Source organism: Lissotriton helveticus, chromosome 1_1 (assembly GCF_964261635.1).
Source record: "Lissotriton helveticus chromosome 1_1, aLisHel1.1, whole genome shotgun sequence".
NCBI lineage: Eukaryota > Metazoa > Chordata > Amphibia > Caudata > Salamandridae > Lissotriton > Lissotriton helveticus.
The window spans coordinates 1,853,423,550-1,853,711,907 of NC_136057.1; the positions used below are offsets into that span (position 1 = coordinate 1,853,423,550).

The following is a 288,358-nucleotide window of genomic DNA, read 5'->3' on the forward strand; positions in this document are numbered from 1 at the left end:
ACTAGTGTTCCACAGGGATGCCTGGATGAAGCACAGATTTTTCAGGCTATGTTCATACACCACTGTTTGACATGCCCTGTCAAATGTGTACAAACTGACCTACGTCCTTGGCAATGGGTCTACTCCGGCTCTCTTCAGAAATGTTTTCATCAATAGCACAGGAAATTAAAAAAAAAAAAAGAGTGAAAAATGGTAAAGTTGCTTAAGGTGAGGACTTCATCAGGATACTGCAGTTGACTAATGTTTGAATCTAATGATACACTAGGCATTTAATCATGCTTAATTCACACACGAATAAACCTCACCCTAATGTCACTGTTCAACAGATGGTTTATCCAATGCATATATGTTTAAACAATAACATAAATACGGAGTAAATTTAACAATGCTGTGAAAAGAAAATGGTGTTCACAAATCGGCTGCACGTTTTTATACACATTATATAGATACCGGAGAAGAAAAACAAGGACACTTTCTATACATATACACAATTCAGCTTCACACTTGCCTCTTTGTACCAATATTCTAATATAAACCACAATGAAAACTGGATATTTTGCAGCTGCACGTACTACATTTTTGTCTGCACATACCCCTGCGTTGCATTTAAAATAGGCTTGTAGTCAGTGGACATGCAGAGATTAAACATAGCACAGTAACAAACTGCATTTAAAAAAACAGAGGCCCTCCAGGTGTACAAAGTCTGTTCTTCAATGTCATGGCACAGTCGAAAATGTCATTTTGGAAAATGTACATAACTTTTGTACTAAAAACAAATATAAAATTGTATACGAAAGTAGCCAATGATGTGTTCATGCAGGACTCTGCCTGTGGACTTTCAATCAAAACGGACCAATCTGCATTTACAAATAGCTGTTATGAATGAACAGGCTCTTCTATGTTATTTTTACTTAGGTCCCCTTGTTTTTGTTCCCATCTCAGACCCAGAGGGAAATTTGTGCCACAAATGGAACATACATTTGTTCCAAAGAGAAAGGTACATGAGATGCTAAAATGTTGATTTGGTTAAATAGGAACAAACCATAACTAAATGACATGAGGCAGTAAAGCGCAGTCCAACCTAGGAAGTGCTGTAAGTGGAGAGAAAATGTAGGCCCCAGGCCTATGGAACCTAAGAACATAGCCAGAAAGTTCTTTGTACCAATTCCTGCTCAACACTAGCTGGCAAGCAATGTTTGGTACAGGTTTTCTTGCGTGGTGAGACAGATTAAGGGTTCAGAGCTCAGACTACTTCGGGTCTCAAATTGAAAATGTTGAAATGCCGATAGCAATATCAAATGCAGTGGTGGAAATCAAGCCTTTGGTAGCCCCTTGCATGAAGTATTCAACCACAGGCTGCTTGCAAAATAGATCTCAGGGGCAGCGGTAAATATATTAGAATCGGTGGAAAATTTGTAGACAAAAAAAACAGAGAAATAACCGTTCGGGAATTTAGGCATAACTTGGAAGGGCTGCTAATCTTAAATACAACCTCCATTTTCTTCTTTGCAGCCATCACAAGCTATATATACACCATTTAAGCAGCTTCATTGAGTGAGCTGGAATTGCATGTCTGCAGATGACATTTCACGCACTCTGGACTATGCATGCCTTGAGATTATCTATTAAATGGAATTGTAAAAAATAAATAATTCAAAGTGTCCTAAAAGCCAACTTGTCCTGTTTCCAAAGGAAAAAAACAAACAAATGAACCAGGGCTGAAACGAAACACTGCCAAGCCAATGGGAAGAAAGAAAGCTGAAAAAAGCACAAGGCAATAGTGCCCTATACACAGACCAACCAATGATGCAAATTCAAAGGCAGACTTGGCTACCAGGAGGATCTGGCACACTGGAAATTGAGTCATCATGTTGCTTTTTGATGTAATTCTAGTAACCTGGTTGCGACTTTCAAACAGGTAGTTTTACATTTCAGTTGCTGGTGAACTTTATGCCTTTGATGTTCACATGGAGATGTCTGCGGTTTTCTCCACCAAAAACGCAAAGGAATGTAATAATCATACTGATGCACAAAATGAATCGAGATGGTGAGCTATGTCATATTCGAAGCCTTGCAGTATTATTTTCTTGATTCAAGGGAAGATGATGTCAGTCTCTTAAGAAATCACAGCTATAAAAGGGCAAGAGTCTTTACTTTCTGCTTTGCTCAAAAAGCTTATTTGTGCTCCTTTGTAGGCGCATAATATAGTTCCATGGGTTTGTTGACTTTCCAATACTTCTCACTGACCAGTTCCAAAGAAAAAGAACCATTTAGTACCTAAGCAGAAAAAAAAGAAAGTAAAAAGTTATCATACTAAAACATTAAGTGGTGGTTTGATTATATCTGAAGAACACACACTGACCACATTTCCAAATGATAGAGCTCTAGAAAGAATTGAAAGGTGCTACTGTAGTGTATAGTAAATAGGACTAATCTAAATATGACTACACTTATCTGAGAAAATAACACTCAACGTTGCATGCTGTTGCTTAAGCAATTCAGACTTTGTCAGTCTGATTACCAAAATATTACACTGAATTAAAATATCATGTTCTGTTGTATTTATTTACCTAATTAGGAAGAGGTAGAGTATATTTACTGATTTTGGTCCAGAACCTTCATATAAAAGAAAGTCACATTTAAATGAAAATGTCTCTCAAAATATGTCAATGAGATTGCCTTAAATAGTCTAAAACATGTATAAGGAATTTGTATTATTCTTTATCTCCTATATGAACGTACAGAAAGGGGTAGCTACTCTACTTCATCACGGTCACCCAGCTTCTAAAGAAGGTGTAGATATGGATGGAAGTACAATGGCAGATATAATTCTCTTTAGACTGCACTGTAGCTTTAAGAAAATTAAGGGTGGGAGGCATCTGCAACATAGAAGATGCAAGCACAATGCACAGCTGTCACTTCATGCTTCTGCGTTTACCAGGTCATATTTCCCAAATTCTAGATGATGAAAACATTTAGCATCAAACATAAACTAGTTCATTGTTTTGGAATTTGTCTTGAATAGATCTCAATAGCTCTTTTGTAGCGCATTTGAACTTGCCCAAACTAGGATGTAAAATAAAGTTTTGCATTATTTTAAATCATTAATGTTTGTGCTTAGTTTAACATATTAGGCTAACGTTATTGTGAGATATATATATATATATATATATATATACACACACAAACGAAAAGTTTGCCTGCAGAGAGAGAGCCCACAGCAGGTAAATTTGTCCGCACTTCTTTCTAAAAGGAGCGAAAACAGCAAAAATCGGCAGAGTGTCTTGCTCTAAATAAGTCAATCCCGACGCGTTTCGTGCTTCTAGAGCACTTCCTACTGGGCTAATGGCTTTGTTACTGAATGGCTTCCCTGGCAAATTACATAACACACCAAAGTTCTCAATGTCCCGCCCATGTGAGCGTGGTCACTCCCGTGGCATGCTGGTAGTTGAAGTGTTGCAGTATTTCTCATGTGAGGTGCAGTGTAGTCATTCCTATTTTTTTTTTCAAATTAATCCCCAGTGGGTTGCAAAAGAACACTTCTGTGGCGTTTAGGCTGTTTGCTTCTTCCATCTGCGTTACCCGCCCCATAATGCCGCCATATCGGTTGACATTTCAGCAGGACTGCTCACAGAGCGGGACTCATCTCGTGGCTCAGTCAATGCCGCAAACATCCAAACGAAAAGTTCGCCTGCAGAAAGAGAGCCCACAGCAGGTACCCTTGCCCTTTGGGAGCACATTAACTTAATGAAAATGTAATATGTTTTTGTAGCTTTTTATTAGGTTGATTTACACTTAGGGGCTGGGTCATTTCACTTTTCTTATAATAATATTGATTTAAATAAAGAAGATTGTGTGACAAATGATTTACACTTACAGACACAGACGATATGTTTTAAAGTCAAGGTTTTTTCAGATTTGAAAAGTCTGGAAGTAAAGCTGTCTGAAGTAAAGTCAATCAAATATTTAGTGCTTCAAGCTGAATGTCTCTCCTTACAATGTTAATGGAATTCCATTAATACATGTTTAATTCTTGAACCAACACATGGCAACTCCTCAATATTTTAAAGTGAACTTAAGCACTTGTTGTTTTACTCTTTTGCAATTCCCATTGAGTTTCAATGTATGTTTTATCCTCATGTTTTATATACATTTTTGAGAGTGAATTATAGCTGGCACCAAGTTGATGGCAACTAAAAGGGTATGTGCTTACTTGGCCCATTAAATATATACTAAGAAGATAGTTCGTGGGAATATCATCAAGATAAAGGTTCTGGACTCCACAGTCACTGCAACCTAACCGTGCACCACTTCATATAACTTTGCAGGACAGGAGTTGCCAACACGACCCCTACTGGGCCAGTTACGAGTAAAATGATGTATGGTATGAACGTGGAGCTTCCCTCAATTACAAACGTATTGGAAAACTAAGTAATAACTCGTATGTAGCCTGCCACTAGAGATCAGAAACTATATTACTACAACATGGACAGTGTTTGGCCCTCAGATGGTAGCTACACAATAAGAGATCTTCCTTAGAGGGAAGGATGCAGTGGTAGTATGAGATAGTGGCATTGGACATACTCACGCAGTATCTAAAAAGTAATGTTTACTGAAGTCACAGGAATCAATGTCTGCTAAAATAGCTACAATTGAAACATGCTTTTGAAAGCGGCAGTTCTGCCTAAGGTTCTTTAATGCCTTCACCTGAAAATGTGTGGCTAAGTGATGCTGAAAACTGCACACCAGGCTTTAGAAGGACACATTACTGGAATCCCCTCAGTAGAGAAGGTAAATCCACAAGCTATCAACTATCTGTATGACTACCAAACCATGACTATAGTTGCAGTTATACACTTAACTGCCTAGAGTTCACCCTTTTGAGAGCACACAAAGTAGCTTAATTAGCCTCCAAGAAGAAATCAAGTTTTTAACGTGGAAAAGCCGATTTAGATATATCAACAATGGTTTATGGTTCCCATGCTGCAGACAAGATTTTAGTGAGAGGGTCTAATACACCACCAAGAAGCGGTTTCGGAGATCAGACTTGCCTAACTAATGTACTTGTTTGCATTGACATACCTAATACAACCACTGGAAAATACTGATTTTATAATACAATCAATTAACCAATGACCAGAGATATTTTAAGGCATGGGCAAAGTGGGCAACTGCCCAGGGGCTAGACCTTCCAATGGCCCCCCTGAGAACATTAACTTTCCCTCTAGCTCACTTCTGAGTATTTCTCTATCTTATCCTTCAACTTATAATTCAATATTGATAGACAACCGGGGGGTTTGAGTTAGCAAAAAATGAGTAATAAAATTAAAAGTGATCCAAACATGGGCCACCAAAATATTTCTTACTCCGATACATGCTGCCAGGCTCCAAAACAGCCCCTTGATACCATACGTAGATTCCAGCGCTGGGGTAGGGCCACAAACTGCAAGATTCTAGGTGAGGAGTGAGGCTACAGTGGGCCACTCATCACTTTACCATGCAGTTGAGCAGCGGCGCTTGACATGGCAACAGGCCTCAAATGACTTGCACACTCAAAGTAGCCACCTCAGTGACTTGAGACAGTCCATCTCCCTTTTTTGTTTATTTAAAGGGAATGATATTGGGGTGTTGCTGTAGTGGGGAAGAGCATGGGATGCTGGTACCCCCTCTGTGTTACTGCTCTTCGGCTAACTCTGACCTCACAATGGGACCAAGGGACTTCTTATGGCATTAATCACTTTCTGTTGAGGGTCAGTAAGGCATACATTCAATTGCTTGTGCCTGCCTGATCACAAGACACAATCAAAATGCTGCAATAAAGGGTGTCTGGCGGGCATATGGTGCTTCGCCCTCCCAACCTTATAGAAGTACCCCTCGGAGACCCTTAATCCTGCACACAAATCCGTGGGCTCCAACAGACTTGATGGGCTGACATTTTCCTTGTGCTCCAGAAACTGCCTTGAACTTACACTACAACACCTCATAACAACTATCTGCCACCTGTTACCTGATTTATCCATTTAGCTGGTATCAAGTAACTCCTTTCTACCTGCAACTTTGCCACTCTGTGGCCCATATGTGTAGAATACGAGACACGAATAAGGCGCACCAGATGCTAAAATGAAAACAATTAACTCCCTTGCTTACAGCTTCTGTGATAGAGGAGCAGGTACTGTGCCACCTTATGGATTTAGATGGGGTCACCCTACACAAACTGAAAAACTTTCAAACTATGCTTTAGAGAGTAAAACAGAGTCAGTTGTCAAAAGGTGTTCAAGGAAAGGAATTGACGTCAGCCACGTGAGTGGAAGTATCCATAAGAACAGCCCATTGCAAATCAGGAGAGATGTGGTGCCCTGCACGGCTAGACAAATAGGAAAACCCCTAGTACGAACAGAATTACAAATTAATTTGATAAAACCTATACCATAATGTTAGCTCCTAGGTTTGCAGCCTTAAGCAAGGTGACTTGGCAGGAAGGTTGCTTGCCTCCCTCGACCAGTGAAGCTACCATATCTTTAATTTCTAAGGCTGGCAGGGACCCGTTATTCCTTACATCTGGTGCCTCTCCTTCCCGGGCTAATAAACTTTGACCAGTTAGGGTTCATCCCTAGACATAATATCTCCTATAGTAACAGGAGTCTTTTTGCACCCTAGAAGAAGTCCCTAAATCCTGGTCCAATTCTGTGTGTCTAGTCATAGATCTTAAAAAGGCCTTTAACGGTATAATTGGAGTTATAGGACTATATTTCTCAAGAGATTTGGTAAATGTATGTCAGATATCTCAGGTTGCTCTACTCCAATCCATCTGCCAGAGTCCATAAAAAGGTCTTCCAGTCAGAGGGTCAACTCATACAATTTTGCTATTTGTAAACAATATCCTGATGTATGGTAAAAAAGCAAGCATGACTTTACTCAACTAACTGAGTAGTCATTGACAATGAGTGGGAAAGGATACTGCAATATCATCAGAAGATATCCTGGAATGCCTGGTTCAATCTTATACAATCAATCATAGTTTTATAGAGCACAACTACTTAGTCGTGAAGGTCTTAAGGCGCTGGTTGGGGGTGGAGGGGAGTGGGAGACCTGGGTGGGTGGGAGGTCTGCAGTTCAGTTGTAGAACCAGGTCTTGAGGTCCTTCCTGCTTGCGGAAGCGAGGGTGATTGCCTGAGGTGCAGAGGCAGGGAGTTCCAGGTCTTCGCGGTGAGGTAGGAGAAGGATCTTCCTCCAGCCGTGGTCTTGCGGATCCATGGGGCAGCACCCAGGGCCAGTTCAGCAGAGTGGAGATGTCTGGTGGGAATGTTCGAGAGGCCGTGGTTGAGGTATGCAGATACGGCATTGTGGAGGGCGTGTGTGAGAAGCTTGAAGGCGATTCTCTTGTTGACCGTTAGCCAGTGAAGGTCTCCTAGGTGGCTGGTGATGTGGTTTCGGCGGGGAATGTTCAGGATGGCTCTGGCAGAGGCATTCTGGACGGTCTGCAGGTTTTTGGGGAGTTTCTGGGTGGTGGCGTAGATTGCGTTGCCCCGGTAAAATCTACTGCTGACAAGTGCATGGGTGCCCGTTTTCCTGGACTCGGTGGGGTTCCACTTGAAGATCTTACAAAGGAGGCGAACGTGTGGAAGAAGGTGGACGGGACGGCGTTGATATGGCAGTTTATTGACAGCGAGGAGTGCAGGATGATGCCGAGGTTTCGTGTGTGGTCTGTGTGGGTGGGGAGATTCCGTGCGCTGCGGGCCACCAAGAATCTTCCCAGGTGGAGGGGGAGGAACCCAGGATGAGGGCTTTGGTCTTGTCGGAGTTAAGCTTGAGGCAGTTGTCCTTCATCTAGGTGGCGACTGCCTTTATCCAGTCATGGAAGTTGATCTTGGCGGTTATTGGTACGTCTGTGAGGGAGAGAATCAGCAGCGTGTCGTCTGCGTAGGAGACTATGTTGAGTCCGTGGCTTCTGACAATGGCTGCAAGCGTGGTCATGCAGATGTTGAAGAGGGTGGGGCTCAGGGAGGATCCCGGAGGCACTCCGCAGCTGATCTCTGTAGGTTCTGACTTGAACGGTTGAAGTCTGTCTCTTTACATTTGGGTGGTAAGGAAGGAGCAGATCCATACTAGGGCTTTGTCGCAGATGCAGTCGTTGTGGAGTCTTGCACATATGTTGTGGTGGGAGACTGAGTTGAAAGAGGCTGAGATGTTAGGATGAAGGCTGCAGTCTCGCCTCGGTCTCAGAGGGTGCGGATCACATCTGTAGCGGCGAGGAGAGCAGTCTCAGTGCTGTGGTTGCTTCTGAAACCTGATTGGGAGAGGTCGAGGATGTTGTTCCTTTGTACTAACTCTGAGAGTTGGGTGTTGATGGCTTTCTCAATGACTTTGGCTGGGAAGGGGAGCAGAGAGATGGGTCTGTAGTTCTTGAGATTCATTGGGTCGGCAGAAGGTTTCTTCAGCAGTTCTCTGCGTGCTTCCAATCTTCCGGGAAAGTTGCAGGCTTGATGGAGCAGTTGATGGTGCAGCAGAGTTTGTGTCTCTTTGAACTTGTAGTGGAAGAAGGTGGCGAGGTTATCGCAGAGGTCTTGGGACGGGAGGATGTCTGCTTTCTTTATGCTAGGTTTGGCGAATTCTTTGACAATGCAAAGGGATCCTTGCTGTGGCGTGTGTTGGCGTGTTCCTCGAGGACTGCTTTCTTTGTTGTTCTGAAGAGGCGGTAGTGTACCGTGACAGCGGATTTGAAGGCTGCATGGTCTGCCATGATTTTGCCGCTCCTCCGTCTTTTCTCGAGCCAATTGCAGGTGGCCCGGGACTCTTGAAAGGCAGAGGAGAACCAGTGGGCTTTCTTGGAGGGCTGCTTGTCTGAGGGTTTCCGGAGGAGAACCAAGGTGTTGGCACAGTCAGAGATCCAGCGGTGGAGGTTGTGTGCTGAGGTTGCGTGCGGAGGTGTTGGCATCTGTGGATGTCTGTGAAGGGTTCTTGCTGAGGGGGGTGATCTGGTTTTCAGTGACCTTGTTCCAGCTTCTGCGAGAATCGCAGCAGGCATGGTGGCGTATGGTGGGCTTGGTGAAGGAGAAGGGGGCCGAGTGGTGGTTGGTCCAGTGTGGCTCAGAGGCGTGTCGGACGAGGATGTTGTTGCTTGCGAAGATGAGGTCGAGCGTATGACCTGCCGAATAGGTTAGTGTTGTGGACAGTTGTTTGAGTCCAATGATGGCAAGGTGCTCCAGTAGGTGTTGCAGTCTTCGAGGTTGTCCATGTGGAAATTGAGATCGGCGAGGAGGATGTACTACATTGAGGCAAGACCATCGTTAGCTATGAAGTCAGCTATGGCCCTGCAGAAGGGGGCAGGGCAGGGTCTGGCAGGTCTGTAGACGAGGGTGCAGTGGAGGGTGGCATTCGGGTTGGTCATAATCTGGAAGTATAGGTGCTCCATGTTGGGCGAGTGGTCATCCGTGCTAGTTGTGAGGTGGAGGGTGTCTTTGTGTACAATGTCAATGTAAATGTAGTTGAGCTTATATAGCGCACAGCTACCCGCAGTGGGTTTCCCGGCGCTTGCTTAGGGAACCCGTCCTGGTATTCCCCTGTGAGATAGCAGGGTATCCACAAGGTGAAAGTCAGGCATCCCGCCGCGAGGGGCCGTTGGTGATGGTGATGCCTGCTCCTGGTCGGCTGACGTGGTCTTTGTGGATGATTTTATATCCGTCGGGGGTGGCTGCTATGATGCTCAAGGCTGAGCTGGAGTTTGTGGAGGTAGATTTGAGTAGGTCCCAGATCTCCACGGTATGTCTTGAGGGAGCGGGTAGGATACATCTGATGTGGTCGGGTCCGGTTCTTGAGGGTCGTGCATCGGTGAGTCTGGTGTGCGGAGTTCCTTATTTTGCCTCAGGTATATTTAGCCCCAAGTAAAATCAGTAAGATCACTCCTAACTCCCCCCCAGTACGGAGGTTCCGCAGTGCGGGTGCCACCATTAGGCACATGTTGTAAGATTGACCCAGGTTAATCTCCTTCTGGGTCGGAATTAGAAGCACTTTAAACCAGGCTAGATGTATTGCATACCTGCCTATTTCGAGCGTTATATGTTTGGACTGCTTAATAAAACAAAGAAAGACGCTGCAATGCCTAAATATATGGATCTTGTACTTTTAATACCCTAAAAGGATGCTGATGTTTTATTGGAAAAAACACCAAAAACTTTGCCTAGCCACCTACATTTAGATCCACATTTATGGAAAGTTGAAAACGCTCACTGTCAAATTCAACAAGGTACTTTTATTTATACCAAACAATTTTTCAATTTTATCAAAGTTTGTCGAAGGAGGTACATCAAAACACACAAAGACACTTATCTATTATACATATTTACACTCTACAAAAATACGTGACATGTGATCAATAACTAATAATAATTTTTTACAACAAAACAGAACAATATTGACATGTGTAAAAAACGAAATCTACAAGTCTAGTGAATGAACAAAGCATAAAAAATAGTAAAGAAAGAAAAGTAAGAAAAGTAAGAAAGGAGTACAGACAATTTATGAATAATTCTGCCACCAGCAATTGCTGGTCAAAAGGACTAATTTCCAATGTTATCCTTTCTAACTAGCCGACGCGTTTCGAATCCAGTAAACGATTTTCTGGAGTCTCATCAGGGCGCAATTAGTCTGTCTGTTGAGAACAATTGAAAAGAGAAAGGAGTATAAATTATTTTAACTTATAGACTCGCCTTCCCAATGTGTGACACTCATACTGGAGTGGAACCTACCGGAATTAAAGACGAAGTTGATTCAGGGGACAGAGCACGCTGAGTCTGGCTGTGTGGGACTGGGCATCTGGGGGTGCAGTCAAGGAAAAACAGTGGCCCACCTGAAAAAATCGGAGCGAAAAGCAAATACCCTCATGTGTATTTGCGCACAACGTTTAAGTGATATATAAGCAAAATACCTTCAATGATTTGGGGAGGCCCTGGCGGCAATCGCCGTTCTAGCTTGGTGTCCTGTCTAATTTCCTCGGGGGAAAGGGATCGTAGGCGCTAAAAGCCCTGGGGCCTACAGGTCAAAAATGTCCCTGTAATATTTATCGAAGACGCTGAATATAAAAAGGGCTTCAGTTTTATAAACACTAAATGCAGCCGAGACCTTATGGTTCACACCATAGAAACAGCCCAGAGATTGTGCGCGGAAGAAGAAAAAGAAATTGAGGCATTGGTTGAGACGATTAAGAGCAGCCCTGTTGTGGCGGACGCCAAGGCATTATTGGATAAAATAGACAAAGAAATCAGTACTTTCAAAGACAACACTATCAATGATAAAACGTTTAAATACGAAAGGGACGTTAAATCATTCAAAATCGAGCAGGTGTATCCTTTTCTCAAAGAGGATTATTACACCCAACAAGACTCTCGCAGGGCATTATCCGCATACCAAGGTAGGTCGAGAAATCGCTTCACAACTTTCTCGGATACCTCGTCGTCCGATTCATCTGGATCAGATAATCGGAACCCCTCTAAGAAGCAGGTAGCTTTTTTAGACCAGGGCCAACAGAAAAAATCCCGGTACAAACAACCATGGGAAATGCGCACCAGGAGCCGCTCCTACAAATCTTAGGTGAGAATAGCTCTGTGGTTAATCTATCTGATAGGGTTTTAACAATGGAAGAACAGTCTGTATTACAATTGGGACTCAAGTTCGTGCCATGTAAAAAGACCGATTACACGAGACTCAAGTTGGAAGTAATCGAATTTTGCCGCAAAATTCGACTAAAAACCTTCTTTTGGAATCGTCCATCTTTAACTAACATAGAAGCCACTGGCTTAAGGAACAAATCCACCTTTGTTCCCAATCAAAATATTCCTAAAGAAGTCCTAGCGTTTGAGCAAGTTCTACTATCATCTATTGACAAATTACAAAGGGGTCGAAATTTTGTGCAACAAAATATGGGCCAAAAACAACTGGCAGCCATTAAAACATTGAAAGAAGACACTTCAATAGTTATTAAACAGGCCGATAAAGGCGGGGCGGTAGTGGTCTGGGCACGTGACAAATACTTAGCCGAAGGCAACAAACAGGTTAATAACCAAGTCTGGTACAGGCGTCTCTCTGAAGACCCTGTCAATGAAATTCAACAACTTGTTTCCGGGATATTAGAGATGGGCCTTCAAGAAGGCTTTCTTGGCAAAAAAGAATACGAATACATGTCCAAAAAATACCCCAGAACTCCGATCTTGTATCTTTTGCCTAAAATCCACAAAAGCCTCCATGACCCGCCAGGACGCCCCATTGTGTCAGGCTGCGATTCTTGCCTCGAACCACTATCTCAATATGTGGATTTCTTTTTAAAACCTTTTTGCCACAAGTAAAATCTTACTTGAGAGATACGACTGACTTCTTGCTGAAGGTAGAAGGAACCCAATTTGACATAGACACCCAACTAATGGTAACGATGAATGTGACCTCCCTCTACACGCAGATCCCACAGGAAGAAGCGTTAGAGGTGATGGAGATTTACTTAGAGAAGAGAGAAAGACCGCATCGTGTTCCCACTGCTTTCATTCTGAAGTTGGCCGAGGTTGCATTGAAGAAAAATTATTTCTCATTTAATGGGGCATTTTACATGCAGGTTAAGGGCACCGCGATGGGGTGCCCTTATGCTCCGGAAATGGCCGTATTATATATGGCGCAATATGAGGAACGATTTATCGAAACAAACAACCCATATAAGCAACATATTGTGCAGTGGTACCGATATATTGATGATGTCTGGCTCCTGTGGCAGGGGAGCCAGACCAGCTTGTTGGCTTTCCACGATTGGTTGAACAACAGACATGAAGACATCAAGTTTTCAATCGCACACAGCAATAAAAAGATGACTTTCTTGGATGTGGAAATAACATGCAATAGAGGGGCTTTAAAATCTTCCCTTCATAAAAAAGATACGGATAGAAATACTATCCTGCATTACAAGAGCGCGCATCCCCGTAACTTGAAGTCTAATCTCCCGTATGGACAATTATTGCGCATCAGGAGAAATTGTACCGACGTGGAAGACTTTTCGTCCAATGCACACGTCTTTAGCAATGAAATGAAAGAAAGAGGGTATCCGAAAAAGCTATTAAAGCACTCCTGTAAAAGAGCGCGCTTTACTCCTCGAGAAACCCTACTACAAGTTCGACCCAAACCCACATTAGAGAGACTGGTCTGTGTCACTACGTTTGGACCTGATACTCACAAGCTAAGGAAATCGGTGTTGAGTAATTGGCATTTATTGGACAACCTTGAATGCCCTTTTCCACGCCCCTTGTTCGCTTACAAGAAAAATCAAAATATAGGCGAACAAATTATGAGGGCTGATGTATCCCTACCAAAAAAGAAGAACGACTTATTGAGTCAATGGAACTTAAAACCAATCACAGGGCACCATAAGTGTGGCACCTGTGTGGTATGCCCTAACACAATCGAGGGTAGTGAGTTCCAACAGGGCGACACCAGATGGAAGCATACAGAATTTTCAAACTGCAAGACCAAAAATGTGGTTTATCTAGTCCAATGCCCTTGCGAAAAGATTTACATTGGCAAAACTACGCAACAGGTTAATACCCGGATATGTCAACAAAGGTCACGAATAAAAAATAAGATCATGACTGCTCCAATGGTCGAACATTTCCTAACAGCGAAACATGATGAAAATGACCTGAGATGGACTGTGCTACACACCATCCGCCCTTCAAATCGCATTGTAGATGTGGACAAAATGCTTCTCAAAAAAGAAGCATATTTGATCCTCAAGTTTAATAGTGTACAGAAGGGGCTTAATAGTTTATCCGAAATTGCTAGATTGTAACAGCACCATTGCCTTGACGCCACGCAGCGGCCTGGGCGGCTCTGCTCGTCTCTATCTGCCTTTTTCGATCAATTCCTGCACTAGATACTCAAGCGGTGCAACCCTCAATTTATTTGCGCAAATTCCGTTTCTGGTTTTGTGCAACCGGCACTCGTTCAGACAAACTACATTTCCCATAAGCAACCGCTACCCCAGTGAGTCATTTATCCAGGCCAATACTTCCGGGTTCTGCTTTGTTCACGTGCAGAACACCGTAGACTGGGACTGAGGCTGATACAGGTACGCGGAATCTGCAGTTTTTAGCTTAGTCGAATGACACACGCGCGCCCAAAGAATCTTATAAACATTGCTGTCCCGCTTTACTTACAGCCGAAGTTTTAACCAAACTGACCTGAGAGGATTACATTTTCTGCAAGCTTGACACGCGACGAAGCCACTCGCTAATGGTGCAAATAAAAGGTATGCCACGAGCTAAAACCCGATGTCTAGGGGTTTATTTACTTTTTACAAAAAGAAAATACACCAAAACCTTTTTCTCGTTTTCTCTTGCTTTTAGCGCCTACGATCCCTTTCCCCCGAGGAAATTAGACAGGACACCAAGCTAGAACGGCGATTGCCGCCAGGGCCTCCCCAAATCATTGAAGGTATTTTGCTTATATATCACTTAAACGTTGTGCGCAAATACACATGAGGGTATTTGCTTATCGCTCCGATTTTTTCAGGTGGCCCACTGTTTTTCTTTGACTGCACCCCCAGATGCCCAGTCCCACACAGCCAGACTCAGCGTGCTCTGTCCCCTGAATCAACTTCGTCTTTAATTCCGGTAGGTTCCACTCCAGTATGAGTGTCACACATTGGGAAGGCGAGTCTATAAGTTAAAATAATTTATACTCCTTTCTCTTTTCAATTGTTCTCAACAGACAGACTAATTGCGCCCTGATGAGACTCCAGAAAATCGTTTACTGGATTCGAAACGCGTCGGCTAGTTAGAAAGGATAACATTGGAAATTAGTCCTTTTGACCAGCAATTGCTGGTGGCAGAATTATTCATAAATTGTCTGTACTCCTTTCTTACTTTACTATTTTTTATGCTTTGTTCATTCACTAGACTTGTAGATTTCGTTTTTACACATGTCAATATTGTTCTGTTTTGTTGTAAAAAATTATTATTAGTTATTGATCACATGTCACGTATTTTTGTAGAGTGTAAATATGTATAATAGACAAGTGTCTTTGTGTGTTTTGATGTACCTCCTTCGACAAACTTTGATAAATTTGAAAAATTGTTTGGTATAAATAAAAGTACCTTGTTGAATTTGACAGTGAGCGTTTTCAACTTTCCATAAAAGTGGATCTAAATGTAGGTGGATAGGCAAAGTTTTTGGTGTTTTTGCTTAAGATAAGGTCCAGCCTTCCCACCTGTCCTTATGGGCCTGGCTCCTTTTGTTTCAGATGTTTTATTGGAAGGCCTCAAGATTACCATGTCTGCAAGGTAGAGGGGTAATGTGATTTACTAGTCGGAAGGTGAGAACACTACCTTGCATGAAGAAGAGCGCAGAGGACTACGTACTCATCAATTTTCTATCGAATTGGATGCTCTAATCCTAGCCTTTAAGGAATTAAGTACAAATTAAGGCAAAACTCCCTGAAATTATGGAAGGAGGTGTGGAGCAGTGGGCAGGGCGACTGACGCTGGGGATCACGGTTCGATCCCCGGCTCTGGCAGCAGGGGTCTTGACACCTTCAGGTAATTGTTCACGCTTTACAAATACTGGACATTTACATTTACATTATGCGTTATCCCTGGTAATTTAATTGTAATACAGCTTTGATTACTGCTCTCAAAGTCTCTGCCTTAATAATATATATACTATATTATTGTGTAACTTGAACTAGAGCGTGGCTATCTCGACTGACTAGGAAGGGTATATATACTGTTTGTTCTGTTTAGTTTTTTTATATGTTCCACAGAAAAAGCTGATGTATTAAACATTACTTTGTTGGGACACTACCTTGCGGGCCATTACCCACCTGCACCACTTAACCGATGTAATGTAAAAAATAACTATATTGTTATTCTTCTGTAAATTGAAAAACTTAATAAAGTCTTTCAAAATAAAAACAAACTGACAAAGCAGAACCAAACTTGACCATCTTGGAAGAATTCTAGGGGTAGAATTACCAATTTCATATTTACCAACCCAAAAAAGAAATTCGAAATTTTTTCTAAATCTGCCTACTCTACCAACACATTTAAAAAATTTGTAGCTTAGGAAGACATGCAGCAAAAGGTTTAATTATCTCAGCAGAACCTATAATTCAACTAACCTATCTAAAAAATCGGCAAGTTTATTAGTAAAGCAAAGACAACTTGGTGCCAAGACTACTCACAGTGAACTGTCCATTGGCTGTGGCAATGTAAATGGTGTACTGCTTCTCGCTGGCTGTGTCGAGACTCATCTGATTGGATTCTCCCTTATTCCGTAACTCCTCCAATGCCAGCCTGACAGCAAGATACTTGGATAAGTGATCCACAGTTGCATTGCCTGAAGTTTTAATGTATCTGCAAATAAATAAATGAATCACCAAATCAACTACCTTCAGAAAATAGCCAAAAAGAGAAACATCCTGGAAAAACCCTCTGTAGTCTGTTCATCATACATTTGATTGAATGCTTTTAGAATAACAGACCTGCACACCAGAACATTCTAGCAGCACTACAAAAACCTCTCTCGAGAAATGTCCGTTCTAGCAGTGATCCATTATCGCGTATATAAGCATCCTTTAACACCAGTTTCAGTTTTTATATACCTTGATAACAAATCTACTTCAGAAAAGGTGCAACTGGGTGCCCAGCATAGTCTCTTTTGAAAGAAACACATTGTAATTTCACTTCCACAGGGAAGTAACGTATTCACCAGTAAGGATCGTCTCAATAGTCTGGATACCAAGATGAGAATCACCAGAGGGAAGGAAAGTTTAACCGTGCTCTACAAATAATGACCATGTGTCCATTTAAGAAACGGAATCTACCTAAGAAAGTTTACACGAAGTGTGAATATAGGTGCACACTGAAACATTTAAAATTCCAATAAGATCAGCGGTAAAGTTTTTGCAGCAGCAGCCCAGCATATTGCAGCGAGCTCTAGACGTCTATCGATTTGTATGCTTTCTAATGACAGAACGAAGTAAAGAACAAAAGCGATACTTGCCAATATCAATAGTTTTGCTACATGAAGCGTTTTTACATTCACAAGCTTTGCATAATCCAGTGAAGGTAATTCAAATTGCGTTAACTATAGGCACAGCAAGATTGACTCATGGGATATCAATCCAAAACGTACAATGCATGACACAATCGAGAAGGCAGATTTCCTATGCTATTAAAACTGCAAGCTGCAGCAAGTTGTGCTGTCTTAGCACCTTTTCATCTCTTGATAGTGTTGAAGAACAAGTTACTTATCTTCGGTAACGCATTATCTGGTAGAGACTATCTAGCTGCCCATTCCTTACCTTTGACTTTCCCAGGTGTCAGGCTGGATCCGGAAACTTTTGCTGAGCAATACCCCTTGCGCATGACATTGGGTGTCTCCATTCGGCTCCGCGCGACGTTGATAGTGTCGGTGGTGACTTCAGGCTGCCTACATAGGTGCCACCCAGGCGCACGGACGTCAGTACTTTTTCTTTTTCCACGCCAGAAGTGCAGAGCCACGAAGTGACTGACGTAAACGTGTGCAAAACTATGGCCCTGAAAGGAGAGAAACACTAGTCTTACAACATCAGTCCGCAAAGTGGGGAGGCATGGGTGGGGCTGTAAGGAATCTGCAGCTAGATAGAGTCTCTACCAGATAATGCGTTACCGAAGGCAAGTAACTTGTTCATCTGATAGAGACTTCTAGTTGCAGATTCCTTACCTTTGAATCAGGTACTCAAGCCATTCCATCCCGGCGGTGGGTTGCGGACTCATGGTCTAGACTAAAAAGTCTTGCAGGACTGAGCGGGCTAAGTGCCCGTCCCAGCGCACTTGACTATCAAGGCAATAATGTTTTGCGAACGTGTGCAATGATGCCCACATCCCTGCCTGACAGATGTCTTAGACTAGGACACCCCGAGCCATGGCTGTAGTCGCAGCCTTTCCCCTGGTGGAGTGGGCCCTTAATCCCTCAGGGGGCTGCTTCTTCGCCAAGGCATAACAGATTTTAATGCAGAGAACAACCCAGCAAGAGGTGGTTCTTTTCTGCACTGTCTTTCCCTTCTTTGCTCCCACATACCCCACAAAGTGTTGGTCATCCACCCAGAACTCTCTTGTGCAGTCAAGGAAGAAGGACAACGTTCTTTTTGGGTCCAGCTGGTGGAGACGCTCCTCTTCCTTAGAGGGATGTGGGGGAGTAAAGAAGGTGGGCAAAGTAATGGACTGACCCAGATGGAATGGGGTCACAACCGTAGGTAAAAATGAAGCCATGGTGCGAAGCACCACCGTGTCCGGATAGGACATCAGATAAGGAGGCAAGCAGGATAACGCCTGCAACTCACTCACCCTCCGGGCCGATGTAATCGCCATTGAGAAGGCTGTTTTGATGGTCAACAGGCGGAGGGGACAATTGTGCAAAGGCTGGAAAGGAGCACACATCAGATAAGTGAGGATCAAATTAAGGTCCCACTGAGGCATGACAAAGGGTGTAGGTGGAAATAAATGAACCACCTTTTCAAAAATCTATTTACAATAGGAAATGTAAAGAGGGAAGGGAAGGATGGTCTGGCAGCTGCAAAAAGCAGACAGAGCTGAACGATAACCCTTGAGAGTTCTCAAAGCAGAGCCCGGCTGGGCAAGGGTAAGAATGAACAAAAGGACAGTAGAAAGAGGAGCAGAAAGAGGGTCAATAGACCTTTCTGTACAGTATAATACAAATTTCGGCCAACAGCAGGCGTATACCGCCTTAGTGGAGGGTCGCCTGACTGCCAGAATAACATTACAGAATTCGGCACGAAGGTCAAAAGCCATCAACTGCCACCACTCAATCTCCACGCATGGAGTTGACAGATTCGGGTGGAGAACCCTCCCCTGAAGCAGCAACCGAAGATCCACCCGAAGGGGCAGCCTGATGGGAGGATCGACATTCATGGTCAGAAGCTCTGGATACCAGACTCTCCTTGCCCAGTCAGGCGCCACAAGGATGACTTGGGTTTGGTCGCTCCTGATCTTCAAAACCATGGGCAGCAGTGGTATGGGCAGAAAGGCGTACAACAGGCCTGAGCTCCACTTGCGATGAAACGTGTCGCCAAGGGATAGCCGCCTTGGAAGCTCCAGCACGCAGTACTGCTGACATTGCACGTTCTCTTCGGAGGCGAACAAATCTAACCAAGGTTCTCCCCACTGCTGAAAGAGACCTTGCACCACCTCCATCTGGAAATGCAATTCATGATCCGCTGGCATCAACGGCTGAGATAGTCTGCCTTGGCGTTCAGAGAACCTGCCAGGTGTTGAACTACCAGGGTTATGCCCTGCTCTTCCAGCCATGCCCAGAGACGCAGGGCCCCTCAACAAAGGGTCCATGACCCTCACCCCGCCTTGCTTGTTGCAGTACCACATGGCGGTGGTGCTGTCCGTGAACACATGCACCAACTTCCCCTTGACAGAGGGAGGAAATGCTTTCAATGCCAAGCAAATCGCTCGGAGCTCCAACAAGTTTATGTGGAGCCCCGTCTCCTACTAAGACTGGTAACCTCTGATCTCCATCTCTCACAAGTGGCCACCTGATCCCAGAAGTGACGCATCCGTCACAATTGTGAAATCTGGTTGGGGAAGGGAGAGAGGTCTGCTTTGACGGTAAACAATCTTTACAACGCAACTTTTACATCGCAGAGCCTTTACAACGCAACCATTACAACGCAAACTATTACAACGCATTGCTCTGGGGGGCGCTCTAGGATAGGGAATAGGTTAATTTACTATCCAATAACCTTCCCTAGTGTCCACGGGGACTGGAGTTGGAATAGTAAATTAAACTATTCACTATCCAGCACCCCAAAGCAATATGCGTTGTAATGGACTGCGTTGTAATACTTACGTTGTAAAGGCATGCAATGTAAAAGCATGCGTTGTAATGTCATACATCCTGCTTTGACCCAATCTCGTTTACCACCACCTTCCGAGATCTGAACCACGTCGATGAGATTTCCCTGGTGCTGTGCCCATTGGAACTTCAAATCCCACTGCAGAGCCCGCATACCATCTCGCGTGTCTTACCAACAAGGATGCAGGAGGCCATGAGGCCCAACAGCTTCAGTGTCGACCTCGCCGAAATCCAGAATAGAGGCTGACATATCTGAATCATAACCGAAATATCATAGACTCGCTGCTTGGGAGGATAAGCCCGAAACTGCACTGTGTCCAGAACAGCTCAGATGAAAAGGAGCATCTGAGAAGGTGTCAGGTATGACTTTGGTACGTTTATAGAGAACCCCAGCGGATGCAGGAGGTCCACCGTAGTCTGAAGGTGGGAGACGACTGCCTGGGACGAGGACGCCTTCAACAGCCAGCCGTCGAGATAGGGGAAGACTGAAACCACTAACATGCGCAGATGAGCTGCAACCTCCGCCATCACCTTGGTGAACACCCGAGGGGCACTGGTAAGGCCGAAGGGGAGCACAGTAAACTGAAAGTGCTTGTGGCCTACCTCGAACAGCAGGTAACGTCTGTAGCCCGGCAGGATGGGAATGTGAAAATACGCATCCTGCAGGCCCAACGCCACCATCCAGTCTCCTTGGTCTAAAGCAGACAAGACCTGAAACAATGTGAGCATTTTGAATTTCTCCTTTTTGAGGAAGAGATTGACGGTCCGAAGATCCAAAATGGGCCGAAGCCCCTAGTAGTTCTTCGGAATCAGGAAGCAGTGGGAATAACAGCCGCTGCCCACTTCTGACACTGGAATTCTTTCTATAGCTCCTTTGGCCAAAAGAGCCATAACTTCCTCTTGGAGCAGCTTTAAGTGATCCCCCGCCAGCCAATCCTGATTCAGCAGTATAGTAGGAGGAAAAGAAATGAAAGGAAGAGATTAGCCCTCCTGGATGATCTGTAAGACACACTTGTCTGTTGTAATAAATCAATAACAAACAAGGGAGGGGAGAGGGTCAAAGGGACATACAAATATTTAAAGACCACTCCTAGTTTGGGTCCCCAAATGAATACGTGATACAAAAAGAGAACAAAGGGGGGTCTAAAACCACACTCAGTTTGGTAATATCCTGGACTCCAATAACTGTAGCCACTAAGGAGTCAGTGCCCTAGTCAACCAGGATAGCCTACAACGTAGAGTACAAAATCACAATGAGTCTGAGTGCATGAACTACCGTGCATAGAGTGCCGATTTACTCAAGCCCAAAAGTTCGTGAGTGGATCACCATCAAAATTAACTTTGTGATCAGTCTTATCATCTGGCTCTCCAATAACACGTGGATGGTCCCTTGATCATCGAGACCATTAACCCACGGAGTTGTACAAGGAGCAAGGTTGAGTCTATAGGCACTTATGGACGGCTGATCATTGATGGTTGTTGAATAAGTGAATACGCAGTGCAAACAAAAGTTTGCACTGTCGTTAAATAAGGCCAACATGTTTCTGCCAATCGGGGCAAAAAAGTCCCCCGGCTTTCATCAGGGCCTCTGCTCTTAGTATAATGCTACTGCTTTTAAACGTGGTGTAAAACAATATAACATAGGTTGGAATAAATACAACCTGCCGCAAAACTGATCCCCCTGGTCGGTGGATGCACAAGCACATCCAGATAGACCGGGGACTGGACCTCACCTCACCTGGACCGTGCTCAGGTTTCACGAGGCCCCGCTCTGTCCGTCGGTGCCTCAAAGCTCAAGCCTGTTTGCTACCTCTTGTATTTTATTTGCTCTTGATACTTGCACAATTGTCACTATAGCCACATGTAACTTAAAATGTGCTTTTGTAACATGCTCACTTGTCATTTTCTCCTCACGTATCATTAACGTTCCTACTGTGAAGCGCTCTGACACCTTCGGGTAAAGTCCGTGCTGTATAAAAACGCATTAAAAAAATCTGGACATCACTGACACCTTACACACACTATTTGCAAAGTAAAGTAGTGTTCAGCTGAACGAGTTCCCACTATATGTATATAATCAACGTAGAGGTAGGAATTTCACAGTACACCATGCTTACAAGCAAAATGGGGGATGGATGCTAAGAACACAATGGAGACTGCTAGATAAAATATGCACTCTCGTGGACTGCTTCAGGAATAAGCAATTGCAGAACAAGCGCTGGTGGAGGAAGAAGAAAAACAAGCATTTGCAATGCAATAGGTCTCGCATCTGCAAGAGTTTAAGCTATTGTCATTATAAATGACAATGCCTTTTATTTATCTATTTGAAAACCAAAACATAAATAAAAGGCATTGCCACTTACAATGCCAATAGCTCAAACTCTTGCAAATGCGAGACCTATTGCATTGCAAATGCTACCTACTCATGCACTGCAATGCAAGCACACCAAAATAAATTAAATTGTGTAGCAAACAGCCAATTGCATGAGTTGAGCCATGCTAAACTACTTTACGTTGAGCCAAACCCCCCTTTATGTATGATATATCAATTTGTAACCATAGGTACACAGGCAGCTGCGCTGTCAAGCCAAACCAAAAACGGCAAGAGAGAAACAAAATTGAGGAAGAAAGACTGAAGGGAATTAGTGGTTCAAAACATGTAATACATTTTGGAACAACGACAAAATGAGACCAAAATAGTGACTGTATCAGGGGGAAATGGGGAGAGAAAGAATGAGAGCAAACAAAATGGAAGAAAATAGGTAGGAAATGTTGAAAGAGAAGTTAGAAACGAAGGGATGAGGAAATAGCGTGAGAGGGAGAAAACGAGAAACCCGAAAGACAAACCCATAATTCAAGACAAATTATATAACCTAGAAAAGGGTATTGAAAAGGGGAAGAGAAAAGTCAATAGGCAGAGCAGAGGATAACATGCGAAAACAAGCCTTACAAAATCTATATTAAATCTCAGCGAGGCGGACCGCTGCATACCACCACGATCTGGTGCCCACTTATTCGTCGTGCAGATATCATAAATAGAGGACCGGGTGTACCCAGAAGCGTGCACGGTGTTTTCACGAGCATGTGCACATTATATCTCGGAGTGAAATACTCTACTTACGAACTGTCATTATTAGGATACTAAGCATGTGCTTATAAAACATGTGTGGCTCTTTGGAACATGTGCGCCTTACCCATGGACACAAACTCGGGTGCGCAGCATTAAACCAAGTACTGTGTGTTTCATGTACAAACGGAGGCGCCGGTTTTCGAAGTGTTTCAAGGGCTGTTTCTGAGAGAATAAAACACATTTATCACCACAGAGCCCCGAGTGTCTTGGTAACCTGTATGTGTGTGAGAGGTACACAGTAAGTACGCACCATGGGTCTGTTTGCTGGGGACCCACAACACATACGTGTCACAGACGGACACAACGTGTGTTCGTGTCAAAAAGAGTGTTGTGCCTGTAATACTTTCGAGTAACGGGGGTTTAACTTGACTGCGACCGCCGTACAGCGCTCTGATACCGTGATGGTAATGTTAGCGCTTTTAACATATAATAAATTACCGTGATGGTAATGTTAGCGCTTTTAACATATAATAAATAAAGAAATACATAAATAGAAGTATGTCTGAGGGCAGGCGCAGGAGGGGATGAAATGCAGAGTTTGTAAAGGGTTGTTTATGTAAACGTCTGGCTGAGCACTTCCTGCCCCTGCTTACAAAGTGTGTGAGAGGGAAAAGAAAGAGAAAGAAGCTGCTAATCAGGAATCACAAGTACGGCCGGCCACATAATTAGGGGAGGAGAAGCCGCACAGCACACGCTGGGAGAAGCCCTTTGATGTGCTGTGCGGCCGCGATGCGCGCTCTGTGCTGGGGGAGGGCCATTAGGAACAGGAACAGATGGCCATGAAAGTGTATGGGCCAAATGCGCGTGCATGCGCGTGCCTGTACGTGCACTTGAAGAAAACGCCACGGAGAAAAGCGGTAGTTTGACTATCCGATGGAGCACATGAATTCTCCCCCATTTCCCATTGCTTCGCAATGGAAAAGGGCGAGACCTAAAAATACCTCAAGTGCGAGCAGGGGAATTACACGATAAATACATTAATCAGTGCCTGGTCTGCGCTCCTCTGAAAAAGGGACAAACAACCAAAGAGAAAGGGAAGTCTGCATGCTCTAACCAATGAGGAGCAAGGAAATGAGTGATGAAGCCAATCAGTGGTAAATAATGGGAGGCCCCTTTTAGAGTTTTAAGAAACAATAGATTGTTACAAGCGACAGCACATGCGCGCTGCCTGTAGGCGAGACCTAGAATAGTACCTCCATCCAAGCGTAAGCAGCGGAAGGACACTAATAAAGCAATTAATCAGTACTTGGTCCAAGATGCAGGAAAGGGACAAACATACAAGAAGAAAGTGAAACCGGCCCACTAAGACCAATGAGAAGTAAGGAAATGAGACTGACAATGAAGAAAACAAATGATAATCAACAGACGGGCTGCAAGCCCATTCTAGTTTTGCTATGTCTTGCAAGCGACAGCGAATGCACTTTCGAAACCTAAAAATGGAAAGGAGAAGGGGAGCGGAGTGTCGAAACAACTACAGCAGACCTTCCTTAGATGGGTCGGGATCCCATCCACTCAGTGGCAGCCATATTGCATGGGGCATTTTGAGAAAATTAATAATTGCAGATATCAAAAAGTTAATAAGCAAATGAAACATTTTTGAGGAGTTCCATTCCAAGGTTCTCCAAAGGGAACGGGGATTTACAGTTAAATAAAACCAACCCATTAAAAAACCCAGATTAGTCAGTAGGAGATCCCATGCCAACGTATTACCTAAATTGTCCCAGCCAATTAAAACAAGTATTTACAATGCAATGGTCTCGGCTTTGTTAAAGTTAGAGCTGTTGGCATTGCAAAAGGGATTTTATTTCATTTTATTTTTTTAAAAACAGAAATAAATGGTATTGTCATTTACAATGGCAATAGGTGAGCATTAGAGAGTAGTAGAAGAGAGCATTAGCGGACACAGAGCCACACACACACACACACCGAGAGCCACACACACACACGACAGAGCCAAACAAACAGAGCCGCACACACACCACAGAGCCACACACGCACACACACCACAGAGCCACACACACACACCAGAGCCACACACGCACACACACACACACACACCACAGAGCCACACACGCGCACACACACACACACACCACAGAGCCACACATGCACACACACCACAGAGCCACACACGCACGCACACACACCACAGAGCCGCACACCAGCGCCACACACGCACACCACACGCCACCTCAGAGCCACACACACCACCGAGCCACACACGCGCACACACACACACACCACAGAGCCACACACACACACACCACCGAGCCACACACACACACACCACCGAGCCACACACACACACACACACACACACACACCACAGAGCCACACACACACACACACACACACACCACAGAGCCACGCACACACACACACACACACACACACACACACACCACAGAGCCGCACACCAGAGCCACACACACGCACACCACACGCCACCTCAGAGCCACACACACCACAGAGCCACACACGCGCACACACACACACACACCCCACAGAGCCACACACGCACACACACACACACACACACACACCCCACAGAGCCACACACGCACACACACACACACACCACAGAGCCACACACGCACACACACACACACACACACACCTCAGAGCCACACACGCACACACACCACAGAGCCACACACACCTCAGAGCCACACACACCTCAGAGCCACACACACCACAGAGCCACACACACCTCAGAGCCAAACACACACACACACACCACAGAGCCAAACACACACACACACACCACAGAGCCAAACACACACACACACACCACAGAGCCAAACACACACACACACACCACAGAGCCGCACACACCACAGAGCCGCACACACCACAGAGCCGCACACACTCAGAGCCGCACACACTCAGAGCCGCACACACCACAGAGCCACACACGCACACACACACACACACACACACACACACACCACAGAGCCACACACGCACACACACACACACACACACACACCACAGAGCCACGCACACACACACACACACACCACAGAGCCACACACGCACACACACACACACACACACCACAGAGCCACACACGCACACACACACACACACACCTCAGAGCCACACACACCTCAGAGCCACACACACCTCAGAGCCACACACACCTCAGAGCCACACACACCACAGAGCCACACACACCACAGAGCCACACACACCTCAGCGCCACACACACCACAGAGCCACACACACCACAGAGCCACACACACCTCAGAGCCAAACACACACACACACACCACAGAGCCAAACACACACACACACACCACAGAGCCAAACACACACACACACACCACAGAGCCAAACACACACACACACACCACAGAGCCAAACACACACACCACAGAGCCGCACACACCACAGAGCCGCACACACTCAGAGCCGCACACACCACAGAGCCACACACGCACACACACACACACACACACACACACCACAGAGCCACACACGCACACACACACACACCACAGAGCCACGCACACACACACACACACACACACACCACAGAGCCACACACGCACACACACACACACACACACCACAGAGCCACACACGCACACACACACACACACACACCACAGAGCCACACACGCACACACACACACACCACAGAGCCACACACGCACACACACACACCACAGAGCCACACACGCACACACACACACACACACCACAGAGCCAAACACACACTCAGAGCCGCACACACTCAGAGCCGCACACACTCAGAGCCGCACACACTCAGAGCCGCACACACTCAGAGCCGCACACACTCAGAGCCGCACACACTCAGAGCCGCACACACTCAGAGCCGCACACACTCAGAGCCGCACACACTCAGAGCCGCACACACTCAGAGCCGCACACACTCAGAGCCGCACACACTCAGAGCCGCACACACTCAGAGCCGCACACACTCAGAGCCGCACACACTCAGAGCCGCACACACTCAGAGCCGCACACACTCAGAGCCGCACACACTCAGAGCCGCACACACTCAGAGCCGCACACACTCAGAGCCGCACACACTCAGAGCCGCACACACTCAGAGCCGCACACACTCAGAGCCGCACACACTCAGAGCCACACACACTCAGAGCCACACACACTCAGAGCCACACACACTCAGAGCCACACACACTCAGAGCCACACACACTCAGAGCCACACACACTCAGAGCCACACACACTCAGAGCCACACACACTCAGAGCCACACACACTCAGAGCCACACACACTCAGAGCCACACACACACAGACAGAGCCACACACACACAGACAGAGCCACACACACAGACAGAGCCACACACACAGACAGAGCCACACACACAGACAGAGCCACACACACAGACAGAGCCACACACACAGACAGAGCCACACACACACACAGACAGAGCCACACACACACAGAGCCACAAACACAGAGCCACACACACAGAGACAGAGCCACACACACACACACAGACAGACCCACACACACAGACACACACAGAGCTTCGCACACACACACACACACACACACACAGAGAGCCACACACACACACACACACACAGAGCCACACACACAGAGACACACACACACACACACAGAGCCATACACACACACACAGAGCCACACACACACGCGCACACACACAGAGCCACACACACACACACAACTCTCTGCCCAGTAACGCCCCAGGGAACAGAGGCACGAACAACCGGATCACAAGCAGGGAACAGACACACGAGCAGGGAACAGAGGCCCAAGCAGGGAACAGAGGCCCAAGCAGGGAACAGAGGCCCAAGCAGGGAACAGAGGCCCAAGCAGGGAACAGAGGCCCAAGCAGGGAACAGAGGCCCAAGCAGGGAACAGAGGCCCAAGCAGGGAACAGAGGCCCAAGCAGGGAACAGAGGCCCAAGCAGGGAACAGAGGCCCAAGCAGGGAACAGAGGCCCAAGCAGGGAACAGAGGCCCAAGCAGGGAGCAGAGGCCCAGGCAGGGAACAGAGGCACCAAAACCAAACAGAGGCACCAAAACCAAACAGAGGCACCAAAACCAAACAGAGGCACCAAAACCAAACAGAGGCACCAAAACCAAACAGAGGCACCAAAACCAAACAGAGGCACCAAAACCGAACAGAGGCACGAAAACTGGATCACAAGCAGGGATCAGAGGCACGAAACCCAGATCACAAGCAGGGATCAGAGGCACAAGCAGGGAACAGAGGCACAAGCAGGGAACAGAGGCACAAGCAGGGAACAGAGGCACAAGCAGGGAACAGAGGCACAAGCAGGGAACAGAGGCACAAGCAGGGAACAGAGGCACAAGCAGGGAACAGAGGCACAAGCAGGGAACAGAGGCACAAGCAGGGAACAGAGGCACAAGCAGGGAACAGAGGCACAAGCAGGGAACAGAGGCACAAGCAGGGAACAGAAGCACAAGCAGGGAACAGAAGCACAAGCACTTACCCTCGGTAGCTCCGGCAGGAAAGCGGACCACGCCATAACACCAACCATCTTTCTCCGAGGCGAAGCAGAAATGCCTCGGAGAAAGGAGCGTCATTTTCGGATTCGGGCGTGGTTTTCTTTCTCTCCTCTTCCCATTGGCTGGAATGTAAAATTCCAGCCAATGGGAAGAGGAGAGAAAGAAAACAGAAAGAAAGTAAAAAAACACCCCCCCCCGAATCCTGTCTTCAACGGAGTGACACCCCTCTCCTCCAATGGCTGGCCTCCGTTTAGGAAGCCAGCCAATGGAGAAGAGGGGCGGGTTCAAGCCCCCCTACTGTAGACATAAAGTCTCAGAGCGAGACTGCGCAAGCGTATCCGTCGCTAGTCCGAGACCTAAAAACGAAGTCTAACGCATTGCAATGGCATCCCAACAATTCGAGAGAAACTGCAAGGCGAGAGGGTGTTTAAAAGGCCAACTGTTAAGCAAAAAGTACATTGCAGTGTACGCTGTAAATAAGGTGAAGGGTTCCCTTAGAAGATTCACTGGGCTTTGATTCGCCATTAAAATAGCCTACAATTCTTTAGTTTACTGTATCAGTTCTCACGGGACAACACTAGAGATTATGCAATAGAGAAAAACAGGAACAATGCAAAAACATTCGGAATGCAGTACCTAGAGCTTAAAAAGAATATATAAATGTGCAGGCACTCAATATCCCACAGTAATCTGTTCCCTAGCGAGAAGTGCCCGTATTAACTATGCTATACTACTGTTGAGAAATATTGGCAGACTCTCTGGAAAAAAAAAAAAAATTCATGTGGTCAGTCCACATTATTACCTTCCATTTAAAGCACTGGCCGTACCACCTCAAGATATAAATTTCCATTCAGCAATTAGACAAATTAAATCATCAATGTGACGGGGTGGGATTCATTACCATAGCTGGCATGTTAACCCAATCGATGATTTTTCAGTTTCCCCTATGGCTTTAAGATCAAAATAGTCAACCCTGAACGTAGTACAACGCAAAATATTTACCCCAAAAAATCCACTCCATGTGATAGCATGCAAACATAAAATTCGGGCATCACATGTGGGCTATCAGTCTCATGAAATGCAATCAAATGCACTTAGGAAGCGTGTTTAATGCACAATCCAATGAGCAAACTAGAACATTGTGATATCTTCACCAACTTGGAAAAAGATGACGCATTCACGGCGGCATGACATTTACGGTATCAAAACGCAAGAACACAATTAAATACGTTAATAATTTCCTAAAATATTAATATGGCCAACACAGCAGACAGATATAGGCGCCCCACCGACAAAATGTGTTGGGCAACCCTTCATCGGGGAACGTGTAGCAACTCGGCACCACCCTCCAATCGGTGCAAGTTCACTGTTGTTATGGGATTACAGTGTGCTTGGCATGACAATGAATAGGCAGCGCAATCTCACATTGTTATGCAACTGGCTGTCTGGAACGGTGGCTTGCAGGCGTCCTTTCTTCAGCAAGTGCCAAGTGCATGTTTAATCAATGCTACATCACGCTCGCGCGTGCAGCCGGCGCCGCCGTCCCTGTGCCCCTCGGATGAGACTGGGTGATATGCTATGCCAAGTCCGGAATCCCGGGAACGGTGAATGCAGGTGTGGGGCGCTCCCAGGACTGGCGTCACGGCTCAGCCTCGTGCAAACATTCCTCAGCGTCTGGGGCTCTATCGCGGAGCGTGTGAGGTATAGTTACGAGGCGCCGTGAATCGCATCTATGGGCGGCTGACGAGAAACCGAGCACGGAGGCTCGTCGGGAGGGACTGTCGAGACGCAGCCACTCGTAGGCAGCAAAAATTTCGCAGCGCAACCTTCGTTCTCCATTGTTTCCGAGCCCCGCCAACAAGGGACGCGCACTACTGTTTCATTCAAAACATTCACCGCGAGCAAGAAGGGAACCAAACATCTGAGGACCTCCCCTTTTAATTCCAGAGATCGATACCAGAGAGCATCATCCTTCACTCGCGCTGCCTAAATGGATTTTTGATGTATTGGGCTTTTTTTGTGAAGTATTTGGTAACCCAGGACAACCCGGTGCTTCAAAGACAAAGGACAACGGTCTTCGGTGTACGTTTGCTTTTCTCCCGCGCTCGATGGAAATAGCAGCACTCCATGAAGAGAAAGGGCTGCTTCACCACAGTGTTGGGGACTCGGAAGCATGCCGGATGCTATTTTATCCCTCATGCACTGTAGTAGGGTAAGGAACGTTCACCTTTTCTGCGCGCCCACAGCAGCGATGCTAGCAAGAGAAAAGGGGGGGCACCACACTGCCATGTAGCGTGCGTTGCTTGGATTCGAAGCAACCGTCTGTAGTAGAGACGCATTTGACATCTTTTCTTTGATTTATGCAAGTGAAGATAGTTGCTCCTCGCAGCGCTTTTATGTCGCAGCAACGAGAAAAGTACGGGTCTTATACGAGAAAACAAATGGGTTGCTTTTTGGTGCATCCCAGATCAAGGATTCTGCGGGCACTATAGCCGGGTTGATAAACACCAGTGTTTACTAGGAAACTATCACAGCACAGAGGGCAAACGATGCTCACTGAAGTAACAGGTTTACAAGCAGGGAACGGAGGCACAAGCAGGGAACGGAGGCACAAGCAGGGAACGGAGGCACAAGCAGGGAACGGAGGCACAAGCAGGGAACGGAGGCACAAGCAGGGAACGGAGGCACAAGCAGGGAACGGAGGCACAAGCAGGGAACGGAGGCACAAGCAGGGAACGGAGGCACAAGCAGGGAACGGAGGCACAAGCAGGGAACGGAGGCACAAGCAGGGAACGGAGGCACAAGCAGGGAACAGAGGCACAAGCAGAGAAAAGAGGCACAAGCAGAGAACAGAGGCACAAGCAGAGAACAGAGGCACAAGCAGAGAACAGAGGCACAAGCAGAGAACAGAGGCACAAGCAGAGAACAGAGGCACAAGCACTTACCCTCCGTAGCTCCCGCAGGAAAGCGGACCACGCCATAACACCAACCATCTTTCTCCGAGGCGAAGCAGAAATGCCTCGGAGAAGGCAGCGTCATTTTTGGATTCGGGGGCATGGTTTTCTTTCTCTCCTCTTCCAATTGGCTGGAATGTAAAATTCCAGCCAATGGGAAGAGGAGAGAAAGAAAACAAAGTAACCCCCCCCCCGAATCCCTTCTTCAACGGAGTGACGCCCCTCTCCTCCAATGGCTGGCCTCCGTTTAGGAAGCCAGCCAATGGAGAAGAGGGGCGGGTTCAAGCCCCCATACTGTAGACAGTCTCGGAGCGAGACTGTGCAAGCGCAGCCTTCCCTAGTCCAAGACCTAAAAAAGGAGGGGGCAATTTATTAAAATGCATCATAAACTTCATTCAATAAATCTAGAAGGATAAATGAGGAACACTTAGTACAAACTAAATCTGAGCTCATTTGTTTAGTTTCGATTTAGATGTTTTCAAGTGGTACTCAGGAAATATTTTCTGTAAGTAAAGAAAGCCTTAACGATCTTCCTGATCTGGTGAAACACAGTAGTTAGTTACTAGAAAGTGCAAAGCCAAATATTTCAAGTGAGCTGATGTGTTGGTGGTGACGGCGAAGGTGAGCGCGGATGATACGGCATTTTGAAGTAATAGCCAATGCGTGTTCCTCTCTCCTTACACAGATTTAGAAAGTAAATACATTGTAAGGGACTATGTGGCACAGGTGTGACCACTGTAACGAAATTCTGATAAATACATTTTATTGTTTTCACATTAACATTTCCAACACCCACAAGTAGGGTTCATTTCCCCCTTTAAAATTCCATTTTGCACTGTGTGGTGGCAAAATGCTATTGGATTTCAAAGAGATATGTGAAATGGCTGGGCATGTTTCAATCATTTTAGCTACAGCCTTCAACCCCTTGGAGATTCCTTTGTGCTCCCACGAGTATCTACAAATGTTTGAAACCCACACAGACGCAGGAATCTTGGTGACGAAGCTTGAGTAATTCACAGAATCAACTAAGAGCAGCTGGTTTGCTAAATCCAAAATGAAAATGGTGGAGTGACCTTATAAAGTGCCTTTTAGGCAGTGAACGTTTCCAACAGATCTCTGTCTAGATGGAACAAGACGCACCCTCATGAATAGTTTTTCTTACATTTTGGATCTTAAAGGCCAGCAGAGGAACGGCTACAGTGAACAGAATCATACCGCAGAAACAAATTGGTACAATGACGACATCAAGAGACTTAAAATGAGCCATGCAGAACCTATGGAGACAGAATAGGGTCACTGGAGAGTCAGACAACTTGAATAATTTAGCAAACTATGAGCAGCCACTGATTGCACTCTGAGACCTAAACAGGCCATAAGAAATGCAGACAGAGACGAAACTGACATAGTTCAGACTCTGATGTTAGCAGTGCCAGCACGGAGGTGACAAGTTGCGACAGCTCTGGAAATCTGAATATAAGCACCAACAGCGCTAAACATTTGCTGTAAGTGTGGTATGGAGTATTTATGTTTTGCACTTTCAAATGTGTTGCATTCACTTTAAGATACTGCTGCAGAGCTAGTTTGATATTTAGGCAGGAGTTTATGGTACCGAAAATTACGATCCTAAAATGGCTTTTGACCAAAGAAATTCACCTTCTTCATGCTTTCAACTTGAATTTCGCGACAACCCAAAAATCAGTATCTTGTAAGCAGCTAGCAAATCAGGCTGGCATAGACTTAGGAAAACCCATCAGGGCGCAGCAGTGTTCCCATGATCTGGGTATCATCAGATTACTGTGAAAAGTGAAACAGTAATTAATGCCTGTGGCACCAGCCTCTTTACAATATTTTTTAGTTAGTTAGGGTTTAATCGAACATTGTGGATGAGTCCACACTACACAAAAAATGACAACTAAATATCCTGCCGCTGCCTGGGCATTTCAACATCCTGCACTTCCCCTACAATGTGAGCGAAAACAGTATGTTTGCTATTGGTCTTTTCAGTCTCTGGAAATATAATGAAACACCAAACAATTCACAGATTGATATCCCTAACAAAAGCACCACAAAATTGGGCAAACCATTTCACAGTGACAGACTCTCACAAAAATCATGCACTGGCGGCAGGTTACTACTACAAAGCAGGACGACGAAACAAGAAAAAGATGGCAACCTACCAAATCAGAATCAAACAAATGAGATTGACAAATGTTCTGTGATTTCTTTTTAATGCAATATTTTCATGGTTCGTATTTTTAATTGGAAAAAAGATACTTTTTGTGGCATATGTAGCTTGATGTGCTGCAGTGTCATGGTAACCAGCGAATGTATTCTCTGTGTGGGTATCCTAGTTACATGAGGGGTTGGAATGAAATGAATTGTAGGAGCTGAGGGACAGTTGGTGGATCCAGTGGCCGGGACCTGGATGGGGTCTTCTTGCTGAGGAATAAACTTCAACTTCTATCTACAACCGGCCTTGTGTGATCCTTTCTGCGGATACCAAGATCTTACACTGGTGTAGTCAGCAGCTTCAACATCATGGGAGGAAGAGCAGCAAGGCAGGACTATCTCAATAATTAGAGATCAATTTATGTTAGGATGTAACGTTGAGAGAATCAGAGAAGAACTTTGGATGAGAGATGAACCTTCCCTGGATGAGGTAATACAGGTTGCCAAAAGAGTAGAACACTCTTTGAAGTGTGTGGATACCATCAAAAGAGACAGTCTTCTGTTCATGTGGTGAAAGAGGAAATTAAGAGACCTTTAGTTAAAGTTGAGGGAAGTGGATTGAGAAATAAGAGCACTACACGCAAGTGCTACAGGTGTGACAAACCAGGGCATTTAGCAAATTGCAAGATTTGTCCAGCATTAAAAGTAGTTTGATCCAAATGTAAGAAAAGAGGTCACCGTGCCATAGTTGGTAAGGCTAAGCTGACTTCCACTAATGTAAAGAGTGTTGAAACAGAGGACGCTGAAGAGGACTTCGTGTGTGGGCAAATTGTGGTTCAAGTTGACACTGATGTTAAACGCAAGTTTTGTCCTATTGAAACCATTGTTGTGGAAGGTGAACCCACCAAGGTGCTCTTTGATTCAGGTGCTAAAATTACGATCATCTCCAAGGTGTTTTTTTCAAAATAAGCATGCTCACAAGACGTCTTTACTCAAACCTGACGTACACCCTTTAGCGTATGGTGGAGAACCAATACCCTTGCGAGGTTATTTTGTAGGCTTAATTGAGTATGAGCAACGTTCTAAGTCTGGGAAGATTTATGTCTCGGAAAAAGGTGACAGCATAATAAGTTGGTTTCACCAAGGTGACTTGGGCATTATGCTTGACCCAAGTAGTGCTACACCTATCCTGTTGAAAGATAGGACGAGCATGGTCCAAGAGACCTCCATTCATTGGGGGTGGTGTTGAATCTCAAGTCAAACAGAGATTTTCCAATGTGTTCAGAGAAGAGCTTCGGTGCCTCAGAGGTTTTCAGCATGAAATACTCTTATGCGCTGGTTCTCAACCTTCATGCTGCAAAGTAAGGAGTGTACCTTTGGCTGTGAATGTACTGAGTGGTTGGCCCCAGTAGTCACAGCCCGTAAGGCCAATGGGAGTCTTCGCCTTCGTGTAGGCTTAAGACAACTAAATAAGAGTGTCATTGTAGATAGATATCCTCTTCCATATATATCGGATTCATTGATGTTGCGGGTGGGGTCAAAGTTTTTAGCACAATTGACTTTGCCTTGGCTGATCACCAGATAGAACTGGTTAAGTCTTCAAGAGATTACACAGCCTTTATAATGCCGTTTGGCACGTTCAGGTTTGTGAGGATGCCGTTTGGCTTAGTATCTGCGGCATCCATTTCCCATCGTGCCATGGAAAAGATTCTTATGGGTTGGGAAGGCGTCTGTGTATACCAAGATGATATTCTTGTCTTTGGTAAGGATGAAGGAACATTGTCTTGGTATTCTTCTTGAAAAACTTGACAATGCGAATCCATAAAGTCTGAGAAGTGTCAATTTGCCACCACCACCATTAATTATTTAGGTTACCTCATCTCCGGTGACGGGGTCATGCCAAAATCTAATTTGGTTGATACCATCTCTCGTATGTGTGCCCCTACTTCCAGAGAAGAGCTTCTGAAGTTTTTTGGTATGATTGAGTACTACAATAAGTTTGTAATTCTCAAAGAAAAGCTTAATTGTGTACCGAAACCTAAAAGTATCGACCCCTCAAAGGTGTCTATCATCACCACCAATGCAAGTCTTTAATGTTTGGGGGCAGGTCTGCAACAACAAGGTGACGAGGGCATGAATATTATTAAATTTGTGTCACGAAGGTTGAAGGATGCAGAGTCTTGCTATTCAGTCATTGAGCAGGAAGCTTTGGCTGTGTTCTGGGCTATCAGAAAGCTTAAGAAATCTATGTGGGGAACCAAGTTTCTGATCAAAACAGACCACAAGCCTCACTGCAAAATCTTCACAAAGAAGGGTATAGATCTTGTTTCAGGCAGAATAACCAAATGGGTGACTGCCTTGCAAGAATATGATTTTGAAATAAGATACATACCAGGTATAGAAAATGGTGTAGCTGACACGTTATCTAGATTAGTCATGACGGTTGATGAGTGTGACTGATGAAGACTTTGAAGAGAGAGATGTCCATGTTTGTTTTGTGGCCGAGGAGAATGTTTCTGAGGATCAGTGGCGTGTAAAATTATCTTCTGATCCGTTGCTTTCTGAAGTGTTGCTTTTGGTGAATAAAGTGTGGCATTCCAAAAAACAGGCCTCTGATGAAGCTGGAAAATATTGGGGTGTGAAAGATGAGTTGGGAGTTTGTGATGATCTTTTGCTTTCTGGAACAATGGGGCCCTTCTTAAACTTCTTAGTAAATTGATATTTTTGGTGCATTTTTCTCATTTAGGGATGTCCAAAACCAAAGAGAGACTTCACTCCTCTGATTGATGGCCAGGCATGGACTTGCAAGTAGAAAGGCTGGTTAGAGATTGTTTGGCATGTGCATTATGTGAGAAGTCCAAAGTTGTGAGAGTACAACCTATGGTGGTCAGGGATTTACCTCGTGGACCGTGGATGGAAATAGCCTTGGACATTCTTGGCCTCATTCATTCCGAAGAGCAACAGCTGTTTCTCATAGTAGTTATAGACATGTTTTTAAGAAGGCCTGAAGTTTGCTTCACGAGTGGGATTATAATCAAAAATGTGACTGCGTTTTTAGAGAACCTCATGGCCAGGGATGGTTATCCAGACACCATCTTAACTGACAATGGTGTTCAATTGGTTTCAAGAGAGATGGAAACTTTCTTAAAGAATCGGCGTATCAGACACAAAGTGTTACCTCTATCATCCTGAAACCAATGGCATGGTGGAAAAGTTTAGCAGAGTTTTGAAAGAGGAGATTGCTTTGCCCAAAGGCAGTGGTCTCAATTGGAAGAAGGAATAAATTGGAAATGTATAGGTTGACTCCTCACAGTACAACTGGTAAGTCTCCTTTTGCTCTGTTTAGAGGCAGATCTCCTGGTACTCTAGTGGAGCCGTCATAGGTAGGAAACTTGGAAGGGTCGTCAACTAAGAATGTACACACCGAGTGGCGTGAAAGTGAAGTTGGTAAAGTCCTGGCAAGGAAATACTATTTTGACTCTAGAAAGGCCACTATGGATACTGGGGTGTTGGTGACATTGTGGTCATCAAACTGCCTGGTTTTCGTGCCAAGTTTACCAAACCCATTCGTGTTATCAAAGTGTTTAAGAATGCCATTAAGACTCAAGATCATCACATTTGGAACCTGGGAAGAATTTTACATACAAAAGGTCCGGTGTGCTTCTCTGATTCGCTGTACGGGGTAATGACAACCATGATTAAGTTGTGCGTCCCAGGTTGTCTTCTAGGATCGTCAAAAAAAACATCCTTTTTGAAGGACTTTGTAAAGTAAATGATTAATGTGTAGGACTTTGTACAATATGTTGTAAGTGCAAACGGGGGTTTTGATATTTTGTTTTAGTTCATTTTCTCTCTTGCCTTTTATTTTTCTTTCTTCTCTCTTGTTTCTATCCCTCTTATTTTTGTATACACTGTTTTTTTGGGAAAGGGGGGAGGTGTGTAGCATCTGTAGCTTGCTGTGCTGCAGTGTCATGGTAACCGGAGAATGTATTCTCTGTGTGGGTATCCTAGTTACATGAGGGGTTGGAATGTAATGATTTGAAGGAGCTGAGGGAAAGTTGGTGAATCCAGTGGCTGGGACCTGGATGAGGTCTTCTTGCTGAGGAATAATAAACTTCAACTCCTACCTACAACCTGCCTTGTGTGTTCCTTTCTGCTGGTACCAGGATCTTACACTTTTGTTTATGGAACTCGAATCAACAAGAAAAAGCATTGGAAAATCAACTAGGTCTCGTTTACGTGGCCCATTGTACCCTTGCTTTACTGCATAACACATTTCATTGCCACATGGGACATTTCATTAACAGTTAGTTTACAGCGCTTGGTGCTACACCACTGCATCTTCCCAAGACCATAAACAAAATGTGTCACTGTTTCCTAAGAAGACCACCTTTATTTTCTTTACCTCATAAGAGGTAAAGACAGAGTCAGCCCCACGATGGCTGATAAGTTGCATATACCCTTTCGTAGAACATTTATTAACCTTCTAAGGTAACTCTGAAGTTGCTGATCAGGGCTATGAAGGAATCAACTCGAAAAACAGTAGTTTTCAAGTAATTCTTTTTACAATATTGCAGCTAGTAAACAACGTTATTTCGGATTCCAGTTTTGCAAGATCCCTTTGCACAGGCACTGTGCCAGTAGCAATGACAATGTAGAAAAAAAACATGAAATCCTACAAAATCCATGCAAAGGACAGCCAGTGTGTGGTCAGCCAGTCTCCAATAAAACTGTTGAGTTATAGAAGATAAGCCAAGAAAAATAGACCAGAACAAGTCTGGAAAGATAGCTCAGTGGGTTGATGGTTCTGCTCTGCAAGTCACAGGTTCAAACCTCAGCACTGCAGGTTCAGACTTCCGCTTTCAATGAAGCTTGGATGTTCTAACCAGTTAACACCAGGACACTCAAACATTCTGTTGATTGAATGTGGAATTGAACAGGGAAGCTTAGGTCTGTGGCTTGAGGTCTTAAGTAAGCGGTGTGCAGCACTACACCAGTACCTAAACCACTGTGCGGTTTGCACACGAGTAAACTGAATGTGCAGCAGCCTCAAAACTATTTGAACAATAAGCATGCAAGCGCCGAGGGTTGTTCTCTGTTGCTCGTGGTGCTCAAAAGCCCACGTAAACATGCAATTAATTGCTCATGCGCATTCCCGTGAACTGGAGGTGCACTGAAACAGTTTAAAGTCGAATCAGGTGAAATGAATATGCTACTTACCAGTATGCATCTGTTCTTGGCATTTAGGGCTGCTAACATTCATATCTATTGCATAGATCGCCGCCTAGTGTTGGGTCCGGATGATTGCACATTGTTGTCCTGGAAGAGTCTTCGAAGTATCACGAGATAGGTGGCTCCTCCCCTGGACTACAGTGCGCATGGGCATCGACTCCATCCCCAGATTGTTTTTAGTCATTGTGGCAAAGATGGAGTGTGATAGTAGAAATGATGTCCATGCTAGTGATGAAATGCAAGAAGTAATCTGCAGCTGCTACAGGCGCCGGGGAGGAGGGTGGGCGATATGAATGTTAGCAGCCCTACATGCCAAGAACAGATGCATACTGGTAAGTAGCATATTCAGTTCGAGGCATGTGGGCTGCTAAATTCATATCTATTGCATAGACTACATAGCAGTCCCCTCATTAGCGGCAGCCGCCCGTGCCAGCTGCAGAAGTTTGAAAAAGAGTTTTGAGAACAGCCTGTCCTACAGCTGCCTGCTGTTTGGAGTGCACATCTACACAGTAATGTTTGGTAAATGTATGTGGTGTAGCCCACGTGGCTGCTCTACAAATGTCTTCCAAAGGAATGTTACCTAGGAATGCCATGGAGGCCCCCAACTTGCGTGTGGAGTGCGCTCTGGGGGGGACCGTTAAAGTGCGTTTAGCCTTCTGATAGCAAATCTGAATACACTTAACGATCCACCTGGCTATTCCCGCTTTGGAAATGGGGTTGCCTTTGTGCGGTGCTGAGAAGGCAACGAAAAGTTGTTGTGTCTTTCTAAAGTGTTGTGTTCTGTCAATGTAGTACATTAATGCCCTTTTAACGTCTAGCGTGTGGAGCATTCTTTCCGCTACTGTTTCTGGGTTAGGAAAGAATGCGGGCAGTTCAATTGTCTGATTGACATGAAACTGTGACACCACCTTTGGAAGGAACTTGGGGTTAGTGCGAAGCACTACCCTGTTTGAATGGACTTGAATAAATGGCTCTTGTATTGTGAGCACTTGGAGCTCACTAACACGTCTTAGAGACGTGATAGCAATGAGGAAAGCCACTTTCCATGTCAAGAACTGAACCTCACACGAATGCAGAGGCTCAAAAGGTGGGCCCATCAACCTAGTGAGGACCACGTTGAGATTCCATACTGGAGCGGGTAGGGTCCTGGGAGGAGTGACCCGCTTCAGCCCTTCTAGAAAAACTTTAATGGCAGGCACCCTGAAAACCGAGAGATGCTGCCTGTTCTGAAGATAAGCCGCTATGGCGGATAAATGTATCCTAATGGAAGCGTACGCTAGATTGCATTTGTAAAGATGCAACAAATAGCAGATGATGCTGGGAATGGATGCATCTAGCGGGTTTACGTTATGTGCTGTACAATAAATGACAAACCGCTTCCATTTTGCTGCATAGCAAGCTCTTGTAGTGGGCTTCCGTGCCTCCCTGATGATGTCCATGCATTCTGGAGGCAGGTTAAGGTAGCCAAACTCTAAGACCTCAGGAGCCAGATCGAGCTGGTGCGGATCTGGATGCTGAATGTCGCCATGGTTCTGCGTCAAAAGTCTGGGTGTGAGGTGCAGCCTTTGGTGCGGTACCAAGAAACGTGGTGTACCATGGTTGGCGTGCCCACGTTGGAGCAACCAGGATGAGTGTCATCGAGTGTTGCTTTAGCTTTCTTACCACGAGCGGTATTAGAGGTGCTGGGGGAAAAGCGTACGCAAATCTGCCTGACCAGTTCATCCATATCGCATTGCCCTGCGATTGTGGGTGAGGGAACCTGGCGGCAAAGCTTTGGCATTTTGCGTTTTCCCTTGTGGCAAACAGGTCTATCTCTGGATGACCCCACTGCTGGAAGTACGGGCGGAGTACTGATGGATGTATCTCCCACTCGTGCATTTGATGGCTGTACCTGCTGAGCAGATCTGCCATCTGATTGTCCTTGCCTGGGAGGTGTTCCGCCATGAGGAAAATGTTCTTCTGAATGGCCCACTTCCACATGCTCTGAGCCAGATGAGACAGCTGTGGAGAGTGCGTACCCCCCTGCTTCTGGATATAGTACATGGCAGTCATGTTGTTCATCCGGATCAACACGACTTTGTTGCACAGATGTACCTTGAAGGACTTGAGTGCCATGAAGATTGCCATCAACTCCAGATAGTTGATGTGCATCTTCTTTTGCTGTGTTGTCCATAGTCCCTGCACCGTGTAGTGGAGCACATGAGCTCCCCATCCCTGGAGAGAGGCGTCCGTCGTTATGATGATCTGTGGCACAGGCTCCTGGAACGGTCGGCCCTTGCAAAGGTTGTGTGGATTCCACCAATGCAGAGAGCTGTATGCCTGACCAGTTACCAACACTAGGTCTTTCAATTGTCCTTGAGCCTGTGTCCACTGATGCGCCAAGCATTCTTGGAGCGGACGCATATGCAACCTCGCGTGCGTGACTATGAAGATGCAGGAGGCCATCATGCCTATCAACTGCATAAACACTCTCGCAGGGAGTGATTGTTGCGGTCTGAACCTTTGGATGAGCGACTGGATGTTGTCGATCCTCACCTGGTTCGGCTGAGCTGTAGCAGTCAAAGTATTTATTGTCGCGCCCAGATACTGCCGCACACGGGCTGGCTGAAGGTGCGACTTGGGATAGTTCAGTGAGAACCCCAGACTGTGAAGGAGGTGAATTGTGTGGGACATGTCCACGGCGCACTGCTGTTCCGACTTTGCCTGAACGAGCCAGTCGTCTAGGTAAGGGTAGACATGTATGTTCTGTCTCCTGAGGTGCGCCGCTACAGTCGCCAGACACTTTGTGAACACCCTGGGGGCAGTGGTCACTCCGAAGGGTAGGACCTTGAACTGGTAATGCTTGTGTTGTATGGTGAACCTGAGGTATTTTCTGTGGGATGGGTGGAGTGGTATGTGAAAGTAAGCATCCTTGAGGTCCAAGGTTGCGAGGAAGTCTCCCTGGTTTAACAGTGGAAGAACCTGCTGCAGTGTTAACATGTGGAAGTGTTCTGAGAGGATGTACAGGTTGAGGGGGCGTAGGTCCAGAATGGGTCTGAGCGAGCCGTCCTTCTTTGGGATTAAGAAGAACAGGGAATAAACCCCTGTGCCTTCTTCCTCCACCGGCACGAGCTCTATTGCGCCTTTTTGCAGCATTACAAGAACCTCTTGCTGCAATAAGTGCAAGTGCTCTGCTGACATAGGTCGTTGTCTTGGGGGTATGTTGGGTGGAGTGGACGTTAACTCTAAACAATAACCGAACTGGATAAGTTTCCTCACCCACCTGTCTGTGGTGATGGACGACCAGACTGGCAGGAACTGCTGGAGTCTCCCCCCGACAGGTGTTGGATGGTCGGGGGGTAGGGACAGAGAGTCACTGTTTGTTGCCAGCAGAGGAGCGGGAACTATTGTTGCCTCTGCCTCGGCCTTTGGCGCTGTTGCCCCTGTAACCACCTCTATTCTGTTTGGGGTACGAGGCTTGGGCGCCTCCTCTTCCGAAATGTGACTGCTGTGCCAAGTGGCCTCTGGTAGCACCCCGCGCACTTGAGCGACGAAAAGTGTTTCCTCTGAATTGCTGAGACTGAAGCGCCCCCATGGACTTAGCCGTCTCAGTATCTTTTTTGATCTTCTCGAGTGTGGTGTCAACCTCCGGGCCAAACAGTCTGTCTGGATTGACGGGTTGGTTGAGGATAGTTGTCTGTATTTCTGGTTTGAACCCTGAGATGCGGAGCCATGCTTGACGCCTTAACATAACACTTGTGTTGACTGCTCTTGCTGCTGTATCTGCCACGTCTAGCGCACATTTAATTGCAGCGTTAGAAACGAGCTTGCCCTCTTGTATCAGCAACTCAGCTCCTTCTTTAAACTGGTCTGGAAGGTGTTGCAAGAGCTGCTCTAAGGTGTCATAGTGCGCCCTATCATACCTGGCCAATAGGGCTTGTGTATTGGATATGCGCCATATGTTTGCTGCCTGCGCTGCAACCCTTTTGCCCCCTGCCTCCAGCACTTTCGACTCTTTGTCCGGGGGAGGAGCTTCACCCGTTGTCTGTGAATTTGCCCTCTTGCGGGCATTGGAGACGACCAAAGAGTCTAGAGGCAACTGGCCTCGTATATAAGCAGGGTCCCCAGGTGCCGGTCTGTATTTCTTTTCTATCCGTGGGTTGACCACCCGTGCCCTGGTGGGTTCCTTGAAAATGTCAGTAGCATGTTTGAGAACCCCTTTAAGCATTGGCAGTGTTTTTACAGTCTTTTCCGATGCAGAGAATGTATCGAACAAAAAGTCAACTTCCACAGGGTCGGCATGCATCTCCACCTTGTGATTTGCAGCCGCCCGTTCAATTAAGGCATTACATGCCGCTGAGTCTTCAGTAGGAGAAGCCTTTATTCCATAAAGCTGTGGGTCACTAACCACCTGTTGGTCACCCTGGTCACCAGTGTCTATCCATGAGTCCTGCTGCTCATCAGGGTCATTATTGGCAGGGAAGTTATAGTCCTCATTCTGTTCAACGCCATCCCCATCTGAGTAAGTGGGTGAAGGTGTTGGACTTCTCCTAGGCTGTTGAGGAATGGGTTCCACAAGCTCTGGTGTATCTGGTGCAGGCCTTTTCTTTTTTAGAGGGATTACATAGGAGTCCACCGGCTGGGATGTAATTTTCCTCTTGTAGAGCATTAATTTGCCCGTGTCGGCGTCGATAAAATGCTCCGATTCGTCGTCCTGCGAAAGTGGTCGAGCAGAGCCTCCAGTACGCTGAGTCTGCCGCAGCCCCTCCGAGTCATCGGGCACTGCACAAGGTGCGAAAGCCTTCGGCGCCACCTTCGGCGGCAGAGTATAGAGGATCGGCGTAGAAGTCTTCTTCGGCGGAACTGTAATCGTCGGTACCGAGGGCGTCTTCGGCTCCGACGTCTTGTCCCGTATCCTTTTCAGGGAGTCCGCGACCTGCTTAGTAAAAGAAGCGGACGGCTTCGTCGATCCGACCGAGGGCCTTGATCCACCACCAGGTGATGATCCGAGCGTCAACGACTACTGTTTGGGCGCGGACGCACCCTCGACATCAAGGGGTTGGTCCCCTGTCTTGGCCTTAGGCGTCGACGCCGCCGGCTTCGGATCGGCAGATTTTTCCCTTTGCACGTGGTGCCAGACTTCGGCATGGCGGCCTTCGCCGACGCCACTTCGACTGGCCGTTTGCCTGTAGGCGCGGTAGTCTTGGGTGAAGGTTTCTCGACAGTCTTCTTTAACGTCGACTCCACCGCCTTACTCGACACATGCTCGATAACCTTCTTCGAGCCGGCCTCCTTGGCCCCTTTGGGTGCCTTTTCGCGTTCGACCGCCTTTTTTGGCCTCGAAGCCTCCGAAGACGACGGTGTCGAAGTTGTCTCTGCCGTCTTCGGTTTCGATGGCGCGTCAGCCATCTTAGAAGAAGTCGAAGCCGATGGTTTCGGTTTCTGTAACGGAGGCTCCGCCGAAATGGCTGTAGCCCGGCCAGAAGGCGGGGCCGAGGACTTAGGTTGAGGGTCGTGGGTAAGGCCGAGTGGCGATCCCGTGACCTGAGCCTTAGTTATTGTACGGACGGGGCATAGCTCTTCCTCCGAGCTACCTTCCGCGGCCCCATAAACTTCCTCGTCGTCCCCTACCTCCTCGACGTATTCGTCTAGGTCCAGGCCCTCAACAGCTTCTCCGTAGTCGGCCTCGACCTCCGCCGATGGAGGGGAGATCTGAAGCTGAAGCTCTTGCTCGTCTGCTTCGGGATCGTTGAAGATGTCCACAGGTGCCGGTGCCGATCGCTGGGCCTCGAGGCGCGCCACGCGCCGAGTCTTGAGCGTCTTTTTCGACCTGAATTTCGAACAGGCCATACAGTTGGCCTCGTTGTGGTCCGGTGACAGGCACTTGTTGCATACAGGATGCACGTCGATGTGTGGGTACTTCGAACCGCACACGGGACACTTTTTGAACGGACTTCGTTCCATTGTAGTTTCGTCGGGGTCTTGCTGTGCCGAAGGGCCTCGATGACCGAAGAGTCACGCGACTCCCCAGAAAACCGACTCGAAGAGTTGGAGAATACACGAGAACCGAACGCCAACAATACCGACGAGGTCAGAAAGCCTTTTGGCCTTTAGAAAACAGTATTTTACCGATTCCGACAGGAGACGTCGAAATCACATCCGAACCCAATGGCGGAAAAAAACAATCTGGGGATGGAGTCGATGCCCATGCGCACTGTAGTCCAGGGGAGGAGCCACCTATCTCGTGATACTTCGAAGACTCTTCCAGGACAACAATGTGCAATCATCCGGACCCAACACTAGGCGGCGATCTATGCAATAGATATGAATTTAGCAGCCCACATGCCTCGAACGTACTGTTTTTCATTTCTAGGTCCCGCTTATAATTTTTTAGCCTAGATATGAGATTATATTTTGAGCGTCTGCTACGCATGTGACGGGCCCACTATGAACTGAATATATTCAAGCACGGGGGGTGAAGGATCTGGTAGTCCACAAGGCATGGTTCTTGTGTCAGAGGCGTCACTAGCCCAGGTAGGGGCTAGGCCAGTTTGCCAACAATGAATCGTGCTTGGGCCCTAGAGAGCACACTCGCCTGAACTGGGGAGAGGCAAGTCTGCACATGAAGGATGATGTTTGAACTCCAGGGAGGACACTCGTCTGAGCTTAAGTGAGGTCAGTGTGTCTGGAAAGGGCAATGGTCTGGGCTGAGTCTGGGTCACTCTGCTCAGGAGGGGGCGGACTGTTCTTGTGTCGGCTAGACCTCCTGAACGCGAAGTGCTTTTAGAAACTTGGAAGTCAACTACCCTCTGAATACCAGCGAGTTCTAGGAAAGCACGGGCACAACGGTTTGCCTCTTATCCTACTAATGGCACTGCTTTCATACAGATCTTGGACCTGCAAATAAATGTCACCGTGTGAGGAGGGGGGAGGGCAAGTGCCCCATAGGAGACACTCTACCCTCCACCAAGCCCACCACCCCCAAACCCCCCCCCCCCCTGCCCCCCCCCCAAAAAAAAACAGAAGTTGCAAGGACCAACAGGAAAAGAGAAAGGAGGAGGGGAGGGGAAAAGAAGCTGCCAGAACTGCCATGAGTATTAAAGTAAAACTGGGTCCAATGCTGCCAGCCACGGGAGTCTGTGACTTCTTAACAGCTGATCATAACCAATGCCCTCTCTTCTGCCCTAGGTATGTTCACAGAGCCGCAAAAGAACAGACACCGTAAGTCTCCGTGCAAAGCGCATTACCGGCACAGTAATTCAAGCAAGTACTGGCACTGTGAATTACGTGACAAAATAATTTGAGGGAATGAGATAATACCAAACATGCATGAGTTCAACCCCTGCAGAGTGACCCTTGGCAGGGCTGCGCTCTTACCAGGCGCCCTTACCTCGGTTTCCTGCTCTACTCACGGACCCTTGACATGCCAACATTGTGAAATATGAGGAAGTGAAGCTTATTGCACGAAGCAGCCATTTCCCTCCCCTGCAGCGCCAGTGAGGAAGGAAGACACTGATCTTAAATGCTACATCCATGAAGCAGGCACCGTTTTTGTGAAGCGGGCACAGTGTTGTTAAAATAAAAGCCCAGCAGTGTCCAAAAGTATATGAACACATTTTGAACAATTTAAACAGCAACATGAGCGGAAACTCAGGAAGCAGTAAAAATGTATTAGGATGGGAAATACACAAACACGCGTGAACACAAGCCTGAGGCAGAACCTAACAAAAAAACTGTGCCAGGAAGGAACGTAAATTTAAAAAAATGTAAGATCACATGTAGCAGGGGCAGTCAGCAGGGAAGATCTAAAAAAACAAAAGGCGGGAGAAACTAGACATGCTGAACAAACAGAAGCATGCCTTTCTAAAAGGCAAGGATGGGAAAGAATGAAATAAGAGGAGGGTCTTCAAGCTCAGTGTACATTATAGCATGCCTCGAAAAGCAGTGCATGCGCTGCCCAGGCTCGACCTGAAAAGCTTGCTGTGTTGCACAGATAACACTTGTACCCAACTTTTTGGTGAGCACATACCTCGTCTGCGCACTATCATCCTTCTCCATGAGCGTTGGATGGGGCCGGAAAACCAGCTCTATTTCACAGGATCCATCCAGGCTGGGATCCATGGCCACAGTCTCATTGTTATTGTCCAGTTCAAGACCTGAATCATCCGAGGTCTTGGTCTTCTTGTTGCTGGGTCCCGCCTCTTGATTGCTGTGCACTGATGCATTGCTGCAGTGCGAACTGTCCCCGTTGTCTTCAGCGCCACTCCCATTCTCGATCAGCTGCTTTTTACCTCTTTGTAACCTGGTTATGTTTTAAACAGAAAAGTTAAACATGTGAATACTCAGATTTTTGATTAATGTTCATATATTTCTTTGGGTTAGTCTTGAGGCAACATTAGGTGAATAATGGTGAGATAAAGGCAGGCCTCCAGTAATTGTACAGCCCACATTATACCACTACTATGGTCAGATATGGTAGTTGACTGTCCGGAATATGCTTTTCCAAACAGTTCTGGATCTTCTTGCGGACCAGAGTCTACAAGAGCAGCGCAGTTTATTTAGTGCATCACTTCAATACATGTGTAATTGCAATGCTAACTTGTATCAGCTATGAAGGGTCAGGTCTTGAACGGGTGCTTTCAACTCCGTGATAGGAAAATGTTGGTCTTCAAAACTTTGGCAAGAGAATTTAAGTAGATCAGCTCTGCGTTTTTGGATGCTAAGAAAATATGCTCCTATAATGGTCCAAGCATAGGCATGCTATTTTTTAAAACCAATATATGCTTTTGGAGATTGAACAACAAAATTAAAGCGATAAATTGGATTAGTCTTTCAGGAAATGTCCAGCATGTGCTTGATATAGGATTTCAGAGCTCTTGTCCATTAGGAGGTGAAAGAATGGCCGCATTCTACAACTATCGATGGTAGTTACATTGGTATTTTATTTCTTTAGAAATAATAAAGATTACTATGATATCAAAAAATAAGATAGTATGAGGTGAATTCGTTGTTATTCTTTCACTCTCACAGATAAATTGGGGGCTTGGGGGACAGGAATACGTTTAAATCCCCAATTTTATCGACTGATTGCCTTAAATTACTTGTTACAAACTTCAATATGTTTATAATAATTTTATGTTTATTTACACAAGTGCATGTTAATTTCCTGATCTTTGAACAGTTATAATTCCAACATCATTTCTGCCATATTTTCATTAAAAAAATGGTAATATAAAACAGGAAATTTACTGGCCTGGTCTACTTCATTAAGAACCACTCAAATTCTAACCTCACCTGTCCTAAGGCCTCTCTCACCTGTTCATCGCCTGGATCTTAAGCCCCTCTTCAATACTGTGGCTCAGAGCTTGCTGGTTGTTGTGCTTGTTGATCCTCTGGAGGACTCGTTCCTGGTGGGCTTCATACTCGTCGCGGCTCGGATAGATTTTGCTGATGAGTGCATCAAAATTTGGATCTGGGCGAAGGGATCTTTTGGAAACTAGCTTCTTTCGACACGTGGGGCACTCCTTGTTCCTAGAAGATGGAAAAAAGAATATTAAAGCAACACTATAAATGATGGAAAAGATTCACAGAATTGTTAGCTTTATGGAAGCAGCAATTAATTCATGAACTAACTGTGGGACAGCTTCCCAAAAATGCTACTTGGAAAGATTTGCTAGATTCAAGTGCTCAAAGTTTCACAATACGTTTTAGAGAATAAGACTCAAATATACTGCAAATAAAACAATGATTCACTGACTGCTCGTCATGCTTTATTTTTACTTGGTTCTTATCCACAGGGTTTACTACGATTAAACTTGATAGATTATGATATCTCTGGGACAGTATAATGTGACTTACCTCAGGAGTGAGTAACCACCTTGAACAGATCTTGACCCAAGTAGGTACAGTAGTGAACACGAGACAGACAGAACCACATGTGGTATCTTCTGCCAATACTTGTTGCGTCATGTTTTTTGTAAAACGTTTTGGTGGATCAGCAAGATTCTGCTAATATTAAAATGTCATTAACCAAACATTTTTGGGTTTCAAAAGACCCGCAATGTCATAGTAGTTCTGGGTACTAAAGGCATCTACGTTGCTTGTGGGTATGCTCCTTGTGAATGAGCAGAATACCACCACTAACAGTGAAGTTCGGCAATGGCTAACTCACTGCCCCATGTTGTATGCTGTACAGGGAGGAAGTAATATGCAAATGACATTTAAACCGACAATAAAGACAACAAATAATTGACAAGCCTAATGCACCTATTTATTCATAGCGGGTACCAGACATTCTCTTGGGATCTGAACATGCTTTTGAGAAGATTAATCCACACAACATCCATGAGCTTTGTCTCCTGTAACTTCAACCGTCTATTTCTGTAACCTCCCAATCCTTATTAGGGGCAATATGTTGTGCCAGGGGTATCATTTGTTGGCAAGGCATATAAGCCTCTCAACCAAACATGTTCCTATGAGAAAAAGTGACACTGAAGGCTCATGGTAAAGGCTATAACTTCAGTAAACAGAAGGAGATGAGATATGGAGCACTGAAACCTTTCAGACACTCCCCCCCCAGTCACAGATCTGGGTTGAATCCATCATCATTCTTTAGCTCCCTTCGCCACCTCAGTTCAGACCCAGCCATGTGTAAATTAGTCTTGACCCTGTTCCTCATGGGAACAGTCCAGCCGAACTACAAAGCCAGGTCTTCCCTGGACCGGAAACAAGCATCCTGGGACCGTTTTTGGGGTTTCACCCCTCATCAGCCAGGGTCCCTGGATTCCAGTGGCAAATTGAGCAATGGACCAACGTTTGGGCATACCCAGCCAACAAAGCAAACACAAGGAGAGGATTACGGAGCTCTGAAACTTTTCAGACACTGACCCTTAGTCACAGATCTGGGTTAAATCCGGTCCAGGGAGGACGCTGGACTGTTCCCATGGAGAACAGGGTCAAGGCTGATTTGCATATGTCTGGGTACAGACTGGAACGGTGTGGCGAGCAAAAGTACAATAGATTAAACCCAGATCTGTGACTGGGGTTGAATGTTTAACAATGTTCAACATTTCATCCATCATCTTTTTGTGCTGCCTAGGCTATTACTTCAACCAGGAAGTGTTTCTCTCATTTTGTCAATCACAGCATGCACCTTGCATTTTTACCTCAACAGATCCAGTGATCTGCGCTCTAGGGACTAACTCAAGGCGACTCTTACAGATACACTGAATGCCACCCAAACTACGACTAAGGTAGCAAATAACGGTTTTATCAAATCCTTCTTGTTCCACATTGGACAAACCATTCATCCGATGGCTAAGCACACACTACAGGAGCTAAGGTTAAGTCAGCAGCATTCACCAGACAGGTCTGTGAAATATGTGGCAGTCACCATGCTGGAGCTTTCCTTGCAAAGTGATGTACCATCTTAGAAGGGGCATCTGCAGAACCGGTTTGCTAATGCATCAGCTGCCCGATGCGTCCTTTTCATCAGTCACTGTTGTGGAATCTACACATCCTAAGAATGGGAAAAAGCCACGATGTAAGAATAGGACACAGTTACCTTTAGAAAGAGATGGAAACAAAAGAAGACTAAGAAAGGAACTGGTAAGTTTGCACATTTGAACAAGTGACAGGGGTGTGCCATTGCATGACATACACCCTTGTGTGTGGTACCAGTTTCCCAAACCGCTATCATACAACTACAGGTGATTTTTCTGCGCAGAGACTGACACCAATAGGTTGATAATACGAAACAGCCTTCAATCTTATAACAGGGATCACCCAAAAACTAAACTGACCCGTAAGACGTCATCTATGGTTAGAGCAATCTTAGCTATTCGACATCTGCAAAGAGTCACCTTGTTTACATAAACTCAGAATGAACACTTAAATCAAACCAGAATTGAGGTATGAAGGAAAGGTTACTAATGCTGGACTTTTCTTTGTGGCAATAAAATCATGCACCGCTTCAGACTGCTATGAACATAATCTTCAAACAAGTAAACAACAAATTTAGCAATCAGCTATTAGAATCACTCACTGACATTGCTAACCAGTGGAGGATAATATTAAGGTTACAGAAAAGCAAAGAACGACAAAATAACTGAGGTTTGTTTTCAAATGAGACTCGAAGTATCCCCGATTACATCGATCGGATATCGTACTTATGCACACAGGTGTCACCTGCCTCCTGCAGGACCCACTTGGGTGCGAGCCCTAAAAGGCAGACTTCAAATTTGAAGCTGCCTTTGAAGGGCAGATGTGTAACACCAGGAGGAAGGGCTGCCCCATTGTTGAGTTCGACAGGCTGTCACGGGGAGCAGAGAGGGGAATCCAGTTGCCAAACTGGCTTCCCCAGGGATGTGTAGCCCTGAGGTAGCCACACCCCAGGGTGTGCTAGTGAGGTCTGAACACAGAGCGCGGTCTTGCCATCCTGGGATAGCCAGATGCAACACGCCTCAGGAAGTGGTCACCAGATGGGAGGGAACCTGGTACCAACCACATCCTGCCCTAGCACCAAGACCTCAGATGATGACTGACTTGGAAGAAGGACCAAAGAAGGACTGCTCTGCTGCACCGAGGGACAAGCAAAAAGGGACTGCACTTGCTGCATGGGGTAGCTAGGGAAGACCGGAGAGGTGCCTTCCGTGTACTGCGGTCTCCAGTCAAACAAGAGAACTCCAAGAGCCAGCTGACTGACAAAATAGCTGAAGAAGCCTGCTGGAGCAAATGGTAGCCCAAAGTCTTCAAACCGACACCACAGCCGCTGTGCAGCATCAAAGACCGAGACCCCCACACAGAGTTCTACCAGAGTTCGAAGAGCCCGGGAGTGCTGTTGGAAAGTTGCTGGGAACCTCAGACGGCAAGTTATTGATCCAGGAAGGATTGGCCTGTAACAGCAACAACGGGCAATTGGTAGTCCAGTGTCTACTGGACTTCCGCCAAATCGGGGATGACCTTGTGGAACGGCGACCCTGCAACCAGGTCCCCCTCACCATCTTCATGGATTGAGGAACCCATGCAGGAAGATCCCTTTCGATCCAGCGTCCTTAGAGGATCTTCAGCATCCTTCATCTGTTGCATCAGGACAACCCCATTGGAATCCATTGCAACATGGATAAAGTGTCTGAAACGGCTGAAGGACTGCTTCTCCTGTTAAGGTAACTGTTTGAAGACCTTGCTGGTCCCTCTGACTAGGTCCCCATCCTAGTTGGTCGCCCCAAGTACTCCTAACTGACCTCAGTGACACTTACCTGAGTTTTCTTTTTTTTCCTTTACATTAAGTATCCTGGAATTCGTGACTTTGGCAAGGCTTGTTCGTGGTTGAGTAAAATTGCTTTTATGGCTTGTTAAAATCTATATCTACAGAACCCTCCATTGGAACTTTTTCATTCTAATGTTAATGTTAATGGTGCTTGTAAAGCGCTAACAATCATCCTGAGTTAGGATATCACGGCGCTGTAATGGCAGTAGTGAATGTCAGTGATAGGCAGATAATAGAATCCATGTTTTAATCAGGCTTAGGGAAGAGAAATGTTTTAGTTGCTTCCTGAAGGACAGGTAGCAGTCTGTTAGTCTAAGATTTACGGGCAGCTCATTCCAACTGGTCGCTGCCAGGTGAGAAAAGGCCCTTCCACCCATCCTTACTGTTTTCACACGGGTAGTTCTAGCTCGTGCTGTTGTTTGGGAACGCAGATTCCTGGATGGTGCATAGAATTTGACTTTGTTTTTTAAGATGCATGGACCTGTATTGTGCAATGCTCTGTATGTTATGCACAATAGTTTAAAAGTAGCTCTTTGCCTCATTGGCAACCAGTAGAGCTCTCTTAGGCAACTCTTGGCTGAGTCGAATTTTCTTTTGTTGCAGATTGCTTTTGCCGCAGCATTCTGTACAATCTGTAGTTTATAGAAATGATAATCAGCCATTCCCGCAAACAGAGAGTTTCCATAGTCCAGCCTGATCATCAGTAGGGACTGGACTAGGATCTTTTTACACTCAGTAGGAATCCATGGAAAGACTCGTCTGAGCATTTTCAAGACTGCAAAGCCTTTACCACAGATTGACACCACATGATTTTTCAGAGTGTTATCTAATGTCACACCTAGATTTTTTGCCGTTATTGTCGGGCTGGGAGGAGAGCCTAGAGTTATAGGCCACCAACTGCTATCCCATAGCTGTATGTGTCTGCCGAACAATAGTATTTCTGACTTGTCTGTATTTAACTTAAGGCAATGGCTATGCATCCAATTGGCTAATTCAGTGAGGCAGTTTAATAGCCTCTCCTTTGGATCATTTTCCTCATCTAAGCTGGGTGTCGTCTGCATATGAGCAGATAACGACACCCCATTTTCTTCCTATTTCAGCCAACGAGGAGACAAACACATTGAATAATGCAGGACTCAAAGAAGCCCCTTGCGGGACTCCATATTTGATGTTCCGGGGAGGGGATGAGAAATAACCCATCCGTACTAATTGTGTTCTCTCTTGCATAAAGGATCGCAGCCACCCTAATGCATTTTCCCGGATACCTTTCGCAGCCAGAATTTCCAGTAACCGATTGTGTGGTACGGTATCAAATGCCGCCAAGAGGTCCAATAATATCAGGGCGACTGTCTTTCCCTGATCTACCTGGGTTCTGATGTTATCTGTCATTGCCAGGAGTGTTGTCTCTGTGCAATTATTGGTCCGGAACCCTGTTTGAGAAATATCTAGTAATTAGTTGGTTTCCAGGAAATTGGATAGTTGCCTATTGACTAATTTTTCAAGTAATTTTGACAGGTAGGGTAACTGTGAAATAGGCCTGTAATTTGCCGGATTATTGATATCGGAGCCTGCTTTTTTTAATAATGGAGTGACTGTGGCAGTTTTCCAAATTTTTGGAAATTCTGCAGAGGTTAGAGAGAAATGTAATGCTTTTGTTACAGCCGGGCAAATTATTGGAGTTAGTTGAGAGAAAATATGATATGGGCATGGGTCTAGTAACGAACCTGATTTTACTTCTAGCATAACCTTGCCTACCTCCTCTTCTGAAAATGGGCCAAATCTGAGGCAGCTGGCCTGAGTTATAGGCAAAACATAGCGTTCGGAGTGTTCTAGTTCGGTGTTGGAAAAGGAGGCATAAATTGAATCTATTTTCTCACAAAAAAATCATTTATTTTATTGCAACCCTCTTGTGAGGGAGTAGAATCTAAAGCAAGGCTCACATGGCTACATAGTTCTTTAACTATTTGAAATAGCTCTTTCGATGAATTTTTATTTTCAGTTATTCTACGTGAGAAATATTCTTTCTTCGCTTTCCTAACAGCTTTGTTATAGAGTGTAAGTTCTCTTTTATATGTGGCTCTCGTTCCTTGAGTTTTATTGAGTCTCCATTTATGTTCACAAGCTGTGCACTTTCTTTTCAATAATTTTAGTTCCGGTCCGTACCATTTCTCTGTTAATGTTTGTCTGCGTTTTTGTTTAGAGTGTAAAGTTGAGCAGTGTTCTAGTGCACTAAACTCTTATAAAAATACAGTCTATTTCTATAAAATCTGGTGTCAGATTTCTTGAGTGTTGTGTCAATTTTTTCAGTTATTTTGGCATGGTTTAAATGCTGCAAACTCAATCCTCTGTGTAAGCCTTGTTGGTCAGTGCCACAGCTACCCAGTATTGGGCTGAGTGTTTAACAGAGGAAACCCAAAGGTCCTAAAGCGGTTGGTAAGAGTATTACACAGTGAGGTTGCACAACCACAGCAGGCAATGCATCCCATTTCCTCACAATAGCGAAACTTAAACAAGGGGGAAAGAAAAGAATATATGCCATTACAACACATGCTTTTACAATGCAGTCTTTACATCGCAACTACCATTACATTGCATGAATTTACAATGCATGACATTACAACGCATATTTTAAAACTACCATTGCAACGCATTCCATTACAACACTTACCAATACAACGCATAATACTTTTAGGGCAACAGTGTTGGATAGTGTAGGGGTAAAAACTACTAAGTGTTGGATAGTGTAGGGGTAAAAAGTACTATCCCTACTCCAGTGAGTGCAACAGTAGGGAAAGTGTTGGATAGTGTAGGGGTAAAATGTACTATTCTTATGTACTCCAAAACCCATACCCACCCTAATACTAAAAAAATCTCCATTACTTACCTTATAATGTGTTGTAATGGCATGTGTTGTAATGGTATTCGTTGTAATGGCATGCGGTTTAGTGACACGTGTTGTAATGGCATACGATGTAAAGGCAGTTGCGTTGTAAAGGTAGGTTGTTGTAATGACTGTGTTGTAAAGGATGTTTCCCAAAGAAAACCAGGCCCTCGTTACCAGCAGGCTGGACTACGGAAACGCGCTCTACGCAGGAACGTCGGCCAAGCTCCTGAGACGGCTGCAACACATCCAGAACGCCTCGGCACACCCGATTCTCGACATCCCCCGCCGCAAACACATCACACCCCACCTGAGAGACCCGCACTGGCTCCCCGTCAACAAGAGGGTAACCTTCATGCTCTTCCTCCACGCGCACAAAGTTCTCCACAACACGGGCCCAGCATACCTCAACAGATGACTCAGCTTCTACACCCTCAGCCGCCAACTCCGCTCCGCTGGCCTCGCCCTCGCCACAGTCCCTCGCATCCGAAGAATGACCGCCGGCGGCAGATCCTTCTTCCACCTCGCCGCCAAGACCTGGAACACCCTTCCCACCAACCTACGGCAGACCCAAGACCTACTGGCCTTCAGAAGACTCCTCAAGACCTGGCTCTTCGATCAGTAGCAGCAATGCTCTGGGGCACCCACTTACCAGTTCCCTCTTTTGAAACGATGCATTTTGTTATAGTGGTTTTGACACATGTCATAAGGGTAGGCAGGAACATGCTGGGAATAGGGCAGATCCTACGAACTAAAGTTACTTACCTTCGGTAACGATATATCTGTAAGAAACATTAGTTAGTTAGATTCCTTACCTTAGAATATCCCCAGGCGTCAGACTGGATCTGGAAAGTTTTTGTCAGCAGTACCCCTGCACGCCGGTAGGCGTCGTCTGCGGCTCCGCGTCCGTCGTCGGCATCGTGATCGCCTGGATGACATCGGAGTACTTAGACACCGACCACGCACGCTGACGTCAGTTCTGTACATAGCTTTCCACGCCAGGAACGCAGAGCCATGTAAGAAACAGACGCTGGTGCCATGAAACTAGGGCCCTCAAAGGGAGATAGCTATTGGTTCGCAAAACGGGGAGGATGGATGGGGCGGTAAGGAATCTAACTAACTAATGTTTCTTACAGATATATCGTTACCGAAGGTAAGTAACTTGCTCATCTGAAAGAAACACGTTAGTTAGATTCCTTACCTTAGAATAGATACCCCAGCAATACCAACCCCGGTGGTGGGCCTGCGAACCAAGATCACACCAGGAAGTTCTGGAGAACGGAACAGCCAAAAAAGCCATCTCTTCGGACTTTACTGTCCAGGCAGTAGTGCTTGGCAAATGTGTGTAGCGAGGCCTATGTAGCTGCCTGACAATTGTCCTGCAAAAGGACTCCCCGACCAAGGGCAGTAGAAGCCGCCATGCCAGAGTGGAATGGGCGCGCAGCCCCACAGGAGGCTCCTTTTTAGCCAAGAAATAACAGACCTTGATGCATAAAACGACCCACCGAGAGATGGTCCGTTTGTGCACCGCTCGTCCCTTCTTAGCGCCCACCTAGCCAACAAAGAGTTGGTCGTTTATCCGGAACGGTTGTGTGAAAAGGAGAGCGCACGTTTTGGGTCCAGACGGTGGAGCCTCTCTTCCTCTTACGAGGGAGGCGGAAAGAAGGTGGGCAAGGTAATGGACTGGCCGATGTGAAAGGCAGTAACAACCTTGGGCAGAAAAGAAGGACTAGCCCTCAGAACAACCTTGTCCAGATGGACAGAGAGGAAAGGAGGCTTAGATGAAAGAGCCTGGAGCTCACTCACTGTTCTGGCAGAGGTGATTGCAACCAGGAAGGCAGTTTTGAGAGTCAGAAGACAAAGAGGGCAATTATGCAATGGCTCAAAGGGAGCGCACATCAGATAAGAACCAGGTTCAAGTCCCATTGAGGCATCACGAAAGGAACAGGAGGGAACATGTGTGTGATGCCTTTCAAGAATCTATTTACAACAGGGGACTTAAAAGGAGAAGGCGGATCAGGAAGCCTCAAGAAGGCTGAAATGGCTGAGAGATAGCGCTTGATAGTGCCCAGAGCAGAGCCCTGCTGGACAAGAGAGAGAAGAAAGAGGAGAACCTCTGAAATAGGGGCAGAAAGTGGATCCACAGCCTTTGCTGTGCACCATGCCACAAATTTGCTCCACCTGCAGGCGTATACCATTTTTGTGGAGGGACGCCTGGCTGCCAGAATGATATCACAGACTTCAGGAGGCAAGTCAAATGGCCTCAACTGTCGCCGCTCAATCTCCACGCATGTAGATAGAGACTGGACAGGTTCGGGTCGAGGACCTGTTGCTGCGACAGAAGGTCCTCCTGAAGAGGCAGACTAATCAGGGGATCGACTGACATACTGAGTAGCTCGGGATACCAGTATCTTCGTGCCCAGTCCGGAGCCACAAGGATGACTTGGGCCCGGTCGCGCCTGATCTTCTTCTGCACCCTGGGCAGAAGCGGTATAGGCGGAAAGGCATACAACAGTCAGCAACTCCACTCGCGATGAAAAGCGTAGCAGTGTGAGTGCCGCCTTGGAAATTCCAAAGCGCAGAACTGTTGACATTGAGCGTTCTCTTCGGTGGCGAATAGATCTAACCAAGGCTCTCCCACTGCTGAAAGAGACCTTGCTCCACATCCGAGTTCAGACGCCACTCGTTATCCATCGTGCCCCGGCGGCTGAATTTGTCCGGGAACCTGCCAGCTGTTGAACCACCAGGGTGACACCCTGGTGTTCCAGCCATGTCCAGAGGCGCAGAGCCTCCTGACAAAGGGTCCACGACCCCACCCCGCCCCGTTTGTTGCAGTACCACATGGCGGTGGTGTTGTCCGTTAACACCTGCACTACACTTCCCCGGACAGAGGGAAGGAATGCCTTCAGTGCAAGCCAGATCGCCCGCAGCTCCAGAAGGTTGACATGGAGCCGGGACTCTGCCGGAGACCTGAGGCCTCTGATCTCCGCCTCTCCCATGTGGCCCCCCATCCCAGGAGGGACGGATCCGTCACCACTGTGTGCTTCGGTTAGGGAAGGGAGAGGAATCTGCCACTGACCCAATCGCGATCCGTGAGCCACCACTGCAGCTGATTCGCAGTGCCCTCTGAGATCAGGACGTGGTCGGACAGGTTGTCCGGATGCTGTGCCCACTGGAACTTCAGGTCCCACTGCAGAGCCCGCATCCGCCACCTGGCGTGATGTACCAGCAGGAGGCCATCAGCCCCAGGAGCTGCAGCATCAGCCCGACTGAAACTCGGGATAAAGGCCGAAAGATTAGAATCAGAGCCTGAATATCCCGAACCCCCTGCTTGGGAGGATAAATGCGAAACTGCGCCAAGTCCCGAATCGCTCCGATGAAGAGGAGCTTCTGAGAGGGACTCAAGTATGACTTTGGCACGTTGATGGAGAACCCCCAGCGAGTGCAGGAGATCGGCCGTAGTCTGGAGGTGGGAGACGACTGTCTGGGACGAGCTCACCTTCAACAACCAGTCGTTGAGATAGGGGAAGACTGGAACCCCTAATCTGCGCAGATGAGCTGGGACCACCGCCATCACTTTCGTGAACACCAGAGGGGCGCTGGTGAGGCCGAAGGGGAGCACGGTAAACAGAAAGTGCTCGTGGCCAGATAGCACCGGTGTGCCGGCAGGTCAGGGATGAGGAAATATGCGTCCTGCAAGTTCAACGCAACCATCCAGTCTCCAGGGTAGCCAGGACCGGAGCTAAAGTCAGGAGGAAGCCATTGTCGCTCCGGAGGTCCAAGATAGGGCGCAGGCCCCCTTTGCTCTTCTTGGGAACCAAAAAGTAGTGGGAGTAGCAACCACATCCTACTTCTGGCCCGGGAACGCGCTCGAAGGCCCCCTTGGCCAAGAGGGACGTAACTTCCTCCTGCAGAAGTTGCAAGTGATCTCCGGACATGCGGTGGTACTACAGTGGCATAGCTGGAGGGGTCCCTCGAAGGGGAGGGAGTAGCCCCTTCAGACGATTTGCAGCATCCACCTGTCCGAAGTGATGGTACGCCAGTGGAGTAGGTGATGGCGAACCCTGCCTCCTACTAGCGTTTAATGGGCCTGAAAGCTCGGACTAGGAAGGCTTTGAAGCGGATACTGCGGGAGTGGATGTGGACGGACCGGGCCTCTGTCCCCCTGCACCGCCATGGCAGTTACCATGTCCGCGACCGCGTTGAGGTTGGTTCTGCTGCCTGTGGCTGGACGAACGTGTGGGGGCGCCCCTTCCTTGGCCACAAAAGGGACGAAAAGCAGAAGTCTGCTGACGCTGGCCTGACAGGCCCAAGGACTTGGCCGTAGCCCTGGAGTCCTTGAAACGCTCAAGCGCACTGTCTGCTTTGTCACCACAAAGGCGACAGCCATCGAATGGCATGTCCATGAGCGTGTTCTGGACATCTCCCAAATAATTGGCGGACCTCAGCCAGGCGTGGCGACGGATCGCCACCGTTGTGGAAATCGCTATGCCTAGCGAGTCCGTGGTATCAAGTCCTCAGCAAGAGCCTGGGCGAGCCGTGACGGAGCCTCCTCCGGACATTGAGGCAGCACGTTCCCACAGAGAGTGGCTGTAACGGCCCAAAAGGCATGTAGTATTAATGGACCGCAACCCCAAGCTGACTGAGGAGAACAGTTTCTTCCCAAACGGATCAAGCCTTTTGGATTCCCGATTCGGGGGAGCTGTCGGAAATGCGGTCCGGGACGTAGAGGCCTGGATCACCAGACTCTCGGGGTGGGGTGTATGGACAGAAAGCAGGGGTTGCCCGAGCCAGGCGGTGGCGTCGGGCCACTTTCCGATCCACAGGGGGCACTGTGGAGGGCTTGCACCAAGTGCCCATCAGAATGTCCGTGAGGGCCTCATTGAACGGCGGCATAGGCTCCGAAGAGCTTACTGGCGGTTGAAGCACCTCGGTGAGGAGATTAGTCCTCACGGCCGCAGAGGGAGCTTAAGAGCCAAGGCCTTGGCTGCCCTGCGTAACACCACACCATATGTAGCACCCTCCTCCGTAGCCACGGAGGGAGGAGAGATGAAGCCAGTGTCAGGCGATGTGTCAAGACCACTGGCCTCCACCTGCTCGTCTGCCCAGTCCTGACTTAACGGGCCCTGTTTTGCCAGAGGGTCCTCAGACCCCTCCCAGTCCTCCCCTTCCTCCGTGTCCTGATAAACAGGCATAAATGACGGAGCCGGGTCATAGATGAATTGGTCACCCACCGAAACCGGAGACGGCGCCGGTCCGACGCCGGACCCGGACTGAAACCGGGGGCGTCGTCGTCAGAGGACGGCGCCGGGAGTGGCACTATGGGGGTCGGCGCCAGCGGAGGAGTCGTGAGATCGGCTGGTGTCGACCGGGATCCAAGCCTGGATCCCAGAGGGTCCTGCGGCGCCGGAACCGGAGTCGCCGAAGCCGCCGGCACGCTAGGACCCCCAGTCGCACCCTCGGGGCCCGAAGGCGCACCGGGGAACTCGAGGGCAGAAAGAGTCCTCATGGCCACGAGAAATCTCGAATCTCGTCGGGCATCGCATTGAGCCCAGGGATCGGAGGGCGTGGAGCTGGATGCGACACCTGCGGCTACGGTGGAGCCGCGTTGGTGGTGCCACACAAACCCTCGGCCAAGTTGTGCAACTGGCGAGGGGAGTCAGAAGAACGATGTTGCCTCTTCGACGACTTCTTCCCATGCCTCGACTTACCTGAATGCGGGGACTTGGAACCCGAGGGGCAGTGGTGGCTGCGGATCCGCGACCGGTCCCTCGACTTCCTCCTCAACCGGGACCTCGATCGGCGCAAAGCCGACTGTCGGATCTTGAGAAGCTCCCGCCTAGCTTTTGAGGTCAAGGCCCAACAGTCGGGGCACGACTTGTCGTCGTGGTCGGCCCCTAGACAGTAGAGACACCGGCAGTGGGGGTCGGTGACAGGCGTCACACGGTTTTAAACCGGGCATCCCTACCGGCACCAGGAGTCTAAGTCGACTCGAAAAAGATAGTCAAAAGGACCAAAAGTTAGTAAAAAAGCGACTAAAGGTACTAACTCTTCCCGGATCTGCGCTTGCTGACGCAGAAAAAAGAAGAACTGACGTCAGCGCGCAAGGGCGGCGTCTAAGTACTACGACGTCATCCCGGCGATCACGACGCCGACGACGGACGCGGAGACGCAGACGACGCCTACCGACGCGCAGGGGTACTGCTGAAGAAAAATTTCCGGATCCAGTCTGACGCCTGGGGATATTTTAAGGTAAGGAATCTAACTAACATGTTTCTTTCAGATGTAACACTCACTATAAAAGGTAACGATATCATAGTCTTATGTCCTTGGTTTGTAATATTCCCTCAACCAGTGGGTAATCGAACAGCAAAAGGGAAACAAAAAAAGCAAAACCAATAGGTCTGCCTTGCCAAACTGGCCTGTGGTGGTTAATTTAATTATTTATTTATTTCAAACATATATCACACAAACCTAAAAAAAATGTAAAAAAATATGCCACTTAAAAGTGGCAGTCAATTCATGCAACACAAACATTAACTTAAGAATTACTTTATATTGCATATAATTAACAGGACGGTATGTTTGCTTTCCATCTAGTATACTCGGAGTAGGTATAAAAACTTTTTAGTTTTAATGCTCAAAGGAAAATATGATTCTTGCTGGCAGAAAAAAGGCACTATCAGCTTTGAAATGTTGTAACCAGAAGTCATAGTTTAAAAATAAGAATGGCAAAAAATTTATAAAGAATAGAGAGAAAAGGTAATTAGCAAATTAAAGTAGACATCCACTAACCCTGGCACTGACATTTTGCCTTGATGTGCTATTGTGGTCAGGGCACAGAGCAAGACATCCAATGGTTGCAGTGGAGTGACCTCTTGCCCCATGCGATACTCTGTAGTGGACGGAAGCAAAATGTGAACTATAGATGAACAGACCAATGGCTGATAAGGAATCACCCAAAGCCCTTCTATGCATCTATAAATGTGTTTTTTTTTTATTTAAGATTTCTTTTGATTACATGAGGCTTGTGAGACAGCTAAAGCTCACTCTGGGCCAGATATAAAGGTAGGAGGAAAACCAACATTGGGCAGCTAGAGAATTTAGAGTCAAGGTCCATTGAATTGCAGAACGCAAGTGGTGTAACCGAAGCAGTTGAACTGAAATTATCTGCCTGAAGAGTGCAATACTTGCCACCCTGGCTCTGGAGGACTGTGTGCTGGCTTTTGAAATATAATTCTGCCTGCAGAACCCAACAATAAGAAGCAAAGCCAGTTTAACCTCTAACTGGAATAACCTAAGCTGTTTCCCATGCCCCGGGCAAGAACTGCTAGATCCCTGGTAACCATCAATTAAAAGGGCATCATGACTTAGGGCTCGAAAATGTATTTGCCCTCCATGATCAATAGTATGAAAGAGAAAGGTCAGGGTCTTATAATCCTCATTCCTAGAATGCATGTCGGAACAAGCATTTACAATGCAATGGTTTTGCCTTTGTTAAAGTTAGAGCTATTGGCATTGCTCTTGACATTTTTTTTATTTATGTTTTTTTTAACATAAATAAATGGCATTGTCATTTACAATAGCAGGGCAGGGCACAGGGAAGGGGGCGAGGAGAGGAAGGAGAGCTGCGGGCTCAGGGAAGGGGGCCGAGGAGAGACGAAGGAGAGCTGCGGGCTCTTGTTGTAATGCTTGCATGGATGAGTTGGTGGATGCATGCATGGGTGCATGCATGGATGGGTGTATGGATAGATGCATGGACTGGTGGATGGGTGGATGGATAGATGCATATATACAGCCAATCCCTCAACAATTTATGCAATCCACCAACTTATCCAACCAACAACCCATCCATGCATCCACCCATACATCATGCATACATCCATCCATCATGCATCCATCCACCCACTGTGTCCCACTCCGACCCCATTAAATATAACTCATTTTTTCTGTATATAGAGATGACTGTATTCACTAGTATATGCAGTAGACCTTTCTACTCTAACATTCCTATGTGACTCTTGCAGTACTCTTGGGCGCAGTTATGTACTCAGAGGCTGCTCTCTTTGGACCAGGGATCTCCCTCTGTCTGTGTATACAGATCTCCTCATGTTCAATACAAATCATCCCGAGCTACTAATGTGTTATAACAGTGACCATATCAGTCACGATTACACCGGAACAGACAAAATAGTGGTCTAAATGGTTTTGGAGATAACATTTGCAGACAGTAGCTTTAAAAACTACTCAGTTCTAAATAGAAAGGTCATTTTAGAAAAGCAAAACATGCAATAGGTCTCGCCTTTCATTAAGTTAAAGCCATTTATTTTGCTATACAATACCATTAGCAAAGAAAATGTCTTTAACTTAATCAAAGGCGAGACCTATTGCATTTTCAATGCTTTTTTAATCATGGGTATACGAGTGTTCTCATTTGAATGGCGGAATATTGAAAAAACCACCTCTGCGCCGTAGACTTGGGACTTTTAAAGATATGACTGGCAAATAAAAAAAAAAAACGAATTGAACTTTTTGAGTGGGTCTCTTTTGCATGATTATCTTGGTCTGTGAGTTATGGTTTTCATGGTTGTAGTTATGAATTACAGTCCTAACCATAATTTGTGATTTTTAGTGTTTTTTTAATTTTAATTCATAGCCATAACTGCACTTTCACTGTTGCTTTATCAGTAATCGTCTGGGTTGTTTTAAACCTGCATTTAAATGTAATAACCGAAGCTAAGCATATCTTCTCTTTAACCTGTGGTTTTTTTCCAGTAAATCCTTCTTCTCGTAATAGTAATATGTTGTTCTTCCCTTGCGACTACTCATTCTTTCCGCTGCTTGCATTTGGTATTTACTCCCCCAAAAAAGAATAAACTTCTTGCAACAGAAACAGAAAGAACAGGGAGGTATAGCTAGCCCTGACCTATTAGAATACTGTCGGGCATTTCAATTTAAATATGTCAGGACATTGTTGGGCCATTTTGAACTTTATCCACAGTATTTTCAAAGCATAACAAACCATACGAGTCACTTCCTTTATAAATTTGGTCACCCAAAATTCTTCAAAAAGATAAAACTGAAGATTTTAAAAGCAGCATCAAAATTATGGTATGGCGTTAGATGTACCTTGGGTATTCCTCTATACAGTGAGAAAGCCCCAATCTGGGATTCACCAACTACACCAGATTGCCTTAAGGACAGACTTGCTGGTCCACTTAAACAAGTAGGCATAATAGAATGGGGTGAACTCCTTTTCCAAAATAAACTTCTCGAATGGGAAATTCTCTCACGACGGACAAATTACACACTTTCTAAATTTAAGTACTATCAGATGTTGAGCTGGTCGAACTCTCTGAAAGAGACCAGAAAAGGAAATTTTGATCTGGAAGTTAAATTCCTGGAGACTAATCAATTTAAAAAAGAAATATCCTACTGGTACTGGGCTTTAATAATAGCAGGAGAAGATGACTTTCGGATTCCGGAGAGCATCTGGGGAAAAGACCTGCCGACGCTGGATCTAAACAATACATGGCAAGTATCTATGAGCAAATGCTGGTCTATTGTATCTTCTGCTGCCCTCAAAAGAAATCATTTATTCACCACACACAGAGCGTATTGGACTCCGAAGAGGCTTTCTAAACTGAGTGGAGATGCATCGAAAAGCTGCCCAAAATGTGGTATGATCAAAGCGGATGACTTGCACATGTTCTGGCAGTGCCCCAGCCTCGAAGGTTTCTGGAAAGACGTTGGTATGATATTAGAACGAGCCTTAGGAAAACAACTAATTGTAAGTACGGATTTGGTTGTTTTTGGGGTCTCCTGTATGCCGGCTATGAATGCTTTATCGAAAGCTGAGGAAAACTTAGTTTTTATTCTAATCTTATTGGCTAGGAGGGAGCTTTGTATTAAATGGGTAAGCCCGGTAGCTCCCTCTCGAAATGAATGGCTAGCGTCAATTTTAAGGGTGTACAAATTAGACAGAAGAAAGAGTGTGAGTTCGAAAAAGTTTAAATTTTGGGATATATGGGAAGACTTTAATAAGGGGTGACTAGGGATATGGGACGTTGTGGGATAGTGAGATTTCGTGTTTTTTTTTTTTTTTTTTTTTTTTTCTTTTTTCCTAACATATGTCCAATGATTACGCCGTTGCAACGAAATGGAACTGATGGTACTTCGAAGTAGCCATCATGGCTAGCTTATCTCAGATCCAGGGAACGAAGACCTCTTTTTCCTAAATGTATGGAAGTAAGGGGTGCTTTTTGTCTGAAACACCAGAAGGTTTTGGTTTTGGGTATCCGAAAAGACGCATTCTGGTTGGAGTAAGAGAGAGTGACTCTGAGATTCTCCTACATTAAAATTAGTTGCGTAATGAGGACTAAAAAAAAAAAAAAAAAAAAAAAAAGAATAAACTTCTTGCAACAGAAACAGATTGAACAGGGACGTTCCTCGCTCCGTCTCGGTGCGCACCTCCAGTATTCTGTCAGTCATCGGTCCCTGCCTGCTATGCCTGCTGTTGTTTTCTTGTCCATTGTTCTAAGTGGTAGCACATCCCACCTGTCAAGGTACGAACAAGCCACTTCTAAGAGAAGCAACGCTCACGCGGGACATACAAACCTGCTTACAAGACAACACAGCCTCCCACGGCTCCTTATTTCAGAGAAACGCGCGATAATATCCAACATGCGCGCGAGGAGGGCGAGTTGACAAGCCGCGCGCCGAGTCGACACTTAAGACCGTTATTATTTCTCGACTGTCACCCGAGCAATTTCTCTTTGTGCGAGACATGATTTAGCAACTGGTCTGTGGAGACAGTCAATGAAAGAATTTCCCGACAACCGCTTCCGCTCATTACACAGCGTGACGCAGAGCTTGGCAGGGCGCCTTGAAGATGCGCTCAGCACCCAGTGCGTCCCAACAACACAAAATATGTCGAAGCCATTGAAAAGAGCTCGCGATAATGAGTCCAAACAACTGAGAAATGAGCAGCTATCTGTGCTGCGGCGGCGGTTACAGATAAGATAAAGAGGGAAGCGCCTGTGACAGCTCCTATATGCGCCCTATGGAGTAATAGGCTCTGATTGGCACAGTATGCGGGGAGATGGCGGCAGTTTCATCTCTTCCTCGAAGGCGGTTGTCAGTCAGCGGTTTGCGGGACCTGTCTGAGAGCAGATAGTATGGACAATACAGAAAAACTTTTTTCCACCTGAGTCCTCCTGACAGTACTTATTGTCCTGTTCCCAATCACGCCTTGTAGCTCATGTCTCACAAATAAAAGGTGCGGACAGCAATGGCTTACAACCATTTTACAACGTTCTGTTGCTTTCATCGCATTCTGGGTACAATGTAAACGAGCAGGAAGGCGGGTGCCGGCTCAATGCCGGACCAGATTCGGGGGCGTTCCCGAGAACAGGCTTTCGGCTGACGTCACCAAAAGGGAAAAATTCTCGGGAACGCCCCCGAATCTGGTCCGAGATTGACGGACAGAGCCTTCTCCCAATGGCTAGCCTCCATTTATGGAGCTAGCCAATGGGAGGAGGGGGCGGATACCCGACCCCACAGAGAAATTACATTAGATTTTGCTAGCGCATGCGTACTTCGTACGCATTGCCAAGCAAAACCTAAAAAGGAGTAACAGCGCCTTTGGGTGGGTGGCCAGAGGCGTGAAGTCAGTATGTTCTGAAGTCTTCCAGCATCTGTGATTTTTCCTGCACCTTCTGCACATTCGAGAACTTTGGCAGCGAAATGGATAATTGAAGGAACTTACTACCATGCGCTTCTTTATGTGGTGAAGGTCATCATACAACATTTTGGTGGCCTTCTTCCACCAAACTAGCTTTGGCCCTACAAGGGAATGATAAATAACTTGTAGAAAGCAGTAGACGTGCGACTGCAGACTCCTTGCATCACTAGAAATCTAAGAAAAATGTGCAGCTGAGACCCTGTGAGTGGAATAGCTAAGCTGAAATAGAAGCGGGTTCCTCTTCACAAGTAGTAGTATAGGAAACTGGAAAAGAGCTATGAGCAATGACAAATACAGTGAATCTGCGGAACCAAGCTCTTAACTTCAAACCTGATGAAGCAGTGCCAGCAATCCAGAACAGAAGAGACCCACACTGTAGCAGTAAACGGAGATTCGGTCCCAATGCGTTTTCAGCAATGGTGTTTTCTAGTTGTGGGCAACAAACCAAACTCACAAACACTGAAGGGACGCTGCTTCCGACTTTCATTCCAACTTCATAAAGGAACTAAAAAAACATGTAACGGTGCTCCTTTTGCAAGTACAGTAACATTTGGAGGGAGAAACAAAAAACATTGTCTTTTTAAATGTTCAGACAACTTCCCCCTAAAGCCAGAGTAGTGCCATAAAACAGATTTGTTCAAGCAAGCTTTTGGTGATACCGCAGAACTACCCACTGCCTTTAGAAATCTAGCCCCCCCGCACCTTCTTTAAGGCTCCCTAAACCTCATATCATGTTAGTGTACTTACAAGGAATAGGTCCAGACACACCTACAAACATTCTGCCACAGCAGAGCCAACAGCTGGGCCTTCATCAACATTACCTTAACATTAAGATGCACGAGTCTGACCGGCATAAAAACTACACTGCAAAGTCACTATAAATGGCTGCAAGGAGACATGACCCTCAAAACAAATAAAATCACATATACATTTTCCTTGTCAGAAGGAATCACAAGTCCAAACTTTCTTCCAGCTGTGAAAAGAACAGAGAACAGATAGCCTTCAACCTACAACGAAATACGGAAAAACAGAACATGCGCTAAGCTGTGAAACATATTTGGAAGCTGAAGTGAGACCTTGGGGACGAAAACACTTCCCAACCCACTGAAATTTGGCCTAAGGTGTGAAATATTATTCAACAGTAGTAAAAGTCTTTAAGGGTTCCATCAATCATCAAAGAAAACCTACAGCAAAGCAAAGATCAGCATTCGCTGAGCACTTTTTTCATTCTAGACCCAAGATATTGTGAACAGAAGCACGCCACTTATATTAGTAAACAAATCTGCAAAGAAATAGAGGAATAATCATTCGCACATGAATATGATTTTTGTTCACCTGCAAATCATCTGCAGATAGACACAGAAAACGTGAGAAATACTATACAACGGTCTTCAAGTATAAACCTTAGCACAGTTGTTTCCGCAGTTTCTTCGTATGAGATACTGGGTATTCAGATTTAATGATGCATGGTGGTTGTTGGAATGGAAAAGTCCCTTGCATGGTGACAAGTGTGTACCCCTGCTCTGAGTACCACAACTTCAATGATGTCTGAATCCCTGGTGCTCATTTTTAATATCATGGTCAAACACAGATCGTGTGCCAGGACATAGGACTGTCTTACGGATTGCGGTCTTGTAGCACCAGTAGGGGCACCCAAAGTGCCACACTAATAGTTGTGAAAAGCGACTGACTTTGCCAGAAGTTAAGCAGCACAACAGCAGTGGTGAAATCATAGCTTGTAGTGACCACTAGAAGTGAACAGGCCCGGTAGGTATTGTGCTGCGAGACGTATTGTTTGCAATTGGGCTTTCATCCCACTCACAGTATGCCATTAGTTGTTTTCGTTGTCACTCTAGTTTGCAATCTTTCAATTTCTTAGCTCCCATGGACTTCCCTTCCTTTCTTTGGTTAGCTCCTCACATGGAGCATTGACCAAGTACATGTGATCCTCCTCCTTTGTTCTTCCTCATCTTTTTGCAACACCCATAACTGTACTACTCTACACCAAGCCACGCCACTCCACTCTACTCTGTGCCATTTCACTCTGCGCCACTCTACTCGACACAATGTCACTCTACAGCATTCTACTCTATGCCACTCGACAACACTCTAAGCCACTCTCCTCCAGAGCACTCAAATCCACACAATGCCACTCTACACCACTTTACCCCACTCTACTCTATGCCACTACATTCCACACCACCCCACTCTCTTCTACTCCACTCTACTCTACGCCACGGCGCTCGCCACTTTACTCTACTAACCTTTAGTCAAGCTGCTGTACAACATGGCTAAAAGACATTGGCCAAGCCAATAACTCTCAGTGAGGGGCTGACTGGATGGCTCTACCTACTCATGCTCGTCCAGACAGATTCGTGGATTGCTGCGTTCCTGTATGCTGGGTGGGACGCACACTTGAGAAAGAAGAGCCAGGCTCTCCTGCACACTTCAAAGGTTGCTCTTTGATTCAAAGAAAGGTCAAAGAGGAGAGCTAGAGGGAGTGAAGTCCAGCGGGGGATCCTGGCGAGTGGATCCTTGTAGCGAGGTGCGACAAGAAAGCTGCTCCACCAATTGGGTTATTGCTTGTGTGCAGGTTTTAAGTCAGCAACCTATTGTATGCCAGAGAAGTACCGCCATGAAGAAAGTCATGAACTTTGCTGCACTGATCGTCATTGCCCATGAGCAGGTTTAGGTCAGCGACCCCCGTAGGCCAAAGGAAGGTCGCCATGAAGTGAGCCGTGATCTTTGCTGCACAGATCAGGTAGGTGCACATGTGCAGTTTTAATCTGGCACCCCGTGTGCCAGAGGGGGCCGCAGTGATGATTGGTGTATTTATTTTATTTATTTATTTTTGCATTTATACAGCGCGCTGTTACCCGAAGGTGTCCTGGCGCTAGATGAATACTCCTAGAGGGTCAGGCCAGAATCAGGTTAATGTGTAAAACAGCCAAGTTTTAATGCCTCTCCTAAAGGTCATCAGATCGGTCATGTTCCTTAAGGCAAAGGGCAAGGTATTCCAGGCCTTCGTTGCCCCAGAACTAAACTCCTGCCTCCCCACCGTGCCTTCTTTATACGAGGAACCTTGACCAGGCGCTGCTCAGCTGACCTCAAGGGTGTGGGAGGAAGATACCATTGAAAGTACTGCTTCAAGCAGGCCAGTTCAAGGCTGTATCGATCGGGCTGGTACCCATGCACAATGCGAGTCGGCGGTCTTGTATGCCATAGGGAGCCGCTGTGAGGATTGACATGCCGATTGGGCCATTGCTGGTGTGAGGCAGGAACTCTGTATGCCAGAGGGGGCCGCCATGAAGAACAATCTATTGCTGTGCCAATTGATCCGTCACTCAAGTGAAGAGCAGGTGTGGTGACTTCATATACCAGAGGGGCCACCAAAGGAAGACAGGGAGCACTGTCTAGTGGATCCCATTGTCATGAGGAGAGGCCGCAGTGGTGATCCGTGTGGGCCCAAGCCCAGACTGAGGATTGGTATCAGGAACCTCCGACAATACAACCCCATCTCCACCAGCTTCAGGGGAAGAGCCAAGGAGACTTACATTTGCACTGCAGGAGTGCAGAGGACACCCGGCCACAGTACAGCTGCTGCAGCGGCTGGGCCTGCGAGTGATGCTCTTGGAGACTTCGATGGGACAAACCCTGCTAGTGCGGGTAAGACAGAGCTGCGGGCCAGAGAACCCCAGGGGAACTTGTCTGCCAGATAGTGCTTCAGCGCTGGAACACTTGACTTTTCTAACGGAGTCTGAGTGGGACTCCTAAGACCCAGACTGCTAGTGGGGCCTGACTTGAATGGCACTTATAGTGAATGGTGAAAAACTGCTACCGCTAGCAAGAAAGCAGTGGAACTGAGGACGGCCATTACACTTCAGTCCTTGACGCCAGGGGGGCTATGTGTATTCTTTGTATATGCTGTTATTCACTGTGCTTTCTTATATAAATACTACTCTTGTTGATACAAGAAAGTATGTTACTGGGCACTCGTTTATTGCTGCTATTGAACATATTTTGACTTGCGAGCCTGTGCTCACTTATTGTATCCCCTCCACCCCAAAAAAAAACAGTGGACTGCTCAACCCGCGCTATCACGGAGAGTCAACTGCTGAAGTTGCTCAGGGTCCATAGTGGGTCGGGTCCTGGGACATTGCAAGCAAAAAGGCTCAGTTCCCACGGTTGGGCCCAGTAGCTCCTGCTTGTCCCATGGCCCTCTGAATGGACTGTGACAGCAGTTTACTTATCTGTGGATTTTAGTTCTTGCCCATTAGACAGTGCTTGTGCAGTCTGTTGCAATATATATTATGGGCTTACCCATTTCCTCATTTACAACCCCATTGTTTTCTCATCCATGCGCTTCTTTCCTGCCCACTCCACGTTGCACTCTCACCTGTTGCATCTTCTCCCTATCCCCACCCTCCATATTGCTTACCGTCACCCGCACCCTCTTCTCTAGCCCATTGCTTCCCTTCACCAACCATGTAATCCCCTTTTTGCCTGCTCAATTGTGTGTTTCTCCCCCACCTGCTCCACGTTGCGGTCGTGCCCATTGCTGCTCCCCCCCCACCGCACCCCCATGTTGCTCCTCCCCCTCCCCCAGGTTGCATCCTCTTGCTCCCTTTTTGAAAAAACAAACATGCTTTCACATTTCTTTTATTTACTGATCCAACTCAAATCAATAACTAAACAGAAAAAAGCACCTGCATAATTGTCTAGGCATGAGCATACCTTGTATTCTTTAGCCGTGCTGCACAGCCTTAAGGATGCTCAGCAGTATGGTTAAAAAACACTGGAAACCCCCTAATTGGTCCAAAGGCAAAATCTAGTGGTTTGTTTAGGAGTTTGTAGCTTGGGTGCTGTTGGTGTAAGAATTAAACAATAGAAACTATTTGGTGGAAAACGTACACACTTTTCTTTCTTTCTTAATGGCCTGGTCACACTTGGAAAGCTGAAAAAGAGGGTCTCATATATTTGCAACTCTAAACATCAAACCAGATAGTGGTTATGATTAACATATGGATTTTGAGATTGAGTAATTACGTACCCGCTTCTGAGGGCTGTGATGATGCAGTCAGCACAAAAGCGATGCAAGCACTCCTTGGTGGTCATGGTGTTTTTCAACATATCCAGACATATTGGACACATCAACTCACTGTGCAGGCTTCTGGGAGATACTACGATTTCAAGTCCATCTGTAATTGCCTCCTAGAAACCAAGAGAAAGGCATGTTATGTTATTTACAAAGGCTCAAAGTACTTGCTGATGCTGAAAAAATTGGGGTCTGTATGAAACAGACTCGAGCTTAAATATTAAACCTATCAACAAAAGGATCATACACGCTGTAACACTGCACAAGGTCTGCGGTATTATAGAAGACACAATCCCACAGAACACATTCAGCACTGACTGAAGACTGTTTATTTTATAAACAACTAAAACGTGGAAGGGCGGTCTTAAACGAATATTAATGATTGTGAATTTAGACATTTAATACATCACTTTGTTGTTTATTGCATATGTGACTGATATGCCCAGACATGGTTCCTTTGCTCTATGTGCCACGGGACTCAAGCTATACATCACCGATGTCTCTTAGGTAGGTCTCTCCAGTAGGAATTCTTATGTTCCCATATCAAGGGAACCTGGCCCAGCAGTCCGGGCTGGACATTCCTAATGGAGCAGGACTCCGCATTTGGCTAGTCTCTGTCTGGAGTGGCCACAGTGGATGAAAAACGATGGAATGGAATGCAGCCACTGCAATAGCCAGTGATGGAGATTGATTCAATTGTTCCCTTCATCACTTTGTTCTTTCTTGCAGTTGGTCCCCAACAGGCCAGATGGGTGCCAGTTGATTATTTAGTAGCTTTCATCCTTCCCAAGTCATTAAAGTACTTCTATAACATAGAGTGATATTAACACATGATATTTACAACGTCATAGAAACTTCAAAAACTGTGCTATACAAATATAATTGCTTCCATCACAATTAAGTTGAGCAATATCACACTAATTATTATACCTACCACTTCAAATTGAACATGGCCATTGTTGGCCTTGGATTTAAAAAGCTAAATTTTTTGTACATCATAGCATATACATGTTAATTAATAACTATTGCACAACTTTACCATGAATGAGTTCCATCATGCATTGTTTTGTTTACCTGAGGGGTCCTCTGTAATTCGTACAAACTGAGCTCCCAGGTTTTGCTCAAAGGCTGGGCTCCATTTGCTTGCACAGCTTGAGCCATGGCTAGAAGGAAGAACAAAATGAAAATAAAGACTTTGGGATCTGGTAACCATGTTATACGAGCAGAGTGGTGACTAGACCAACGATTTATTCTGGCAGCTAATAGAGAATTATCAAAACATACAATAAGTGTTGCTAAGACTTTACCTGCACAAAGAACGTAATCTTCAAAGCAAATTACACAAGGTTGCAAGGACCACAAATGAAATTAGCTAACCTACTGATCAATCAAAGTACCATTTTGTTTTAGAAAAAAGAATGTTCTTTCGAGTTTATTTTCATCACTTTTTTGTTAAATCGCCTGCAAAACACAGCATTAGTCAAACCATAGCATTTCATACATTTAAAAATACATAAAATCATACACAAATGGTAGCAGCTGAGGGACTAGGGAAGTGAGGATCTTTACAAGTAACAATAAGAACATCCAATAAGAAAGATAAAAGTGGAATGAATTATCTAGCTGAAATTATAGCAGAAGAGAGTATATGCGACACAACCTGGGATAGTAGAAGGTGGCTGAGCTAGATGGAAGTAGATTCAAGGTGCAACCATTAGGTATCGGTTAGGATAGCTAGCCGGAAATGACTAATGATCCTGGCTGGGACAATCTCTTTATTAGTCCCCGATTAATTTGCAATCTGAATCTCTTCGAATGCATGCTTTCTCAAGCCAAAGGTTTCACATTAATCTAAACAGATTGTATTATAGTTTGTTGTGGAGAAAAAAGCAATAATTGCTGCTGTTCCGGTCCTTTACCTTTACTTTCCTCAGTACCTTTATTTTTTGGAGACTTTTGATTTCTTGACCCACACATTTGCTCAGCTATGCTAAGCTTTTATTTATGAGGACCTCTTCAAAGTTTTTTTACGCACGTGTTTTGTTTTTATTTATCTTTTTATAATATTTTTTTTTAAACTCTCTACAATTGTTACAAATACATAGACTGAGTAGGAAAGTGACAGTGCAAGGTGTGTAATACCGCTCTACAAAGCTGATAAAACAGCTCGGTCAGCCTTGCTGTGAAACTTTTTTCCTTTTTAAACTTTATTTTCCCAAATTTTGCATAAAGGAATAAAATTGATCAGTACATTGCAGAAGCAATCGGAAGAACATGTACAGCAGTCAAGCATAAACATTAGCAGTTATTAGACATAGTTGAATTAGGAATTGCAAATATGTATCAATGACAAGTCAAATGTGTACAAAGTGGAGGTGTGTCGTATTATTAGACTACAGTCCCAAAGAAGCGGAGCCGTCCTATGCAACATAACCACAGCAGTGGCACTAGTGAAACATGGATCAGTAAGACAGGCATATGTGCCCGATAGTTCCACCTAGCCGACCCCCGCAGGAACAAAACCACTTGCGGTCTGAGAATATTGATCAGCCCTGGTCATAGCGACTTATGCTCTGTACGGGCCCGAAATGTCCAATGGTCGAGACGAACTAGGGAGCAGACTGGAGTACTCTGCACAGTTAACGTTACAGAATGCCAAACTACCAAGCCATGCCTTCAACGTAGGGGATCTCTTACTGCCCCCCACAATAGCGCAATCGCCCTTTTGGCCAAAAGAAAGCCCAAAGCCGCCAGTTTCCTAACCGCCCGGGGGAAATTGGCCACGTAACCCAGCAGTGCTATTTCAGGGGTGGGGATCAGCTGCATGGAAAGGATGTCGCCAAGAGTGGAGGGAATCAGGGACCAGTATTGATGTATTTTAGGGCATGTCCAAGAGAGGTGAGCGAAATCCGCAAAAGACGCACCTCATTTCTGACAATTGTGGGGCCTTTTGTGATCGATTCTGTGCGCGTGCGCTGGTGTGTGATATATTCTGCGGAGAAACTTGAAATGAAAAAGTTTGTACCTGCTATTTAAGGAAATCTCCTTTGTCGCCCTACAGCACTGGTCCCAATGGTCGTCAGTAATAGGCTTACCAAGATCTGTCTCCCACGCAGCACGCACCTTGGAGTCAATGAAAGGGATGAGCTCATTGCATTGCTTATATAGTTTAGAAACCAAATGTGCGCCAGTAGATTGTTGGATAAGCAGTGTCAGTGGAGGGGTCGGTTCTGGTGCCAGCGGGAATTAAGGGAATGCGGCCAGGAGCATGGACAATACCTGTGTCAAAACAAAGATGTCCATAAAAGAGCGTTCAGAGAATCGGGCATCCTCTAAAACTGAGAAGTCATGGCCCTCAGGGAATAGGTCTCCAATCGTGCAAATGTGGAATTTGGTCAGTGTCCGCTGAATCAAGACCTCACCCGTTATTGGAAACAAAGAGGGGTTAGGTAGAGGCAGCGCCGGAGAGTACAATCGATCAAGGCCCAACAGTCTGCGCAGTCTGTCCCATGCCCAGCATGTGGCGGATACTGTTTGAATATCATGGGGAACCCGGGGGAATCCAGTAGGCAAAATAGTGAAATGTTAACGAGGGAGCACCAGGTCAGATTCTGGCTTCAGATATCGGATGCGAGCATCGGGATGGAACCATGCGTGAGCGTAGCAGCATTGCGCTATCAGGTAATATAGATAAAAGTCTGGGACCCCAAAGCCCCCCCTAGCATATGGCAGTGTCATAATCCGCCAGCTAACCTAGTCTTATCCCCCCAAACAAGGCGCAGCAATAAAGAACGTAATTGCCCCAAAAATATTTTGGTGAGCGGGATTGGAAGGTTAGTAAAAAGATATAAGAACCGTGGGAGGACAACCATTTTTATTATTGCGACTCTCCCGGCCATAGACAATGGCAGACGTAGCCATTTCACGAATTGAGATTCAAGAGAATTGATCACCCTACCATAATTCAGACTGATCATAGTATTAGTATCCAGATCAGGGGTCTCCAACCTTTTGTGTAGTCAGAGCTACTTCTGGCCAGTGAAAATCGTCGTGAGCTACTGAACCCGAAGCAACTTGCGCATTTTCCCGAGAGACCCCCCCACGCCCAGTTTCATTGACTTTAAGCCTAATTTCATCAGAGCCCATACTGTGCCTTTCTGCCCTCTGTTTCACTCGTTTTTTGTGCCCTTCTGCCCTGTTTCACTCGTTTTCCTCTTGTTTTTTGTGCCCTTCTGCCCTGTTTCACTCGTTTTCTGTGCCCTTCTGCTCTCTGTTTCACTCGTTTTTTGTGCCCTTCTGCCCTGTTTCACTCGTTTTCCCCTTGTTTTTTGTGCCCTTCTGCGCCACTCGTTTTCCCCTTGTTTTTTGTGCCCTTCTGACCTCTGTGCCACTCGTTTTTGCTTCTTTTTTCTGCCCTTCTGCCCTCTGTGCCACTCGTTTTTGTGCCCTTCTGCCCTCTGTTTCACTCGTTTTCCCCTTGTTTTTGTGCCCTTCTGCCCTGTTTCACTAATTTTCCCCTTGTTTTTTGTGCCCTTCTGCCCTCTGTGCCACTCGTTTTTGTGCCCTTCTGCCTCTGTTTCACTCGTTTCCCCCTTGTTTTTTGAGCCCTTCTGCCCTCTATTTCACTCGTTATTGTGCCCTTCTGCCCTCTGTTTCACTTGTTTTTTGAGCCCTTCTGCCCTCTATTTCACTCGTTATTGTGCCCTTCTGCACTCTATTTCACTCGTTATTGTGCCCTTCTGCCCTGTTTCACTTGTTTTTGTGCCCTTCTGCCCTGTTTCACTTGTTTTCCCCTTATTTTTTGTGCCTTTCTGCCCTCTGTTTCACTCGTTTCCCCTTGTTTATTGTGCCCTTCTGCCTAGCTTCACTCGTTTTCCCCTTGTTTTTTTGTGCCCTTCTGCCCTGTTTCACTTGTTTTCCCCTTGTTTTTTGTGCCCTTCTGCCATGTTTCACTCGTTTTCGGTGCCCTTCTGCCCTGTTTCACTCGTTTTCCCCTTGTTTTTTGTGCCGTTCTGCCCTCTGTGCCACTCATTTTTTGTGCCTTTCTGCCCTATGTTTCACTCGTTTTCCCCATGTTTTTTGTGCCCTTCTGCCCTGTTTCACTCGTTTCCCCCTTGTTTTTTGGGCCCTTCTGCCCTGTTTCACTCGTTTTCGGTGCCCTTCTGCCCTGTTTCACTCGTTTTCCCTTTGTTTTTTGTGCCGTTCTGCCCTGTGTGCCACTCGTTTTTTGTGCCTTTCTGCCCTCTGTTTCACTCGTTTCCCCTTGTTTTTTGTGCCGTTCTGCCCTCTGTGCCACTTGTTTTTTGTGCCTCTCTGCCCTGTTTCATTCGTTTTCCCCTTCTTTTTAGTGCCCTTCTGCCCTGTTTCACTCGTTTTCCCCTTGTTTTTTGTGCCCTTCTGCCCTGTTTCACTGGTTTTCCCCTTGTTTTTTGTGCCCTTCTGCCCTGTTTCACTCGTTTTCGGTGCCCTTCTGCCCTGTTTCACTCGTTTTCGGTGCCCTTCTGCCCTGTTTCACTCGTTTTCCCTTTGTTTTTGTGCCTCTCTGCCCTCTGTTTCACTCATTTCCCCTTGTTTTTTGTGCCCTTGTGCCCTGTTTCACTCGTTTTCCCCTTGTTTTTTGTGCCGTTTTGCCCTCTGTGCCACTCGTTTTTTGTGCCTTTCTGCCCTCTGTTTCACTCGTTTCCCCTTGTTTTTTGTGCCCTTCTGCCCTGTTTCACTGGTTTTCCCCTTGTTTTTTGTGCCCTTCTGCCCTGTTTCACTCGTTTTCGGTGCCATTCTGCCCTGTTTCACTCGTTTTCCCTTTGTTTTTTGTGGCTCTCTGCCCTCTGTTTCACTCATTTCCCCTTGTTTTTTGTGCCCTTCTGCCCTGTTTCACTCGTTTCCCCTTGTTTTCGGTGCCCTTCTGCCCTGTTTCACTCGTTTTTTGTGCCCTTCTGCCCTGTTTCACTCGTTTTTGGTGCCCTTCTGCCCTGTTTCACTCGTTTTCCCTTTGTTTTTTGTGCCGTTCTGCCCTCTGTGCCACTCGTTTTTTGGGCCTTTCTGCCCTCTGTTTCACTCGTTTTCCCCATGTTTTTTGTGCCGTTCTGCCCTCTGTGCCACTTGTTTTTTGTGCCTTTCTACCCTCTGTTTCACTCGTTTTCCCCTTGTTTTTTGTGCCGTTCTGCCCTCTGTGCCACTTGTTTTTTGTGCCTCTCTGCCCTCTGTTTCACTCATTTCCCCTTGTTTTTTGTGCCCTTCTGCCCTGTTTCATTCGTTTTCCCCTTCTTTTTAGTGCCCTTCTGCCGTTTCACTCGTTTTCCCCTTGTTTTTTGTGCCCTTCTGCCCTGTTTCACTGGTTTTCCCCTTGTTTTTTGTGCCCTTCTGCCCTGTTTCACTCGTTTTCGGTGCCCTTCTGCCCTGTTTCACTCGTTTTCCCTTTGTTTTTTGTGCCTCTCTGCCCTCTGTTTCACTCATTTCCCCTTGTTTTTTGTGCCCTTCTGCCCTGTTTCACTCGTTTTCCCCTTGTTTTTTGTGCCGTTCTGCCCTCTGTGCCACTCGTTTTTTGTGCCTTTCTGCCCTCTGTTTCACTCGTTTCCCCTTGTTTTTTGTGCCCTTCTGCCCTGTTTCACTGGTTTTCCCCTTGTTTTTTGTGCCCTTCTGCCCTGTTTCACTCGTTTTCGGTGCCATTCTGCCCTGTTTCACTCGTTTTCCCTTTGTTTTTTGTGGCTCTCTGCCCTCTGTTTCACTCATTTCCCCTTGTTTTTTGTGCCCTTCTGCCCTGTTTCACTCGTTTCCCCTTGTTTTCGGTGCCCTTCTGCCCTGTTTCACTCGTTTTCCCCTTGTTTTTTGTGCCGTTCTGCCCTCTGTGCCACTCGTTTTTTTTGCCTTTCTGCCCTCTGTGCCACTCGTTTTCCCCATGTTTTTTGTGCCGTTCTGCCCTCTGTGCCAATTGTTTTTTGTGCCTTTCTACCCTCTGTTTCCCCTTGGTTTTTGTGCCGTTCTGCCCTCTGTGCCACTCGTTTTTTGTGCCTTTCTGCCCTCTGTTTCACTTGTTTTCCCCTTGTTTTGTGTGCCCTTCTGCCCTGTTTCACTTGTTTTCTGTGCCCTTCTGCCCTGTTTCACTCGTTTTTTGTGCCCTTCTGCCCTGTTTCACTCGTTTTCCCCTTGTTTTTTTGTGCCGTTCTGCCCTCTGTGCCACTCGTTTTTTGTGCCTTTCTGCCCTGTTTAACTCGTTTTTGTGCCCTTCTGCCCGGTTTCACTAGTTTTCCCCCCTGTATTTTGTGCCCTTCTGCCCTGTTTTACCCTTGTTTTTTGTGCCCGTCTGCCCGGTTTCACTCGTTTTCAGTGCCCTTCTGCCCTCTGTTTCACTCATTTTTTGTGCCCTTCTGCCCTGTCACTCGTTTTCCCCTTGTTTTTTGTGCCGTTCTGCCCTCTGTGCCACTCATTTTTTGTGCCTTTCTGCCCTCTGTTTCACTCGTTTTCCCCATGTTTTTTGTGCCGTTCTGCCCTCTGTGCCACTCGTTTTTTGTGCCTTTCTACCCTCTGTTTCAATCGTTTTCCCCTTGTTTTTTGTACCCTTCTGCCCTGTTTCACTCGTTTACTGTGCCCTTCTGCCCTGTTTCACTCGTTTTTTGTGCCCTTCTGCCCTGTTTCACTCGTTTTCCCCTTGTTTTTTGTGCCGTTCTGCCCTCTGTGCCACTCGTTTTTTGTGCCTTTCTGCCCTGTTTAACTCGTTTTTGTGCCCTTCTGCCCGGTTTCACTAGTTTTCCCCCCTGTATTTTGTGCCCTTCTGCCCTGTTTTACCCTTGTTTTTTGTGCCCGTCTGCCCGGTTTCACTCGTTTTCAGTGCCCTTCTGCCCTCTGTTTCACTCATTTTTTGTGCCCTTCTGCCCTGTCACTCGTTTTCCCCTTGTTTTTTGTGCCGTTCTGCCCTCTGTGCCACTCATTTTTTGTGCCTTTCTGCCCTCTGTTTCACTCGTTTTCCCCATGTTTTTTGTGCCGTTCTGCCCTCTGTGCCACTCGTTTTTTGTGCCTTTCTACCCTCTGTTTCAATCGTTTTCCCCTTGTTTTTTGTACCCTTCTGCCCTGTTTCACTCGTTTACTGTGCCCTTCTGCCCTGTTTCACTCGTTTTTTGTGCCCTTCTGCCCTGTTTCACTCGTTTTCCCCTTGTTTTTTGTGCCGTTCTGCCCTCTGTGCCACTCGTTTTTTGTGCCTTTCTGCCCTGTTTAACTCGTTTTTGTGCCCTTCTGCCCGGTTTCACTAGTTTTCCCCCCTGTATTTTGTGCCCTTCTGCCCTGTTTTACCCTTGTTTTTTGTGCCCGTCTGCCCGGTTTCACTCGTTTTCAGTGCCCTTCTGCCCTCTGTTTCACTCATTTTTTGTGCCCTTCTGCCCTGTCACTCGTTTTCCCCTTGTTTTTTGTGCCGTTCTGCCCTCTGTGCCACTCATTTTTTGTGCCTTTCTGCCCTCTGTTTCACTCGTTTTCCCCATGTTTTTTGTGCCGTTCTGCCCTCTGTGCCACTCGTTTTTTGTGCCTTTCTACCCTCTGTTTCAATCGTTTTCCCCTTGTTTTTTGTACCCTTCTGCCCTGTTTCACTCGTTTTCTGTGCCCTTCTGCCCTCTGTTTCACTAATTTTTTGTGCCCTTCTGCCCTGTTTCCCTCGTTTTCCCCTTGTTTTTTGTGCCCTTCTGACCTCTGTGCCACTCGTTTTTGCTTCTTTTTTCTGCCCTTCTGCCCTCTGTGCCACTCGTTTTTGTGCCCTTCTGCCCTCTGTTTCACTCGTTTTCCCCTTGTTTTTGTGCCCTTCTGCCCTGTTTCACTCGTTTTTGTGCCCTTCTGCCCTGTTTCACTAATTTTCCCCTTGTTTTTTGTGCCCTTCTGCCCTCTGTGCCACTCGTTTTTGTGCCCTTCTGCCTCTGTTTCACTCGTTTCCCCCTTGTTTTTTGAGCCCTTCTGCCCTCTATTTCACTCGTTATTGTGCCCTTCTGCCCTCTGTTTCACTTGTTTTTTGAGCCCTTCTGCCCTCTATTTCACTCGTTATTGTGCCCTTCTGCACTCTATTTCACTCGTTATTGTGCCCTTCTGCCCTGTTTCACTTGTTTTTGTGCCCTTCTGCCCTGTTTCACTTGTTTTCCCCTTATTTTTTGTGCCGTTCTGCCCTCTGTTTCACTCGTTTCCCCTTGTTTATTGTGCCCTTCTGCCTAGCTTCACTCGTTTTCCCCTTGTTTTTTTGTGCCCTTCTGCCCTGTTTCACTTGTTTTCCCCTTGTTTTTTGTGCCCTTCTGCCATGTTTCACTCGTTTTCGGTGCCCTTCTGCCCTGTTTCACTCGTTTTCCCCTTGTTTTTTGTGCCGTTCTGCCCTCTGTGCCACTCGTTTTTTGTGCCTTTCTGCCCTATGTTTCACTCGTTTTCCCCATGTTTTTTGTGCCCTTCTGCCCTGTTTCACTCGTTTCCCCCTTGTTTTTTGGGCCCTTCTGCCCTGTTTCACTCGTTTTCGGTGCCCTTCTGCCCTGTTTCACTCGTTTTCCCTTTGTTTTTTGTGCCGTTCTGCCCTGTGTGCCACTCGTTTTTTGTGCCTTTCTGCCCTCTGTTTCACTCGTTTCCCCTTGTTTTTTGTGCCCTTCTGCCCTCTGTGCCACTCGTTTTTTGGGCCTTTCTGCCCTCTGTTTCACTCGTTTTCCCCATGTTTTTTGTGCCGTTCTGCCCTCTGTGCCACTTGTTTTTTGTGCCTTTCTACCCTCTGTTTCACTCGTTTTCCCCTTGTTTTTTGTGCCGTTCTGCCCTCTGTGCCACTTGTTTTTTGTGCCTCTCTGCCCTCTGTTTCACTCATTTCCCCTTGTTTTTTGTGCCCTTCTGCCCTGTTTCATTCGTTTTCCCCTTCTTTTTAGTGCCCTTCTGCCCTGTTTCACTCGTTTTCCCCTTGTTTTTTGTGCCCTTCTGCCCTGTTTCACTCGTTTTCGGTGCCCTTCTGCCCTGTTTCACTCGTTTTCCCTTTGTTTTTTGTGCCTCTCTGCCCTCTGTTTCACTCATTTCCCCTTGTTTTTTGTGCCCTTCTGCCCTGTTTCACTCGTTTTCCCCTTGTTTTTTGTGCCGTTCTGCCCTCTGTGCCACTCGTTTTTTGTGCCTTTCTGCCCTCTGTTTCACTCGTTTCCCCTTGTTTTTTGTGCCCTTCTGCCCTGTTTCACTGGTTTTCCCCTTGTTTTTTGTGCCCTTCTGCCCTGTTTCACTCGTTTTCGGTGCCATTCTGCCCTGTTTCACTCGTTTTCCCTTTGTTTTTTGTGGCTCTCTGCCCTCTGTTTCACTCATTTCCCCTTGTTTTTTGTGCCCTTCTGCCCTGTTTCACTCGTTTCCCCTTGTTTTCGGTGCCCTTCTGCCCTGTTTCACTCGTTTTCCCCTTGTTTTTTGTGCCGTTCTGCCCTCTGTGCCACTCGTTTTTTTTGCCTTTCTGCCCTCTGTGCCACTCGTTTTCCCCATGTTTTTTGTGCCGTTCTGCCCTCTGTGCCAATTGTTTTTTGTGCCTTTCTACCCTCTGTTTCCCCTTGGTTTTTGTGCCGTTCTGCCCTCTGTGCCACTCGTTTTTTGTGCCTTTCTGCCCTCTGTTTCACTCGTTTTCCCCTTGTTTTGTGTGCCCTTCTGCCCTGTTTCACTTGTTTTCTGTGCCCTTCTGCCCTGTTTCACTCGTTTTTTGTGCCCTTCTGCCCTGTTTCACTCGTTTTCCCCTTGTTTTTTGTGCCGTTCTGCCCTCTGTGCCACTCATTTTTTGTGCCTTTCTGCCCTGTTTAACTCGTTTTTGTGCCCTTCTGCCCGGTTTCACTAGTTTTCCCCCCTGTATTTTGTGCCCTTCTGCCCTGTTTTACCCTTGTTTTTTGTGCCCGTCTGCCCGGTTTCACTCGTTTTCAGTGCCCTTCTGCCCTCTGTTTCACTCATTTTTTGTGCCCTTCTGCCCTGTCACTCGTTTTCCCCTTGTTTTTTGTGCCGTTCTGCCCTCTGTGCCACTCATTTTTTGTGCCTTTCTGCCCTCTGTTTCACTCGTTTTCCCCATGTTTTTTGTGCCGTTCTGCCCTCTGTGCCACTCGTTTTTTGTGCCTTTCTACCCTCTGTTTCAATCGTTTTCCCCTTGTTTTTTGTACCCTTCTGCCCTGTTTCACTCGTTTACTGTGCCCTTCTGCCCTGTTTCACTCGTTTTTTGTGCCCTTCTGCCCTGTTTCACTCGTTTTCCCCTTGTTTTTTGTGCCGTTCTGCCCTCTGTGCCACTCGTTTTTTGTGCCTTTCTGCCCTGTTTAACTCGTTTTTGTGCCCTTCTGCCCGGTTTCACTAGTTTTCCCCCCTGTATTTTGTGCCCTTCTGCCCTGTTTTACCCTTGTTTTTTGTGCCCGTCTGCCCGGTTTCACTCGTTTTCAGTGCCCTTCTGCCCTCTGTTTCACTCATTTTTTGTGCCCTTCTGCCCTGTCACTCGTTTTCCCCTTGTTTTTTGTGCCGTTCTGCCCTCTGTGCCACTCACTTTTTGTGCCTTTCTGCCCTCTGTTTCACTCGTTTTCCCCATGTTTTTTGTGCCGTTCTGCCCTCTGTGCCACTCGTTTTTTGTGCCTTTCTACCCTCTGTTTCAATCGTTTTCCCCTTGTTTTTTGTACCCTTCTGCCCTGTTTCACTCGTTTACTGTGCCCTTCTGCCCTGTTTCACTCGTTTTTTGTGCCCTTCTGCCCTGTTTCACTCGTTTTCCCCTTGTTTTTTGTGCCGTTCTGCCCTCTGTGCCACTCGTTTTTTGTGCCTTTCTGCCCTGTTTAACTCGTTTTTGTGCCCTTCTGCCCGGTTTCACTAGTTTTCCCCCCTGTATTTTGTGCCCTTCTGCCCTGTTTTACCCTTGTTTTTTGTGCCCGTCTGCCCGGTTTCACTCGTTTTCAGTGCCCTTCTGCCCTCTGTTTCACTCATTTTTTGTGCCCTTCTGCCCTGTCACTCGTTTTCCCCTTGTTTTTTGTGCCGTTCTGCCCTCTGTGCCACTCATTTTTTGTGCCTTTCTGCCCTCTGTTTCACTCGTTTTCCCCATGTTTTTTGTGCCGTTCTGCCCTCTGTGCCACTCGTTTTTTGTGCCTTTCTACCCTCTGTTTCAATCGTTTTCCCCTTGTTTTTTGTACCCTTCTGCCCTGTTTCACTCGTTTTCTGTGCCCTTCTGCCCTCTGTTTCACTAATTTTTTGTGCCCTTCTGCCCTGTTTCCCTCGTTTTCCCCTCTTTTTTTGTGCCCTTCTGCCCTCTGTTCCACGCATTTTTTGTGCCTGTGCCTGGCATGTCAGTGTAGCACCGGGAATTATTCAACATTATTCAACATCAGATGCATAAAAAAACAAGCATTGAAAATGCAATAGGTCTCGCAATAACGCGAGTCTGAACTATTAGCATTGTAAATGATTATGCCCTTTATTTTTGCGTTCTGGTTTTTGGAACATAAATAAAAGGCTTTGCCATTTACAAGGCCTATAGCTTAAATTTGCGTTAAAACGAGACCTATTGCATTGCAATGGTGGTGGTGCTGCTGAGTTTTCTCTGAATCTGCACCCACAATCTGCACCCACAATCTGCACCCACAATGTGTGAGTGGCGTTGCGTGTGTCAGTGGCGTTGCGTGTGTCAGTGGCGTTGCGTGTGTCAGTGGCGTTGCGTGTGCGAGTGGCGTTGCGTGTGCGAGTGGCGTTGCGTGTGCGAGTGGCGTTGCGTGTGCGAGTGGTGTTGCGTGTGCGAGTGGCGTGTGCGGGTGGCGTTGCGGGTGGCGTTGCGGGTGGCGTTGCGCGTGCGGGTGGCGTTGCGCGTGCGGGTGGCGTTGCGCGTGCGGGTGGCGTTGCACGTGCGGGTGGCGTTGCACGTGCGGGTGGCGTTGCACGTGCGGGTGGCGTTGCACGTGCGGGTGGCGTTGCGTGGATGAGTGGCGTTGCGTGGATGAGTGGCGTTGCGTGGATGAGTGGCGTTGCGTGGATGAGTGGCGTTGCGTGGATGAGTGGGGTTGCGTGGATGAGTGGGGTTGCGTGGATGAGTGGGGTTGCGTGGATGAGTGGGGTTGCGTGGATGAGTGGGGTTGCGTGGATGAGTGGGGTTGCGTGGATGAGTGGGGTTGCGTGGATGAGTGGGGTTGCGTGGATGAGTGGGGTTGCGTGGATGAGTGGGGTTGCGTGGATGAGTGGGGTTGCGTGGATGAGTGGGGTTGCGTGGATGAGTGGGGTTGCGTGGATGAGTGGGGTTGCGTGGATGAGTGGGGTTGCGTGGATGAGTGGGGTTGCGTGGATGAGTGGGGTTGCGTGGATGAGTGGGGTTGCGTGGATGAGTGGGGTTGCGTGGATGAGTGGGGTTGCGTGGATGAGTGGGGTTGCGTGGATGAGTGGGGTTGCGTGGATGAGTGGGGTTGCGTGGATGAGTGGGGTTGCGTGGATGAGTGGGGTTGCGTGGATGAGTGGGGTTGCGTGGATGAGTGGGGTTGCGTGGATGAGTGGGGTTGCGTGGATGAGTGGGGTTGCGTGTGTGAGTGGTGTTGCTTGGGTGAGTGGCGTTGCGTGGGTGAGTGTGGTGTTGCGTGGATGATAGTGGGCTTGCGTGGGTGTGAGTGGCGTTGTGTGTCTGTAAGTGTTGCTGTGTGGGTGAAAGTGGCACAGAGCCTTTGATGTGGCCTGGCACAGGAGAAATGCTGCTGCTGCTAATTAAATACAAGAGCGGCCGGGAAGCGGCCGGGAAACACAAGTACGGCCGGCCACATAATTAGGGGAGGAGAAGCCGCACAGCACACGCTGGGAGAAGCCCTTTGATGTGCGGCCGCGATGCGCGCTCTGTGCTGGGGGAGGGCCATTAGCCTGAACTCGCGGCAAGATCAAACGAAGGGTGGGAGGGACATTGAGGAACAGGAACAGATGGCCATGAAAGTGTATGGGCCAAAAGCGCGTGCCTGTACGTGCACTCGAAGAAAACGCCACGAAAAAAAGCGGTGGTTTGACAATCAGTTCGAGCACTTGAATTCTCGCCATTTCCCATTCCTTCGGAATGGTAAAGGCGAGCCCTAAAAACAGAATCTAACGTCACTAAACTATCTATCTGCTCGTCCATTGAGCTTACCTGAGGTCAAAGTCAAGTCACGTCTCTGCTCCGTACTGCTCAGCGCTGGCACCCGACGATGACGTTACAGGAGTCAGACTCTCACCAAAGGAGTCTGCAGCTCCAGGACAGGAGCGTCATCCTCTTCGCCCGCCCCCACCCCCAGCTTAGCTCTAGTCCGAGCAGCTGGTTTGGGTGAGGACAGGCGAATGGAGCCGGAAGAGCTAATAGCCCATGAAGGGCTACACAAGCTACTCCCGGGATCTCAGCGAGCTACCGGTAGCTCGCGATCGACCGGTTGGAGACCCCGGATCCAGATGGACATGAACACAGAGATACTTGACCGCGTCCTGGCACCATTCAAGCTGAAGTGTTCAAGGCCAGGCAGTTGTGCTGGCGGTAAGTGGAAAAATAACTGACTTGTGCCAATTAATGTTGAGTCCGGAGAATTTACCGAAACAAATTATTTCTAAAATGAGGGGTTCAAGATTAAGGTGGGGCATTCTAACATATAGTATTGGGTCGTCTGCGTAGAGAGAGATTAGGAGGGGGCCAGTGGGGAACTGTAGGTCCCGATGAAGGTGTTTTTTCTTGAAAATGGTGAACCAGAGGATCCATAGACAAAATAAAAAGCAGCGGGGATAATGGGCAGCCTTGCCGCGTGCTTCGGGACAATATAAAGGGTGTGGAGATAGTGCCGTTCAGTCGCAAACTGGCAGTTGGTTCAGTGTATAGCAAAGCCACCGTGGAGACTAAGCACTCGGGCATACCCATACATCTCATAATGGAGAGAAAAAAGGGCCATTCAAGGGAATCAAATGCCTTCTCCGCATCAAGAAGGATGGCAGCTGGCGTGGTAGGGTCGATTCTGTGCAGGACTGCGAACAATGTCCGCAGGTTAAGGGAAGTGGACCGATGTGGGACAAACCCCGACTGCGCCGGTGAGATGATGGTATCCATTAGTAAAGGACAGCCGAATCGCTACAACCGTTTCTAGTATTTTGTAATCAAGATTCAGTAAAGACAATGGTCTATAAGAACTGCACAGTTTAGGGTCTTTGCCTGGCTCGGGGAGGAGAATAATAACCGCTTCTCTGAATGTGGGAGGGAGAAGGCCTACCTCCAGAGCCTCAGAATACACCTCCAACAACCGAGGGACCAAGGTGTCTTTGCATGCTTTGTAAAGATCGGCAGAAAAGCCGTCGAGGCCAGGAGCTGAGGAACCACGCAGTGCATCGATGGCCTCTATTATGCTATCCTGGGTAATAAGAATAGCCAAAAAGTCCTGCATATGACTTTCCAAATAGACCATAGCAATCTCTGCCAGGTAGCTCCCTTGATCACGCAGATCCCCCGTGGTTCTGGAAGTATACAATGCCTTGTAATATGAAAGGAAGGAATCGCATATGTCCGGGGTGGAATAAAGCAAAGTGTCATGTGGGCTGATGATTTCTGTGATGTACCAGGAGTCACGAGGAGGGCGTAGAGTTTCAGCCAATAGTCTACCTGGACGTTCGCCTTCACCATAACAACGAGCGGTAGACTGTTTATTTAGGAACAATAGCTCTCGATCCGCTGTGTCTCTAAACTCGCCCGAACTGGATGGAGTGACCAGCAATTCACAGTCCAAAGCAGTAATGTCTGCTTCAATGCGAGTCAGAGTGGAGCGCAAATCTTGTAGAACTCCCACATGCTTTGCAATACATACGCCTCTGATATAGGCCTTAAACCCCTCCCAGAGAACCGCCCAGGTGTCAACCGAGCCAGTGTTAATGTCAAAGTAGTCCTCTATGGATTAACGCACTTCCTCATTAAAAACCGGATCCCATAATGCCTTACCAGGGAAGCGCCATTGCCGCTCATAACCACCCGGCCTGGGAACATTAAGCTTGAGAACGATCGGAGAGTGGTCCGACAATGTACGGGGAAAAGTGAGTATCCCGCCAACCCAGCCCGCTATTCCCGGGGAGACTAACCAATAGTCTATTCTGGTCCATGTGTTATGAAACCCCGAATAGTGGGTAATTTATTTTCGCAATCTATCAAGGAGAAGTGAGTGCATAGGTCGGGCAGAGCCTGCCGGGAGCAGGGCTTAAGAGCAAGAGCAGTGGAAGTGCTGTCTCTGGCCGGATCCAATATTAAGTTAAAATCACCTCCCATAATCAACAAACCTGGATCCAATGTGAGGAGCTGTACCTGGAGGTCTAGGAAAAAGGAAGGGGAGTCTACGTTGGGACCATAAACCCCAATGAATTAAATCTTATGTCCCAGGAGGGTACCGGAGACAATCAAGGTTCGACCCTCAGCATCCGTCAAGGTCTTGTGTAGTACAAAAGTGACACGTTTATGAATGAATATGGCAAAACCTCTGGCATACCGGCTGTAATTAGAAAAAAATCTATGGGAGCCCCAGTTCTTAGTGACGGGAGGGAAGTAGGAGGGGGGACAGGTGAGTCTCCTGTAGAAACACAATGTCAACGCTGTGTCGGGCAATATACTTAAGGACTTGTCGCCGTTTCTTAGTGTTGTTCAGGCCCCTATCGTTCCATGACATCAGGGAGAGCCCGGAAGGACCGGGTTGGTGACCTAACTTAACCATTGGAAATCCTAATCAGATTTAGATCGTACCGCATGTCAATCCTCTGCCATAAACAAATAACCTGAGCAACGCATCTAAAATAAACAATGAAATTGACCAAACACCCCACCCACCACCCAGCCTCCTATTAACCCTAAAGAGGCAATCCCCAATTTCCTTGAGAAAACACGAGTGCAATGTGAACATCAATAATACAGTAAGGAGCATATAAGCACATTGTAAAAAGATCGTGCTAAGCGGAGAGACTTTGTTATTCACCATAGGGCGCGGCACCGCCACGCCGGTCGGGCATAAAACACCAAGATCAAGTCAGGCAACCATGAGGAAAAAAAAATAATGAAAGTGTAGAGCACAGCAGAACACAGCAAGAAATGCAACAACCAGTCAGCCAGTTCCGGGATCATAAAAGAGGTCAACACTGTTCTGTGGCTTTTCTTGTATTCATGACAAAATTCCTGCGCCTCCGAATGAGCATCAAAGATGCAAAATCTGCCATCCACATCGACCTTCAACCTCGCCGGGTACAGCATGCTGTATCTAAGGCCCAGGTTCTTCAGGGTAGCCTTGGCACTGTTGAACTTGCGCCTTGCCTCTTGAACCAGGATGGTGAAGTCCGGGAAAAAAGCAAATTTGTTGCCCTGCCACTGGACGTTACCTAAGTCACGGGCTGAGCGGAGAGCAGCGTCCCGGATCCCTAAAGTTCAGGAGTCTAGCAATGATGGGTAGCGGAGGAAGACCAGGGGGTGGACAGGGGGTCCAACGATCTATGGGCGCGCTCCACCACAAAGCCCTGAGTGAACATGCCTCTACCGAACAGCGCCGCAAGCAGATTTTCAACAAAGACATCCATACGCCCAGTGGCGGTCGTCTCCGGAACACCAATAATTCGTATATTATTCCGGCGGCTACAGGCTTCCAAGTCCTCATTCTTTATAGCAACCTCCTTGAGGAGCTTCTCAATCCTGTCTAGCTGCTTCAGCGAGGTCGACGCGCCATCTTCAATATCAGACACACGCACTTCAACCACATCTAGCCGTTGATCGTGCAACTGGATTTTAGACCCCATATCCGCCAATTTTTTGTCAAGGTCATCGAATCGGCCATCTAGCGCCTTGAAACCGGCCCTCATTTCGTTAAGCATACCCATCGTGAGTGAGGTAGCTTCCGTCAAGTCGTTTGAGCCCATGGCCTCAGTGGCAGGGACAGGGGGGATGCCTGATACGGGGCCAGGAGCCTTATCAAATTGCAAGTTTCGCTGGTTTGGGTCTTTTTTTGCCCATTCCGCCAGGAGAGGAGGGCGAGTAGCTGGAGGATTGTCCAAGCCGCAGCCGAGGGGTAATCAAAGAGTGGCTTATGCAAGGGCGTCTCTGCCAAGATGGAGAGCAGAAGGATGAGCAAACAGTGACTGGCGACGGAGGACCGTCGTGCCAGCGCCAGGCAACTGAGTGGAGGCGGACAAGCAAACAGATGAGGCCACAGGTAATGAGGAAACGGCCGAAAGGAAGGACTTAGGCAAATCTCATTAGAGAATGCAGAGTGGAGAAGCAGCAATGCGTACACGGCCCACTGTGAAGCGGGAGTGTCAAAGAGTGGGGGCCAGAATTATCTTGGAGGCGTCCGTGGGGTTCACAGAGCGCAGAAAAGGTGGTGGATCTACCCGCAAAGCCAAGTAGGCCCTCAGTGTGCTCCTGCAGGTGGGGGGAGCCAACGGTATTATGAGGCAGCAGGCGTCCTTAAGGTGTCTCCCCCAAGTTGGGCACCAGGAGCAGCAGATCGAACAGCAATGTGTGACCCCTCCCAGGTAGGCGGCAGCTGTACCAGTCAGGCAGCCGGCATGCGGGAGGGCCAGGAGGGGGGTGGGTCGGCAAGCCCGGCGAGGCCCAGCGCCGCCACTGCCTCTGGACGGAGCGATGGGGCACCCGCACTAGTCCGCCTCACCTCCCGCCACAACCCGAAATCAAGGCCCCGGCGCGGAGACGCCCACCAGGCCTTAAAGGACCTGCGAACGTGCCGCTAATGACGGTACCAAGCTGGGAGCCGCAGCGGGAGGGACGGGGGGGAGGGAGGGGTTGGGGAGCACCCCGGGGCAGCGGAAATTGGAGAGCAGGGCAGCGCCGAACCCACCAGGCCGCACTCACTACCTCATCGGGCCGCCGGATCCTCTCGGGGGGATGGCCGCGAGGCCACGTCTGTTCCCAGCGTCGGCACCGGTCGTGCAAGGGTAGCCCATCGCAGCCGTCCCATTCAGGCATCTGGGTGCACCATAGCGGAACAGGAGCGGATGGAGGGTATCCGCCGCAGTAGGGGCACAGTTACATCGGTGAGTAAAGTATTATTTGCAGCCCGATCGGTGGAGCTTCAGGCTGAAGCGGCCATCTTGGTCGCCTCCGTGGCCACTCCCCGCCTCGCTGTGAAACTTAATCATGATCAAGGATAACAAGCATTTACAATGCAATGGTTTCGCCTTTTGAAAAGTTTGAGCTATTGGCATTGTAAATGACAAAATTTGTATTTTATGTTTTGGTTTTGAAAACAGATAAATAAATGGCATTGTCATTTACAATGCCAATAGTTTAATTTCTGGCAAATGCCACACAAAAACACACAGACCCACACACACACACACACAGACCCACACACAGAGAGAGCCACACACAGAGCCACACACACACCCAGAGCCACACACACCCACCCACCCAGAGCCACACACACCCACACACCCAGAGCCACACACACCCACCCAGAGCCACACACACCCACCCAGAGCCACACACACCCACCCAGAGCCACACACACCCACCCAGAGCCACACACACACACACTCAGGAGAGCAAGCACAGCGAGGGGGCAGGGAAGCAAGCACAGCGAGGGGGCAGGGAAGCAAGCACAGCGAGGGGGCAGGGAAGCAAGCACAGCGAGGGGGCAGGGAAGCAAGCACAGCGAGGGGGCAGGGAAGCAAGCACAGCGAGGGGGCAGGGAAGCAAGCACAGCGAGGGGGCAGGGAAGCAAGCACAGCGAGGGGGCAGGGAAGCAAGCACAGCGAGGGGGCAGGGAAGCATGCACAGCCAGGGGAAGGGGAGCAAGCACAGCCAGGGGAAGGGAAACCAGGGGGCGGGGGAGCAAGAACAGCCAGGGGGCAGGGAAGCAAGCACGGGCAGGGAAGCAAGCATGGGCAGGGAAGCAAGCACAGCCAAGAGGCAGGGAAGCAAGCACAGCCAGGGGGCAGGGAAGCAAGCACAGCCAGGGGGCAGGGAAGCGAGCACAGCCAGGGGGCAGGGAAGCGAGCACAGCCAGGGGGCAGGGAAGCGAGCACAGCCAGGGGGAAGGGAAGCTAGCACAGCCAGGGGGAAGGGAAGCTAGAACAGCCAGGGGGCAGGGAAGCAAGCACAGCCATGTTTCCAGTGCTTGGCTATTCTGAACAAACCATTGGTATACGGCCTGCCACTCAAACGAAAACAACTCCCAGAATACCTTCTATGAGCATTAGTACCCAGGAACCTGCACTAGCCTAACTGACATGGTGGGTGTGTCTCAAACGCTGTGGGGTTTGGGAAGACGTGTGGAGTAGGCCCTTTTAAAAGCACCCACCCCTCAGACAATATCCACAAATGTGTGAGATAATCAGTGTTTACCTCTTTATTCACAAATGCACTTTCTGGAGCTAAATTCAGCAAATACTGTTCCTATGAGTCAGCACTCAGAATGTACCCACACAAATAGTGTTTGAGCCCACAAATGTTAAACTTCGGTGTGAGATATGGTTTGTGAATGAAGCCATAGAATTCCCACGCCCTACAAGTGACTAGGCTCCAACAAACTGAATCCTAGAAATAGCAGAGAGGCACAACTCATAGGCACAGCAATAAAACTCTTTAAAACATGGGTGGGAAACGGAATGGCAGGAAATGTGGCACAAAACTGCAGACCTATCATTTCACTTTTAGTCCTGACCCATTATTAGCAGGTGAGGTGTGTCTGCAGGAAGGAAACAACTTGCCAGCTCTGTAATACAGATAAACCCTAAACAGAAAGCAAAGAAAACAGCACCATTGGGGAGGGTGCAAAGCCAAAACACACACTACAAAGAGAACGTCAAGACACAGCAACAACCAGTACAAGAAACACCAACATGTAAAGCAAATCAAACAACTGTAAAAGCAGTAATATTAAAAACACGCTGGAAACAAGACAAACAACAGACACGAAAAAGGCAATATAAAGAGTACACGCCAACTGCATATAAAATAAGATAGAATAAAAGGCAAAATAATTTCAACAAAAACAACAAGACATGCAAAAAAGAGAACACATAAAATATGACACGTAAACAAAGTAAAGCGCCAACCACCTGTAAAATGAGGCTGCTCTTCCAATGAGTGCTCACCTGAAGTGATGGGAGGTCGATGTAAGATCCATCTCCTCACACTACATACAAGAAAGTAGAGACCTTGCTTTCAAAGGCCGAATTAGCTTAAGACTGGGGACTGGAAAATAATGTCTTACTTTTTTAGAACCAAAAAAAAATATTTTAATAAAATGAATTTTATGTTACTAATTGTAATTTGTATATGTACACTTTATGGTTGTGACAAACCAAATAAAGTTAATTTTGACTTGACTTACACTACATACACTCTATTGAACAGCCTTACTGTGAGGACCTCGAGTGGGAATAAAATAAGTACAATAGGGTGTGTCCACGTACTCATGTTGTTCTTGTAGTTCTTTCACGCTCCTTATCTGCTGTACATCTATTAAAATGCATACCCCCTAGTGCCACCTTACACTGTAGGTCTTCCAAGCACTCTCTCCGAAGCTGTACCTCGCCTGCATTTGTGGGTCGCAGGTGCAAGGCTTGGATGGATTAACCCTGTGGTGTGCCTTCCTTTACACCGTCTCAGGTATAAATCTTCTACAAGAAACTTGCCTGATCCACAAACATACCAGATCTTCTGCAACAACACTTAAACAGTTTTGAACTGGTAGAAGAATTCATCATTGGATCTCTTTGTATCGTCAAACCGACTGTTCCTCTGAGCAATCACCAACATATCACTCTAGCAGTCTCAAGCCCCGTTTTTAATTAAGGACCCCTTCTTTAGATGACTGTTCATCCAAGTCTGGTGTTAGGCAGGCCTTCAGACTTTGCACATCCACTGCACTACGAAGACTTCACCGATCCCAAAGACAAAGGACTTCAGTAGAAGCACCTGGCATGATGCAAACCTAGAAGCCACTCTTTACAAGGTTCTAGGCAATTCTTAATCTTGACATAACTGCTCCACAACAATGAGGCGAGTTGTTCTCCGATCACCTGAACGCCTCCTTTGCCCACTGGCCCACATTCCTGGTCGGCTCACCGCTGCTCTGATCTGGTCTTCTTAACATATTCCCCATCTCCGAGTCCAGCTCTTGTGCAGTTACTTCAGACTGATGTAACCAGAAAGTGCTCCTTTACATTTTTGAATAGAGGTCTGCGGTTTACCTAGCAGATTCTCTGCTCCTTTTTCACACAAATGATGACACTCTTTCCATAGGACTTCTTCCTGACTCCTTCACCGGGCTGATGTTTTCGCCCTCTCTCTTACTTCTTTCAGATTACCTTTGCTTCACCCAAACCATCTTCAAATTCCGCTGCTTTTCTTCCACATGGCCATCCTTGAGAAAGTGTGCCACCATGACATATAATACCATTCTTTATGTGCCAGGTCCCTTCATGCATACAATTCATTAAGAATACAGAGTGAGCATAGCACTACATCAAATCTCTTTCCTCCAGTTCAGAAGCAGCTATAATGGATGCCAGTAGCCCACCCTTCATCTAGCCATTCACACGGATCCTTCAAGATATCCGGCCAGACACATGCATGCCACCTTCCTGCTCCCTGGCAACCTGAATGCACCTCAGTGTCCAGAGTGGAAGCCCAAAAGAACAATCGTAAATTCAATTTTCTTCTAAAGTACTGATCAGGTTGATCTGATCTTTCAAACTAACAACATTATAACAGTCACCATAACCTCCCAGTCCTCCCTCATGCTCACCTAAAAGGCGAGAAGACTCCACACCGCCCTGTACAGATCAAGGGACAAATCACAGTGCTCGCCAGAAAAGAAGTCCAGTGGGATACCAGGAGGTATTAAATGTCAGACACCCTATGAAGCAACCTAAGTCTAGATATGGTGTTATTTTGCACTTGCCATCCACGTGGATCCAGACTCAACAATGGGAACGCCTCCATCACCCCCCTCTCCCCCGACACACACACACACACACCCTCCCAAAATAAAGTTTATTTTCCTGAAGGCAATTAAAAAAGCAGCATCCCACCTTTTCCTGGTTGCTCGAAAATGTGATCCTGCCCCCGCCTTTAATCTTAAAGGCTCTCCCGACACTGACCAGGGCTGGGCGGACTGCCCTTATAAAGCAACCAGGCAGTGCCCCACGAGCGGGTTAGTGTTCAGGCATTTTTTGGATGTCCGCCCGGGACTTGCGTACTTTCCAAAACCTTGAGTTTCATTCACCGCCCTGCCTATGGCACAGGGGCCGCGGAGGGACGTTCTCTTTCCCCGGGGCTCCTCCTGTGCAAGCAGATCGACTTACCTGCACCTTGCGACGGCGGCACTTCTCCGGTCTCCCTTTTCGGCATGGGAGACCGGTAACATCGACGGCGGCAATCTCGCTGGCACTTCTCCGGTCTCCCTCTTTGGCATGGGAGACCGGCAACGTCCTCCGCATCTCCCGGGGCTCCCTCCAGGCCACGGGAGCCCCGCGGGCGCCGCCATACTTCTTGCCGTCTTCCTTCTTCCCCCGGGCTGCGGGGGGTGGGCACTTCCGGCCGGCCGCGCTAGGATTGGCCGGCCGGCCGGTCACTTCCGGGTCGCCGCGGGCAGCGCGGCGGCCCGTCTCTAGCTCAGGCAGGCGGGCGGCGAAGTTTCCCGAGGAGTGGGCTCCCTCGTGGACCAGCAGTGACGTCCACGCAGCTTCACCAATCAGGAGCAGGATAGTCACTGGTGCCGGCAATGCCGGACCAGATTCGGGGGCGTTCCCGGCTTTCGGCTGACGTCGCGTGACGTCGGCAAAAGCCAAAGAATCTCGGGAACGCCTCCGAATCTGGTCCGGCATTGACGGACAGGCCCCTCGTCCAATGGCTAGGCTCCATTTATGGAGCCAGCCAATGAATGACGAGGGCCGACCCAAAGCCACACTACAGTTCTCATAAGATTTCTCCTGCGCAAAAGCTGCTTGCGCAGCTTTTTGCAGTCGAAACCTAAAAAGGAAAAATACCAATACATAATCCTAAACATTAGTAAATATCATACCGATAACAGTGCATAATGCTATATTGTGTAATTTGTAAATAAAACTCTTCGTAACACAACCTGGATCCGAATCCTGTACCTAAAACACATTTTCACCTTCTTAATGATATTAAAGTGACTGTGGTAAGTGAATTATAATAATTCTAAAAGGGTTATAAAGATATCAGTGCAAAATATATTATTGTAGTTTATTACTTTATTAAATAAGACTCTCGGTAACCCAACCTGGGTTCCAATCCTGTACTTTATGCATATTTTCACCTTCTTAATGGCATTAAAATGACAATGCTAAATAAATTATAATAATTCTTAAAGGTGTAAAAGGACAAAAGATAAACCTTTAATAGGCTAGGAGTTGGTTCTTATAAGCCCAGGTACCCCAGATCTAATAATACCTGGAAAATCTATTTGTATGAGCGTGGTGCCAGAATTACAGCTTACTGATCATCACCATTTTGGTCTTCCATTGCGAAATGGAGGGGCTACAAGGCGTCTTTGAATACTGGGCACTTAACAAGCTATTTTCATAGAAATGAAATAAAAGCTTTGACATTCGAATCCACTGACCTAGCCTGGGTCAAAGGGATCACACCTAACAATGCCGGTGTGGGAATGATTGTTGCACGGATTCTGGAACTGAACACCCGAAGGACCTCTGTCTAAAAGCTGAACAATGCTGCACATGACCAAAGCATATACACCAGATCTACCCTTTGTCCACATCAGGGTCATTTTTTGCTCATATTATGATGAATCCTATTCAATCTGTTTGGGTATAATATAATATCCAAGTGTTGTAGAAAACCATCCAATGAAATGTAGCCCCTCACACAGAAGTTTACCACAGATAAAAAGAAACTGCTTTTAGCCAACCTTTGGGGTCTTACTATATACCCGTCTGACTCAGATTTGGAACAATTGTCTGTTTTTGCCAAGTTTGTTTAATTCTAAGCCCTAAAAACAGAGTGTGTTACTTTGCTGGTTATCGGGGTTGGGGGCGCAGAATTTCCTTACAAGGTCAGCGATGAAAAACACTTCAGGTGTTAACAATTTATTAAAAATGGAAAAGACAAGTAGAAAAATCTTTACAATTCTGAAGGGTTTTGTGGTGTGTGTCATGAGGATCTTACATTGAAGGAAGCAATGTTGCCTTCAGGCCCATATATACTGCAAGGACTGTTATTGAACATTCTAAGGTACGGTGGGGCTTCTTTATTGCCCAGGATACATTTTTTATTCCAAATTTGTTTACCATCACTAAAATTAAGGAATCATCATATTGAGTGTAAGCCTAGCAAAGGGTCATATCTGTAAGACCTGTGAAGCTGTACAATACAGATTACTATTGGGTATTCCTAATCAACCATCCATTTTTGGCAACTGCAATTTTTTTATTTTAACACACAACTCTTTATAGGTTCAAGAGTATGTTCCATTTCTGAAGCAATTTATAATCCAATTTACACGAAATGGATGTAAAAAAAAAATAGTGGAAGAATAGACGTTTGTATCAAAGCGATATTGCCAATCAAAGCTATTCTGCAAATCCGAGACAGAAGGAGAGGTTTCCAAATGGACAATCGTTTTTCAACTTTGTCTGTTAGAAGTCAATAACTTCGTGCAAATGGGTTGGCTAATTGATCTAATTATTAGACTCCCAGAAATGTTTTTGGTCCTGCTATAATTTGCTTTGAATTTTGGGGGTAGGCTATATGGGGAGCTATCAATTAACAGTGTTTGTCTTGGACTCATTTATTTTGCAACCCCCAAGAGCTGTGCATCTTTTTATGGCTTGTACAGTTTCCTCATTATTGCCCATCTATGGTGAAAGTGTAAAGATACATCATTGGCGTGCAGTTTAATTTTCGTCCCACCAACCGAGGAGGAAAAATCAATGGGGAAGTACGAATATATTGGGCTATGGGTTCTGCAAAAAGGGCAAAACTGATACAAAAAAGTGGGCAATCCTACGTTGTTTCTCTGCTTGGAAATACCATCCCTGCACTACTTTTATTAACAATCACTTGAGCCAAAGTACCCCAATATAACAAGGCGATTGGCCTCATTCGTTGGATAGAAAACCAAAATGTATTTAATATACTTGTCCTTAAAATGAGCACTCCTTGTGACATATATATTTATATACCATCGACAAAAGGCACAAATGTTAAGGAAAGGCCCCATCAATGTTTGCACAAGGTCTGTGCACACACTGCAGCATCAGTCTACGGAAGGAGTGCGTAGACATCCTTGCAGTTAAAGGGTCAATGGACACAGGTGGATTAAGAATATGGGGCAAAATTCCAATCCCTATGCAGGATCAGGCTGTGAGCCAAATATAAGACAAGAATTTGCAATGCAATAGGTCTTGCATTATTAAAGTTTGAGCTATTGGCATTGCTAATAATAATGCAACACCAATAGCTCAAACTTTAATAATGCGAAACCTATTGCATTGCAAATGCTTGTATTGTTTTGGGTTTTGGCCTCGATCTTACATGGGTTTTCTGACTCTGACCGACCGCCTTTCCTGTTATCGTCTGTGCTGTCTGGATTCTCTGTGTTACCTTTGCCTTTATTTGAGACTACTTGAAGAAACTCCCCACCTTCTTAATGACACTGATTTTCTGGTGATGAATAGTTAACTAATTGGCTGGTTGGCCGCCGGCTGGAGCCACTTCCTCAGCTGATTTTTTGGCAGGTTGTGCTGGAGCGACTGGAAGGTATCTGGTGAGTAAAGTGGAAGAAGAACACTTCCCTTGATGTTTCGGTGTCTAGCTGGCTCCCTGGTATCGTCTCAGGTCATGGTTAATCGCAGGTCGCTGTGCAAAAGTTCAGATATGGTTTAATAGTATGCCAGCTGTAGACTTGCTTGCTATGCTTGCTTGATTTAATCTTGTCCCAACTATGAGAGTATAATCGTGCGAGGTGGTGAAAGGGGTAAGGAGTCAAACGTTAAGTATAGTCCTAAGCTCAGGAAAACCAGAAACGGCCCGTGTTGAGAACGCCGTTACTGGCAGTTTCCGGTTGGTACAAGTGAGCACAATCAGGCTGTGAAAAATTAAGTGCTGCGAGGAGACGAGTGGGTGGTGGCTCTATGAGCGGGGCAATCAGACCTAGCCGGGGCGCCTCTGCGAATTCGCAGAGCACACACTTGGCAGCCTCCCTAATGGAGGGCTGCGCTCATACTTGCACACACTAACACGCTCACTGGCGTCTCGAGGCTGGTTAGGACTGGCTAGGGATGGCTTTCGGCTCTCAGCAAGAGTTCTGTCTTGCCTCGCAAGAGGTGGTCGTGCCGGAGACGGCCCGAGAAGGTGAGGCTAAAGGTGGTATCAACGCAGCGCTGAAAATATTCCCCCCTCTAGCAGGCGGGGGGCTGTTGAGAGAACCTCAAGGGTGCCGAGGGGGTTGGATGCTTGGTGCGGGACCCACTAGTGGCAATGTTTTTTTTACTGCCTCCTCGCCACAACTAACAACCGCTGCCGACTGCCACAAAGTGCATAGTTGCATGTTCTCTCCAGTCTCGTGAATTCTCGTCTAGCAACAGGGATTTCACTCTTTCACAATCACTGCAAACTAACGGGGGTGTAGCCCCAGTGCGGGTTTTTTCTTCCCCCTCTCTCCTCTGGGCGGTGTGTTGCTCTCTTCGGGAGCAACCGCTGGCCCCCAGCTGGGTCGTCCCCCCCCCCCTCCTCGCAGCTAATTAGCGTCACGGGTCAATTTGCGGGCTGATTGCTGGACGGCTGGGGTCCGGAAAGCTGGAAAAGCGCTGTAGACCTCGCCTATCCGATCTCAGTGTTATACTCCGCCCCTCATAGCGTGTGCTTGCCTCCGTAGTGTAATTTCTTCCACATATGGAGAAATCTGAGTAGCAAAGGAAACACTTGCACTCTGACAAGAAGAACAAGATGATTCTTGAAATCATGCACAAAGAAGCCAAAGACACGAAAACGGCTGATGATGTACCTTTGAAAATCCTTGCACATAACAACTTTGTGGGACAACAGATATCATTCAAGAGGCGGTCTGGCCGAGAGCGGGACGGAGGAGGGATGCAGGGGGTGAGAGCAGGATGGAGGAGGGCTGCGAAATGCGGGCAAAGGGAAAGGGGGGGGGGGCGAGCAGCTCCAGAAAGAGCTGAAGGCGAGAGACAGACGCAACGCCCACGGATCACATCAAGCCGGGGAAAAGAGTATGGGACCTCGGCAAGAGGGAGGGTGTGGGGGGCGGGACTTAAAAAAAGAGACAGAAACGCCCACGGATCGCATCTAGGCGGGGAAAATAGTAATTGACACACCTCTCTTCCAATGGCTAGCCTCCATTTATGAAGCTAGCCAATGGAAGAGAGAGGCGGAATAAAGCACACTGTTGAAGTCATTAAATCTCGGGCTCCGCCCACACTGCTTACGCAGCGTGCCGCTAGGCCCGAGACCTAAAAAACTGGTTTAATAAATCTGTCAAACAATGTATTACAGGGCTTCGCCTGAAGCCCAGTAAAGGTGGTGTGTTATATAAATTTGCGTCACTGTGCTTACGGTTGATGAAGAGACGGGTAGAAACCAACAGACTGCTGAGCACAGGACCAAACTATGATTTGTGGTGCAAAGATGCACGAGTGGTTGGCGGCTGAAGATGTATGCATAGGCAGGAATAAGAACAATGCAAAACTGAAAACTTGATAATTTAGGATGCATTCACTAGTGAGCGGAATGGGGCTGCCGTCGGGAGGGGGGGGGCACTCATCGTGAGGTGCTATACACCGATGGAGTAGCCCCAAATCCAAATTGACAGACATGGGGTGAGAACCGAAATGATGCGTGGAACCTCTACCAATAGTAGCTGCTTCATTAGTACTTTATAATTTGATGTGCAATATTTGCCTATCCTACTTCTTGTTTTCTTTTCTTCATTTCTTGTAACCTAATAAAACTGTTACAAAAAGAATCTCAGGGAAGAAGATAACATCAGAAGCATTCTGATTATCAACTTGGTATTTGCCCGAGATCTTACCTGCTTTATGCCACCTCACTCTTAGGCCACATTAGCACCCACGTCTTTTGAGTGTGTGCTGCAGTACTGTAGAAAAAGTGGAACCCTGAAATTCTTGCAGCGCTGGAGAGGACTTCTCCAAGGGCAAAGGTTAAACTATTCCAGTTGTCTCCAGGACCGATCCATGACCCCCAGAATTTTAAGCTCTCCAAACAAGATAATTGCCTATATAATTAACTTATATGGAATGGACTTACAAAGTTAATGATTAGCTAGAAAACCAGACATTTCTGCATTAATTGAAGCTGTGTATATAGGTGCAATTGAGTGGAGACTTATTGGCCAACACCACAGAGATCTTCCCCTTTCTTCTAGTCTGGAGGCTGCTAGCAGCAGTCTGAATGCATGCCACAGTACACCTGCATGGACTCACCAAGTTTTGACACAAGGCCACAATCAACACAACCATAAAATCCCACAAGGAGAACCAAACTCTTAACATGCGCTCCCCAACACAATCTGACCTCCCTGCTTCTGGTTTGTAAAGCTTCATGGCATGGTTCCTCAGCCTTTATAGTCCAATATCCATGGGACCATAACAGAAAGTGTTAAAGACCCGAGCCCTGCACTGCACGGATGAGTAGAACAGACGGCGTGGATTCAGGACACCAACGATTCTGGCGGCACATAATATGCGCATATTGACCACTTCCATTGATCCCTCACACGATGACCATGAAAATGGTCTTTCGGCTTTCCAGTTCATTCATAAAGGAGAAAACAAGTTGATTTTAAGAGGAAAAAAAATAACATTTTAGGGAAAGATTAAAAAAATCATCTAGGACTGTGGCCCTTAATGAGAGCCAGAGGGTCTTCCGTTCTGTAAAAACTCCATAGTGGAACTATTATCAAGTATGACCTAGTTTAGAAGGTGTGAAAAGTGTTGCCATTTTCTTCAAAAGAATCACTTCCTCTAAGGTTATAGCACACGACTCTTCCGCTTCTCCTCATGCATTACAAACACAGTTTTCTGCTCTGCCACTCTATCCTTTTCTCTCTGCACTGTGGAATGCTGCTTCAGGACTTGGCTCGTTCATTCACCTCCATCATTTCTCATGCATTTCATGGCCTACGTCTTCCACTGATGATCAAATTGATCTCAAGCCCGGATCTCCCCTTCTTCTAGCAACTATCTACGACCAGAGCCATCCAAACTTTTCAGCTAGCTCCCCGTACGTACTCGTTGCTCTCTCTCCAAACAGGAAAAAAATCTCGAAAATGAGTACAAATTTCAGAAGCGTTCTTTGCATACAACACACTATACATTTTCAATGCGCCCCAACCGCAGGTTTCTATAGGTAACTGCATCTCACCTTTCTTGCAATGAAAGTCCTGTGTCATCACCCAAATGCAAACCACGTCACAGAGGACGAGCCTACAAAATAAACAAAATGGTTTATTCAAACGTGAGTTCGTACGGATAAGAAAAGGACAATAAAATATTCAGATCAAAATCAAATTACAGTAACCTTGAAAACCCACTTATGCTACCTTTCTCAAATATAGGCTTATTCATGTCACTAGTATTAACCAACAGTGTCAATAGAGACCAAAAAGTGTAAGTGCTTAAATATTCCGCTTATGGATGCAACACCACCCAGTAGCCATCATACAGCTCCACGATACATGGGGTTTGTAGTAAAGTGCCCCATTTTGGTATGGTAACCCCTACTTTTTGCCTGGTATTCGATGCAATTTAGAACGGAAGGGCACTGGGTTCTGCTAACCAGGTCCCGAGATCTCAAAACTGCCCAATTGTTCCTCCAATTGGCAAGATCTTTAGCATCCCTGTACGTCCCTAGTAGATGGTACCCCGGGTACCTAGGGCATAGATACCAAAGTGAGTTCCTAAGAGCTGCAGCATGTATTATGCCACAAGGGACCCCACACCATACAAAAAGACTGGCACTAAAGCCTGTGTATCTTGGTGCAGATAAAGGTGAAAATGTGATGGCACAGAGCCCTGTGTACCATGCCTACAAACACCACATACTGTATATGTAAGTCACTCCTACAGCAGCCCTTCCAGTGCTAGGGCAGGGTGCACTACATTGCATGTGTAGACATATCCGCTTGCGCAGATATGTCCCTGTGCTGGCCAGTTCAATTCCTGCCAGTGACCAGGGAAGCCATTTAAAGTACATGTACTTAAAAGGGCACAGTTACATGATGGCTGCACTTAAACAAAAGAAGTTTGTTATCAAACATCTCGTATTAATAAACCCACACTGATTCCAGTAATTGATTTATTAATATATATATATTTTTTTTGGTTGAGTTTTATATAGCGCGAACTAGAACCGAACCGAATCAGTTATCAGAGCGCTTTACATTGCACAAGTTACGTTTTTACATGAGGACATATATGCACCCAGAGGGCACCTTGGAGGTGCTTCCTGAAAACCTACCATCTACTAGTGTGCTGACTGAATGGTCTTAGCCAGCCTGCTACCACAGATGTGTTTCTGACTCCCAGGGGCTAGGGCTTTGCTCTCATGCCATCAGGAACAAAGCCTTCTCGGGCGGAGGACGTTTACACCCCCTTCCACAAGATGACCTGCAAATTAGCATTCCAAGGCAGGGAGCTTCAAAGAGTCCACCGCCTTCGGTAAGCAAATCTAGCTTCCCTCACACGAGAGCATTCTGATCCTCCATGTCCAGGGCCGATTTGGCACCTGGACAGTGGGAAAAATAAGTAATCAAGATGCGTGTTCACCTTCAGGTTAGTTCCAGCCCTAAGAGGTGCTACTTGAAATTAATAAGAAAATCAGAAGCCTGCCATCTTTCTGCTGGCAAACTTAGGAACAACTCTGGGACAGGGTTATGCCCACTTCCCATAGAAAATGGTCAAATAAGAGTGCATAGTTACACCAGGAGTAAATAGCCCATTGGCTACTACCCTACACTCCCCTAAATCTAGTATTTAGGGGAGCCCCTGGCACCAGGAAAGCAGATCCTGCCGACTGAAAAGAAAAATAACTGAAGAGCTGCAAAAAAACAAGAACTGTGAAAGAAATAAGTGACTTGGTGCCACCTGTGCCAGCTTGTTCGCTGTTCCCACCAATTGCGCCAAAGTCGACTCACTCTGCAAGCTCCTGTGCCTTCAAAAGCCAGGGAGGACTGACAGCACTTCTGCCAAGGCTCAGGAACTCCAGTGGAGCAGTTTCCCTGCACCTTCCAGGTACCAAAGAAAGAAGTGTGAGGACTCAACTGCATAAACCCGACACCAGCCAACACCACTGCACCCGTCACTCCAAGCCCGAGTTGAAGTGGGTCAATGGTGCCACTGTAATCCACCAGCCCTTGTCTCATAAAAGTGACAGTCTCTTAAAATGCAGAGGAGGGCGCAGGAGTCAATACCTTGTCAACCTGGATCTATCAGAGACCTACCAACTAGAAGGTGCTACTTCAGTACTCGTGTAACGCAGCAGATGTATAAGAGAATGATTCACAGAAGGCTTACTTCACTTTGCTACAATATAGCTGAGAAGGTGGCAAAAGAAAGGCCCCACCTTTTGCTCAATAGCATAGCTCCTTTTGGGTACTAGACGGGTCACTTCTTTTGTTCATTACTGAATGTACATAAGAGTCACCTGGAATGGCCATCAGGAACTATATTTCGCCTACCTCTGATGGCGTCTGAACCAAGGTATCTTTCTGAGAGGTACTCAACAGGCTTTTAAGGCAGCCAAGTACTGCCATGTTATGATTACAGTATCCAAGTGCCACCAGAGGTTCGTCTGGCATGGCTCGAAATGGTTTCAAATTGTCTGTGTCAGAATATGGCAAGTAGCAGAATGAGCACATCATCATTTCTTTATATCTCATGAATAGTATACTCACATATTCTGTTCAGGATCTATAAATCAGTTGTTCAGTTATTTTTTTACAACAATTTAAACTACTTTACAAATAAATAAAATAAAATACATTTCGGCTAGAATATTTTATGTAGGGCTTCCATGTCAGTGGCCTTTGTTCTTCACATCTAAACTGATGACAGAACACCTTACGCTTCTACAAAAGGGTCAAGTCATTTTGAATATCAACTAACAGAAATGTAAAGCATCCACTTAAAAATGCAGAACTTTGACTTGAAATCAACTTTACACAGTAACATAGTGGGACAAGAGAAAACTATCCATACAGACCACACTGCAAAGAGCATATTCCACGAACCGAGCACAAAGCACTGAACTATTTACTCGACCACCAGAAAGCATTTCGAGGCCCTGTCTGTAGCAGAGCTTAGTTCATGGGTCATGATGTGCATCGCAAATAGTCCCGAGATGATGCCTTGTCCTGTGAATTTTTAACATTAGGCAGAAAGGTTTGCAATAGGCCCTCGGCTTAGCTTTCTGCCAACTTTTTTGTCTGTGAAGTAAGGTCATTGAGGGTATGGGAAGCAGAAACACTATTCTTACTCAAAACAATTTAATTTTTGAGGGGTGATAGAGTAAAAGTGGGACTTTCCAACAACAAAGAGATGGATTGGATGCTTGCATTAATCTCAGACACTGGCAATGGCTCTGGCTGTATTCCAATCCATCGTTTTTCACCCATCATGCTGCCTCAGTTTGAACCCAGCCACATGCAACATTGGAGGAAGCTCTGTTTTTGATGAGATGAAGGAGCAGAAGCCATCCTTTCTTTGCCTGATCACGGTAACATTTTTGTTAGAATATAAGCTGCCAAAGAAGATTTGTGTACGTGGCATAAACATGATATAATGTTCCTGAAACAGTTAGTGTGGAGAGAGAACAAAAGATTCTTGGAGTGAGCACCAACAACATGTAGGAAGGTGGTGGGGGAGCAATGAGCACCAAGAAACATTGACTGATATCTAAAAAGACACAGCACCGCCCAGGAAGTGAAAATTGCAAAAATGGTGTGGTGGTGGACTTTGTCAAATGCTGTGGAGAGGTCTCAAACAAGGGGGTAGTGGGAGTGAGAAAATGGTAAATATGTAGGAGAGTTGTCTCCATGTAGTGGAGATGAACAAAGCTGTGTTTACTGGGTTATGCAGCTGAAAGAAGGCTACATAAAAAAGTAAATCATGAGCATAAGCCAACCAGGCCATTTGTTAGCTCATCACAACAGTGAATTTCTCACTATACAATTTGTGTTGGGCTTCTTTTGATTCTTGTACATTAGATGTCTTCATACTGAGGGGCACGTCCCCCTGGGGGGACATGGATGTGTTATCGGGGGTGGGGGCACACATGGGTTAGCAATTACATGTAAATGAAAATAGCCTGGAAGCACGTTTCTAGGTTGCCTTCATCTACATGCAGCAGTTAAAGCCCATACGTGTGTAGACGGTACTACTGAGTGGCATGGGGCAAGGAGTGTGAAGTCTGGGCCAATAACATGGCTAAAACGAAGAAAATTCAGCATTTTATTTCACCTTTGGGTAACTGCATATAAAAACATGCACACACCTCAAAAGAAAAATAAATGCAAGTTAAACTAATCAAAGAGAAATATACTCTTTTGCCTTATGAAATCTCAGTTGGCTAATGTGATCACTACAGATGTCTTTGTGTGTGACCAGAGAGTGACATAATTAAATCCTGATTGGTGCAGTGAGGATAGTGACTTATTTATAGTGCTATGAGGTCCCAGTTTGTGACAGAAAGCACTGTGAATGTCATTATTTTAAAATTGTATTACACTGTATAAAAAACAGGCTGTTGCGAAAATACTGTTTAAGACAAAAAAAAGTTCCTTAAAAATATACATTTTAGTGCTAAGCATTCAGACTATAGTGTAAATATTTGTATGTGCCCAATAAATGGGTGCACTCATTTTAACGGTCACATATATTACCTCTAAAAAAGAAGAATAAATATTAGTCACCATGAAGCTGAGTGACTCAATTAAAAGCTACACTGGCTCCAAATCAGCCTTTATAGTTGGTGATTAACCATTGCACACATTTACATTTCTTTCAGGTAGCAGGCACCTTGGTGAAAAGGCATGTTTCTTCTTTAGTTCTCTACTATCTGTTTTTGTTTTAAAGCACAGGAGCACCGCTCAAACACCTTCTGTGAGTGGGCACTGAAGCCCAGTTATGACAGTCGTCCTATGAAAAGGAACATGGGTTGCATTTTCCTTGCTAGCATTAGGGCCAGGTCACCGTTGTTGAGCACGGAACAGGGCTAAAGAAACAGGAAGCTAAATGTGCTTTTTTGTTTTTTTACAGCAAAAACCTAAAAAAACTTAAGAGTTTATTTTTCTAATGCAAGTCTAACAAATTCTGTCCGAAGACAGAAATCATTTATAACTAACAAACAACTTTTACCACTGTATCGAAGATATCACCACTCTTCATACCAATCTCCCTACTACTTCCTGGTGCAGTCCTCTATTGTCTTCATTTATAACTTCCTTTTCTAAACAAGCTCGTTGCCACCCCTATCATATAAGACAAATACACGTTGCTGAATCTGTTCGGCATTGCAAGCTATTGGTCCAGTGGTGTAAAGAATTGGATTTTTTCCAATTAACTGTCTTTCAGCTCTCGAGTTCCTGGTTTAGATGAACTTGTGGCAGCCAGAACCCTTTAGGATATACACATAATACACATTAATTTCACTGAACACTTGAAACCACAAATCGATATTTCCTTCAGTACCTTTTTTCAATGAACCACTTCCCTACGGGTCGCACGAAATATTCATATACATTCACTTGTTTTATCTTCTTTGCTTACCGGAATTAGCAAAAAACGGAATGCACATAAAAAGTCATACTTCAAGAAAAAGCTCATCCTTTGAAAGCAAACAGTTAATCAGTGCTGAACCGTTCCTTCCAGTTAGTAGTGGGTTAACCAGATAGGAGGACGTGGGGATTACCACATGAAAATTCAAGAAATGCTGGTTTATAACACTCAAGCTCTTCTACTCAAGGGCTTAAGCTAGGAAACATCCTGTTCTCACACTCCACATTCAAGCAAAGAGATCATCACAATCCCCCAAAACACTCCCCAGGAGGACTGACACAAACGTGCACACAAGTTGCAGCTGTCATTTTTATAAGCACAGTGGTACTATTTAATTGTCATGGGCATTGCAAATTGTGTCCACTCAAGACTGCCAAGTTACTGGCAAAACAAGCATTTGCAATACAATAGGTCTCGCATTTAGGAGAGTTAGAACTATTGGTGTTGTAAATGACAATGTCTTTTTCCCATTTGTTTTGGTTTGGAGTGGATGTATGTGGTTTGGAGTGGAATTATGTGGTTTGAATTTGAACTGTTAACTTTGGAATTGTGTGGGATGGAATTGTGTGGTGCCTAGTTGAACTATGTGGCATGGTGAATAGATAGAGGCGAGAGCTGTACAGAATCGATAGAGAGGGATAGGTACTTTGTGCATGAAGTGGAGAATGAACTCCGTACAGAGGAGCCGAAAGAGTGTGTGAGAAAGAAATAAGAGGAGAGCAGGCCACAGATGCATAAATAAGGTGCACCTGGGAACGCAGAAGACACCCCAAAAAAGGAGGAGAGCATGGGTATGAGGGACGGAAATCTTGAAAAGGCACAGGAAAGAAACTGTGCTTGAAGATCTGAGGTGAACCAAGGTGAGAGGGAGGAAGAGTGCATGAGAAATGTGAGAGGTATAAGAGATTACGAGAGAAAGTCGGATGAGAGAGGATGCACACAACGGGAGAGGTGAGAGGTGGATCAGTGCACAGCATGAGGTGGGCATGTGTGTAAGTAAAACCCAGCCTCTCCGTGGGTGTATAGCACATTCATAAGTGCTGCTGAATCAGAGGGCTGTGGAATGTCTGCATTTTACAACCCCTTTAATCTCGGTGTAGGAGCGCTCATTTGACTGTTGGAAGCCAAAAACAAATAGACATGTACAGATGAACAATCCTATTATAACAACAAGCATTAGAAATGCAATAGGTCTCGCAATAGAAAAGTTTGCGTTTTTGGTGTTGAAAATGTTAGTTTATTTTTTGCTAAAATAGAAAAGTTTGAGCTTTTGGTGTGGAAAATGTAAATATTTTTTAATATTTGTTTATGTTTTTCAAAATCGCCACTTTCGTTAAACTCTGGATAAGCCCCTATATCTCTCGCCAGCTCGAATGCGCAAGCACATCGGCAGGCGAGACCTAACAATAATATTCTTTTAAAGTTCCTTAGTACTGAAGAGTAATATTGTTATACTTTAAGAGGGAGGAAATGTATGTGTATAGGAATAAAGGGGAACCCATTTCTCAAAAAACATTTGGAGGCGAAATTGCAAAGACACAGCATAGAGTATGGAATCACATATACATGAAATGGAAACAGAGATTTCTCCTGCTTGATTCAATGCAGGTTGTTGCCTGAAACGAGATCCTGAGTAAATGTAAATGAAAGGAGTAAGTAGATTCACCTGTGAAAAACAGATGGTGAAAATCCAAATACTGAAGGCTATGAAAAGTTGTTATTATTTGCCAACTGGTGAAATGACGTACAAAGCCAGGAACAGCGTAGGAGATTGCCTACACGAAAAAACCAAGCATTTACAATGCAACGGTTTCGCCTTTGGAAAAGTTAGAGCTATTGGCATTGTAAAGGACAACATTTTTATTTATGTTTTGGCTTTGAAAACATAAATAAATGGCATTGTCATTTACAAAGCCAATAGCCTAATCTCTTGCAAATGCGACACCTATTGCATTTGCACCCACACACACACAAAACCGGGTCACAAGCAGGCAACAGAGGCACACACAAAACCGGGTCACAAGCAGGCAACAGAGGCACACACAAAACCGGGTTGCAAGCAGGCAACAGAGGCACACACAAAACCGGGTCACAAGCAGGCAACAGAGGCACACACAAAAACAGTTCAAAGCAAATCAACAAATGCTTTTCCAACTGTCAAAATATACAAAAGTGTTAAACATTTCAGGCCCACGTGGCATCTTTTTCAAACCTTAATATCTCATTAACTACTGAACAGATTTATAACAAAACTAAAAAAAAAAAGCACACGTTGTGTGTAAAGATCTATATTCATGCGAACTTTGGCATGAAGGCATTCACTGGTTGTTGATATTGTTGTAAACAAAATGTCCTATGGGAGTTAAAATAGGAAGTCACGGGTATGCCCAGTCCCTCGGCTCTTAACTTTGAACCCCTGCGGGAATTCATAGAAATGTGCTCATTAGTTAAAGTAACAATAAATGGCATACTACACTAGTGTTATTCTGTGTCTGCATCCACACTGTTTTATGCCAAGCAAGATGAAATAAATGTGGCCCGATAACACGATATTTAATCCACATTTACTAAATAGAACTGCATCGACATATTACTACAGTGAAGATGTCAAATCATAACACAGAACAGCACAACCGCATGAGACAACACTTCATACCGTGTCACATAATATGCGATGTATTACTATTGTTGACGAGTGGGATGCAATGTCAGCCGCTCCAGGCTTTCGCACTCCCACACAACAAAGTTAATTAATGTGAATACACATTATTTTACACTCCGTGCATCTATATATATTCCACAAATGCATACATCTAGACACACAAAACAGACAAAAGTCTAACATGCAGCACCCGTGATATTTGCTCCAGACCCTGTGATAGCTGGGGGTGCACAGAACTCACCAGCTCTTGCCGGAGCCACTCCAGCGCCTGGCCCAGGGTGGCGAAGCCCCGGGTGTTCGTCAGTGGCACGTCCTCCGCCTGTGTGGGGGCTCGGCGGGGGCGCGGTGGGGTCGAGCGAGCATGGAGGAGGTTGTTTACTAATGCGAGCTAGACCAGCCTCCGCTGAGTGCGCAGGAAGGTCACCGGAACGAGCCAGCATGTGCAAGGGACAGTGCGTCGGTATGAATGGGCAGTGAATGTTTTACTGAAGCGTGCATGGCATAAACAGAGGTTCTACACATGGGAAGAAGCAAGAAAATGTAAACGAGGTTGCATGCAATAAAACGTGTGCACTGCAAGTATGCGGGGACGGTGAAAAAAACAAGCATTACGGGCAGAGCTCACTCTCCTGCGGGATACAGAGCAGGGGCTGAAATCACTGCTGTTTGCTGTTATACATTTTTTAAGAGCAGTATTAAGATCAAGAAACTCGAGACATGATTAATGGATATATGGACTTTTGCGATTTTGCACAAATTATACATTGTTTTCAATGAATGTATTACTGTTTTTATCTTTGTATCTTTTATGGCTGTGATTACTGCCGAATAAAGAGAATTATTATTATTAGGGGCAGTCATTCCAAAGTTTAGCTGCGCAGTAGTCAAAATATTCCTACAGCACAGAAGTGGGAGTTGCTGTGAAGGATGACAAGAGAAGTGTCTTCCTGAGAGGAAGTTTTTAATATTTGTTTATGAGCAAGACCCATACCCAATGTACATTTATCAACTAGGGTAATAGTTTAAAAATGGCCACATTCTAAGATTAAATAAAATGGGGATCGAAAAATTCAAGAAAATCTCTTAGTAACAAAATGTCTGCAACAAATCTTTGGCACTGATTCTCACTTTTCTGCATATTTGACATTAACTTCCATCTAGTCGTCTGTCAGTGAAAGTTGCATCTCCACAACTTGGAAAATCAGTTCTGAATCACCATCCAGGAAATGGATTATGCAGCAGTCAAACACTGAAGTATATTTTTGAGTGATTTTTCTACCATCATTTCAAAGCGATTATGCCTGTATGCACCGTCGCATAATTAATATGTCATTTGGGTAAAATTCCTATCCTGGGAGCATAGGAACAATACAAACCAAAAGAAAAGAGTAGCTGTTGTTCACATAAAGTGTGATTTCATGTTTTTTTCAGGTGAATCACAACAATGGATGGTAGAAGCATTTGTGCTGAAAATAGCACATACTGCTAGACCACCATCTTGCATAGTAATGCCTACTTTTGCGTGATTTTTGGGGGGGTCTTTGGCATAATATCTGCAAAGGAAGTTACACAAATGTCAGGTAGACCTAAATTGCCCATCTCAATGTGGTGGCGTGCATAGTTGTTGAATGAAATACACAAGAATGCAGCAGCCATTTCTTGTCCCTCCACATCCTGCCCATGGTATTGTGGACCCGAGTAGAATCATTGTTTCCTTTTTAGGAGGAATTTAAAAACCTTCCTATCTCCACACTGATTATCTTAAGCTTCTTCGCTCCCAAGTAGCCCACCGGTGTTCTTACACTGATGGCATCGAAAGAGCGCCCTGCTGTAGCCAGTGGGCCGTCCAGAGGGGTTTTCAGAATCCTGTCATGTGCAGCCAGTGTAAAACCTTCAGAAAAGAGAGACAAGATGAAAAGTAGCTTCTGAACTTGACCAAAGTTCCGGGGGAAGTCGATGCACCTCTCCACACCCGGGCGGTTAGAAAAGTGTCGACTCACAGAGGCACAGGAGTGTAAACTAACTCTGCCCTATTTCAGAGGTGGGAGTCACCCCACAGAACGGGGCCTAGGTATGTGACCTTCTAGGTGCCACCGTTTAGAAGTCCCTTGTTCCAGCGACAACTCCAGACAACGCGAAGGCAGCAGCGTCTGCATCTGGGGCCTTCTGGTTCACCACGCTCAAGGCACACCACCTACCCCAGAAAAGATATGTCAGCCAGCACCGTTTGACATTAGTGCAGCAAGCACTTCGTACGCGGACGATCGTCTATAAAACTGAATGATGCCAAATATGTATTTGCTGGAGTGTTTTACTGCATAAATCATTCCTTTGAAACTGAGACAAGGGTAGACTCTACATTAAGTTTTTTCATTAATTTAAAAAAGTGACCGAACAACAAATATTGGGTCATGGTGCATACAGACAGAGGTGATAATCTTTTAAACAGGACACACAATGTCGTATTTACAATCAGGCTGCATAACGGAGCCCTGTATTCTTCCGTAATAAGAAGGGTTTACGTTCTTCCTTGAAGTAATCAATAGGATAAAATATGCTCAAATTGAACGTAAACTATGTTTCTGAAGCATCCTTGTTTGCCAGGATTTACAGTCAACGAGTGTCTCGCTCGGCCTCCATCACTCGAGGGGTTATAGCTTCATTTAGGAAGGTTCAGCTTTGGGCCTGCCTGGTACCAAGGGGAGGTTGGTGTCTTTCTGTTGAATTGCCACGGTCGGTTACGGTCACGGCCACTGGCGTTTGCAGCAGGTGTTGCATAAATACCAAAATAATACTTGCACAAAAAATGCCGCCTATACCACATTGTTTGCGGTTTCTTACTACATAATTCAGCCAATCCTGCCCCATAATGTGGTATTCCAGCGCGGCATACTTTCAGTTTGGGTGCGTGGGTGTGTGGTGTGGAAAGGAGCTTTCGCTCCATGGGGCACTGTGCGATAGTGATAAGATTTGATTCCAAGCACCGGTTCGCCTTACGAGTGTAAGTTTATATTAAGGCACACAACACCCCTCGATTCTGTGTCCAAATTACAAAAAGATGATTCACTCTGGTGGCACACATTCTTGGCTGTGAGTACTACAGGAGTAAGTCCCACCTGCTCCTAGCAAACTCTTTGCGAAGTGGGCGACGTTTAGACTGGAGATCTGTGATGAAAGGTGTGTTTCAACCTCATAGCAGAGCAGTGGCCACCTCTCATCCACCCGGGGAGGGCTGCAGAAATATAGGACCTGGTTCACAAGGGGCCTCGCACTTGTGGGGGAGGCCCCGCAAAGGGGGGGGGGTCTCCGTAGTAAGAGTTCTCATTGCAGAGATTCGCCCCGAGTGCGAGCCCCTGTGTAATCAGCCTCATACATTTAAAATGTTGAAAAGCCTTTAAAAAACGTATCAATTTTGCAATTTTATAAACAACACAGATTTGTCAGCAATCAAAAATGAATCCATAAAACATTTCGGTGTAAAAAATGACTAGACGTTTTTCCTGCTACAAGTACGTTTTGGTTGAGATTTTTTTTTCTTCAATACAAAAAAACATTTCTAGACGTTTTTCTCACAGAGCATGCAAACTTACGTTTTAGAAAAAAAAGTAATAAAAAATGCAGCATTGCACAGGCCACCTGCGAATTCTAAAGATTGGATTTCACTATCGAATTAATGACCAAGCAGAAGTTGAATTTATAGAAATTCTCACATAAGAAATGTGGCTGTTTCGCTAGCGTGTGTTGAGTAGTTTGGTGCTGTTTATAAACACTCGCAGCCTATTTTCTGGTGCGTTCTAAAGGCCTTTGCATACTTTGGTGAAACTCTTAGTGCTCGATCAGGTGAGCGGCCTCAGATTCATCAGCTAATTCAACAGGTACCCGAGAGAGAAACGGTTTCGCTCAGGGTCAATAGTGCGGTCCAGTGCAGAAGCCGGGAATACTACTCCAGTCTCCTGGGTCCACGGTCGGCACTTTAGCCAGAAGACGACACTATTCGGTGTGTTAAAACAGTTTCTTGGATTGGGGAAAACTGTTGCAATTCTTTACAAAGTGCCAGTAGCAAAATTAAATCCAAAACATTTTGTAAAACTTTAAGAATTGTAGGGCTGATTTACAAGGCCCTTGCTCCACTTTTGCGTCGTTTTTTAACATGTTAAACATGACGCAAAAGTGGCGCACAGGCTTGTAAATCTGCCCCTGTGTATTTTGTTATCACTTAAAACAATCACAAAATCCTATACGGTCAACAAGAGCACTCTACGGTCGGAAATGCGCCGTGAAACTGAGTGGATGCACTTTAAGGCAGTTCATAGTGTATTTGATCAGGATAAATTGTCAAACGGATAAACAGATATTCGAATAATGCCGACAGTGTATGAACTAGGCCCAACAACCGAGCGAGACCGTCCGGGTACTTCTAGGAAACTCGGTTTGATCGCCGCTGTTCTCGGCAGATCCTACAGAAGACTTGGGACGCGAGAGGAGCGCCCTCTGCCGGCACGTCACCAGTCTCGTCTCGTCTTTGTGACATTGGTGTTGGAAGTTTCCGTCTGACGAGTGTCGCTCGGTCTTTCATCCGTGCGCCTAGGGGAACATTAGGGGCTAATCGAGGTAAAGCTACAGGGGCGCAAACAAACAACAGGGGAAATGCATGCTGTCCAATGTATGCTGCTTCTTATTTGAAAACGGAAATAGCACTGTTAGCCCCGTCCACATAGCATAAGAGTTTGGCAACACGGAAAATTAAAGAAAGTTTGAAACTGTTATAAAGAAATTGTAACTGAAAAATGACCTTTGCACGGGTAATTACAGGAGGCTCAGAGGACAAAGACAGCGGGCCTGTGGATGCCACAGCAGGGCTGGCTAAGAATGAAAAAAAAAAGAAGTCAGGTTCCGGGCCGGCCGGCCAGCCAATCACAGCGCGGCCCGGGGAATGACGTCACGGGGGTGTCCCGGGCCGGCAGCCAATGACAGCGCGGCCCAGGACAAAGGGGCGGGGCTTAAAAAAAGACAGAGAAATGCCCCCGAATCGCGTTTTCACGAGAAAGCGTGATTGACAGCCCCTGTCTCCCGATGGCTAGCCTCCATTTATGGAGCTAGCCAATGGAAGACAGAGGCGGAACCAAAGCCCATATGTAGGATCATCAGATTTCACCATGGGCGGAGCAACTGCTTCGCAGTTGCAACGCCCAGGGCGAAACCTAATAACGTTGAAAGTGCCTGCTGCTGTTTATTGAATGCTTTGAACACGAAAACGGAGCATGTGGATTGCTAAACAAACGTGCAGGTGAAGTCCCCGTTAAAGCTCAGCTGCTCAGGCCGCTGCATGTTATTGTAAAAACACAGGACTCCGTCTGCCCATGCAGCCCCCGCCCCTCTGGGTGGTATGGACATTCAGCTGATTATCTGCTGGTTGAGGTCAGTGGCCGTCTTCAGGTACAAGAGTAGGAAGGCAGCCTGCCACCCGCAGGCGGTCAGATGCGCGTGGGGACTGCCCAAGCAGTCCCCAGCAGAGTTCCTAGCGCTGCCCTGCCCTGATCCCGGGCGCACTGCTCACCGGCACGGAGCACTTTATTCATCCCAGTTATTTAATGTGCCAGCTTACAGTGACGCCACGGATTACATTTTCATAGTTATTAATAAAAATAGAGGTGCGCGAGGTATGCCATGTTGAACAAAGGAAAGGCGTGACTCCATAATTAAAGACAAAGTGTTCGTGCCCCTCTGCACCAATTACAAAAATATTTGCAACATAGGTTTCGCATTTGAATGCACGACCTAGGGGATTGCAAACAAGTGGCCGCGCTGAATGTAAGCAAAGGTATGCAAGCAAAGCACGTCGTTGTGCCTGAAGTAGGAGAAATACAATAAAGAAAATAGTGCTTACAAGACATACTGTGTAACAACCGAAGTAAAGGGGCAAATGAAGATAAGGCAGTACTAAGGAGGGACTAACAAGCCTGTTAACGAATCAAAAGCCAGCATTTACGAAGGGCAATGACACAAGCCAATGACAAATATGGGCGGGGGATGGGCAGGGCTTCTATTCCTTACTCAACTACAACAAGTCTCGCAGAGCAGCGCATGCACGCTGACTCTAGGTTCGACCTAAAAAACCTACCTCTACAAGCATAACACTTAAGAGTTCTACGGTACAGTTTAGCACATGAAAAGCACAATAAGCTCAGAACATGGTCACACGCCAGCAAGTAGAATTTTCAACCCGATACTACCATCAAAAGATAATTGATCGATTTCCCCTGGAGTCTTCTCTTTGCAATAGTTTCCAAGTAGCCAAAAACTCCTTCAATTCATTAATAATTGGAATAAATATCAGATGCCCCGTGGAATATCTACACTAACTATAAATCGAGTGGAATGACTAGATTAGCACTTCAACTTGTGCACTGATTTGACAGGTGTATGCAAAATTATTACACACAAGCAGTGTGTATAGTGTTTTACCAAGTTTGCTGCTTTCTTGCAAATCATTGCGGATCACATTTAACAAAACAGCAACACTTTTACCACGTCATCAACACACCTCTTTACAGTTCGCAAACTACTGCTCTTGGCAATTGAATTATCCTTGTTCGTATCGCCATAGCGGGGTTGGTGACTACATAGAACAAGTTTTGGAAAAGCCAATAGGTCTCACTTTTAGGACCTATTGACTTTGCCAATGGTTTTTAGCAATGATGTGCAGCATGGCTGGAGGAGGGGGGGGGAGGGGGGTGTATGATAGGTCTGCTGCAGTGGAGTGATTTTGTAGGCGTGTCAACCGCACTTGCACTTGCCTACAAAATGCACGACTGCCTGGTTTTCTTTTTAGTTACTTATCCAAGTTGGGCTGATACATTTTTTTAAAAGTAGTAGAAAAGTGTTATTTTTTAAGTGGGTGGGGGAAGCAACACATAGGGCAAGGATTGGGGGGGGCAAGGGGGGAGAAGCAGCACAGAGGGCTGGGTCAGAAGACACTTGGAAGGAAGCTTGAGAAGTACATAACACAATTATACATCTAACAAGGAGCTAGGGGGAACGGAATCAAATGGTATGAGAGAGCACAATGTGGAATGGAGGAGGCACACAAGCGAGAAAGTACTGCAGGGGAGAGAAGCACACATGGGAAAGCACAAGACTGGGTGGAGGGGAGAAGCACGTGGGAGAAAGCACCATGGAGTGCAGCAGATGGGCAATGTAAAGGCCACGAGAGAGACAGTTGCAAAAGACATGCACTCGGACACAGTGTTTAACCAAAATGAAAGAGAGTCACTGAAAAGTAAGCAGTGGAAGGAGAAAATGTTCACACAACCAGTTTTTAAAGCAGGATTGACTGCATTCGTAGGTTGCTTTATGAAAATCATGCCATGTAATGCGATGTGATTAACACTTCATGTTCTTATTCTCACTGCACAGCAATTAAATAAATAAGGCAATCAAATATGAAGTTTATGCAAATGTGAATCTGCCTACCGAGCATTTGCACTAGAGTTCACTGTAACATCCTAATATAGACTTCTTTAACAACCTAAGCATACTGATCTCCATAGAATAGGCTGACTGATCAATAGATAGCTATAGATGACGTGTGAGTATTTCTCAATCTTTAATATGTCTTAGCTTCACCATATACCAGATTCATAGTTTCAGGTGAATACAAGTCATTTGAGAGTAAACAAATGCAAATTAAGGCCAGAACTTTCTATGAAAACAAGAGCTTCTACAGCAATTGAGAGCCATGTTGAGTAAAGTGGTGGTGGGTGGGGTAGGGTAGGGGGTGAGGATGGTTGTGATGACTGTGGTGTTGAGGGTGGAGGTGAGCAGAGTGGTGTTTGTTTAAGGCGGAGGTGGTTACGTGGTGATGGTTAAGATGATGGTAGGGTAGTGTTGGTAATGGTAGGGTGGTTGCTGTGGGCTGATTAGTGTGGTGGGAGGATGGGTAGGGTGATGGTGAGGAAGGTGGTGGTGGAGGTAAGGGTGATGATAGTATGGTGGTGGGTAGGTTGGTGGTGGTTATAATGTTGGTGGTTAGGGCGATGGTAGGGGTAGGTTGGTGGTGGTGTGGTAATGTTTAGGGTGGTGCAGATAGGATAGTGTGGTGGTGATAGGTCGGTGGTGTAGGTGGGTGGTAGGTGTAGGTAGCATTTGCGTTTGGTGTGCCTGAGTGGATGTGTTTGAGAGCGTTTGTTTAGAAGTTTAGGATCCCTTATAGAATGGCAGCAATATTTTTCCAAAAGCCTACATGAAATACTATTTTAAGTAGACACATGGAAATATTAACATAGACAGGTAGCTGCCTGGGTGAACTTTATTGTAGCCATCGACTCTAAATAGAAGCTAGTTATCTTTAAGTTGGAGCCCACATTTTTCAAACATTACTTATTTGATCATCTCAGAAGCTACTGAAAAATATCAGATTTTCACATAGGGCTAAGCTTTTCATGTTTTAAGAATTTTTGTTTCTCCTATTGTTCCATCACTCTGAAATGACCGAGGTGACGTGTAGCACTTTACAAAACTCTGAAAATATAAAAATAACAGAACTATCCAGTTCTGCTGCCAATGCATGGTGTCTTCTAGCCATAAATAAAAGTATTCCATTTACCCATGGAACTGTGCTCTCAATTATCAAGCAATCGCCTTAAGAAGAAGCATGCCAATGCTGAAAGGATGGCGACACTGCTTTATTGAGGAATCAGTAGCACTACCAGAAGAGCATCCATCTGCACTAAAACACACCTTCTCTTCAAGCTCAAACATTCATATACACAATGATCACAAATTATTACATGTATTATCCAGTCGACTTGCAGCAGGCCACAACCACATTTTCGTTTCTACTGCTCGACAAAGTCACACTGGAAAAATCCGTCTCAAGCTGATTGTTTCACATATATTGCAAAGATTCGAGGGGCTCTTAACCCTACAAACTTCATACGAAAAAGGTACGTAAAAATGTTCTAGAATCTAGATCACAGAAAAATAACCGGGAATACGATATCTTTTCTGGCTTGAAATCTTGTTCCTTTACTTACTCTGGTCTCTGCTGGCTTTTGTCACCACGGCACAGATTTCCATCAAGACAAGGCAGGTGGGTGACTTGGTTAAGCTGGTAGAGGCCTCGTGTTACCTCCACCAACTCTCAGGGCAGTGTAACTGCATTTGCCTGCGGCATATGCCATTATCTGAGCCTTAAATGGCAGTGAATATGTCACTAGTGAGTATTTAGTGAGCAAGATCACTTTCTACTATTCTGCTGGTTTTGCTGCAATTTCAGACACATGCTACAGTGCAGTGGTAGACCTGCTGGAGTTCCACTCTGCCAGACCTGGGAGTGGAGAGCTGAATGGAGTTCACTGTGCCGCTCAGTCTCCCCTCTGTGACTATGTGGAATGTTTCATGTGGTAGGAATTTGGTAGTCCAGAGAGGATTGGCTTCTCTGAAGCTGCTGGCATATCCGGACAGTTCTACCCGACAGTGAGCTCAACTCTTATCATTATTGAAATTTAGAAGGATTTCCACTCTAGACTATAACAAGACAGCCATCTTGGAGTGGTTGAAGTATTTTCAGTCCAGCTGAAGGCGGCAGTCTACGCATCCTGGAACTCTGGATTTTTAAACTCTGGTAAGAGGTGATTAGTCAAACAAATTTGAAGTGTAACATATATCTGTCCTAAACTGCAGTAATAGAAAGACGAGGTCATCTATAATGCATTGCTTAATCACTGCTGAATTCTTCAGCAATATTACAATGACCACTATGTCCCATCTTCATTGATAACTTGACAATCACACCAATGGAACAAACAAAGGGCAAGAGAGGCTAGAGTTTAATAATTACAGTGAGGCATTTGAGCAGTGACCATTCTACCTGACAAGATGCATTTGAGCATTACTTAACGGAGGAAGATGACTGTCTGGTGGGAAAGCAATCTATACTTTAGAACATTAATTATGATACAGACCATTACTTTGGATTGCAATGTGCCTCACATGTCTTGCAACGAACACAAAATGGCAACTGACTGTAAACCTACGCCACAATTAAATCAAATGAACACCACAGAAAAAAAGACTTATCCCAAGGTACAAGTTGAAACAAAAAGATATGGCTGACACCAGGTGGCCTTCAAATCAAGTCATGAAAAAAGCTGATTGATTCTGGAAAGGAGCAAATGGATAAGGAAGAAGAAAGATACCCTGGAACCGTTTTCCCCATCCTAAGGTACAACCTTGAGATAATAAGGGACAGTACCACTGACAAGAGTACATTGGTTCTGCTAATAAGAATATGGCTACGTGGATTGATGTATAAGACTAATCTCAACACAACACCCTCAGGGGAACTGGTGTCAACAGATACAAATATGAGTTTCTGAAGACACACGTAAAGACTCCAAGGACATTGTCAACACTGGGCCCTTCATACACCTTACTAAAGACCTATGCCTAGCTCGTCTCCCACATTGTGACCAATATGAACACTCACATACCAAGCCCCGCGGAAACAGCAACTCTAAAAACCTACTCTGAGACCAGTCTGTGATGGACACCATGGTTTCTACATCCTGGAGTCCTGAATATTCTGCAATCCCAGTGCAATGGCCGATTGTGTAACAAGATTCTCAGCCCAGCTCGCCACAAAATGCTGGGCTCAATTTTTTGCTACACAAGTGGTGCCGCAACTTGAAAAAGTTATAATGCGTCCCTTGAGGAGGGAGCGTTACCTCCTACCACCAGAGAGCACTAGTGATGTCCCTGTTGACCTCGTATAGACCACTATCGATCCTGGATACAGAAAACTAAATTCTCCTTAAAATTCTGGCCCGCCGATTGCTCCCACTCCACCCACGAATGATAGACACAGATCAAAGTGGCTTCATGCCTCGCCGTAACACCTCTTTGAATAGACGGCGTCTGTTTGGGATAATGGATGCACCCCGTAATAATCACCCATATACCACATGCCTCTCTTTAGATATCCGGCAGACCTTTGACACTTTGGGCTAGGATTATATGCTTGCGGCCGTGGCGCATTATGGTATACCCCCGGCATAGCTTAAATGGGTAAAATTACTATATTCCTTACCCAGAGCAAGAGCCGAAGCTGGCAGCATTTTTCTAAATCCGATATTCAGCGGTACCCGACAGAGCTGTCCCTTGTCCCTGCTAATTTTTGTGTTGGCGGTGGAGCCACTTGCACAACACATCCACCACATAATGGTTCATGATGGGATCCCATTGGGTCGAGTTGTGCATTCCATGTCCCTAAAGGCTGATGATAAGCTCCTGGATCTCAGAGATTACTGGGTGAGTAAAGTGGAACTGGCCAAATTGTTTTTTCAGTTTGGTCAACTGTGAGGGCTGCAAATTAATGCCACTAAGTCCTGTTGGATACTCCTTCTTTAATACTTAACAGCGCACACTTTCCAATTTGGTGAGTTACAACTCAAAATGGAGCCTAACATCTTCCGTTACTTAGGGATTCAGATATACTGGGGAAACACGAGATCTACTAGAAGATAACCTTGTAAATGCGATTAATTCACTGAGGTCTCAGGTAACCTTCTGGGTCATGTTACCTATATCGATTGCAGGCACGCTGGCATTAGCAAAAATTGTGATGTTACTACGTTTACTGTATCATTTCGTGAATCTCCCAATGGTAGTCTCGGCCTGGGTATTAAACTTGTGAACACCATGATAATTAACCTCATGTGGGGGAAAGCGAGTCAGAGTTAGCCTGTCTAAATTGAAGCTGCTGGCATCCAATGTATAAATGGGGGCTCCAGATTTTAAAACCTATTGCATAGCTCTGCTGCTGCAATGGTAATCATACTGGCTGGCAGGACATACATTGTTTGAAATAGGATACACAACCACAAACCTACAGCAGAGAAGGTTACATAGACTGCGATGTCCCGAGTCCTCAACATTACATGAGGGTTCACTCTTGCAACACATAGCCCTGACCTATTGGAAAATGTCACTAAAATATTCCAACACTCAGGCGCCGTACACCCTAAACATTCCACTCTGACCTGCCTACCACCACAGGAACATTAACTGTCCGCAGAATAGTTTCCTGGGACCAGGCCGGGATGATTTCAGTTGGTTCGCTGATTGCGGATGTCATTCTTATGCCCCATGCAGGCTTTTTACAAACTCATGGATTTCCTGACTCATTGTTCTTGACCCACGCTAGCATTCTCCGCTGTGTACGCAAACATTGAGTGGCGGAAAATACAGAACCCATTACTTATGAATTACTCCAGGCATTGCAAACATTGGGGCATGGGAGCCACTTAATAATACGTTGGCTCTACCGGGGTCGGAGGGAGCACCATATCATATGGATCACACCCCTGAAAGTCAAATGGGAAACTGATCTGTCTAGGGAACTAGTGACATCCCTGCTATCTACTTTATTTCCAGTTTCTAAGCACGTCCGAGAATTGGACGAATATGGCTCCCTCACATAATGTGACATGCTTCATCATTTGCCACCTCGTCCCACCCTGGTAAGGTGGCACTACCAAGGTGGGCTCAACCTCAGGCTGGGGCGGACCTGAGGGAGTTCTTAGATATTTCTCATCTTTTCTGGATAATGCTATGATCCGGTTTGGTGGTTAAAAGAATCCTTAGGATAAACCACAAAGGCGTCCTTTATTCAGGCGGTATCCTAGGTTTATTAAAATATTACCAACGGGTAAATACAGGAGGCATATATTGATGTAAGGACCTATATGCAAGCCTAATGGTCTAAGGCATTCATCAGGGCTGTGTCTATGTGTCACTTCACTGCAAAAAGTCGCTGCAGAGTACCCATAGACATGGTACGTACACAGTGGGCTCTCTACCTTGACGAAAGTGTGATAACAGGAGAGACCCACACTGAACAGACCATGCAGCAATTATATCAGTACAACTAGGTTATTTCTACCTAAAGATTTCATTTGAGAGGTAAGTCCTCTCAGTCTATTTCATCTATGGGTAATCTGCACTAACTTTTTGCAGTGTAGGGGGACAGACACAGCCCCGATGATTGCCTTAGAAAATAAGGCTAACAAAAGGCAGAAACATGATGCCAAGAATATTTATCTCCAGCCTTAAAAAAAACACCAGCAGGGAGAATGTCAGAGGAGATGAAAAGGCTGTCTGAATTTCATTAAAACATTTTTTTTTTTTGAGTGAACACTTAAAATCTTGGGAGGCTATTCCCAGTTCTAAATGAAATCAACATCGATCTGGGAGACTATCCTTTGGCTAAACTTAATTGTGATAAGAAGAGACGTGAAAAATCTTCCAAAAACTAAACTAAAATCTACAGAACTAGGTTCAAGAATCTGCTGGAAAAAGATGTAGAAACAAGTCATTGAAATCATCACAATGAATGACAATACTCAAGGACCCCAGATCTTCCTGGGCGACTTCAATCGACACTGGAATGACCTCAACAACCACTCAGTGAATAACCTAAAATCTTTTCTATTTAACCATGAGTTAGCCCAAATTTGAGACAGGCCAACACATAACAAGGGGGAGACCCTGGACCTTATTATCTCAAAAACCAACACAATTTCCCAAGAATCTATTAGCCCCTGTGATTGGACAGACCATTATCCCATCACCTTCCTCATCAATCTAAAGGTGATCCCTAAGCATATACAACCAAAGAAAATAAAACAATGGAAAAGGGATCTTCGTAATATAAACCAAAATGATCTAGCTACCAGATGCAATAATACCTTGATCCCACAGACCAACATGGAGGATGTCCATGAGCTCACTGACTACTACAACACATCCATATTGAAATTCATGGACTCCATTGCGCCTCTTCAACGGAAAAACATATCAAATTAAAATTCAAAATCATGGTTCAACGACAACTTGAATACAGAAAGACGTAATCTTAGAACAGCAGAAAGAGCTTGGCGATCCTCGCCATCCCTAGAATTGCTAAAATGCCTAAGAACAATGAGGAATACTTACAATAGAAGAATAAGACAAGAGAAAGCTAATTTCTTTAGAATACAGTTTGACCAAGCCAGAAATAGGCCAAAAAAACATTTCAAAATAGTCAAGCAGCAATCACGGAACACATAACGCGGCAGTCTCAGGAACCAGCCCCCTGCCAAACTGCGAAGAAATGGCCACCTTCTTCAAAGAAAAAACTTCAAAGATAGAGAACGAACTTCAACTAGAAAAGGAACTACTATCAACTACCTACCTCATGCAATTTCTCGTATACCTCCCAGATCACGGAAGGGGATGAAACACCTTGGCCCCCCTCAAAAAACAATGCCTCCTGGAACACCTTCTCCCCAATCAATTAACACGACATGTACAACATTCTCTCCTCCTTAAACCCATCTAACCACTTCACAGACCTGCTACCTCCTCGCATACTCAAGTAAATCAAATTGCATGTTATCTCTCTATGGACCAAGATTGTAAGCGGCCCAATATGACAAGGCACTATCCCTGATTGCCTAAACGTAGAACAAATAACTCCCATTTTTAAGAAAAACTACTGCAGACAGCTCTGACCCATCGTTAATATCTCTATCCTGGCAAAGCTCTTAGAAGAATGTGTTCAGGGTCAACTATGCAATCACATAATCAAATATCGACTCCTCGACCAACACCAATCAGGATTCCGTCAAGATCACAGCACCGAATCTGCACTTACTCTTATAGAGGATGACATTCTAAAAATGCTGGATCAAAATGAATCATGCCTTCTGATATTGCTTGATTTATCGTCTGCCTTTGATACCGGCAAACATGATAATCTATTAAACTTACTGGAAGAAAGGAGTGGCCTATCAGGGGTCGAACTTCAATAGTTTGCTTCCTTCCTTCAAAACAGATCCTTAACCCCTTCCATGCTCATGACGAGCTCAGCTCGTCATGCAGTACACTGCTTGTGTGCTCATGACGCGCTGAGCTCGTCATGGACAATGGGAATGAAGGTCCTGCAGCACAGAGGAGGAATCTCTGCAGCATTGATGGTGTTAAGAGTCGAAATGAATCAATCGCTGTCATAGTCTCATGTGCTCACACTTGGCGTTCCACAAGGCTCTGCTCTTTCTCCCATTCTATTTAACCTATCCCTTGAACCACTGTCTTACCTCCTAAAATCTTCCACTATCCAATACCACATGTACGCTGATGACACTCACCTGTATCTCAAAATTGCCTCCCCAGATGACATCATATTCCTCAACTCCATCTTACATAACACACACCTGTGGCTCACGGTTAACCATCTCAAACTCAACACTGCCAAAATCAAATTTCTTCTCATCTCCCCACCGAAAAACAACCCAAACTTTGATCTTTGGCTGAATCATCTTACAGCCCCCAAATGCTCGCCCCCAGATACTCGACTCTGCTAGATCACTAGGTATCACATTAGACAAACACCTAAATATGCAGGATCACATCAAAGCAGCCACCAAAGGAGCGAATTAGCAACTAAACATTCTGAGGAAACTCAAACCTTATCTAGCACAAGAAGACCTTAAACATACGGTTCAAGACCTAGTATTACCCAGACTGGATTATGGTAGTGCCACACTATGTGGCCTACCTCAATACAGACTGGACCCTCTAAGAGCATCCCTCAACACAGCAGCCAGACCCGTCCTTGGAACAAAAAGTAACACATACATCTCACCGGATATAAAATCATTAAACTGGCTACCGTATGAGGCAAGGATCAAGCTGAATATTGCCTGCATGACGCATAAGGCGTTACACTTCAATACCCCCAACTACCTGGCTCAATAACTAGAACAAGCATAGGCATAGCCAATAGATCTCGCCTTTGGGACCTTGTAAATATTTGGCCATGCAGCACATTGATAACACAATAACAAGTAAAGGCGCTCTTAAAGTGAAAGCGGCAGCGAACAGAAAGTGAAAGCAGCCCCGTTCACGAACAATTAAGGCACACTTAAATGTAAAAGCAGCACCCTTCACAAACAAGGTGCACAAGGTGAAAGCGGCGCCATCACAAATAATAAAGGAGGGAGGCCATGCTGTATGGTAAAGCGCTGTGCTCACCTCTGCCACTTCTTACATTTTGATTGATGTTTGCCTGAATGCTTAGCGGAAGAGCGGTGGCTTCCGGGTTTTGCTAGATGTCCTGTACACAGCCTCGTACTGATGACGCAAAAGCAGTGAGTGTCCAAGGGTAGAGCTTTCAGGGTGTAGTGATCTTACAAAGCTTTTGGGTCTTCAGGGCAATGACTCCGGGCGGTGCATATGTCTCTGGGGTGTAGGAGAGTTTGGAGAAGTGCCCAGCGGTGGGAGAATGATCAGTAATGTATTTACCATTGCACTCTGCTAAAAACGAGGCCTTGGCCGCTTCTCGTCAGGCTCTTAGAAGCACATGCGACATCACGTGTCACCACACATCATTAACTAATACAAGACATTTAAAATACTAAATCCACTGTCACATGGTCCATATGACCAAGCATAATATAATGTGTTTTTATGAAGTGTAGCATCAGCTGCTAGAATGTTACCATGGCGCCTAATTACCGACGTTTATTAAACAGTTATTCAACTCGATGGTAATTGTTTAATCGACATCAGAAGGATGAAAAGCTGAAAGGCTGGGATTTCAAACTATAACCACAAGGTCAAACAGAGGACCCTGCAGGGAGTTCACCGTTCCACCAGACACTACTTCTTAGTCTCAGATCCTATTCAGGCGCTGGAATGCCGCCCCCTTTGTTTGCCTAGTCCCACCCCATCAGGTCTGAGAGACTTTGCACCCGATCTATGTTGAGGATAACAACTGAACCATCTCCGGCGGCCTCTCAACAAACCCACTGCACTCGCCAAGCAAACAATTAATCTGCAGGGAAGGATGTGGTCAGAGAGGTCTGCGCTGAAGGGATAGAAGGGTGGAAACCAAGCCCTTTCGTGTTTCACGGGGGAAATCCCAAAGTACACTTTTTCACAAATGACATCAATCTTTCAAATACATTTTGAGGGGTCTCCATCGAAATTGGTCAAGCCTTAAATTAAAGAGGCGAAACCTGCTCCGCGAGCGAATGTGAAACCCTCTGTGGAACTGGAGCACCTGAACCGAAAAACCCAAGCCGTGTGTGTAAACGAGCCGCTCACTAGCATCAAACTTTAAAGGCACACACATGTAGGCCGGAAGGGGTGTGCTTCGGTTGACTGAGCCGGCGCACAGGTCGCTAAGCAGTGCGTCTCGGTATGCGAGAGGAGTGGCAACATGAAGGGAGAACCTGCTAAAACCAAATGCTGACATGCACGAGTGGCAGGCGAATAGCTACGCAGAAAGAAGAGTTAAAAACATAAAAGATGAGAAAGAGGAGGTGGACCCGAATTATTTCGTACTCGCCTCAGAAAAACAAGATTTAGAGGCATGTTAACACTCGAGCAGCTGAACCACTGTATAAACAGACAAGCACAGCCACGCTAATTAAAAACAGATGGTCCCTGCGCGCCACTGTTGGCTCGAGAGCAAAACGCTCTGGGAGTAAACATTTCCCAAGAAGCTGGGACATCCACAGGCCTTTGGCCAATTGCGTACTAAAGCCAGACGCAAAGGCCTATAGCATGTGAGCACCACATGCACAAGAATACTATAGTGATTCCAAGAGGTTAATTTCCTACAGCAGCGCATGCGCTGCTCAATGCTCGACCTAAAATCAGGGGGAAACAGAAACTCACGAAATGTGCTCACCTTGCTTCTGAAACCCTGAAACCCCAACGTACTCACAAAAAGATAACGGTTGCCAGAGCATTCTCGGCTATTGCACCCAAGATATGGAACGCTCTGCCACCGGATGTTCGCCTTATATCCGCTACCTCCTCCTTCAAAAAAGAAGCCAAATCTTTTCTACTGAAGTTTTTATCGTAAGACAATATACCTGTCTCACTGATAATGTATAGTCAGCAAACTCCCAAGGGATAATCACCTCCCGTTACTGTCTTTATTCTAGACGAATGTATGTTATACTATTATACTTTATGATTTGTTTGATTCTTCACACATGTATTTCCTGGTTTTTGTCAGACAAAATGTTACACTAGCCCCAGTCATGTAAAGCGCTCCGATACCCACTAGGGTCACGTTCGTGCTATACAAAACTTTATAAATAATCATAAGATTTTAAACCAGTACTAAACTGTACTCACCACATTTATTTACAACATTCCTGCTTGTTTAGAAAACAAACTGATTGAAACCTATAGAATCTGTCCCCTTTGTGCAAAATGCTCTTCAGTTAGAATCTGTGAGTCTTGATGCCAAAGTTTCAGACTCCCCTCGCACATATATCCCACTGCACACATTTTTCAGCAGCCTTTCTGAGCCTTAAGGATAGAGAATATGAAAAATGCACATCTTTTTCTCATGCCTCCTTTGCATGTCTAAACACAACAGCACACACATGCCTGCTGCATTCCGATGTAGAGAATACGAGAAAGCCTCCTTTAGTTGACTAAGTGATATGGGCAAAGTCAAATTCTTGCATCTACTCACTAAGCAGGTTAGCCTGAAACTCAGATGAGCTGCTATTAAAATACTAATTAAACTTCGGGAGCACCTTAGTGCTAGTAGTGTTGCTTTTCGAAGCTAAACAGTGTCACGGCTGCTAAGCTTCCTTGACTCCAATTATGCCACCTTCCCTTCTGAAGTTCCTACATTTTTTAATCCACTTGAAATTTCAGGCTCAGTTAGAAAAGCTGTGAAAATTGTCTGCAAATTAAATGATAAAATCAGTGGAAAATGTAAACAAGCATTGGAAATGCAATAGGTCTCGCATTAGGAAAGTTTGAGCAATTGGTATTGTAAATGACACTTTTTTTATTTATGTGTTGGTTTTGAAAATAGCAAAAGTAATAGCTTTGTCAGTTACAATGTCAATAGTTTGAACTTTCGCAAATGTGACACCTATAGCATTTGTAATGCAATGTGTGTTGTCTTTACGTGACTTAGATGTATTGATATTGCAAATAACAATGGCTTTTAATTTTGCAAATAATTAATACTTAAATAACATTTATTGTAATTTATAATGGCAATAGCTTAAACGTTTGTAAATTAATTTTGTGAAGATTATGTTCAGTGTATTTTATTGTGACGAAAATACAAGAACATTGCATTTGCACCTGGTGGTGGATGTGGTGGTGGTGGGTGTGGTGGATGTGGTGGTGGATGTGGTGGTGGATGCGGTGGTGGTGCATGTGGTGGATGTGGTGGTGGTGGATGTGGTGGTGGATGTGGCGGTGGATGTCATGGTGGATGTGGAGGTGATGGTGGATGTGGTGGATGTGGTGGTGGTGGTGGATGTGGTGGTGGATGTGGTGGTGGATGTGGTGGTGGATGTGGTGGTGGTGCATGTGGTGGATGTGGTGGTGGATGTCATGGTGGATGTGGAGGTGATGGTGGATGCGGTGGATGCGGTGGCGGTGGATGTGGTGGTGGATGCAGTGGTGGTGGTGGATGTGGTGGTGGTGGATGGGGTGGTGGATGTGGCGGTGGATGTCATGGTGGATGTGGAGGTGATGGTGGATGTGGTGGTGGATGTGGTGGTGGATGTGGTGGTGATGTTGGATGTGGTGGTGGATGTGGTGGTGGATGCGGTGGTGGATGCGGTGGTGGATGCGGTGGTGGATGCGGTGGTGGATGCGGTGGTGGATGTGGTTGTGGTGGATGCGGTGGTGGTGGTGGATGCGGTGGATGTGGTGGTGGATGTGGTGGTGGATGTGGTGGTGATGGTGGATGTGGTGGTGTTCAGTGGGAATTTGCCGGACAATTTACATTAAGATGTTTTATACTTCATGGACATTTTCAGGGTTGTCTTTGCTTTGTTGTGAAAACTAAAGGGCAGACTCTAAAAGTATCCGATTGCAGGCGAGGAGCCCTTAACGCTGGGGGCCAGGAGCCCCTCCGGGTTCTCATAATAATCAGCCACGGATCAAAGCAGCGCCTGGGCGGAAAACAAAGAGAACCCCGTGGAGACCTCCAAGCGCCTTTGATTTCAAGCAATGCCTGCTGCAGGGGTGGGCCCGTTGCGAACAGCATGGCGGAATTAATTCAATTCAATGGTGTGGCCAACAGTGATGGGGAGGGGCAGGGAGGGAAGGGGGCAAGGGTAAATATGGACATGGAGGGGGTCGGATGAGGGAAAGAAGAGAGGATATTGAAGGCAGGGACGAATGACGTGTTTAGAAGAGAGAGGAAACGAGAAGGGAGGGCTGAAGTGAGGGGGAGGAGGAAGGGGATGAAAGGATGCTGAAAGGCGGAGTAGGAGTAGAGGTTACGAAAAGAATGAAGGAAAAGAGGTCAAGCAAAGGCATGAAGCAACTGAAGGACAGAGGGAAGGCAGGGAAGGGGGGGGGGAGAAATGCGACAAATGTTTTGGGTAAAAAAAAAAAGAGAGACGGAGGGAAGGCAGGGGAGGGGGGAGAAGAAATGCGACAAATGTTTTTTTTGTTGTACTTTATATTTGCCTGGCTATATACATATATTCAAGCATGTACTCCATTAGGTAGGCATGGCTGTGGAGAGGTCAGTAGCACGTCAGGCATCGGCAAACCTTTTGGTCAGATTGGGAAATTAAAACAAGTTAAAACGGTGAGCCACCGTTCTGAAAGTAAATGCGCACATGGTGTACTGCAAATGAAAACAAGCAGCTCATTAGGAGTGGTGGGGGCGGGCACAGAGAGACGTGACACGGCGGGGAGGAGGCGGAGCGGGTAAAAAAATTTGCCTGGCTATATACATATATTCAAGCATGTACTCCATTAGGTAGGCATGGCTGTGGAGAGGTCAGTAGCACGTCAGGCATCGGCAAACCTTTTTGTCAGATTGGGAAATTAAAACAAGTTAAAACGGTGAGCCACCGTTATGAAAGTAAATGCGCACATGGTGTACTGCAAATGAAAACAAGCAGCTCATTAGGAGTGGTGGGGGCGGGCACAGAGAGACAAGGGGGGAGTGGATGCTGGAGGGGGAGGTGTGCTGGGAGAGAGAGTGGCGCTCTTCTGCCCCTACTTCAAAGCTGCCATGACGATGCGACACGGCGGGCAGGGGAGGGGGCGGAGCGGGTAAAACAATAAATAAACACGACGGCTGGACGAGAGAGAAGGGGTGGGGGGAGGAGAAATGCGACACGGCGGGCAGGAGAGGAGGGGGCGGAGCTGGGGGAGGCTGTGAGATGTGCACGCGCTTTTAAGCTCTAAGCGCATGCGCATTGAGCTTAAAAGTCACGGGCACTGCAAGGAATCGCCACGATTCCTTGCAAGTTAGTTAAAGAGTGGTTAAGCCCCCATAGTCTCGCAAGCTCGATGCGCATGCGCATCGACAGGCGAGACCTAAAAAATTAGGTGGGAAGAAATCTTCGCTCCACATTTGATCAATCCCTAAAATAAATTGCTTGACGTATGGGAATAGACTTCTTACACTGACTGAATTTGGCTTTAGCTTGGTCACAGTCAGCTGAATTTAAGTACAATAATCCTTCCCCAGGCAAGGTTCAAAATCAAGGACACGGTACCACCAAGCTTTCTGGTGCAGATCAGCATTCTTATGTGGATGTTTGTAATGAGACCCCTGGTGTGCACTGTCAATGTCTCTATGTCAGTAGAGAGTAGCGAGAGAAGGGCAGTTATTGGTTACTAGGAGGTATGTAGAATAGGTCTTGTTTCTGTTTATACCACCAGTGTAACGCACTCTCTTTGTACTCTTGACTGCCCAAAGGAAAATAAGCTCAGCAGCCAAGGCTTACTCTAATAGGCAATAGTAAATTTTCAAACTCAGATACAGTAGGACATGGTAATCTAACAACAAACAATGCACAGTCTGAGCTATTATTTAATAACTAATGGGTATTTATTAACAGAGGTAAGCTGGTGCAGGTGAAATTAACCAAACAATCCACAACTAATTTTTCTGCACTGTGCACGTCTCTTGTCTTTACAGTATGTCAGGTTTAAACAATGCTTTTCAAAATGATTGATAAAGTTCCACCAGCATGTCACTCTCGCAACGTGATGATGCCCTAAGTTTTACATATTAATTCACAGGAGCTATTATGGAGAAAATGAAACAAAGCCCCCATCGTGAATGGATTTTTCGTGACGAGGTTTTAGAATACAAAGGGAGTAAAATTCAAATGCTTGATCATGAAGGGTTATTGAGAAAAATATTTCATATTGAAGATTTCACAAGGTGTCTTAACTTCAGCAATATGTGACATTGCTTGCCCATGCTACAGACTGTAAATCAGTCATACTATGCGATAGTTAATATGCTCCAACATTTTGAAGCACTCGAGTTCAACATTATCAAGTACATTTAACTGCAATGCATTTATATTAAGAAAACATGGAAAGGGTGTGAAAGTTTTTTTAAACAACTTAAGTACCTTATACGTTCTATGAAAAAGTTAATGTTATTTTCGATCTATAGCACCCTCCAAATTAAAGTATATATATATGAAGACTCTTATTTTCTATATTAGTCGGCTGTAATTAATGGGTATTTCAGGAAAGCACCCAACAATATAAGTAGGTATAAATTGTAATTCAATTGTCTATTTTAATTTTATCTTTGTACATCTTTTACAGTCATCTGGAAATCTACTTACATCAGTTTGTCAGAAATCAGAAAGTTATGAGCAAATACAAAAATGTTTTTCTTTTCTAGAATTTGGGACTATACATGAGGGCAAGAAGCCTTCTGTCAAAATTCATTGTCATTTGTCAAAATCAAACCTTTAGTGCAATTAGGCTATGAATATATCAATGTAATCTAAGCAGGTTTATTTACGGTCCAACAGAAATATCAAATGTATTATCCGTCCATTTCATTTTCCTCTTTTTTAGGAGAAAGGGCCAATATGTGAAGATTTGTCATTTATTACTTTGGAGAAAAACCCATGCAGGTAGAACTTTAACTTTACAGCCTATGCTGCTATTTCGTTATTTTTCATTTAACCAACTAACCCAGCATTTTCTAGCACCTTTCATGGACGATATACTACGAAAACAGTTTTGCAGTATAGATTCGGTAAGTAATCATTCAAATCTTATAAGTTTTAGGTTTAGATCATTTTATTGATATGGAGCAACACAAATAAAAGGTGTACAATAAGCGAGCCACGATCCACTTGCAAATGCGTAAAAATATGCAAGCTCAAATATGAGAATACTATCCGCCTCCATCCACCCAAATAAGAAGAAAAAAAAAGGAGGAAAAAAAAAGAAAAGGGGGAAGGAAACCACATGTATGGGGGTCCGGAGTAGTGCGGTGCAATAGGCGTAGATATTTGGGGCAGTACAGTTCCCTAAACTCTGGGGCTAGAAGGGCTAAAAATGGTTGCCAATGGCGCTAAAGGAGGAGCCCTTGCTAGTCAAGGTGAGGGAGATCTTTTCCATACCCAACACATGCCAAAGACTCTGATACCACCCCGTGTGTGTGGGGACCCGGGTGGTCTTACAGTGCATAAGTATGTTCTGGGTAGCTGTGCCGAGAGCAATGGTTATCTGTTTTACCCTTCGGGATTTCAGGGGGTAAGTGAGCGGTTTGGGGATTCCTAGCCGGACATATGTGGGGAACCGGGAAGTTCCGTGTCCAAGTGCTTGTCGATCTCGTCAAGTACGTGTGTCCAGTAAGATTGAATATGTGTGCAGTCCCAAAGGAGATGAACTAATGAGCCTCTCTCTCCGCAGCCCCACCAACAATCACGGCTGTGTGTGGGGTCAGCCTGGTGCAGTCTCTCTGGTGTGTGGCTGTTGTATGAACTTTCTATACTCGCAAAGGGCTACAAATAGAACATTGTACACGTTACCGGTGTACACACCTAATAAATTAATACTTGCCCTTGTGAGATCAGTCCTCAAGCACTTATAAAATAAACCGCTTTTAGGACTGTATTGAATTAGTTACTAGGGTACTCTTCATGATTTGATTTAGAAAATTTGTTTTGTAATTTGTCAAATGTCCAATTGTGTTGTGTAAAAATTGTATATAATTGTGTGCAATTAATTGATTTTTTTTATATGTATGGCAATGTGTAAATCTTGGACTATCTCAAATGTGTATAAAGTGATGAAACTTAATACGTTAAAATAATTGCTCAATACCCAATAACTAATTATTTAGGGTATATAATCTGCTTCGAATAAAAGAGTAGCAGAATTCAATCGTGACCGGGTGTCCTTTGATTGTAATTATTATTGTTCTTTCATGTAGGCATGCTGGAAATGGAACAGCAGGTGTCCTGGTTTTAACTTATTTATTCTATCCCTGTACTGGACCACCGAGGTAAACCCACTAACAACCACAAATCCACCCTGCGCCTCTCAACTCATCATAAAGACACAAATTCTATGGGTCAATCATCAAGGAACCTCTCTCCCCACCCAACCAAGGCACCACGGCGAGTCTGAGAGCGAGGGGGTGCGCTGTGACTGGGAGGTACGAGAGATGGCTGAGGGGGGACACTTTTTGTGCAGCACTGGCACTGGGGTCAGGCGCCTGCTGTCACATCCATCGCTGCACGCGGGCACTGAAGAGTTAACCCTGTCGCAGGGCTGCTCGTCCTTTCACCTTTGTTGCATGGTGAACGGATCCAGTCCCCGTGGAGTCTCTAGAGCTTGTCCCAGTGTTTTTGCGGTGGGGTGTCCCCAGGGCTTTACGTGGCATGAAAAAACTGGGGGTGGGGGAGGTCTCAAAGGTGTATGGCCAATGTAATTAAGTGCATGGATTAAAAACACGTAAACTAAAAATCTGGTTAGCACAGTGTGCCGCTCGACTTGTATTTTGCTGTGTGCGCTCCTTAGGCACACTCTCTCAGCCCCCCAAGGCACACTCTCAGCCCCCAAAGGCGCACACTCTCAGCCCCCAAAGGCGCACACTCTCAGCCCCCAAAGGCGCACACTCTCAGCCCCCAAAGGCGCACACTCTCACCCCCCAAAGGCGCACACTCTCACCCCCCAAAGGCGCACACTCTCACCCCCCAAAGGCGCACACTCTCACCCCCCAAAGGCACACCCTCACACCCCCCAAAGGCACACCCTCACACCCCCCCTGAGGCACACAAGCACCTCCCTGAGGCAACCTCCTGAGGCACACTATCGCACATCCGAGTCGCACTCTTGTAAATCCGCGAGGAGAACTCTCGCACCCCCCTGGGACACATGCTCACAGCCCCCTTCCCCCGCATGCTCTCGCACCCAGAGGCACACATTTGCACCCCCTGAGGCACATACTTGCACCCCCTGAGGCACACAACATTCCCACTTCATAGTACTCCTCATTCCTGAGAGACAGACTCACGACCGTCCTGAGACAGTCAAAGTGGACGTTAAACTCTCACCTAAATCCAGCGTTATAAAGTCTGTCACTGTAGCCGGCACAAATATTCCTATGTGTCTGAAAATGTACAAAGCTGTGTGCAAGGTGTAAACACTGGATGCACAACAGACCAATGTTTGCATCCCGGGGGGGGGGGGGGGAGGCTAGCATCCGAGAAAGACAGATACTCTGCAAGAGTGAATAATGATCTGGGAGATGCAACGCGCTGAAATACTTTGGCATCAGATCTCTGTTCCTGAAAGAAAATAGGATCGGATTTACTGCAACAGCAAATAGATAACTAGGCGACGTGTTCACATAATTCAAGGTGCTGCCAAATACCTCACATTGTTGCTTAGATAAATCAGGGTGACAGCGGTGTGCACATTACAGCGGTGACACGCACACACTATCGAGCAGAATGTGTGGTAAGAACAGTTATCTTTTAAAAATTGAAAAGCAGCACATAGCTTACATGCTAAATCTTATGTGCCAATATAAATTTACTGTACGCTGAGCTGACGGGGGGAGAGATATCGAAAGCACGCGATGCGCACGCTGTGCCGCTGCTTTCTCTGCCGACAGGAGGTGACACGCACGGACAGGAGATGTGTACGGAGTACACATCTCCTGTCCGCGCGTGCCACCTCCTGTCTCCCATCCAGCACCAAAGCGGCAACAATAGTCTCGCTAGCGAAACAGTGTATGCGTTGCGTTCGCACGCGAGACCTAAAAGAGGGAGATGCCACAGGATATAAAAGTATATGGATATGATGAGCTATATACACCAAGTAGGGTTAACTTGGTGCTTAGCAGGTCAGCAGAGACCGCTGCCAAACCACGAAAACTAAAATCTAGTTTGGATTCATTTTTTCCTCTCCAGCAGGGATCATACCTGAACTCTTCCCCAGGAGAACTACATTGTAGTACAAAGGAAAACTGCTTAGGCTAGGTAAGGTAACATCTGCCAGAAATTATAGAGGGGGAATATTAACCTTGTGCAACATTTACTGTGTCATGAGTCAGGCCATCATACACAGATGAATACACTTCGCAGTAAAAGCGTCTCAATTTACCAACTTGTGACTTCAAATTTAATTTCAGGGTAAACACAAGTAATGTTTTGTTAACCAGAAAGAAAAATCCAGTTGGAAAGAGATGGCAGGCAGACATATTAAACAAAAAATGGACAGTGGAAGTGAGAGCACATTGAAAAGAAAGTTGAATGAAGGCAGGTCTATGAATAAGTGAGGTTTAAGTGGAATGTAACGCAGTAATGCGTGAAACGTTTTTCTTGTACGAGAATAAGCGATTCAAAGAGCACACTATATCAGGCCCTCCTTGCAATACCTCAAATCTTCAGTGGTAATACCTATACTTAAAAAAGATAAACTAAAACACGCATCTTTACATTTTCAGAATGCGATTGGTCATAACGTGGCCTTTAAAAAAATAAAAAAACTTCACAAACGTTCATGCCGAAGATGAAAGTGAAGCCCTCTTCTCGCTATCCTTACAGCATTGCAATTCATATTGCACAAACAGAAAATGTCACAAAAGCAAATTTATGGCCAGAGCTTTTTCCATGTATGTCTCCATGTTCACTTCAGTGTCTTCCCATTACAAGCCTCCTATTTTGCTCAGTTCCACTGGACTCTTTTCCATCCAGCTTATTTCTGAAAATACTCCTTTCTGAGTTTTCTCCCTAAGAGCTAACCTGACAGCTTTTTTTTATATATATCTTTTATATGTTGATGAGCTCCTGTAACAACCAAGAATTGTCTGAACAAAGATAAACATCCCGTCATAACTACAAATTATCTCCCCTCTTTCCCCATTTTGACAGTCTTTGCTTCCACATACATTATTGCAGTCATACTGGATTATCTATTTAAACAAATAGTTGAGCTAACTCAAAAGCCACCACTTCCCCCATTTTATTCTTCCTATAATGAAGAACTTGGCAAGTAAGAGGATATTAGATTGTTTATTAGCTCAGTGGAAAAAATATATCAAAGACAGGTACAACTGGTTGCTCCAAGACAAGTTCTAAGGACGAGTAAATTAATGAGACCAACTAAATACTCACTACAAAAAATACGGTAAGAATAAAAGGCAAAGGCCATACGCCACTGGTTCATATGGTTCATGGTAAACAAGCATACCCAGGATATCTCGAGTGTATGTATGTATGTATGTATGTATGTATGTATGTATTTGAGCTTGTAAAGCGCACTGCTACCCGTAGGTTTCCTGGCGCTGTATAATGCTGGGGAACCCGTCCTGGCTTTCCCTGTGGGATGGTCCCTGCTGGGAGTCCCCAAGGTGGAGCCAGGCATCCCCTGCGTTGATGGGGCCGTTGTGGAGATTAGGCAAACTAATGCCCAGAGTTGCCGAGTGGGACCCCTGATTAGAGTAGGCACCGAAGCGAGAATTATCGAGTCCGCTGACCCAGGTCCACGACCCTGCCGCGTCGGGAATTGAACCCTGGTCCCGGGCCGACTTCTGCTGCCGGGTCTGCCGCCTCTAACCAGTGAGCCACACTACTCTACAGTAGCCCACAACAAAAGGCTTATCATGGGGTAAAATTTTCTGATACAGGTAGGAAGGTGCAGTGGATTCAAGACTTTTGTGAACAGGATGTATGATTTTAAATTATTTTCATATACAACTGCATTGAGTTACTGTTGAGCTTCCTAGTCACAAAGTAAGAATTGCAATACGTTAGAAGATTCCAAGCAAAATAAATAGCAATGATGCAGATAAACGTAAACGTGGTTACTTATATAGCGCACGTATCACCCCCGCAAAGGGGTCTCACGGCGCTTGCTTAGGGAACCCGTCCTGGTATTCCCCTGTGAGATAACCCCGGCAGGGTATCCACAAGGTGAAAGCCAGGCATCCCGCCGCGAGGGGCCGTAGTGGAGATTAAGCAAGCTATTGCCCAGAGTCGCAGAGTGTGAACCCGTGAGTCGAGTAGGCACCGAAGCGAGAATTATCGAGTCCGTGGAATTTTTTAAGCCCAAGACCCGCCGAGGCGGGGAATTGAACCCTGGTCCAGGACCGATCTCAGCTTCCAGGTCTGCCACCTATAACCCCTGAGCCACACTTCTCCACTTCTACACTTTGGGATCTTCCAGGAGTTGCTGTTGCTCAGTGAGTTGTTGACTTAAAGCAAAAGACGACCTGGTAAGGAGGTATTTTAACTGATTTCGTATATCTGGCACTCAGTCGTGTGAAAGGAAAACTATTTATTTCTACCTGTCCATTCTTGTTTCCGGTTTTGTGAACAGTTACACAAGTATTGTGACAACAAAAGATAAAAGAAGATTATCTGTCGGAGATTTTGGAATAGACCGTGTTTAAATAGCACACTGGATCTGTTAGGAGACATGAGAACCAACGAGGGCTTCCCTAAAGTGTAGAACGATATAAAAACGTACAGTTTCCTAAAACCATAGAAAGCAATCTATACGTACAACCCTGGGGCAAAAAAAATATTTGAAAGGGAGAGCACCAGCACTTCTCAGCAGTGGTGCAATACATTGAATGGAAGAGTGTTGGTGATTGTCAGGACCAACCAGGTCCAGTGGGAAGCACCCAGCATCTCTAGATCTCAATTTCAAGTCATGTTTTTAAAACCAATAAAATGTTTAAACTTTCAAAAAGGTCAGCGAGTTTGATTCACTGGACAATGCTCTTCGATTTTTAACAATTTCTTGAAAAAAGACAATTGCGATATCCTGAGCATATCGATGACAAGCTTGTTAGTAAGCAAGACTACTCGGTATAGATACACAATAGAGCGATAGTGGAAGGATCCAAATAGGAGGAGATATTATGGTGGAATAAAACGTGTGAAGAAAAAAAATATGGTAGAAGTGGGCATCCTTTTTTTTTTTTTTTTTTTTAGTATGCCAACTCTCAGCAGGCACATCTAAAACTAGGAAACTCAGAGTTTTAAAACAAATGAGCATTAAAGATTGATCCTAAAGGAGGGATGCTATGGATAGTTTTTAATGACAGAGTGACGATGCACCAAATAGCGGTCCAGAAAAAGTTCATTTTCGATGACTATATTCCTCATTCAGATCCTTCATTTGTGGGAGTAAGACGGTACTAGAGCACATTACAAAGGCCTAGCTTAAGTTGGAAAAATAATGACACCCTTGCACACAGCTCTGAGCTCAACTGAAAGAGACGACAGAAACTCATGCAGACAGAAACAGACCAAAAGTTTAGCTCCAGTGCGAGAGGTGGGAGCATATGACTGAAAATGTACATTGTTGTGTGGCCGGGTTGGTTTACTACCATTGCAACTATCGGGCAATTTTGAGCTATATAATCAACTAGGTTAACTTTAACTCCCCTTTTCCGTCTTTCCTCCACCAAAGCTTACACTGACCTCACGTTACTACAAAGACTTGAGACGTTTTACTATTTTAAAAGGTTGAAGAAATGGGCCAGGGTCCAAAACAAAGTAATTTAGAAAGGCAGTTATTATACAAGTACCAAACAAAAATACTCTCCACTAAACCAGATCTGAAATAAGATTTTAATTTTAAGTAACTAATGTTGATTAAACAAGAAATCATTTTTTGGACATACTGCAAACATAATAACCTAATGGTTTATAATTAGGATTTCTTTGAGTATTTACATACAAGGCCTAGGCTTATCCGGACTGGCACCACACAGTAGCTGGAAGTGAAAAATTAATTTTCTGCAGCTAATGAGCCTTCGCTGGTTTAATCAAAATTAACTCGCACAAGGAAATTGAAATTAATAGTGCCATGTGAATAAATTGGTATTAAACATTGCATTGCTTCTGGATGCTCTCAAATCTGTATTTATTTATTCTTATGTACATACAGTTTACAATCTTGGACTAAAAAATCGCATCTTAAATCCTGAGACTGAATAGATCAGCAACTGCAACTATATTTCGTTTATATTTTGTTAGCTATGTCAGGTTCTCACTCAAGGTTTATGGCATGTTTTAAATAATTGTGAATTATGTATTTTGAAGAATGAATCGATGCCAGACAGTCTATGTCTTTTTTTTTTTTAAACAAAATACTTACATTTTGTCAGTATATGACGATTTTAACAAGCAATGTTTGAAACCGTATGTAGGACTATTGCTAAGTTAGGATAATCAGGAATACAAGTTAAAAACAAGCATTTGCAATCCAATAGGTCTTGCATTTTTTTTAGAGTTAGAGCGATTGGCGATGTAAATGTTTTTGACTTATGTGTTTTGGAGTGGAGTGGATGTATGTGATGGCAATTGTGTGTTTTACATTACATCTAAAAGAAAGCAAACGTCTATAGTTTTGGAGCAGAACCAAAGCTAAGTGCAAAGTCTATCCACATAATTGCAAAGCAATATTTCACATCAGGGGCGCAAAGACTGTAAAGTAAAAGAAGACAGGTTGGAAAACGAACCAAGAAGATCAACTACTAACTTAGCATGAACATCGGAAATCAACTTCGGTAGAAAACCGAGCGCCTGGAAAATTACCGTCTCACTATGAAAAACAACATATTGCATTCACTCAAACAGCTGACTTAATTGTTTTAAATACAGCCTCCTTAAAAGAATTTCATCTTAAATTGTATTTGAACCTAGGATTTTATCGAGCCCTTAATAAGCTTGATGAGAACAATTTTAAGTTTGGTGTTTGAGCTTCTTTGTATCTTCTAAAACGTTAAGTACCATATTGCTACTGAACAATAAAACCTGTGAGGGACTTAGGATAAACTACTATGGTTGGGAAATAAACCTTCAAAGACAAAGGAAGCCACTTTCCACTAAATTTAAACAGGCCGCCACTACCACTCAACTCAAATGAATACATAAAACAGCAAAAAATCTAATGCTTCACAACAATGAAACAACTCCGTGACTCTCACTAATGACTTAGGTATTTATTTATGAAAGAAGAACAATGTCACACAATTAAGAAAAGAAAAACAATGAAAATGCCATGTCTGCCGATGTGCAGCACGAATCCTCAAGACAGGTGTTGTGAAGGCTGGTATGCTCTCTTTGTTCCATGGCGATTATATCTCTTGCCCAATAAAATTACAGTTTTTCCAAAAACACCAATTAGTTCATTTAGTGACATCAGTAATATTTCAAGCGACTCTGTTACTACTGGTCAATAGGTTCGCTCTCTCTATCAACCCTAAGAATTGCATCTCTCAGTGGTGAGAGTGGAAACTGCTTTATTGGAAGTCTCAGTACCATGCACATATGTGCTATGCTGGTGCTCCCATATCCACCACACAGGGGGCAATCTCGCTGGCTCACTTAGTTAGAAAAGGTGCCAATTGGTTTTCCAGACAGCCGATTAGATCTTCATCAATGTAAGTATATCTCATGCATATATTTTGACTGTCTCTCATTATTGGCGGATGTGCAGACTGAAAAGCAATAAGAATTGAAATAAAGCGGAGAAGGCTGCATCTAAGCTTAGATGTGGGCAGAATGTTTGTTAGCATCTCCTGACCAAGATAAGATTCTCTTCAAGAGGAAAGCTCAAGAGCATAATCCCAGTAGAATACACATATCTGTCCTACATCTTTCTGTGACAGGAACACGTCTGGAGAAGGCCACTGCCAAAGTCCGAGGCATCGGAGGTGCGCGCCAGCAGCAACCAGCTGACAGGATATCCCTACACCATTAAAATGGCATCAACAATAACGCCAGGGCTCATTGAAAACGCCTACATGCACTGTTGGGATAACAGTGGCATCAATGCTGTGAGAAAGCGCATGGCTTGATGGGACGTGCAGTCCCTTAAAATTGTGCTACTGGTGCGCTTAGTGCATTTTAAAGGAAAAAAGAACTACATATCTGGGAATTCAGTAAAACAGTATTTGAATTCTGCGACATGTGAAAAGACGAGGACAACAGTGGGATGAATGTGAATTTTATGGACTAAACAAACAGTGATGTGGGGATAGGTGGGGCCTGGCGTGTAGCACATGGGAGGAGGTGTGAGACGTAGCGGGAGGGGTGAGAGATGGGAGAAACAGGAAACAAAGAAGTAAAATAGTCCCCCAAAAGCAAGGATAACGTTCTAGGGAAATGCTCCAAGTGGGAGGAAACGGAAGACAAAAGGGAGAGACAAGAGGAAGGATTGACCACTAGCAAGCAAGGATTTTTTAAGGACAAACAGACAAATGAAAGCAGTAGGCTGGCTGTGAACCCTACAAAGACGTATATAAAAGAGGTCTCTAATGCTAGACCTAACAATATGGAGAAGAATCAACAGGGGCCTTGGGGAAGGTTAAGTGGAAAAATAAGGCATTACCAGGATTTCTGCAGTACTTAATTTGTAAAAGGATAAGATCTGGAGCCCACACTTGAAAGATGCCTGCAGCCAGCGGCATCAATATCAGGGTGCTGAATACCAGGGCTGTGTAATCTTGATTCCACCTCATGCCTCTTTCATCCACCCCAAGACAATCCTGGTCTATTTATCTCACTCTTGCAGGTCATTTCTCAATCCTGCCATTTCCCTTTGTTGCTGTTTTCAGTCTTTTATTCCATTCCTCTTTCCCTTGAGTTTTTCTCTTTTTTTTCCATTCGATCATAGTCTGTTGAGAGAAAATAATGATGGTCGCCAAAAATGCGTGCCAGTGGGGCCTACCTGCAACCACTGGGTCAAATTAAGCACTGGATTTCTGTTAAAGAGAGCTAAATTGCTGATTTCCACAACACTATGGAAGAGAATTAATGAGAAAAAAAGAGAAGGATGATGCAGAGCACATATCTTGGTATGTATAGAGAGAGGTATGTGGGGTTAGAAAGGGGCAGCTACCTCAATGAAGAGCACAGCTAGGGACATGACCACCGTTTTTCTTCTGCGGCTTAGTTATAAGGCTAACCTGCCACACAAACAGGCTTTGAATTACCTTTGATTAGTGCGGGTTGCCTGTTAGTGCCTTTTGTTTCTGAGCTGCTTGAGGATCTATTTTACTCTTTCTGTGGAATTGGTGGATTGGATGTACTTAAGTGAACAACAAAACTACGTGCACAGAATAAACAGTGACAGCATGTCCAACTGGGGGTGGGGTGGCATGCAGTAATGCAGCTCAGGGGACCATTTAACTGTGTATGCCAAAGAAGCATCTCAATGGGTCTAATGAGTTGTATGCAACAGGGAGGGCGCAGAGAGATTCAGAAGTGCCTACCCAGAAGAGACAGTGCTACTGAGTCTTCCAAGAGGAATGTGGCAGATGAGATCTACAAACAGTGTGTTCAGATGGGACAGTGTCATGGTTCACTTGAAGTAGGTAGATGTGCTGCACGCCACGCTCAAATACATATTGATTTGAGACTGATTGCTTCTCTATCACCATCACAAAACTTTAAGCTGTACAGATATAATACTTAGTCAAAGCCTGGGCGAAGAGTGGAAAAGGACAAGGTGAAACATGGCTGAGAACCTTCCCGTTTTCAGAGGGACTATCCCAGATTGGTGTACTGCCCAATAGCTTATGCCAGGAACGATTGAGGGTGGACAGATGGTTTGCATTTTGAGGACTTAGTAACCTGTGTTTACCGAAGCCACAAAACACTACACTGTAGTTTGTAAAAATGTAACTATTTCAGCGGCTTGATATACAAATAGAACTACTAAACCGACTACTTTTTGTGAAATGTCTGAAATCTTGCAATAGACTATAGATAAAAAGACCTGGCCAATGTATGCTGGCAATCTCATGCCCTCGCTAACACAGGAGTCTTCAGTTCTGTCTTTACCACTTCACTAAAGATTCCTTTCTGGCTCAAGTTTTAAGGTTCTAAAGTTCATTTGAGGACCACTTTGGATACATGTGTCGGACAGAAGCAAAGGGAAGGGTTGTCAAAAAGTTACCTGGCAGAACAGGGACTAAAGAAATAGTGCAGAAAAATATATAATTAAATAATTTTAAACTTTCATAGGGCGAAGTAATTATTCTGTTGTGACTAAGAACGATAAACTTTAATGGTGCTGGGTCTCCTGTGGAAAAGAGACGGAAATATCGAGTTATCACAAGCCAGAAATGTTAATTTTAATTACCACCATGGTTCTGGTTTTCTGTTTAGGTACTTGTAGTTCTTGCCTCCTCACACACCCAAAAAAAAAATCACACCCTTTAAGAAAGCAGAAGTAAGAGAAACATAAAAACAGTTTGACTGGCATGGAGCAGCTTGAGAACTGATTTTAGGTCATACATTTTTCAAATTTACAAAAATACCAGTGAACCACAGGCTCCCGTTGTTTTGCTAATGTTGCATACGTGAAACTCAGCAGAGTGAGAGCAAGGGGTTGTGTGTGGGGGGGGGGCTCAATTTGTGCAGAATTTTACATAAGTTTAGACAGGTGCTATTTATAAAAATGTAACTGTTTTGGGCAAATTAGATAAAGACACAAAAAGATGAGGAAAAAACATCATTTCCAGGGTCAAAATTCAACTTGAGTAGGGGTAGGGAGTTTTACTGGAACCAGAGGCCAACATATCAGGGTTTGGAAATCTCCTGCACTGTAATAGAGAAAATACCAGTAGCATCGCAAACGTGCAATTTAACTCTGAATGCTGTTGTTGTTATTCAACTGGGAAAACTGCTTGTTTTTGCTGGACTTTTACACACATCATGCCATTCTACCAAATCTCATGTACCTCAACTGGATCCATTAGATCCACTTTACAACACGTCAAACTGAATTTCTAGCAGGTCGTGAATATGTATATATGCAGAAGAGCTCTAATGAGAGCAAAACACTGTGTCAGGGGTTGCTTTTACTCATTTCAGGTTGGCTTGGTTCGTATTTTACCAATTCAAAGCTGTAATACTGTGCCTGGAGTGGTAAATGGCTTGTCATTTTACAGCTCTGCATGGACAGGAATGTGCTAATCCTGTGCTTAAAGACTTTGCTGTAGAAATGGCAAAAGACTTTGTCCCTTTCTATCTCAGCGTGGATGGCACTGTGCTAATCCTATGCTTAAATACTTTTATAGAAAAGCAGACATTTGAGGTGAGCAGATCTGGAGTGTCGCTGTTATTGAGGGACCTCTATAAAGGAGAGGCTTTCCACCTAAACTAAAGAACACCCAGAGTCTCTGCTTTTTTGTTGCATAAATTATGCATTCCTCTATGCCTGAAAGGGCATTGTTTTGATATTTGAGATATATATTTACTTACACAAGGACTTTAGGCCTGTTATTTTGTCACTGCATGAAGCAATGGGTCTGGCCGCTTCGGCCACTGGCAAACTTCACTAGGAGTGACAGCATTCTGCTCTTCCACAAGGAGCATATCTACACAGTATGTAGATCCGTTCAATGAACAGGATTACTATGGCAATGAGTGCTTTCTGAGATCAAATATTTTTTTGCCTATAGCCAATTTTTATTTAATATAATTGCAAGGGTCTGACAGCACATCCAACAACTAAAGATTACAAAACCCATTCCAAACCAAAACAAAAACAAATCTAAAAGGCTGGCAGCCAAAGCCGGAACAATTGGCTTTGTCAATGCGTGTCCTGCAAGTTATTGGGCGGATGCGTTGTTCAGGCTGCTGTTTGGGGTTAGTATATTTGCAAACAGATGAATTGCTATGACTTTCAGGAAGTTACTATTGTGTCAAAATAATAAGCACATAGCAATTTTAGTTAAACTCAACATGTTTTGCTTTCCACTGGGTGACCCATGGAAAATAGAAGACTGGTGTAACAAACGCGCATTTCTGAATGTAGCAACAAAGCCAAAAACGCTGACAGCATTCACATTTTTTTTTTTAAGTGGAAACAGAATTCTGAACAGTTTGCAAGCCTCCTTTGGGTGGAAGACGCTTTTTCTTTCCTCTTCAATTTAAGGACAATAGACGAAAAATGTATCAAAACAAATGCTCTCCTTGGTATTCAGCAGAGGATATTAGATTGATTAATGCTGGTGTTTTTAGCGTTGTTGAGTTTCCTCGTATACGAAGGTGGTAGGACACCAATGTTTGTGTTTTCGAGCGGTAGAGGGTGACAGGGGTGAGGACCAGTTACCAACTTTCCCTAATAGCAGTGGGTCTACTTTATTGACTTTGAAATCTCGATAGATTTCGTCTGTGCGTTGCTTTCTTCAAGATAGATACACCACTTTAATGCACGTCAAGCACACTCTTTCTCGAAATCCCCATCTTAGGTGTTCCAAAACATTGGCATGTGTGTGACCCGTCACCCCCTGAAATTTCACATTCACCGTGGTAGTTTAATATGCTACAAAGGTGGAATATTAAAGAGGACTACAAATAAAATACGTCAGTCCCTTTTTAACGGAGGCTTTGCTTCTGTGTATAAAGTGGGCTCTCATAGCACCCCTTGTTGTTACTTTTAAACGTAACAGAAGGTTCCCCAGCACCCAGGTGTTCGCCCCCTCCGGATGGACCCTTGGAGGAGACCAAGGAATTTAAGAACACTCGCACTGTGGAGCGCGGCCTAACCCAGGGGTGAAGCCTCGGTGTTTCCTGACGCGGCTTCCCGCATGTGGGCTTAGGGCCCCGGGGCGAACGCGCGGCAGCCCGAGGCTCTCCAGGCCGCGGTCCCTCGGATACAAGGCGGAGAAGGGGGGAATAACGTACTCACCTGTCGCCCTCCGTCCCGTGTGGGGGGCTGGCGGGGTCCCGCCGCGGAGCCCGGAGCCTGTCTAAGGAGGAGCTCGATCCAATATGGCTGAGGCGGGCCTGCGCTGGGGAGCAGACTGTCCTGCACAGAGCCGAGACACAGCACAGGCCGAGGGAGGTACTGCAGCCGCGCAAACACTAGAGCACAGCCAGGCACCCACTGAACGCAGGAGAGCGGCTGTGGTGGAAGAGAGGAGGGATGGAGTGCACTGTATGGAGCCCTACAGATGCCGAGAAGCAAATGCTGCTGTATACACAGTCAGGAGGGCAGAGATTCCCGAGAAGTCATCCCGAAGCAAGGCGGGGTCTCTTTGGCGAGGTGAACAAAATAAAGATTCCCAAGAAAAAGTCACAGTATGCTCAAAGAGTCAACTGTGTTTGGGATCAATCAAGTGGGCTGTGACTTAAGGGCGACTTTTGATATTTTTACACTACGGATAGGGTTGTTACGGATACTGTTTTCAGTGTCTGCCATTTATTGCACTATTATACCTCTACTTGTACTTAGTACGCTTTTGTAACATGCACACATGTCACTTTTTAGGTCTCGCGACCTATCGATGCGCACATGCGCATCGAGCGGAGCGAGAATTCAAGTGGCGAAAATTCTCGTGAAACCACCAGATTTTTGCCGGCGTTTTCATGCAGTTCATGTGAACCACGTGTTCAAACATGAACGCGCATCAGCCTCCCTCCATTTGCCGCACAGCACATCAAAGGGCTTCGCCCAGCGTGCGCTCTGCAGCTTCTCGACTTCTCCTCCCCTAATTACGCCGCACACAGCCTTCCTTGCATTTCTCCTCCCCCTCCCCAGCCAGCTTCCCCCAGGCCGTGTTCCCTCATCCCTCGCACCCCCTCCTCCTTCAGCTTGAGCTGCGTGAACACGAGGGGCACACACTACTCTTCTAAAGAGAAAGAAGGTTGCCATTCTCCCAAAGGCTGCACCCTTCCCGGAAAGCAGAACCCAAGGCTCACAGTTTCATAAAGAACCAGGGCACAAGTCGTAAAAAAATAAGTGGGGGGACGCTGTCACCGGAAGTGACGTCACGACCGGAAGTGACGTCATGAAAGGTGGCTTGCACCATCAGGCTTGGATTTTTTATTCAGGAAAAAGTGCCCATTAGTGCCACAAATCCAGGTTACATCAAACAGCCCTGAATCCAAATGGTACGTCAAGGAGGAGTTCAAAGCAAACACACAATGTTGATTGACACTTCCGGATATGTTACTTCCACCACACACGTAGGATGTACTCTGTATCTCCTGCAAATCGAGCAGCGTGTTGAAATTCAATTAAAACTTTAAACCATGTGCTCACAAATACAAACATAAAAAATAATTAGACTGTCCTTTATTCCTAGGGCCGGGGTTTGTTGTTGAACAACCACCGGCTGGAGTAAGGTACATTGATTTACAGGAAATTGCCCGCTCATTATAAATACTAGTGTCGCAGCCAATGAACCCTGATAAGCCACAGCTATCCGAGCCGAGTGTGTCATCAGCGCGTCAGTGTCTGTTTACAAACAGCTCCCTTCCCTCTAACACTCTCTTTTCCCCCTCCGAGTTTAGAAAAATATTTGCTTCGGATTGGCTCGTTTGAACCACACGCAGCCTCCCTCACGGCGCCTCTGCAACCTGCCTATGTCCTGCTAAATATGTTCAAAGAGGGCATCCGAACAGTCAAGTGGAGCGAGTAGACGAGTAAAGTGGTTTTCCTGGGAAATCGTCTTCTTTAATTAAGAACAAAAAAGCATTTCTTTCTCTCTCCAGCTGTTTGGCAGGGGGGACGGCGTCCCCCCCACTGCCCCCGGTAAAATAAGTGGGGGGATGCCGTCCACCCGCGTGGTACCCCGACTCGAGCCCTGTAAAGAACGTCTCTAGCCAACAAGTAAGAGATTTGGCTAAAGATTTCTGCTGTTTTAGAATGGCTCTCAGATGAGATATTCGCGTGGCTGACATAAATTAACAAATTCCGGAACACAAACATTCCGTCAGAATTTACTCCCAACACCACCATCCTTTCGAGTCCATTGAACACCAGCGCATCGTGCAATGGTAGCTGGTGCCCCTTGTGTAGGCCAGTCACCCTGGAGCATACTGCAAACAAGGCTATTCCTACCTTCAAACCGAATCTCACATATCAAACTGACTGCTGAACACTAAAGCTTCTACAGCTTCTTAAACACTGAAACGGGCCAGCAAGGCACACCCCCATCAAAACACGCAAACATAAGACCGTCACTGCAAGCGGCCAAGCTATCAGCCAACACGGATTTACAAACCGCTCACAACAAAAAACAAGCATTGGCATTGCCAATAGGTCTCGCTTGTGGGACCTTATAAGTATTTAGTTTTGCAGCACAATATCCGATTATGCAACAAGGATATTGTGCTGCAAAACTAAATACTTATAAGGTCCCACAAGCGAGACCTATTGGCAATGCCAATGCTTGTTCCTCTTGCAACGTACCGTTTGCTACCTCTTGTATTTTGTTTGCTCTTGATCCATGCACAATTGTCACTATTGCCTCATGTAACATAACGTTTGCTTTTGTAACATGCTCACTTGTAATTTTCTCCTCATGTATCATTACTGTTCCTATTGTGAAGCGCTCTGACACCTTCGGGTAAAGTCCGCCCTATATAAAAACGCATAAAAAATAAAGTGTGATCAGACGTCTCGGATATCCCCGGACAGTCCCGGTTTTCGGTGGACTGTCCCGGTTCCCCGACACTTTTCTCCATTTCAAATACATGTCCCGGTTTTTGTAACAAAGGTCAGGCCATTCAGCAAAGCAGAATTGAAATGTATGCTCTCCTTTCACAGGTGCCTCTGAAGACTGAAACAAAAGTAATGTATCTGTTTCTCTTGGTAACACAGGAGGAGGTGGTGGGCTCCATGCTCCCAGCAGAGGGAAGACAGGGTGGGGAGGAGGGCAGGTGACTCAGGGTGGAGGTCCTGTCCGTAATATTAAATGTAGCCTTGTAAGTGTGGGTGTGCGTGTGTGTACCAGTTTTTGGCTCTCAAAATCTGGTCACCCTAACTACGGACCACGCCGTGGTCGATATCAGGAAACCGATGCAAACATGTTAGTTGAATGTAAGTACCATTCACATATATAGAGGGTAATATTTCAAACTATACTCCTTGCAGGTAATAAGCATAAATAATTCAAATAATAAGGGTATATGTGAATAGTAGACCTCTACTGTCAGCCTGATTAATGGTGACTGTAAATTATCATCGTTTGCACAGGGATTGCAATTTATGGCCCTCTTTACGAGTTGGCTGATAAATTGGCATGTGTGGTCTCATATTGAAATTCTCCGTTTTGTGATGAATATCGACAGGTTTAACCTAGCGATATTTATTGGGGAAATATGCCTAGTAAATACTGAAACATGCCAAAATATTATATTTAGGTATGTTGAGAAACAAACCAAATATTTATTAAGGTACCAGGCTCCACCAAAACTAGTGGCAGAGGATGGTTTACATAGTGAGAAAGAGGAGCTGCAAAAATGTTAAAGTCCCCAATGTACATTAAAACACCCAATGCCCATATGCCCAAAGCCCGAATTTGAAGATTGATGGAGTGCGGTTTTCTGAGGGGGTTGCAGGTGCTGAATTGAAGGTGTGAGTATTAATAGGGTTATGCGTCGCAATTTGTGTTGGTTAGTGTGCTTTTCGATTTGTATAAGCATTGATGTGCTGAATTGAATTAAAGAGCTTGAGATTTGTTGAGATTCACATGCTTTTGTTGAAGAAGATTAAGAGGTCATCAGACTAAGAAGTAGTCTAATAACCCGGGATAGAGAATTAAACAGAGTTGATTTTGGTATTGTTGTCTGCTAATGAGTTGAAGTGCAGGTTGCGAGCCATCATTGACTGCACAATTGAGATATGGATCGTAACAGATTTTTGCAACTGTACTAAAATTGGTCAGTGTTAGTGGAACCTGATGCGCAAAGGTGACACTGCATTAATTAGGTGATTTCCAGCTGGTGGAGTTTTCATTGGTGTGTGTCGAACTCTTCTATTGTTTGAAAAAAGTTGAAGGGTGTATAAACCTAAACATTCGGTTGTTTAATTGTTCTATTGGATTTCTTTAGAAGAAGCAGACAAAGTCTTATTTTATCTACATAGAATTGAAGCTTTGTGTGTGTACGAAGAAATTGTAAAGAAGGGTGAGACGCTGCAATGAGCAGGTTGTCACGTTGCATTGTGTCACGCTGATATCGGTCAGTTGCTGTGAAACGTTACGCTGAGATTGTTTGAGCTGTGTGAAGAGGTGTGCTGCTATTGAATGGTTGGCTTACAGAGTCACACTGAGATTGGGTAAAGGGCATACTAAAAATCTGACATATATGAAACAGAATAAAAACATTGAAGGTTTATATTTTGTCCTTTGCCATTTGTTGAATTAAATTTGAAAATATGAAGGTTTTTTAAAGCAATTAAAGGTGTAATAAGATGTGTTTTTTTTTTTTATTCTTTTTTTTTTCTTTGGTAATCCTCATATACCATTATTGGAAGTCTGGATGGGAAACTGGTAACCTTCGCGCTATTTGGTCGTCCTGATCCGGCCCTTGTTGTTATGCTTGACCAGAAGCGGGATAGGTGGACCTGATCCCTCAAGTAGCCACTGCTTTCCCATCCATACTCCATTTCGCAGCTCTACTGGTGCCCCGTGCTACTTTGGAGTCAATGGAACCGGCAAGGCCCCAGATAAATCATTGGAAAACCAATCAACCGTGTTGCCATGCCTCGAGGGCCGCCCAAACTTTAACCAAACTTGTGGGATCGCATGCCAAATCAGACTTGCTGGTAAAAATGATTTGTCGTAAACAGCATGGGAAAGTGGGGGGGGCTGGATCCTTCCAGGCTCTACATATTTCTCGCCTTGCAAGAAGGATGACATAAAAGACGAGTTTTGTAGAGGGGTCATTGATATTGTAGCCCATACTTAGCCCCGTCTGGATGGTAGTTATAGTTATTGCAGTGGGGGCACCGAGAACCTCTCCCAAGAAGTCGTTGATCTTCCCCCAATAACCTTTCAATTCGGGGCAGTCAGCGAACATGTGAACATCGTCAGCTTCAGGATGGCTACATCTCGGACAACAATGCTCTAGCTTGGTGATCTTCGCTAATTTCTTTGGGGTTATATAAACCCGATACATAGTATACAGGTGATTTCTTTTTAGCGTCGCGGGTTTAACTACTGATTGTAAGATATCAAAGGAGTCAAGCCACCAGTCTCTGAGGTTGATGATATCCGTGGTTAACTTGTTCATCCAGTGTTTTTTTAGTTCGGGTTCAGTTACATCATCTTCCTCGAGCAGCGATGTATACCAGTATGCAATTTGATTCTTCCACCTTCCTCTTCTAGTTACTGCGTCAAATTTGGGGCTTGGGGTTTTATTGCCCTCACTTCTGGTTGACCACCAACCAGATAACTGGTAGTATTTGAACCTGGTGAGTGATCCCCCTGTCAAGTTAAAAAGAGCATCTGTGGGACTTCAGGGGGGGTCTCAAATAGATTCGCACACACGGGTTGTCGGGGTAGTGCAGGTTTTATTATTTTATACAGTCTGCGTTTCTGTACAGGCACACGGTAAAAGGGTAGGGGTTGTTCTGCCTCCTCCGTCGTGGTTCTTCCCCCTCCGGAGCGTCGATCCCAAGGTCTCCTGGGACTTGTAGGCCTTTTCCCCGCCGTCTCGATGTCCTCGTTGTGCCGGTATAAGATAAAGAAAAGAAAATCCGTCTCAGTACAAGTGTTCGGTAAGACACTTCTTGTAGGGGAAAGGGGGTGAGGAAAACACACGTGCACACTAATACCCCTGCTCAGTGACGTGACCCCTTGTGCTCATAAAACAACAACAAGGGTGTGCAGAGGGGGTTTCGTGCATTTAAGGGGGCTTCCCTCGCCTGATGCCTGCCCACCCTGTGAACTTGGACCGTACCTGGTCGAGCCACACTTCCGTGTTAGTGTGGCTGGGCGATGCGCGTTCCACAGAGCCTCCTGGCTTATAGCGGTAGCCGCCCTCAGCTTCGTCCTCCGGTCCTGTCGTCGCCTTCTCTCCTGGAGTCTCCTCGTAGCTCCGCTCCGCCTCTGATTCTCTCCCCGTCCTCCTCCGAGGTCGCGCTGGTATTCCCTCGTATGTCCTACGATGTTCCTCCACTTCCTCCGCCTCCGTACTACGCTCTCCTTCCTCCTCGTCCTCTGTTCTCTGTCCTTCCTCCGCCCTCCGATCGCCGTCCTCTTCCGTCCACTCCGCTCTGCTGTCTCTCCACTCACGCCACCAGTCTCCTACTCCGCCTCCGGGTGTCTCGCACACCTGGATCGACTCCGGGATGGGTTTTACCTCTTCGGGGAGGGCGTGCCGCCTTCTAGATCCGCCCCCTTAAAGGGGTAAGCTTGCCGGTTCTCCGCATCGGGCCATCTTCGTATGACATCAGGTGTATTCCATGCCTCTGTATGCTGGACAAAAAGGGTAGAAACATTAATAGGCATACCAGGGGGCCCCTCATCCGGGTCCCCCACGTCACAGCATCCCATGTCAGAAGCTGGGTTCCTTCCTGTAGGTCCCCCCAGTATTCCAGTCCTGCCACCTTCAATGGTCGAGACAGTTGGTCGTCAAGAAATGAAATGAAATGAAATGAAAATTGGATTTATAAAGCGCTGCAGTTGCCCTGAGGCGTCCAGGCTGGTGTCCCAGGAGAATCCCATATCGGGGCCTGTACTGCGTAGTAGGGAATGTTAAGCCTCTTCCTGACAAATACCCAGTTTCTAACCGCAGTCCCCAGAATCTTAAGCCTGACCTTCTTGAAGAACTTTGGCTCCCCAAACTTAAACAAGAAAGAGTCCTGTCCCTGGGGGATATCCTGCAGTAGTGCTAGAAATAATACACCCATGGAAGTTTGGTCAATTTTGCCGGCCATTAATCTGAAGTGTTTAAAGTGGAAGGCGTGGCAATAGATAGATAGATCTGGGAAGGCTAATCCTCCAGTCTTTAAACTTCTTCTAAGCTTTTTCCAGGTTATTCGTGGGGCTTTTGTGTTCCAGATAAAGGATCCCAATTTCCCTTGTAGCTTCTTAATTGCTGCCAAAGGAAATGATAAGGGTATTGAATTAAATAAAAAGGTGATCTTGGGGAGGATAATCATCTTGAGTAGGTTCACCCGCCCAAAGATATTTAAGGGGAGAGATGACCAGCGATGGAGTAGGGCTGTAGTATCTTTTATAACCCTATCCAGATTAATTTTTGGAATGTCCTCTATCTTTTTGACTAAGAGTACTCCCAGATATCTCATTTTTATCCTGCAACCTGCTGTCGCTACCCCCTGGTTCCATTCCATGATCTCAGTTTTATCCTTATTGATTGTATACCCAGAGATCTCACCAAAACTTTCTGCTAGTTGTATTAATCTAGGTATGGCTACTCCCGGGTTTGAGGTGTACATCAACAGGTCGTCGGCATAAAGTGCAAATTTTAATTGTAGGTCGGCAATCTTAAATGATTTAATAAGGGGGTCCGACCTGAGTAAGCAAACGAAAGGCTCGATGTACAAATCAAATAAAAGGGGTGATAAGGGGCAGCCCTGTCTAGTTCCTCGGGCTATAGATATCTGATCTGTGAGAGAGCCATTGACTAAAATTTTAGCTAGCGGTACATGATATAGGGATTTAACCGCGGTTATAAAGTTAATAGGAGAGCCAATTTTTGTCAAGGCCAACCATAGATATTCCCATTCCACCTGGTTGAATGCTTTAGCAGCATCGACAGCTACAATAGTCAGGGGCAGCTTTTTCTCGATAGCGACATCTATTGCAGCAATAACTTGGAAAGTTAATTCGTTGAGTTGCCGCTCAGGGATAAACCCCCTTTGGTCACAATGGACAATGGATTTGATTGCCTTGGCCAGTCTTGTAGCTAATACTCCCGCAAAAATCTTATAATCTACGTTCAGTAGAGAAATCGGTCTATAGGACTCTACCTTACGCGGATCTTTGTTCTGTTTCAATATTAGTGTAACTGTGGCCTCTGCCCATGACTTTGGAGCCAGCTCCCCCCGTAACAGGATTTCATTGAATAGTATCGTTAAAATTGTAACTACTTGGTCCATAACAGTCCTATATAGCTCAACCGGGAGCCCGTCAGGACCTGCCGCTTTGCCATTAACCATCTTTGAGATCTGAGTCCTCACCTCTCCTTCCCTTATCTCGGAGCTGAGGAAAGATCTTTCTACCTCTGATAATTCGGGGAGCTGAACCATACTTAGCCAGTTTCCAGCCTGCTGTCCACTCTGGGGCAGAGTAGTTCTATACAGGGATTGCATATGGGTTTTAACTTCCTCTCTAATGAGATCGTCATCGTATGTGATTTCCTCTGTACTAGCCAGGGATAGACTGTCGATCTGATTCCTGGTTTTATCTACTCGGGCTTTCCACGCCAGGAGGCGGCCGCATTTCTCCCCGTATGAGAAGGATTGGAGTTTACTCGCATCCCACCTGTCTTTCAGGATTTTGTCAAGCGCTGCTTGATATTCTGCCCGCAGGATATCAAGTTCTTTTTGTAGAGTTGGTCTAGTCTCTAGCTGGCCTAAGGAAGCCTTCTGGAGTTCCTGTTCCTTTAATTTGATTCTCAGTAATCGGTCTTCCTTCTTCTCTCTTGATAGCTTATTCCTCCTTATCGTCAGGGTACTCAGCCAGCCTCTTATGAAGACTTTATATGTTTCCCAAACTATCTGTTTGCTTGCCGACCCATCATTAATCCTGAAAAACTCTTCTGACTGGGTTGCTAAGTCTTGCCTAACACACTCTTCTAGAAAGAGTGTTCTGTCCAGAGTCCACCTCCTCTGCTGAATCTGTTGCTTAAGACGGATTACCATCTCAACAACAGAATGATCGGACAGGATAGCCGGAGCGTAGGATATAATATCTACTGCTGAGAAAAGGGTTTTATCAAGTAAAAAGAAGTCTATTCTTGAGTGGTGTCCGTGTCTTCTGCTATAGAAAGAAAATAAGATGTGTTGTGATTATTGCTGTTCGGTAAGGTGAAGCAACACCTCCTCAGGGTATGCCCGCTTACCACATGATGATTGAGGAAGGTGTGTACACATGTATGGCTTCGTCAGTGGTGCAAGATCACTGAGAAAGAGGGTGCATATAGTTTTCCAAATTGGGGAACATTCAAACTTAGAATTATTGACTGATTGAGAGAGACACTTTGTGAAAAAAGCCACCTCCTAGATACAAACAATTTGAAGCCTAAAGTGCTTGGGAGAAACTGGCTTGAGGTAGATTGAGGGTGAATGATCAGAGACAAACTAAGCGAGCTGCGAAAAATTTTGCAGATTCTGTATGAGATGAAAGACATAGATGGAGAAAGGTGGTAGTAGAAGGAACCAGATTATATATGGCTATTACAAATTGAGAAACCAGAAAAACCTGAGAAACCCAAAAAGGCTAATGCCAAATAGAAAAGAGACAAGGGAGGAAATAAAATTCGATACGGATTCAGGAGATTACATTTTGGATGAATTACTGACTACACATCCACCATCAAATGTGGGTCCTGTGACTGATACTGAAAGATTGACAACTACTGATGTGGATATAGCCCCTGTTGATGCAAATGCATATCAAATTGATAGGCCACTGCCAATGGCCCAGACTGCTGTAGCACAACCTGTAATGACACAGCCTGTTATGAAACAGCCTGTTACCCAACCAGCTATAACAAATAACGTACCAGTTCAAGTAGGGACTGTTCAGACTGCAATGCCTTCATGCTTGCATGGTAACTGTACCAGCACCTGTTGCTAGGGTGAGCACAGCACATCCAGTAGGGATGTGCGTGCTGAATGCCCAGATTAATTTGATCCCAAATGCAGCAGCTCAAGGAACTGTTGGAGGAGCCCCAGTGACAGGAGTTATCACAACTTCACAGAATATACAGATTGTGGTCTGTACACCCCCACAGAATATTCAATCATTAGGAGAAGGACAGAAATCAGTCTTTACAACACAAACACAGGGTGAGACAAACTCGAGGTTGTGATTTTTCGCCCATGCTTGAGATAGCTGCCAAAGCTAGCACCCAGAAAGAAGAGGTTCAGAAGTAAGTCAGAATGAGGCAAGAAAGAGACCATTAAATGTCCCGAGATTAAAAATCGAATTAGAAGAAATAATTACAGGGTGTTTGGATCGGATCACAATAACCAGTATAAAAAAAGGAACTAATTTATTTGTGCAAAGAAATCACTAGGAGAGCAGGTACAATACACAACAAATGACTAAATTGGCAATTAAATATGAATTCAATCTTTCAAAAAGTGCCCCATTGCAGAAAAACTTTAGAGTGCAGATAGATGATGAATTAATCTAGGCAATGCGTTCTTCAGGATGCGATTGCATCACGTTGAATTAGTAAACATATTTTGTAAATGGAACGAATTTGAAAAATTAGAAAATAAATGGGTAAAGAAATATGAAAAGAAAAAGCCAGACAGAAACAGCTGTGGCTAAGCGAAAGCCACATCCGGGTCTTCTGGATGATGAAAGAACTTCAGCTTTCCCATTAAGAGAGATGCCATTTGGAGTGTATGTACATGTGCCAGGTAGCAGAGGAGACCTTGCATCATTTATTAACAATTTAGTCAAACCGAGAGACAGTCCAATGCAATAGTTTACACAGGTTGAAAGGTTTGTCAAGATTTCAAAGTTGCTGTACATTGATTTGAACACCTGCTTCAACATTGTTGTCCCAAATTATTTCTGGGCTGAATGCAAAATTGCTATAAATTAGCCCAAATGCAGAGCCGCTGAGAGAATCTTGTAAGAATGCACCATCACCTGTTGTGATGAATAAATACAATGAGGCGATTACTTTCTTGAAGGGCAGAATGCTCCTGAAAGATTTGGATTATATGAGGTTCAACAGAATTCAGCAGAAAGTCACAGAATCTGTGCATAATTACTGTGAAAGATTATTCAAGGCATTTTAGCAGCATACAGTTCAGACACATCTTGAACCTACTGATATGGCATTCTTTATTTTGCAGCTCGTGCTTGGTGAGACCAAAGATCAGTCAGTGCATACAGCAGAATGTGATTTGTTAGCAGACTAAGTCATTAGATGAGGTCTTGAATTAGGCAAAGTATTGTAGTGATGAACAAGAGATGAAGCAGAGAAAAATTAAAGAGAAAATCAAGCAGGCAAAAATTAAGTTTGTGCAAAAAGGATTTCAAAATTGGTATTTTACAGGAAATGTTGGTACAATGCAGGATGAGGGTTTCCAGAATGAGGATCAGGTCGTCGGTCATCAAGTTGTATAAGGAAGTATGGTTGATGTTCAGGAAAGAGGTCGAGGAGTTCTGTTTGATGCAAGTACAGGTGTAGATATTGCAATGTTGAAGAAAATGACTGCATGTCATCTTTCTAACAAAATCGGCCATTGGAAATGCGAATGTGGGCTTAATCCAGATAAAATGAATGCTGTTAATCAAATGCAGGGAGGGAATCTGATCCAAATACAAAACGCTTCTGTTCAGCAAATGAAAGTGCCCATGCAGACACATATTTCAAGGATGCAAGCAGGGCCGGCTCTAGGCTCACGGAGGCCCTGAGCAGGGAGTGTAGGTAGGGGGGCCGAGGCCGCCAAATCCCTGCCAGGGGCCGCCACGCAAATATGTATCTAAAGATATATATTGGCGTGGCGGCCCCTGGGGTTTGGCGGCCCTGTGCAGGTGCACAGCTTGCACATGCCTTAGGCCGGCCCTGATGCAAGTCCCACAAGCTCCTATGGCTCAACAGTATGTGGACAGAACAAAAATTAATTTTGATCAAATGTCCAGGGTAAAGAAAAATACATTTCACACTCAAAATCAGAATTCATATAGAAAAACATCTCAATAAAACTCTGGTAGTCTATCTTGAAAATAATAAAATATTGAATGAAATACAGTTTGGTTTTAGGTCAAATCATAGTACTGAGACTGCAATGGTAGTTGTCTCAGAAGAAATAAGATCTTTTATGGATGGTGGGAAGGCCGTGGTGATCCTATTGGATCTTGCCACCGCCTTCAATACGGTGAGCCGTGAGGTCCTGATAAAACAGCTGTCAGACATTGAAATTATTGGGTCAGCGTTGAATCTCCTTGCTTCATTCTTGGAAGGTCGCGTACAAAGGGTGGCCCTTGGGGAATTTAATTCTACATTATTTACCCTGACTTGAGGGGTTCCCCAGGGTTTATCTCTCAGCCCAATGCTTTTTAATATCTACGTGCCTCCCTTAGCCAAGCTTATCCGTTATTTTTGCTTCGCCACAGTAGAGTACACTGATGATATTCAATCGTGGTATTGATTTCTAGCAATGTGATGGAGGTGGCTGATCGATTTAATAGATGTGTGCGAGCAATCAATAGCTGGAGGAGCAAATATTGTTTAAAACTGAATTTCCAAAAGACGGAAGTTCTCATTTTTGGGAAGGAGGCTAAGTTTTGGGGTCATTGCCAGTTTCCAAAGTAAGGAATGTAAGTGTCATTTGTGATGCAGAACTGTAATTTGAGGCCCAGATAAATACATTTTCCTATTCTTGTATTTTTTATCTTAAAAATGTTGAAGAAGGTGTTACCTTTTATTGCTTCTGATCTGAAAAAAGCAGTGGTCACTTCCTTAGTCTTATCTAGGCGCGACTACTGTAATGCCTTATATAATGGCATTAAGCAGAGATCACTATAAGTAAAGGTCTATAGCTAAGTCAGTCAATTATTGACATAAGCTGTTTCAGGAGTTCAAAATGATTCGTAGGGTTCCCTGGATAGGGAAATCGAATACAACTAGTAGGGGTGATTGCATAGTTTTGTCCTTTGTCCTTTGGGTCTCCTAATCTAGTAAAAACAATCTTAGAAAGAGCAGGAACAACACAAATAGGTAGGGAAGGGATTCACATTCTACCTCTGGGCTTTTTCTACCGTAACTCCCCGACCTTACCTGTACACAGACGCAATTATCCAACCATTGTCCATACTCGTATGAATACAATGTCCCGACCTATAATCGTTTTGATCAGGCTTTTTCAGACCTAGATGCACAGGACTGACAATCAGATAGGATGGTTAGGGCCAATGAACGTGAGGGAACCCTATTAAGGGACACATCAGTTTTCCGATCAACTATTACAGAAAAGGAGCAAGAAGCATAGGAACTAAGAACTACGCATTTAGCAGTTTTAGTTGACCACCAGGTACAGGTAGTGGGTGGCATAGGACCCGCATTAGCTGCCAATTCTGAAACATTTAAGACCCCCAATAACCACAAGAGAAGTGAAAATGATTTTGATCTCAATATTTTGAGTTGGAATGTCACAGGCCTTGAATCAAGTCTAGCTGACATAGACTGGTTGCATATAATATCTGGTCAAGATATTATAATGTTCCAGGAAACATGGGCCACACATGATTTGTATATAGAAGGGTTCCATTGTTTTAGCCTAACAGCATCTAAGCCTGACTTTGGTCACGCATCCGGGGGTTTATTTATTAGTATAGCTTCTGGAGGGAGCATTAAGGTGATATCAACTAATAGCCCCAATATACAAATATTGGGATATAAAAGACGGGTCCCTTTCTATTTAATTAACTTTTACAATAATGATTTCTATTCTGTCCCAAATATGAACTTTTTTGAGCTTTTTAAAATTATTTCAAATTTAGACAAACACCAAGGTGCAGACGATCGTATCGGGATTTTTCTAGGGGGGGGTTTAATGCCAAAGTCCCAATGGAACCTTGGGGCATGGATATATCACATGCAGACCCAGCTGTGCGAAGGGGATCGGAATTAGACATTTTTCTTAGCGAACATATCCTTACCAATGTAATGGACTTGGTTCAACCTCCCACAAATCAGCAGGCACCGACATTTAGAGGAAGGGATTGTTCTTCAACTATTGATTTTATTTTTGTTTCCCCCTGCCTTGCAGACCGCTTAATAACTGCTGAGGTTTATGCAACAGATTTCGGGGATCATAACCCCCTAATAGTGGTACTAAGACTAGCACCCCGCCCCGTGTATACCATCTTTCATGGAGCTAGGGACGTCACCCCCTCAACAGACAAATTAAGATTGAAGTGGAGGGGGTTGATAGCGGCAAAATAGTTGACACCCTGATAGGACGGCACTTGCACCTAATTACCTCATGCCTATCAACTAAAAGTAACCATCTAAGGGTAATTGAGGATTTCACTAAACTTTGCTCTGCGATTAGATCCCTCCTGTCAGTGCCATTTCCTCAGGATGATAAAGAACTGAGATGGTTCGATCACAATTGCTCGGAGGCTAAAAAGAACCTACGCAAGGCCTTAACCTCTAAACCTAGGTGCCCCGCAGAAGTAAGGACAGCAAGGAAGATGTACAAAATTGCAATAAGTGAGCGGAAGGGTATACTCCTGGGTGAACACTGGGAAGTACTAGCGGAGTCAGCTGGGGGAAAGAATGGTAACTCATTCTGGTCCGCAAAAAGGGACTTGCGCAATATGGGCCAACAACTAACACCAGTCAGCTGCACCATTTCCAGCAATTCATGGGAGAATCACTTTTTGAAAATTTATGCCACACCGCGACACGGCTCAGATTACTATGTGAGGGGTCACTTATGCTGTCTACCGATTACGCTGTCGGAAGTAGAAGAGGCGATTGCACAGAGCCTTGGCAATAAGGCTCCCGGCCCGATGGGTTCCCCATAGATATAATAAAGTGGAAACCAGAATTCTGGGCCCCACTTCTTCTGAATGTTTTTAATAGTTTACCCCAAGTCCCCATGCCTGACACCTGGGCTATGAGTATCATCGTCCCAATTTATAAAAAGGGGAATAGATCAGACCCACTTAACTATAGACCAATTTCCCTGCTCAACAATACACTGAAGATCTTAGGTTGAGTCCTATACAATAGGGACCTAGACTGGACAGAAGATAGCGGTATGTTAGACCTGTGTCAATTGGGTTTTAGAAGCAAGGTCAGCACAATAGAACAGTGTTTAAACCTTAATTTGGTTGTTAGCAAATATAATATCGCCAGCTCTTCCCCTGTTTATTTAGCATTTATGGATCTATCGTCCGCTTTTGATTTAGTTAATAGGTCTAAACTCTGGTCTATTCTGTTGGACTATGGACTGGAGGAATCCCTGGTACATTTCTTGGCATTCTTACATACTGATCTTAATGCACAAGTCAGGATCGGCATGGGTGGGGAGGAATCGGGTGCAATCAGGGTAGGAAGGGAGTCAGACAGGGGTGCGTTCTAGCACCCCTGCTTTTTATTATTTACATCAATGGACTGAGCAATTCTCTGAAACAGTTAACCCCAGACGGCCCGAAAATCAACGGTAAATCGCTACCGGTACTCCTTTACGCAGATGATGTGGTCCTTAGGGGGCGCACTCCAAATTCTCTGCGTATTCTGGTTAAAAGTTTTGTGGAGTACATGGACGGTCTGGATTTCCGCGTGAACTTCAAAAAATCGTTCATTATGTAATGCGGACCAGGGAAACGCCAGCTCAACTCTATATTGGTAGGAATGATAGATTAGTTTCCACCCGTACCTTTCCATATTTGGGGATGGTCTTTGCTGCAAACGGTTCGTGGACTGGGCATTTGGCCCACTCCACGAGCAAGTTCTCAAAGGCCATCAATTCAATTTTTTAAGCCTCCCCCGTCCGAAGAAAACAGGCGCTATTGAAGCAATTTTAGGTATTTTTAAATTGCAATGCGTTACAGTGGCCACGTATGGGGCTGAGATATGGGGCTTGGTGAAGAATCGGTGCATCCAACAGGAAGAAAATCGCTTTTGTAGAAAGCTGCTGGGTGTACCGATCTCCGCCTCTGAGTATATTTGCCATAAGGAACTCAACCTACATTTTATCTGTGATTTCATTAGCGCTCGACCTGTGCTATTTTGGCTCTCAGTTTGGAGGAATAAATCCCCCTCCCTGACTCAAGAAATCATAATCAATTGCCTTAAGTGCGAGAGCGGAATGGATATTCCTTGGCTCTCAGGGGTCTATCAGAGTCTATGTAGTGTTGATAAAGGTAGCCTCTTTTTAGACACAACCAGGGCCGACTCACTCCATAAGAACGATTTGAAAAAAGCACTTTACGCACTTTACAACTTAGACAGGATCAGTAAGGAATTTAAGAAATCTACAGTTTCTATCTACATGGGCAAGGAGCTGCATAGGTATCCTTTACCAATATATCTCACTCTACCAATGGCACACTGGGAAAGAAGCCTCCTATTTCGATTAAGAGCGGGAACTGTAAGATTTTTGTTGAGTTTTCCTTTAGGCTATCGGCTAAAGGAAATACACCATGCCCCACCGATGGAGTGAGCGCACAAACTGATTTACACTTTTTCTTCTTTTGTAAATATTATTTAAAATATGTAAAATGGCTTTTAACTCCTTTTTAAAAAAAGACATAGACCCCTCTCTTTGGGGGAATCTTATCAGATGCTGTTTTCTTTGGACAATGAAGAAATAGTTTTTCGCACTAGCACTTTCTTAAGAACTGCCACCCGAGCCCGTAAAATGATGGATAACTTTTGATTTTCTGTTTTATAGCAATCTTGTTACAATTGTCTGATGTCTATCATGATTTAGCAAAGTTTTAACAAGGATTTTAGAATACCATTGTAAAATTGTGATGTGCTTTTATGAATTCTTGGAATTCGAATAAAGATTTATGAAATGAAATGAGACATAAGCAGTTCTAGGTCTATCAATAGTATTTAACACTCCACATAGTGTATGAAAACTATCTTCTTATTGACCAAAATTGTCACACAAGAGTGTTCAAGTTACATTTCATTTTATTTATGTATCAAAATTTCAATGTCTTTTTTTGTTTTTTATCTATGTTCAGACACAAAATATATTTTATAATAAAGATTTGATAACAAAAAACATGTAATCCATAAATATTCATATGTACAAAAGGATATTTTTCATAAAAACCATAGCATAAACAAATAAACAAGGACAAGAGATGATGGAGGCAAAGCGGTAGATAAGACTACGCGCGTTTCGGCGTTATGGCCTTCATCAGGTCACCATCTTTTGCACTGAAACTGATACCATAAGTAGCTGATCAGTAGAAAAAAATCTAATGTGTTGGCAGGGGACGAAATATTTCCTTAATAAAGCATAGCAGTCTTTTCAAAACGTTAAGTAGATGGTATGAAATTGGTACAGGGGCTGCCAAGGGATGCCGTGCTAGTCTGAATTGCTACTGAAGAATTAGGAGCCTCAATGCAGCAAAAATACGAAGATGCTGAACGCCGATCGTGCCGGAAGACCGCCATCAAACAGAGATCACTAAATGCTGCTTGTTGTCTTCTGAAGAAAATTCCAAAATTCAAGTCTGTAGCAGGTGCTTTTGTGGAGCTTCACTGGCTCCAGCATAAGGAAGAGGCTTGCCTTTAAGGCCTTGTATCTGGCGCGTAAAGTGTTACATGGGTCAGGCCCAAAATATCTCAAAAGCAAGTTCAGATGGTACTTCCTTAAGAGCCTCCTTTGGTCTGCCACGTCCATGTCAGTAATAGTTTCCAGGATTAAAAAAGTGGTCTGGGGCAGCCGTAGTGTTTTTTCATTCCACGGACGTTCTTGCCCCAGCATCTAAAACTAATGTGCTTTGTTTCCACAAGCATTTAAAAATTTGGTTATTCACACTTTCTGTATAATGCCGTCGTTTTTTTTGTGTTGATTACGAGTGACTCTATGACTGGTCGTATAACTATACTAGCACAAAGACGCCTTCGTGCAATCACACGATCTACAAGTTTATAAATCAAATCAATAAAATCCTTTAGAACAATTGAAGAGTTGCCCCCAGATTTAAAAGAGACTGTAAATCCAGAAGTGTGGGATTTTACAGGGAAAGATGTCAGACTGATTAAAGGTGTAGAACGAGTCCGAGTCACAGTCAAACTCAATGCAATTTATATGAGAACACCACCCTATCACATGACACCAGAGATAGTAGCAGGAAGAACACTTAATAAACGATATGTTACAGAAAGGAATTTTGAAAGAAATATTTAGGAGTCCGTGCAACTGACCAATATGGGATTACAGAAACCAAACGGAAAATTCAGAATAGCTCAGGATTTGAGAAAAAAAAATATAATCTCATGTTGTCCTGTGGTACCGAATCCAGCCACCATATTATACCAGTTTCTGTGCACAGTAGAATGGTTCACTGTTGTAGACCTTTGTCAGGCTTTCTTCTCGATTCCCTTACATGAAGACAGTCGTCTTCATCCGTTCTTCCTTGCTGCTGTACCAAATTTGGTCGCACATTCATTAGTGTTTTTGGTCTGGCTCATAGAGCACTATTTCTTCGTACTGATCTCTTGCTCTCTGGGTGTGTGAGGCGTGCACCCAATTTGGCATTTTGGAGTACTTAATAGCAGTATTTTTTATTAGAATCGCCTGGTAGGGGCCTTTCCACTTTGGCTCTAACTCAGGTTTCTCCAACGAGTAGCTGGGGAGCTACTAGTTGCTCTCCGGCTACCTGGAAGTAGCTCTCCTGTGTGCAGCCCAGAGAACTAAATTAGAAGCTTCTGTTTAAAAGTATGTATACCAAAATTGAAAAGAATGTGTTTGAGATGAAAATGTGTATATTTTCAGAACTCGAGAGCTGATGTTTAGAGAAACGCAGTTTTAAAAAAATATTTAAGATGATATTTGAGTGAAAAATCATGCAATATTACTGATATACCCTTGGTGGTCAGTGCATTTCAGCCAAGGCTGTCCTATATTACCCATGTAGAGACATTCCAAATTGAAAAAGCATTTTTACATTACTGCTGGCGACCCTGCATGATGCACTGAGGTGATCCCTCCTGTGAATCATGTCTGGGGTGGCCACTAATATAATCTTGTTTGACATGGTGACTGGTAGAACATTAATATTAGTAGCTCGGGATTCTTTTAATTGAATATAAGTAGCTCGTAGGACACGGAAGGTTGAAGACCCCTGCTCTAGACAGTACTTTCTCACATGCTTCTTTATAAGTACTCAGTCCCCTGGGTTCAAATCGTGGCACTGTTCTTGGTGTGGATTTGCAGTGACAGCTTCAACCTGTCGAGAAACAGAACGCACCACATCAGCCAATCCTTTACAGTAGTTGAGTATCATGTCATCTGTTATGTTCACAAGTGCATTTGCAAGTAAAGCAGGCAGTCTCATTGCTCTTCCCATCAAAATTTCATGTGGGGATATACCCTTCTTCCTGTCAGGTGTACTTGGAAGACTCATCAATACAAAGGGCAAAGCACCAGGCCATTTCAGTGCAATGGATGCACAGACTTTTGCGAACCGAGACTTTATGGTTCCGTTCAGCTGCTCTACTATTCCAGAAGGTTGAGGTCGATCGCTACAATGCAACTTCTGTTCCACCTGTAATGCCGCACACAACACTCTAAGGATCTTATTATTAAAATGACTTCTTCGATCTGACTCGATAAACCAGTATTCCGTACCGTGAAACTAGTTCTATCAACAACAATTTAGCCACAGTGAGACTAACATTTCTCCATGTTGGGTAGGCTTCCACCCTTCGTGAGAAAATGCACACTATAACCAGGATATATCTCAGTTTATTATAAACAGGCATCTCGATAAAATTCATTTGCATCCTGTTGAAAGGACCACCAATCTCCCTATGTGACTCAGTGTAACTTGTGTTCATTTCCATTTAAACCAATTCTACCTAAAGGACCTGACCATAGCATCCCTCACTAAATGAGTAGGACCATGGAAGTGTTGTGTCATGTGTGGTAACAAACTGCTGGTAACACTTGTCTCCCATTTGCAGAAATTCAAATGTAATTTGCATTCTTTACACATCCTGCTCTGATCCAACCCTGCTGTTCTGCCTCAGTGACATTTTCTTGCAAACTCTTAAGTTCTTCCCATGTGTCTACTATAGCGATCAACATTGAAAAGACAGCATCCTCATGAGATTCACCTGTGAATGTTCTGTTAAATGTGCAGGCCCCTATGGCACAATCACATGCTACTTCATCAGCGTATTTATTGCCAACTGTGACATAGCCAATGTCTCTTCTGTGAACTGCACACTTAACTACAGCAATTTTGCTGGGGAGTCTTAATGCATCCAGCAACCTTTTCATGTGGTCGCCATGCTGTGTTGGTGAGCCAAATGATATTGTGAATCCTCTTTGTGACCATAACAGCCCACAGCCTTGGACAACACCAAACCCATACTGACTATCGGTAAATATAGTCACTCTCATTTGTGCTGTTAAATGGCATGCTCTGGTAAGGGCAATCAATTCTTCAACTTGCGCTGAGTTTATACTTTGAAGCAAGGACGCTTCAACAGTTTCTTGGACTGTACAAACAGCATAAGCTGCTCTCAGGAAACCATCATTTGTTCTCAAGCATGAACCATCCACAAACAGTACTTAATCGGGTCTTATTAAAGGCTCACTCTTTATGTTGGTTCTTGGCTTGATGCATCACTCTGTGACATCTAGACAATCATGTTCAATTCCATAAGAGTTTTCAGGAAGGCCCATCAAAATACTGGGATTCAAAATATGACAGCTTTTCATTATCAGAAGCCAGAATTTGTTGTTCATATCTGGTCAACCTTGAGTTGGTCATGTATTGGGTTTTTGTTCTTGTAAGCAAGATCTCCTCCCAATAGGGAACCATAACCATTAATGGTTGCCCCATCACTATGCTTTCACAACTCTCAAGGCTGAAACTTGCGGCTGCAACTGATTGCAGACAACCAGGCAGCCCTGCAGCTACGGGATAACGAGTAATAGAAAAATATGCCATGAGCCTTCTTGCTTCACCGTGCATTTAGGTGAGAACTGAGAGAGCGCATCCTTCCCTTTAACTGCAAAACAATGTAAATCTTTTGGTGTAATATGGCATTCCCATTACCAGGCACGACAGAGGTTTTCTCTCAGCTTTAGGAAGGGTTTCACGCATGTGTTGTCCCATAGAAGCGCATCAGGCACATCTCTGTGTGTCAGCCTTAGCAAAGGCTTTGCCACCATGGAAAAGTTTGGTATCCCCTGTCTACGGTAGCCAACCATTCCCAAAAACATTGACATCTTTCTGTGTTTTAGTAGGACCCATTTTTTAAAGTGCCTCTACTCTATCCTGTGACACTTTTCTCTTTCACTTTTCAATATGTCCTAGACATTAGACTTCTTTTAGACAGCATTATAATTTACTCAGGGACACCTTATGTTTAAAAGTGCAATCATATTTTTTTTCCTGACTTCTTTTGTCTCTGACGGTTCAAGTAGGTTATCAGTATACTGAACCAAAGTACAAGGCATTTGCAATGTCTCCAGATTCTTCTTCAGTATCTAGTTGAAAACTGAGGGACTCTCAGTATACCCTTGTGGGACTCTGCACCATGCCAAAACTCTCTCTCGAAACCCAAATGAGACAGGTAAAGATAATCAGTTTCCTGATATCTCACAGAGTGGCATTTGCACTCATGCTGGCGGAGAAAAAGTAAATAATGCAGCGAAAGTCATAGTCAAGAGACTCCCAGAGCAACAGGAAGATCCAGGTGAAGGCATCAGCGCTATGTCGAGATAGAAAGACCTCTCCATGCTAAATTGCCAATAGTCAATGAACAAAAGAAGCTGAGATCTAGTTGCGGTGATTTCCTTCTTGGACCCTCTTTGGTTGCCCACTTAGTTTTACATTTTAGTCATTTTAGGCTGACATTGTTTTAGCAAGATTATATTTTACATGTTTTGCTAGCTCAATATTATTCTGAGAATACGCTGTACATGCTGCTTGTTTTTAGGAAGCCTTTTTAGGTCTTGCCTGAGCCAGCGCATGCGGTGTTCTGCGAGACATTTAGTAACTGGGCTTTTAAAAGTCAGACAAAACTGCTTTTGCTGGACTCAAGCTTGCGGTTACGCGCGTGTACACACGCGCAGCCGCCATCTGGTATTCTTTCCTTCCGCTCGTGTGCCCGCTGTCATGGAGCATGGCCAGGGCTTGTGGTACCGCCGGTTATTGATTGTGGCACCTTAAAACACGGATTATTTGTGCTGCTGCTGAAGAAACACTGACACAGAATCCCTTCTTAGAGATGCGTATTCTTCTACCGCCGGTTCCACCCATCCTCTCAACCCCCACGTCCGTGTCACGTCATGACATCACACTATGGACAGAATACTACAATGTGCAGTGCACTCTTGCTGTGTTGCTGGGGGCATAGTTTGGCATTTTTCTGCCAATGACTGCCTTATACCTGTAATTGCTGTTGAAGCAAGCACTATGGAGACTGCCCTGATAGCCCAGCAGTACCTCTGTTTCGCCATGCAACTCATATGAGTGACCAAGACCAGCAGACCTCTGCCAGGTAAGAAGGGGCATTCAGAGAGCATATGTTAAGTTCAGGTGATATGTACATTTGCTGATGAGGATAGAATGGGAGAAAGAGTTTCAAATGTGTGTTCATTCTTTTAACTGAAGCAGTGTGGAGCCTGTTGTTTTCCCTCCTTCACCTCAGTAAGTCTGCATTTCACATGCTTATAGAGTCTTTTGGCTGTGAGGGAGAGAAGTTTTCTACCAGAGATCCCAGGATAAGAGACTGGTGATTCGCACTCCCCAATGGGTGGTTGCTCTCTGCTCGATCAATTTCTTGCCACTTTTTCTGTGTACTTTTGGGATACCTGCTTTTCTTGTTAGCTGCCTGGGTTTTGCTGCTGCAACCAGTAGACCTGAGAGGACTTATGTGGTTATCTAGTAATATAGGGCCGGATGTAGGTCGGTCGGTAACGGCCGAAAATCGGTATTTTCGGCCGTTACCGACCGGTATTAACAAAATGGTATGTAGGGCCACATATTTTACAGATTCGGTAAATTTACCGATCGGTAAATTTATCGAATCTGTAAAATACTGAATCGGTATTTTTACCTATTCGATAATTTTGATATGTAGGTGGGACTCTTCTGAGTCCCACAACCCTTACCGAATGTGTATTTTACCATCAAATATATTTGATGGTAAAATACCGAATCCAGTGTGCATGCACATGTGTGCATGCACACCTGTGCCATATGACAGGCAGACCTGCCCTTAGGGCAGGTATGCCTGCCACATGGCACCCGAGCCTCTTTTGGGGGTGCCAGAGGGTGTCAAAGTGACACCCCCTGCACCCTTGTGGAAATCTGTATTTACCGATTCGGTAAATACCGAATCGGTAATGCCCATTCATTCCTATGGGCTGCAAAGCCCATAGGAATGAATGGCCATTACCGGTCGGTATTTACCGAATCGGTAAATACAGATTTTTACCGATTCGGTAAAAGGAACATCTGGATGTTCCTACATGTCCCCCATTCTTATTTACCGATTTTTAATTACCGAATCGGTAAAATTCGGTAATTAAAAATCGGTAAATAAGTCCTACCTACATCTGGCCCATAATATTGAATTTGATTCTAAGGCCCTCACTATACGCTACTGCTCTGACACTTTGCTTGCTATTGGCCATGTTATACTTCTCAACAGAGGAAGGTGTGTGCACACTGCAATCTGCCACCGTATGTGATTCCGCTAATTTTGAAATGTATGCTCCTAACATTTTTGAAAACTAAGTCCTATAACTACGGTGGCCACTCTACATCATGTTACTCCAGACACTGTTTCTAGTCCTGTGCTTTTCACACTTAAATAACGGATATCACGTGTTAGTTTAATTAGGTCCACTCACACTAAGACTACAATACCCAGAATGCATTACGCTGTCCAGCCTCTCGCTCTCTTTATTAAAGCAGCAACGCATTTGGCATCAATTTTGTTGGTTATTTATTTTTAGTGAATTGTTTTAGGTTTTTCAAAGGGGCACCTTTTAATCACTGGAAAAGCGAACAGTGTAAATCTCTGCAGTGTCGCCGTTCAGATAGTGATGCACAGACAGGTGCCAAGGCTCGAGAATAGGAGCCTTGCCCATGGAGCTGTGCACTATTCATATTTGGTGCAGAGGGTTGTGTAGAGTAGTAGCTTTATGACAAAACCACAGGTGTCCAGAGCATCTCCTTTAAGTCTTTGGTGTGTGTGTGTGTGTGGGAGAGGTGTGGCGCCGTGGCCAGAGTGACTGACACTGGAATCTGGGGATCACGGTTCGCTCCCCGGCGGCAGATTAGCCCAGCACCATGTGACCCTGGGCAATAGCTTGCTTAATCTTCCCGACGGCCCCCAGCGCCTGGAGACCCTTACGGGTGATTGTTCGCGCTTTACAAATGAGGATTAATCTTCTCACTGTCACTTACATTTGTTGAATGTCTGTTTTGGTAGACTTCCTGCTTTAAGAGAGGAAACTGATGTGGCAGTACTTTGGTGCAGCTTTGGATCCATTTCCCTGTCTTGCTAACCCTTCTTTACCTCTCTACTTTCTGTCTGCCTCCCATTAACTTACTCTTAGCTCCTGTTTGTTTTGCCTCTTTACCTCCCACCTCTACGCACATTTGCCCCCTTCATCTCTCCCTCTTCCTCTCTCATTGTAAGTTAACCCTCTTTACCTGACCAGAGACTAAATCCCTGCCCTTCTCTTTAACTTACTTCTCTACATACCACACTCTGTAACTAGCTGTCACTTCTCTATACCACCCAATACATTTCTATCTCTGTCGCACCTTTCTGTCCCATGTCTCATTCCTTTACCTAAACACTCCCTTTTTACCTGTCTATTTATACATGGCTACGTACCTACCACACTATTGCTCTACCTTTAAACTCTCTCTGTACGTCTCACCTCTCTTTCAATAAACCTCCGTGCCCCACAGCACTTACCTCTCATGACCTCAACTTGCCACCTCTCTCCGATCCTACCTCTAGATCTCTAGCTCTCGGTCAGCTCTCTCTCAGCTCTCTTCTCCTCAAGTGTCTCTCTCTCTCTCTCTCTCTCTCTCTCTCTCTCTCTCTCTCTACTTTCTCTTCTTTCTGCATCTTGCTGCTCTGCTTGCATCTCATCCCTCTTCATTTCTCTTCCATCTACTTCAGCTCCCTCTTCATTTCATCTCTCTTTATCTTACCCTTTCTATCATTTTTGCCATCTATACCAGACCTTTCTCTACCTCTCGCATGTCTCTTTCTACCTCACCATTATCTTTCATTTCTCTCTCTGCCTCACAACTCACTGCCTCATCTCTCTCTTCCTCACCTCTCATACACTATCTAGCCTCTCAATTGACCTCACCTATTGGCCCTCTATGTCTCTCTTTTTATTGATGTCCTCTTTCCCTCACCTTTCCCATTATTTTATTTCTTTCTCTCTACAATGCTCTCTCTACATCTTCTACTCCATCTATCACTCACTTTGCTTTCATCTCCCTTTCTATCTCCTTCACTGTTTCCGTTCACTCTCTCTCGCTCGTTTAATACATCTGTCTTACCTCTGTCTCTCTCTCCCTATTTCACCATTCTATACTTCTCCCTCGCCCTTCCTCTGTATTAGCCTCATCTCTCTACCTCATCGGCACTTATTTTCTCTCTACTTCTCATATATATCTATTTTTCATCCCACCAGCTCTACCTGCCTCTCTGCCTCGCTACTTTGTTTCCCTGACATGTCCTTCTGTGCTTTACCTTTCTATTTGTGCTATCTCATTATAACTCACCTCTCTTCCTATCCTATTTCTCTCTAGACCTTACCCATCAGATTGGCACCTTTCTTACCAGCCTACATTTAAAACTGCATGCCAGGCCTCTAAAAACAAGCATTGGCATAGCCAATACGTTTCGCCTTTGGGACCTTAATGTTTTTAGCCATGCAACAGTTGATGGTATTGCACCAAGGACATTGTGCTGCATAACTAAATACTTATAAGGTCCCAAAATAGCCATTAGGTCTCGCCTTTGGGGCCTTATACGTTTTTAGCCATGCAACAGTTGATGTTATTGCACCAAGGATATTGTGCTGCATAACTAAATACTTATAAGGTCCCAAAAGCGAGACCTATTGGCTATGCCAATGCTTGTTCCTCATATAATCAGTACAAGGCTAGAAAAAAGAACAAGATATCATGGTGCTTATGTTGTCAATTCGGCGACAGCTTCTAACATCTAGACACTACATTACATCAGAGCTGTATTTCTAACACAGTGGTTTTATTATATGAACTGTGCCCTGTCCTATTGGAGGTGACAGGGGAGTATTCCGGCCTACACCGTCCTGGGACGGGATGCTGTGTTCGGCATGCAGCCCTGCAAACACTGAGCTTCTTTCCTGCAGAGAGGGATTGCCAATCCACTTCAGGCTGATCGCCTGGTCAAGTTATCCAGGTATGGGAGCTCGGGCTGGCCTAAGAGATCGTTCAGAGGGTATACCCACTACGATCTCAGAGTAAGGGTAGTGATAGACACACATACAGATATAGCAGTAATACTCCATGTTTGAAATGTTCATTCTTTTCACCATGTTCTGTTGGTTACTTTGATTTTTGTTATCTGCCTAATAATCGCAGTGCATTCTCTCTATGCAAGATTACGATAGTTTCAATAAATGTATTGAAAACTCTCTTCGTATCTTTCTTGTGTTTTACCATTGATATGCATAAGTAAACACAAAAGGGGTAAGACCTGTTTCCATGATTCCCTAGGGGATCAGGGTTCATGTTCGAGGTTGCAAAATCATCTGATACCCTGGTTGGTTTACTGGTTCTGGTGACGCACTGTGAGCTAATCAGAAATTGGGCCAACAGTTTCCAATGTTGTAGCTGGACTCCGTCCCTGCATTCTGAAGTTCTGTTGTCCTAATACACAGTCCTATATTTTCTAGTAGGAACCGTATAACAAAGTGAGTCAACTGGATCAATACTACCCACAATCACTGAAGAAACAGAGTCAAGTGGTATAAGTGGCACGGAAAGTGATCAAGTGCCAAAGAAATCCACAAGAGTACTTATTCTGCACCTGAATGGACTTATTATGTGAGCTAAGTGTTTGATGTTCCAATTTCAGATTTGATTGACTGGAGTAGAGAATTGCCTGAACCCCCTTGAAACTGTTGGACTTTAAAGACTTTGAAAAGAAAAACCCAGTTGTTGATAAACGTATTGAATGAACTTTGCAAATAGATCAAAAGTACATCTGATAAAGTTGCTAAGAAGAAAAGAAGATTACCTAGGCCCAAGGCTGCAGTAGATGAGTAGGGATAACATTTTCAGAAGAACACGGAGTAGGGTTAAGGAAGACTATACAAAGACTGTTGTAAATAAAAGTAGCAGGACGATAACTTTATTGCAAAGCAAAAGAAGAATAACAACTGCTTGTGAATTAAAAACAAATACATTAAATTGCTTCTACACTTATCGTTTAAGATATCTGAATTTGGATAAACATATGTATTTTAACTAGAAGTAGGTGCAAGGTTATTGTAGGAATTACATATCTAGCAATAGTATAAGTAGCTATAGCATTATTATTGGTCATCAATTTTACATCTGACAAAGAGAAATCTGTAATTACATTCACTAACATGACACTTTCACATGATGTAGATGAGGATGAGTTAAAAATCGCATTTGTAGACTATCTGAAAAAAGATTATTCAACTAACGTTTATTCTAGTCTAGTGCAAGAATATACACATGCTATGAATGCTAAGGATTGTTATGTGTGTACACATTTGCCTTCCTCAGCTGAGGTCGAGGTGACATACCATCACATTCCTTTCTTATTCAATTTCATGCAATATATTGCTTAGTTTAGATTATAGACAGCAACATTTTGAATACCATAATTCGAATTTGGACATGATTTGTTCAAAAAGTACCTTTACAGAAGAGCAAAAGAAATGGACAGTGCTTAGCAATATTTTAGACCTTACCTTTCTATTAACACTGTTATGGCATATGAAATTTTTTTATTTGCCTGAGAAGAGCATTAGAGAAAACATTTATCATGATGTTAGAAGAAAGATGATTGCACATTGGACGTAGTAAGAATCCAAGTGAAGATGTTTTAAAGGATGCATGGAAAACGGAATAAGATGATTTTTGAAAGACGATGAGTTACACAAGTTAAAGCTAAACAAGAGACGAAAAGGAACAATATATGTTTTAAAAAGAACATCTTCAAATAGAAAGAGACACATAGGGAAAAGTAATTGTGAACATACATTTGAATTATCAGGAGGAACAGGGCAAATTGTACAAGGCGACTAAACGGCAATACCAGGAGTATATTTTATCTGTGTACAAGACCCATGTTTCAAATTACCTGCTGACTGGGAGGGTACTTGCTGTTTAAGCTTATTGTTTCCTCAAACATATCATGTACATAGCTTAAAAGCTTTAACCATGACACCTGCACACAGATAAACTTGAAGTATAAATAAGGGAACACAATTGGTGGGAGACGTATTTGGAGCTATTATCCTAGTTGTGGGAGTGATACTGAATGATGAGAAAATTAGAAAGCTTTTACCAGTAGTGGACAAGTTTGCAACCAGTAGATCTGGAGCTTTATTAGTCACAAGCACCGAACTAGTGACAGTTAGAACAATGGTTTTGCAGAACAGATATGCTTTAGACATTGTGCTGGCAGGAAGAGGCAGAGTCTGTAAGATTTTGAAGTCAGAACATAGTTACACCTATATACCTGTAGGAGGGAGTGGGCGCACACTGCCTCACACTCCAGCACTCAGTTTGCCCTGATGCATCATAATAAATGCAGTGCATGATAACACTTTCTTCTGTGCCAGGCTTTAGTTTTTCACCCTTGTTGGTGCAGCCAGTGCTGTGTATCTCTAGACACGTGTTTCAGGATTATTGTCCTTCTTCAGTAGAGAGCAACACCTTTTTTTGGGGTGCTGGAGATGCTGCCCAAAGTATTCTCAGGTCTCAGTACCACTCGCTGGGTGCAGGTGCATCAACCGGAGCTCGTAGGCTCGTTAGCTCAAGGGAGCCTTTTCAAATAGGAGGGGGGTGGGCGCACACTGCCTCACACTCCCAAACTCCGTTTGCCCCGATGCATCATAATAAATGCAGTGCATGATAACACTTTCTTTGGTGTCAGGCTTTAGTTTTTCACCCTAGTTGGTGCAGCCAGTGCTGTGTATCTCTAGACACGTGTTTCAGGATAAATGTCCTTCTTCAGCAGAGAGCAACACTTTTTTTGGGGGTGCTGGAGATACTGCCCAAAGTCTTCTCAGGTCTCAGTACCACTCGCTGGGCGCAGGTGCATCAAACGGAGCTCTTCAGCTCGTTAGCTCAAGGGAGCCTTTTCAAATAGGAGGGGGGTGGGCGCACACTGCCTCACACTCCAGCACTCACTTTGCCCCGATGCATCATAATAAATGCAGTGCATGATAACACTTTCTTCGGTGTCAGGCTTTAGTTTTTCACCCTTGTTGGTGCAGCCAGTGCTGTGTATCTCTATACACCTATATACCTGATAAGAGTATGAAAATTAAAGAGTACGCTAAGTACATTTCCAAAATCCAACTGGACCTGGAACCCTTAGAAACCACTTGTATAATAACAAGCATTGGCATAGCCAATAGGTCTCGCCTTTGGGACCTTTATAAGTGTTTAGCCATGCAACAGTTGAGGTTGTTGCACCAAGGATATTGTGCTACATAACGAAATACTTATAAGGTCCCAAAAGCGAGACGTTCGGCTATGCCAATGCTTGTTGATATAATTGTGCCGCACTAGTGTGACGTTTACTCGTTCTGAAACTCTGTTGCTTGACAAAAAGCACACACACACGTGAAGTAATCCTTTTAATTTCTTTAAAAAAAAATAGGGCCTGGTTGTAACAACATATTTGACTATTACTCGCCAGGCCAACACAGGAGTAAGATTCGGGGGCACAGCTGCGCCGAGGAGTGGAAAACAGAGCACATCTCGCTGTGTATTAGTGCTCCAGAGCTGACGACTGCACTAGGGGCACACAAAAGGAAGTGTTTGATTGTATAGTTTTGCGGGATATGCCTACCCCCCACACACACACACACACATGCACACAATCTCCGCAGATTATCCTGAGTTAATTCAGTGAGTATCAGGGTTTCCACCTGGATTCACACTGCCCTCACTCGACAAGTAGGTGCGAGCCCAGGAGCCGGTGGCTGAGGGTCACAGTCGCCTCCCTACGCAGGCGTGGGTGGACGTGGTGGTGACAGGACTCCACGGGTGGAAGGATGCAGCTCTCTGGGTTTTGTGGCCATCAGTGCAAAAAAAAAAACACAGATTCCCCCAGCCCAGGTAGGAAAAATAGCATAGGACAGAACACCAACATTATGAGATTTCATTCTTGGACAAAACGAAAGAGTGAGGAAACCTAGTGTTCCCAACGCAATCACTCAATCAATCAATCAGAGTACTTGTAAAGCGTGCTACTTACCCGCGAGGGTCCCAAGGCGCTGAGGGGAGGGGGGGTGCTGCAAATGCTCGAAGAGCCAGGTCTTGAGGAGTCTTATGAAGGCGAATAGGTCTTGGGTCTGCCGTATGTGGGTAGGGAGGGTGTTCCAGGTCTTGGCGGTGAGGTAGGAGAAGGATCTGCCGCCGGAGGTCGTTCGTTGGATGCGGGGGACAGCGGCGAGGGCGAGGCTGGTGGAGCGGAGCTGGCGGGTGGGGGTGTGGAAGCTGAGTCTGCTGTTCAGGTAGGCTGGTCCGGCGTTGTGGAGTGCTTTGTCTGCGTGGGTGAGGAGCTTGAAGGTGATCCTCTTGTCAACGGGGAGCCAGTGTAGGTCTCTTAGGTGGGGGGTGATGTGCCTGCGGCGATGGACGTTGAAGATCAGTCGGGCTGAGGCGTTTTGGATGCGTTGTAGTCGTCGTAGGTGTTTTTTTTTAAACATATTTTATTGGTTTTAGACATCATACAAACCGAAGTCAGCATCCATCACACTTTAGACCCATCAAATACATTTCCAAGTTTATCCCCAACCAAACGCCTCAAAACCCCCCCCCCTCCATACGGCAATTGGTGTGGGTACATTTCAAAGGATATATATCACAACAAAGCACCAGAAATGATGGGAATGCTCATAACACAGTGCGCTTACTAATTGTCACATGTATGCTCTATATAATTCAATATTCCCCCTCCGCCTGAAAATTCAGTAGAGCCTGTACCATTGTGTCCCAAGCTGTAGCCATTTCCAGAGCCTTTTCATTGTTCGTACGTTTGGCCAATTGGAACCTAACGGAGCTCTCGCTGTTAGCCCATCTATGTAGCTCCGCTCTCCATCTCTTACACGATGCCCTTCTTTCGATTTCCAGTGCCAAGTAATTTCTCGCTTGGCTAAAAGTAATCCCAAAGCAATGAACTTACTGGTTACCATAATTTTGGGCGTGTGTGGGAACAAATGTAGCTGACATACAGCAATATCAAAGTTCAATTGTCTACCAGGGATCTCCTTGAGGAGCTCCCCCACTTCCACCCAATAATCCCCCAAAACTGAGCAGCTCCAGAGCATGTGCTCCAGGTCCGCACCCTGTTCCGAGAACCTAGGGCATGCTGTGCCGCGGACTTGGAAGTATTTCTGGATTTTGCCTGGGGTTAGGTAGGCCTGGTGTAAAATAAAAAATTGTACTTGCTGGAAGCGCGCATTTCTGCTCCCTTTCCATGTTCTCCTCATGATGTGATCCCACACTGTGTCTGGTATCGGTTTGCTTATGGCCGCCTCCCATTTCATTTTCAAACTATCTAGGGGTCGGAGTCCGTCGCGCAACATTCGAGACTGGAGGCATGTAACTGCTTTAAAGGTCCCTGCCGCCATTACTACATATTGGCAAGCCATAGTTGTCACTGGTTCCGCCTGTCCCCCCTTCCAGTGCCTCCGAACTGCCGCCGCTACTGCCGCGTGAATCAGGAAACTACCATCTGGGAGGCCATCTCTATCCTGCAGGGTTTGGAACGTCAGCAGCACCTCATCCTCATATAAATCTCCTACCACTTGGAGTCTCAGCCGTTCCTATTCCATGAGGGGGGACCAGTCTCCACCATGTGGCAGTGCCGTCAGCATCCCCAATGGGATTTCAGGTGCATACGGGTGGAGCACCCCAGCTCTACACTGACTCCTATTCCAACAGAGCCTAAGGGTTTTCTCTTCCATTGTCAGGTCTTTCAAATTAAGTTTTTGTTGCATTATTATGTATGAAAGGATAGGTCTTGGAATCCCCACACCTTGCAACCTTTCAGGACCCCGAAATTCCGCTGCCACGTGTTGCGTGAGCACCTGCAGTGGGACGGCCAAATAGTAAAGCTCAAAGTCGGGCACTGCCATCCCACCCTCTGCCTTAGGCCTCATCAATGTTGTCAAAGCCACCCTCCGCCTACCAGCCCCCCACAGGAAGCCAACAATCATAGAGCGCAGTTCTTTAAACACGCTCGGGGGAACCCAGATTGGCAAAGTTCGGAAATAATAAAGTAATCGAGGTAAGGCCACTATTTTAAGAAGAGCCACTCTCCCCACCACTGAGAGAGGGAGTGTAGACCAGAACGCCATGCTTCCTGTCAGAGCACTGATACAGCACTTCACATTCCCCTCCAACAGGTCTGTGGCGGCATGATAGATTCGAACCCCCAAGTATGTCAAACAGGTCAGTTCCCAAGTCATCACCCTGGGCAACTGCGGCGACTGCGCACACGGTCTCAACGGGAACAGACATGTCTTGCGCCAGTTCACCTGTAAGCCCGAGAGCGTTCCAAATTGCGAGAGCAGAGAGATTGCACTCTGCAAGGAATCCTCGGTATTATCTAAGAACAGGAGCAGGTAATCTGCATAGAGTGAAATATAATAGGGTACATCCTGCAACCACAGACCCTGGTAAACATGTCCCGACCTAGCCCGTGCTGCTAGAGGTTCTATAGCCAGAGCGAACAATAGCGGGGATAACGAGCACCCTTGTCTCGTTCCTCGCTGCACCGAGCACTGCACTGAGATCATATCTCCCAGCCGCACTCTTGCTCTTGCCGAGGAGTACAATACCTTCGTCCATGCTCCAAAGTGTTCCCCATAGCCAAATTTCTCCAGTACCCTATATAGGAACTCCCATTCCAGGCTATCGAAGGCTTTCTCTATGTCAACTGACAGGGCCATTGGCAACCGCACACCGTGATGTTCTCCTCCCATAATCCGCACCAATCTCCGGATGTTCGAAGAAGTGTTACGCGTGGGGATAAATCCCGCCTGGTCAGTATGCACCAGCGTGGTCATATATGGCAGTAATCGGGTTGCCAGAATCCGGCTCAGTATTTTATAGTCCACCGTCAACATGGACAGTGGGCTATAGGACGTCACATCCGTATCCCCTCTGCCGGGTTTCAGAAGGGGGACGATCAACGCTTCACGCATCGAAGTGGGTAACTGACCCAACACCTTGTCCTCTGCATATACTTCCAGCAGGCGGGGCGCCAAGATGTCCACATAGTGTGCGTAAAATTCGATTGGCAGCCCGTCCGCTCCCGGCACTTTATTTCTGGCCATGCCCTTGATCGCACATCGGATCTCTGGCAGTGTTATATCACCCCCTAGTGTCATGGCCTGCTCTTCCTCTAAGCACGGAAGGGGGATCTCAGCCAGATAGTCCTCGATGTCCGTCCCCTTTCTCGCCAACCTGCACTGGTACAGTGACTCGTAATATGTTAGGAATCGCGACACCACCTCCCCCTGTGAGTAGACCATGACTCCTGCCGCCGTCTCTATTTTCATAATCGGGTTCCCTCTCTGGACTGGGTTTAATATTCGTGCGAGCAGCGTGCCCACTTTATCTCGTTCTGTGTGGGCCTTCACCAAGTAGTTTTTATGGTTCTCAAAATCCGGACCCCGTTGTTCTCCCGATATCGAGGTCCAATACCCGTGTCACGAAACCTCAACGTACCGAGACGATTTTTGTGTCTACGAACCGATAATGATTAGGACATCATTCCTATGTATTTACGTTACAATCGAGGGTTGCCAACACCCCTAAATCACAGTTTTCGTCCCATCCCTTAAACTCCATTTTGTGAACGGCATCCATCTTGCATCTTGCCCTCATGATAAGTCAATTAAAGGTCGAGCTTGATCCAAATAGACACGTCCACCTTTCGTGACTTTCCCCTGACCTGTCCCAACTGACTCCACTGTCTTCGGCCAAACCTGTTTAGGCAGCTCCTCGCCCAGTGGCCGAATGCGATAGCATCTACGCATAACATTCCACGAACCATTCACTACATACAGACCATGCTTTCTGCAAACATGCACCTGTCCACGTTCCTTGTTTATGGCCAGGTTTATGACTGGGTTACACCTTTCTTTATTGAGGTTTCATCGATATCTGATGGGAGTTCCAGGCCTAACTGGGTAATCTATCAACGAACTGGACATCTAAAATATGGGCTTGCTTACATGACTTCGCTCTTTGTATTATTGTAGAAATATGTATATTGCAATACCATAAACTCAAGAATTCTTGCTTGAAGCCATATATCTTGTATATAAGGAGAAGGCTGGTTCTGTAAAAACGAACAGTCTCCCAAAACCTACTCTCCGTGTGGTGTACTTCTGGGACACGTGTTACTTGGTAGCTACCAATAAAACTTGATCTTTGACTGCGATAGAAGACTCATTGTTTCTGTGGTCCGGAACAAGGGAGAACTCAGAGGTCTTCTTGTGTTATCCCCTGACGCCGGCGGGTTCCTAAAAACCCGTTACCTCAGTTGGCGCCCAACTCGGGGCGATATCAAGCGGTGACGGTCCAAGCCAGATGTTCGTGAGGAGCTTCGTGTGAAAATTCCGGAGGACGGCCAGCCACTTCAGCGACCCCTGTATGTCGACGTGGTTCCGAAGGTCTTTGCTGCGAGGTTCCCCGCGTCCCGACGGCTACGAAGGACTGCTGCCCTGACTATCGCCTTGTTTTGGACCCAGTGATCCTTGGTAGAGCGAAACGATAGACGAGTCTTCTAGCGACGTCACAGATCTTCAAATACTTCAGTTAAGTATAAGTGGAGCGTCTCCCAGTCCTTAGTTTGTCCTTAGTTTTTGGTATCCTTGAGATACGACTTGATTTGGTACTTGCAAGCCCCAAAGCCGAAGGACTCGTGTATTCACGAGAAATATCGTAACAGATAATCCTTTGAAGTTTGAAGCTAGACTAGTGAGCGAAGATGCCTGGTTTTAGCAGACTTGGAAACTTGTTGTGTCTTGGTTGTAGTAAGGACTCCCAATTGGAAGATTCTTGTCCGGTTCCTCCAATTGGAACTCCAACGTATGAACTCTATGTGAAGCACGGCGTAGGTCCTATAACATATAACGAGGTATGGATAAAATACACCCGCAAGGATGGTGTTTTAAAATGGCCCCAATAGGGTAGTTTCGACCAAGAAATATTAGATAACTTAGAGGTCAAATTGTTCAAGAAGAAAGCCCGACCGGCGATGTTTGACTCTTTCCGCTTATGGCGCAAAGAAGCCAAACAGAAAGAAATAAGATTAGCAAAAAAGAATAAAAGAGGTATGTCAATGGTGCAAGCTGCCGTTGCATACAGAGATAACGAGGAAGAGCAGGAGAGCGAACAGATGCTTAGGAGCAAGAAACTAGCGATAGATAAATGTTACCCGATGCTGCCAAATAGAGGAGAAGGTCAAAAGGAAGGATCCGAGAAGGATCCATTAATGTCCCACCTATTAAATTCTCCGCCACCCTATGCACAAAATGCCACAGCACCTCCGCAACCTTTAGTTGCACCTTTGGTAGCTGTAATACAGGCTCCTTTACCGCACCCACCGGCTACTCTTCAGCTGGCTCCTGTTTCTTTGGCACAGCCTCCTCAAGGCTCACCGATCACGTCTACTTCTCCTACCGTTCCTTCTAAAATTTCGCCTAGCGCACCTTCTAGTCTCTCTGATACTCGTTCTACGAACATTTCTGTTTCTGCTTTGCGTGACTCTGTTCTACTACCAGTTATTCCTCCACTTTCACCTTCCGTCTGGCATAAAATGGCCAGCATTGTTACTAACTTTCCTTCACCACTTTTTCGGTCGCCTAAAACGACCCCTAACACGGAACGAAGACAATTACGAAGCTAAATGCCTGATTATCAGGAAAGAGAATTATTGAATAAGTTAGCACGGAATTGGGCTACGGATACAGCGAGATATGATGTAGAGTCTGTCATGAACGTCTTCCGTCAATGGGATGAACCAACGCAAAGATACGTCTTTGAGCAGATGTGTGTTTTCCTGTGTGAGGATTTGGAAGATAATGGTCAGAAGAGCAACCAGCAAGAGTTGTGTAGTGTGCGATTTAAATTTGGGGAGGGTATGATAGTTGGTCCCGATGTTGAAAAAGCAGTTGAGATATTATTATCACATCGAAGTACGGGTGGTAATTCTGGGTCATCCTCTGACAGTGGTACGTCTAGTAGGAAAAGAGCGAGACAGTACCCCATGAGAGAGGTTCCTCCGGTTTGGAGGGAAGGTGATGCAAGCGCAGTTCCACCGGTTCTGCCTCATTTCCAGCGTGTATGGGTACATGTCCCCTGGAAAAGATCCGAAGTTTTAGCACTCAATCAGACACTACCCGATCCCCGTAAAAACCCGACTGGGTATTATAAGGAGTTGTCCCAAACTGCAAGCTCATGTATAATGAATTTAGCGGATATAGACATGTTGTTTGGGAACGTTGTTCCACATCCTTTATGGAGTAAGATACGTCATACGGATCATGACCAAGAATTAGGTGACTCATGGGCGAACATTGCGACTACAGATGCTAGACAAATCGGTGGTTTCAAGCCTGAGCCGTTAATAGCTGAACTTCCTGGTAGAATTATTGCGTACATGAAGACAATTATGCCTGATGTACGTGTAAACTGGGACAAGCTATCCGCGTGCAAGCAGAAGAAAGACGAGAATGTGTCTGACTTCTTCACGAGATTTGAGGAAACTTTCACTGACCATAGTGGTCAGGATATGGCTACAGAGGGTGGCCAAAGACTGTTTGTAGACAAGTTTGTAGACAATTTGCTTCCTGAATTGTGTGCTAAACTAAAAGACTCAGAAAGTGCTTGGGCTGTCTCTACGTCAGCGCAGATTCTAGCAACAGCCCAGTACTATGAAAATAGGCGTAAAGACGAGTTAGACAAGGCAGACAAAAAGACGAAAGATTTGAAAACTAAAGTTCTTCTCCAACAGGCCTATCCGCCTCGTATGGCTAGCCAGCCCAATTATCAACAGAATCAGCAGTACTCTAGAGACGCGCAAGGAAACGAGCTTTCCCATCAGCGTCCTACGTATGGCCCGAATCAATGTGCGTATTGCAAAGAAGTGGGTCATTTTAAAGGTAATTGTCCGGCTCTTGCACGACGTTTAAACGGTGCCCAAGGTGTAAGGGGAAGAGGTGTTCAGCATGCCTCTAGAGGTAGAGGCCGTGGAAATTTCACTCAGAATATAACTTCTTTTCCGCCTCAGAAATCCATGAATAGCTTTGATCAACAGAGTAAATCATCGTCCAAGTCAGCTCAGTACTATGCTGACGACTATTACACCGAACACGACAGTGAGGGTAACGATCGCTAGGACAGCCATGGACAAAGAGAGGGAGTTGTTTCAGTTCCAGTAGATCAGGATGGACCTTATGTCGAGGTAATTACCTCAGGAGTGTCAGAGCCATTTCTGCTGGATACTGGTGCTACAAAAAGTTCTATTATGCACTCAAAACTTCCTGGCGCACCTTTGTCTGGCGAAATGAATGTCTCAGTAGGCTTCTCTGGCGCCCCTGTTAGAAACCCGATCTCTAGTCCTGTTTCCCTTTCTGTTGGCCCCTGTGAATTAGAAGCACCCCTCATTCTTACAACAGGTTGCGGTGAAAATTTGTTAGGATTGGATTTGCTAAAGAGGTTGTACGCGACTTTGTACTGTTCTCCCTCGGGAGTACAGCTTACTTTAGGGAAAAAGGTCATTTCTCCAATGTACTTGTCAAAAGAAGGTATCCCAACCGAATTGTCATCACTTCCGGATATACTGTGGGCTAATGGTTCCAACGATGTAGGTCGTTTAGAGATAGCACCGTATATCATAACTTTGAAAGCCAACGTCAGATTGCCACGTATTCCCCAATACAAAATATCTAACGAATGCGAGAAGGCATTATTAACGATCATTTATGATTTGATCGATAAAGATGTTATCGAAGAAACAACAGAAAACATTTGTAATAGTCCAGTTTTACCGGTCTTAAAACGTACTGATCCTTCACAGCCCCCTGTGTATAGGTTTGTGATTGACCTCCGAGAAGTAAATAAGGTAGTTATACCGCAGTTTCCAGTCGTCCCCGACATTACTGCTTTATTGACAATGGTTCCAGCTTCAGCAGCTTGGTTCTCGGTGATTGACCTGAAGAACGCTTTCTTCAGCGTCCCAATCGCCGAAGAGAGTAGAGACCTTTTCGGCTTCAATTTAGGAGGACGAAGCTTCCGCTTCAAATGCGCTCCTCAAGGCTACTGCGAAAGCCCATCAATATTCAGTCAGGCTCTGAAAACACAACTAGACACAATTGTACTGCCAGATGGGTCAACATTGATTCAGTACGTAGACGATCTACTGATCGCTGCAGACACTGAAGAGATTTGCAAGGAAGCTACGTTGTCGCTATTACGTCACCTATGTGACATGAAGCACAAAGTCTCCCTTTCAAAACTGCAATTTTGTCGACAAGAAGTAACCTACCTAGGTCACATCTTATCGAAGGAGGGAAGGAGACTGACACCAGAAAGAATACAGGCAATCACAGAACTAAGTGCCCCAAGGACACAGAGAGGTGTTCGAGCTTTTTTGGGCATCACATCGTACTGTAGACAATGGATACGGAATTTCTCACTACTAGCCAAACCCTTACTGTCACTACTCCGCAAAGACACGCCTAATCCTATGCCTTGGTCTGAAGATTGTCAGACGAGTTTCCACGAGTTGCGCGATGCATTGTGTTCGGCTCCTGTGTTGGGAAACCCCAACTACAGTAAGCCTTTTACATTGTATGTCCACGAAAAAGAAGGTTGTGCGTTATCAGTCTTAATGCAACTCTTTGGGGACAAACAGCGCCCATGCGCGTATTTTTCGGCAACTCTGGATCCAGTGGCTAAGGCACTGCCAAGTTGTCTAAGAGCAACAGCCGCAGCAGCTGTCTGCATTCGACAGTCTGCTGGATTAGTCATGAATAACACTTTGATCGTTATGGTTCCGCATGCAGAAGACATTTTGTTAAATAGGACAAAGACACAACACCTTACTAGCGCTCGACTATCCAGTTACGAACTTACCCTGCTAGCAAGTCACATCCATATAAAGAGGTGTGATACACTCAACCCTGCTACGTTATTACCCATCCCAACAGAGACAGACAAGATTGACAAACATGACTGTTGTTTCAGGACCGAGGAAGAGACAAAAGGGAGAGTAGACTTACAAGACACTCCCCTTCCCGAATGCAATGATACTCTATGGGTTGATGGTTCATGTTTCAAGTTGCCGAATGGTGATACGACTACAGCATATGCCATAACGACATTACACACCATTGTAGAGACTGCACGCATTTCCCACGGTTCTGCACAAGCCGCCGAACTTGTAGCGCTTACTAGAGCATGTGTGCTGGCGAAAGGAAAGCGAGTGAATGTGTACACTGACAGCCAATATGCCTTTGGTGTGGCTCACAGTTTTGAGAGATTATGGCGTGAACGTGGGTTCCTTACGTCCCATGGTGCAAAGATACAACATGGCCAGCTAGTCAATGAGCTCCTTGAGTCACTCACCTTGCCCCAACAAGTCGCCATTATAAAATGCAGTGCACATAAAAAGATTCAGGATGATGTTGGCCGGGGGAATGCATTTGCAGATGAGGTTGCGAAAGAAACTGCAAGGAACACAATGAGTCGGATGTATGTCATGGGTCCCGCTAGATGGATTGCTGATGTGGGAATGTGTGAGGACACCATTGAAAGCGTAAAATCGATACGAGCCGAGGCCACTGAGAACGAGATGAATGAATGGAGAGGAAGCACAGGTAGATTGGATGCGAATGATTGTTGGGTCGAATTATCGGAACACCAGCGATGGTTATTACCTAATGCATACGTACTTGCAGTAGTAACGATGGCTCACGGAATGGCACACATAAGTTCGAGAGGAATATGTAAACTATTGGCCCCAGTATGGCCGAATAGCAATATCCCAAAATGTGCAAAGAATGTGGTCGAAAAGTGTATGGTATGTTTGAAGTACAATCCCGGTAAGGGAACCCCAACTCCAGCTGGTCATTTTGCGCCTCCAACGTACCCGTTCGAGGTTTTGCAGCTCGATTTTATCCACATGGAGAGGTGCAACAATCTGAAATACGTTCTCGTTGTTGTTTGCGCCTTTTCAAGGTGGGTGGAAGCGTACCCCCTTAAGGACAATACCGCCTTATCAACTGCCAAAGCCCTTGTCAAAGAGTTCTTCCCTAGGTTCGGTATGCCTAGAATCGTCTGGAGTGATAACGGAAGTGAATTCGTAGGATGCGTGATGAAGAGAGTGTGTGAGTGTTTAGGCATCCACCAGAAATTCCACTCTGCAAATCACCCCCAATCAGCTGGATTAGTAGAGTGCTACAATGGCACCCTAAAACTCAAACTAGCCTAGATCCAAGCCAGTACAGGTCTTAAATGGCCTGACGCCCTGCCTCTAGCACTTTTGTCAACCAGGACGACTGTCCACTCCAGGTTAGGACTTAGCCCCCATGAGATTGTGTTTGGCCGCCCAGCCAACGTCTGGGGCGTGCCAAGACCCAAGAAACTAAGCGAGATAGAACACCCCGTACTGCTTGACTATTTGTGCGAATTGACAACTAAATTGCGTGTTTTACACCAACAGGTTCACAGTTCTTCTCCACCAGCCTCTGACGATCCAGGTCACCTCATCGAACCCGGTTCGTGGGTTTTGTTGCGGAATTTTCAGCGCACCAACAACGGACAACCGAGGTGGACCGGACCGCACCTAGTATTACTTTCAACAAGATCTGCTGTGCGAGTGGAAGGCAAGAAGAACTGGGTACATGGGACCCACTGCAAATGGGTCCCTCTACCCCTTCCATACGACCGGTGGGTCAACAAAGGACTTGCCGACTCTGAGACAGAATCCGTACCTCGCTTCATCCTTTTCAGCGATGCCCGTTTGAAAGAAACTAGTACCGAAAAGGAGAGTGATCATATTTTGCAAGGACTTGTGTCCCCATCTGTGCAATTGGACACTACTGAACCTGAAACGCTGTTTGAAGATCACACCGTACCTGGGAAACGACGATACAACCTGCGGTCTAGACAAAAGAACTAATAAAAGTTTGATCTAATGTAATTTCCTTTTTCCCCTAAGAACTATTTTTGGATTTTCAGCTCTCTCGTCCCAAGGGAACTAGCTCATTTTTGATTTTTCGAACCGCCATCCGGTTCTGCTGCTAGGGTCGCGGTTGAAGTCTGGGGAGTGCAACTGGGAAGTTCTAGGTCCACGGTTCTGATTGGTCCACGGGAGTTACCCCGGACTGAGCAGAGCGCGCTCCCTGGGAGAATCAATCAACCACCGCGGGCAGCAACTAGAGGATGGAGTTTCCAAGGGTAGAGAGACCTGTCAGGCTCACGAACTTCAGAAAACAGTTATGCACGATACTGTCCAGAAGAAGATTCCTGATACTATGTGTTTTTATGTTATGTAGCATACTTGTGTTTTTTACTAGTTATACACTATTCGTTTTTAAAGTTACCTTTTCGAATGACACCCAGCCACCACCTCCTCCCACTATTTCTCCACACTACTTTCACCCTTTACCTGAACACGAGTCTGCCCGAAGACTCGAATTTGTAAACAACTCTTTCATCCAGCTTCTACACCAACACCAGTCCATAATGAACACGTCAAACTGTTGGATATGCGGACTTATGCCACACACAACCGATAAGGGGATCCCATACTTCATTTTGCCATTCAGCTACTATGGTTCTCTGTGGGCTTTCCAGACCTTGTTCTTATTCGCCCTAGAACCATACCCGACCCGTTCCGCTGCGAGCGATTCCAGTAACAAGGCACTAATCGCAGGGATAAGGAACATGAGTAGGGATATCGACACATATCTGACAATGCCCAAAGATGAACTGAGTCCCTACACCCGTTGGAATGTGACTAAACATGGGGTTTACCTGGTCAAGAGCCAGGCAGCACAGAAATCCCACCCAGTTTGGATAGTTCCCCACCGAGGTCACTTATGCTTACAGGGTATTGGTAGGAACCCCACAGCACAGTTGGGAAAGAGCGTTTGCACGGAAACATATGTATTTGCTTCCCGAACTTCCCCTATACTCTTGGCAGCCAAAGGCACGTATTTCGTTTGCCACGACCAAGCCTACACGTGGTTACCCCCTGATTTCTCAGGTACATGTTTTATTTCATTTCTGCTGCCTCCCACCTATACGGCCTGAGCAGATTACCACCGGACAAGGACAGCTAGAGGTGTCGTGAGTAAAGACGACACCGCGGGTCAGGAATTCGCTGACTTCGCAAAGGGTTTTCTGCCATTTTGGGGGCCCATCGCGAACAGCAGAAATATTCGACAGTTAGCGAGGATAGTTGAATCCGCCGTGACTACGACGGCCGGAGCACTTGGCAATTTGACAACAGAACTTCAGTCGGATCGACTTATGACCCTTCAGAACCGAATTGCCTTAGACATCATACTCGCCGATCGTGGTGGTGTGTGTAGAGTCATCCAATCCAGTTGTTGCATTTTCATCCCTGATAACGCACCGACAGTATACCAGGCCATCTCCAAATTACACGAAATATCTGGTTCCCTTCACGTTGAGAAAGGGGATTGGTCCCTGCTGGGGTGGTTCTGGGAGCTGATCACTGCCTGGGGATGGAAAACCTTGATCTTCATTGGGATGATCTTGGCACTTCTGTTCATGTTTTGCTTGTGTATACAGTGTGCTCCTGCACTATGTGGCCTCTGTGCTACCTCGTGTGTACGGAAGCCTGTGTCGCAGGACGAGCTGAGTAACAGAATGATGCTACAGCAACATCTCCACGGATTTCTTCATACCGATTTGGACTCAGATTAGCATGAGTTATTGCCTAATATGAGGGCAAAAGGAGGGTCTGTGGTTCTCAAAATCCGGACCCCGTTGTTCTCCCGATATCGAGGTCCAATACCCGTGTCACGAAACCTCAACGTACCAAGACGATTTTTGTGTCTACGAACCGATAATGATTAGGACATCATTCCTATGTATTTACGTTACAATCGAGGGTTGCCAACACCCCTAAATCACAGTTTTCGTCCCATCCCTTAAACTCCATTTTGTGAACGGCATCCATCTTGCATCTTGCCTTCATGATAAGTCAATTAAAGGTCGAGCTTGATCCAAATAGACACGTCCACCTTTCGTGACTTTCCCCTGACCTGTCCCAACTGACTCCACTGTCTTCGGCCAAACCTGTTTAGGCAGCTCCTCGCCCAGTGGCCGAATGCGATAGCATCTACGCATAACATTCCACGAACCATTCACTACATACAGACCATGCTTTCTGCAAACATGCACCTGTCCACGTTCCTTGTTTATGGCCAGGTTTATGACTGGGTTACACCTTTCTTTATTGAGGTTTCATCGATATCTGATGGGAGTTCCAGGCCTAACTGGGTAATCTATCAACGAACTGGACATCTAAAATATGGGCTTGCTTACATGACTTCGCTCTTTGTATTATTGTAGAAATATGTATATTGCCATACCATAAACTCAAGAATTCTTGCTTGAAGCCATATATCTTGTATATAAGGAGAAGGCTGGTTCTGTAAAAACGAACAGTCTCCCAAAACCTACTCTCCGTGTGGTGTACTTCTGGGACACGTGTTACTTGGTAGCTACCAATAAAACTTGATCTTTGACTGCGATAGAAGACTCATTGTTTCTGTGGTCCGGAACAAGGGAGAACTCAGAGGTCTTCGGGTGTTATCCCCTGACGCCGGCGGGTTCCTAAAAACCCGTTACCTCACTTGCAACCTTTCAGGACCCCGAAATTCTGCTGCCACGTGTTGCGTGAGCACCTGCAGTGGGACGGCCAAATAGTAAAGCTCAAAGTCGGGCACTGCCATCCCACCCTCTGCCTTAGGCCTCATCAATGTTGTCAAAGCCACCCTCCGCCTACCAGCCCCCCACAGGAAGCCAACAATCATAGAGCGCAGTTCTTTAAACACGCTCGGGGGAACCCAGATTGGCAAAGTTCGGAAATAATAAAGTAATCGAGGTAAGGCCACCATTTTAAGACGAGCCACTCTCCCCACCACTGAGAGAGGGAGTGTAGACCAGAACGCCATGCTTCCTGTCAGAGCACTGATACAGCACTTCACATTCCCCTCCAACAGGTCTGTGGCGGCATGATAGATTCGAACCCCCAAGTATGTCAAACAGGTCAGTTCCCAAGTCATCACCCTGGGCAACTGCGGCGACTGCGCACACGGTCTCAACGGGAACAGACATGTCTTGCGCCAGTTCACCTGTAAGCCCGAGAGCGTTCCAAATTGCGAGAGCAGAGAGATTGCACTCTGCAAGGAATCCTCGGTATTATCTAAGAACAGGAGCAGGTCATCTGCATAGAGTGAAATATAATAGGGTACATCCTGCAACCACAGACCCTGGTAAACATGTCCCGACCTAGCCCGTGCTGCTAGAGGTTCTATTGCCAGAGCGAACAATAGCGGGGATAACGAGCACCCTTGTCTCGTTCCTCGCTGCACCGAGCACTGCACTGAGATCATATCTCCCAGCCGCACTCTTGCTCTTGCCGAGGAGTACAATACCTTCGTCCATGCTGTGGTATATAAATAAATAATACCGGATCTATTTTTGAATGAATGAATGAATAACAGATAGCTCAATAAATAAGAGTCAAAATTCGAGGTAGTAGGAGTTTTGCAGGTTTAATACAGCATAAGGACAGGAACAGGACAACCTGCATAGGAATAGGATGACAGGGCCCAGCAGCTGCTGGGGCTGGGTCTGGAATGAGCGCGCTAACTTTTAATAACAATACATGAGCATATATACATAGCGCAAACACATAGCATTACATTGCAGTAGGCGTAGCAGTGGGTGGAGCAGAAGGCGTGACGCGTAGCAGTCGCGAAAGATAAGAGTAAAAAGAAGGTGTAACTCAGACATGTGATGCAAACGTAACAGAATATGTCATGAATGGGCGGAAACATAGGAGGGGGCTACCTAAGGAGCCGGGACCTCTAACCTGGTGGTGCGCGCAAACTGGTAATGACGTGTTACGAGGAGAAGCTGGGGGCTATGAACTCTGTGCTAGGAGCAGAGACTAAAGTCTGGAGGGTCGGAGCGACATGTACCTAAACCCTATCTAGTATCTGATGTTTAGGGAACATGTTGATATAAACTAGAAGTCATGAGGGGAAAAGCTAACTGACTCTAAGACTAGAGCATGCATTTATTCTACATGTAGTGCGTGATGAAGAATATTAAATGACCATTAAATGCAGTATTTCTCTTAATATGGAGCCGCATAGGCTAGACAATGACGGAAACTATTGATGCAGTTCAGTAGCTTAGGAATGCAGAGAAGGAGGACTAAACTGATAACTGGAATCATAACATAGTCTTGGCAGACTCAGAGACTGAGCCAAGCTGCACCGGGCACTGCGAGGCAGGAAGTAAGTGAAAGGTCGAGGATACAGGTGGGGGCTGGATCGCTCCTCAGCGAGGCTCAGGAGACAGGAGCTGAATCTGATGTCCGGGCCCTTCTGAGGCCTAGAAACGGGGACTTTATAATAGAATAACGTGCACACTGAGAAACGTGGCAACGTAGCTTTACATAGGCCTGATATTCGTAGTATTCACGAGGACTGGAAACTGGCATACTAGAGGTGGACACAACTATAATTGCGTCTTGAATCGGACATGGGGAATAACATATGCATATTGGTCATGCACACATAACATATGATGGATGACACGTAGGGACACAGAACATGACAAAATTTACTTTTCCACAATGCTCCAAGTGTTCCCCTGAGCCAAATTTCTCCAGTACCCTATATAGGAACTCCCATTCCAGGCTATCGAAGGCTTTCTCTATGTCAACTGACAGGGCCATTGGCAACCGCACACCGTGATGTTCTCCTCCCATAATCCGCACCAATCTCCGGATGTTCGAAGAAGTGTTACGCGTGGGGATAAATCCCGCCTGGTCAGTATGCACCAGAGTGGTCATATATGGCAGTAATCGGGTTGCCAGAATCCGGCTCAGTATTTTATAGTCCACCGTCAACATGGACAGTGGGCTATAGGACGTCACATCCGTATCCCCTCTGCCGGGTTTCAGAAGGGGGACGATCAACGCTTCACGCATCGAAGTGGGTAACTGACCCAACACCTTGTCCTCTGCATATACTTCCAGCAGGCGGGGCGCCAAGATGTCCACATAGTGTGCGTAAAATTCGATTGGCAGCCCGTCCGCTCCCGGCACTTTATTTCTGGCCATGCCCTTGATCGCACATCGGATCTCTGGCAGTGTTATATCACCCCCTAGTGTCATGGCCTGCTCTTCCTCTAAGCGCGGAAGGGGGATCTCAGCCAGATAGTCCTCGATGTCCGTCCCCTTTCTCGCCAACCTGCACTGGTACAGTGACTCGTAATATGTTAGGAATCGCGACACCACCTCCCCCTGTGAGTAGACCATGACTCCTGCCGCCGTCTCTATTTTCATAATCGGGTTCCCTCTCTGGACTGGGTTTGCTATTCGTGCGAGCAGCGTGCCCACTTTATCTCGTTCTGTGTGGGCCTTCACCAAGTAGTTTTTATGATCGAAACTGTGCAAGCGCTCCACTTCAACCGCCACCGCTTCCTTCGCCTCAATGAGCATCTCCTGCAATGCCGGCTGCTCAGGCCTTTGTTTCTCCACTTCCCTCAGGCGGTTCTCAGCTTTGGCCACATCCTTCAAGATCACTTTCCATACCCCGGAGTATTTACTAATACAGAGCCCTCGTACCACCACCTTGAAGGCGTCTCATTCTCCTGCCCTAGAGGAAGCGGTTCCCTGGTTAACCTCAAAATAATGCTCAATGCCCTCCTTAACCTCTGCCCGGAAGACCTGATCCTCCAGTGTCTCTGGGCGAAGCCTCCAAGTGGGTATGGAGGACCTCTCCCGTAGCCAGTTAAAAGACAGCAACAGTGGGTTGTGGTCTGAAATAGTTCTAGCCAGGTACTCCGAATGCGCCGCTATGTGTGCTATCGATTTAGAACACAGTATAGCATCTATCCTGACGTGCAGTTCATGCAGTGCTGAATAAAAGGAATAATCTCTTTCTTGTGGGTGGTGTGCGCCATGTATCCATCAGCCCCCATCTCTCCTGCCAATCTAAGCGTTTCCCAGCCAATCTGCGAACCGGAGAGCCCGCCAAAGGGGGATGTGACCTATCAAGCACTATGTCCGTGATGGAGTTGAAATCCCCTCCCACTATCGCCGGTCCGGCCAGGTAATGTGCCAATGTTCCCTAAATATGATCCAGGAAACGAGGTTGGTCCACGTTTGGGGCGTAAATACTGCTAAGGACAATATCTCTACCATGCAACCTCCCTTCAACTGCCACATACTTGCCCTCGGGATCCAAAATCTGGTTCAAAGCTTGGAAAGGTACCCCCACCCTTACCCAAAACAATGTCCCCCTGGCGAACGCCGAGTACGACGTGCTAAAGACCTGGCCCCTCCATCTACGTTGCAATGCTAGTCCTTCTGTTTTAGTGAGATGGGTCTCCTGAAGCAGGGCTATGTGAACTCCCCTCCGCACTAGATATGACTGTACTTTATGCCGTTTCGCCATAGAATTCAAACCACGAACATTCCATGTGATACAGCGCAATTCAGGTAACGTGCCCATTGTGTGCATTCCTCCGCTCCCTGGGCCACCACACATGGTCATCCACACCAAATTTGCCACCCCAAACAACTCCCCAGTTAACAGCCCCCCGCTTCCCCCCAGAACAAGACCTAATACAGAGTTATCAGCCCCCATCCAAACCACACAACACACTCAACTATATCCTGCAGTAGCCACTACAGGTTGCCTTAAGGGCAAGAGGGGGTCGCTCGGGCCCAACAGACAGCCGCGCCAGCCACGTACCCCACCGCCTTATGATCCCATAACAAATTCGCAGGATCCATACACTCCCCCATTTTACCTAAATCCAAGGCTATAACTACCAATCAGAAACAATGCAGCAATCACCAACAGCTAGTCCATGTAGTCATTCATCGAGCATGCCCTCCACAGTCCCAGGTGTCACCTCTGGACCCTTAGTACTATCAGTTTCTGAACGCTCAGCTTCCGATCGCGGCCTGTCTTCCTCCGAATCAGTCCCAGCTGCCGACTCCGTTCTCTGTGATCCGGTGATCGCGCTGTTGCGTCCAATGCACCTTTCCTTTCCTCCGCTCTTTGTGAGAGCATCCGCAGTCGCAAAGCCCTGTTCTTCTTCCGTAGTCTCTGGGATTTGCGCACTCGCAGTTCTTGATACTGTTCTGCATACCGTTGATCTCTACGGTCTGATCCTGCTCTGTAAGTTTCCAGCCAGGTCCATGCTTCCACAGGAGTGAAGAAGAACTGTGTTATGCCATCCACTATGATTCGCAGTTTTGCAGGGAAGATCAACGAATATTGGATCCCTTCCTCTCTGAGCTCTTTTTTGACAGCCAGGAACGATGCACGACGTCTTTGAATGTCTTGCGTGTAATCCGGAAATATTGTCACCTTGCTATTCTCCACAACAAGGGGTCCAGCCTTTCAAGCTTTCTGGATCACCAGGTCTCTATCCTTATAGTGGATCAGCCTGGCCACTACTGGCCTGGGAGGGCAGCCCTGTAGCGGCGGCCGCGCCGGTACCCTGTGCGCTCTCTCAAGTGTGAAGAAAGTGGACAGCCCCTCCGGAGCCACCGTCGTCCTGAGCCAATGTTCCAGATAGGCGATCATATCGGCTCCTTCTATTTTTTCCGGAAGGCCAACCACGTGTATGTTATTGCGTCTGTTTCGGCTTTCGGAATCTTCCGCCTTCTTCTCCAACGCCTCTATGCGATTTAGGGCATCCGCCATTTTGGTTGCCAGGGCAGTATGAGCCGGCGCCAAGTCTCGAAGGGAGTCCTCATTAGCCTTTACTTTATCTACCAACTTCGAATGGTCGGCCGGCAGGAGCCCAAGCCCGGTCGCCAACTGTGCAATATCCAGTTGTAGGGCTTCTTTTGACGCCGCAATGGCGTCCAGGATCCTATCATATTGTTGTTGAAGGCCTGGGTCCGGTATCGATTCCGCAGCCCCATGGTCTACAGTGGCAAGATCATCCGGTTCCACGGTCTCATCTTTTTTGCCTTTGGGCTTCATTGTAGCTGAGGAGCCCCCTCGGTGCTACGCGACACCCGGTTTCCTCTCAAAGTTGCCCGCTCCACCTGGGCGTCGCCGTCTAGGCCCCACTGCGTCCACTCTCCTCTCTCGTGCGTGAGGTGTTCCTCACAGCACCCCACCTCCTGGGGGCCCAGAACCTCGATGTCAAGCACCGGTCCTTTCGCTCCAGGTGTCTGTCCACACCAATCAGGGCCAGTACACGTTTCTGCGGGGCCCTCCGACGGATCAGCCGGACGGGTGCACCGCCATCTTGTGCTGGGTGGAGAGTCCTGCTACCACGGTTCCCCGGACTCGAGCACCAAAAAGTCCTCCTCCGTTATGTGCTGCGGTTCCACGTGTCCGCGCCGAGACTCAAAGTCACTCGCACATTCCTGCAAACCCCGCCTCGGGCCTCCGATTCATCTTGTTGCAGGAGTGTTCATCGGCGCTCCGAGACCTCTGCCATTTTGGCGACCTGTATAGAGCCGCAGCAGCAGGATTTCTCGGCCCGTAAAGTTCAACAATGGCCCCAGCTACTCCGCCAGTTGACGTCCGCTGGTCACAGGCGCCCCGGGGATTCGGGGTGCCGGGTTTCGGCGGCAGATTTAGGGGGATAACCGGATTATTGCGGGGATCAGGCACGGAGCTCCAAGCTCACGCCGCCATTCCCGTCGGCGCCCAAGCCACGCCCCCCGTCGTCGTAGGTGTTTGGCTGGGATTCCTGCGCGGAGTGCGTTGCCGTAGTCCAGTCTGCTGCTGACGAGGGTCTGTGTCACCGTTCTTCTTGTTTCGATCGGGATCCATTTGTAGATCCTGCAGAGCATGCGGAGGGTGTTGTAGCAGGAGGAGGTGACTGCGTTGACCTGCTAAGACATGGACAGGGAGGAGTCGAGGATGAATCCTAGATTGCGTGCATGGCCGGTGGGTGTTGGTGCTGTTCCCAGTGTGGTCGGCCACCAGGAGTCGTCCCAGGCTGAGGGGGTGGGTCCGAGGATGAGGACCTCCGTCTTGTCCGAGTTCAGCTTCAGACGGCTGCTCCTCATCCAATCGGCGACGGCCTTCATCCCCTCGAGGTTGGTTTTGGCAGTGTGCGGGTCCTTGGTGAGGGAGAGGATGAGCTGGGTGTCATCAGCGTAGGAGATGATGTTGAGGATGTGATGGCGGGCCACTTGTGCGAGGGGCCATGTAGACGTTGAATAGCGTTGGGCTGAGGGATGAGCCCTGGGGGACGCCACAGATGATGTCGGTGGCTTTGGATCGGAAGGGTGGGAGGCAGACGCTCTGGGTTCTGCCGGAGAGGATGGAGGTGGTCCAGTCACGAGCCTTCTCTTGGATTCCGGCTTCTAGGAGGCGTGTCTTTAGAGTGCGATGGCAGACCGTGTCGAAGGCGGCTGACAGGTCTAGAAGGATGAGGGCTGATGTTTCGCCGTTGTCTAGTTGGCGCCTGATATCGTCTGTGGCGGCGATGAGGGCTGTCTCGGTGATGTGGTTTCATCTGAATCCGGACTGGGACGGGTCCAAGATGTTTTTTGTCCTTTAGGTGGCGGGCCAGTTGCATGTTGACGATGTTCTCGATGACCTTTGCCGGGAGCGGGAGCAGGGAGAAGGGCCGGAAGTTATTGAGGTCCTTGGGGTCCGCTTTGGGCTTCTTGAGGAGGGCCTTGATTTCGGCGTGCTTTCAGCTTTCCGGGAATGTCGCTGTTTCGAAGGAGATGTTGATGACCTTCCGTAGTTTGGGTGCGATGGCTGTGTCTGCTTTGTTGAATACGTGGTGTGGGCACGGGTCAGACGGAGATCCTGAGTGAATGGAGTTCATGACCTTGCGTGTCTCGTCGTCGTTGACGTTGGACCAGGAGGTCAGGGGGTTGGCGCTGGTGGTGTGCACAGGGGAGGTGGTGTCTGGCGTAGTCAGGGTGGTCGTGGTGTTGAAGCTGTCGTGGATGTCGGCGATTTTGCGGGGGAAGAAGATGGCTAGTGAGTCGCACAGTTCTTGTGAGGGTGGGATGTCATTGGCGTAGGCGCTGGGGTTGAAGAGTTCCTTTACGATGCTGAAGAGCTCTTTGCTGTTGTGTGCGTTGTTATCCAAGCGATCTTTGAAGGAGGATCTCTTGGCTAATCTGATGAGGTGGTGGTGTCCTTGTGGGCTGCGTGGTTGTCCGGTATGCATTCGTGGAGCCATGTCTTCTCCAGTTTCGGCATGCACGTTTAGAGTCTGGAGCTCGTCGGTGAACCAGGTGGCTCTCTTGTTGGCGTGGCTGTTGGAGGGTTTCTTGAGCGAGGCGGGGGTGTTGGCGCAGTCGTCGATCCACTGCCTGAGGTTTCGGGCTGCGGCGTCTGGGTTGGTGGGGTCGGTGGGTGGGTTCTTGGTGAGGGAGGTGATCAGCTGGTCTTCGGTGACTTTGCTCCAGCAGCGGTGAGGCAGCTGTTGGGTGCGGTGGTGTGTGGTTGGTTTTTTGAAGGTGAAATGGATGCAGCGGTTGTCGGTCCAGTGGAGTTCGGTGGTGTGGTCGAAGGCGACGTGGGAGCCTGTGGAGAAGACGGGATCCAGCGTGTGGCCGGCGGCGTGGGTGGGTGCGGTGACGAGTTGTCTGAGGCCCAGGTTGGCGAGGTTGTCGATCAGGGTGGCGGAGTTGGCGTCGTTGTTGTTCTCAAGGTGGAAGTTCAGGTTCCCGAGGAGCATGTAGTCCGTGGAGGCGAGTGCGTGGGTGCTGGCGTGGTCGGCGATGGAGTCACTGAACTGAGCCCGGAGTCCGGGGGGTCTGTAGATGCAGTGTGTGTGCTGTACCCACGCTCTGCTGATATCTCCGCACTTAAAAGATGAATCAATGCACAGCAAAGTATGCAAGATGCAGCGCAGCACAACATGCGCATTGCACATGCTTAGCAGAACCATTAACCAGCACGCAAATGAAATGTCCAGATATAAGTCTCTGAGACATCATGTGACTGTTCTTCCTCTGGGTCAAGTAATGCCAATCAGGGGTTCTCGTGGCACGAAGTAAAATCAAAAGAAGGCTTCAATAGAACACAAAGATTGCCATTTGGACTATAAATTAGAGGCCAATCATTTTGTACTTTTTGTATGAAACGAAAAATGCAATGCCCGTCTTCCTATTGGTTAGAAACGTCAGTGATGTAATTCCGGTGACAAATTGAAATGTATCAAAGGGCACAACCTAGTTTCCGTGAATTATGTTTTGATGGCCATCTCACTAATGTTGTGGAACAGCAATAGGTAAACATGGTACCCGTGTATGTCAGACACATGCTTATGTGATACGCATGTACTTACTAGTGCAAAGGAACCATATTAGGCCCCTGTTTTAGCTACACCGGCCTGCATGCGTTGATAATACACGTAAATGGACGCTTTTTTATTGTCGCAGTTGCCAACCTTTCCTCAAAGATTGGCTTCACTGGGCTTGTGCTCGCTGTGGTAAATAAATAAATACAACTACACGAGCCACCAATCCCGTGTAGCTCACCATCTCCTCTCTGGAGTCAGACTCAATGTTTTCAGCTACTTAAACCCCACTCTTAGAAGATGTTGCGATCTGGGCACTGCGTGCCTGGTTGGTATTGGACAGCCCCCTCCCTTGGAATGGACAGCGGGTAACAAAACACTGATCTGTAGATAAGGGCTCAGTTTCTGTAAGAATAACACATCCCGTCTCCAGCAGCCTTGGGAACAGACAGTAAAGAAATAGAAACCGGACACTGGTTGTATGTCAGTACAATGCATGCTTTTACTCCTCATGCCATTACAACGCGGGGATTACAACGCAAGTTGTTACGACTTGCGTTGGGGGGCGCTGGATAGTGGAATAGTTTAATTTTCTATTCCAACTCCAGTCCCCGTGGATAGTAGGGAAGGTGTTGGATAGAAAATTAAACTATTCCCTTTCCAGCAGCGCCCTCCAGCGAAAGTCCATTGTAACGACTTTCGTTGTAATCCCCACGTTGTAATGGTAGTGCGGGGTAATAGTTGCGTCGTAAAGGATGTTCCCCACTACCAGCAGATACGCCACTGGGTGATGCAGCCCTCAACGCGCGAAGGGTCGGACAGACTGCTCACCCCTTACAAGAAGTGGTTACGGTTGTATGTCAGTACAACGCATGCTTTTACCCCGCATGCTACTCACCAAACAGTCAAGCAAACGTCTCACCACGGAGCTTTACCATCTCTTGCGGCCTTCGGATCAGTTGGCTAAATCCGCAGGACAGAGGTGCTGGGAGGCAGAATTGGGGCGGACACTATCACTGACGGAATGGGGGGACATTTTCTACCGGCTAGACACTTGGTGCGCAACATCTCCAGCATAGAAACTGCTACCAAGATAGCGACATATTGGTATCTTACTCCCCCCAGACTTCACAAGAGCGACCCCGGTCGCTCCCCAGGGTGCTGGAGAGGCTGCGGGTTAGAGGGCACACTGACACACCTGCTGTGGGAATGTCCAACGCTTACGTCATATTGGGAACAGATCCTTGATGAGGTTGATAAACATTTTAGCACACACATACCACGTTTCCCAACATGTGTTCTCCAATACGCTTACATTTCCCCTTAAATCACCCCTCGCTCCAAGGGTGGTTACACAGGTTGTGGTATGTGTTGGGCATGGAACGCATTTCCCTTTCACTTCAGGGAGACAGGGCTTGCTTTGCGGAATTGTGGCTCCCTTTCTTAACACTGCTGAGCTCCGATTTTTGGGATCTCACTTGCCCCAGATACTTGTGTTCATTGCGACTCCCCGTGCTGTTACAGGATCCAGCCCAACCCCCATCAACGTGAGGCACCCCACAACAACTCTGGCCTTTCCCTCTGGTGACCTGTGGGGCGGTGGGGAAAGGGGGGCACGAAATAGGATGGGGGGTGGGAGAGGGGGGGGGCAGGGATTTTGTTTTCCTTTCATTTTATGCCTCATTGTCTTGCACACTCACTTGGCTCCCAACAGAGGGCACAGTATTGTTTATTGCATTTTGTCTTTACCAAATAAACAGATTTAAACCTAAAAACATATTTTACCTTCCTCAGCAGCCACCTCAGGTAATATTCCAGTTAATTGCACTCCATTTTTTATTACACTAATACTGAATAATATAGTATTTACTAATAGTGAACAATATCAAACTATTTACTATTAGTGTAATTTATAAAACTGACTAAAAACAACAAAAGTGGAGCCCCAGTAAGGATGAGCTGCCCTGTATTCTGTGTACCTGGCACTGATGTCGTCACCTCATAGTCCAGGGGTCGCAAAGGCTGTGCCAAGGGTCGCAGCTGCAAGCCCATTAAATGACGTCCATGGATGTACATACCACACACAAAGCTCTCAAGTTTTCCATGTCCATCCATGCCTGAGTAGCTCTTCCAGTGCATGTTTTTCTCTTTGCATTCTGGGACTTGTAATTCTGAATTCATAATTGGGTAAATAATTTTACATGTTCCATAATGTAAAGCAAATACCTGGACTGGATGAGATACCACACACCCGAGAAACGTAATAGTTCTGCACACAGTCATTGGAGTAAGCCACTTGGTGGAAACAATGCCAAGTGTTTTTTTTCAGATTACCGCCAATTCTCCAAATATGACATAGTAAAGGGTACCACGCGGCTCCACATCATCGGGGACACCTTAGTCCAGCCAATTAGTTCCTTTATGCATCTCTATAAATAAACATGAAAATGTAGTTTAAGTGGTTCAATCAAGAAGAACCAGGACTACAACTCCCATAATGCATTGTTAAATGGCAAGAACGTGCTAAAGGTTTTTCTGATGACTTGGAGTCCTGTGGTATCCTTACACCCAAGCCTGGGAGAGGGTTGCTAGTTTATATCCACTTCTGGTTTAGATTTTTTGGGTGGGGAACTGGCCCTTAATTTTCGTCATCAGACTTTGACCCAGAAAGACATGAAAGGTAAAAAGCAGGACGAAAAAAACAATAGGAAACAGTGAGAAAGAGAGAAAGCAGGAATGAACAAGCATTTGCAATGCAAAAGGTCTCGCATTAGGAAAGTTTGAGCTATTGGTATTGTAAATGACACATTTTTTATTTATGTGTTGGTTTTGAAAATAGCAAAAATAATAGCTTTGTCATTTACAGTGCCAATAGTTATAACTTGTGACACCTATAGCAATTGTAATGCAATATGTGTTGTATTCACGTGACTTAGATATATTGATATTACAAATAACAATGGCTTTCAATTTTTTTAATAATTAATACTTAAATAAAAGTTATTGTAATTTATAATGGCAATAGCTTAAACTTTTGTAAATAACTTTTGTGAAGAATATGTTCAGTGTATTTTATTGTGACGAAAATCCAAGAACAGAAGTGAAATACTAACCTGTAAGCGTGGGGTGGGAGCGGACCGGAATAACAAGCGTGGAGGCCGTATGTAGTGGGCTATCTCGTAGCCGGTGTTTATTAAAGTACAGTTTTCCAAAGGTAGGGCACAAGGGAAAAGAGAGTCCCAAAGGATTGCAGGGTCCGGGTCCGCCGTGATGGGTCTTCCTACGCTGAACGCCCAGGGACAGCTGTTGGTCTTGACTGGAGTCGGGGCTGGTCCTTGAGGCAGCAGTCGGCTCAGCTCCCGGACGGTGGATCCTCAGAGGGGGGGGAAAAGGAGAGATAGAATAGGGGCCGTTAGATCGGTCGGTCAAACCGAGGTAGGAGACTGTTTCCTTCACCGGAGTGTTGGGGCTAGAACGAAGGTGAGGAAAGGGAGGGGAAGGTAAGAGAGGAGAAGAGACAGCACGGTCAGGGTGAAGGGTGGTTTGGTGTCAGGACGTGGGGGAGGGTTTTTATCTACAGTCGTGATTGTGCCACTCTCACACGTATATACACTCTATCTACAGTGCGCGGTGAAACGTGAAGGGAAGGGACTCTTTTCTACACGGGTTGTATTTACAGCCTATTATTTACAGACACTCATACCGCCTACTATCTACACACACGCGGAACTGGTACTCACTTGGCCCACCGCAACTCCGTCCTTGAGTTGCGGCCGCTCTCCAGCGTCCTCCTCTGGACTCCACCAGTCCTCCGTCCAGACTTCGTCTCCTGGTTCGGATTCGCCTCTCTTCTCCGGGGGTTCTTCGCACGCCGTCTCCTGCCACGAGTCTTCCTGCTTGAACGCGGTGTTGTCGGTTCTTCCTGCTTTTCTGTGGTCCGCCTCCGGAAAGGGGGAGGAACTTCCGGGGTCGCGGGGATGTCCTTCCTGTGTGTTCTGCGTTGGGACTGGTTCCTGCAGGGAAAGAGAAAGGGGTGGAGTCCTGGTTGTTTTGGTTGTCCGGGCGACAGGGAATGGTGGTTGTGACCGGGAGGGGCGACGTGGTATCCGCGCTGACGGCGCCGTGGTCCCATCACATCCCCTTCCCCTAGCTGTCCTTATTGATCGGGTAAGCTGACAAGGATAGCGGGAAAGATAGTCAGCGTTTGCTTGATCAGCGCCTTTCCTGTGGAGAGTCCTGAACCTGAAGGGCTGCAGGGAAAGGAACCAACGAAGGACTCTTTCGTTGTGTCCCTTGTTACGGGCCATCCATTCCAGCGGGGCATGGTCGGTGTACAGAATGAATTCTCTGCCTTCGAGGTAGTAGCGGAGGCTGTCCACCGCCCATTTGATGGCTAGGGCCTCCTTTTCCACTACGGCGTAGTTTCTTTCTCGGGGAAACAGTTTTCGGCTTAAAAAAAGGATGGGCCGTTCGTCTCCATTGGGGTCTTTCTGTGACAGGACAGCCCCTAGACCTTGTTCGGAGGCGTCAGTCTGGAGTATGAATGGCTGGGTATAGTCTGGGCTGATGAGAACGGGACTAGACAGTAAGATGTCTTTCAAGCGGTGGAAGGCATCCAACAAGGAGGGATGCGGTTGTCTTAGGGCCTCTTCGGTTTTTATGGACTTCTTTAATAGGTCGGTGAGGGGGGCTGCAATCTGTGAAAACCGGGGGATAAAGCGTCTGTAATACCCTAAAAGGCCCAGGAAGGCTCGTAGTTCTTTCTGGGTCTGGGGAAAAGGTATGGAGTGGATAGCGGTGATTTTGTTGTTTTGAGGGCGGATCAGCCCTTCCCCCAACAGGTATCCCAAATACTTCACGGTCTGAGCGGCCAAGGTGGTTTTCAAGGGGTTGATCGTGAACCCATAGGACCCCAGGGAGTGTATTACACTTTTCAGGTGACATAAGTGCTGGTCCCAATCATCACTATAGATGATAATGTCATCCAGATAAGCCCCGGCATAAAGAACATGGGGTCGTAATTCCAAATTCATGGCCCGCTGAAAGGTGGCTGGGGCCCCGTGAAGCCCAAAGGGCATCACCGTGAATTGATATAGTCCTTCGGGGGTGGAGAAGGCCGTCTTCTTTTTATCTTCAGGTCGTAGGGGAATCTGCCAATAGCCTTTACAAAGGTCGAGCGTACTGATGTACTTGGCCCTACCGATGCGCTCAATCATTTCATCAACCCGGGGTAACGGGTATGTATCAAAGGAGGAGATTTTATTAACCTCTCTAAAATCGATACAAAAACGGACTGATCCGTCAGGTTTTGGCACTAACACGATCGGTGAGTTCCAATCGCTGCTGGAGGGTTCGATGATCCCCATGTGGAGCATCTGGGTTACCTCGTCCCTGATAATAGGTCGTCGAGCCTCCGGGAGCCGATAATGCCGCTGACGTACCGTTTTCCCTGGTTCTGTGATAATAGCATGCTCGACGACTGATGTGAGGCCGGGAGAGGAGGAGAACACCTGCTGCAAGGGCTGAAGGGTGGACCGTAGTTCCTGTTTCTGTTGGTCCCTGAGTTCTGAGTCCATACAGACCTCATAGGGGAGATCCCGTTCAGGGCGGTTGTTCAGGAGGACAGGACGAGGTCCCACCCATTCCTTCAGAAGATTCACATTGAATATCTGTGTGATTTGTCGGACAGGGTCGAGTTCAATTGCATAGGTCACTGGCGTGACCTGTCTCAGGATAGGAAAGGGGCCTTGCCACTGCCCCAGCAGTTTGTGGTCGGAAGAGGGCATTAAGAGGAGGACCAATTGACCAGGAAGAAAGGAACGAGGTTTTGTGCCTTTGTCGTATTGTTGTTTTTGTTTAGCTTGGGCTGTTACCAGATTCTGGCGTACAATGTCTCTTATTTGACCTAGATGAGTTCTGAGGTTCTGTACGTACTCAGGCAGGGGTCTGGTACGGTCGGGTTCCGCCTCCCAGGCCTCTCTGGCCATGTCCAGCAGGGTCCGAGGGGGTCTGCCATACAGAAGTTCATATGGGGAAAAACCGGTGCTACTTTGGACCTTGCAGCGAATGGCAAAGAGGGCTAGGGGCAGCATTTCCTCCCATCTCTTGCTCTCCAAGGCCAGGAGTTTTTTTAGGGTGGTTTTCAGAGTGGCGTTATAACGCTCCACCAGGCCGTCAGTTTGGGGGTGGTAGGCGGACGTTCTGATTTGCTTCACGCCTAATTGGGAGCATACCTGCTTCATGAGGGATGAGACAAAGGGGGTTCCCTGGTCAGTAAGTATCTCCCTAGGGAAGCCTACCCGGGAGAAGATGGATATCAATGCTTTAGCAATATTCTGGCTGGTAGGCTGGCGGAGCGGTATGGCTTCAGGGAAGCGGGTGGCGTAGTCCACTAGAACCAACGCGTACCGACAACCGCTTCGGGAGGGGAGCATGGGACCAATAATATCCATCCCTACTCTGCTGAAGGGGACATCTATCAGTGGTAGGGGCTGAAGAGGAACTCTAGGCGGTCGATACCGGCTGTTCTTCTGGCAAATGGGACAGGCCCGACAATATTGTTTGACTTGCTGGTGGATGCCTGGCCAATAGAACTTTTCCAGGATGGCCTGTCCTGTCTTTTCATCACTGAAGTGGCCCCCCAGCAGATGGCTGTGGGCGAGAAACAACACCTTATCGCGGAAGGGACCTGGGATTACCAGCTGGGGAGGTTGTTGGGGTCCCCCTTTTCTATACAATAGACCGTTCTTTTTATAAAAGTGGGGACCTACATGCAATGGATCTTCGTGGTCCAGGGCCCTTCCCCAGGCTTCCTGCAAAACGGCGTCTTCCTGTTGAGCAGCCCGAAATTCTCGGTCGATTTCCCAGGGATGTTCCTCTATCCTTACCGGCAAGGCTGTAGAAAAAGTCCTTTTCTCCCTTTTCTTTTGTGTTTTTGTCTTGTGCACCCGGACGGGTGATGCTCCGACTGGTGGAGGGCTGCCGGAAAAAGGGGCTTCAGACCACCATTTCTCTAAGCTGGCGGTGGTGTCCTGGAGAAGGCGAGGAAGACCTGGATAATCACTGCCCAAAATAACCTGTTCAGGCAGGGAAGGAACAAGTCCCACAGTCAGGGTGCTTCCAGGATCCAGGGGGTGTTGCACTTGAATATTGGCCGTCGGGTAAACCTTTGTGTCTCCATGTACGCACTGGATGGCCACTGTACCGGTCAAAGGTCCTACCGAGTGGGGTAGCTCTTGGGGTCTGAGCACGCTCTGTCTGCATCCCGAGTCTGCAAGGGCCGATAGCGGGTGTCCGTCTATTCGTACTGGGCGACGAAAAGCGGGAGGAGAGGACCCCGAGGAGAGACATACATAGTTCCTGGCTATTCGCACCTCCATTGGCTCTTCTTTTTGTGGACATACCCGGGCGATGTGCCCGTAACCCCCGCAATTGTAGCACTGGGGACCAGGTGGTGGGGGTCTGGACATCACCGGGTAAGGGAACAGAGGGGGAGGGTCAGGTTTCTTGGCCCGGAAAGGACGGGGGCCTCGAGTGTGTCCATGTGCTTGCGGTCTGTGGCTATGCTCTTCCTTGGGCTTCTGCAAGTCCTGGGCGCGGCTGTACGCGCTGGCTATTTCTATTGCGTTTTCTAGGGTCAGACGTGCATGCTGACGAACCCACTTTTGGGTGGCAGGATGGAGTGAAGCCAGAAACTGCTCCAGGTAGATCTTAGAGAGAATTTCTTCTTTAGTGGCGGTAGAGGACTTCAGCCAACGATCAGCCAGGTCTTTAATCCTGAAGGAGAGGGCTCTTGGTGTCTCCTGTGGCCCCTCCTTTGCTTGGCGGAGCCGTACCCGATAGGTCTCGTCATCGATGCCTAATCTCTCAAGGATACAGGTCTTGATAGCCGCATAGGGGGTTAGTCCCTGTACATTAGCCTGTTGGAAAGCTGCCTGTAGCTCGCCAGTCAGTAAAGGACCAAGATAATGACCCCAGCGGTCGGGAGGCCAGGCAGCGGCTTGAGCCAGCCGTTCAAAATTAGTAAAAAAGAAATCCGGGTCCTCACCCGGTACATACTTTTGGAGAACCACCGAAGGAAGGGAGGTGGTGGGTCGTTGTTGGCCTAGGACGTCAGTGAGTTTCCCCCACGCCTGGTCCTGAGCGGTGCCCTGACCCTTCAGGACATCGTGTAACTGCCCTCTGTCTTCTTCGGCCGTTTTCAAGAACATCTCCATCATTTTTCCCAGTTGTTCCTGGGTGTCTGCTAACTTCTGTACCGCGGCCTCCATGCTTCCGGTTAATCCCACTTCTGACACCACCTGTAAGCGTGGGGTGGGAGCGGACCGGAATAACAAGCGTGGAGGCCGTATGTAGTGGGCTATCTCGTAGCCGGTGTTTATTAAAGTACAGTTTTCCAAAGGTAGGGCACAAGGGAAAAGAGAGTCCCAAAGGATTGCAGGGTCCGGGTCAGCGGTGATGGGTCTTCCTACGCTGAACGCCCAGGGACAGCTGTTGGTCTTGACTGGAGTCGGGGCTGGTCCTTGAGGCAGCAGTCGGCTCAGCTCCCGGACGGTGGATCCTCGGAGGGGGGGGGAAAAGGAGAGATAGAATAGGGGCCGTTAGATCGGTCGGTCAAACCGAGGTAGGAGACTGTTTCCTTCACCGGAGTGTTGGGGCTAGAACGAAGGTGAGGAAAGGGAGGGGAAGGTAAGAGAGGAGAAGAGACAGCACGGTCAGGGTGAAGGGTGGTTTGGTGTCAGGACGTGGGGGAGGGTTTTTATCTACAGTCGTGATTGTGCCACTCTCACACGTATATACACTCTATCTACAGTGCGCGGTGAAACGTGAAGGGAAGGGACTCTTTTCTACACGGGTTGTATTTACAGCCTATTATTTACAGACACTCATACCGCCTACTATCTACACACACGCGGAACTGGTACTCACTTGGCCCGCCGCAACTCCGTCCTTGAGTTGCGGCCGCTCTCCAGCGTCCTCCTCTGGACTCCACCAGTCCTCCGTCCAGACTTCGTCTCCTGGTTCGGATTCGCCTCTCTTCTCCGGGGGTTCTTCGCACGCCGTCTCCTGCCACGAGTCTTCCTGCTTGAACGCGGTGTTGTCGGTTCTTCCTGCTTTTCTGTGGTCCGCCTCCGGAAAGGGGGAGGAACTTCCGGGGTCGCGGGGATGTCCTTCCTGTGTGTTCTGCGTTGGGACTGGTTCCTGCAGGGAAAGAGAAAGGGGTGGAGTCCTGGTTGTTTTGGTTGTCCGGGCGACAGGGAATGGTGGTTGTGACCGGGAGGGGCGACGTGGTATCCGCGCTGACGGCACCGTGGTCCCATCACATAACCTCTTTTTGTGACAATTGTAATAAAGCTTGAAACATTGAGAGAACATATTTGACCCAGTTGTTGTTGAATGGTTGCACAGATTGATGCTGTGGTGGCGCGGAGTGATGTTGTGGTGGCGACTAGTGATGCTGTAGCATTCAATGATCCTGTGGTAGCGCATAGTGATGTTGTTGTACCCTTTAGTGATGCAGTGGTGGTGCTGAGTGATGCTGTGGTGATGCAATAGATAGAGTGAGTGGGATAGATAGATAGAGGGAGGGCGATAGATAGAGTGAGGGCGATAGAGAGATTGAGTAATCGAGATAGATAGATAGATAGATAGATAGATAGATAGATAGGAGTGAGGGCGATAGATAGCTAGACAGATAGATAGAGTGATGGCGATCAGTATCTAGATAGATAGATAGAATGAGGGCGATAGATAGATAGATAGATAGATAGATAGATAGATAGATAGATAGAGGGCGATAGGTAGATAGAGTGAGGGCGATAGGTAGATAGAGTGAGGGCGATAGGTAGATAGAGTGAGGGCAATAGATAGATAGAGTGAGGGCGATAGATAGAAAGAGAGATAGAGTGAGGGCGACAGATAGATAGATAGATAGATAGATAGATAGATAGATAGATAGATAGATAGATAGATAGATAGATAGATAGAGTGAGGGCGATTAGATAGATAGAGTGAGGGCAATAGATAGATAGATAGAGTTAGGGCGATAGATAGAGTGAGGGCGATAGAGTGAAGGCGATAGATAGATAGATAGATAGATAGATAGATAGATAGATAGATAGAGTGAGGGCGATGGATAGTGAGGGCAATAGATAGATAGATAGACTGAGGGTGATAGATAGATAGTGAGGGCGATAGATAGAGTGAGGGCGATAGATAGAGTGAGGGCAATAGATAGATAGAGTGAGGGCGATAGATAGAGTGAGGGCGATAGGTTGAGTGAGGGCGATAGATAGAGTGAGGGCGATAGATAGGGTGAGGGCGATAGATAGATAGATAGATAGATAGATAGATAGATAGATAGATAGATAGATAGATAGATAGATAGATAGATAGATGGAGGGAGATAGATAGATAGTGAGGGCAACAGATAGATAGATATAGGGAGGGAGGGAGATAGATAGATAGTGAGGGCAATAGATAGATAGATAGATAGATAGATAGATAGATAGATAGAGTGAGGGCGATAGATAGAGTAAGGGCGATAGATGGATAGATAGATAGATAGAGGGAGGGAGGGAGATAGCTAGATAGTGAGGGCAATAGATAGATAGATAGATAGATAGATAGAGTGAGGGCGATAGATAGAGTGAGGGCGATAGTTAGAGTGATAGATAGATTGATAGAGTGAGGCCGATAGATAGATAGATACATTGATAGATAGAGTGAGGGCGATAGATAGATAGATAGATAGAGTGAGGGTGATAGATAGAGTGAGGGCGATAGATAGAGTGAAGGCGATAGATAGATAGATAGATAGATAGATAGATAGATAGATAGATAGATAGATAGATAGATAGAGTGAGGGCGATTAGATAGATAGAGTGAGGGCGATAGATAGATAGATAGAGTTAGGGCGATAGATAGAGTGAGGGCGATAGATAGAGTGAGGGCGATAGATAGATAGATAGATAGATAGATAGATAGATAGATAGATAGATAGATAGATAGAGTGAGGGCGATTAGATAGATAGATAGAGTGAGGCCGATAGATAGATAGATAGATAGAGTGAGGGCGATAGATAGATAGAGTGAGGCCAATAGGTAGATAGAGTGAGGGCGATCGATAGATAGCGTGAGGGCAATAGATAGAGTGAGGGCAATAGAGTGAGGGCGATAGATAGATAGATAGAGTGAGGGTGATAGATAGTGAGGGCAATAGATAGATAGATAGAGTGAGGGCGATAGCAAGATAGAGTGAGGGCGATAGATAGATAGAGTGAGGGCGATAGATAGATAGATAGATAGATAGAGTGAGGGCGATAGATAGATAGAGCGAGGGCGATAGATAAAGTGAGGGCGATAGATAGAGTGAAGGTGTTAGATAGATCGATAGATAGATAGATAGATAGATAGATAGATAGATAGATAGATAGATAGATAGATAGATAGATAGATGGATAGATAGATAGAGCGAGGGAGATAGAGTGAGGGCGATAGATAGAGTGAGGGCTTTAGAGAGATTGAGTGAGCGAGATAGATAGATAGGTAGATAGAGTGAGGGCGATAGATAGCTAGACAGATAGATAGAGTGATGGCGATCAGTATCTAGATAGATAGATAGAATGAGGGAGATAGATAGATAGATAGATAGATAGATAGATAGATAGATAGATAGATAGATAGAGTGAGGGCGATAGGTAGATAGAGTGAGGGCGATAGATAGAAAGAGAGATAGAGTGAGGGCGACAGACAGATAGATAGAGTGAGGGTGATAGATAGTGAGGGCAATAGATAGATAGAGTGAGGGCGATAGCAAGATAGAGTGAGGGCGATAGATAGATAGAGTGAGGGCGATAGATAGATAGATAGATAGATAGATAGATAGATAGATAGATAGAGTGAGGGCGATAGATAGATAGAGCGAGGGCGATAGATAGATAGAGCGAGGGCGATAGATAAAGTGAGGGCGATAGATAGAGTGAAGGTGTTAGATAGATCGATAGATAGATAGATAGATAGATGGATAGATAGAGCGAGGGAGATAGAGTGAGGGCGATAGATAGAGTGAGGGCGATAGAGAGATTGAGTGAGCGAGATAGATAGATAGGTAGATAGAGTGAGGGCGATAGATAGCTAGACAGATAGATAGAGTGATGGCGATCAGTATCTAGATAAATAGATAGATAGAATGAGGGAGATAGATAGATAGATAGATAGATAGAGTGAGGGCGATAGGTAGATAGAGTTAGGGCGATAGATAGAAAGAGAGATAGAGTGAGGGCGACAGACAGATAGATAGAGTGAGGGCGATAGATAGAGTGAGGGCGATAGATAGAGTGAGGGCGATAGATAGATAGATAGATAGAGTGAGGGCGATAGATAGACAGATAGAGTGAGGGCGATAGATAGAGTGAGGGCGATAGATAGATAGAGTGAGGGAGATAGATAGATAGATAGATAGATAGATAGATAGATAGAGAGATAGATAGATAGATAGCTAGATAGAAAGATAGATAGAGTGAGGGCGATAGATAGATAGATAGAGTTAGGGCGATAGATAGAGTGAGGGCGATAGAGTGAAGGCGATAGATAGATAATAGATAGATAGATAGATAGAGTGAGGGCGATAGATAGTGAGGGCAATAGATAGATAGATAGAGTGAGGGCGATAGATAGACAGATATAGTGAAGGCAATAGATAGATAGATAGAGTGAGGGCAATAGCAAGATAGAGTGAGGCCGATTGATAGATAGATAGATAGATAGATAGAGTGAGGGCGATAGATAGATAGATAGAGTTAGGGCGATAGATAGATAGAGTTAGGGCGATAGATAGATAGAGTTAGGGCGATAGATAGATAGATAGAGTTAGGGAGATAGATAGAGTTAGGGCGATAGATAGATAGTATTAATGCGATAGATAGATAGAGTTAGGGCGATAGATAGATAGAGTTAGGGCGATAGATAGAGTGAGGGCGATAGATAGAGTGAAGGCGATAGATAGATAGATAGATAGATAGATAGATAGATAGAGTGTGGGCGATTAGATGGATAGAGTGAGGGCGATAGATAGATAGATAGAGTTAGGGCGATAGATAGATAATAGATAGATAGATAGATAGAGTGAGGGCGATAGATAGTGAGGGCAATAGATAGATAGATAGAGTGAGGGCGATAGATAGACAGATATAGTGAAGGCAATAGATAGATAGATAGAGTGAGGGCAATAGCAAGATAGAGTGAGGCCGATTGATAGATAGATAGATAGATAGATAGAGTGAGGGCGATAGATAGATAGATAGAGTTAGGGCGATAGATAGATAGAGTTAGGGCGATAGATAGATAGAGTTAGGGCGATAGATAGATAGATAGAGTTAGGGAGATAGATAGAGTTAGGGCGATAGATAGATAGTATTAATGCGATAGATAGATAGAGTTAGGGCGATAGATAGATAGAGTTAGGGCGATAGATAGAGTGAGGGCGATAGATAGAGTGAAGGCGATAGATAGATAGATAGATAGATAGATAGATAGATAGATAGAGTGTGGGCGATTAGATGGATAGAGTGAGGGCGATAGATAGATAGATAGAGTTAGGGCGATAGATAGATAGTATTAATGCGATAGATAGATAGAGTTAGGGCGATAGATAGAGTTAGGGCGATAGATAGAGTGAGGGCGATAGATAGAGTGAAGGCGATAGATAGACAGATAGATAGAGTGAGGGCGATTAGATAGATAGAGTGAGGCCGATAGATAGAGTGAGGGCGATAGATCGATAGACAGATAGAGTGAGGGAGATAGATAGATAGATAGATAGAGTGAGGGCGATAGATAGATAGATAGATAGATAGATAGATAGATAGATAGATAGATAGATGGTTGTGTGTGGTTGTGGTTGTGTGTGTGGTTGTGTTGTGGAAAAGTAAATTTTGCCATGTTGTATGTGCCTACGTGTTTCCCATCTTATGTTATATGTGCATGATCGATATGCATATATTCCCCCCTGATTGATTAAAGACGCAATTACAGTTGTGTCCATCTCTAGAATGCCAGTTTCCAGTCTCGTGAAAGCAACGAATATCAGGCCTATGTAAACCTACGTTGCCACATTTTACAGTGTGCACGTTAATTCATTGAATTGTCCCCGTTTCTAGGCCTCAAAAGGGCCCGGACTCAGATTCAGCTCCTGTTTCCTGAACCCTCTCCGAGGAGCGATACAGCCCCCACCTGTATCCCTGACCCTTCACTTACTTCATGCCTCGCAGTGCCCGGCTCGGCCTGGCTCTGCCTCCCAGTCTGCCAAGAGTATGTTATGTTTCTAGTTATCAGTCCAGCCCTCCTTCTCTGCATTCCTAAGCTACTGAATTGCATCAATAGTTTCCATCATGGTCTAGCCTTTATGTCTCCATGTAAGAGAAATACTGTATTAATATTCATAAAATCTTCCTTGCACACGCGCTACATGTAGAATAATGCATGCACCAGTCTTAGTGTCTATTAGCCTTTGCCCTGATAACTTTTGGATTCTATCAACATGTACTATAAACACCAGATACTAGATATGCCTGGGTACATGTCGCTCTGACACTCCAGACTTTAGTCTCCTCTTCTAGCGCAGAAGTCATAGCCCCCAGTTCTCCCTGGTAACACGTCATTGCCCGTTTGCGCGCACCACTAGGTTAGAGGTCCCAGCTGCTCAGGTAGCCCCCTCCATGTTTCCGCCCCGTTTATGACATATTCTGTTACGTTTGCATCACATGTCTATGTATACGCCCTGTACACGCCTTCTTGTTACATCATTTTGCCCTTATCTTTCGCGACTGTTACAAACCACGCCTACTGCTACGCCTACTGTATTGAATGTAATGTGTTTTGTTTAACTATATATACTGTGCACTGTTATTAAAAATTGTCCAGTCCCTTTTGCTCCCAGATCCTGCCCCCGGCAGCTGCCATCCTATTCCCATGCAGGCTGTCCTGTTCATGTCCTTTATGCCTGATTAAAGCCTGTAAACTTCAGCTACCTCGAATCTTGACTCTTATTTATTGAGCTACCTGTTTATATTGAATCCAGTCAAAAATAGATCCGGTAATATTTATTTATTTACCACATAATGGCGCCCGAATAGGGACTTGCCCTTTCCCCACGCGCCGGAGAAGCCACGCAGGCCCCCTGATCCTCTGCAGCCGTGACGGAACCATACCGTGCACGTGCAGATATTTCTGCTTCAAGTATCCCTCAGGCCCACGGAGGAGACGGAGGTTGCGGTCCAGCGTCCAGACGAGGCGGTGGAGGAACGCGGCGAGTCCCGACCAGAGCCCAAGCCGAGAGTCCAAGGTCCGAGGTATCCGGAGGCCCACCTGTAACTGAAGTCCGAAGTTCGTCCGTCCGTCGTCGTAGCAGTCCAGTCAAGTCCGAGGCCTTCCGTTCTTGCTGCCCGGTGAGTACCGTTGCTGGGGTAGTATCTAGACAGGGTCAATTAATTTGTCTCTGGTCTGTGGGTTTGGGTACACAGATCCAACACGAAGTGTCCACCTAGGTGGATGCGGGTCCTGACGTGTCTCTTTATGAGACCGGTAAGTTTCGTACTGTTTTAGCAGTGCATCTAGTCATTCTAGTAAGTTCTGTTCTCGAGAAATCCATGTGTTCTGTTCTCAGTATTCCAGGTAATATTCTGTTCGAACTGTTATTTTAAATGTTTATTTCATGTGTTTTCAATGTCGTGGTATGAGTGATTTGTTTTCTTAGGTTATTATTGTGTTTATCGTGTATTGTATTGTGTCCAGACTCCAGCCTAAGTTATGCCTCTGTTCTCAAAGTTACGTCAGTTAAAAACTAGAAAAGGTCTGCTAGAGGAAGCAGTTCCTGTCCCGCCTAGGGACAGTCCAGGTCATTTTATGTATCATAAGCATGGCATAAGTGCCATATTATATCTAGGCTTATGGGTGGAGTACACCAAGGAATTAGACGAGAAATATAGATGGCCCATATCGGGTACATGGGATGCCGAGTGCATCATGCGAGTAGAAGAAGCATTATGGAAAAAGAAATCCAGACAGTCCCAGAAAGATGCCATCGAGTTATGGCGCAAAGAATCTCATAAAAGAACCGAAAAAGAAATCAGAAAGACAGAGTTAAGTAGGGAATCCTCAGAAAGAGCCCAAGAAAGGGAATTAATCGAAATAGGTGAACGAGTTAAAGCCGAACAGTCAGATAGACAGAGAAATGCCCTTATTAAGGGTATGTATCCTCTTCTTGCCGAGGGCTTGCCGAAAGCAACCCCGGAAGCACCATGTAATTTTCCTCCGCCATTAGTTCCGATTAAGCTGCGCCACAAACCGACCGCAGCTGATATTTTTCTCTCGTCCTACTTGGACGACACTGTCCCAGAATATGCAAATCCTGTTCCGCCAGCCCCTGTAAATAATGTCATTCCTGTTCCTCCAGCCACCGGGGCACCTGTTACAGCACCTGTTACGGTGCCCCCGGTCCAGCCTATAGTACAAGTACCCGCTACATCAGTCACTCTGCCAGCCCGTACAGTACCCGTCGATGATTCTAGTTTAGGAGCCGCGGGGGGAGATCCTCCTCGTACCCCGCCCCAACACAAACGTGTGACACTACTTGAGTTACATGAACGTGCGTTACAGCGTACGCCCAAACAGCAGTCCGTTGCAGATATCAAACGAGCTCTCACTGAATGCCGTTATGATCCAGTCCCAGGCGATGATAATATGGTCATATATTCATTGCGTGTAAGACGGGTGACCGAGTATTTGGACACCCTACCGAATATGAAAGAAGATCTAGACAGAATGTATCGTTTCATCCGTACAGGAACAGATCCAGAAAGTATTGGCGAAGCCATGTCTCAAAGGAAAGCTGAGACTCAGCTCATGCTTTTAAAGTTTCTAATTAATTGTTTAATAAGGGAACAAGATTATCCGACTAAAGATCCGACCGAAATGAAAGTCCTGACAAGGTGGAGTGATAATATAGCCGAGGGTAGACACAGGACACTCAGTTGTATAGAGAGTATGTACAAGAAAATTCGTAAGGAAATAATAAGGTTACACGAGAAACGCAAAGCAGCACAAGTAAGCGAGAAAGAAAATGACTCTTCTACTGAAGAGGTAGACGACGAGAATCCCACCAGAATAGCGTATGTAGGTAGAACTAGACTTCCCGACCGACATTCACGCCTAGAACACAAGAAAGTATTTCCTCTTCCAGCACCAGAACAAGGTTCTCTAGAACAAGTATTTCAAGCTACCGATCACATCCTGAAATCACGAATCGGTTATAGTGAACTTAGTACCATGCATGAACAAGAACTAGCCCGATCGGCAGTCCGGTGGACTACTGATTCTACCACTTTTCCAGACGAAATAGTGGCACAAACGTTTCTGAAACTGCCCCCAGCCGAGCAGCGACTGGTGGGTATGTATATGATCCAGCACCTCATTACATTATATGAGGGACAACATTCTGATCCAGGTCCGTTGCATGATGTTCTGAACGAGTTACTCCAGTATAAATGGAGAGGTTTAGGTACCGATTTAATTAGTGTCATTCTAGAACAGCGCCACAAATATAGAACGTTTCTGAATCCGCACTTTGTTCACGTCCCACCTCCAGAAAGTAAACCATTTTACATGGATAGACAGCATCCGTTACGAGAAGTACACCCAGCTAGGACAGCGTGTGGTGAAATGCAACGAGTATTTGTTTACACCCCCATTACAAAGATGGAACTCTTAGAGATGAAGAAATTAATTCCCTGTCACGACAAAGACCCAGCAGGGTTCCATCGAGAATTAAAAGACATGCTCCGTATGGGAGAATACACATATCCTGATATCATTAAAATGTTAAAAGTCCTGTTGCCCGCAGGGGTATATGAAAAACTCAAGGAAAAAGAATGGGAGGTGGGAGAGAAAAAGATTGATTGGACAGCTCTAGAAGCTGAAGATAAAATACGAGTACCAGGTACCGGTCTTGGGGACAAATGTAAAGAATTGCCCGAGTTATTGATACAAGTTTTGCCAAGATTACTAGCCACGAAAAAGGAAGATTGGGATGCAATCTCAGCATGCAAACAGAAACAGGATGAAGACACTAGTGATTTTTATTCTAGATTTGAAAAATGTTTTATTATTAACAGTGGTCTGAAGACAAGTAGCGAGTCATACCCTCATCTTTTTGTTACAAAACTAGTCGAGAACTCAAGTCCACAAGTTAAAAATCGAGTTTTGAAAGTCGAAAGTACTTGGCAAGCTAGTACTCCGTCCCAAATGTTACAGATGCTCCAGTATCACCAGAATAGAATCAGGGAAGAGCAAGAACACGAAAGGAGACGTATGAAAGACACGAAAATGAAAGTATTAGTTGCACAATCTGTTCCACAAGACAGTCAGAAGAGGGGTCCGAATCTAGCCAGTCATCCTGCAGCTCCCGTTAAAGGGACATGCAATTACTGTAAACAGCCAGGTCATTTTATAAACGAGTGTGCAGTCCTGAAACACAACATAGCTACTGGTAAAACTAAAGAAAGACCACGTCCGCCTAGACAAGAACAAGTTACACAGACTTCTCAGTCACCACAGAATGCACAACAGACAGTTCTAGCACCGCAGCCTATCGCTGCAACACAGCATGTTACACAGCAGATGTACCAGTATGCCCAGACAGAGTATCCAGAGTATCAACAGTATTCATGAAACAGCCTAGAGAGGGAGGTAGGCTTGCCTCTCATCGAGATACCTGTAGATCAAGAGGGTCCCTATGTCCACAGTCAAGTATTAGGGAAGGACAGAAAGTTTTTGATTGATACAGGGGCAAGTAGGACTACTATCAGTCATGACGAGGTTCCAGGGGCTCCGCTCTCAGGCTCTAGAAATGTTTCCCTTGGATTTCCAGGAAAGCCTATTGTGAACGAGATTTCAAAACCAGTTTCCCTAGAAGTTGGTCCATTGTCCCGAACTACTGATTTGTTACTTACGAAATCATGTCCAGAAAATTTGTTAGGCATTAAAACACTGAAAGAATTAGGTGCAGTAATTTGCTGCTCCCCAGAAGGAATACGATTGTTTTTGCGAGACTTTAAAGGTCACTATGTATTACGTGATTTTGATCCGAGACTGTCAAATGTACCGCAACATTTATGGGCGCAAGGTCCAACTGATGTAGGTTTTATGCACATCACACCCCATCGTGTGACTCTCAAGCAAGGTATAGTCTTGCCACGAATCAGACAGTATAGATTGCCACCTGAGGCTGTAACAGCCTTATCCAAAATTATTGACGAGCTTATTGCTCAAGGAGTGGTTGTAGAAACTGACTCCAATGTATGTAATTCTCCTATCATTCCAGTCATGAAACGTACTGATCCAAATGCACCTCCAGTATATCGATTAGTGATTGACCTTCGAGAACTTAATAAATGTATCATACCCCAGTATCCAGTAGTCCCAGATATTTCATCCCTATTGACAGCCATTGATTCTGAAGCTACGTTTTTCACTGTCATAGACCTCAAGAACGCATTTTTCAGTGTCCCCATTCATCCAGACAGCCAGTACCTTTTCGGTTTTTGTTTAAATGGAAGGAGCTATACATTCACACGAGCTCCTCAAGGTTTCACAGAAAGTCCTAGTATTTACAGTCAAGCACTTAAGAGACAACTAGACAATATTCACATGCCAACTGACACTGCCCTGCTCCAGTATGTCGATGATCTACTGATCACAGCCCGTTCTGAACGTGACTGCGAGCGTGCGTCACTTACAGTCCTGTATTTCTTGGCCGAGCAGGGGCACAAGGTGTCCCCTTCCAAATTACAGTTCTGTGTCCAGCAAGTGATCTACTTAGGCCACTTACTGTCCAAGTGGGGTAGGCAGTTGACACCAGACCGTATCCAGTTAATAGCGAGTCTTCCACAGCCCAAGACACAGAAGGAGGTACGAGCTTTTATTGGCCTCACTTCTTATTGCAGACAATGGATTCCTCAATATGCATTTCTAGCCAAGCCACTGATACAGTTAACAACACAGGAGGCAGCCGTATCGACTGTCCTCCCTTGGACATCTGAACATACACTTGTTTTCAATGAATTAAAGAAAGCCTTATGCCAAGCGCCTGTTCTAGCAACACCGAACTATAGTAAGCCTTTTACACTTTTTGTCACAGAACGTGATGGTACTGCATTATCTGTTCTCACACAAGATCAAGCAGGACAGTACAAGCCCTGTGCTTATTTTTCGAGCACATTAGATCCAGTAGCCCAGGCTCTGCCTGCGTGCCTCAAGTCAGTTGCAGCCACAGCTCTAGCAATCAGACAAAGTGATTCCATAGTATTAGGACACTCCCTGACAGTACAAGTTCCACACTCCGTGGAAGTTCTTTTAAACCGAACACAGACTCAGCACTTGACGATTGCACGTTTAACAGGTTACGAATTGACACTGTTCCAGCCACACATAGAAATCAGACGCTGCAACATTTTAAATCCTGCTACACTGTTACCGTCAGTTACTTCAAATCCTGCCACACATGACTGTGTGGAAGTTGTTAACACTATGACTAAGCCAAGACAAGACCTGACAGACATTGCATTACCTAATCCCGACCTGACACTTTATGTGGACGGTTCATGTATGAGAACAAGTACAGGAGAATTAGTAGCCGCGTATGCAGTGACTACTGAAACTGAAGTTATAGAAACACATCGTATTGACACCCTGTCTGCTCAAGCAGCAGAGCTAGTTGCTCTGACCCAAGCCTGCATACGTGCCAAGGATCTGAAGGTAAACATATATACAGATTCACGTTACGCATTCGGAGTTGTACACGACTTCGGAGTGCTCTGGCAGGAGAGAGGTTTCATGACTTCTCATGGAACCAAGATTCAGCATGGTCTCCTCATTCAAGCTCTGTTAGATGCAATACATTTACCGACAGCTATTGCTATCATGAAGTGCAAGGCACATACGAAAGTTACTGACATCATTTCCCAAGGTAACGATCTAGCAGATCGAACAGCCAAGCTTACAGCTCAGACACCAGACATTCCAGTTAACAAGAAACAGACATCCACTCCAGAACAGACTACTTGTATGACAGTTAAGGACCCTACACAAGACGTCATAGATATACAGTTACATGCTACTCCCGAAGAAATCAAGAAATGGTCCGAACAAGGAGGGGTCCAGACAGATCAGGGATGGGTGACGAAGGGAAAAGCCACATGGTTTCTCCCCGACTCTATGGTTCAAGTCATTATTAATACCGCACATAGTCCAGCACATCTAGGAGAAAAAGCTATGTTAGACAGTATTCAAAACCTTTGGTTCAACAAGCATTTACGAGCTGCAGCCAAGCAGAAAGTCCGTACTTGTATGATATGTTGCCAGTTCAATCCAGGTAAAAGTGTCCCGGTGGAACAAGGTGGATTCCAACTCCCTGACCACCCTTTTGAAGTCCTCCAGATGGATTATATTCAGATGGAGCGATGTTGAGGTTTCAAGTATGTCCTCGTAGTTGTATGCGCTTTGTCCAGGTGGACAGAAGCATATCCAGTTCCAGATTACACAGCCGCGACCACTGCCAGGCAGTTGGTTTGTGAATTCTTTCCCCGCTATGGACTCCCTAGGGTCGTGTATTCTGATAACGGCCAGCCATTCTCATCTGAGTTAATGAAACATGTTTCCCTTTTGTTAGGGTACCAGTGGAAGTTCCATTGTGTGCGCCATCCTGAAGCAGCCGGTCTCGTAGAGAGACATAATCAAACCCTGAAAATCCGTATTGCCAAGACGTATAAAGAGAAAGGTGTAGACTGGCTAGTTGCCCTGCCAGTTGCTTTGTTCTACATGAGAATGGTCGCACATTCCAGATCAGGTCTGTCCCCTTATGAGGTCGTATTCGGCCGCCCCCCAAACATGTGGGGTACACCTAGACCCCGCAGTATTACAGATGTTTCCAGTAATATGCTGACAGATTACCTAGCTTCCTTGATGTCTGCCCTACAATCTTGTCGTTCACAGGTTGCCGCCGCAATACCTCGTGTTGGTCCGGAACTTTGATCGTTCGAGTCCGCTGGAGCCTCGTTGGAAGGAGCCACGACTTGTTCTTCTGACCACCCGCACCGCCGTGAAGTTGGAGGGCCGCAAGGGGTGGGTCCATCTGTCCCACATCAAGAAATTCCATGGACTTCGAGAAAAAACATTTGCAAAGAACATTTCTAAGGACTGCCTGAAACCAGACTCTGAATTTGATTCGGAACGTAAAGTTCCTCTGTTAGAGAAAACTCCGCAGCAGGAGTATAAAGCAAAGTTGAGGTCTAGTAAAATAAGTCAGCCAGTTTAATTGTCTAAGTCCCTCTCGGGTGAAACGGTTAGACAGGTTTCTGACATGTATGAGATAGACCCCCATAGTGAGAGAGTTAGTCAAAACTCTATGAGATGTATCGTTTTTCTAGGTTTCTTATTGTTTCTAAGTTTAATGGTTACCTGCACAGGTTATGCATTACATTTATGTTTTCCAATTTCTCATGTAAATAAGTTTTCTAATGCTACAGTAGAGCACACATTTAGTGATCTGCCTCCTCACGAGCTATCCTATCGTCTTGCTATGCGTAATAATACATTCATCAGAATGTTACACTATTCACACCAGACCAGCAATGCCACTAATTGTTGGGTGTGTGGTCGACTCCCCCCTTTCCAGACACCGAAGGGAGTTCTGCCACTCTTTCCTTATCCATTTTCACATAATGGTTCGTGTGGAGCATGGTCCACATTAACGTCATCCTCTAATGATATGTCCCTTCTGAATAGGACATGTTTTCCAGACAAGCAAGGTCTCTCCCATAGAACAGGGTTAGATCTAGAAAATGAAGTATATAATTTAGGTAATTATTCTTCGAATTTTATGGTCCTGAATGTTCAGTCCGATACTACTCCAGATTTGCCTGCTATTTCAGTACTACCAGTCAAAGGCGAATTATGTGTCCAAAAGAATGGTTCCGCACATGTAGGACATAGTGATTGTACTACTACTGTCGAGTATAGTGACAGTGGGAAATCTATTTTCAAAGCCTCACGTCATTCTTATTTTGTTTGTGGTCAGACCGCATATGTTCGTCTGCCCCTCGATTGGGATGGAACATGTTACATTGCCTTCCTACTGCCACCAGTTTTTCTAGCCCCATCTGATTATCACAGAAACACACATCTAGTACACGTCAGACCTAGAAGGGAGATCGAGTCCCCAATTGTCGATCAAACTGAAACTACTCTAGAACAATATCAAGACTTCAATAAAGGTTTCTTCTTCTTTATAGGCCCTGTCCAGAATAGTAAGTTAATACGTAGATTAACCAGAACCCTTGAAGCAGTAGTGAATGAGACTACTTCTGCTCTAGGTAACTTAACTGAAGAACAATCTGCTATGAGATTTGTCGTGCTCCAGAATCGTCTCGTTCTTGACGTCATACTGGCCGATAGAGGAGGAGCATGTAGAGTCATCGGATCTAGTTGCTGCATTTTCATTCCTAATAACGCTATGTTAGACAGTATTCAAAACCTTTGGTTCAACAAGCATTTACGAGCTGCAGCCAAGCAGAAAGTCCGTACTTGTATGATATGTTGCCAGTTCAATCCAGGTAAAAGTGTCCCGGTGGAACAAGGTGGATTCCAACCCCCTGACCATCCTTTTGAAGTCCTCCAGATGGATTATATTCAGATGGAGCGATGTCGAGGTTTCAAGTATGTCCTCGTAGTTGTATGCGCTTTGTCCAGGTGGACAGAAGCATATCCAGTTCCAGATTACACAGCCGCGACCACTGCCAGGCAGTTGGTTCGTGAATTCTTTCCCCGCTATGGACTCCCTAGGGTCGTGTATTCTGATAACGGCCAGCCATTCTCATCTGAGTTAATGAAACATGTTTCCCTTTTGTTAGGGTACCAGTGGAAGTTCCATTGTGTGCGCCATCCTGAAGCAGCCGGTCTCGTAGAGAGACATAATCAAACCCTGAAAATCCGTATTGCCAAGACGTGTAAAGAGAAAGGTGTAGACTGGCTAGTTGCCCTGCCAGTTGCTTTGTTCTACATGAGAATGGTCGCACATTCCAGATCAGGTCTGTCCCCTTATGAGGTCGTATTCGGCCGCCCCCCAAACATGTGGGGTACACCTAGACCCCGCAGTATTACAGATGTTTCCAGTAATATGCTGACAGATTACCTAGCTTCCTTGATGACTGCCCTACACTTTTGTCGTTCACAGGTTGCCGCCGCATTTCCAGACAATACCGAGGTGAAACCGCATGAAGTCATTCCAGGCAGCCTTGTGTTGGTCCGGAACTTTGATCGTTCGAGTCCGCTGGAGCCTCGTTGGAAGGAGCCACGACTTGTTCTTCTGACCACCCGCACCGCCGTGAAGTTGGAGGGCCGCAAGGGGTGGGTCCATCTGTCCCACATCAAGAAATTCCATGGACTTCGAGAAAAAACATTTGCAAAGAACATTTCTAAGGACTGCCTGAAACCAGACTCTGAATTTGATTCGGAACGTAAAGTTCCTCTGTTAGAGAAAACTCCGCAGCAGGAGTATAAAGCAAAGTTGAGGTCTAGTAAAATAAGTCAGCCAGTTTAATTGTCTAAGTCCCTCTCGGGTGAAACGGTTAGACAGGTTTCTGACATGTATGAGATAGACCCCCATAGTGAGAGAGTTAGTCAAAACTCTATGAGATGTATCGTTTTTCTAGGTTTCTTATTGTTTCTAAGTTTAATGGTTACCTGCACAGGTTATGCATTACATTCATGTTTTCCAATTTCTCATGTAAATAAGTTTTCTAATGCTACAGTAGAGCACACATTTAGTGATCTGCCTCCTCACGAGCTATCCTATCGTCTTGCTATGCATAATAATACATTCATCAGAATGTTACACTATTCACACCAGACCAGCAATGCCACTAATTGTTGGGTGTGTGGTCGACTCCCCCCTTTCCAGACACCGAAGGGAGTTCTGCCACTCTTTCCTTATCCATTTTCACATAATGGTTCGTGTGGAGCATGGTCCACGTTAACGTCATCCTCTAATGATATGTCCCTTCTGAATAGGACATGTTTTCCAGACAAGCAAGGTCTCTCCCATAGAACAGGGTTAGATCTAGAAAATGAAGTATATAATTTAGGTAATTATTCTTCGAATTTTATGGTCCTGAATGTTCAGTCCGATACTACTCCAGATTTGCCTGCTATTTCAGTACTACCAGTCAAAGGCGAATTATGTGTCCAAAAGAATGGTTCCGCACATGTAGGACATAGTGATTGTACTACTACTGTCGAGTATAGTGACAGTGGGAAATCTATTTTCAAAGCCTCACGTCATTCTTATTTTGTTTGTGGTCAGACCGCATATGTTCGTCTGCCCCTCGATTGGGATGGAACATGTTACATTGCCTTCCTACTGCCACCAGTTTTTCTAGCCCCATCTGATTATCACAGAAACACACATCTAGTACACGTCAGACCTAGAAGGGAGATCGAGTCCCCAATTGTCGATCAAACTGAAACTACTCTAGAACAATATCAAGACTTCAATAAAGGTTTCTTCTTCTTTATAGGCCCTGTCCAGAATAGTAAGTTAATACGTAGAATAACCAGAACCCTTGAAGCAGTAGTGAATGAGACTACTTCTGCTCTAGGTAACTTAACTGAAGAACAATCTGCTATGAGATTTGTCGTGCTCCAGAATCGTCTCGTTCTTGACGTCATACTGGCCGATAGAGGAGGAGCATGTAGAGTCATCGGATCTAGTTGCTGCATTTTCATTCCTAATAACGCGCCGTCTGTTTATTCAGCTATAACCAGACTTCATAAAATTGCCCATCAGTTACACCAGAATCCAGGCACCTGGACATGGTCCGGTTGGCTCTGGAGTATCATATCTGCCTGGGGATGGAAAGTATTGTCATTCCTAGGTATTGCAGTAATGATCATATTCAGTGGCTGCCTCTGTATACAATGTGGCCCTGCGATTTGCGGCATTTGTGCTACCTCTTGTATTCCTAGTCCTAAAACCCGTTCCAAGACAATTCGAGACAAGCAAATGATGCTATATGAAATGATAGATGGTATCATGAATATTGATGTTTCCTGATGGAAACGTAGGGCACAAGGAGGGAATGTGGAAAAGTAAATTTTGCCATGTTGTATGTGCCTACGTGTTTCCCATCTTATGTTATATGTGCATGATCGATATGCATATATTCCCCCCTGATTGATTAAAGACGCAATTACAGTTGTGTCCATCTCTAGAATGCCAGTTTCCAGTCTCGTGAAAGCAACGAATATCAGGCCTATGTAAACCTACGTTGCCACATTTTACAGTGTGCACGTTAATTCATTGAATTGTCCCCGTTTCTAGGCCTCAAAAGGGCCCGGACTCAGATTCAGCTCCTGTTTCCTGAACCCTCTCCGAGGAGCGATACAGCCCCCACCTGTATCCCTGACCCTTCACTTACTTCATGCCTCGCAGTGCCCGGCTCGGCCTGGCTCTGCCTCCCAGTCTGCCAAGAGTATGTTATGTTTCTAGTTATCAGTCCAGCCCTCCTTCTCTGCATTCCTAAGCTACTGAATTGCATCAATAGTTTCCGTCATGGTCTAGCCTTTATGTCTCCATGTAAGAGAAATACTGTATTAATATTCATAAAATCTTCCTTGCACACGCGCTACATGTAGAATAATGCATGCACCAGTCTTAGTGTCTATTAGCCTTTGCCCTGATAACTTTTGGATTCTATCAACATGTACTATAAACACCAGATACTAGATATGCCTGGGTACATGTCGCTCTGACACTCCAGACTTTAGTCTCCTCTTCTAGCGCAGAAGTCATAGCCCCCAGTTCTCCCTGGTAACACGTCATTGCCCGTTTGCGCGCACCACTAGGTTAGAGGTCCCAGCTGCTCAGGTAGCCCCCTCCATGTTTCCGCCCCGTTTATGACATATTCTGTTACGTTTGCATCACATGTCTATGTATACGCCCTGTACACGCCTTCTTGTTACATCATTTTGCCCTTATCTTTCGCGACTGTTACAAACCACGCCTACTGCTACGCCTACTGTATTGAATGTAATGTGTTTTGTTTAACTATATATACTGTGCACTGTTATTAAAAATTGTCCAGTCCCTTATGCTCCCAGATCCTGCCCCCGGCAGCTGCCATCCTATTCCCATGCAGGCTGTCCTGTTCATGTCCTTTATGCCTGATTAAAGCCTGTAAACTTCAGCTACCTCGAATCTTGACTCTTATTTATTGAGCTACCTGTTTATATTGAATCCAGTCAAAAATAGATCCGGTAATATTTATTTATTTACCACAGTGTGTGCGTGGTTGTGTGTGTGTGGTTGTGTGTGTTATGCTTTGTTTTGCTATGCTATGTTTTGTTATGCTATGCTATGTTTTGTTGTGTTTGGTATGCTCTGCTATGTTTTGTTTTGTTATGCTATGTTTTGTTGTGTTTTGTTAAGCTATGCTATGTTTTGTTGTGTTTTGCTATGTTTTGTTATGCTATGTGTTGTTTTGTTTTGTTATGCTATGCTATGCTTTGTTATGTTATGCTATGTTTTGTTATGCTATGCAATGTTTTGTTTCTTTGTTTTGTTATGCTATGCTATGTTTTTTTGCTATCCCATGCTTTGTTTTGTTATGCTATGCAATGCTTTGTTGTGTTTTGTTAAGCAATGCTATATTTTGTTGTGTGTTGCTATGTTTTGTTATGCTATGTGTTGTTGTGTTTTGTTTTGCTATGTTTTGTTATGTTATGCTATGTTTTGTTATGCTATGCAATGTTTTGCCATGCAATGTTTTGTTATGCTTTGTTTTATTATCCTATGCTATGTTTTGCTATCCTATGCTTTGTTTTGTTATGCTATGCTATGTTTTGTTGTGTTTGTTAAGCTATGCGATGCTTTGTTATGCTATGCTGTGCTATGTTATGTTGTGTTTTGCTATTTTATGCTTTGTTTTGCTATGCTATGTTTTGTTTTGCTATGTTTTGTTATGCTATGCTATGTTTTGTTATGCTATGCTATGCTTTGTTATGCTATGCTATGCTTTGTTATGCTATGCTATGTTTTTTATGCTATGCTAAATGTTGTGTTTTATTATGCTTTGCTTTGTTTTGCTATGCTATGTTTTGTTATGCTATGCTATGTTTTGTTGTGTTTGATATGCTATGTTTTGCTATGCTATTATATGTTTTGTTTTGCTGTGCTATGTTTTGTTGTGTTTTGATATGCTATGCTTTGGTATGCTATTTTTTGTTATGCTATGCTATGTTTTGTTGTGTTTTATTATGCTATGCTTTGTTTTGCTATGCTATGCTTTGTTATGCTTTGTTATGCTATGCTTTGTTATGCTATGCTTTGTTATGCTATGCCAAGCGTTGTTTTGTTAAGCTATGCTATGTTGTGTTTTGTTATGCTATGCTATGTTGTATTTTGTTATGCTATGCTATGTTTTGTTGTTTTTTGTTATGCTATGCTTTGTTATGCTATGCTTTGTTATGCTATGCCAAGCGTTGTTTTGTTAAGCTATGCTATGTTGTGTTTTGTTATGCTATGCTATGTTGTATTTTGTTATGCTATGCTATGTTTTGTTGTTTTTTGTTATGCTATGCTAGGTTTTGCTATGCTTTGCAATGCGATGTTTTGTTATGTATGCTATGTTTTGTTGTGTGTTGTTATGCTATGCTATGTTTTGTTGTGTTTTGCTGTTTTGTTATGCTATGCTATGTTTTGTTGTGTTTTATTGTGCTATGCTTTGTTTTGCTATGCTATGTTTTGTTATGCTATGTTTTGTTATGCTATGCTATGCTTTGTTATACTATGTTTTGTTATGCTAAGCTTTGTTTTGTTTTGCTATGATTTGTTATGCTATGCTATGTTTTGTTGTGTTTGATTATGCTATGCTTTGTTTTGCTATGCTATGTTTAGTTTTGCTATCCTATGCTTTGTTTTGTTATGCTATGCTTTGTTGTGTTTTGCTATGATTTGTTATGCTATGCTATGTTTTGTTGTGTTTTATTATGCTATGCTTTGTTTTGCTATGCTATGTTTTGTTATGCTATGTTTTGTTATGCTATGCTATGCTTTGTTATACTATGTTTTGTTATGCTAAGCTTTGTTTTGTTATGCTATGCTATGTTGTGTTTTGTTATGCTATGCGTTGTTGTGTTTTCTTATGCTATGCTATGTTATGCTATGCTATGTTTAGTTTTGCTATCCTATGCTTTGTTTTGTTATGCTATGCTTTGTTGTGTTTTGCTATGATTTGTTATGCTATGCTATGTTTTGTTGTGTTTTATTATGCTATGCTTTGTTTTGCTATGCTATGTTTTGTTATGCTAGGTTTTGCTATGCTTTGCAATGCGATGTTTTGTTATGTATGCTATGTTTTGTTGTGTGTTGTTATGCTATGCTATGTTTTGTTGTGTTTTGCTGTTTTGTTATGCTATGCTATGTTTTGTTGTGTTTTATTGTGCTATGCTTTGTTTTGCTATGCTATGTTTTGTTATGCTATGTTTTGTTATGCTATGCTATGCTTTGTTATACTATGTTTTGTTATGCTAAGCTTTGTTTCGTTTTGCTATGATTTGTTATGCTATGCTATGTTTTGTTGTGTTTTATTATGCTATGCTTTGTTTTGCTATGCTATGTTTAGTTTTGCTATCCTATGCTTTGTTTTGTTATGCTATGCTTTGTTGTGTTTTGCTATGATTTGTTATGCTATGCTATGTTTTGTTGTGTTTTATTATGCTATGCTTTGTTTTGCTATGCTATGTTTTGTTATGCTATGTTTTGTTATGCTATGCTATGCTTTGTTATACTATGTTTTGTTATGCTAAGCTTTGTTTTGTTATGCTATGCTATGTTGTGTTTTGTTATGCTATGCTTTGTTGTGTTTTCTTATGCTATGCTATGTTATGCTATGCTATGTTTAGTTTTGCTATCCTATGCTTTGTTTTGTTATGCTATGCTTTGTTGTGTTTTGCTATGATTTGTTATGCTATGCTATGTTTTGTTGTGTTTTATTATGCTATGCTTTGTTTTGCTATGCTATGTTTTGTTATGCTATGTTTTGTTATGCTATGCTTTGTTATACTATGTTTTGTTATGCTAAGCTTTGTTTTGTTATACTATGCTATGTTGTGTTTTGTTATGCTATGCTTTGTTGTGTTTTCTTATGCTATGCTATGCTATGTTTTGCTATGCTTTGCAATGCTGTGTTTTGTTATGTATGCTATGCTTTGTTGTGTTTAGTTATGCTATGCTATATTTTGTTGTGTTTTGCTAGGTTTTGTTATGCTATGTTTTGTTATGCTATGCTTTGTTTTGTTATGCTATGTTTTGTTATGCTATGCTATGTGTTGTTGTGTTTTGTTATGCTATGCTATGCTTTGTTGTGTTTTGCTATGCTATGGTTTGTTTTGTTATGCTATGTTTTGTTGTGGTATGTTATGCTATGCTATGTTTTGTTGTTTTACTATGATATGTTTTGTTTTGCTATGCTTTGTTATGTTATGCTTTGTTTTGTTATGCTATGTTTTGTTATGCTATGCTATGTGTTGTTGTGTTTTGTTATGCTATGCTATGCTTTGTTGTGTTTTGCTATGCTATGGTTTGTTTTGTTATGCTATGTTTTGTTTTGCTATCCTATGTTTTGTTTTGTTATGCTGTGCTTTTGCTATCCTATGCTTTTGTTTGTTATGCTATGCTATGCTGTGTTTCGTTATGCTATGCTATGTTTTGTTATGCTATGCTGGTGAGGGTATGTGAGGGTGTGTGTGTGTGTGTGAGGGTGTGTGTGTGAGTGTGTGTGAGTGTGTGTGAGGGTGAGTGAGGGTGAGTGAGGGTGAGTGAGGGTGAGTGAGGGTGTGTGAGGGTGAGGGTTTTAGAGGGTGATGGTGTGTGAGGGTGAGGGGGTGTGAGGGTGAGGGTGTGTGAGGGTGAGGCTGTGTGAGGGTGTGTGAGGGTGAGGGTGTGGGAGTGAGTGAGGGTGAGAGGGGGTGAGGGGGTGTGGGGGTGAGGGGGGTAAGGGTGAGTGAGAGTGAGGGGTTGTGAGGGTGAGAGGTTGAGGGGGTGTGAGGGTGAGTGAGGGTGTGTGAGGGTGAGGGGGTGTGAGGGTGAGGGGGTGTGAGGGTGTGAGGGTGAGGGTGAGTGAGGGTGAGGGTGGTTGAGGGGTAGTGAGGGTGAGGGGTGTGAGGGTGAGGGGTGTGAGGGTGAGGGTGTGAGGGGGTGTGAGGGTGAGAGGGTGAGTGATGGTGAGGGGGTGTGTAGGTGAGGGGGTGTGTGAAGGTGAGGGGGTGTGAGGTTGAGAGGGTGTGTGAGGGTGAGAGGGTGAGGGAGGGTGTGTGAGAGAGAGGGGGTGTGAGGGTGAGGAGGTGTGTGAGGGGTCAGGGGGTGTGAGGGGGTGAGGGCGAGTGAAGGGGGTGAGGGCATGAGGGTGAGTGAGGGTGCGTGTCTCCAATGAATGTCAGATAGATAGATAGATAGATAGATAGATAGATAGTTGTGTGTGTGGTTGTGTGTGGTTATGGTTGTGTGTGTGGTTGTGGTTGTGTGTGCGTGGTTGTGTGTGTTATGCTTTGTTTTGCTATGCTATGTTTTGTTATGCTATGCAATGTTTTGCTATGCAATGTTTTGTTATGCTTTGTTTTATTATGCTATACTATGTTTTGCTATCCTATGCTTTGTTTTGTTATGCTATGCTATGTTTTGTTGTGTTTGTTATGCTATGCTTTGTTATGCTATGCTATGTTATGTTGTGTTTTGCTATGCTATGCTTTGTTTTGTTATGCTATGCTTTGTTGTGTTTTTTTATGCTATGCTATGTTTTGCTATGCTTTGCAATGCTGTGTTTTGTTATGTATGCTATGTTTTGTTGTGTTTAGTTATGCTATGCTATATTTTGTTGTGTTTTGCTAGGTTTTGTTATGCTATGTTTTGTTATGCTATGCTTTGTTTTATGTTATGCTATGCTATGTTTTGTTTCACTATGCTATGTTTTGTTTTGCTATTCTTTGTTATGTTATGCTATGGTTTGTTTTGTTATGCTATTCTATGTTTTGCTGTGTTTTGCTATGTTTTGTTATGCTATGCTTTGTTTTATGTTATGTTATACTATGTTTTGTTCTGCTATGTTTTGTTGTGGTATGTTATGCTATGCAATGTTTTGTTGTTTTACTATGATATGTTTTGTTTTGCTATGCTTTGTTATGTTATGCTTTGTTTTGTTATGCTATGTTTTGTTATGCTATGCTATGTTTTGTTGTGTTTTGTTATGCTATGCTTTGTTGTGTTTTGCTATGCTATGGTTTGTTTTGTTATGCTATGTTCTGTTTTGCTATCCTATGCTTTGTTTTGTTATGCTTTGCTTTTGCTATCCTATGCTTTTGTTTGTTATGCTTTGCTATGCTGTGTTTCATTATGCTATGCTATGTTTTGTTATGCTATGCTGGTGAGGGTATGTGAGGGTGTGTGTGTGTGTGTGTGTGAGAGGGGGTGTGTGAGTGAGTGTGTGTGAGGGTGAGTGAGGGTGAGTGAGGGTGAGTGAGGGTGAGGGTGTGTGAGGGTGAGGGTTTTTGAGGGTGATGGTGTGTGAGGGTGAGAGGGTGAGCGGGTGTGAGGTTAGTGTTTGTGAGGGTGTGTGAGGGTGAGGGTGTGAGAGTGAGTGAGGGTGTGTGAGGGTGAGAGGGGGTGAGGGGGTGTGAGGGTGAGGGGGTGAGGGTGTGTGAGGGTGAGGGGGTGTGAGGGTGAGGGGGTGTGAGGGTGAGAGGGTGAGGGTGTGTGAGGGTGAGTGAGGGTGGGTGAGGGTGTGTGAGGGTGTGTGAGGGTGAGGGTGTGTGAGGGTGAGGGGGTGTGAGGGTGAGGGGGTGTGAGGGTGAGGGGGTGTGAGGGTGAGGGTGAGTGAGGGTGAGGGTGAGTGAGGGGTGTGAGGGTGTGAGGGGGTGTGAGGGTGAGGCGGTGTGAGGGTGAGGATGAGTGGGTGAGGGTGAGTGATGGTGAGGGTGTGTGAAGGTGAGGGGGTGTGTGAAGGTGAGGGGGTGTGAGGGTGAGGCGGTGTGTGAAGGTGAGGGGGTGTGAGGGTGAGAGGGTGTGTGAGGGTGTGAGGGTGAGTGAGGGTGAGTGAGGGTGAGGGTGAAGGTTTTTGAGGGTGATGGTGTGTGAGGGTGAGGGTGTGTGAGGGTGAGGGTGTGTGAGGGTGAGGGTGTGAGAGTGAGTGAGGGTATGTGAGGGTGAGAGGGGGTGAGGTGGTGTGAGGGTGAGGGGGTGAGGGTGTGTGAGAGTGAGGGTGGGTGAGGGTGAGGGGGTGTGAGGGTGAGGGTGAGAGGGTGTGAGGGAGAGAGGGTGAGGGGGTGTGAGGGTGAGTGAGGGTGTGTGAGGGTGTGTGAGGGTGAGTGAGGGGGTGTGAGGGTGAGGGGGTGTGAGGGTGAGGGAGGGTGAGGGTGTGTGAGGGTGAGGGTGAGTGAGGGTGAGGGTGATTGAGGGGTAGTGAGGGTGAGGGGTGTGAGGGTGAGGGGTGTGAGGGTGAGGGTGTGAGGGGGATTGAGGGTGAGGCGGTGTGAGGGTGAGGGTGAGTGATGATGAGGGTGTGTGAAGGTGAGGGGGTGTGTGAAGGTGAGGGGGTGTGAGGGTGAGAGGGTGTGTGAGGGTGAGAGGGTGAGTGAGGGTGTGTGAGGGTGTGTGAGAGTGAGGGGGTGTGAGGGTGAGGAGGTGTGTGAGGGGTCAGGGGGTGTGAGGGGGTGAGGGCGAGTGAAGAGGGTGAGGGCATGAGGGTGAGTGAGGGTGAGTGTCTCCAATGAATGTCAGATAGATAGATAGATAGATAGAAAGATAGATAGATAGATAGATAGATATATAGATAGTTGTGTGTGGTTGTGTGTGGTTGTGGTTGTGTGTGTGGTTGTGGTTGTGTGTGCGTGGCTGTGTGTGTTATGCTTTGTTTTGCCATGCTATGTTTTGTTATGCTATGCTGTGTTTTGTTGTGTTTGGTATGCTATGCTATGTTTTGCTAGGCCATGATATGTTTTGTTATGCTATGTTTTGTTGTGTTTTGTTAAGCTATGCTATGTTTTGTTGTGTTTTGCTATGTTTTGTTATGCTATGTGTTGTTGTGTTTTGTTATGCTATGCAATGGTTTGTTTTGCTATTCTATGCTATGTTTTGTTATGCTATGTGTTGTTGTGTTTTGTTTTGCTATGTTGTTATGTTATGCTATGTTTTGTTATGCTATGCAATGTTTTGTTATGCTATGCTATGTTCTGTTGTGTTTTGCTATGCTATGCTTTGTTATGCTATGCTATGTTATGTTGTGTTTTGCTATGCTATGCTTTGTTTTGCTATGCTATGTTTTGTATGCTCTGTTTTGTTATGCTATGCTATATGTTGTGTTTTATTATGCTATGCTTTGTTTTGTTTTGCTATGTGTGGGCGTGGGAGTAGGGACGACCGTGACACCAGGTAGTGCGGATAAAGAGGGTTTTATTTTTAAAGTACTTTTGTACACAAATGTCTTTCGCCTCCGCTGGGTCAATCGATCACGGGAGAACGCGCTTGGATCCGTGGCGGTGGTCTTCTCTCGTCTGTTGGTGGGCTTCGGGGCCCGGCCGTTAAGTGGGTGTGGGCGTAGAAAAGTATCTGTTCCCTGCATTCTTTTGGCACCACTAGTTGGATAGGGTCCCCTGCCTTCCCTTCCCTATACAGTAGGTTTTTTCTATTCTGAACCTGGGGTACCCTTGTGTAGGGGTGGTCTGTGCGATGTGGGCCGCCTCCCACGCATTCATAAGGGAAGAGTCGTTGGCCTAAGCGAATTTGAAACCCCTATCCAGAACCCAGGGTTCTATGGACAGGTAAGCGCCGGCAGGGTGGTCTCTTAGTTCCCTTTTAAATAGAGATAGGAAATCGGGGTTATCAACTCCTATAATTAACTCCTCAGGTAAGGTTCCCACCACTCCCACTTTTACCGAGCAAGGCTCCCTACCGATCGGGTGAAGGGTTATGCGGGCCATGGGGTAGGGCTTTACGTCACCGTGCACACACCTGATGTGTACGGTGCCATCGTGTCCTATCTGGGTAGGGTGCAACAGACGTTCCTGGATGACTGATTACCTACATCCTGAATCTAACAGGGCTTTCACTTGTTTCTGGTTTACTAGGACCCTTACGTAGAACGATGGGCCCATTTCAGCGGTGTACATCATGGCTTTGGGTATGTAGCCAACCTCCATAGGCTCTTCGGAGGGTCTTCGGTGGGGGCACATCCTGGCTATGTGGCCCCAGTCGCCACACTCAAAGCATTGGGGCCCCTTCATTGTAGGTGCTTCCGTTCTGTAGGGTCGTGGTTTGGTTGGCTCGGGGACAGTCTTCTTTCTGTCCGTTTTAGAAGGAGGTACGCTGGTCTTGCCACTTCTGTCTGTATCCCAAGGAAATGTTCGGGGGGCGGCCCTGGTATAGTTTGCAGCCATCTCGATGGCCTGAGCCGCTGTCAGACCTGGATGCTGTCTTAACCACCTCTGGGTGCCATATGGCAAGGCCTCCATGAACTGTTCGAGTATGATACTGGTCATTACTTCTTCCTTACTCCTGCTTCCCGGTCTCAGCCATTTCTCTGCGGCCATCTTGACTCTTAGGTACAGTGTTTTGGGATTCTCTCCCGTGTTTCCCTTCTCTTTCCTGAAACGGAGTCTGTAGGCCTCCGCGTCCATCCCTAAGTGGTCCAATATCACCTCTTTGACTTCGTAGTAGGAAGAAGTCCCGGAATGGTTGGCTACCTGATAGGCCGTCTGGGCCTCTCCTGTCAGTAACGGGGCCAAGAAGAAGGGCCATTTATCCTCGGGCCACCCACATGCCCTTGCGGCCCGTTCAAAGTAAAGGAGAAACGCATTGGAGTCTTCCCCGGCCACGTATTTCTGTAGAGCCACTCCTGAGGGGTGTGGACCTAATGGTCTCCTGTCCATGTGGGTTGCGGTGCTTGGGGCCTGTACCGCCTTTTGTAAATTGTCCATCTGCTGAGTCATGGTAGTGCGAAACAGTTCCCGGTCAGCATCCGCGGTGTTGATCTGTTGACCGATTGCCCATTCTAGCTTCTGTTGCCCATCTATTAGAGTTTGTATCACCTGGTCCATCGCCATGGTCGGTTCTGAAGGGGCGGATCGCACTTCTGACACCAGTGTGGGCGTGGGAGTAGGGACGACTGTGACACCAGGTAGTGCGGATAAAGAGGGTTTTATTTTTAAAGTACTTTTGTACACAAATGTCTTTCGCCTCCGCTGGGTCAATCGATCACGGGAGAACGCGCTTGGATCCGTGGCGGTGGTCTTCTCTCGTCTGTTGGTGGGCTTCGGGGAGATGCCTCGCTGGACAAACGCCGGCTCCGTGACATGCAAGAGACCAACAAAGAGGGAGGCCGTTAGTTCAAGTCCTCTTGGAATAAGTGCACCTAGAGGGACCGGGTAACGTGAGGGTAGACCCAGTGTACAGTGCTCTCTCTTTGCTTAGTGCACGGTGAACGATGGGGGAGGTTAGGAGGTGAGGTACAGGGGAGGAAAAGGGGAATGGAGGTAAGGAAAAGAACCACAAGGGTGAATGACGAACAGGGATATTTACACTATTTACACTCGAGCACTCCGGCTCCCCACCCAGGCTGCCCAACGCCGCCGTACCTGTGACAGCCACACTCCTCCCTCGGGAGTGTGGCATGGCGGTTCACGGGGTCGTTGGCCTCCTGGCTCTCCTTCCCTCTCCGCCTCTCCGTCTTCTCCGCGATGTTCCTTCGGGTGGTGTATATCTTCGTCTCCTCCGCTTCCTCCGCTCTGCTCCGTGGTTGCTTCCGCCTTCCGCTCCTCCGGGGTGATCACACACCCCGAGTACATCACTTCCCGGCTTTTGACCAATCCGGCTTTGCTGACGTCCTCCGAGGGCGGTCCCTCCTCCTCGGTTATGAACGCCCACTTAAAGGGGCCGCTGTGTTCGTCCTCTTCTTCGTGGTCGATCGGACCGTCCTTCCACCGGTCAGTCTGGAAAGAAGGAGGCGGTGTAGGGTCAGCAGGGCAAGGACTACACCATTCCCGAGGGGCACGCCTTCCTACCTCTACCTCGTTACACCATGCTATGTTTTGTTATGCTATGCTATGTTTTGTTGTGTTTTGTTAAGCTATGCTATGTTTTGTTGTGTTTTGCTGTTTTGTTATGCTATGTGTTGTTGTGTTTTGTTATGCTATGTTTTGTCATGTTATGCAATGTTTTGTTATGCTATGCTATGTTTTGTTTTGCTATCCTATGCTTTGTTTTGCTATCCTATGCTTTGTTTTGTAATGCTATGCTCTGTTTAGTTTTGCCATCCTATGCTTTGTTTTGTTATGCTATGCTATGTTTTGTTGTGTTTTGTTATGCTATGCTATGCTATGTTGTGTTTTGATATGCTATGCTTTGTTATGCTATTTGTTATTATGCTATGCTATGTTTTGTTGTGTTTTATTATGCTATGCTTTGTTTTGTTATGCTATGTTTTGTTATGCTATGCTTTGTTATGCTATGCTTTGTTATGCTATGCTTTGTTATGCTATGTTTTGTTATGCTATGTTTTGTTATGCTATGCCAAGCATTGTTTTGTTAGGCTATGCTATGTTGTGTTTTGTTATGCTATGCTATGTTGGATTTTGTTATGCTATGCTATGTTTTTTTTTTTGTTAAGCTATGCTAGGTTTTGCTATGCTTTGCAATGCGATGTTTTGTTATGTATGCTATGTTTTGTTGTGTGTTATGCTATGCTGTGCTATGTTTTGTTGTGTTTTGCTGTTTTGTTATGCTATGCTTTGTTTTGTTATGTTATGCTATGCTATGTTTAGTTTTGCTATCCTATGCTTTGTTTTGTTATGCTATGCTTTGTTGTGTTTTGCTATGATTTGTTATGCTATGCTATGTTTTGTTGTGTTTTATTATGCTATGCTTTGTTTTGCTATGCTATGTTTTGTTATGCTATGCTTTGTTATACTATGTTTTGTTATGCTAAGCTTTGTTTTGTTATGCTATGCTATGTTGTGTTTTGTTATGCTATGCTTTGTTGTGTTTTCTTATGCTATGCTATGTTTTGCTATGCTTTGCAATGCTATGTTTTGTTATGTATGCTATATTTTGTTGTGTTTTGCTATGTTTTGTTATGTTATGCTATGTTTTGTTATGCTATGCTTTGTTTTATGTTATGTTATGCTATGTTTTGTTATGTTATGCTGTTTTGTTCTGCTGTTTTGTTGTGTTATGTTATGCTATGCTATGTTTTGTTTTACTATGCTATGTTTTGTTTTGCTATTCTTTGTTATGTTATGCTATGGTTTGTTTTGTTATGCTATTCTATGTTTTGCTGTGTTTTGCTATGTTTTGTTATGTTATGTTTTGTTATGCTATGCTTTGTTTTATGTTATGCTATGCTATGCTTTGTTATACTATGTTTTGTTATGCTAAGCTTTGTTTTGTTATGCTATGCTATGTTGTGTTTTGTTATGCTATGCTTTGTTGTGTTTTCTTATGCTATGCTATGTTTTGCTATGCTTTGCAATGCTATGTTTTGTTATGTATGCTATATTTTGTTGTGTTTTGCTATGTTTTGTTATGCTATGTTTTGTTATGCTATGCTTTGTTTTATGTTATGCTATGTTTTGTTATGTTATGCTGTTTTGTTCTGCTGTTTTGTTGTGTTATGTTATGCTATGCTATGTTTTGTTTTACTATGCTATGTTTTGCTATTCTTTGTTATGTTATGCTATGGTTTGTTTTGTTATGCTATTCTATGTTTTGCTGTGTTTTTGCTATGTTTTGTTATGCTATGCTTTGTTTTATGTTATGTTATGCTATGTTTTGTTCTGCTATGTTTTGTTGTGTTATGTTATGCTATGCTATGTTTTGTTGTTTTACTATGATATGTTTTGTTTTGCTATGCTTTGTTATGTTATGCTTTGTTTTGTTATGCTATGTTTTGTTATGCTATGCTATGTTTTGTTGTGTTTTGTTATGCTATGCTATGCTTTGTTGTGTTTTGCTATGCTATGTTTTGTTTTGTTATGCTATGTTATGTTTTGTTATGCTATGCTGGTGAGGGTATGTTAGGGTGTGTGTGTGAGGGTGAGTGAGGGTGAGTGTCTCCAATGAATGTGGATGCTTCCCCTTCTTTGAAAATGTTCAGTGCAGCAAATAGAGCATGCCGCCCTAATTATCACAGCATGAGGCCCCAAAGTGATATTTATCACAGCATGCAGAGAGGCGCCCCATCTGCTGGAGCACTCAACTGCACATTAATTATAGTTGAGTGCTCCAGCAGCCTGGGGCGCCTGTTGACATGCTGGATAAATGGGGTCTCATGCTGTGATAATTGTTACTTGCGGCGCACAAGCTGTTCCACTGTGAAGCATGTTCACAGACCTGAATCTGCTCGTGCCCATACTACAATCGGCTCGTGCACAGGTCTGTCTCCAGGTCTTTCTCCCTTGGAGGCAAACACGGTGACTATAAGTCTCGTTGGTGGCAGCGCTTCGCGCTGCAACGCCAGCGAGACCTAAAAAGAACACTCCAGACTGAGGTTCAGAAACAGGTAGTGTGGGGAGGAGAAGGCCTGGGATATAATCAGGACGGGCGGCCTTACTGTTGAGGAATTTGGCAGTTCCAGGGGCCTCCTAACAAAACTTTTCAGCGCCTGCACTTATTTCTAATTAATAACTAGGATTATTACTTTAAAACAAATTAAGCTGTAACAGTGATTTATGGTGTGCACTTACCTCCACTCCAGGCTTTTTAGACAGAGTGCACGCGCAGCTTACGCTTCCCATTCAAAAGTGGCGTCACAAGCTGCACATCCTTACCTACTAAAAATACAGGGGCAGATTTACAAGCCCCTTGCGCCACTTTTGCGTCACTTTTAACATGGGATAAGTGACGCAAAAGTGGCGCAAGGGCCTTGTAAATAAGCCCCGCAGGTCTTACCGAAGGCGCACATTTTACAGGAGTCACCTGACGGGTCTGTGGATAACACCATGGACAAAGATCAGTCTTTGTGACGCTTCCGGTTGATACAGCAATTAAACTCTTGACCACTTATACAGCACATACCACAAATAAATTTTCTCTTTTAGTTTAAATTAAATATTTTGCTAATTATTACCTAAATTAAGGTGCACAGATTTTTGCACCCTTGGTAAAATGAACGCCCGATTTACAAATTGTACACAGACCTCTGCAGCAGCCGATCAACCCACTGAGCTGCCTTACGGCTAACTGTGGTTGCTCAAAGCTTTCTTAACTTCACCAATCTCTCTCCAAATGGATACAACGGAAGGGGGCACATGTAGAGTGTTAGAGGCACCCCGCAAGTACCACAACTGCCAGCGCCCCCGCCCGCGTCAAGTGTGAGACGTTTAGCCAGTCCTAGGTTTTTGTCCCTCTGCACTTTGCATTCTGGGACTTGTAGTTTGCGTGTCTCACCATAAGCGTGGGCCTAGATGCAGGGGCGGCTGGTGACATTTGAAAGTGGTGAGGCGTAAACTAATTTGCATATTGCAGCGAGCGTAGCGAGCGCAGCGAGCGAGCCCGAACCACCTTGCATCCATCCATACATCATTCATGCATCCACCCATCCATCCATCCATCCACCCACCCATCCATCCACCAATTCTGCATTCATCCTGCATCCATCATTCATTCATGCATCCACCCATCCATCCAGCATCCATCATTCATTCATGCATTCACCCATCCATCCATCCTGCATCCATCATTCATTCATGCATCCACCCATCCATCCACCCATCCTGCATCCATCTTTCATTCATGCATCCATCCATCCATCCACCCATCCATCCATCCACCAATCCATCCTGCATCCATCCATCCATCCATCCATCCATCCATCATTCATGCATCCATCCACCCATCCATCCACCCTGCATCCATCCATCCATCCTGCATCCATTCCTGCATCCATTCATGTGTCCACCCATCCTGCATCCATCATTCATTCATGCACCCATCCATCCACCCTGCATCCATCCATCCATCCATCCACCCATCCATCCACCCATCCACCCATCCATCGTTCATTCATGCATCCATCCATCCATCCATCCACCCACCCACCCATCCATCATCCATTCCTGCATCCATTCATGCATCCACCCATCCACCCATCCATCCATCCTGCATCCATCATTCATTCATGCACCCATCCATCCAGCATCCATCCTGCATCCATTATTCATTCAGCCACCCATCCTGCACCCATCATTCATTCATGCATCCACCCATCCATTCATCCACCCATCATTCATCCTGCATCCATTCATGTGTCCACCCATCCACCCACCCATCCTGCATCCATCATTCATTCATGCACCCATCCATCCACCCTGCATCCATCATTCATTCATGCACCCATCCATCCATCCACCCATCCATCCTGCATCCATCATTCATTCATCCACCCATCCATCCACCCATCCAGCATCCATCATTCATCATTCATTCATGCATCCATCCATCCACCCATCCATCCATCCACCCATCCATCATCCATCCTGCATCCATTCCTGCATCCACCCATCCATCCATCCATCCATCCATCATTCATTCATGCACCCATCCATCCACGCTGCATCCATCCTGCATCCATCCACCCATCCTGCATCCATCATTCATTCATGCACCCATCCATCCACCCTGCATCCATCCTGCATCCATCATTCATTCATCTACCCATCCACCCATCCTGCATCCATCCTGCATCCATCATTCATTCATGCATCCACCCATCCATTCACCCATCATTCATCCTGCATCCATTCATGCATCCACCCATCCTGCATCCATCATTCATGTATTTTTATGACCATATAACTTAGCACACAGCTTGTCAGTGTTTAATACCAGTCTCGAACCTTGTACTCCAGCACCAATGATACATGATTAATATTAATTGTTTTTAAAAACATGTATTTATTCAACACCAATTTCACACCTTAGTCGGAACATCATTTTTATTTGTTTTTTTAAATATCTATTTATTTAACACCAAAGTAAGTCATGTATACATTTTTATGGTTCGATAAGAGGCTCGAACCTGGTTTCCCAGCACCAAAGTCGGCCGTGCTATCCGTCAGGGGTTATGTAACCGGGCTATGTAGTGACCAGCCAATCCTGCGCCAGGATTGGCTGGGGGGCACCATGACTCCTCGCCCAGTCGCCCTGTGTAACCCCGGGGGCTGCGGCCCGCCCCCTGGTCCTCTCTCTAAGGGGGAATTCACAAGAAAACGATCTGCGCATGCGCGGGCATGTTTGTGCCCAAAAATACACTTGCGCAGCTGCAGCAGCCCGATCCTCCCCCCCCCTTGCGCACTCCGGGAAGGTCGGGTGTCTCCCGGTTTCCCGGCCGGCAGATAGCGCGATTTTTTAAAATAATTGTGTTTGGCTTCTAGTAACGACGTGGTGGGTCCATGGGGCTTAGTGGGGCTTCGCCCCTACGCCCCAATGGACGCACCGCGCCTGCCTAGATGTCCTAAAAGAAACACTACTCTGGGATTTGAAAGTGGGACTGTCTGAAGGTGTCGAAGAATACACGTGTCCACTGGGGAGCTATGAAGATCTGGGGTACTCACTGTATCAAAGGAAGAAATAGATGGGGAGGGGGGTCGACTCGGGACGCCGTCACCTCGTACTGGATGACGCGCAGGCCTGGACTGCCATGCCCCGGGTTTGACCCTACCCTGCTAAGCTGTGTTGACTCCACGTTTTATGGTTGTCAGCTGATCGCGTAGGTCACGCTGTCTGTTCGCTTCAAGGCGCCTGCTTCACCAAGAGAGGTGAGAACGAACGGAAGGGCAGGGTTACTCACGCCGCCTCATTTTATTAAATATTTTTAATGTTTTGTGGCGACTTGTGAAGGATTTCAAAATTCTAGAAAAGGTGGACTGTCACCATCCTTTTTGCTGGCATACCTTAGGCGATTTTATTGCATGTACCCACTATACGTTTGTTTCATGGTAATGTCACCTATTTTTTCCTATGGTAAATTAACTGACTTGATTACTAATGCAGCTGCTGTCTTCGTTTTTGTACCCATCTTCCTCAGTGTAATATGCCTGATTACATTTCCAATCGGGGTAACTGGGTGAGTTCCAGATAGTTTACTGCTGTTTATTCCCAATATGTATTGCAATATTTTATAGCGCTTGCTACCCCTATGTGGGGCACTGAAGCACATGCCTACATTGGTAGCACACTATACCGTGTGTGGTTGGAAGTCTGTTGTCTTTGATCCTGTGTGGGAAGTGTTTCCATGTTGTCCGTGAGCATGTGCGCAACACCCATAGTGCTCAAAGGCAGGGTACGAGTGGGGGTACACACGGGTGGTCGGCGTCCACCCACTATTTTCACAGGGTGGACTCCGTCCACCCTGTCAAGTAGTTGGGCTCCACAGAAAACCAGCATTTGCAATGCAATAGGTCTCGCATTAGGAAAGTTTGAGCTATTGGTCTTGTAAGTGACAAATTTTTTATTTATGTGTTGGTTTTGAAAATAGCGAAATTAATAGCTTTGTCATTTACAATGCCAATACTTTTAACTTTTGCAAATGTGACACCTATACCATTTGTAATGCAACATGTTTTGTATTTACGCGACTTAGATGTATTGATATTACGAATAACAATGGATTTCAATTTCTTTCAATAATTAATTTTTAAATAAAAGTTATTGTAATTTATAATGGCAATAGCTTCAACTTTTGTAAATAACTTTTGTGAAGATTATGTTCAGTGTATTTTATTGTGACGAAAATCCAAGAACAGAAGTGAAATATTAACATCTTTTTGTGACATTTGTAATAAAGCTTGAAACATTGAGAGAACATATTTGAACCAGTTGTTGTTGAATGGTTGCACAGATTGATACTGTGGTGGCGCTGAGTGATGTTGTGGTGGCGACGAGTGATGCTGTGGCATTCAGTGATGCTGTGGTAGCGCATAGTAATGTTGTGGTGACCCTGAGTGATGCTGTGATGGTGCGATAGATAGATAGAGTGAGGGTGATAGATAGCTAGAGAGAGGGCGAAAGATGGATAGAGTGAGGGCGATAGATAGATAGAGGGTGATAGATGTGTGTGGTTGTGTGTGTTTGTGGTTGTGTGTGTGTGGTTGTGTGTGTGTGTGTGGTTGTGTGTGTGGTTGTGTGGGATGTATGACGTTACAACGCATGCTTTTACCACGCATGCTGTTACAATGCAAGTATTACAACGCAAACCTTTACAACGCATTACACTTGGGGGTGCTGGATAGTGAATAGTTTAATTTACTATTCCAACTCCAGTCCCCGTGGACACTAGGGAAGGTGTTGGATAGTAAATTAAAACTATTCCCTATCCTAGAGCGCCCCCCAGTGTAATGCGTTGTAAAGGTTTTTCGTTGTAATACTTGCGTTGTAACAGCACTGCGTGGTAAAAGTTTCGTTGTAAAGGATGTTTCCCGGTTGGGTGTGTGGGTGTGTGTGATTGGGTGTGGTTGGGTGTGTGTTTGGGTGTGGTTGTGTGTGTGGTTGGGTGTGGTTGTGTGTGTGTGTGGTGTTGTATGTGTGGCTGTGTGTGTGGTTGTTGTGTGTGTTGTTGTGTGTGTGGTTTTGTGTGTGGTTGTGTGTGTGGTTGTATGTGTGGTTGTGTGTGTGGTTGTATGTGTGTTTGTGTGTGTGTGGTTGTGTGTGTGGTTGTGTGTGTGTGGTTGTGTGGGTGGTTGTGTGTGTGGTTGTGTGTGGTGATGTGTCTCGTTGTGTGTGGGGTTGGGTGTGTGGTTGGGTGTGTGGTGGTTGGATGTGATTGTGTGTGTGTGGTTGTGTGTGAGATTGTGTGTGTGGTTGTGTGTGTGTGGTTGTATGTGTGTGTGCGTGGTTGTATGTATGTGTGTGTGCAGCTATAGAAGGATGTATGTGGAAGAGGGCAGCAGATCAGCACTGCAGAAGAGAACAGGGAGTTAAAGAAGGAGGCGGGTGGAAGAGAGCAGCAGATCAGCACAGCAGAAGAGAACAGGGAGTTAGAGAAGGAGGCGGTGAATGGGAACAGCAGATCAGCACGGGAGAAGAGAACATGGAGTTAGAGAAGGAGGCGGGTGAAAGAGAAGAGCAGATCATCACAGGAGAACAGAAGGAAGCAGGGAGTTAAAGAAGGAGGTGGTGTGGATGAGAGCAGCAGATCAGCACAGGAGAAGACAACAGGGACTTAGAGAAGGAGTTGGGTGGAAGAGAGCAGCAGATCAGCACAGCAGAAGAGAACAGGTAATTAAAGGAGGAGGTGGGGTGGAAGAGAGCAGCAGATTAGCACAGGAGAAGAGAACAGGGAGTTAAAGAAGGAGGTGGGGTGGAAGAGAGCAGCAGAACAGCACGGGAGAAGAGAACAGGGAGGCAGAGAAGGAGGCGGGTTGAAGAGAGCAGCAGATCAGCTCTGGAGAAGAGAAGTGAACAGGGAGTTTGAGAAGGAGGTGGGTGGAAGAGAGCAGCATAACAGCACAGCAGAAGAGAACATGGAGTTAAAGAAGGAGGCGGGTGGAAGAGAGCAGCAGATCAGCACAGGAGAAGAGAACAGGGAGTTAGAGAAAGAGGCGGTGGAAGAGAACAGCAGATTAGCGCATGAGAAGAAAACAGGGAGTTAAAGAAGGAGGCGGGGTGAAAGAGAGCAGCAGAGGGTATGAGGGTGGTAGAGTGGTAGAGTGAGGGCGGGATAGTGAGGGTGGTAGAGTGAGGGCGGTAGAGTGAGGGTGGTAGAGTGTGGGCGGTAGAGTGGTAGAGAGGGCGTGAGGGCGGTAGAGTGAGGGCAGTAGAGTGTACAGTGAGGGCGGTAGAGTGGTAGAGTGAGGGCGGTAGAGTGGTAGAGTGAGGGTGGTAGAGTGAGGGCGGTAGAGTGGTAGAGTGCGGGCAGTAGAGTGAGGGCGTGAGGGCGGTAGAGTGGTAGAGTGAGGGCGGTAGAGTAAGGGTGGTAGAGTAAGGTCAGTAGAGTGTTAGAGTGAGGGCAGTAGAGTGAGGGCGGTAGAGTGGTAGAGTGAGGGCGGTAGAGGGGTAGAGTGAGGGCGGTAGAGTGAGGGTGGTAGAGTGAGGTCAGTAGAGTGGTAGAGTGAGGGCAATAGAGTGAGGGCGGTAGAGTGAGGGCGGTAGAGTGGTAGAGTGAGGGCGGTAGTGTGTGGGCGGTAGAGTGGTAGAGTGAGGGCGGTAGAGTGAAGGCGGTAGAGTGGTAGAGTGAGGGCGGTTGAGTGAGGGTGGTAGAGTGGTAGAGTGAGGGCGGTAGAGTGAGGGCGGTAGAGTGGTAGAGTGAGGGCAGTAGAGTGGTAGAGTGAGGGCAGTAGAGTGGTAGAGTGAGGGCGGTAGAGTGGTAGAGTGAGGGCGGTAGAGTGGTAGAGTGAGGGCAGTAGAGTGGTAGAGTGAGGGTGGTAGAGTGAGGGCGGTAGATTAGTAGAGTCAGAGGTGTTGGTAGGGGTACGTGTCAGACAGTGCTTTATGAGTTGAATGTGCGCTGAGATTGTTTCCTGAGGTGGGAAAGATGGTATGTGTAAAGCAGTGTCCCCAGAGGTGGTAATGGGGCACGTGCGAAGCAAAGCCTCCAGAGTGACATTTGTGATTAAGTTGTCCCCTTCTTCACATTACATAGTGCTTCGCTTACATTTTTGTCTCTTGTGGTACAGGATGAATTCATGAAAAGAAATCGTGAATTGGAGCACCTCTATCGTAGCAAAATGTCAAAAATAAAACACAGGAGATTGACAACATCCACGAAACTAACAGAGTCCTGAGAGGTTGGAGAAGTTTTTGAAAAGAAATGAAATGTGAATAAACAAGGGAGGGTCAGTAGTGTGTTAACGAGGGAGAAGAGAAGTGGGGGCAGAGCGTTGAGTAGGGCTAGCAGCAGTGCGAGGAGGAAGGGGAGCAGTAGCACATGGAGGAAAGGGGAAAAGCATTGCCACTAGGTGTTGGAGAGCAACAAAGGAGACGGTGGGGAGAACAATGGTTAGTCGGCGGGTGAGGGAGCAATGGAGGTGCCTGAGACTGACCAGCTGCACGAAGAGGAAGAAAGTATTCGCAGAACTTTAAAAACCGTAACATGCTCCTTGGAAAATGCATTTACAGTGAAGAAATTTGTGAACGTGTTTGGGTTAAGTTTTAAGTGAATTTTACGTTACCCTACGGTGAAGTTACTGACCTTCTAGAATATAAGAGAGCCAGACTGCAGAAATAAATAAAACAAACAAGTGGGGAGCTGCTGGTGGAGCACTCATGGAGTGCTTAAACAACAAAAAAAAGTGCTTGGCGCGGCGCAGCCTGCAGTGGCCCAGAGAGGACAAGTAGTTCACGCAATCTGAACACATACAATATTAAATGTACAAAAGCAGCATGTGTCAGTGTTCATACAGCGTGCTCGGCTGGCTACTGCATGCAAATGAGATATGCGGCACTGTTTCCCTTATCAGATCAAGAACATAGCCGAAAGAAAAAACAAGAAAGGCCAGAGCTAATAATACATGTAAACGATTCATGTTCAACAGCAAAGCCAGGAATCCGGCACATGTTCTGCCGGCACTTGGAGAAAGCGCAGCACAAACAGGGGCATACAGGCCTGGTTTTTTGCGTAAAATAAAGGTTTCGTTGTTTCATCTCACCGCTGCCCCTCAAAAACATCAAAGTTGGTCTGCAGTCAGAGCGAGGAAGCCACTCAGCAGAGCCCTTAAGCCCCGAGCTGCTCCCAGCATGGGCACAGAGACAGCTTACTACTTTTTCAAGTCTCTTTTTTTCTGCTTTTGTTGCACGCTTCACCTTCGCCGGGGAGCAGGGGGGGGGGGCTGGGTTGCAAATTTACTCTCGCTAGTAGTAACTGGGTCTCAGACATCAAAGGGTAGTGTGGTCAGAGGCAGGAAATGGATAGTAAGGGGACAAAAAAAGTTTGGGGTGACTTTCAAAAAACACAATGGCAGACTGTGCAGTTCAGCAACCCATTAGCGAGATCAGCTCACTGAGGCTGGTCCGTATGAGGTAAAGGGCAGCGTGCTGGGTCCTTGTGGGTTCCCCTTGAAACTATTATTTGAAAGGGTGCTGACCACAGTAAGCAGCCGGGGTGGGAGGCACACAGCTTGCAATTTCAGGGACATTGTAGCCTCTCACTGTATGTAGAAGAAAGAATGTGAAGTCAGAGTGGGGCGGGGGAGAGGAGGCGGGGAGAGCTCTTTGAAATGTGAATCTCTCGGCGAAGGGGGTGGAGAAGTGTTTTGAAGCACGCACTGCCTCGCAGCCGTGAAAGAAGTGTGAACAAGCAACAAATGGCGTTCATGTGGTGATGCGAGGCAGGCGGATAGAAGCGCGTTCACGAGACCACATGCACTTCTGGAAATCCACATTTTTCAGAGCTTAGTTTAGCTCTTAGTTTAGCCCCAATAGTCTCATCCTATTCATTCCTTGCGGAATGGAATAGGACGAGACCTAAATATGTGGAATTTGTCCCGGTGTAATTTGCAAACCACGGGACACATTCAGCAGCGCCTGCATGTTGTTGTCTGCTTTCGATCCTCAACAACGGGCAAGCAGGGACGGGTTGTCTTATTTAAGACTCCTGCTGGGCCGATAAAGGCCGAATCTGAGGGGTCATCAGGCCTCCTTTTGTTCAGTCTCTTGGTTGGGAGCAGTCAGGAGCCTCACACCCATATGCAAATGCAGCAGAGGAGAAACAAAGGCACACACCCTGTTAGCACTTCACACTTAATTGAGAGGCAGCTTTTCACTTTGATCAGTGCCTGTTTAGGAGATATGCATGCCTGTAAGAATTTCAGATGTGTTGATCTTTCCGAGTATTTACAAAAAATAAATGCAATTTATATAGCGCTTACTACCACTGAGTAGCTTACAAAAGTGTAAATCTTCTGCATGAATCAGGAGGGTTTGCGTGTATACTGGAAATGTGCTCCAATGTACTCATGATAGACCTGCTAAACATATGTGCGAGGGCTTAAGAGCTGTTATCACTTCTGTGATACCACTCCCTGCAAAGTCGTGGTTTGTGATGCCACTTCCTGTGATGTCACATGCCCTGATGTCACTTCCTGTAATGTCACGTGCCGTGATGTGACACACCGTAATGTCACGCGCCGTGATGCAACTTGCATTCTGATTAACTAGGTTAGTCCCACCACATCTTTTAGGTCTCGCCTAGCGTTGCTGCGCACATGCGCAGCTCGCTCGGCTAGATTTTATTGCAGAAGAGTACTTTTACAAAACGGCTTTAAGCCCTGCCCCTCATTTCCATTGGCCAGAGTCACCATTTATGCTAAACGTTGGCCAGCCATTGGAAAAGAGCTGTGTGTGTTGCCTCCCTTTAGCTTTTTGTGCCGTCCTACTTGGACTGTCTCGCCTGCTTTCCGTTCGTAGTAAATGATTTCTTATTTTTATGGGGTCTTGTGTTTAAACACATGGCCCCATAAAGAAAAGAGATCAGCTGCAGCGCGGTCCTCCTTTCATTTTCACGCTTGCTTTACGCCCTACCAGTTTACGTCACCAGCTGCATGTAGCACAGAGTCACTGGGAGGACAGGGCCGAGGCAGTAGCCTCTCTTGTCAGTTGTTTATTGGCTGCGGGATCCCAGCGAGTGCACATACCCCAATTTCAGCACTCAGCTGCTGCACGTGGGTGGGCTTCAGTTAGTCTCTAAAATGCCGACTCCTTACACTGTGACTGACTGGGTTACTGCCCCTGCAGGTCTGGCTTGGTTGAGTCACAGTTTAACGACTCCGCCCTGCAGCAGTGTTTGTGGCGCGACATAATGTCCGGAGCCACCAGATCTGTATACTGGCAGGACACGTCATTCTCTACGACTAGCTTTCAGTCCCTCTCTCTGTTCCAGTTCACCAGGATTCCCCCTGCTTTAGCCTAGGCCTCACACTGTTTCTCCGAAGCCAAGTGCAGGGCTGAGTCCAGCCTCCTCCGCTCTCGCTAGGACGGCTCCGCTTCTGCAACCGAGACCGGCCCAACGCCAGGAACACAACCAGTGCGGTGAGTGGGACTGACTTGTTTATCTATAAAATCTTTAAAATCTTTAAAACAATATGTTTTGTGTCTGAAAGTTAAAAAATAAAAGCAGACACATTCATATGAGCATGTATACTACCGGGGAACCACTATTCAAAAAAGCGAATAATTTATTGAGGGCATACCTTCAAAAAATGCTGGCCTGTCAAATGTTCAACTTTTTGTTATCTTTCTTTTCAATATTTAGTTTTAGGATTGCTGAAGAGATTGCTGCTAATCACGTCTCTAAAAAGTAATAATAAGCTCATACTCCAATTTAGTAATGTGTAATTTATAAGATCTAATGGCAAGCGCGGGTGAAGGATACAAAGCGTGCCTGCAGAAACACATAATCTTTTTCTGTCAGCGTGCATACTTTATCAAGCGCATACCTTCCAATAGTCAAGTGTACATCTTTTCAAGACCATCTTCTTTTCTATGTTGTAGCTTTAGAATTGAGCAAGACGTGTCACTGGCGGTTAATCACGTCTATAAAAGATAAGGAAAAGCGTCTGGCTCCTTAAATAAGAAAATAGTTTAAAAACAAATGGCAAGCGCGCGCACAAGTTTAAATGCGTACCTGCAGGAGCAATTAATCTTTTCTCCTGTCCTCTGGTGCACCAGTAGACCCAATGTTTACTAAAGGATTTAGGTTTGGCACGAGATATCCGCGTGACTCAAACACAAATATGTGAAGAATTCAAATTGCTATATATTTTATTCTAGGAGCAAGCCATCAGGCATTACCAAAAATAATAAGGTTACTTGTTCACAAGCTGAAGAGACGAAGATCAATCTGTATGTCTCCTAGTGGATGTAAGCCGAACAGGGCAGTCACCGGCATTTAGAATTGGAGCGCATTTTTAAAACAAGCATTTGCAATGCAATAGGTCTCGCCGTTACACGAGTTTAAGCTATTGGCATTGTAAAGGACAATGCCTTTTATTTTATGTTTTTAAAACTAAAATAAAAGGTATTGTTATTAGCAATGTCAATAGCTTAAACTCACGTAAATGCGAGACCTATTGCATTGCAGATGCCTGTTATAGGACTTGTGCCCTGCTCCAGGGGCGTAACAAACGCCCCCGCAGCCCCCGCAGTGCGGGGGGCCTCACTCCCTTCAGTAAATAAAGGGGGCCCGGCCCCCCTCAGCTCTTCTGAGGGCTGTGAGAGGCTTGCACTGAAGCAAGCATCTCTCTGTCTCTCGTCTGAAGCAGGTGCAGCCTGCAGCCTGCTCGGATCCCCTCGCACCCTCCCTCTGACTGAAGAGAAACAAAGTATCAACATACATTGTTTCTCTCCAGTCAGAGCCACGAGCCCGGAAAGAGGATGGGGTGGGGGCCCCAGAGAGCAGAAGGCAGCACCGAGCACTGCATAGGGCCCTGACAAGGGTGGGAGTGGGGGCCCAGAGAGAGCATTCCCCACAGATCAAGATTTCAGCGACTGTGGTGCAAGGCATAGCCAGTGACTGTAGATAAAAGCCATCTCCAAGAATTAAGGGGGAATACTCCAAGGATGTCTGTGGATTTTAAGTCCCAAACATTGTTAATCTCTGCAGGTATTTTACAAAAACTCTTCCAGCCAATTCGGACAAGCAGACCAAAAAAAACCTGGGATTTCTTATTCTTCCAGTTTGAGGGGACATGGCCGGGCAGATTGGGTTGAAATGCCACATTCAGGAAGGGCCAAGGCTGATTTCTGTACGACTAATCCTTGTGTGTTATGGCACAGATGGAGCTAAAAACGATGGAATAGAATTCAACGCGAGTTATTATCAGTGTTTTTAGTGAGTCAGAAGACCATACATTAATAACATCTCTCATCAGCCAAACATATGCTACTCAAATACAAATACTTTTGTATAAAAAGAAACAGATATTCAACATATGTGGAATGTACAGAATGTGCCAAAATTAAAACCCCACTGCACAGATAGAATGAATGAAAGGCTTAAAGTGTCATCTCTTCAATAAACAGGATACACATTAAACAAATCTCACACATCACCTGCTAGAAATGAATGTACTCATGTTAAATGTAAACTATTTTCCACTTTATACTTTGTGTCACACAGTGCCCTAAATGAAGTCTCTTGTGTTTAAGCTTGGCCATAGCTTACTATTTCTCCATTAATATGTTATAAAACAAAAAAAAACTCTGAAAATGTTTATAGCCACAACCTTTCTACTGATAAAACAATTCCTCCATAATTACAATAATTCTGAACTTCTCTACCCTTCCAAATGGTAAGAGCTTTCCAACTCTTCCTTCTTGAAAAATAAGTCTGGCCATTAACAAGCCACAGACAGGGGCGTAATAAACGCCCCGGCGGTGTGTGGTGGGGGGGCCCACTCTCTTTGGTAAATGAAGGGTGCAAGGCCGAGGGGAGAAGGGTGCAAGGCAGAGGGGAGAAGGGTGCAAGGCGGAGAGGAGAAGGGTGCCAGGCGGAGGGGAGAAGGGTGCAAGGCGGAGAGGAGAAGGGTGCAAGGCGGAGGGGAGAAGGGTGCAAGGCGGAGGGGAGAAGGGTGCAAGGCGGAGGGGAGAAGGGTGCAAGGCAGAGGGGAGAAGGGTGCAAGGCAGAGGGGAGAAGGGTGCAAGGCGGAGGGGAAAAGGGTGCAAGGCAGAGGAGAGAATGGTGCAAGGTAGAGGGGAGAAGGGTGCAAGGCGGAGAGGAGAAGGGTGCAAGGCGGAGGGGAGAAGGGTGCAAGTCGGAGGGGAGAAGGGTGCAAGGCAGAGGGGAGAAGGGTGCAAGGCAGAGGGGAGAAGGGTGCAAGGCAGAGGGGAGAAGGGTGCAAGGCGGAGGGGAAAAGGGTGCAAGGCAGAGGAGAGAATGGTGCAAGGTAGAAAAGGGTGCAAGGAGGAGGTGGAGTAGGGTGGAAGGCAGAGGGGAGAAGGGTGCAAGGCAGAGGGGAGAAGGGTGCAAAGCAGAGGGGAGAAGGGTGCAAGGCGGAGAGGAGAAGGGTGCAAGGTGGAGGGGAGAAGGGTGCAAGGCGGAGAGGAGAAGGGTGCAAGGCGGAGGGGAGAAGGGTGCAAGGCGGAGAGGAGAAGGGTGCAAGGCGGAGGGGAGAAGGGTGCAAGGCGGAGGGGAGAATGAGGCAAGGCAGAGGAGAGAATGATGCAAGGTAGAAAAGGGTGCGAGGAGGAGGAGTAGGGTGGAAGGCAAAGGAGAGAAGGGTGCAAGGCGGAGGGGAGAAGGGTGCAAGGCAGAGGGGAGAAGGGTGCAAGGATGAGAGGAGAAGAGTGCAAGGCGGAGGGGAGAAGGGTGCAAGGCGGAGAGGAGAAGGGTGCAAGGCGGAGGGGAGAAGGGTGCAAGGCGGAGGGGAGAAGGGTGCAAGGCGGAGAGGAGAAGGGTGCAAGGTGGAGGGGAGAAGGGTGCAAGGTGGAGGGGAGAAGGGTGCAAGGCGGAGCGGAGAAGGGTGCAAGGCGGAGGGGAGAAGGGAGTAAGGCGGAGAGGAGAAGGGTGCAAGGCGGAGAGGAGAAGGGTGCAAGGCGGAGGGGAGAAGGGTGCAAGGCGGAGGGGAGGAGGGTGCAAGGCAGAGGGGAGAAGGGGAGATGGGTGCAAGGCAGAGGGGAGAAGGGTGCAAGGCGAAGAGGAGAAGGGTACAAGGGGAAGTGGAGAATGGGCCAAGGCAGAGGGGAGAATGGTGCAAGGTAGAAAAGGGTGCAAGGTGGAGGTGGAGTAGGGTGGAAGGCAGAGGTGAGAAGGGTGCAAGGCATGGGGGAGAAGGGTGCAAGGCAGAGGGTAGAAGGGTGCAAGGTATAGAAGGGTGCAAGGCGGAGGAGGAGAAGGGTGCAAGGCGGAGAGGAGAAGGGTGCAAGGTGGAGGGGAGAAGGGTGCAAGGCGGAGGGGAGAAGGGTGCAAGGCGGAGGGGAGAAGGGTGCAAGGCGGAGAGGAGAAGGGTGCAAGGCGGAGGGGAGAAGGGTGCAAGGCGGAGGGGAGAAGGGTGCAAGGCGGAGGGGAGAAGGGTGCAAGGCAGAGGGGAGAAGGGTGCAAGGCGGAGAGAAGAAGGGTACAAGGGGGAGTGGTGAATGGGGCAAGGCAGAGGGGAGAATGGTGCAAGGTAGAAAAGGGTGCAAGGCGGAGGTGGAGTAGGGTGGAAGGCAGAGGGGAGAAGGGTGCAAGGGGGAGTGGTGAATGGGGCAAGGCAGAGGAGAGAATGGTGCAAGGTAGAAAAGGGTGCAAGGCGGAGGTGGAGTAGGGTGGAAGGCAGAGGGGAGAAGGGTGCAAGGCAGAGGGGAGAAGGGTGCAAGGAAGAGGGGAGAAGGGTGCAAGGCGGAGAGGAGAAGGGTGCAAGGCGGAGGGGAGAAGGGTGCAAGCCGGAGAGGAGAAGGGTGCAAGGCGGAGGGGAGAAGGGTGCAAGGCGGAGGGGAGAAGGGTGCAAGGCGGAGAGGAGAAGGGTGCAAGGCGGAGGGGAGAAGGGTGCAAGGAGGAGAGGAGAAGGGTGCAAGGCAGAGGGGAGAAGGGTGCAAGGCGGAGGGGAGAAGGGAGGAAGGCGGAGAGGAGAAGGGTGCAAGGCGGAGAGGAGAAGGGTGCAAGGCGGAGGGGAGAAGGGTGCAAGGCGGAGGGGAGAAGGGTGCAAGGCAGAGGGGAGAAGGGGAGATGGGTGCAAGGCAGAGGGGAGAAGGGTGCAAGGCGAAGAGGAGAAGGGTACAAGGGGGAGTGGAGAATGGGGCAAGGCAGAGGGGAGAATGGTGCAAGGTAGAAAAGGGTGCAAGGTGGAGGTGGAGTAGGGTGGAAGGCAGAGGGGAGAAGGGTGCAAGGCAGAGGGGAGAAGGGTGCAAGGCAGAGGGGAGAAGGGTGCAAGGTAGAGAAGGGTGCAAGGCGGAGGAGGAGAAGGGTGCAAGGCGGGCGGGGAGAAGGGTGCAAGGCGGAGGGGGAGAAGGGTGCAAGGCGGAGGGGGAGAAGGTGCAAGGCGGAGGGGGAGAAGGGTGCAAGGCAGAGGGGAGAAGGGTGCAAGGTAGAAAAGGGTGCAAGGCGGAGGGGGAGAAGGGTGCAAGGGGGAGGGAGAGAAGGGTGCAAGGGGGAGGGCGAGAAGGGTGCAAGACAGAGGGGAGAAGAGTGCAAGGGGGATGGTGATGAAGTTAAAAATGTGACCCCCCCCCCCCCCCGGAAACATTTCTGCGGACGCCCATGGCAACGCACACTACTTTGTGAGAAAGAGTGGAGTGAGAGAGATAGTGGAGTGAGAAAGAGTGGAGAGAGAGAGAGTGGATAGAGAGAGAGAGTGGAGAGGCAGTGGAGGGAGAGAGAGAGAGAGAATAGATAGGGAGTAGAGAGAGAGTACAGAGAGAGAGTAGAGAGAGGGTGGAGAAAGAGAGTAGAGAGAGAGAGTAGAGAGAGAGAGAGTGGAGAGAGAGAGTGGAGAGAGAGACAGTGGAGAGTGAGAGTGGAGAGCGAGAGTGGAGAGAGTGGAGCGAGAGAGGAGAGAGAGGAGAGAGAGTAGAGAGAGGAGCGAGGAGAGAGAGAGGAGAGAGAGAGGAGAGAGAGGGTGGAGAGAGAGGGTGGAGAGAGAGAGGGTGGAGAGAGAGAGAGTGGAGAGAGAGATTGGAGAGAGAGACAGTGGAGAGAGAGACAGTGGAGAGAGAGACAGTGGAGAGAGAGAGAGGGAGTGGAGAGAGAGTGGAGAGAGAGTGGAGGGAGAGACAGTGGAGAGCGAGACAGTGGAGAGAGAGTGGAGAGAGAGTGGAGAGAGAGAGAGTGGAGAGAGAGAGAGTGGAGAGAGAGATAGTGGAGAGAGAGAGTGTGTAGAGAGTGAGAGACAGTGGAGAGAGAGACTTTTGTAAATAACTTTTGTGAAGATTATGTTCAGTGTATTTTATTGTGACGAAAATCCAAGAACAGAAGTGAAATATTAACATCTTTTTGTGACATTTGTAATAAAGCTTGAAACATTGAGAGAACATATTTGAACCAGTTGTTGTTGAATGGTTGCACAGATTGATACTGTGGTGGCGCTGAGTGATGTTGTGGTGGCGACGAGTGATGCTGTGGCATTCAGTGATGCTGTGGTAGCGCATAGTAATGTTGTGGTGACCCTGAGTGATGCTGTGATGGTGCGATAGATAGATAGAGTGAGGGTGATAGATAGCTAGAGAGAGGGCGAAAGATGGATAGAGTGAGGGCGATAGATAGATAGAGGGTGATAGATGTGTGTGGTTGTGTGTGTTTGTGGTTGTGTGTGTGTGGTTGTGTGTGTGTGTGTGGTTGTGTGTGTGGTTGTGTGGGATGTATGACGTTACAACGCATGCTTTTACCACGCATGCTGTTACAATGCAAGTATTACAACGCAAACCTTTACAACGCATTACACTTGGGGGTGCTGGATAGTGAATAGTTTAATTTACTATTCCAACTCCAGTCCCCGTGGACACTAGGGAAGGTGTTGGATAGTAAATTAAAACTATTCCCTATCCTAGAGCGCCCCCCAGTGTAATGCGTTGTAAAGGTTTTTCGTTGTAATACTTGCGTTGTAACAGCACTGCGTGGTAAAAGTTTCGTTGTAAAGGATGTTTCCCGGTTGGGTGTGTGGGTGTGTGTGATTGGGTGTGGTTGGGTGTGTGTTTGGGTGTGGTTGTGTGTGTGGTTGGGTGTGGTTGTGTGTGTGTGTGGTGTTGTATGTGTGGCTGTGTGTGTGGTTGTTGTGTGTGTTGTTGTGTGTGTGGTTTTGTGTGTGGTTGTGTGTGTGGTTGTATGTGTGGTTGTGTGTGTGGTTGTATGTGTGTTTGTGTGTGTGTGGTTGTGTGTGTGGTTGTGTGTGTGTGGTTGTGTGGGTGGTTGTGTGTGTGGTTGTGTGTGGTGATGTGTCTCGTTGTGTGTGGGGTTGGGTGTGTGGTTGGGTGTGTGGTGGTTGGATGTGATTGTGTGTGTGTGGTTGTGTGTGAGATTGTGTGTGTGGTTGTGTGTGTGTGGTTGTATGTGTGTGTGCGTGGTTGTATGTATGTGTGTGTGCAGCTATAGAAGGATGTATGTGGAAGAGGGCAGCAGATCAGCACTGCAGAAGAGAACAGGGAGTTAAAGAAGGAGGCGGGTGGAAGAGAGCAGCAGATCAGCACAGGAGAAGAGAACAGGGAGTTAGAGAAGGAGGCGGTGAATGGGAACAGCAGATCAGCACGGGAGAAGAGAACATGGAGTTAGAGAAGGAGGCGGGTGAAAGAGAAGAGCAGATCATCACAGGAGAACAGAAGGAAGCAGGGAGTTAAAGAAGGAGGTGGTGTGGATGAGAGCAGCAGATCAGCACAGGAGAAGACAACAGGGACTTAGAGAAGGAGTTGGGTGGAAGAGAGCAGCAGATCAGCACAGCAGAAGAGAACAGGTAATTAAAGGAGGAGGTGGGGTGGAAGAGAGCAGCAGATTAGCACAGGAGAAGAGAACAGGGAGTTAAAGAAGGAGGTGGGGTGGAAGAGAGCAGCAGAACAGCACGGGAGAAGAGAACAGGGAGGCAGAGAAGGAGGCGGGTTGAAGAGAGCAGCAGATCAGCTCTGGAGAAGAGAAGTGAACAGGGAGTTTGAGAAGGAGGTGGGTGGAAGAGAGCAGCATAACAGCACAGCAGAAGAGAACATGGAGTTAAAGAAGGAGGCGGGTGGAAGAGAGCAGCAGATCAGCACAGGAGAAGAGAACAGGGAGTTAGAGAAAGAGGCGGTGGAAGAGAACAGCAGATTAGCGCATGAGAAGAAAACAGGGAGTTAAAGAAGGAGGCGGGGTGAAAGAGAGCAGCAGAGGGTATGAGGGTGGTAGAGTGGTAGAGTGAGGGCGGGATAGTGAGGGTGGTAGAGTGAGGGCGGTAGAGTAAGGGTGGTAGAGTGTGGGCGGTAGAGTGGTAGAGAGGGCGTGAGGGCGGTAGAGTGAGGGCAGTAGAGTGTACAGTGAGGGCGGTAGAGTGGTAGAGTGAGGGCGGTAGAGTGGTAGAGTGAGGGTGGTAGAGTGAGGGCGGTAGAGTGGTAGAGTGAGGGCAGTAGAGTGAGGGCGTGAGGGCGGTAGAGTGGTAGAGTGAGGGCGGTAGAGTAAGGGTGGTAGAGTAAGGTCAGTAGAGTGTTAGAGTGAGGGCGGTAGAGTGGTAGAGTGAGGGCGGTAGAGGGGTAGAGTGAGGGCGGTAGAGTGAGGGTGGTAGAGTGAGGTCAGTAGAGTGGTAGAGTGAGGGCAATAGAGTGAGGGCGGTAGAGTGAGGGCGGTAGAGTGGTAGAGTGAGGGCGGTAGTGTGTGGGCGGTAGAGTGGTAGAGTGAGGGCGGTAGAGTGAAGGCGGTAGAGTGGTAGAGTGAGGGCGGTTGAGTGAGGGTGGTAGAGTGGTAGAGTGAGGGCGGTAGAGTGAGGGCGGTAGAGTGGTAGAGTGAGGGCAGTAGAGTGGTAGAGTGAGGGCAGTAGAGTGGTAGAGTTAGGGCGGTAGAGTGGTAGAGTGAGGGCGGTAGAGTGGTAGAGTGAGGGCAGTAGAGTGGTAGAGTGAGGGTGGTAGAGTGAGGGCGGTAGATTAGTAGAGTCAGAGGTGTTGGTAGGGGTACGTGTCAGACAGTGCTTTATGAGTTGAATGTGCGCTGAGATTGTTTCCTGAGGTGGGAAAGATGGTATGTGTAAAGCAGTGTCCCCAGAGGTGGTAATGGGGCACGTGCGAAGCAAAGCCTCCAGAGTGACATTTGTGATTAAGTTGTCCCCTTCTTCACATTACATAGTGCTTCGCTTACATTTTTGTCTCTTGTGGTACAGGATGAATTCATGAAAAGAAATCGTGAATTGGAGCACCTCTATCGTAGCAAAATGTCAAAAATAAAACACAGGAGATTAACAACATCCACGAAACTAACAGAGTCCTGAGAGGTTGGAGAAGTTTTTGAAAAGAAATGAAATGTGAATAAACAAGGGAGGGTCAGTAGTGTGTTAACGAGGGAGAAGAGAAGTGGGGGCAGAGCGTTGAGTAGGGCTAGCAGCAGTGCGAGGAGGAAGGGGAGCAGTAGCACATGGAGGAAAGGGGAAAAGCATTGCCACTAGGTGTTGGAGAGCAACAAAGGAGACGGTGGGGAGAACAATGGTTAGTCGGCGGGTGAGGGAGCAATGGAGGTGCCTGAGACTGACCAGCTGCACGAAGAGGAAGAAAGTATTCGCAGAACTTTAAAAACCGTAACATGCTCCTTGGAAAATGCATTTACAGTGAAGAAATTTGTGAACGTGTTTGGGTTAAGTTTTAAGTGAATTTTACGTTACCCTACGGTGAAGTTACTGACCTTCTAGAATATAAGAGAGCCAGACTGCAGAAATAAATAAAACAAACAAGTGGGGAGCTGCTGGTGGAGCACTCATGGAGTGCTTAAACAACAAAAAAAAGTGCTTGGCGCGGCGCAGCCTGCAGTGGCCCAGAGAGGACAAGTAGTTCACGCAATCTGAACACATACAATATTAAATGTACAAAAGCAGCATGTGTCAGTGTTCATACAGCGTGCTCGGCTGGCTACTGCATGCAAATGAGATATGCGGCACTGTTTCCCTTATCAGATCAAGAACATAGCCGAAAGAAAAAACAAGAAAGGCCAGAGCTAATAATACATGTAAACGATTCATGTTCAACAGCAAAGCCAGGAATCCGGCACATGTTCTGCCGGCACTTGGAGAAAGCGCAGCACAAACAGGGGCATACAGGCCTGGTTTTTTGCGCAAAATAAAGGTTTCGTTGTTTCATCTCACCGCTGCCCCTCAAAAACATCAAAGTTGGTCTGCAGTCAGAGCGAGGAAGCCACTCAGCAGAGCCCTTAAGCCCCGAGCTGCTCCCAGCATGGGCACAGAGACAGCTTACTACTTTTTCAAGTCTCTTTTTTTCTGCTTTTGTTGCACGCTTCACCTTCGCCGGGGAGCAGGGGGGGGGGGGCTGGGTTGCAAATTTACTCTCGCTAGTAGTAACTGGGTCTCAGACATCAAAGGGTAGTGTGGTCAGAGGCAGGAAATGGATAGTAAGGGGACAAAAAAAGTTTGGGGTGACTTTCAAAAAACACAATGGCAGACTGTGCAGTTCAGCAACCCATTAGCGAGATCAGCTCACTGAGGCTGGTCCGTATGAGGTAAAGGGCAGCGTGCTGGGTCCTTGTGGGTTCCCCTTGAAACTATTATTTGAAAGGGTGCTGACCACAGTAAGCAGCCGGGGTGGGAGGCACACAGCTTGCAATTTCAGGGACATTGTAGCCTCTCACTGTATGTAGAAGAAAGAATGTGAAGTCAGAGTGGGGCGGGGGAGAGGAGGCGGGGAGAGCTCTTTGAAATGTGAATCTCTCGGCGAAGGGGGTGGAGAAGTGTTTTGAAGCACGCACTGCCTCGCAGCCGTGAAAGAAGTGTGAACAAGCAACAAATGGCGTTCATGTGGTGATGCGAGGCAGGCGGATAGAAGCGCGTTCACGAGACCACATGCACTTCTGGAAATCCACATTTTTCAGAGCTTAGTTTAGCTCTTAGTTTAGCCCCAATAGTCTCATCCTATTCATTCCTTGCGGAATGGAATAGGACGAGACCTAAATATGTGGAATTTGTCCCGGTGTAATTTGCAAACCACGGGACACATTCAGCAGCGCCTGCATGTTGTTGTCTGCTTTCGATCCTCAACAACGGGCAAGCAGGGACGGGTTGTCTTATTTAAGACTCCTGCTGGGCCGATAAAGGCCGAATCTGAGGGGTCATCAGGCCTCCTTTTGTTCAGTCTCTTGGTTGGGAGCAGTCAGGAGCCTCACACCCATATGCAAATGCAGCAGAGGAGAAACAAAGGCACACACCCTGTTAGCACTTCACACTTAATTGAGAGGCAGCTTTTCACTTTGATCAGTGCCTGTTTAGGAGATATGCATGCCTGTAAGAATTTCAGATGTGTTGATCTTTCCGAGTATTTACAAAAAATAAATGCAATTTATATAGCGCTTACTACCACTGAGTAGCTTACAAAAGTGTAAATCTTCTGCATGAATCAGGAGGGTTTGCGTGTATACTGGAAATGTGCTCCAATGTACTCATGATAGACCTGCTAAACATATGTGCGAGGGCTTAAGAGCTGTTATCACTTCTGTGATACCACTCCCTGCAAAGTCGTGGTTTGTGATGCCACTTCCTGTGATGTCACATGCCCTGATGTCACTTCCTGTAATGTCACGTGCCGTGATGTGACACACCGTAATGTCACGCGCCGTGATGCAACTTGCATTCTGATTAACTAGGTTAGTCCCACCACATCTTTTAGGTCTCGCCTAGCGTTGCTGCGCACATGCGCAGCTCGCTCGGCTAGATTTTATTGCAGAAGAGTACTTTTACAAAACGGCTTTAAGCCCTGCCCCTCATTTCCATTGGCCAGAGTCACCATTTATGCTAAACGTTGGCCAGCCATTGGAAAAGAGCTGTGTGTGTTGCCTCCCTTTAGCTTTTTGTGCCGTCCTACTTGGACTGTCTCGCCTGCTTTCCGTTCGTAGTAAATGATTTCTTATTTTTATGGGGTCTTGTGTTTAAACACATGGCCCCATAAAGAAAAGAGATCAGCTGCAGCGCGGTCCTCCTTTCATTTTCACGCTTGCTTTACGCCCTACCAGTTTACGTCACCAGCTGCATGTAGCACAGAGTCACTGGGAGGACAGGGCCGAGGCAGTAGCCTCTCTTGTCAGTTGTTTATTGGCTGCGGGATCCCAGCGAGTGCACATACCCCAATTTCAGCACTCAGCTGCTGCACGTGGGTGGGCTTCAGTTAGTCTCTAAAATGCCGACTCCTTACACTGTGACTGACTGGGTTACTGCCCCTGCAGGTCTGGCTTGGTTGAGTCACAGTTTAACGACTCCGCCCTGCAGCAGTGTTTGTGGCGCGACATAATGTCCGGAGCCACCAGATCTGTATACTGGCAGGACACGTCATTCTCTACGACTAGCTTTCAGTCCCTCTCTCTGTTCCAGTTCACCAGGATTCCCCCTGCTTTAGCCTAGGCCTCACACTGTTTCTCCGAAGCCAAGTGCAGGGCTGAGTCCAGCCTCCTCCGCTCTCGCTAGGACGGCTCCGCTTCTGCAACCGAGACCGGCCCAACGCCAGGAACACAACCAGTGCGGTGAGTGGGACTGACTTGTTTATCTATAAAATCTTTAAAATCTTTAAAACAATATGTTTTGTGTCTGAAAGTTAAAAAATAAAAGCAGACACATTCATATGAGCATGTATACTACCGGGGAACCACTATTCAAAAAAGCGAATAATTTATTGAGGGCATACCTTCAAAAAATGCTGGCCTGTCAAATGTTCAACTTTTTGTTATCTTTCTTTTCAATATTTAGTTTTAGGATTGCTGAAGAGATTGCTGCTAATCACGTCTCTAAAAAGTAATAATAAGCTCATACTCCAATTTAGTAATGTGTAATTTATAAGATCTAATGGCAAGCGCGGGTGAAGGATACAAAGCGTGCCTGCAGAAACACATAATCTTTTTCTGTCAGCGTGCATACTTTATCAAGCGCATACCTTCCAATAGTCAAGTGTACATCTTTTCAAGACCATCTTCTTTTCTATGTTGTAGCTTTAGAATTGAGCAAGACGTGTCACTGGCGGTTAATCACGTCTATAAAAGATAAGGAAAAGCGTCTGGCTCCTTAAATAAGAAAATAGTTTAAAAACAAATGGCAAGCGCGCGCACAAGTTTAAATGCGTACCTGCAGGAGCAATTAATCTTTTCTCCTGTCCTCTGGTGCACCAGTAGACCCAATGTTTACTAAAGGATTTAGGTTTGGCACGAGATATCCGCGTGACTCAAACACAAATATGTGAAGAATTCAAATTGCTATATATTTTATTCTAGGAGCAAGCCATCAGGCATTACCAAAAATAATAAGGTTACTTGTTCACAAGCTGAAGAGACGAAGATCAATCTGTATGTCTCCTAGTGGATGTAAGCCGAACAGGGCAGTCACCGGCATTTAGAATTGGAGCGCATTTTTAAAACAAGCATTTGCAATGCAATAGGTCTCGCCGTTACACGAGTTTAAGCTATTGGCATTGTAAAGGACAATGCCTTTTATTTTATGTTTTTAAAACTAAAATAAAAGGTATTGTTATTAGCAATGTCAATAGCTTAAACTCACGTAAATGCGAGACCTATTGCATTGCAGATGCCTGTTATAGGACTTGTGCCCTGCTCCAGGGGCGTAACAAACGCCCCCGCAGCCCCCGCAGTGCGGGGGGCCTCACTCCCTTCAGTAAATAAAGGGGGCCCGGCCCCCCTCAGCTCTTCTGAGGGCTGTGAGAGGCTTGCACTGAAGCAAGCATCTCTCTGTCTCTCGTCTGAAGCAGGTGCAGCCTGCAGCCTGCTCGGATCCCCTCGCACCCTCCCTCTGACTGAAGAGAAACAAAGTATCAACATACATTGTTTCTCTCCAGTCAGAGCCACGAGCCCGGAAAGAGGATGGGGTGGGGGCCCCAGAGAGCAGAAGGCAGCACCGAGCACTGCATAGGGCCCTGACAAGGGTGGGAGTGGGGGCCCAGAGAGAGCATTCCCCACAGATCAAGATTTCAGCGACTGTGGTGCAAGGCATAGCCAGTGACTGTAGATAAAAGCCATCTCCAAGAATTAAGGGGGAATACTCCAAGGATGTCTGTGGATTTTAAGTCCCAAACATTGTTAATCTCTGCAGGTATTTTACAAAAACTCTTCCAGCCAATTCGGACAAGCAGACCAAAAAAAACCTGGGATTTCTTATTCTTCCAGTTTGAGGGGACATGGCCGGGCAGATTGGGTTGAAATGCCACATTCAGGAAGGGCCAAGGCTGATTTCTGTACGACTAATCCTTGTGTGTTATGGCACAGATGGAGCTAAAAACGATGGAATAGAATTCAACGCGAGTTATTATCAGTGTTTTTAGTGAGTCAGAAGACCATACATTAATAACATCTCTCATCAGCCAAACATATGCTACTCAAATACAAATACTTTTGTATAAAAAGAAACAGATATTCAACATATGTGGAATGTACAGAATGTGCCAAAATTAAAACCCCACTGCACAGATAGAATGAATGAAAGGCTTAAAGTGTCATCTCTTCAATAAACAGGATACACATTAAACAAATCTCACACATCACCTGCTAGAAATGAATGTACTCATGTTAAATGTAAACTATTTTCCACTTTATACTTTGTGTCACACAGTGCCCTAAATGAAGTCTCTTGTGTTTAAGCTTGGCCATAGCTTACTATTTCTCCATTAATATGTTATAAAACAAAAAAAAACTCTGAAAATGTTTATAGCCACAACCTTTCTACTGATAAAACAATTCCTCCATAATTACAATAATTCTGAACTTCTCTACCCTTCCAAATGGTAAGAGCTTTCCAACTCTTCCTTCTTGAAAAATAAGTCTGGCCATTAACAAGCCACAGACAGGGGCGTAATAAACGCCCCGGCTGTGTGTGGTGGGGGGGCCCACTCTCTTTGGTAAATGAAGGGTGCAAGGCCGAGGGGAGAAGGGTGCAAGGCAGAGGGGAGAAGGGTGCAAGGCGGAGAGGAGAAGGGTGCCAGGCGGAGGGGAGAAGGGTGCAAGGCGGAGAGGAGAAGGGTGCAAGGCGGAGGGGAGAAGGGTGCAAGGCGGAGGGGAGAAGGGTGCAAGGCGGAGGGGAGAAGGGTGCAAGGCAGAGGGGAGAAGGGTGCAAGGCAGAGGGGAGAAGGGTGCAAGGCGGAGGGGAAAAGGGTGCAAGGCAGAGGAGAGAATGGTGCAAGGTAGAGGGGAGAAGGGTGCAAGGCGGAGAGGAGAAGGGTGCAAGGCGGAGGGGAGAAGGGTGCAAGTCGGAGGGGAGAAGGGTGCAAGGCAGAGGGGAGAAGGGTGCAAGGCAGAGGGGAGAAGGGTGCAAGGCAGAGGGGAGAAGGGTGCAAGGCGGAGGGGAAAAGGGTGCAAGGCAGAGGAGAGAATGGTGCAAGGTAGAAAAGGGTGCAAGGAGGAGGTGGAGTAGGGTGGAAGGCAGAGGGGAGAAGGGTGCAAGGCAGAGGGGAGAAGGGTGCAAAGCAGAGGGGAGAAGGGTGCAAGGCGGAGAGGAGAAGGGTGCAAGGTGGAGGGGAGAAGGGTGCAAGGCGGAGAGGAGAAGGGTGCAAGGCGGAGGGGAGAAGGGTGCAAGGCGGAGAGGAGAAGGGTGCAAGGCGGAGGGGAGAAGGGTGCAAGGCGGAGGGGAGAATGAGGCAAGGCAGAGGAGAGAATGATGCAAGGTAGAAAAGGGTGCGAGGAGGAGGAGTAGGGTGGAAGGCAAAGGAGAGAAGGGTGCAAGGCGGAGGGGAGAAGGGTGCAAGGCAGAGGGGAGAAGGGTGCAAGGATGAGAGGAGAAGAGTGCAAGGCGGAGGGGAGAAGGGTGCAAGGCGGAGAGGAGAAGGGTGCAAGGCGGAGGGGAGAAGGGTGCAAGGCGGAGGGGAGAAGGGTGCAAGGCGGAGAGGAGAAGGGTGCAAGGTGGAGGGGAGAAGGGTGCAAGGTGGAGGGGAGAAGGGTGCAAGGCGGAGCGGAGAAGGGTGCAAGGCGGAGGGGAGAAGGGAGTAAGGCGGAGAGGAGAAGGGTGCAAGGCGGAGAGGAGAAGGGTGCAAGGCGGAGGGGAGAAGGGTGCAAGGCGGAGGGGAGGAGGGTGCAAGGCAGAGGGGAGAAGGGGAGATGGGTGCAAGGCAGAGGGGAGAAGGGTGCAAGGCGAAGAGGAGAAGGGTACAAGGGGAAGTGGAGAATGGGCCAAGGCAGAGGGGAGAATGGTGCAAGGTAGAAAAGGGTGCAAGGTGGAGGTGGAGTAGGGTGGAAGGCAGAGGTGAGAAGGGTGCAAGGCATGGGGGAGAAGGGTGCAAGGCAGAGGGTAGAAGGGTGCAAGGTATAGAAGGGTGCAAGGCGGAGGAGGAGAAGGGTGCAAGGCGGAGAGGAGAAGGGTGCAAGGTGGAGGGGAGAAGGGTGCAAGGCGGAGGGGAGAAGGGTGCAAGGCGGAGGGGAGAAGGGTGCAAGGCGGAGAGGAGAAGGGTGCAAGGCGGAGGGGAGAAGGGTGCAAGGCGGAGGGGAGAAGGGTGCAAGGCGGAGGGGAGAAGGGTGCAAGGCAGAGGGGAGAAGGGTGCAAGGCGGAGAGAAGAAGGGTACAAGGGGGAGTGGTGAATGGGGCAAGGCAGAGGGGAGAATGGTGCAAGGTAGAAAAGGGTGCAAGGCGGAGGTGGAGTAGGGTGGAAGGCAGAGGGGAGAAGGGTGCAAGGGGGAGTGGTGAATGGGGCAAGGCAGAGGAGAGAATGGTGCAAGGTAGAAAAGGGTGCAAGGCGGAGGTGGAGTAGGGTGGAAGGCAGAGGGGAGAAGGGTGCAAGGCAGAGGGGAGAAGGGTGCAAGGAAGAGGGGAGAAGGGTGCAAGGCGGAGAGGAGAAGGGTGCAAGGCGGAGGGGAGAAGGGTGCAAGCCGGAGAGGAGAAGGGTGCAAGGCGGAGGGGAGAAGGGTGCAAGGCGGAGGGGAGAAGGGTGCAAGGCGGAGAGGAGAAGGGTGCAAGGCGGAGGGGAGAAGGGTGCAAGGCGGAGAGGAGAAGGGTGCAAGGCAGAGGGGAGAAGGGTGCAAGGCGGAGGGGAGAAGGGAGGAAGGCGGAGAGGAGAAGGGTGCAAGGCGGAGAGGAGAAGGGTGCAAGGCGGAGGGGAGAAGGGTGCAAGGCGGAGGGGAGAAGGGTGCAAGGCAGAGGGGAGAAGGGGAGATGGGTGCAAGGCAGAGGGGAGAAGGGTGCAAGGCGAAGAGGAGAAGGGTACAAGGGGGAGTGGAGAATGGGGCAAGGCAGAGGGGAGAATGGTGCAAGGTAGAAAAGGGTGCAAGGTGGAGGTGGAGTAGGGTGGAAGGCAGAGGGGAGAAGGGTGCAAGGCAGAGGGGAGAAGGGTGCAAGGCAGAGGGGAGAAGGGTGCAAGGTAGAGAAGGGTGCAAGGCGGAGGAGGAGAAGGGTGCAAGGCGGGCGGGGAGAAGGGTGCAAGGCGGAGGGGGAGAAGGGTGCAAGGCGGAGGGGGAGAAGGTGCAAGGCGGAGGGGGAGAAGGGTGCAAGGCAGAGGGGAGAAGGGTGCAAGGTAGAAAAGGGTGCAAGGCGGAGGGGGAGAAGGGTGCAAGGGGGAGGGAGAGAAGGGTGCAAGGGGAGGGCGAGAAGGGTGCAAGACAGAGGGGAGAAGAGTGCAAGGGGGATGGTGATGAAGTTAAAAATGTGACCCCCCCCCCCCCCCGGAAACATTTCTGCGGACGCCCATGGCAACGCACACTACTTTGTGAGAAAGAGTGGAGTGAGAGAGATAGTGGAGTGAGAAAGAGTGGAGAGAGAGAGAGTGGATAGAGAGAGAGAGTGGAGAGGCAGTGGAGGGAGAGAGAGAGAGAGAATAGATAGGGAGTAGAGAGAGAGTACAGAGAGAGAGTAGAGAGAGGGTGGAGAAAGAGAGTAGAGAGAGAGAGTAGAGAGAGAGAGAGTGGAGAGAGAGAGTGGAGAGAGAGACAGTGGAGAGTGAGAGTGGAGAGCGAGAGTGGAGAGAGTGGAGCGAGAGAGGAGAGAGAGGAGAGAGAGTAGAGAGAGGAGCGAGGAGAGAGAGAGAGGAGAGAGAGGGTGGAGAGAGAGGGTGGAGAGAGAGAGGGTGGAGAGAGAGAGAGTGGAGAGAGAGATTGGAGAGAGAGACAGTGGAGAGAGAGACAGTGGAGAGAGAGACAGTGGAGAGAGAGAGAGGGAGTGGAGAGAGAGTGGAGAGAGAGTGGAGGGAGAGACAGTGGAGAGCGAGACAGTGGAGAGCGAGTGGAGAGAGAGAGAGTGGAGAGAGAGAGAGTGGAGAGAGAGATAGTGGAGAGAGAGTGTGTAGAGAGTGAGAGACAGTGGAGAGAGAGTGTTGGACTTTGGCCCTTAGGGCAGGTTCACCCCTAGACTTTTTGCTTGAAATGGTGACCTGGAGATGGTGATTTTTGGATTCTGCGCACTTTCACTGTGTCCCAGTGGAAAGTGCGTGCGCACTCTGAGTGCATGTGCTGAGCTAGGCCTGCCCGCCCATAGGAATGCATGGGGAATGTATGTGTCCCTGGTAGTTCCTGATGCGTGGGGTGTACAGGCTTGAGTCTGGTATGTGTGAACTCGTGTGAGTGAATGCTGCGCAACGGTGTATGCAGCATGTATGTGTCTAGTAGCGAAGCGCCATTTCTAGACATGGCTGTACGTGTGCTGTGAGGGTGCTGGCGTGTGATTGGCTGGAGCTGGCTGGCATGCCAGGCTCCAGGAAGTCTGGATGGGTCTGCCCGGTGGTGAGTGGGAGATTAGCATGAGTGATGTGTGGGAGGAGTGTACCTGTGTCCTGGATGGGCTGGGTTTTCCCCACACAATGCTGGCTCCGCCCCCCTGTGGTGTGTCTAATGACCCAAGCCCTGCCAGTGAATAGAGAGGGTGGTTGAGGTAAACAGAGTACTCAAGAACCAGCTGCGACTGGTTCCGCCCCCACTCTGCACCTTCAGACAAAGGAATGCACTGTATAAAAATGGGGCTGTGTCCCCACAGATGTTGTTCTCTTCCAGGATCCTGAGGGGGCTGTTGCTGCTGCTGGGCCAGAGGACCGCCACTTGGGGTGTCTCCCTGCCTGGAGACCCAGTGTGCTGGCTCTGGGCCCAGCCTTGCCCCCCGTGCCTTGCTGAAGGACCTTTTTTTACTGGACTTTGTTGTCCTATAGCGTCTGGGGGCGCTGTACTGGATTGATAGCGCTGGGAGCGCTTTGCTTTCCCCTTCTAGCGCTTACGAGCGCTTTATTTTGCATTTAGCGCTGAGGGGCGCTTTACTTTTGGAAAGCAGGTGCCCACCCTGCGTGTTGTGGTGTGTTTGCGGCTGCCCACGCCGCACCTGTGGCCGTTTTTATTGTCCAGAGCGAGTGCCTACCTCGCGTTATTTTAAAAATGCCGTTCTGCTCGTGAAAAATCACCGCCGCAGCCCTGGTGCGCGGAGAAGCCGAGGAGACGCCGAAAGAACCACCGCTGACGTCACCCGGGAGCCGCGCTGCCATTGGTTCAGGCTGCGGGAGGCTCGCCGGGCGACCTGTGCGGTGATTGGGCAGAGGAGTGAGGAAGAAACCAGGAAGCGGACGGGAGGCCACCCCGCGCTCCTGCCGAGAAGAGGAAGGAACCGTCCTCCGGCGAGGCTCTCCCGAGGAGAGAGCCCTGCCACCGCCCCCAGAAGAGCCCAGCAGAGAGGAGCCGACGCCACGAGGAGCCGCCGCCTCAGACAGCCGGTGAGTGCGGGCGGGCTCCGGGTCGCTCCTATGCCCAGAGGAGTGCAGTGGGCAGGTTGGTGTGCTTAGAGCGGCCCCGTTGGCAGCGGGCCGCTCCCATGACCTCGGGGGCATCCCTAGATTGAGCCTGAGAGGTTCTTGGGCCCAATTATTGATTCTGAGTCCCCCGTTCGGGACTCCAACGAGTGGGGCATATATTGCTTTAGAGCCCACGAGGCTCCATCCCCGCAATTTGTTGCAGAGCCCAGAGAGAGGCTCGGTGCCAGTTCTTTTTGCTTCGAGCCCAGAGAGGCTCAGGGGGTCATCCTGTCTGCTCAGAGCCACGAAGGCTCGTGGGGGCATCAGTTGTTTTGAAGAGCCCAGAGAGGCTCTTGAGTCCCACATTGTTGTATTAAGGAGCCCAGAGAGGCTCAGGGGCAGCCCATTTGTTCTTAGAGCCCAGTGAGGCTCTGGAGGGCCACATTTATTTCTTCGGGCCCGGAGAGAGGCTCCAGGCGCCAAAGTGGTTGTGAAGGGCCCAGAGAGGCTCTTGAGCCCCCACTGTTGTTCTTGAGCCCTGGCAGGCTCAAACATTGTTGCACCAGTTGCCCAGCACTTTGTGGGCAACTGCTACGTTTAGGACCCTGACACTTTGGACACAGGGCGTCCTAGCCCCAACAAGGCCAGAGGGCCTAGGGACAGTCACAGGTGGTGACTTACGTGAGTTTGGCGCAATTGTTATTGTTCTATGCACCTCTGAATGTATTGTTTATGCGTCATGTGCCCTTACACCTCTGAATGAATGTCATGCATTGCATCATGTGTTTTCCCCTTACACCCCTACAGGTATTGTGATACATAGGTGGTTGTTTTCTCCCTAGTACAGGTGGTGCTAGTGAGATCCTGGTTACCAGTAATTACTGGTTGTGCGCTCTATTGTTATATTTTGTGCTATATTCTATGTACTAAGTGCTATTTCTGAAAGTGCTACTTCTGATTCCTGACAGTGGTCCAGGTGGCCCTGTCTTGTAAATAATCCCTTGTAAATTCTGCCCGTGCCTCTGGCACATTGTAAAGTGTGTGTTTTATCTAATGTGTTTTGGTGTAATACAAAGGCTATTTTTTATATAACCTTGTGTGGAGTTTCCTTTGTGGTGGGCCTTTGGTTGTTGTTGCTGGGGTGCGTGCGCAAATACTTAACCTACATCGCCTCCAAGTTTAGCCTTGCTGCTCGCGCCACGTTACCTAGAGGGTGAGTAGGGGTTATCTTGGCGTGTAACTCCCTTGCCCTGACTTGGGTGTGGTGGTCTCTGACTGACTTTGGCGAAAGCCCTGGCCAGCCGGGGATCCCATTTCCAACATTGGCGGCAAGCGGCGGGATAAGGATTTGTGTTTGCCTTGTACCTTAGTAGCGGCTGGCTGCACCACAAAACTCTGCATTTTAGATGACCACATTTTAAGGGGATTGTTTTTTTTGGAAGTTTCATATTTTCTTCTCCTGAAGGTATCATTGTGCAATTGTGTCCAGTGCATTTGTTCCCCTGCCCCGCGCCCAGAGTCTGGTACCTGTGTCACTTGTGGTCAGGTTGAGAAGTCAGGGGTGGTAGAAACTGCCTTACTAGTCCGAGGGGGGGGTTGTGTGTGGATGAATGGTGTGTGGCACTAGGCAAGTGAGTGTGAGTTCTCTGGGGTAGAGAGCTTGCTGAATACCTTGTGAATTGTGTACTCCTGTGTTAGCTCAGACCCCTAGGTTCCCTGTGTGATCTCTTCACTAGAACGTCCGCCAGAATGGTGCCTGCTTTTGATGTCTGTGATCTGTTTAGATACAGTATGGGAGAGTTGGTAAGGTTCTGTGAAGAGAGAGACATAGGGGTGGATGAGTTAGACACTCAGTCCGAACTTAGGAGCAGCCTGATCCTATGGCAAAAGTGTCAGTGGGACCTTGAGCGCAGTGAGGAAAGGGCCCGGGCTTCACACCAGGAGGGTGGTGGGTCTGTGGGGAGCCCTGAAGATTCAGAAGAGGAGGAAGAAAATGATAGCACAGGGACGCCAGCAGATAGTGAGGACCCCATAGATAGGGAGTCCCTTGCTGGGTCCAGCATAGGAGGCAGCGCCTCATCCCTTTCCCTGTCCCCAGAGGAGCTGGAAGATAGGAGGAGAGAAAGGGAGCACCAGCTGGCTTTAGAGAGGCTCAGGTTGGAGCATGCCCAGGCTATGGCACAGCTGGGCATTAGAAAGCAACAGCTAGAGACCGAGAGGGTCTTAGCGCAGGAAAGGATAGAGGAGGCTGAGAGGGCCTCCACCAGAGGCGAAGTAGCTCTGGAGGGTAGACTATCCCCTGCGCGCAGTGTTGAGTTTCTGGATCCCCCAGGGAGGGTTGGGTCCAGTGGTGGCAGCTATTTAGATTCCAGTGTAGGAAATCCCAGTCCCAGTTCCCCCAGTCTGGTACCTGTTTCCCAAGAGGAGGAGTATAGGTTGAAATTCAGGGGCAGTAGGAAGCTGCCTCACCAGTCGTGGGAGAAGTTTGAGGATGAATGTTGTGGAGCACTGTGGGCTTGGGTAGAGGTTCACACTGACTCTGATTTTGAAGTCTTGTTTGATCTTATTGTCAAAGAGCAGGTGCTCAGTGGTTGTTCGCCAGAGTTGCGCCAACACCTGTTGCAAGTTGGATTTACTGATACAGAGTTACTGGCAAGGGAAGCCGACCGCTGGGAAAGGGCCAGAGGTTCTCTAGAGTCATTGGTGAGTGACTCCAAAAGTAGTGGTTCAGGGATCTTCCAGCCCAGCGTGGTGGAGGAGGCTCAGTGTAGCCCAGCTAGGTCCCAGGATAGCGAGGAGGGTGTAGGGGCTCACTGCCTGGCTCAGTGGAGCAGGAGTGAGGGGGAGACCAAGGTTCCCCAGACGCCCGAAGCCCTGCCTCAGGACTTGGATGGTTTCTTGAGGGAACACCAGGTTGGGGACCTAGGCTGTCCTGTTAGTCCACTTGAGGAGGATCTCCTAGTGAGTAGAGGACCTGGAGTGTCTGTAACCAGAGCTCCTGTGGTTCTAGAGTCTGGCAGTACCGCTCCGGTAGGGAGGGTACAGGAGTCCAGAGTGAGGAGTGATTGGGGGAGTTCCCCAGTGGAAGGACCAGTGGGTCAGGGACTACCCAGTTGGGCTAGGTTCCCGTGTAGTGACCATGGTGACACCACTTCTGGTCTGGGGGATCGTCACGCACTGTCAGGTGGACAGAGGGCGGGAGATCTGCGCCAGACAGACAGTCACGCAACAGATGTGACATTTGTTAGCCTCAGGGGGATTGCGAGTGAATCCCCAGAAGTCCTGGAGTGCCAGGCAATTGTTCCACCGAAGGTTCTAGACCAGAGGTTGGGAGGCCAGGTTCAGGATCAGCCTGACCTGAAGGGTAGGACGACTGTAACCAGTGTCCTGACCGGTTCTTCTTCCAGAGGAACTTCTCCAGGTGGGAGAGGGCAGACCTCTGGAAGGGGGTGCAGAGGGTGGGAGAGCCCACCTCTGACCCCGGTGCAACCTGAGTGGATAAGTCCTGGGTTGGAATGGCGTTCTAGGGGTACCCCTCGCAGAGGGAGGAGGAACCCTAGGAGAAGAGGTAGGGGGAGGAGAGCCTTCCCCGAGACTCCTGGTCCGCCTGAGGTTGTAGGCCCTCGGCTGGAGTACCAGTGGCAGTCTAGTCCTGTCTTGCAGACAGGAAGAGTGGAAAATGGCTCCTATGTGCCAGGGGTTACTACCCCCCGCTCTGCGAATTGGCATGGACCCGTGGCACCTGGGTGGCCCAGGGCCTGGTCCTGGCCGCGGACAACTTGGGAGTACCAGTGGGGTAGCCCAGTTGGTCCAGACAGTGTGTTGAGAAGGAATCCCATGGGTTCACCGTGGCATAGAACAGGAGGGTGTCCCTGCAGTTGCGGGCCCGCGTCCGTGTTCTATCGCCCCAAGCAGGGAAGTCCATCACGGTGGTGATTGGTCTCCCCTGCGTTTTGGCTGGAAGGGGGTTATGTTGGACTTTGGCCCTTAGGGCAGGTTCACCCCTAGACTTTTTGCTTGAAATGGTGACCTGGAGATGGTGATTTTTGGATTCTGCGCACTTTCACTGTGTCCCAGTGGAAAGTGCGTGCGCACTCTGAGTGCATGTGCTGAGCTAGGCCTGCCCGCCCATAGGAATGCATGGGGAATGTATGTGTCCCTGGTAGTTCCTGATGCGTGGGGTGTACAGGCTTGAGTCTGGTATGTGTGAACTCGTGTGAGTGAATGCTGCGCAACGGTGTATGCAGCATGTATGTGTCTAGTAGCGAAGCGCCATTTCTAGACATGGCTGTACGTGTGCTGTGAGGGTGCTGGCGTGTGATTGGCTGGAGCTGGCTGGCATGCCAGGCTCCAGGAAGTCTGGATGGGTCTGCCCGGTGGTGAGTGGGAGATTAGCATGAGTGATGTGTGGGAGGAGTGTACCTGTGTCCTGGATGGGCTGGGTTTTCCCCACACAATGCTGGCTCCGCCCCCCTGTGGTGTGTCTAATGACCCAAGCCCTGCCAGTGAATAGAGAGGGTGGTTGAGGTAAACAGAGTACTCAAGAACCAGCTGCGACTGGTTCCGCCCCCACTCTGCACCTTCAGACAAAGGAATGCACTGTATAAAAATGGGGCTGTGTCCCCACAGATGTTGTTCTCTTCCAGGATCCTGAGGGGGCTGTTGCTGCTGCTGGGCCAGAGGACCGCCACTTGGGGTGTCTCCCTGCCTGGAGACCCAGTGTGCTGGCTCTGGGCCCAGCCTTGCCCCCCGTGCCTTGCTGAAGGACCTTTTTTTACTGGACTTTGTTGTCCTATAGCGTCTGGGGGCGCTGTACTGGATTGATAGCGCTGGGAGCGCTTTGCTTTCCCCTTCTAGCGCTTACGAGCGCTTTATTTTGCATTTAGCGCTGAGGGGCGCTTTACTTTTGGAAAGCAGGTGCCCACCCTGCGTGTTGTGGTGTGTTTGCGGCTGCCCACGCCGCACCTGTGGCCGTTTTTATTGTCCAGAGCGAGTGCCTACCTCGCGTTATTTTAAAAATGCCGTTCTGCTCGTGAAAAATCACCGCCGCAGCCCTGGTGCGCGGAGAAGCCGAGGAGACGCCGAAAGAACCACCGCTGACGTCACCCGGGAGCCGCGCTGCCATTGGTTCAGGCTGCGGGAGGCTCGCCGGGCGACCTGTGCGGTGATTGGGCAGAGGAGTGAGGAAGAAACCAGGAAGCGGACGGGAGGCCACCCCGCGCTCCTGCCGAGAAGAGGAAGGAACCGTCCTCCGGCGAGGCTCTCCCGAGGAGAGAGCCCTGCCACCGCCCCCAGAAGAGCCCAGCAGAGAGGAGCCGACGCCACGAGGAGCCGCCGCCTCAGACAGCCGGTGAGTGCGGGCGGGCTCCGGGTCGCTCCTATGCCCAGAGGAGTGCAGTGGGCAGGTTGGTGTGCTTAGAGCGGCCCCGTTGGCAGCGGGCCGCTCCCATGACCTCGGGGGCATCCCTAGATTGAGCCTGAGAGGTTCTTGGGCCCAATTATTGATTCTGAGTCCCCCGAGCGGGACTCCAACGAGTGGGGCATATATTGCTTTAGAGCCCACGAGGCTCCATCCCCGCAATTTGTTGCAGAGCCCAGAGAGAGGCTCGGTGCCAGTTCTTTTTGCTTCGAGCCCAGAGAGGCTCAGGGGGTCATCCTGTCTGCTCAGAGCCACGAAGGCTCGTGGGGGCATCAGTTGTTTTGAAGAGCCCAGAGAGGCTCTTGAGTCCCACATTGTTGTATTAAGGAGCCCAGAGAGGCTCAGGGGCAGCCCATTTGTTCTTAGAGCCCAGTGAGGCTCTGGAGGGCCACATTTATTTCTTCGGGCCCGGAGAGAGGCTCCAGGCGCCAAAGTGGTTGTGAAGGGCCCAGAGAGGCTCTTGAGCCCCCACTGTTGTTCTTGAGCCCTGGCAGGCTCAAACATTGTTGCACCAGTTGCCCAGCACTTTGTGGGCAACTGCTACGTTTAGGACCCTGACACTTTGGACACAGGGCGTCCTAGCCCCAACAAGGCCAGAGGGCCTAGGGACAGTCACAGGTGGTGACTTACGTGAGTTTGGCGCAATTGTTATTGTTCTATGCACCTCTGAATGTATTGTTTATGCGTCATGTGCCCTTACACCTCTGAATGAATGTCATGCATTGCATCATGTGTTTTCCCCTTACACCCCTACAGGTATTGTGATACATAGGTGGTTGTTTTCTCCCTAGTACAGGTGGTGCTAGTGAGATCCTGGTTACCAGTAATTACTGGTTGTGCGCTCTATTGTTATATTTTGTGCTATATTCTATGTACTAAGTGCTATTTCTGAAAGTGCTACTTCTGATTCCTGACAGTGGTCCAGGTGGCCCTGTCTTGTAAATAATCCCTTGTAAATTCTGCCCGTGCCTCTGGCACATTGTAAAGTGTGTGTTTTATCTAATGTGTTTTGGTGTAATACAAAGGCTATTTTTTATATAACCTTGTGTGGAGTTTCCTTTGTGGTGGGCCTTTGGTTGTTGTTGCTGGGGTGCGTGCGCAAATACTTAACCTACATCGCCTCCAAGTTTAGCCTTGCTGCTCGCGCCACGTTACCTAGAGGGTGAGTAGGGGTTATCTTGGCGTGTAACTCCCTTGCCCTGACTTGGGTGTGGTGGTCTCTGACTGACTTTGGCGAAAGCCCTGGCCAGCCGGGGATCCCATTTCCAACAGAGAGACTTTTGTAAATAACTTTTGTGAAGATTATGTTCAGTGTATTTTATTGTGACGAAAATCCAAGAACAGAAGTGAAATATTAACATCTTTTTGTGACATTTGTAATAAAGCTTGAAACATTGAGAGAACATATTTGAACCAGTTGTTGTTGAATGGTTGCACAGATTGATACTGTGGTGGCGCTGAGTGATGTTGTGGTGGCGACGAGTGATGCTGTGGCATTCAGTGATGCTGTGGTAGCGCATAGTAATGTTGTGGTGACCCTGAGTGATGCTGTGATGGTGCGATAGATAGATAGAGTGAGGGTGATAGATAGCTAGAGAGAGGGCGAAAGATGGATAGAGTGAGGGCGATAGATAGATAGAGGGTGATAGATGTGTGTGGTTGTGTGTGTTTGTGGTTGTGTGTGTGTGGTTGTGTGTGTGTGTGTGGTTGTGTGTGTGGTTGTGTGGGATGTATGACGTTACAACGCATGCTTTTACCACGCATGCTGTTACAATGCAAGTATTACAACGCAAACCTTTACAACGCATTACACTTGGGGGTGCTGGATAGTGAATAGTTTAATTTACTATTCCAACTCCAGTCCCCGTGGACACTAGGGAAGGTGTTGGATAGTAAATTAAAACTATTCCCTATCCTAGAGCGCCCCCCAGTGTAATGCGTTGTAAAGGTTTTTCGTTGTAATACTTGCGTTGTAACAGCACTGCGTGGTAAAAGTTTCGTTGTAAAGGATGTTTCCCGGTTGGGTGTGTGGGTGTGTGTGATTGGGTGTGGTTGGGTGTGTGTTTGGGTGTGGTTGTGTGTGTGGTTGGGTGTGGTTGTGTGTGTGTGTGGTGTTGTATGTGTGGCTGTGTGTGTGGTTGTTGTGTGTGTTGTTGTGTGTGTGGTTTTGTGTGTGGTTGTGTGTGTGGTTGTATGTGTGGTTGTGTGTGTGGTTGTATGTGTGTTTGTGTGTGTGTGGTTGTGTGTGTGGTTGTGTGTGTGTGGTTGTGTGGGTGGTTGTGTGTGTGGTTGTGTGTGGTGATGTGTCTCGTTGTGTGTGGGGTTGGGTGTGTGGTTGGGTGTGTGGTGGTTGGATGTGATTGTGTGTGTGTGGTTGTGTGTGAGATTGTGTGTGTGGTTGTGTGTGTGTGGTTGTATGTGTGTGTGCGTGGTTGTATGTATGTGTGTGTGCAGCTATAGAAGGATGTATGTGGAAGAGGGCAGCAGATCAGCACTGCAGAAGAGAACAGGGAGTTAAAGAAGGAGGCGGGTGGAAGAGAGCAGCAGATCAGCACAGGAGAAGAGAACAGAGAGTTAGAGAAGGAGGCGGTGAATGGGAACAGCAGATCAGCACGGGAGAAGAGAACATAGAGTTAGAGAAGGAGGCGGGTGAAAGAGAAGAGCAGATCATCACAGGAGAACAGAAGGAAGCAGGGAGTTAAAGAAGGAGGTGGTGTGGATGAGAGCAGCAGATCAGCACAGGAGAAGACAACAGGGACTTAGAGAAGGAGTTGGGTGGAAGAGAGCAGCAGATCAGCACAGCAGAAGAGAACAGGTAATTAAAGGAGGAGGTGGGGTGGAAGAGAGCAGCAGATTAGCACAGGAGAAGAGAACAGGGAGTTAAAGAAGGAGGTGGGGTGGAAGAGAGCAGCAGAACAGCACGGGAGAAGAGAACAGGGAGGCAGAGAAGGAGGCGGGTTGAAGAGAGCAGCAGATCAGCTCTGGAGAAGAGAAGTGAACAGGGAGTTTGAGAAGGAGGTGGGTGGAAGAGAGCAGCATAACAGCACAGCAGAAGAGAACATGGAGTTAAAGAAGGAGGCGGGTGGAAGAGAGCAGCAGATCAGCACAGGAGAAGAGAACAGGGAGTTAGAGAAAGAGGCGGTGGAAGAGAACAGCAGATTAGCGCATGAGAAGAAAACAGGGAGTTAAAGAAGGAGGCGGGGTGAAAGAGAGCAGCAGAGGGTATGAGGGTGGTAGAGTGGTAGAGTGAGGGCGGGATAGTGAGGGTGGTAGAGTGAGGGCGGTAGAGTAAGGGTGGTAGAGTGTGGGCGGTAGAGTGGTAGAGAGGGCGTGAGGGCGGTAGAGTGAGGGCAGTAGAGTGTACAGTGAGGGCGGTAGAGTGGTAGAGTGAGGGCGGTAGAGTGGTAGAGTGAGGGTGGTAGAGTGAGGGCGGTAGAGTGGTAGAGTGAGGGCAGTAGAGTGAGGGCGTGAGGGCGGTAGAGTGGTAGAGTGAGGGCGGTAGAGTAAGGGTGGTAGAGTAAGGTCAGTAGAGTGTTAGAGTGAGGGCAGTAGAGTGAGGGCGGTAGAGTGGTAGAGTGAGGGCGGTAGAGGGGTAGAGTGAGGGCGGTAGAGTGAGGGTGGTAGAGTGAGGTCAGTAGAGTGGTAGAGTGAGGGCAATAGAGTGAGGGCGGTAGAGTGAGGGCGGTAGAGTGGTAGAGTGAGGGCGGTAGTGTGTGGGCGGTAGAGTGGTAGAGTGAGGGCGGTAGAGTGAAGGCGGTAGAGTGGTAGAGTGAGGGCGGTTGAGTGAGGGTGGTAGAGTGGTAGAGTGAGGGCGGTAGAGTGAGGGCGGTAGAGTGGTAGAGTGAGGGCAGTAGAGTGGTAGAGTGAGGGCAGTAGAGTGGTAGAGTTAGGGCGGTAGAGTGGTAGAGTGAGGGTGGTAGAGTGGTAGAGTGAGGGCAGTAGAGTGGTAGAGTGAGGGTGGTAGAGTGAGGGCGGTAGATTAGTAGAGTCAGAGGTGTTGGTAGGGGTACGTGTCAGACAGTGCTTTATGAGTTGAATGTGCGCTGAGATTGTTTCCTGAGGTGGGAAAGATGGTATGTGTAAAGCAGTGTCCCCAGAGGTGGTAATGGGGCACGTGCGAAGCAAAGCCTCCAGAGTGACATTTGTGATTAAGTTGTCCCCTTCTTCACATTACATAGTGCTTCGCTTACATTTTTGTCTCTTGTGGTACAGGATGAATTCATGAAAAGAAATCGTGAATTGGAGCACCTCTATCGTAGCAAAATGTCAAAAATAAAACACAGGAGATTAACAACATCCACGAAACTAACAGAGTCCTGAGAGGTTGGAGAAGTTTTTGAAAAGAAATGAAATGTGAATAAACAAGGGAGGGTCAGTAGTGTGTTAACGAGGGAGAAGAGAAGTGGGGGCAGAGCATTGAGTAGGGCTAGCAGCAGTGCGAGGAGGAAGGGGAGCAGTAGCACATGGAGGAAAGGGGAAAAGCATTGCCACTAGGTGTTGGAGAGCAACAAAGGAGACGGTGGGGAGAACAATGGTTAGTCGGCGGGTGAGGGAGCAATGGAGGTGCCTGAGACTGACCAGCTGCACGAAGAGGAAGAAAGTATTCGCAGAACTTTAAAAACCGTAACATGCTCCTTGGAAAATGCATTTACAGTGAAGAAATTTGTGAACGTGTTTGGGTTAAGTTTTAAGTGAATTTTACGTTACCCTACGGTGAAGTTACTGACCTTCTAGAATATAAGAGAGCCAGACTGCAGAAATAAATAAAACAAACAAGTGGGGAGCTGCTGGTGGAGCACTCATGGAGTGCTTAAACAACAAAAAAAAGTGCTTGGCGCGGCGCAGCCTGCAGTGGCCCAGAGAGGACAAGTAGTTCACGCAATCTGAACACATACAATATTAAATGTACAAAAGCAGCATGTGTCAGTGTTCATACAGCGTGCTCGGCTGGCTACTGCATGCAAATGAGATATGCGGCACTGTTTCCCTTATCAGATCAAGAACATAGCCGAAAGAAAAAACAAGAAAGGCCAGAGCTAATAATACATGTAAACGATTCATGTTCAACAGCAAAGCCAGGAATCCGGCACATGTTCTGCCGGCACTTGGAGAAAGCGCAGCACAAACAGGGGCATACAGGCCTGGTTTTTTGCGCAAAATAAAGGTTTCGTTGTTTCATCTCACCGCTGCCCCTCAAAAACATCAAAGTTGGTCTGCAGTCAGAGCGAGGAAGCCACTCAGCAGAGCCCTTAAGCCCCGAGCTGCTCCCAGCATGGGCACAGAGACAGCTTACTACTTTTTCAAGTCTCTTTTTTTCTGCTTTTGTTGCACGCTTCACCTTCGCCGGGGAGCGGGGGGGGGGGCTGGGTTGCAAATTTACTCTCGCTAGTAGTAACTGGGTCTCAGACATCAAAGGGTAGTGTGGTCAGAGGCAGGAAATGGATAGTAAGGGGACAAAAAAAGTTTGGGGTGACTTTCAAAAAACACAATGGCAGACTGTGCAGTTCAGCAACCCTTTAGCGAGATCAGCTCACTGAGGCTGGTCCGTATGAGGTAAAGGGCAGCGTGCTGGGTCCTTGTGGGTTCCCCTTGAAACTATTATTTGAAAGGGTGCTGACCACAGTAAGCAGCCGGGGTGGGAGGCACACAGCTTGCAATTTCAGGGACATTGTAGCCTCTCACTGTATGTAGAAGAAAGAATGTGAAGTCAGAGTGGGGCGGGGGAGAGGAGGCGGGGAGAGCTCTTTGAAATGTGAATCTCTCGGCGAAGGGGGTGGAGAAGTGTTTTGAAGCACGCACTGCCTCGCAGCCGTGAAAGAAGTGTGAACAAGCAACAAATGGCGTTCATGTGGTGATGCGAGGCAGGCGGATAGAAGCGCGTTCACGAGACCACATGCACTTCTGGAAATCCACATTTTTCAGAGCTTAGTTTAGCTCTTAGTTTAGCCCCAATAGTCTCATCCTATTCATTCCTTGCGGAATGGAATAGGACGAGACCTAAATATGTGGAATTTGTCCCGGTGTAATTTGCAAACCACGGGACACATTCAGCAGCGCCTGCATGTTGTTGTCTGCTTTCGATCCTCAACAACGGGCAAGCAGGGACGGGTTGTCTTATTTAAGACTCCTGCTGGGCCGATAAAGGCCGAATCTGAGGGGTCATCAGGCCTCCTTTTGTTCAGTCTCTTGGTTGGGAGCAGTCAGGAGCCTCACACCCATATGCAAATGCAGCAGAGGAGAAACAAAGGCACACACCCTGTTAGCACTTCACACTTAATTGAGAGGCAGCTTTTCACTTTGATCAGTGCCTGTTTAGGAGATATGCATGCCTGTAAGAATTTCAGATGTGTTGATCTTTCCGAGTATTTACAAAAAATAAATGCAATTTATATAGCGCTTACTACCACTGAGTAGCTTACAAAAGTGTAAATCTTCTGCATGAATCAGGAGGGTTTGCGTGTATACTGGAAATGTGCTCCAATGTACTCATGATAGACCTGCTAAACATATGTGCGAGGGCTTAAGAGCTGTTATCACTTCTGTGATACCACTCCCTGCAAAGTCGTGGTTTGTGATGCCACTTCCTGTGATGTCACATGCCCTGATGTCACTTCCTGTAATGTCACGTGCCGTGATGTGACACACCGTAATGTCACGCGCCGTGATGCAACTTGCATTCTGATTAACTAGGTTAGTCCCACCACATCTTTTAGGTCTCGCCTAGCGTTGCTGCGCACATGCGCAGCTCGCTCGGCTAGATTTTATTGCAGAAGAGTACTTTTACAAAACGGCTTTAAGCCCTGCCCCTCATTTCCATTGGCCAGAGTCACCATTTATGCTAAACGTTGGCCAGCCATTGGAAAAGAGCTGTGTGTGTTGCCTCCCTTTAGCTTTTTGTGCCGTCCTACTTGGACTGTCTCGCCTGCTTTCCGTTCGTAGTAAATGATTTCTTATTTTTATGGGGTCTTGTGTTTAAACACATGGCCCCATAAAGAAAAGAGATCAGCTGCAGCGCGGTCCTCCTTTCATTTTCACGCTTGCTTTACGCCCTACCAGTTTACGTCACCAGCTGCATGTAGCACAGAGTCACTGGGAGGACAGGGCCGAGGCAGTAGCCTCTCTTGTCAGTTGTTTATTGGCTGCGGGATCCCAGCGAGTGCACATACCCCAATTTCAGCACTCAGCTGCTGCACGTGGGTGGGCTTCAGTTAGTCTCTAAAATGCCGACTCCTTACACTGTGACTGACTGGGTTACTGCCCCTGCAGGTCTGGCTTGGTTGAGTCACAGTTTAACGACTCCGCCCTGCAGCAGTGTTTGTGGCGCGACATAATGTCCGGAGCCACCAGATCTGTATACTGGCAGGACACGTCATTCTCTACGACTAGCTTTCAGTCCCTCTCTCTGTTCCAGTTCACCAGGATTCCCCCTGCTTTAGCCTAGGCCTCACACTGTTTCTCCGAAGCCAAGTGCAGGGCTGAGTCCAGCCTCCTCCGCTCTCGCTAGGACGGCTCCGCTTCTGCAACCGAGACCGGCCCAACGCCAGGAACACAACCAGTGCGGTGAGTGGGACTGACTTGTTTATCTATAAAATCTTTAAAATCTTTAAAACAATATGTTTTGTGTCTGAAAGTTAAAAAATAAAAGCAGACACATTCATATGAGCATGTATACTACCGGGGAACCACTATTCAAAAAAGCGAATAATTTATTGAGGGCATACCTTCAAAAAATGCTGGCCTGTCAAATGTTCAACTTTTTGTTATCTTTCTTTTCAATATTTAGTTTTAGGATTGCTGAAGAGATTGCTGCTAATCACGTCTCTAAAAAGTAATAATAAGCTCATACTCCAATTTAGTAATGTGTAATTTATAAGATCTAATGGCAAGCGCGGGTGAAGGATACAAAGCGTGCCTGCAGAAACACATAATCTTTTTCTGTCAGCGTGCATACTTTATCAAGCGCATACCTTCCAATAGTCAAGTGTACATCTTTTCAAGACCATCTTCTTTTCTATGTTGTAGCTTTAGAATTGAGCAAGACGTGTCACTGGCGGTTAATCACGTCTATAAAAGATAAGGAAAAGCGTCTGGCTCCTTAAATAAGAAAATAGTTTAAAAACAAATGGCAAGCGCGCGCACAAGTTTAAATGCGTACCTGCAGGAGCAATTAATCTTTTCTCCTGTCCTCTGGTGCACCAGTAGACCCAATGTTTACTAAAGGATTTAGGTTTGGCACGAGATATCCGCGTGACTCAAACACAAATATGTGAAGAATTCAAATTGCTATATATTTTATTCTAGGAGCAAGCCATCAGGCATTACCAAAAATAATAAGGTTACTTGTTCACAAGCTGAAGAGACGAAGATCAATCTGTATGTCTCCTAGTGGATGTAAGCCGAACAGGGCAGTCACCGGCATTTAGAATTGGAGCGCATTTTTAAAACAAGCATTTGCAATGCAATAGGTCTCGCCGTTACACGAGTTTAAGCTATTGGCATTGTAAAGGACAATGCCTTTTATTTTATGTTTTTAAAACTAAAATAAAAGGTATTGTTATTAGCAATGTCAATAGCTTAAACTCACGTAAATGCGAGAACTATTGCATTGCAGATGCCTGTTATAGGACTTGTGCCCTGCTCCAGGGGCGTAACAAACGCCCCCGCAGCCCCCGCAGTGCGGGGGGCCTCACTCCCTTCAGTAAATAAAGGGGGCCCGGCCCCCCTCAGCTCTTCTGAGGGCTGTGAGAGGCTTGCACTGAAGCAAGCATCTCTCTGTCTCTCGTCTGAAGCAGGTGCAGCCTGCAGCCTGCTCGGATCCCCTCGCACCCTCCCTCTGACTGAAGAGAAACAAAGTATCAACATACATTGTTTCTCTCCAGTCAGAGCCACGAGCCCGGAAAGAGGATGGGGTGGGGGCCCCAGAGAGCAGAAGGCAGCACCGAGCACTGCATAGGGCCCTGACAAGGGTGGGAGTGGGGGCCCAGAGAGAGCATTCCCCACAGATCAAGATTTCAGCGACTGTGGTGCAAGGCATAGCCATGACTGTAGATAAAAGCCATCTCCAAGAATTAAGGGGGAATACTCCAAGGATGTCTGTGGATTTTAAGTCCCAAACATTGTTAATCTCTGCAGGTATTTTACAAAAACTCTTCCAGCCAATTCGGACAAGCAGACCAAAAAAAACCTGGGATTTCTTATTCTTCCAGTTTGAGGGGACATGGCCGGGCAGATTGGGTTGAAATGCCCCATTCAGGAAGGGCCAAGGCTGATTTCTGTACGACTAATCCTTGTGTGTTATGGCACAGATGGAGCTAAAAACGATGGAATAGAATTCAACGCGAGTTATTATCAGTGTTTTTAGTGAGTCAGAAGACCATACATTAACTACATCTCTCATCAGCCAAACATATGCTACTCAAATACAAATACTTTTGTATAAAAAGAAACAGATATTGAACATATGTGGAATGTACAGAATGTGCCAAAATTAAAACCCCACTGCACAGATAGAATGAATGAAAGGCTTAAAGTGTCATCTCTTCAATAAACAGGATACACATTAAACAAATCTCACACATCACCTGCTAGAAATGAATGTACTCATGTTAAATGTAAACTATTTTCCACTTTATACTTTGTGTCACACAGTGCCCTAAATGAAGTCTCTTGTGTTTAGGCTTGGCCATAGCTTACTATTTCTCCATTAATATGTTATAAAACAAAAGAAAACTCTGAAAATGTTTATAGCCACAACCTTTCTACTGATAAAACAATTCCTCCATAATTACAATAATTCTGAACTTCTCTACCCTTCCAAATGGTAAGAGCTTTCCAACTCTTCCTTCTTGAAAAATAAGTCTGGCCATTAACAAGCCACAGACAGGGGCGTAATAAACGCCCCGGCGGTGTGTGGTGGGGGGGCCCACTCTCTTTGGTAAATGAAGGGTGCAAGGCCGAGGGGAGAAGGGTGCAAGGCAGAGGGGAGAAGGGTGCAAGGCGGAGAGGAGAAGGGTGCCAGGCGGAGGGGAGAAGGGTGCAAGGCGGAGAGGAGAAGGGTGCAAGGCGGAGGGGAGAAGGGTGCAAGGCGGAGGGGAGAAGGGTGCAAGGCGGAGGGGAGAAGGGTGCAAGGCAGAGGGGAGAAGGGTGCAAGGCAGAGGGGAGAAGGGTGCAAGGCGGAGGGGAAAAGGGTGCAAGGCAGAGGAGAGAATGGTGCAAGGTAGAGGGGAGAAGGGTGCAAGGCGGAGAGGAGAAGGGTGCAAGGCGGAGGGGAGAAGGGTGCAAGTCGGAGGGGAGAAGGGTGCAAGGCAGAGGGGAGAAGGGTGCAAGGCGGAGGGGAGAAGGGTGCAAGGCAGAGGGGAGAAGGGTGCAAGGCGGAGGGGAAAAGGGTGCAAGGCAGAGGAGAGAATGGTGCAAGGTAGAAAAGGGTGCAAGGAGGAGGTGGAGTAGGGTGGAAGGCAGAGGGGAGAAGGGTGCAAGGCAGAGGGGAGAAGGGTGCAAAGCAGAGGGGAGAAGGGTGCAAGGCGGAGAGGAGAAGGGTGCAAGGTGGAGGGGAGAAGGGTGCAAGGCGGAGAGGAGAAGGGTGCAAGGCGGAGGGGAGAAGGGTGCAAGGCGGAGAGGAGAAGGGTGCAAGGCGGAGGGGAGAAGGGTGCAAGGCGGAGGGGAGAATGAGGCAAGGCAGAGGAGAGAATGATGCAAGGTAGAAAAGGGTGCGAGGAGGAGGAGTAGGGTGGAAGGCAAAGGAGAGAAGGGTGCAAGGCGGAGGGGAGAAGGGTGCAAGGCAGAGGGGAGAAGGGTGCAAGGATGAGAGGAGAAGAGTGCAAGGCGGAGGGGAGAAGGGTGCAAGGCGGAGACGAGAAGGGTGCAAGGCGGAGGGGAGAAGGGTGCAAGGCGGAGGGGAGAAGGGTGCAAGGCGGAGAGGAGAAGGGTGCAAGGTGGAGGGGAGAAGGGTGCAAGGTGGAGGGGAGAAGGGTGCAAGGCGGAGCGGAGAAGGGTGCAAGGCGGAGGGGAGAAGGGAGTAAGGCGGAGAGGAGAAGGGTGCAAGGCGGAGAGGAGAAGGGTGCAAGGCGGAGGGGAGAAGGGTGCAAGGCGGAGGGGAGGAGGGTGCAAGGCAGAGGGGAGAAGGGGAGATGGGTGCAAGGCAGAGGGGAGAAGGGTGCAAGGCGAAGAGGAGAAGGGTACAAGGGGAAGTGGAGAATGGGCCAAGGCAGAGGGGAGAATGGTGCAAGGTAGAAAAGGGTGCAAGGTGGAGGTGGAGTAGGGTGGAAGGCAGAGGTGAGAAGGGTGCAAGGCATGGGGGAGAAGGGTGCAAGGCAGAGGGTAGAAGGGTGCAAGGTATAGAAGGGTGCAAGGCGGAGGAGGAGAAGGGTGCAAGGCGGAGAGGAGAAGGGTGCAAGGTGGAGGGGAGAAGGGTGCAAGGCGGAGGGGAGAAGGGTGCAAGGCGGAGAGGAGAAGGGTGCAAGGCGGAGGGGAGAAGGGTGCAAGGCGGAGGGGAGAAGGGTGCAAGGCGGAGGGGAGAAGGGTGCAAGGCAGAGGGGAGAAGGGTGCAAGGCGGAGAGAAGAAGGGTACAAGGGGGAGTGGTGAATGGGGCAAGGCAGAGGGGAGAATGGTGCAAGGTAGAAAAGGGTGCAAGGCGGAGGTGGAGTAGGGTGGAAGGCAGAGGGGAGAAGGGTGCAAGGGGGAGTGGTGAATGGGGCATGGCAGAGGAGAGAATGGTGCAAGGTAGAAAAGGGTGCAAGGCGGAGGTGGAGTAGGGTGGAAGGCAGAGGGGAGAAGGGTGCAAGGCAGAGGGGAGAAGGGTGCAAGGAAGAGGGGAGAAGGGTGCAAGGCGGAGAGGAGAAGGGTGCAAGGCGGAGGGGAGAAGGGTGCAAGCCGGAGAGGAGAAGGGTGCAAGGCGGAGGGGAGAAGGGTGCAAGGCGGAGGGGAGAAGGGTGCAAGGCGGAGAGGAGAAGGGTGCAAGGCGGAGGGGAGAAGGGTGCAAGGCGGAGAGGAGAAGGGTGCAAGGCAGAGGGGAGAAGGGTGCAAGGCGGAGGGGAGAAGGGAGGAAGGCGGAGAGGAGAAGGGTGCAAGGCGGAGAGGAGAAGGGTGCAAGGCGGAGGGGAGAAGGGGAGATGGGTGCAAGGCAGAGGGGAGAAGGGTGCAAGGCGAAGAGGAGAAGGGTACAAGGGGGAGTGGAGAATGGGGCAAGGCAGAGGGGAGAATGGTGCAAGGTAGAAAAGGGTGCAAGGTGGAGGTGGAGTAGGGTGGAAGGCAGAGGGGAGAAGGGTGCAAGGCAGAGGGGAGAAGGGTGCAAGGCAGAGGGGAGAAGGGTGCAAGGTAGAGAAGGGTGCAAGGCGGAGGAGGAGAAGGGTGCAAGGCGGGCGGGGAGAAGGGTGCAAGGCGGAGGGGGAGAAGGGTGCAAGGCGGAGGGGGAGAAGGTGCAAGGCGGAGGGGGAGAAGGGTGCAAGGCAGAGGGGAGAAGGGTGCAAGGTAGAAAAGGGTGCAAGGCGGAGGGGGAGAAGGGTGCAAGGGGGAGGGAGAGAAGGGTGCAAGGGGGAGGGCGAGAAGGGTGCAAGACAGAGGGGAGAAGAGTGCAAGGGGGATGGTGATGAAGTTAAAAATGTGACCCCCCCCCCAACCCCCCCGGAAACATTTCTGCGGACGCCCATGGCAACGCACACTACTTTGTGAGAGATAGTGGAGTGAGAAAGAGTGGAGAGAGAGAGAGTGGATAGAGAGAGAGAGTGGAGAGGCAGTGGAGGGAGAGAGAGAGAGAGAATAGATAGGGAGTAGAGAGAGAGTACAGAGAGAGAGTAGAGAGAGGGTGGAGAAAGAGAGTAGAGAGAGAGAGTAGAGAGAGAGAGAGTGGAGAGAGAGAGTGGAGAGAGAGACAGTGGAGAGTGAGAGTGGAGAGCGAGAGTGGAGAGAGTGGAGCGAAAGAGGAGAGAGAGGAGAGAGAGGAGAGAGAGGAGCGAGGAGAGAGAGGAGAGAGAGAGGAGAGAGAGAGAGGAGAGAGAGGGTGGAGAGAGAGGGTGGAGAGAGAGAGGGTGGAGAGAGAGAGAGTGGAGAGAGAGAGTGGAGAGAGAGATTGGAGAGAGAGACAGTGGAGAGAGAGACAGTGGAGAGAGAGACAGTGGAGAGAGAGAGAGAGAGTGGAGAGAGAGTGGAGGGAGAGACAGTGGAGAGCGAGACAGTGGAGAGAGAGTGGAGAGAGAGTGGAGAGAGAGAGAGTGGAGAGAGAGAGAGTGGAGAGAGAGATAGTGGAGAGAGAGAGAGTGGAGAGAGAGTGTGTAGAGAGTGAGAGACAGTGGAGAGAGAGACAGTGGAGAGAGAGTGAGTGGAGAAAGAGAGAGTGGAGAAAGAGAGAGTGGAGAAAGAGAGAGTGGAGAAAGAGAGAGTGGAGAGAGAGAGAGAGAGAGAGAGGAGAGAGAGAGCAGAGAGAGCAGAGAGAGAGTGGAGGGAGAGAGTGGAGGGAGAGAGGGGAGAGAGAGTGGAGAGAGAGTGGAGAGAGAGAGAGTGGAGAGAGAGAGAGAGTAGAGAGAGTAGAGAGAGAGAGAGAGAGTGGAGAGAGAGTGGAGAGAGAGTAGAGAGAGAGTGGAGGGAGAAGGTAGAGAGAGAGTGGAGAGAGA

The 288,358-nt window shown here is 46.6% G+C and overlaps 1 protein-coding gene across 1 annotated transcript; it reads right to left on the minus strand.

Moving 5' to 3' along the window:
• Positions 1-312: 312 nt before the first annotated feature.
• On the minus strand, positions 313-147,435 carry RNF2 (ring finger protein 2). Its single transcript, XM_078641427.1, has 8 exons — positions 147,236-147,435; positions 102,170-102,231; positions 72,913-73,001; positions 71,794-71,954; positions 48,168-48,383; positions 46,882-47,154; positions 16,211-16,382; positions 313-2,277 (listed from the first exon to the last, which is right to left on the minus strand). The coding sequence occupies exons 2-8, from the start codon at positions 102,195-102,197 to the stop codon at positions 2,176-2,178; spliced, it is 1,041 nt and encodes a 346-aa protein (XP_078497553.1). The 5' UTR covers positions 102,198-102,231; positions 147,236-147,435; the 3' UTR covers positions 313-2,175.
• Between the last annotated feature and the right edge of the window lie 140,923 nt (positions 147,436-288,358).

Bases quoted from the DNA above. Each gene is read 5' to 3' on its own strand.
- RNF2 (XM_078641427.1), bottom strand. From the start codon at position 102,197: ATGACACAGGACTTTCATTGCAAGAAAG. The intron at 71,955-72,912 runs GTAAACAAAACA...CTTGGTTTCTAG, and splicing joins AATTACAGAGGACCCCTCAG to GAGGCAATTACAGATGGACT. The intron at 2,278-16,210 runs GTGAGTAGTCTT...TTTTCTGCTTAG, and splicing joins CAGCCAATGGACAGTTCACT to GTACTAAATGGTTCTTTTTC.